This window comes from Cupressus sempervirens, chromosome 10, assembly GCF_028749045.1.
Source record: "Cupressus sempervirens isolate cs-2001-9-10 chromosome 10, ASM2874904v1, whole genome shotgun sequence".
Lineage (NCBI taxonomy): Eukaryota > Viridiplantae > Streptophyta > Pinopsida > Cupressales > Cupressaceae > Cupressus > Cupressus sempervirens.
In genome coordinates, this window is record NC_143127.1 from 146,544,073 (window position 1) to 146,832,430 (window position 288,358).

The 288,358-nt window shown below is 36.9% G+C and overlaps 2 protein-coding genes across 5 annotated transcripts; one reads left to right on the forward strand and one right to left on the reverse strand.

The window, feature by feature from the left end:
- The first annotated feature begins 22,912 nt into the window (after window positions 1–22,912).
- Window positions 22,913–207,374, forward strand: LOC149533001 (ribonucleoside-diphosphate reductase subunit beta). The gene is made up of 21 exons (XM_089807580.1): window positions 22,913–23,617; window positions 37,059–37,304; window positions 37,600–37,827; window positions 38,032–38,113; window positions 65,973–66,054; window positions 66,278–66,576; window positions 95,750–95,959; window positions 96,147–96,280; window positions 96,573–96,647; window positions 96,902–96,973; window positions 125,204–125,269; window positions 125,363–125,480; window positions 126,959–127,055; window positions 127,534–127,693; window positions 127,786–127,834; window positions 127,923–128,005; window positions 174,659–174,885; window positions 205,864–205,950; window positions 206,045–206,120; window positions 206,264–206,320; window positions 206,887–207,374. The coding sequence occupies exons 1-21, from the start codon at window positions 23,159–23,161 to the stop codon at window positions 206,977–206,979; spliced, it is 3,000 nt and encodes a 999-aa protein (XP_089663706.1). The 5' UTR covers window positions 22,913–23,158; the 3' UTR covers window positions 206,980–207,374.
- Window positions 207,375–269,475: 62,101 nt separating this feature from the next.
- LOC149533002 (uncharacterized) lies at window positions 269,476–278,296 on the reverse strand. 4 transcript variants are annotated; one of them, XR_016358042.1, is made up of 4 exons: window positions 278,121–278,296; window positions 270,336–273,376; window positions 269,919–270,206; window positions 269,476–269,802 (listed from the first exon to the last, which is right to left on the reverse strand). XR_016358042.1 is itself a non-coding variant. In XM_089807351.1 (2 exons), exon 2 carries the CDS (start codon window positions 273,355–273,357, stop codon window positions 270,826–270,828), a length of 2,532 nt encoding a protein of 843 aa, XP_089663477.1. In that variant the 5' UTR covers window positions 273,358–273,376; window positions 278,121–278,296; the 3' UTR covers window positions 269,476–270,825. The 4 variants fall into 4 exon arrangements, 1 of the variants encoding a protein (XP_089663477.1); XR_016358041.1 differs by having other exon boundaries at window positions 269,476–269,808; XR_016358040.1 differs by having other exon boundaries at window positions 269,476–270,206.
- Window positions 278,297–288,358: the final 10,062 nt, after the last annotated feature.

The window sequence follows — 288,358 nt, forward strand, 5'->3', positions numbered from 1 at the left end:
TGAATTACTTTGGCAAAATCCTTATTAATTGTTTTTTAAATTTTTGGTTGGTGATCACTTATGATTGGAGCTCTAAACCAGTAGAGAAATTCATTCAATCGAAACATAGGAAGGAATATATAGACCATGAACAAAAAGAAATGGATCTCATTCTTTTTTATTACTCTAAATTAAATTAATCAAATAATATTGAACTTCAGAATATCTTTTTATGATAAAAAATTTGTCTGTTCCCTCCTCTTTGATTCCTAGAGAACAAAGAGGATCTATTGAATCTTAAGGGGATCCCTGTGGCAACATCTTAGCTTGAAGCATTAATATCTTCCCAATCTATTGTCACCTCCACTCCTACACCCCTTTGCACATCACTACTACCTTCCACCTCATGCTCCACTTTCCTTCCTCTCCTTTCTTGTAGCCTATAAAATTATTCACCCCCATACACCACACAACCTCCTAATCCTATGCAAACCCCATCTTGACATCCATTCTATTTTCTTGGCCTGCAAACCCAATGGTCTCTTCCATATGCCAATCACTCCTCAAAATTGTTGTCATTCCTTTCACCATGGTTACATCATGTCTACATTCTCTTTAAGGAGACCAAGTTTGACCCAGTGCATCAACATGCTAGGATTTGAATGTGGGAAGGGGTATTAATACCACTTTGTAACTAATTGTTGCACCTAGGGATCATCCCCATGAAAGCCTTGTTCATTGAAATACATGAATTAGCCTAACAAAATTTATTTAAATATTTCTTAACCACATCTTGATAAGACATCTCATTGTCATGTATTAAATATGCATGTAGATGTGTCATGTTGTACTAAGGTTTTCATCTGTCCATTGGTTATAGATAGCTAGGCTCTTTATGTAGGGTTGGTGAAACATATTTCAATTTAGAAGTTTCAAAGGCTTGTAAGATACCAATCAATGTCTCCCCATTAAATCATTGATGATAGGTATCACTTCCTCAATACAATTAACCTTGTTCTCATAGGATGATGTCAGTGTTTTAAGAATCTTCTACACAATTTCTTCTTTTGTTATGTTTCCACCTATATTCCTTATCCCTTACCAATCTCTGCAATTCTCTGAACATAGGCTCTTACTATCTCATCTTCCCGTTTTCTTGAATTCTTCAAATTTGCTTTCTAGTTCTACAACTTCACTTTCTTTTTGTACTTATCTCCTTCATATGTTTTCTTCAATTTTGCCCAAATTTCATGTGTTGAACCCAATTCTTTTACCTCTATAAATTCTACTTTTGATAATACACTTATCAAGGAGTCTCATGTTGTAGTGTTACACCAAAATTCCTTATTCTCATTATTTGTACGAACAATAGATCACTCTTTAATTTTATAGCAATCTAGTTCTTTGTAATCAACCAAAAATTATTTCCCATATAGATTGAGTGAGTACTCATCTTGTTCTTCTAGCCACCATATTTTTCTCCATAAAATTTAGGACTTTCCTTCCTATATGCCATCTTGGATCTCCTCAAGCTATTAAACTTCCTTCTCAAAGAGGATCTAATGCTCTAATACCAATTGTTAAGAAGTAAAGTCCACACCTCACAACTGGGAGGGGTGAATGTAATTAATTACAAACTTATAAAAGTGATCACCAACTATTGAAAGAGAAATGCACAATAAAAGAAACCAAATACCATAACACAATGATTTTTGATCTCAGGAAAAAACCCTTGATCAGAGGGAAAAACCCTCATGGAGATGTACCCACTAGATATTGTACTAATATATAAATTCCATGTAAAAGAATGTGACCATGTTAGGAGTTAAATACATTGCATTTAGTACAATTGTCCCCATTAATGGATGTATCCTTGTTAAAGGACCTTGAACCTTGTTTGAAGGTTCCAACCCTATTAAGGGATAATGAGAACACAAGGAACATTGTCCAAGAACATTACTCAAAAGATAAGAAGGTTAAACCACCTCCTATTCTGGATAAAAAATCCAATAAATATAAACTAAATGATTTGCAACTCAACTACCAAACTAGATCCTTTGTAGTCCACTAGGAATGATAGATTCCACTCATACCTCTTCTCAAAGCATATGACAATCTTTCAACTCAGCTATGATATTCCATCATCAAAGCCTGCATATATACTTATCATTCCATATTACAAATGAAGTAAATAAATTTCCTTTATATGCATTAAAAATAAGCAATTAGGTCAACTTGTTAGGACTTCTCCAATGCACAATTAAATTCATAGGGCCACATTAAGAAATACACTCCTCCTTAAGAAATTATACAATTATTAAGTAAAGTAATATCCATGCTACAGTGCATAATGAACTCTTGTGAATAATAATCAACATGTTACATTGTCTAGTTGGCTACTAGTAAGATATATCACATATTACATGTCAATGACCATTCAACCATGAACCAAATAATCCACGATTACAAACATACACATATGATGAGTCTTCTACCATCTTCTATGTTTACAAACATTAATTCCAACTTACCATCAAGTTACAACCAAAATATTGCAACTACCTCTTGTATAATTCTCTACTCATTGGTCTGCTACCAATCTTCACTAAATCATCTTTAACTCATCCAAACTATCACATAATTTATTGTGACCATAGACATAATGTCTACACTCACTTTGTAATACAAAATCATGCTTTCATTTTTATAATTTCCAATACTTATTTGTATTGCAATGATTAATAACCCATAACATACATAATTTGAATATGCCAACAACCTCAAAAAATATGTTAGCATCCGTGACAAAACCTATTATCATTAAACATGTGTACTGCCTCAACAACCTAAAAAACCTCCCCAAGTGCCAACAATCTCCTCCATTCCCAACAATTTATGTATATATGCACACATATACATGTACACATGGATATACACATGCATATGCATATACACATAGGAGTGTGTATGCATGTATGTATTGTTATAAATTTATGTACTTCCTTAGATGTCCAATTCCATGCTTTCTTAGCACCCATTTTAGTTTGTATTCATTATTTTATGCATCATAAGACTTTGGTATGCATTTAATTAATAAATATTAAAATACAAGTCCTCTCTTAATTTAAGTTCTATGAGGACCCTTAATTTCAAGTGTGCACCCCGTTCCCCCACTCTCTCCATGCATCCATACTTATGCTTAATCTATCATAATATCACAATAGGAAAAGATAAAGTATTAGTTTCATGATTTATCATATGGATGAAGTTAATTATGTATAAGCATATGTGTGCTGATTTTTTGTCTTCATTTAGTAAAGTAGCTTCTTCTCCTTAGGGGTGTGCATTGGGCCATGTTTCTAGAAAAGGGTGTCAACTATGTGTAAATAAAGAAGGATGATGCTCTTTTTGGTAAAGTCCATTTATTTTGAATTTCTTTGGAAAAATCCTTTTTTTTTTAAATAATTTTTTTTTGGTTAGTAATAACTTTTTACTGGAGCTTTTAACCAATGGGGTCATAATGGGGGGCTCATCCCCAAGGCAACATCTTAGCTTGAGGCATTAACACCTGCTCAATCTATAGTCACTTCCACTATTGCACTCCTTTGTGCATCACTGCTACCTTCCACCTCATACTCCACTTGTCTTCCTCTCCTTACTCCTAGCCCATGACATTCTTCACCCACATACACCACACAACCTCCTAATCCTTTGTGAACTCCATCTTGACATCAACTTTGTTCTCTTGGTCTGCCAACCCAATGGTCTCTACCATATGCCAATCGCTCCTCAAAGCTTTTGCCAATCCTTTCACCATGGTTGCATCATGTCTGCATGCTCTTCAAGGATACCAAGTTTGATTGAGTGCATCAACTACAAGGATTCGAGCATGGGAAGTGGTATTAATACCACATTGCAACTAATCCTTGTACTTGGGGATCATCCCTATGAAAGCCTTGTTAAATGAAATACATGAATTAGCCTAATAAAATTTATTTAAATATTTCTCAACCGCATCTTGATAAGACATTGCATAATCATGTATTATATATGCATGTAGATGTGTCATGTTCCACTAAGGTTTTCATCTTGTCATTGGTTATAGATAGCTAAGCTCTTTATGTAGGGTTAGTGGTTCTTTGCATTATGAAGAACTTTGAGGAAGCATTCCTTTGTAGTTGGAAAAAAATGTAGGCCATGTTCCCGTCCCCGATCTGTAGATGACCATGTGGGCTAGTGGTAGTAAAAGGATGTGAATGATTTTGTATTTACCATTATTTGTAAATGTACTTCATAGTTTTATTATTCATTTTATATGCTAGGAGAGCCAATATATATTTGATGTATGTACTATTGCCCAAATTTAACAATTGAAAATTAAAAAATATAATGTACACATTATGTAGATAATGGAGTTGAATTGTTTAGTTATACTCATTATGTGGAACATGTGAGATAATTAAGTTCTCATGAACTAAGAAAATGTTATGACCAATACCCTACACTAAATCTATGTCTATTATTATAATGGAGATGAATTCACTATACTCATAATGTAGACACATCTACTATACTTAATTATGTGTAATGTGCCCATCTTTTCAATATCTCAGTGGAGCTCTTAGCCTTTACATTCTTTGAAGGCTAAGTGGAGAAATAAGGAGAAATTGATTAAATTAATTTCTTATAAAGTCATTAAATAAATTAAAATAATTCAATTTTGTAGAAGCACAATTAATTATTGTATTGCAAGGGAGAAGCTTCTAAAGAGTGCATTTTCTAGAAATACAAATAATTATTGTATTGGAAAGGGGGAAGCTTCTGCAAAATGCAATTAAATATATTTTATTTCCTTGTATAAGGGTGAAGGAAAAGAACAAATAGAGGTGAGAGCTTCATTATTAATCATCTGATTATTGTGAAAAAATAGGAGAAGAAACTAAGGTTTCTGATTTTAGTCAGCCATTGGAGAACGTCAACTCTTTAGTGTTGCAACCATTTGAGGTGGTAAAATATCCATTAAATTTGGTATTAAGGAGAGCTTCAATTCAAGAGTTCTATTTGTGCTTAAATTGGAGAATACAATTATTGTTGGCTACTACAGTATGCAAGAATGATGTCGCGCTATAGTACTTATGCTTGATTCATCTCCATCCTTGGGCATCACTATTATCAGGTTCCTCTTACAACTATTAGTAGTTAGCATTGTAATATTTAGGCATATGATTTTCTTGTGATAATTCAAAATCAGATTTTGGCATTATTGTAGTCATTATTGTAAGCCCATTTGTCTTGGCAAACTCATAGCAACATTGTACATGAGAATGAATTCAATAAAGGAGATACATGTTGCATACCATTTGTTTGATGAAATGCCCATCTAATAGCATATATGATCAACATAATAGTTGGTTGTATGTCAATTGTTTGTCAAAATGTCAATTGGTTGTAGGTAGGCATTCCATATCTAGTTTCTATGTATACACATCGAAAGTACCAAAAGAATTGCACTTGCATATTAGTTCATTGTAAGAGGCATTGTAATATCATTTGCAAATTTTTTAGCATTAAAAGGTACCATACAAGTGTTTGACAATATTCCTTGAGCTAAAATCAGTTAGTTTGGGAAAGGGATATTACATTGGTATCAGAGCTCAAGCTTGGATTCATAAGCTTGACACATTCTTGGCACTGAGACCAATGACAGTGATTGAAGCTATCAAATCTACCACTTTGCATTTGGAGGGAGTAGCACATGATTGGTGGTACCATGGAATGGTAACACTCCAACATAATTAGGTGATAGAGTACCAGGACTTCATGGATAGGTTGGTTGAAAGATTTGACAAGAAAGATCCAAAGGTTTACTTTCGAGAATTAGCACAACTAAAATAGACAGGAAACTTGGAGTATTTCATTGGTGAATTTTAGCAGTTGGTAGTCATGGTGCCAAACATTTTAGAGCGTAGATTGATAGTTCTTTTCATCAAGGATCTATCCAAACCACTGAGAGGATGGATAAAGACATTTGATCCCATTTCTTTACAAGAAGCTTTGAAAAAGGAAAGAAGTATGGAACATGTAGTCCCAACAACAAATTTTAGTCCAAAGGAGCATCTTCTAGTAAGGATAACAAACCATTTATAAAAAACTAGAGAGGACTGATTTTTAAAATGATTCTAAAGATAAAACTCTAGTACCTTTTGATAGGGAAACATTAAATGATTTGAGGAAGAAAAAATTATGTTTCTATTATAAGGGACCCTATGATGCAAACCATGACTATCCTCTTAGACCAAAGGGAAAAGATAACAAAATTATGTGGGCATACTATGAGGAATCAAAATCAAATAATTCAGACTAGTAGTCTAATACAAAGGAAATAGATGGTGAAAAAAAGGAAGACAAGGTTGAAAACTTGTCTAAAATAGAGTCCATGGATGGGGAAGGAGATAGGCAACTTAGGGAGGCTCATTTCACTAGTATTAAGCAGGAAGGATCATTTTGAATGAGAGGAGTACTTACTGGACAAAGAGTTATAACTTTGGTTGATACTGGTGCCACTCATAATTTTATTGATGCTAGGTTGGTGGAGAAGCGTGGCATACAAACATAGGAGTTTGGGGGAATTAGGGTGAGGGTAGCTAATGGCTATGTCCTTAATTGTGATCATAAAATCACTGGATTCCCATTGGAAATTAATAATTATGCCTTTAAGGTAGATTTCTATGTTGTGCCTATGGGAGATATAGATATAGTCCTTGGAATGAGTTGGTTGCATGATATTGGTGAGTTTACTATTAATTGCAAGGAGATAGAGATGAGCTTTAAAGTGAATGGGAAGACATGGATTCTTAAGGTAATCAAGGACAGTGGTTTCAGAATGGTCTCTTTCCAGAGGATGGCTAGATTGATTTGACATGATCAGTTAGAGTGGGTAGTAAAGTGTATGTTAATGCCATCATAGGAGGGACATCAGAAGACTGAATATCCTCCTGATATTCAAGAGCTTAGAGTTAAACACTCTAAGGTGTTCAATGACATTCCACCAGATAGACCACCAGATAGGGGTACTGAGCACGTCATTGAGTTAGAGGAAGGGGCTAAGCTCATCATGATTACACCTTACACACATCTGAAGAGGTTGAAGGATGAAATTGAAAAAACCATAAAGGAGTTACTTGCTATGGGCCACAATAGACCAAGTAAGTCTGCTTTCACTTCTTCAATGGTGTTGGTGAAAAAGAAGGATGGGACATTGAGAATGTGCATTGATTACAGGGTGCTTCATAGGAAGACAATTAAAAATAGGTACCCCATTCCTAAGATCGATGAGTTGATAGATGAGCTTCATGGAGCTTACTTTTTCTCAAAGATAGATTTGAGATTAGAGTTAGAGAGCAGGACATTGAGAAGACAACCTTTATATGTCATTGTGGCCATTTTGAATTTGTAGTTATGCCATTTGAGCTAACTAACACACCTGCTACTTTTCAGGCAACAATGAATAGGGTTTTCCATCCTTATTTGAGGAAATTTGTACTTGTCTTCTCAATGATATCTTGGTGTATAGTAGATCTTGGGAGAAGCACTTGGTTCACCTTGACACGGTGTTAGATATATTGGGCAGAGAGTCCTTGTATGCAAAGGAGTCGAAATGTGATTTGGGTCACATCATAAGTGCAAAAGGCATATGCATGGATCCTACAAATATTTGTGCCATTGTAGAGTGGCCTTCACCAACAAACCTTACATAGTTAAGGGGCTTTATGGGATTATGTGGTTTGTGTTGTCACAAAAGTTTGCACCCTTGTCCAAAGTTTTTACCTAAGGACAACCTTGTGAAACATGGAAATGACCTCCAAGTGTGGGACTTGCACTTTGAGGTCGAATCTCTGGAGAAGGCTAGTTTCCTTTGCTATCCAGATGCACCTAACTACTCTTGAGAGGAAAAGGGAGGAGATGCAAGAAACAAAATCTACCCAATCTATTCTAAGGAGGTGATGCACCAAAATAGAATGTTCAAACCAATCTCTACCCATATATGCACTATTGAACCATCATATCACCAAAAGATATACACATTCAAACTTGTTTTAATCTAACAATCAACATGCAGATTAGAAAACCAAAATGAATGATGCAAGGAAGAAGAGAATTCACTTATATATCATTCATAGGCCAGAGAGATGCAATCATGCAAAATTGTAGATATCCATAATACACCAATGAGAGGAAAATAGTTCTTGCACAATACATCAATGGCTGAAGGAGATAAGGCAGAATGTCATACAGTTCAGAGGCAAATGGGATGTACAACAACAAGCCAGAGAATTGCCACAGAAATAGAGAGGGTCTGACCCTTAACAAAATTTACAAAATCTGCCTTTATAGATCAGGACTAAGATATTTTCTGCCCTAAACTGAATTCAACAACTATCATTTAAGATTGTGGAGGGCAATCCTTCAAATTCGGAAGAAATCTAATCTTGGAACAACTCCAAGTGCAATAGTGATAGGAAGAAACCAAAATCAATGCATCCAATTGTAAGAAAATCAAATCCAAAAGATCTAATCATCACAATAATTAATGAGGTATGGAGATGCATTAACACCATGGAACAAGGCCCAAAATGTTGATTCAACATTAAAGATAAATTCTTGCAATGTGCCATGACTGTTGTTGGTGCTCAAAATTGCGTTCTCATTTTGAGCGTCCATTTGAAATTTTGAGTCAAATTAAGCCCCATAAATGCATATGTACCTGACTATACATTTGAGGCCTAAGTGGTGTTTTATGTTTCTAACACCCTTATATCAGTATCTCTATGTGTTTCATGAAGTTAAACTGACATATGGAGCCATTTCATGAAGTCTCGTTTTGAGCATTTGTCAAATCTGCATTTTCTGCCTAAGTGTCAAATAGCGACAGGAGGCCCGATTTGTCTTTGAATATCTTTTACCCAGCAATTTTTCATGACCCACCACCTTGGGGATGTTTATTATGCATACCAGAGAACCTATGTTCCAAGTTTCAAGTTGTTTTGAATTCGTTTGACTAGGTTTCAAACCCCTCAAAGTTGGTCATTTATTGTTTTGTACATTTGTGTAATTGCATATAATTTTGGGAAGCCCTGTTTGATGTGCTATAAATTTTACCTAGTTGACCCAAATGTTGAAATTCATATTGCATTGCATTGTAGACATCAACAACTTGTTATGTTTCAAGTTTCAAGTTATGACGAATCCGTTTGATCAGTTTTCAAGCGCGATTCCAAATGGAATTTCTATCTTTTACTGGTGTCAGTATTTGCAAATTGATTAGTAGCCCTATTTGTGATGGTATACCTCCTAATCCATGATTGGTGAGATTGAATGGATTATACCACTGTGTTTTCCTTTGAAAATACTTTAAGTGTGCCAATTTTCAAGTCATGACAAATCCATATGCACACTTTTCCAGGTCAATTCCATTTGCAAAAATCATTATCTTGTCAATGTTTCCAGTCAACAATTTTGAGTAGCCCACTTTGACTGCTTGCCATTTGCATCTTGTTATTCATCGTGAGCCTAAATCACAGATCCATAATGTCCTCATGACAGAGAACCAATGCCCCAGTTTTCATTTCCCCATGTGCTCATTTGCCCAATTTTCAAAGCCAAATCCGAACCCAGTTTGTTGTTTTCTGACTTGTTTACTTGCAGGTGATTCTGAGAAGGCGACTTTGATGGTGAATATCTTTTGACTAGAAATTAGTCATAAGACGAGATCTAACAGGGTGAAAGTATGCAGAACAAAGATTCAGTGTGCCAGATTTTAGAGCTCGGTCAGGTGTTTGGATCAATTTTTAAGGGCAGTCAATGGACCTCTTGGCACAAAAGTGATAGTTTGCAGTTCAGTGGTAAAATGGTTTTCAGTTGATTAATCAATGATTGAACTTGATTCAATCAATAGATCAATGGGTTGATTTGATGGTTCAGTTGTTTGAAAATGAATTTTTTTTTTTAGTCGGGCCACCATGTGACCCGACTCCTATGATCAAGATATGGTTTTATCAACATTGTTGCATTGCAAGGGTGACTTAGTCTTAATGGAGTCCCTATTTTAAAAAGGAGTGCTTGGGGAGCCAAAGGAAGGAAAGCACAATGAGAAAGAATAATGGAGGTCCGAGCTTGTAATAACTACCTAAGGGATGCCTAGGAACTATATTACATATGCAACAACTTTACTCAGAGAGAGAGGTGCATCTGAAGTTATGTTGAAGGTACATGGAAAAAACAAATATCCAAATGCAGATAGTTTAAGTCACCTCAAAATTGTGGGAATGATGAGGTCCTGAGACTTTATCCACCCGTAGTAGGTGTATTGCAAGAGACATGTGAGCCAATGAAGCTTGGAAGGTTATCAATTCCTACAAGAACTCAACTTTCTATTTTGATTATTGTAGTACACCATGATCCTTCTTTGTTGGGAAGTGATGCAAATGATTTTAACCCATGTCAAAGGAGAATGCTATAAGAGTGCACACAGATGGAACTCACAAACCCTACATTGAAGTCAAATGTGTTTCAATCTCGTAAAATTTCTTGGTGACAAAACTACACCTAAACAATGCAATTGAAATAAGCCACAGTCCAGAAGACAAGGAAGAAGTTGCTGGTCTTTTCCTTAAAATGATGGTTTAAAGGAGTAAATATATTTGAGAAAGCATATATCTTTGGCCTATACATGCTTGTCAACATTGGAGTTTAGCAATAATCATCATTCCTGCCAGGGAAGTTGAAATTGGTCCTATTATTCTTCATATTGGATTCGCTGGGTCTCCACACCATTGGAATAATCTTTTCCAATATTCAGAGTTACTTAAAAGCAAAAAGGGAACGGTCAAAGGCAGAGGTAAACACCATCAAAAGAAGACCAGTAGCAGGGGAGCTACCTAAGATGAAGGAGGAGACCCATGTTTCAAAGAAATTTGTCAATGCCAAAGATAGCCACCCCTCTTTCATCTATCCGCAACATAGTAGTTTATTCAAAGAAAAAAATGAAGTTGTTGATTGAAGAAGAGGTGCCCATCAACAAAGTCGACTGGAGTATTAAGAAAGACCCACGCCAAAGAAAGGAATTTTCAAGCAATACAAAGGGGAACCCTATGCTAAGGAAGAAACCAGTTCAAAACTTCTCCACACCAAATCAAAGGAAGACCATGCTTAGTAAACAAAAATGTAGTCAATCACACAATAGCCTACGCAAAGAGAAGGAGCTATAGTCAAAATTCATGCATGTACATATAACAAGAGCAAATCACGTTAAAATAGGGGAGGCATTTTTGTAATAGAGTGATGACTGTAGTTTTAAAAAAAAACCCTGCACAAATTGACAAAAGAGACCCCCACGCGATTTTGAATAGAGAGGGAGCTGCAGATCAAGGCGGTTTGCAAAAGGAGAGAAGTCCCACATTTTAAAGGACACAAGTTGTAGATACAATGAGAAAAACACCAAAAAGCTGAAGCAATAGAGGCTCCACCTCTTCAAAGGTAGACCACGCTATTTAAAAGGGAGGAGGCGTGAAAGAGGAAGCCTCCAGTTGAAGGGAAGGAATCTACAAACCTGGAGGAGGGCGCCACAGGGAAAACCACGCATGAATAGAGCAAAAATATAAAAGATTTATCCCACATGTGCCATGTTGGGGAAGTTTCTATTGTTTAAATACAAATCTACATAGAACACATGGTGTCTTAAAGACACACGACTTTTGGAAGTCGAGCGCTCATGCGCATGGGGTCTGTTAGTGATAGCTGGAGGTAATTTCAAGATAATTTTAAACAAGCAAGATGACATCAGTGAGGAAAATGAGGGACATGTGGTGCAACAACGCTTCCCCACAATAAGAAGTTGCTCAATATTTAAATGAAGCGGGAATGCGCCTAGGTACCACGTGGCAGTGGGCCCAGGTCGCAGTTCATCAATGGCAAGTTCAAGCTCAGTTGCGCGAGATTGTGCCACGTGGCGATATGAGCGGCTGGCGCAATTTTGCAAGATGAAGTTTCTTGCTAGTTAAATATTGTGAAAATGTAGGAAGATGCCACATGTCAGTGGGTCCCGTGCACGATGATGTGGCGCTGAGGAGTAGGTTCAAGCGAGAATTGCCCAGATCGTGACACGTGTCACGATCCAATGAATGGGGCATTCTTGCAAAAACAAGATGCGAGCTGGGTAAAGAATGTAGAAAAGTGGGCAGATGGTGATGTGGCAGGTGTGCAGAGTAGCCAATCATGTAGTGACACGTGGCACTTGGTCAACAAAGGGTTGAACCCAAAATTCAAGGGAGAGGCCAAAAAAGTGAAAAAATGATTAAAAGTGTTTTCAAATGTGCAGGAATTTTAAATTTGAAAAAGGAGTTTAATCTAAAGGTTAGACTTTAGATTAAATTAAAATTTTGAATTTTTAAAATCTTAAAAGTGCAGACTTAAGGTTTTATAGAAGGGGGGGATTGTTTTTCAAACTATGATTTTGGGGGTTTCTGATACTCAAAACATAGACTCCAATATACCGTTGGAATAAAAAAAAGATGAGCTATCCATTTTTGGAGCTTGTTTTTGTACAGGTACTCACTAATTCATGCTATAGGTCATTTTGTGAAATTCGGGGCATTGGCAACAGGACAGGCAAATTTGATCATTAATCATCAGAGTTTGTTAGAGGGTGGATTTGATGACTTTTTGGAGCCTGAACGTGGTAAAAATAAGCTGGGAAAGATTATATTGCATTCTGAAGGCCATATTCAACTGGTTTTTCACCTTTTACAGTGAATTCAACTTGGCATCAAAATCAGTTATAATAATGAATTAGATATCTCAGATATTTCTTTCTTTTGGAAAACAAATGATGGAGATTTGATTCTGGTAGTTAAGGAGAGAAGGTAGAAAGATTATTTTCAACTTCTTGAGGGAGAATTCTGAAGGGACACATGTTGATTGCAGATTCAATCTGGGAATTCCTTCAACCTTTTTTTTTTTTCTCATTATTTCTCATTAGAGGGGTTCTAGTTTCTGTCACTGAGAAACCAGTTGGTTCCAGTTTTTGGAGAAAAAACCACTCACTACTATGATACCAGGTCTTGGTTCTAGTTTTTGATGTGTTCCCATGACCGTGACACTATATTTTTCAGCATAATTCTCCCATGTGAAAAACAATAGGAAGGAATATACAGATAGTTTAGATCTGTTAGGTGTTTTCATGTTTTCATTTCATGCATTTGGTTGTATTGTTTCAAGGAAATTAATACAAAGAGGAAAAGAATTTCATTAGTTTCATTCTGATTCTTGTCTCCAATCTCAGTGAATTGTCAATGTTTTATGATCTTTGAACAAAGAGCTTAGGTCATAGTTGTAGTCCCTTAAGGCTGTATGTTGTTTTGTTGTTGCTTATGACTCAAGGAGTTATGTAAATGCTTTAGGGAATCAACAGGGTTACAAGTTCATTGAGAAGGATATCATGTAAGAATGAGGTTTGGATTGAGCGCTGATGTTTATTTACAAGGTAAATAGATAGATCATTTATCTAAATATATACATAAGTATCAGATATCCATATGTATGCATTTGATTCATGGATTTGCCCAATGGATTAGGCACTGGTCAGCTACAGGATCATGAAAGTCTTACTGCTGCATATTTGAGGGTTTTTTGAATTCAACATTATTAATCAAACGTTCTTTCCCTTTCATGTTGAAGGACTTAAATGTAATGCCCTCACTCAGCTTTTGAGATTCATAGATTTGCATTTAGCTATTGTAAATTTGTGTCTTTTCATAAGCCATTAGGAGATATAAGGGTTTTTATCTGCTTAATAGATTCAGGGATATGTTTTTGCACTGGTATGGTATCATTTGAATCTGAGGTCTACTCGCCTAGGTTTAGCAGAGCCTGAAGTAGAAGAAGGGTCAAGCCTTATAGTTGGCCCTGTGTTTGAAATGATATGTTGAGAATGGGAGTTAGCTACCTATAGACATGTCATATTCTCATGGGGATAATTGAAAACCCGGTAACATTTTCAAACACCAACAACCGCAATAAATAAATTTGCACCACTGTAAAAAAAAACACAAGATGGGATAACACGCAAGTTAACCTGCCATGAAAATACAGAGTTGACCACGTGGAATCAATTTGATTTGCCTAGAAAATGCATAAACCATCGATGTAGATCTTCATTTGAAATGAATGGTTCAGATGCTACAAAAATATCCCCAACTGATGAATAAAATACAACCCTCAATCAAGATCTTCCTTTATAACCATGAACAACTAAGATGAAGCAAGGAATCTCCAAAGAAGCCCCAAGATCTAACGACCACCGTATCTTTGCAAGAGCAAAGGGAAGCAATGCAAAAATACGACCACCATTTGATTAAAAGCAACCAACAAGACAAAGATCAACCAGACCATGAAAAGGACCCACCTACCACATGGAAAGTACTCACTATGTCGCATGAAATAACTACCTTGCAACTTTGCATAGCGACATAGTGACAACCATAGATGATCCTTGATTTGATGGTGAGCAAAATGTACTGAAGGAACTGACCCACCACTTGGTACTAATTCATTTGTCAACACATTTCTTGAATATTTGGTTGAAGAGATAGCAACAATTTCACGATTTCGAAAAGAGCAGCAAAGTCATCCTCTAAAATGGAAAAGTTGGTTAACGCAAAATGTTAACCTTGGAGAAAATGCTCATTAACTCGTAACTCGGCACATGAAGAGAAAATGATCCAACTCAACACATGAAGGAATTAAACTAGCTTGGCACATGGAGAAACCAAGACAACTCGGCACATGAAGAAACTGTGTTAACACAAGATGTTAACCAGACCAAAAACGTGTTAATCCACATCAAAGAATCCAGCCCATTGAAGATCTCTCAGATCGGTTATCAATGATGGGTTGAATGGGGGCCAAAATGGAAAACATTCTTGGTGACTTAGAGGGGGATGCTTGCCTGCAAAGCATAGACTAGTGGCCTTAAGCAATCCATTGGGCATAGAGTCACTACCAAGAATTGATGCGTTATCCCACCTGCGACCAACAAAGAACAAAAAAAACTCCAAGGAGCTCTGGAAAGCTCAGAACAACTTCAAAAAAGGGAGAAAATGTACTCATGCACTTCTTGGAAAATAGGAAAGAACTGAAAACAAAAACTACTCTACTATGTACAAGTATTCACAATACAAAAAATCTAAACAAAGCCATTGACTGGCTTGTTGAAGTAGCTGCCCTTCCTCACAAGCTAATTTTTCCTTCCATGCATATGGGTAGTTGAAAATAGCAACAAGCATAACAAACATACTGTTGCATGGAATACCTTCCTCCCAATGTTAAAAACAATGAATCTTTCCAACACTAGGGTATTACCTTCTTAAGAAAAACATACTTGCTCCTCTTTGTGATCTTCTTCCTCATACTCTGGGATGAGCATGACTAGGGCCAACTTGCTGATTTGTTGCAAAGCTAGATGCCTTATGGGGCATCCTCTTGATGGAACTGGGTCTAAGAAATTAGCCTTGACCACATTGTTGTGCTCTGCAACATTGGTATTGTGCTGGTTTGGAAGTGGCTCTTCCTCTTCTTCTGAAGAAAAAATCTCCACCTCTTGTTCATGTTTCTCGTGAACCACTTCCTTTGGAGCTACTAGCATGGTGTGAGTCTCCACTTGTTGCTATTGCAACTAATGATCTTCTGATGAAGGATTAGACTATTTCATGTCCAAGGATGAACAAAACATCTCCAACTCATCACAAAAAGTCTTCTCATAAGAATCCTCTTACTCTGCTGTAATAATATGCATAGGTTGAGGCAAAACCTCATGCATATCAACATGTTCCTCCTCAAGGATAGAGCTATCCTTGAGACTCTCTTTTCCATCCTCCACATCATGGAGGACTATCTGCTACAAAAAATGATCTTCTTCCTTTTCCAACAACAAATCCTCATCTTCTTGTAAAGGCTCAAAAGCCATGATTTGTTCCTTAAAGAAAGGAACAACCTTCTCTTTCTTTTTTTCTCAACAAAAGAGGGAAGCTCTTCAAATAAGAGGATTGGATTCTCTTCCTTCTTCTCAACAACTATCTCTTTGTCATCCTCAACAAGCTATATTTCCTCCCATGGTATCTTTGTGGGCTTTGTTTCACTCTCCCAAAACTCCATGTTTGGACCATTAGGAGTCCATACAACCGATCCACCCTTAAAGAGTGAAATGGTGACAAGTGTGGAAGGCTCATGACCCAACCAGTTTTCTCACACAGGGAGTGGTGAAGTTACAGTAGCAAGCTCTTGTAATGGAGGGGGATTCTTAAAGCTTGGAATAACATATTTTAGAGAATGAGATGCCTTTGCTTTCTTGGTCTAAAAATGAGCTGACTAGAGCCTCATATCCTCTTCTCTTGTTGCATCAAGTTGCATAGCAAGTCTCTCCTCAAGGTGTCACTGTCTCTCCCTCTCTTCTTCTTCTTGTTGGAGATAGGCTTCATATGCCATCTCCTCCTGCTATCTTTGAATCTCTTGTTGCCTTGCAACCTCATTAAGTTGCCTATCAAGGTCCAACAATTGCTCATGACTTTCATCCACTTTCTTATTCCATGCGTCCATCTGCTTACTCCTTGCGCCCATCCTCTCACTCCTCTCTTGGAATTCCCATTATAGGCAGTCCATTTGTCTATGAGCCTCCAACATCATCTCTTTAAGCTCTTTATACAGGGATGTTGGGACTAGTGGAACAGGGGTAAGAGAAGAGTAATAATTTTGAGCATAAGGACTATAAACAGTTTGGGGTTGAGATTGAAACTAGCAATATGAGGGTTGAGGAATAGTATTGTCATGATATGGGGGGGAATAATAGCTATTTCTATGAAAGGGGTTTCATAAAATCTGCAATTTCATAGAAAAAATTGAAAATCAAAAAAAGATCAAGAATGATCTTTACATACCAACACTAGGTCTATTTGAAACCAATAGATTTGCACTAGAGTCACCATGATGTTAGATAAATGCCTCCAAATGCTGATGACATTAAGAATAAGACCCAAATTCTTAGTGAATAAGATTGCAACTAGCTAACTATCAGACTTATGAAGCTAAATATGTGTCCCACTGGGCGTGCCAAAAACTATTGTCACAAAAGTTTGCACCCTTGTCCAAAATTTTTACCTAAGGACAACCTTGTGAAACATGGAAATGACCTCCAAGTGTGGGACTTGTGCTTTGATACTGAATCTCCGAAGAAGGTCGGTTTCCTTTGCTATTCGGATGCACCTAACTATTCTTGAGAGGAAAAGGGAGAAGGAGATGTAAGAAAAAAAATATACCCAATCTATTCTAAGGAGGTGATGCACCAAAATAGAATGTTCAAACCAATCTCTGCCCATATATGCACTATTGAACCATCGTAACACCAAAAGATATACACATCCAGACTTGTTTTAATCTAACAATTGACATGCAGATCAAAAAACCAAAATGAATGATGTAAGGAAGAAGAGAATTCACTTATATATCATTCATAGGCCAAAGAGATACAATCATGCAAAATTATAGATATCCACAATACACCAATGAGAGACAAATAGTTCTTTCACAATACATCAATGGCTGAAGGAGACAAGGTAGAATGTCATATAGTTCAAAGGCAAAGGGGATTTACAATAGCAAGCCACAACAATGCCACAAAAACAAAGAGGGTCCGACCCTTAACAAAATTTACAAAATCTACCTTTATAGATTAGGCATAACTAAGATTTTTTCTACCCTAAACTGAATTTAACAACTATCATTTAAGATTGTGGAGGACAATCCTGCAAATATAGAAGAAATCTGATCATGGAACAACTCCGGATGCAATAGTGGCAGGAAGAAACCAAAATCAATGCATCTAGCTATAAGAAAATCAAATCCAAAAGATCTAATCATCACAATAGTTAATAGGCATGGAGATGCATTAACACTGTGGAACAAGGCCCAAAATGCCAGTTCAACATTAAAGATCAATCCTTACAACATGCCATGATCATAATAAATAAATTCGCGCCACTATCAAAGAAAACATGGGATGGGATAACACGCAACTTAACCTGCCACAAAAATACAGAGTTGACCACGTTGAATCAATTTGATTTTCCTAGAAAATGCATGAATCGTCGATGTAGATCTTCAGTTGAAATGAACGGTTCAAATGCTACAAAAGTATCCCTATCCGATGAATAAAACACAAGCCTCAATCAAGATCTTCCTTTATAACCACAAATGGTTGAGATGAAGCAAGGAATCTCCAAAGAAGCCCCAAGATCTAACGTCCATCGTATCTTCGCAAGAGCAAAGGGAAGTAATGCGAAAATACGACCACCATTTGATTAAAAGTAGCCAACAAGACAAAGATCCACCACATCGCAAAAAGGACCCACCTACCACATGGCAAGTGGTCGCTACGTCGCATGAAATAACTACCTTGCAACTTTGCATAGTGACATAGCGACAACCATAGATGATCCTTGATCTGACGGTGAGCAAAATGCACTAAAGGAACTGACCCACCACTTGGCACTAATTCATTTGTCGACACATTTCTTGAATATTTAGTTGAAGAGATAGCAACAATTTCATGATTTTGGAAAGGGCAGCAAAGTCATCCTTCGAAATGGCAAATTTAGTTAACGTGAAATGTTAACCCCGAAGAAAATGTGCATTAACTCACAACTCAACACATGAAGAGAAAATGATCCAACTCAGCACATGAAGGAATTGAACTAGCTTGGCACATGAAGAAACCAAGCCAACTTAGCACATGAAGAAACTGTGTTAACACAAGATGTTAACCCGATTGAAAATGTGTTAACCCACATCAAAGAATCCAACCCATTGAAGATCTGTCAGATCGGTTATCAATGATGGGCTGAATGGGGGCCAAAATGGCCAACAGTTTCTAGAGGAGGTTTGTGGATGGATATTCTAGGCATGCAACACCCTTGACAAATTTGATGAGAAAGGGAGCTTTCTTGTGGACTCTTGAGACACAGGAGTATTTTGAGAAATTTAAGGGGTTGATGACTTCATGTCCAGTGTTAGCATTACCAAATTTTAGCAAACCTTTTCAGCTACACTGTTATGCTTCCAAAGAGGGCATTGGAGTGGTGCTAATGTAAGAGAAGCACCCTATTGCTTATGAGAGTAGAAAATTAAGAGGGCTAGAGTGGAGCTTCGACATATATGATAAGGAGATGTTAGCCATTATGCATGCCTTGGCTAAATTCAGACAATATTTGGTAGGTAGCAAATTTTGAATCAAAATTGACCATAATAGCCTAAAACACATTTTGGGGCAGTGAGATCTCAATGATAGGTAGAAGAAGTGGGTGAGCAAATTACAATCCTATGACTTTGATATTACATATTTTAAGGGGACACAAAATGTAGTTGTTGATGCTTTATCATGTTGGCCCCATTTGAGCTTATTGATAAATATATTAGAGGATTGGAGACACTTGATCCTTGCAGAGTATGCAAAGGATGCGTGGATAGCTGGATTCATAGATGGAACTATTCAGGACAACAGATACACCCTTGTGAATGAGCTCATCATTTACAAAGGGTAAATATTTTTGGTTCTAGGCTCAACAGTGAGGAGGATGGTTCTAAAATCTTTTCATGATTCACCTATGGTAGGACATCTTAGTTTCTACAAGACACACCGACAAATTAGAGAGTGCTTCACATGGAAAGGGCTCAAAGTAGAGGTACTTCAATATGTTATGGAGTGTCCCACCTACCAATAGAATAAGTAGGAAAACTCCTATCCAACCAGCTTACTTTAACCACTTCCGGTTCTTGATAGGAAGTGGGAGTTTTTATCTATGAACTTCATCATAGGACTGCCTAAAGCCCAAGGCAGGGACTACATATATGTGGTTGTGGATCACCTTACAAAGTTTGCACACTTCTTTCCGATCATTGCTACATACATTGCTACACATGTGGTAGAGTTGTTCTTCAAGGAGATATTCAGATTACATGGCTTGCCTCGAAGCATTGTGAGTGATAGAGACAATAAGTTAATGAGTCACTTTTGGCAGGAGCTATTTAGGTTGTGTGTGATGGAGCTCACTCCACATACTAGCTACCACCCTCAAACAGATGGTCAGACAAAGATAGTGAATAAATTGGTGGAGGGATATCTCAAAAATTATATAGCAAGGCAACATAAGGCATGGGTAAAGTGGATTTATCTTTGTGAGTATTGCTACAATACCACTTATTACATGTCTATTTAGATGTCACCCTTTATGGCCTTGTATGGGTATGAGACACCCAGTTTTATGGATTTGCTTTTGAGTGGTAGTAGAGTGCCTAGTGTAGGTGATTTGTTACAGGAGAGTCAGGATGTTGCTAAGACTCTCAAGGATAATATAACCAAGGCACAAAATTAGCAAAAGCAGTATGCAGACCAGAAGAGGACTGAGAGGACTTTTGAGGTTGGAGATATGGTGTATCTTATGTTGCAGCCTTATCGTCAATCCACTCTCAAGAAAAGTGGTGTCGAGAAACTTAAGCTATGAGACTACAGTCCATTTAGGATTATCAAGAAAGTGGGAGAGTTGGCTTATGAGTTAGATTTGTTGGCGGAGAGCAAGGTGCACAAATTTTCATGTATCATGCCTCAAGAAGGCGCTAGGACATCATATTGTTCCTTCTATAGTGCTTCCACCCTTGGATGATGAGAGAAAATTGGTATTGGTGCTAGAGGCTATCATTGATTTTAGGGAAAGAAACTTGAGGCAACGTACTATAAGGGAGTATTTGGTGAAATGGAAGGACCTGCCAATAGAGGATGCGACATGGGAGAATGAGGAGAATTTGCAGCATCTAGGCTTGAAGTTGCTTGAGGACAAGCAATTTCAGGGAGGGCGGATTGTAATGTCCCCATCTTTTTAGCATCTCAATGGAGCTCTTAGCCTTTACATTCTCTGAAGGCTAAGTGGAGAAACAAGGAGAAAATGATTAAATTAATTTCTTATGAAGTCATTAAATAAATTAAAATTAAAAGGTGTCTTTATATTTAATCAATTTAATTTTCTAGAAGCACAATTAATTATTATATTGCAAGGGAGAAGCTTCTAGAGAGTGCATTTTCTAGAAATACAACTAATTATTGTATTAGAAAGGGGGAAGCTTCTAGAGAGTGCATTTTCTACAAATACAACTAATTATTGTATTGGAAAGGGGGAAGCTTCTAGAGAATGCAATTAAATAAGCTTTTATTTCCTTCTAGAAGGGTGAAGGAAAAGAATAAATAGAGGTGAGAGCTTCATTGTTAATCATCCGATTATTGTGAATTGCATTTGATATAAACTTGGGAGAAGAAACTAAGGTTTCTGATTTCATTTAGCCATTGGAGAACATCAACTCTTCAGTATTGCAACCATTTGAGGTGGTGGAATATCCACTGAATTTGGTATTCAGGAGAGCTTCAATTCAGGAGTTTTGTTTGTGCTTAAATTGGAGAATACAATTATTGTTGGCTACTACAGTATGCAAGAATGATGCTGTGCTACAATACTTATGCTTGATTCATCTCCATCCTTGGGCATCACTATTATTAGGTTCCTCTTGCAACTATTAGTAGTAAGCATTGTAATTTTTAGGTATATGATTTTGCTGTGATAATTTAGAATTAGATTTTGGCATTACTGTAGTCATTATTGTAAGCCCATTTGTCTTGGCAAACTCATAGCAACATTGTACATGAGAATGAATTCAATAAAGGACATAAATGTTGCATACCATTTGTTTGACGAAATGTCCATCTAATAGTATATATGATCATCATAATAGTTGTATGTCAATTGTTTGTCAAAATGTCAGTTGGCTCTAGGTATACATTCCATGTCTAGTTTCCATGTGTATGCATTGAAAGTACCAAAAGAATTGCATTTGCATATTAGTTCATTGTAAGAGGCATTGTAATATCATTTGCAAATTTCTTAGCATTAAAAGGAAACATACAAGTGTTTGACAATATTCCTTGAGTTAAAATCAATTAGTTTGGGCAAGGGATATTACATTATGGTGGAAGATGCCAAGGGGTAAAGACATAGGTAGTGAGAAGACATTCTACTACTAACATGTGGAGAGAACTATAATTGGGACCCCATCACCCAAGGAGACAAAGGAGATTGAGACATGCCCTATATGAGGAGTACTCACTAGACACTTTTACTCAATATAAAAATCAAAATATAAGTTAGGGAGATCAATCTAGAAAGAGAAGGCCTATATTCCCCATTATCTAATCATATAGAGCTACAATAAACTATGACTACTCCATTAGTGAATGAATTTGACTAAAAAATATATAGTTGATCTTTGATAAAACATTACATAATTTTAAATATCACAATAATATCATTTACTTGATCAAAATTATTTATCAAAATTAAAATTAATATATTCTTTAAGATATTATTTCTAGATTTGAATGAATAATAAAAATAAACTATCACAATTAATTTTTTTTAAAATTTCAAAATAAAAAATTCTTCAATTATCAATACTAATTTCATTTCCCTCTCTCGCACTCTCCTTTATTCTGATGATGGACTGTGTGTGATCGAAACGTAAATATGTACACAATCAAATTTCAGAAACTGTTTGCACTTATGATAGATTGTAGAAATTGATTACTTAAATATTAATCTTAACTAAATCTAAGTGAACATAGAAATTTTTTAATTTTTATTTTATATACTTTCCCACATGAATTTTATGGTAGATTTTTTTTTCTTCCCTCTTTGGTGTCCCAAAAGAAATAAAAATAAAATAAAAACTAGTCCCCTTAAATCTTAAATATCCCTCATAAATCGTTCCTCAATAGGCCTGCCGAGGGCTTTCCATTGAAAACTCACAAGATTGCTAAGCTTAATCAGCTTTTAGCCTTTTACCAATGGCATCCAAAGCTTAGGGAGGAAGGCCTAATTCGTAACACCCACAAGAATTGTTTCTTCAGTGGGCCCTGGTAGCGAGTGAAATTTTGGCTTGGGTGGAACCTGCAGAGTTTTACAGATATATTTTATTTTAACTCAGGCTGTGTATGACATTCCTAGAAAGATTGATTTAGGCGATAGTTGTGAACATGCCAGGTGAAGGAGAAGGGGATGCCTCAATACAGGCGGAAGAGGACAAGGAAGATATTGTGAAATCAGAGACACCGTCATCTCCTGCATTTGGTTCACCATCTCTCTCATCTCCTGGAGAACAACAACATCATCAAGGGGATGCGGATGTGCATGGGCAGGGCGATGGAGATGGAGACGACGATGGGGATTCTGCAATGGTTGCCACTGAAGAAGGCAACCACAATAACATTAACATCAATAAGGTTGATGGATGGGAGGATGCCAGAACATGGCTAATGACATTGCCAAGAAGGAGAAATGTGATGAGGAACGAGATCGAAGAATGGTTCCAAGCCAACAAACACACTCTCTCTAGAGACATTGTCACCATGCCTCGTCAACACCTCTACAATTACCTCATCAACCAACACAAACTTCTTCGGATGGCCGATCAGGCACAGTCGCCTCAGCAACAGGTGCTAATTCTCATCCCTCTTTGGTTTGGATGTTAAGAATGAAAGTTCTTGGGCTGAATTTATGTGTTGCTATGCATGCAGTTTCTTGAAATCCATATCCCCTCGACACGAGGATATATTTTTAAGTTTTAATCATCTGCAGGTATATGCTTATTTTTCCTCCCCTTCGATCATTTTTTCGCCGTCAAAGTACGACTGTTTGATTGCCTATTTATTTGGCTACGCACCATTTTGTTTGGAGCCATACCCATTTAAGGTCATAATGTCAATTTTTAAATTGAATTAACCTTCCTTACTGTAATTACCAATTCTCCTTGCTCTTCATTTTTTTTTCTCCTCAAATATGAAAGTTTATTCGCCTGGTACACGCCTACTTTCTTTGGCCATACAATTTTCCCTGCTTGCTAGCCTATATTGTTCTAATACATTTATGAAAGTTACCTGCGACTAGCTAGCCTAGATTTTTGCTATTGCGTTTGTCAAAGTCACCTGGGACATGAGCCTCTACCTGTCTGTTAGACTACACCGCACTTGTAGTTGGATGCACAGAGAGTTGGATGTAGTATTTTACCTAATTCAATGCTTAATATATCTCCAGAATTTCAACTGTGGTCTTTTTTATTAGTAGAGTTAATTTGATTCACCTGGGACTTGAACCCCAACCTGCTAGAGTACACTACATTCTAGTTGGATGCATACAGAGTTGGATGTAGTATTTTTAACACTTCCAAAAATAATGTTTGTAATCAAACAAATTCTACTTGCTTGGTCTCATGAGATACTTTCTTCGTTTCATGATTGGGGTAGGTGGGGTGGGTGCCTGGCTTATTCCGTAAGTGTTTTAACATTAAGTCTACCAGTTTGGTTCTATACTTTCTTCGTTTCCCTTCATACCCAGGTCATGGTGATATTTTTATTTTGTAGGCTACGTTTTGCCCATGGTTGAACCCATTATTTTACCCAACTTCAATGCTATAACATGTCTCTGGGGAATTGATACTCAGGGGTTTGTGACAAGGTCCTGATTATTTACTTCCTTAAGCTCGTTGCATTTAATTGTCTATACATTCACTTTATTTGAATGGAGCCAAATTTACTGTATTCGCGTAAAGGTAGTTAAAGATAGACTAGTTTGGCTCTATGTTACCTTCATTTGACTCCAAGTCTTGTTTGTTTGGCACCATATACATTTCACTTCATTTCATTTCATTTCATTTCAATCACTTATTTCAGCCCAAGCATGTTAGTCCACTTTGACACACTTTCACAAGCATAAATTGATGCTCATAGGGTTGAAGCATTGAGACATCCTGAAATGTCATCCATCATCTAGCACTGCAACTCCAATGTACGTAAACATAGAGTTTTCGCCACAATTAAACCTGTAAATGGGTGGGGACTTTTGGAGATGTCACCTATCCCAGTTTTACTTTGACCCAGATGTACTTAAATTTTGGAGACACGGACAGACTGGAACATTTTGGCAGGTCACTCTTACCAATGCGACTCTCACGTAGGTGCGCTCAAATATGGAGTTTTTCTCGCAAACAAATCCATCACTTTATTATAAAGGAAGTCTCATAGTTTAGCCCTGTGAACATCACCCAGATCCAACAACTGCCAAGTGGAGTGTTCACGCTCAGGAGAGATGGAATGTAACCTTCATTTAGATTCAAAACTTTGCTGTCAAATTTAAAAAACCATCTCAATTTATTTATAATCCTATATGGCTTTTATCCACCTGATTGCAAGGAATCTCTTTTTGTTCACTCATTAAAGGTAAACTAATACTTACTGTTCTTCCAGAATATTCTCAAGGGAGACCCACGTAGCCATGGAATTGTAGTCTATCATGTGCTTTTTAATATATTTTGACTTGATATGATTCTTTTTATAGGGCTGTCGGACAACATGAGCTAAAATGAGAAACTGTTCAAATCTTTTTTCCTTATTGTCTTATTAAAATAGCACACTGTTGGTGTGCATGGCTAGAAGCAAATGTGCATATGTTGAAATATTGTAAATGGACATTTATGCCAAGGGCTTTCTTGTTTTATTGCAGGGGGATACTTGATAGCTTTCTGGCTAGATATACTCTAAATCACAGGAGCATAAATCATTTGGGGAATTAGTCAGCAAACTAGAGGAGTAGGATTTTTCGAAAACTTAAAGAAGAAATTGGATTAGGGCTTAGGGATTTCAGACATGGCAAATAAATAGAAAAACTGAGCAATTTTTGGCACGGTTTAGGGCTTTTCCCAGGCAAAATACCTAATGGATTAATCACAACTTTTTGCAAGGAGTAACCACGTTTTTTACCGACTAGTTGCCAAAATATCCCCAAAAAAGCACTAACCAAAGTTAACAAAAAAACCCTGATTTTTTGGAGGATTCATTGGCAAAATGTCCGATCAAGGATTAATCACTTAGTTACGCAATTCTCCCCTTGGCCGTTTGAACCAGGTGAATTTTGAACCGGTTCTTGGTGCTGGTCCTGGTTCCCTTCTGGGTTCCACTTGGGTTTGAACCCAGGTAGGTTGGTTCCTCTGGGTCAAACCTACGTCAAATTAGGGCAGACCCAGGTAGGCTGAGTGCGAGCAAGTATAGTTCCATTGGGAACATTTTATTTATTTATTTGATCGGTGTTGCATTGGGAACATTCTATAATTTAGTGCAAAAAACAATTATTACAGAATTTAAATAAAGATTTTTAGCATTACAAACAAAATTTTCTGAAGTTGAAATACTTATTACATCAAATTAAACGGGCCCTCAAGATTTCTTCTAGTGTAATTTTTTATATCCAATTGTTGATAATGGCCCCTGTTCGAATAGTTGGAAGCTTTGTATGGTGATAAATCATATTTGAAACATTAAACAGCATCTTCAATAGGTGAAGGGGGTTGCAAGCTACTTATATAACATTTTTCAAGTAGGATGTAAATTACGAATAAACAAGTTCTTTGTACAATGAAAAAGTACTAAGCTTTACATAACTTGGAAAGCAGGAATGTTATTACTATTAGTGCAATTGATACCAGTAACATTGACAATTTTTGTGAACCAACTAATGCCTTTGATGAAGAAGAAGATAAAGATTTAGATAATCAATTAGATGATTGAAACTTAGCATACAGTTCTAATTGTTGAAAGTCTAAAAAATGATACTTGAACTTAATATTATTTTAATATTTTGGTGTTGCTAATAGATATTATGCTAAGATTACAAGTTTATAGTATTTTTGTTGTTTTTATGATACTATGTGGCATCCTAATCTTAATTCATTTTTCTAGGCTGCATACATATGTATATAAATGTATTTTTTACATGTTTTTGTACTAATGAACCCAAAGTCCATTTCAAGATTTTGACATACCAGTGAACCGGTTCTTCAAACCCAAGCTTGAACCGGTAACTTGGGTAATAATCATGATTCTTTCCAGATTTCTGCTTCTATGCTCTAAATAGCTAGTGTCGCTTCTTTGCATTCCATGATGTGTCCATGTTGCACATCTCTTGATTACATTTTTATTGTTTCCAAATTCTTGCTAATCTAGGGGTTTTTAGGGGATGGCTTGGCATGATCATTTTATCATACCTGAAACTAGGTGCCCTTAAGATTTCCATATGGGTAGGGCTTCAAGCTTCTTAGAGAATTATTTTAAACAATTTAAATGACTTAATAAAAGTTACAATTTCTCTTAAGGACAATGTTTATCTCAGATTCTGGGATGGGAGGACACTGGGACAAGGTTATTGAGATGTCAGTTTGTAAAAATATTTTGGGAATGTAGCGAGCACGTGCACATCCATTATTTGCAGATGTACAAAATCAAAAGGGAATTGATAACTTAACTGATAATCGATACTTTAATGTCAACTGCCAAATCTTACAAAAGTAGAAAATTAAATATAGAATTGCTAACACAACTGATAATTGGTAATAGTCAATTTCAACTGTTAAATGATAAACATGAAAGATAAATCAATATGGTTTGTAGTCTAAAATTACTTGGAGTCGAGTTTAACTTTGCAAACCAAAAGTATAGAATTCAGTGACTCAGATATAGTTGGGAAACACATGGGGTTAATCCTTGTTTTCAATCTGGTGTAGCGCAAAACAATTTTCTATTTCTTGTTTAAGAAAACCTAAGTGGGCCGCTGCCAATGAGATTGACCAATAGTGCCCTTGATGTGTGATAGCAATGCAAGTTGATGTCCTTCCACCACGCGTAAATTTAGGTCCTTGAGGTTACAAGAATCTTCACAAGGCATGCTGTTTTCAGGTGCAAATGTGGGCTTACCATAAAAAAGGGAGGATTTCTTATTTTTAGAACTTTTGTTATATAGTGATGGTAGGGCACATCATAATGTAACTTGGTATTTATAGGGATATTAGGGATGATAGGCCATCCCCAAAACCTTGTTTTTTAATAAGTAAAAGTGGTGCTGCATTATCGATGTTGAACTTATATTTTATCTTCAAAAAATTTCTACAATAGAATCCCCTACGTGGGAAAAGTTTTCTGTGAGTATCAACTATCCTTGGTGGCCAAACCAGCAAAAGTTGGCAACTCCTATCTCCTAGCCTTTATGCTATGATCACCCTTGTATGATTGGACTAAATATACTAATTACTTACATTCTACTGACAAGCCACCACCCATCTGAGTATCGTATTGCACTAGCCTGCAACACCTAAGAATGTTACCTTTTGGATTACCCTATAATTTTCCCTAGAATCAAAAATTCAATAAAAATAGGGAACACAATATAGTTAGAGATAAACATTACCCAAATAATGTGAAAGCAAGCTAGATCCTTACTGAGATTCTGCAATCATGTTAGACAATTTCTAAAGATAGAAGTTATAAGATCAATTATTACTACCAAGGTTAAAGAACCTATATTCGTAATTGTCTCAGTCATATAACGTCTAATTTATTGTTTGGGCTTAACCATAATAGGGCTTGGATTAGGAAACATGATAGGGTGCCTGAAGAGATCCGCTATGCTGGGCCCAATAGCAGATATACCATCCCTCTTGGCCTTATTTGGCTTTCCATGATTCATCCGTCATGAGGTGAGGAATCCTACGGGAGTTGTTCCTCTTCACACCACCCTTATTCACCCTCCTAAGACTGAGACTCCCTTGAATTCTTCCCAACAATTGATCAATGTAGAGGCTGGAGGAGAAACTACAATTAGGGTTCCCAAAGCGATCCTCTACCCTAGGCCTAAGAATGGATATACCTTCTCTCTTCTCCTCATGTGGACTTCTGACATCCATATGAGGTGGTCTACCCAGTGATGAATCCTATATTAGTTTTACATCCTTGTATTCCCTTCCTCATCTTGCCATAATTGGTTGTTGTTATTTGGGAATCCACATTATTACTTATATCTAATATATATGCTGTTATGTGCTGGATATATTATCCTATATTAATACATAAGGAACTGTGCATTATTATTGCTGCATGCTCAGGTTTATGTATTTAAACATATATTCATGCATACCACAAGTAACAAGAATGTTATTGCCTTCAAAGTAATAACAAATTCTGAACTCTAGGCCTAAGAATGGATATACCTTCTCTCTTGGCCTCATGTGGACTTATGACATCCATATGAGGTGGTCTGCCCAGTGATGAATCCTATATTAGTTTTCCATCCTTGTATTCCCTTCCTCATCTTGCCATAATTGGTTGTCGTTATTTGGAAATCCACATTATTACTTATATCTATTGTATATGCTGTTATGTCCTGGATATATTATCCTATATTAATACATAAGGAACTGTGCATTATATTGCTGCATGCTCACGTTTACGTATTTAAACATATATTCATGCATACCACAAGTAACAAGAATGTTACTGCCTTCAAAATAATACAAATTCTGAACTGCTCCTTATCCTTGATATGAGATCAATGATGCTTTTCGATGTCGTGTCTTGATTGATTATTCAATTGTTGTTGAGTGATTGATATTTGTCTGAATGATTGATTGATTGAGTGAATTGCTTTGATTTGATGATTCGAGGTGTTGGTGAGTTATGAATAAGTAATTGTTGATCAGACAATTGAAAAGTGATGATATAATAAATGCTTGTTTGATATTTTGGTGAATGATGATTGAATTATATTGTTGATTAGGTAGAGTGATGCTTGATTGCTGAATTGAATGTTTTCTTGATACCAAGATGAAGTGAAGATTGATGTGGATTTGATGATTGCTTGTTTGATCTTACTGATTGATTGTTTACTTGGTTTTTTGAGGGATTAATGACTGATTGATGAAGGGCTTGTTTGGATGGACTAATGGGTGATGATTGTTAAGTCCTTTAATGCTTGGAATAAAATTGTTGAAAGGGTCACCACCTTTCATAAGAATTGAGTCACCACTTTTCATTATTGCCTTTGAGAAGAATATATTATCCCCCAAATTGATCTCCCTTGGATGTCCTCCTCAAACTAAACCTTCTTCCTTTATATCTTCCAAGTGGGAGAGAGTCACACCTTTTCATCATCTCTGCCCTTTGCAATGGTCACAACCTTTCCCAATCACCACCCTTTGGAAGAGCCACAACCCTTCATCATTTCTGCCCTTTGAAAGGGTCACATCCTTATGTGTCCCTCTTTAAAAAATAAAATAAAATTTTGGCATTTATTAATCCATTTTATTCTTCCACGGGTTAATTGGACAAGCTGAGAGAGAAAAAATAATTTAATTTTTAGAATTGTTCAAATGTTCTCAAATCAAAAGGACATTTAAATAATAAATTATTTTTTGGAAAAACTTAGTGGGGGTGTTATAATTTGCACCATTTTGGAAAAGCTGTTGTAGGATGAATTTTTAGAAAGATTCCAGCATTACAAGTGGAGGAGAACTATTGATAATGAATGTTTTTGGCAATTGTCATAATTAAATTAGTTGGAATTCCAAAGGAGTTTGAATTTGAAATTGTGGCATTTTGGGAAGTTGCTATAGGATGAATTTTAGAAAGTTCCCTTACATTACAAGTGAAGGATAGCAACTTTTTTTCAACTGTAAAGAGCCCAAGCAGGCTCCACTAGCAAGATGGACAAAATGCAGCTATGTAGATGAAATGTAGAGATAGTTCTGTTTTATTTTTGGTTTTCTAGTTTTCCAAACTTTTTTGAGTTTTTGAATGTTTAACAATTGCAAAATGAAATAAGAATTGCACACTAGAATGCTTAGCAGAAATAAACTGAATTATAATATCTGGAACTCCAATGCTTGTTACATCAGGAATTGCAGTTAAATAGCAGCTGGTATAAGCCAAGAAATTTTCCACAATTCCCTCAAACCAGATGCAGGCCTGGATGTGTTTTTGCAGCCTGGAAACTCTGCCAAATACCGCCCAGATGTTTGCCAAATATCAGGCCTATCACAATGCACAAAGTCCCTTCCAAATGTACACTGCCAGCAGGTGTATTACCCATTGGTACCACAGTCACGACGAGGCATCCACGTTCCAATTCCCAGGTCGGTGTTAGTCAGAATGCAGCCCAGAATTATCAGACAGGGCCATATCCTTGCTCAAAATTTCCAACGCATTGAACAGGAAATTCAATTTTGGAATGCAAAGCCAAACGTTCAACCAAAATTCAGAAAGATGCCAAACAGGTCTCCCAATGTCCATGCTGAAAGTTTCACAATGCTGGCATCCAAATGCCCAGAGCGAATTTTAAATTTGCAGATAAAATGCAATTAAGCCTCCGCGAAAACAATGTTTCCCAACAATAGTAGATACAGAAGGAAGACTCAATAATTCAGACTTGAACAATTCTCATAATTTAATCCACAAGACCTTATCTATCGGTTAAATGCATAGCTCAGCTTCAAACCCTCACCAATAATATCAAAAGCAAATAACAATAAAGGATGATTAATACTCATAATGGGAGCCATATTTATAATCTCAATTGTGGAACTTAGCTTCAACTACACACCTTTCACTTAAAAAGCTTCAACTTCAAAATACCATTTTATAACATATAATAAGATAAAGTGCATTAATAATAATGAAACTTTATTAAATAATCAATAAATATGAACTCCACCAATTAAGTGCTCAATCCTGTGCAGTTGATACCCAACCAATTGCGCCACCACTGCATTGCCAAAAATAACAACTATCCAAAATTAGATTTTCTACAGATAGCAATTCTATAATTGAGACCCTCGAATCTCACTGTCAACTCACGAGGGTTGTGATGATGAGCTGACCAATGCTGCCTATAGGAACTTGCTAAATTGGGGACATTACAGTCCTCCCTCCTCAAGATTGCTTGTCCCCAAGCAATCGCAATTTGGAGTGCTGAAGTATATCCTTAGGCTCCCAAGTGACATCCTCATCCGAAAGTCCCTGCCACTTAACCAAAAACTCTCTGATAGTTCTCATCTGCAACTGTCTATCCTTGGTATCCAAAATTGCCTTAGGGATCAACTCAAGCCTCCCATCATCATTTAACTGTGGTAAAATAGGAGATGGAACCACATGTCTGCCTAGCGCCTTCTTGAGGTACGAAACATGAAACACATTATGAACCTTGTAGTCATTCGACAGATCCAACTCATTTGCAACTTCAATACGCCTCACTACACGGAAGGGACCATAATACCAAGGCTTGAGCTTCTCAACTCCACGTTTCCTGATGGAAGGTTGTTTGCACGATTGCAACATCAAATAAACCATATCGCCTGCTTGAAAGGAGCGAGTTGTCTTTCTCTAATCAGCATATTGCTTGTGCTGATTTTGTGCCCTCTGAATATTATCTCTTAGTGTCCTCATAATGTCCAGATTGTCCTATAACATATCACCTGCGCTAGGCACTCTACTATCGCTTCAAAGAAAATCCATGAAGCTCGAAGGATCATATCCATACAGACTCTAAACAGGGACATTAGTATAGTCATGCGGTGTGTGGAGTTATAACAATACTTGCATAGATGAATCCGCTTCACCCAAGCCCTCTGTTGAGAAGAAACATAATTCTGCAAATAGCCCTCTACCCACTTATTCACAATCTTAGTTTGATCGTCAGTTTGAGGGTGGTGAGTGGTACTCAGAGTCAACTCTGTCTCACATAATTTGAAAACTTCTTGTCGGAAGTGACTCATAAATTGGCTATCATGGTTGCTTACTATAGTCCTGGGTAAACCATGCAACCTTTGCGAGATGATCCACAACCACATAGATGCAATCTCTACCTTGGGCTTCTGGCAAGCCCACACTGAAATCCATAGATATACTTTTCCACTTCCACTCAGGAGTGGGAGGTGGCTGCAACAACCCTTTGTTTGTTCTGTTGATAAACAAAGAACTCTTTGACATAATGCTACAAATCTGTCTTCATGCCTTTCCATGTAAATCTCTTTGAATCTGTCGGTATGTCTTAAAGAATCCCGGATGACCAGCTAGAGTTGAATCATGAAAGGCTTGAAGAATAATCTCACAAACACTTGATCCTGGGAGAAGATAAATCTTCCCCTTGTAAATGATCAACTCATTTGCAAGGGTATAGTTGCTATCTTGAATACTGGCATCTACAATACTAACTGCCACGGATCCCTGACATACTCAACTATGATCAAGTGACTCCAGTGCTTAGCAATTTTAGTAACCAAGTACAAGTGGGGTCTTTGAGAAAGGGCATCAACAACAACATTCTACATACCCTTACTATAGGAGATGTTGAAATCGTAGGACTGTAACTTGCTAACCCTCTTCTGCTGCCTCTCATTCAAGTTCCGCTCCACGAAATGCTTTAGGCTATTATGATTTGTCTTAATACAAAATTTGCTGCCAACCAAATATTGCCTAAACTTGGCCAAAGCATGCAGAAGGCCAACATTTCCTTTTTATAGACGCTGAATGATCTCTAAGGACCTTGTAGCTTCCTGCTCTCGAAAGTTATAGGATGACAATCTTGGGATAAAATTTGTCCAATACCCTCACCTAGGGCATCATAGTGCAAATCAAATGACCTTTTGAAGTCTGGCAAAGCTAATATCGGGCATGAGGTCATAAGCACCTTGAACTTATCGAAGCACCCCTGTGCTTGAGGAGTCCATTGAAAAGCATCCTTATGAGTCAAGTCCGTAAGGGGAGCTACATGTCTTGAGAACCCTACCACAAAGTCGTGGTAGAGAGCACAAAGTCCAATGAACCCTCTCAAATGTGTCAGGTTCTCTGGTGTGGGCCAATATAGAACAACACGAATCTTATCATGATCCATGCGAACACCCTCTGCACGGATAATTTGATCCAAATACAACAACTTTGTCATACCAATTGCACAGTTGGACTCCTTGGCGTACAAGGAAGCCATGTCTAGAATATCCAATATTGTACCAAGATGTGCAATATGATCGTCCCAGGTCGAAGAATACCAGCACAAACCTCCATAATTGATTGTGAAACACTATGTTCATAGTCGACTAAAAAGTGACTGGGGCATTCATTAACCCAAATGGCATAATAAGAAACTCAAAATGATCACAGTGGCACCTGAATGCTGTCTTCTCCACATCCTACTTTCTAACTTGGATATGATGGTATCCTGATCTGAAGTCATTCTTGGAGAAGAACTGGGCTGCATGTAACTCATCGATAAGGTCATCAATCCGAGAGATAGTATATCAGTTCTTAATAGTCCTCTTATTAAGCATCCGGTTATCAATACACATCTGTAATGTACCATTCTTCTTCTTTACCAAAATAAATGATGAAGCAAAGGGAGACGTACTTGGTCTGATGTGTCCCATATCTAGCAGCTCTTGTGCAGTCTTCACAATCTCATCCTTGAGCCACTTTGGATACCGGTAAAGTGTAATTATGATGGGCCTTGTGCCCTCCTCTAACTCTATAATGTGCTCAATCCTTCTGTTGGATGGCCTACTGGGCAGTAAATCACTGAACACTTTGCAGTGTGTAGTCTTCAACTGCTGAATGTTAGGGTGGTATGCTGGCTTATCTGTACTATCTAGAGTAGGCATCATCCTATGCTCAACTGCCCAATCAATCACATCCTCATGGCGAACCAAGTGCTGCATACATCTAAGAAAAATCTGCTTAAGATCATCATTCTTGACAGCCTTAAGGACCTGTGGTTTACCATCCTTGATGAATCTCATCTTTGTCCTCTTTGTGCTGACGTAATTGTCCTTAAGGGTATGCAACCATGCCATGCCAAGAACTATGTTTGTGCTGCCCATATCCACCGCATAAAAATCTGCTTTTAAAGCATAAGTATTCAGCTTAATTGGAAGATTTGAAATCATCTTGTTACCCCCAATGGGTGTAACCATTAGCAACTTGAACCCGTAATCCCTCAAAGCCCTCTGTTTGAATCCCCCTCCTAGTGACCAAACGGGAATCAATGAAATTATGTGTGGCACCTATATCAAAGAGTGCAATCACTTGCTGCCCACCCAAGATTCCATGCATCCTGAAAGCTCCTTCCTTTCTTATGCTAGAAAGGTAGGCAACTTTGAGGTGGACGATAGGTTGGAATCGTCCACCTCATCATCACTTGTAGCTCTATGTGCATCATGATCATAATCAGCTAGCTGCCCTGTCAAATCAGAATTATCCTCATCGTCATAGAACCACTCCATCATCTTATTCTTGCCTTTAGGCTTCATAGGGAAATCATGAGTAACATCATAGGGTCCATTGCAATAAAAACACTTCTTCCTCAAATCATTAATAGTGTCTTGATCCAAGGGGGCCGCCATAGGATGCTTAGGATCTGATTTTTCCTCCTTATTAGGGGCTACCCTATCATAGGATAAACCAAAAGGCTTTGAGGCAAACTTGCCTCTAGGTGTAGATGCCTCCAAATTCCTAGCCCTCTTCATAGCTTCATGAAGTGAAGGTGTGTGCAGGGACTTAACCCAACCTCTAAGTGGCTCAACCAGGCCCTCTATAAATGACATGATTCTCCTTCTCTCAGACATATCATAAACCATCACTAAAAACTTCTGAAACTCATTGATGAAGGCCTCCAAACTAGCTGTCTACCTCAGTTGAGCCAACTTTTGGAAATACACCACGAGGTCCTTCCTATCGAAATGCTCTATCAGTCTATCCAGAAACTCCTGATAGGAAGTGATTAAAATTTGGGCTGTGTATGATTGTGAATGCCCTAAAATGGTGAAGAGGAGTGATCAAAATCAAGAATTGCTGTTAAGTTTTGAGCTTTGAATCCCTTTTTTTTTAATAAGCTTCTACAACTACCAGAAGTTATATTGAATTACGAACAACAACTGGTGAGCGAGAATCAAAACCTATTTCCTGTACATTCTATGTGAAATTTGGGAGGAACAGTGATAATTGTATACAGTGAATGAAAGAATAAAAGATTGTAATAATGTCTGTGAGGCCAACACAGCCTATGAGACCCCCCTAAAATAGCACACACCCTAGAATAGGGTGCCATAACCTTAAACAAGTAGTACTTTTTCTTTGAATCTTCTCTTTGACAGAGAATTTTTGATCACTAGGTTTGCTATTCTGTCTAGCATTGTTTCTTCAAGTAGGCACAAAAATCATACGCTTCTCAAATATCCACATAGTTGGAACAGATGTCATTGTATGCTGGACACTCCATGATAAAGTGTTGTTTTGTCTCCACCACTCCCATCTTGCAAAATAGAAGTATGACTGTCCTCTCTTCCCTCTTCCTTAGGTATCACCCATCTTCTTGTTTTACACCTCAAATGGTGAGAACTAGTCCTAAGTTGGGCTATAAGTAATTGTGCTCTCCATTTAATATTTGCTCCCATGTATGCTTTTTCCTCTCGGTCTTCTGTGGAGTTAAGTTCCTTGATATAGTAGGTAGGCTTTTTTACATCCATTTTGTTTTGACCATACGCTACTCTTGAATTTTTCCTTGACCAACATTATTATTTCTTCATTATTATTAGGACATTCGTGCATATTAATATTCCATTTTTTCATCCATTTGTTATTTTGCTTCATTCACATGTTCTTTCTTCTATCCAGTCTTTTCTCCATGTTCAAATTAGGCCAACAATGTTTTACCGTTCTTTGAGTCTTCTTTTAGATAGCTTAATAACCAAACCATTGCTGAAGCCTATAAAGGGAAGATGCCTGTTTTCACCAATAAGATCTTAAGGGACAACAGTTTTAATGCACTCATTTGCTCTGACGATAAAATCTTTGGTAATATTTGACGAACATTATCTTTGTTGTCAATTCTCCCTCAATGAATGAACATAAGCAGGTTAATTAATTACATCTAGGTCAATAGTAAATTAATCTTCATTGATTAAGAGTCATCAGTAACTGAAGACAGTGCATTTGTTTTAACTTTTGGGGTTTCTGCATTCATATTTATTCTCTGACTTCTATGTATAATCACAGAAGCTTCTTTATATGGCAGATGGAAACTGCAGAGTGGCTTGAACCTCCAACTGCTCGCTTTAAACGAAGTGACAAGTGGAGGCCAATATATTCATGGTTAGAATCACTTGATTGTGAGGAAATTGTTAGAACAAAGGCAATTGTAGAGTGGCTTTCTCAAAATCCAGATGTGAGGGAGGAACTGGAATCAAAGCATTCACGATACCATCTGATACATTATGTACAAAAGTGTCATTCCAAAATATTGAAGAAAAGGGAGAAACAGGCAAGTGAAGTAGCTTCAAGGGTTTTACATTTTTCATTCAGAAGTTTTCCTGTATCTAAGACATTTTCTATTCTACTCAGTTCAGTATCTATATATGGTTAAGAATTTGTAGTGGGGGCTGATCCGCTGGATATCTCTTTCTAACATGTCTAGTTATCCAAGAGAAAATCAATTATTTGCAGCTTTATATACTGGCTGCATTTCCAAACTATTGAATAGCATATTTTTCATTGGGGGTATATCATGTTTGAAAAACAGCTTGTTCCTTTTGGCTCATGTATCTTAGCTTCTGCAGCGGAATGTTCAGAACAATCGAATGTGTGGACAGTTGCCAGTCGATAGCTACCTGATCCAAAGTGCGGACATGGCAACTGAGCAGAACTGCTATGAGGCTGATGGCTTACAGCTGGACAACAGAAAATCTGATGCTGCTGTGGACAATGTGGTTCAAAAGAGAGAAGTTGACAATGGGGAAGCTGTTCTAACAAGTCATCCCATGGACTTTGTGGACAACAATCCCCTTGTAACCATCAATATTCAATTGTTTGAGGAATATGGATCATAATTGTGGTTTTCACTTTTGGTTGATGATAGTTTACCTTCTAGTTTTTGTGAAATTTTGAAATAACGTCTGTTCATTTTTTACTTCTTACCATGACATTGCCCTTTTTATGGCATCTTAGTTTTGCTTTCCTCGTTTTGTACTAAATAGTTGATATAACTGTAGGAGTTGAAGAATTCTGGTAGTTGCATGGAGGAAGAACATGAACCTGGGACTATGGTTTTGGCTTTACAAGCACCTGAAATGGGTATAAATAATGCTCTTCATAGCTTTTCTAGCTTGTTACTGATGTAAATTGAACTTCTTGTTTTTAACTTGTTTGTATTTCTAATTAATTTTAGATTTGATTGCACTCTGGGATATGGGAATAATTAATCAGATGCCTTGAGGGTTTTAATGTTCTTTTCTGTCTGAAATAGTTCTGTATTTTATCTTTGGAAGGTGGAGTAAAAATTTCAATTGTTTGTCATCTTGGAGGATATTTCTACATCCTTACAATGGGTGAAAGCTATGAAACACACACACAATCTAGACTTCCATGATAAAAAACTAAACTATCAAAACCAAATTTTCAAGCTTCCAAAATAATGAATCAATTTTGCAGTTAAAAGTAGATCAAAGAAATAACACAAAGCATGAAAAGAAGCAAACCTATCTCAATCGTTATTGGACTTCTGCCTGTTCTAGCAAGTGGATTGCGCTTTTTAGACAACTCAAAAGGAGTGTCTTCAATGCATGGGCTCAGTCACTTATACATAAGGAATAACTGGGAAAAACTTACTGACTTAATATTCAAGGATAGATATAGATAAGAAGATGATGCTCTGCATTTATTGAAATCTGAATGATATGCTAACCAGCCTCTTCCCTCCTCCTGTGCTCTGTGTTTTAAGTGAGAATGAAAGAATGAGCAGAGGAAGACTTATTTCAATCTCTTTCTGGTTTGAAAACGAAGTGCTATTAGCCTTTAAGTTATGACTGTGCATTACTCTTCTTCAATTATATTCACAGATAAGTATTCTTTTACAAGAATCTTCATGAATTACAATCAATGTCTAAAATGATTGTTCTTCTTCTTTTGGTTAACCAAGAGAATTGAGATGTGGAAGGCTACAGTATAATGCAGGCTAAACCTTACTATGATTCTCGGTTAGGTGGATTGCCCCACTTGTGGTCTTTGTTGGTGGTTGAACACAACCAATGTTTGTCTATTGCGTGGTTGGAAAATTTGCTAAAACCAAAAACTTGCCAAGGCCTGAAAAAAATGGGGCAAAACTTGGCCAGTTCTCAGCAAAAACTTGGCAAAAAACTTTGGAACTTGAAAATTGCTTAAATTTAATTAGAAATGCATTATTTATGCAAAATTCAAGGAGAAGATCCATCTGATGAGTCAATAAAAGAGACCACAAAAGAAACTAGCCGAGTCTAGATATTTATAAAAGCCAAGTGGATATGAAATCTCATTCTCATGAGGAATGCTGATGATTGGAAGCAAAATAGTAGATTGCTTCTGTAAAACTAAAAGTCAATAGATCATTACAATTACATCTTCCTTTTCCCAACTCTAGTAAAAACTAAGGGACAGGTACAACTAGAGGGCCTAGTTCTAGAAGTCTGCACTAGGCATGACTGTGCCTCCTCGCTGGGTATTTTTGACTCAAGATGTGGTTCGTCCTTCATCCTGGATGCAGCTCATCTTTAGCTTCTCCTGGCTCAAAATTTGTTCCAACGAAGTCATTTTAAACTACTTAGGAATGATTTTTATTCATCTAGATGCAACAAAAAAAGAAAAAGTTTTGAAACAACATAGAAAGAAAATCAGAAAACCTACCTGGGCATTTGATTTTTCTTCAAAATCACCTCAAATCCACTTCAAGTCGATGGAAATCAGTTTACAAGTGTTTGGAAGGGTATTTTTCCTCCTCTCAGCAAAACACAAGTGAAGAAATGATAAAATGAGATCATTTCTGCCTTTTTTTGCCTTAAGCACTTCGTGGCTGAGATTTTAAAAAAGTCATTTTTTGAGTAAAAGTCGTAATTACTTGCCAGTCAAAAATCCTCGAGTTTTTGCAGCTGGTCGATTACTCTCTAAGTGGTCCATCTATGGTCTATCCTACAACAGTACGAATCAATGTATGGCTTGGATGCAAATTCTACAATGACAATTAGTTATAGACTCTAACAAATTATTGGATAATTCAATTTTATTGATGTTGGAGTTTTTGAAATGTTCCATTGTTCGTCTACACCTCTGGAATAGATCCGTACCAATACAACTTGATGAATGCCGGAATCAAATTGACCTATTACACATGGGAGAAGACCTGAAAGAGGCCGTATGGAATGAGGCTGTACGGTACGCGCCAGTTCCAGAACTGAAACAGTATCCCCTGGCAATATAATAGCAGCCCTCTGCACGCACTTGCAGCCTCCCCTAGGTTTTTCTATCTATTGCCGGTGCCCCGAAACAGATTATTGAGGTAGATTAGTTGTAGGGGCCCACCTTGCTTGCTGGGGCATTTGGGTATTACCCCCATCGGGAGAGATGCCCTACTATCTTAGTTGGGATGAATGAATAGAAATACCAATCGATAGAGCTGGCAGTGCATCGGTACCCCCTTATCCCCTAACCCCCCCCACCTGCGCTTAGCGCACTTTCTATTATTGCTTAGCGAAGCTTAGAAATACAATTAGGAGTAGGCCCCCGAGCTGTTGGGAGGTCAAATTGATGGCCGTATGGTGGGGAGAAAATGCAGTACAGTATTTTCAGATTCTGGCCGTATGGTGTCAATGCAGATTTGTACAGTGTCAATGCAGGTCCGTACGGTGGAGATAAATGGAAGTTGTACGGTAGATGTAGAAGGCCGTATAACAAGCTTGTAGGTCGTACAATATTGTGGGGAGGATGTACAGGGGAGTGAAGGAGACGATGTGGTGGTGAGGTGGGGTACGGAGTGAATGCAAAGTTGACCATATGGTAGGGGAAGGAACAAATGATGTACAGATGGAGGAAAGAAGAATATCTAGTCATGTAACAAACTTATAGATCCAAATTTAGTAGATACACCCAAAGAATGAAGATTGAACACGAATAACTTTCAATATATATTTGCCAAAAGATGGTGTTTCGATTTGCTAGATCCGAGTGAAGTATTACATGCAACACTGGAATAGGGTGAGGGTTGAATCCCACTGAAACCGCATGAGCCAAATAGGGAAGATCTTTGACTTCCGAAATGGTGAATGAATCCAGAACTCCAACAGGAATTCGTAGTACAGAAAATAATCCAAAAATGCATATCTAATGACTACCTACAAGCCGTGCTAAAATACCCGTCGGGGAAACTTTTCGAGGGTGTACAAAGATAGCCAAAGATAACACAAACTACGAAAACAAAACAAAAATGGGTCCAAGATATATTAAATCAATCAGCCCATTAACAATAGTTTGATTAATAATCTATTTTATGACGGGGATATTACAGTCCTCTCGTCCCAAAATTTGCTTGTCCTCAAGCAAACGCAATGCTGGATGGTGTAGAATGTGCTCACCTTCTTAGGTTGCGTCATCTAACGGCAAGTGTTTCCAGTGTACCAAATATTCCTTTACCGTTCGGTTCTATAGGGTCTTTTCACGTACTTCAATAATCTGTGTTGGTTCCAATATGAGCTTTCCTTCTTCATTGAGCGACGGAAGGTCTATAGCTACCGTGATGTTTTGTCTCACAACTTTCTTCAGGTAGGAAACATGAAAAATGTTATGAAGACGACTCCCCTTCGGAAGTTCTAGCTCGTAGGCGACTTCACCGATGTAGTGCACTACACGATAAGGGCCATAAAATCATGGCTTCAGTTTTTCTTTTCCCTTTTCTTTCAATGAGGATTATCGGTATGGCTGGAGCCTGAGGTAGACCAAGTCTTCTACTTCGAAACTCCTCTCTACTGAGTTTCTGTTGACTTACATCTTTTGTTGTTTTTGTGCTCGTTGTAAGTTTTCCTTTAAGTATCTTAGGATGTCCTGTCCCTCCTGAAGCGAGTCCCTCTCCCTTGGTGCACGACTGTCTCCCAAAACTGTGTCGATGAAGGAAAGGGGTTCGTATCCATATAGAGCTTTGAATGGTGTCATCTCGATAGACATGTGGTATGTGGTATTGTAACAATATTCCCCTAGGTGTATCCATTTGACTCATGCCTATTGTTGTTTCAAAACGTAGTTTCAAAGGTAACCTTCGAGTCACTTGTTCATAATCTCAGTTTGTCCCTCTATTTGAGGGTGGTAACTAGTACTTGGTGACAATTTTGTCCTTGCCAATTGAAATAGTTCTATCCTGAAGATATTGATGAATCGCCCATCCCGATCGCTGACAATGTTTTGGGGTAACTTGTGCAGATGAAAGACTTCTCTAAAAAACAGATTGGCAACTTGTGCGGCTTGAAAATCTGAGGGGATGGTGAAGAAATGTGTGTACTTTGTCAGTCTATCAACCACCATGAAGATACAATCCTTTTCGCTCACCATGGGAAGTTCAGTTATGAAATCCATCGAGATACTTTCTCACTTATGTTCTGGAATTGGCAGAGGTTGTAAGAACCCGACAGGTAGGGTATGTTTGGATTTGTTCTGTTGGCAGATTGTACACTCTTTTACATACTGCAATACATCTCCTTTAAGTCCTTTCCATGAAAACCTCTCCCTAAGACGTCTGTAAGTTTTGAGGAGGCTTGGGTGTCCTGCTAAGGGTTAGTCGTGTACCTCCTTCAAGATTTTCTACTTCAATTTGGACTCCGACACCAAAAATATCCGATTCTTATAGTAAATGATGTCATCCACCACTTTGTACCGATCATCTTGAGTGTTGCCATCCATTAGCTCATAGGCAAATGTGTTTTTGGAATATTCTACCAACAAATGTGCTTTCCAGTAAGCTGAAATCTGAGTTAGTAAGCAGATGGCGGGTTTCCTAGACAAAGCATCTACAACCACACTGTTCTTTCTTTTCATATATTCAATGTCAAAATCAAAACCTTGAACCTTGCTTACCCATTTTTGTTGCCTCTCATTCAAGTCCCATTGCTCTAGAAAATATCTGAAACTATTGTGATCTGTATGAACGACAAGCTTGGCACCCACTAGATATTGCCGGAAATTGGTTAGTGCATGTACAATGGCCAACATCTCTTTGTCGTAGATGGAATATAAGCATTTTGTTTGCGTAAGCTTCTTGCTCTCTTAGGCTATGGAGTGTCTATCTTGCATCAGTACCGCACCAATGCTTTCTTCGGATGCGTTGCACTTCAGAATGAACGGTCAAGTGAAATGAGGTAATGCAAGTACGGGACAAGTGCTCATTGTCTCTTTTAGCTTATCAAAAGTGAGTTGTGCCTTTTCATTCCAATGGAAAGAACCTTTCCTTGTTAGGTCCGGTAAGGGTGCGCTAAGCTGAGAGAATCCTTTAATGAACCTTCGGTAATAACTACACAGTCCGAAAAACCCTTGCAATTCCGTGAGTGATTTTGGGGGAGGGCAATCAAGGATAGCTTGAATCTTCTCCTGATGAACTTGAACTCCATATTTATTGACAACATGCCCCAGGTACAATATTTCTGTCATACCAAATTCACAGTTGGATTGCTTGGCGAACAAAGATTGATCCTTCATGATCCTTAGGATTTCATCCAGATGCATCAGGTGTTCTTCCCATGTCTTGCTATAAATAAGAATATCATCAAAAAATACTAGTAAGTACTTACGCAATTGTTTGTTGAAGATGCGATTCATGCATGATTGGAATGTAGCAGGTGCATTTGTTAATCCGAACGACATGACTAGGAACTCATAATGCCTGTAGTGACAATGAAAGGCCGTCTTTTCCACATCTTCTTCTCTCATGCGGATATGATGGTATTCGGAATGGAGATCTATTTTCGAAAAATAGGCTTTGCCATGTAATTCATCCATTAACTCATCTATCCTTGGAATGGGATATCTATTCTTTATTTGTTTTTGTTCAACGCATGGTAGTCCACACACATGCGCATTGTCCTGTCCTTCTTTTTGACCAATACCACTGATGACACAAAGGGGCTAGAATTGGGACGGATCCATCCTTTCTCTAGCAGTTCCTGAATCGTCTTTTCGATCTCATCTTTGAATTTCTTGGGATGGCAGTAGGGTGTGGTTATGACCGGCTTGGCTCTTGCTTCCAACTCGATAGTGTGTTCAAACCCTCGATGAGGAGGTATGCCAGGAGGAATGTCAATAAAAATGTATCATTTTCACTCAAAATATTTTGGAGATCATCATCTTGGGGAGGTGTCCATTGCCCTTTTATAGGTTTTGCCGAGACAAAACAATGTGCAACCCAAGCAATGTCATCATGCTGAAAAATTGCCGCTATCCGATGTGCAGAAACTTGTTTCAGTTCCTCATTTGCCATTCTATGGAGAACAACCTTATTTCCATTGACAACAAAAGTTAAGTCCGTCTATTTGAAGCTTAGAGTGTATTCATCAAGTGTCTCCATCCACTATATGCCCAAAATAACCTCCATGTCATCGAGGTCCACTATGAAGAAATCCTCGGTCACCATGTGATTCGCCCTTGTGATACTTAGCTGAGGAACAAGGTGTGTGCAGGGCAAAAGAGTCCCTTCGGCAACCTTGACCTGAAATCCTGCATGCGTCTCCGTAGGTACACCTCTTCGTTTCATGAGAGATGAGTTTATGAAGTTAAGAGTAGCTCTGCTATCGAGCATCACCATATCCCTTTGTCCTTGAAGGGTTCCCCACACACGAAACATTGTGCACCTCTGATTATCAGCTAAGACAATAGTTCCTCCGCGCCGTACCAATGCTGCAATTCTTTCCATATGGTTCAAACTAACCATGTTGGTGTTGACGTGATGTTGGTTGTCTTCGGAGGGTATTTCTTCTTGTTCGTCCTCATCATCGGGTACAACCTCAATGTAGTGGATCTTTCCTTTTCCGAGGCATCTATGGCCAGGTTCCTAAGGTCCCTAGCAGTTGAAACATAGTTTCTTCTGTTAGAGCTCTTGTCTGGTAGCTTTGGAAACATTGGCAGTTTGAAATGTGAGTAACTTCGAGATGATGAAGCCGATGATGATGCCATACTTTGTGCCTTCTTAATGGCCTCCGACAGGGTGGTAGTATTGAACCCTTTTACCCAACCTTTCAGTGGTTCTGTCAATCCGTCCATGAAGAGCACTATTCGTCTTCTTTCAAAAATGTTCATGACCAAAACAAAGAGTTTATGAAATTACGCAATGTACTGGTTGACTGATCCAGTTTGCCTCAGCTATGCCAAATCTTTGACATTGAGTTCCGGATCTTTACCATCAAATCGATCTATCAATCTCTTAGTGAATTCTGCATAAGTATTTATTTAATCATGCCCTAGTGTGATAGTGTCATGATGCCACCATTCATGCACTACTCCCTCCAAGTGTAACGCCGCAAATTTAATTGTTGCTTCTTCTGGCATGGGATTAAGTTCGAAGTATCGGCCTTCATTACCCACGCTTGCGTAGATATGGATCCGGATCCGTCAAATGGAGACAAATTTACTTTACTCAACTTCCTTCTTAGATCATCATTAAAATATCCTCGCTTTTCGCCTCCCGAATACCCAATTCTCAGATTTGCGTAATCTTTGTAGGATATATCTTCCTCCAAATTCACTTTCTTCCAGTCTTCTCTTAGCGGTTCTTGCATTTCTTCAAAGTTCGGCTGCTTCCCACTGTGTGGTGCTTCCATCCGTGGGGGAAAAGATGGCATGGAAGGTCGAGAGCGTGGGGGATGAGGGTTTGCTTTACCTGACATCGAGTCCGCGTTGTGACCATTTTGTTCACTGTATATTTTATTATCTACCAACTTCTTGAGAGTTTCTTCCATGAGACGCTGAGTATCATTGATTTGTGCCTGATTTCTCCCAAGTTCTCTTAGTAGTGCCACGAGTTCGGCAGTTGTGGGTTTCGGTTTTGCGGTCATTCTATCAATGGAATGGGTTCTTCTTCTCTTCTGGCTAAAAAATTTCATTCATTATCCACAGACTGGTAGGATCGAAGCTTTGATACCACTAAAATGTTCCGTTGTTCGTCTACCCCTCTGGAACAGATCCGTAGGGGTACAACTTGACGAATGTCGGAATCAATTTGTCCTATTACACATGGGAGAAGGCCTGAAAGAGGCCGTACGGAATGAGGCCGCACAATAGCTATTGGGAGGCCAAATTGATGGCCGTACAGTGGGCAAAAAATGTAGTATGGTATCTTTAGATTTTGGCCGTATGGTGGGCAGAAAATGTAGTATGGTATCTTTAGATTCTGGCCGTACAGTGTCAATGCAGGTCCGTACGGTGGAAGGGTGAGGCCGTACGGTAGATAAATGGAAGTTGTATGGTAGATGTAGAAGGCCACACAACAAGCTTGTAGGTCGTACAATATTTTGGGGAGGATGTACAGGGGAGTGAAGGAGACAATGTGGTGGTGAGATGGGGTATGGAGTGAATGCAGAGTTGTCCGTATAGTAGGGGAAGGAACAGACAATGTACAAATAGAGGAAAGAAGTATATCCGGTCATGTAACAAACTTATAGATCCAAATTCAGTAGATACACCCAAAGAATGAAGATTGAACACAAATAACTTTCAATATATGTTTGCCAAAAGATGGTGCTCCGATTTGCCAGATCTGAGTGAAGTATTACATGCAACAACGAAATAGGGTGAGGGTTGAATCCCACCGAAATCGCACAAGCCAAATAGGGAAGATCTTTAATTTCCAAAATGGCGAATGAATCTAGAACTCCAACAGGAATTCGCAGTACAAAAAAAATCCAAAAATGCATACCTAATGACTACTTACAAGCCGTGCTTAAATACCTGTCAAGGAAAACTTTCTGAGGGTGTACAAAGATAGCCGACGACAACACAAACTATGAAAACAAAGCAAAAATGGGTTCGAGATATATTAAATCAATCAGCCCATTAACAATATTTTGATAAATAATCTATTTTATGACGGGGATATTACAGTTTTTAACAATACAAAGTGAATTATTTTCAATAATTCTTGTTGCTTAATCACTTGAGAATCAAGACAATTCTAGTTGTTTAATATCTTGAAATCAGAGTCTGCATGGAATTGGTATGGAATCACTTAGGGTTTAGAATTTATTTTTCTAAATTTTGCTGACTTCTCAACCTCCAAAAAATCCTTAACAATAAACTTTACTCTTGAAAATTAAAAAAACCTTAAATGTAACCTTGGTTTGCATATGAATTAAAAAACCGAAACTTGGACGAGAATTAGAAGTGGTGATGGATAAGAATAATAGGCACTTTGATAGGGTAAGGAGGAACCCATAGGTTTTAATATGCTCTGTGATGATGAAAGAAGCAGGAGGGGTAATCCATGGAGAGATTTGGCACCTCTCACTAGATGCTATTGTTGATAAGATATCTGAATTGGTAGTTCTTTTTTGGGATATAATCGATGGAATAGCAGTAGCATAAAATAGATCTGAGTTAACTGTGTGGGAAAAGCTGATTTTCTGTCTTGATTTTGTTTCATCTTGAACGCCAAACCCCTATATTTAATAATCAATATTATAAAATAATTTCGAAATTTAAACTATTATATGCTATATCAATATACTGCTTATTAAATTATGCATTAATAATTATATAATAAATTCAAAATTAAAACATTTAAAATTCAAAGATTATATATTGAAATTTGTATAGGTTATTACTTTAACAACATTATTAGATATAAATTTATTTAGTTTTGATTTGTAATGTGCATAAAGTTTTACAATGTAATATATTTGAATTTATAATTGATATATTTACTTTTTAATATGTTTTTAATATCATACCCATATGTACTCAATCCCCAGTCCCTAGTCCCACATTTTTTTGCCATACTGATTCGTAGTACCCATGCCCATTTGGCAACTTATCAATAAGACTGTGGAGTCTCTGTAGTATTGTACATTCATATTGTCTCAAATAAATACTTTTCATAAATTGGAAATGTTATGGAATCTCATATCCATCCGCACAAAAATAATATTAGAAACCATTCTTAATCTTCTTTCTATTTAACAATGTTTGTTATGACTCAATTTATACAAGAAGCATCAAAATTATTTCTTGTGGTTCAAGAGTTTGGAAATAGACTACCAAACCAAATCAAATGTTCTATCACAATTTAAATCTATGTCAAACCACTTATAATATGAAAGTATAAACATAGTAACTCTATATTTGGTAAATTTGTGTAATGGCCCATTTATGAGATGAAATTAATAATAATAAAGATAAATTTAAAATAAATAATAAAATCAATAATATATATTATTTATAATATATTGAATATTGTCGAATAAAATATATATTTTACAATAATATATATATATATCCAATATGTAAATCGAAAATTAGTCAATGGAGACATCTAATGTAAAATCATTATTATAAACTATAATTATTTAATATATGATGTATTTTATCATAAATGAATTTGAAATATATATTAAAAAATAATATAATATAATGATCTATCATTATATGATAAAGTGAAATATATGTATATTTAGGAATACATCTACAAAATATATCATAAATATAATAATATAAATATGTATATGTTATAATTAAAATATAATTCTAAATTAGTCAAACTATTCAATTAATATTAGATATATTAAAACAGACCTAATATAAATTTATATTACACAAGCATTTAAATGAATCATCGTGACCCTTCACCCAGGCACATATATTAGGAAAGAAAACTTAACACATTCAAGGAGAGGGAATCCAAACAAAATCAAGAAAAGGCAGACTAATTCCACATTGGAGGATATTGCTGGAGAGAACCACACCCATCACTGTGTACAGAAGGAATGACTCGATAGCCATTAAAATAGCAGATTACAGAACACCCATCACCCTGTACAGAAGGAATGACTCGATAGCCATTAAAATAGCAGATTACAGGACTACGATTTTCAGAGAACATCTATTGCACACGGTATCATTAGAGTAAGGAGAGTTGAACAGACGTAGACATCCATGTTGGAAGTAATACTGGTATAAGGGTTAAAAGCAAGAAGGGACACTTCAACCTTATCTGTTGCATCAACTGCATCACCCCCGTGGGTGTTAAAGCATGAGCATAGTCAACACTGTCTGAACCACCAAGGCAGAAACCATTCTCCCATCCAAGGAGATACATCATCCTGTGGAGACTTTTTGGTAACAATTAGATAAGAATATCAAGAAATTATAAGCAGCAAGATAAATCTGGATAGTTTGATTGCTTCTATTATTGATGCCCAGTTGCAGTACACAGCAATCTATCCTATTATGGAACACATCATACAGAGCCGCGAGAATAAGTGAAGAAAGATTTGAACAGTTTTTAAAGAGACTATGAGTCTCAGTCAACATTGGGATAACTAACCATACAAAGGCAATACTAATATAATATTTATAAGCAATGAGTAGTTTGTAAGAAGGAATTGTTTGTTAGAAATTAAATATATTACAGACTCCCATGAATGATAGGTATTCAGCAGGTATCCAGGGGAATAAGAGTTCATCACCACAGAATTCAAACAATGTATGAATGCAGTATATAGTTACTCAACACAGGTTTAGAGACTGGGCAGTAACACTTCCTCTGCAATCACAGCAGCTTATTCAATACAAATTGTCCCTGAATTTCAAGACACCCTAAGTGGGGATAGTACAAACACAGTCAGCAAACATGGCCTATCAGCATCTAATTCACACTCTCCAGATTTAGGTGAATATTGAATGGGGGGCATACCAAAGAGAAGACACTTCGAATTACATCCCATGTTTAAAATTATATGCAGTGATCACAGTACATACATGTTAGTTTTAGAGATCTTTGATAGATAAAACTATTACAATAAATATGAATAAATACTCTTACTTGAATGACTGCAGAATCAATTTGATTCTCAAATGATGACTGTTCTGTGATTGCTGAGATGACAAAGATCTTCCAATGAAGACTGCTGATGATCCTGTACTGTAGAGTGAATGCAATAATTGTCTTTCAGCAAAGAGTGCAGAGGAAAAGGCTGATAATGACCCTGTGCCTATAGTGCAGATCGCTGGGACTTATAATGCCTTGTATTGATATTGTCCTCAGCGATCTGCCTATTCAAATATATTTATTGGTGAAGGGTCATGACCCCTGTAGAAACCTGGTAAGAAACTTTACATGAACAAAATCCAGAAGCTCATAATTATTACTATTAGTGAGAAGATAGAAGAGAAACTTAGAGGTAATCCCAGGAGGGACATTACAAAACCTGTCTATTGCATTTTTCCATTAACTTAATGTGGAATCCTACAATCATATCATGCTATGCAATGAATTTTGTTTGAGATGTTTTTGTGAAGACACTCAGATATGCTGCCTATGATTACATATCTTGCAAGCATGTACACCACAGGGTTACTGTAAGAGATTGTAGAATCTTCTTCTACACTTTGCATCAGTGTTTTGTGCTCATATGAATGGACTAGCTTGGAAAACAATATTACAACTGCTTATACCCATGTGCCGCCTTTTCCCTTACAATGTGTCACCCTTCTTTCATATCGGAATAAACTCTTTATTATCACCGACAACACTTCAGACCTGGCTTTTTGTATCCCTTTGGGGGATTTCAAGCCATTTTAAATGTTCTTGATTTCCTGACAATATTCTAATGGGCCATAAGATTGATGTAGTTCATATTTTTAGAAAGTGCCCCAACTTCGCCAAAATAATTTTTCCATATAATAACTATCAGAGTCGTTCAAATACTTTAACAATCATCCAAAATCTCTGACACACACAAGTTGGTTCCAAAATGTGTGTCTACTCACTATTTGATGCTTCATCTTTGCACATGAATTTTGGATGCAGAACCGGCCAATTGATTTAGTCACATTGTTAAATAGGTTTTGACTGCAATTATACTTCTGCAATATTACATGGACATCCATCAAAGAACATCTAAAAAAAATTCTCCTCCAAATGATCAGCATGTCTTTTCTATACTAACCACATTTGCATGCTTGTTGGTAGAGTATTCCATCGAAACATTAGATCAGGTATGCCATGGGGTTTTGTCGATGACTCCTCATTTAGCATGCCTGTTAACCGGAGTAACTGTGGCAACATTATAGAAAAAAAATGTAATGTGCTAATATGCTTTGATGGGTGTCTTTATGCTACTCCAAGGCTTCCATATTTGTCCTATTTTGTTTAATATCTGTGAGCATTGGGCTTTGAGATGGCACCACTTGTTTGTGGAGTCCCTTTGTCTACTGTTATTATGTTTCAGTGATTAATATGAAGACCAAACTTATTTGTGGCCACTGACTTCTTGATACAAATTTTTTAGAACTATGTTGTCTTTGATCTCACATTTTTGCATTCATGTTTACAATTTGGCATGGTTTTTAACTTTAATATTTGACAGAGATCTCCTTATAAAATATTCTTTCATGCATGTCCATAGAGTGACACTATTAGGTAAGCCACACACTGTATTTCTTCTTAACTCTAGATTTTGAATTGATGTCTTTGGAGGTCTTCTTGTCACGATAGCTAACTTAAATCTCTTCGACATATATTCATGGATATCCATTACTTATTCCAAAGCTCCCATACTATCACTCTGATGGTTGACATTTTCTTGAAAAGTTTCTAAATATTTTTATCAAATACTTTTTTTTGCATATTCCTGTAATCATTGCATTTTTTGAGACATCTCCTTTACGGCATTGACTTTGGTGATTTTAAAAGTTGTTGACAACAAACTTTACTATCTTCTGGTGAATGTTCATATGCTATACCGAATAAGAATTTACATTCCATGTAATGACATTGCTCTGACTCACGTTATTTCAAATGGCTTGGATCCTTCTCTGTCTTGCGCATGCCATAAAAAATCTGTGGTAGTGGCAGTGATATTGATAGTGCCTTCACTTGTAGTTTACATTCAAGAAGACAGCCAACTCGCCTATGAAGAAGAGGGATGGGAAATGGTTACCATAACTGTTTGCAATGTGTTGCTACCCTTGTCAATGTGTCCTCAAAACTTAGATCTTACTGGGGCCTTTGAAATTTCATCGGAGATTTCAATAACTTAGAAACTTTGTTAATTTGCTGATATGCAATGAGTATGGAGACTTGTTGTGGCTGATCGGTCTTGGAAGAAACTTTCAAAACTTAATCAAAATACTGTTCTTTCATTCATGTAATTGGCATTTTGGATGGGTTCTACATCCAACACATATCATGTTACTGGTACAACTTACAAGACCACATTTCTTTGAAGCATTTTTTCAGGCATTTAGCATCACACCATGCTTTGTATGTGATTCCACATTTTCAAAAGTGTATATCAGTTTATACTATCTATCCTTCCACATTAGGCATGCATCTTTGCCCTGAAAGTTGTGAATCTAATGGATAACAAAAATCTTCAGTTGATATGCCTTGGTGAATGCAAATAGCCTATTCAAACTCTTCCATTTTGTGCAGAAGAAAAAGGTGCTGGCTTCTATTCCTGCAAATTGAATTCTTTATGCATTAGAAGTAAGTAATCTTTATCATATTGATAGGATAATAACCAGTAATGGTTATAAATTTTAGCATTACAATGGCAAGTTGCATCTTCTTAATGCTTTCCACAGGGTATAAATGAATTTATTGAAACCAGGCATTAAAAAATAAAACCATTAAGGGGTTTAAGGTTTTTGTTTGGATTCTCAAAAGTTAAGATCTTAACCAAATTTTTGGAAAGGTTAAGATCTTAACATTTAGAAAGCAAAGATTTTAACTAAACGTTGGGATATTGACCTGAAATAGGAAAAGGTTGGGATCCCAAGTTTAACCTTTTCAGAATTTGGGATTTTGACTTCATAACTTTTGAAAACTAAAACCCAAACCATTAACCTCTTTTTAAAAGTTAAGATCCCAACTTTCAACTTTTTTTTGTTAAAGTTAAGGTTTTGTTTTTTGATTTTCAAAAAACTAGCATTTCCAACTTCACATTTGCATAACTTTTGATTCAAGCATTGGATTTTAGAAAACCAAAATGCAAGATGGAACTAGCAAACAACCAGGGGTTTTAGAAACATAAAATCACCAAAATATCAAATAATGATTGACCATAAGTTTGTTGTTCTTCTGCTCAGTTTTGACTGAAAATGATAAAATTTCAATTTTTTTGGCCGGATTGAATACTAAGGCAACATTATTCTATCAGACAACTCACCTGTATTGCCTTTACGTTCAGTATTGTTTATCCACGTATTTGTCTTTTAAAAACTAAATAATCACGGGCCTCCGTTAACCCTTTTGAGTTGTTGAACATTGAACTTGAACTCTCAAAGTTCAGAATCATTCCAAGCTCCTAGTCAGTCTTGTCATTGTCTTTATCGTGTCACGTTTGTATTGAGTCCTAGCCTTTGAACTTGAATCTCAAACCTCAAAGTTCAAAGTTTACAGTTCCATGTACGCAGCGTTAACCTGGTCCACCATGTGTAAAGTCTCCCTTTTGTTTCAGCCCTGGAAGTGCTCTTCGGTGAAAATTAACCGTTGAACCTTATTTGTCACACTTCAAAGTTCAAAGTTCATAAAGTCATAGCATGTCGTTAATGTTGTATATTTAAGTCTTCCAATACTTCATCTTGTAACCTTTAAGGCAGATGAACTTGAACCTCAAACCTCTGTTTTCATGATTCAAGGTTTGAAGTTCATGAGTAAAGAGATGACCGCCTACAGACACATGGAAGCTAGTCATCATTAATCAACACACAAGGAGTGAAAAGACATGGATTTAATGATTTTTGAAAAAGGTGACAGTGGAGTAAAGTTGTATGTGCGAATTACATTTAAAACTGTCAGCATGTCATCTAATTAGTGTAGTTGCTATTATTTGATAAGCACATCACATGAGTGAGGCTTTATAACAATTTCCCATTCTGTCATGATCATGTGTGCTGCATAATTATTTTTCTACTGCTTGGAACCAATAGAGTGGAGGCAACTTCTTCCCAGAAAATTGGAGTTGAATTTACAGGTGAGTTCAAAGAATCCCTTCCTACATTTTATTCTTTCAAGTTCCCTACCCTGTAGTTAAGGGTTTTCTAATTCTTCGCCTTTCTATCTATTGTGAATTTTAAGTAGTCTTTTGTTGAATGCCCCAAATGTCTTCATCTGGACCTAAGATTCCCAAGGAGAAGAAAACCACTTGTTTAACTAGTTTTCTCCCAGAGTTAGGAGATGACATAGAAATAGTAGTAGATAGGTTCAAGCATGCAGAATTGGGTCTATGGAAGACAAATTTCCAGGAGTGGCCTAATCTAAGTTGCAGGGTTTCTAGAGGTAGCGCCATGTCTAGAGCTAATGTTCGAGTATGGGAATAGGTATGATGTAATAGAGAGATGCATCCAAACCTTTAGTAGGGAGTTATTGGTCAAGATAGGCCGAGAAATAATTATGGGCACCATGAGAATTCCCCCTATGGAGACCTATGAATAATGGACCATTAGTTTATCCTACAACAAATTTTCCATGAAAAAGAAAGATTATAATAGCGTCATTGCAAAAAAATGGTTGTTGAAACTAGAGAAAGGAGGTTTCTGCCTATCGAGATCTTTGACAAGGGAACATCTAATCAAAGATGTAAGAGACATTGTTATTTTCTTGAGGAGAGTGAAGGGTAAACAACATGCCTTTTTGTGGGAAGATTGGATGTACTTTTTCATCCAAGTAATACTCAGAGAAAACAAGTATATAGATTGGGCTGAAGTGATTGCTAATAGGCTTCATGAAGAACTCTCCCAAGCCACAGGAATGACGGTATTTTATATGACCTCCTATCTATTTTATATACTTGCGTGTTGCAGAGAATGGGAATGTTTGCCACATGAGCCTTGCATTGAAGATATGAAAATTTTAAATTTATGAATATCACCCTTTATTGCAATGAAAAAGAAACCCTAAGAACTTTAGAAGGGTTCAAGATGTATTTCTAGCATGTTTGGTGTTCGAGCTGCAGGGGAAAGAGAACCAAAGGTTATCTGAAGAAGTAGTGTAGTTAATCATGTTTTATGACAGTTATTTCATACAATTACCAAGATTCACATACTTAAGGATAGGAGGATTTGAAGGGGAGCCCTCAAAACTTGGCCATTATCATTGTAAATCAGTCCATATGCCTTGAATCTTGGCCCTGAATTGAAACTCATGAACTTGAAGTCCTACCAAGCCAAGTTCAAGTTCGACAACAAAGGTTTTGCAGAGACTCATTTTGAGGTAAACTTAGGATTTATGCATCAACCTCAATTAGAAGATTTTTGGGCAGATTGTTTGGAGGAATTTGACGTGAGAAGAAGACATTGGTCAAGATTTTTTCTAAGGCAGATCATCACACTCAAGCTGCAGATGAACATTGAAGTAGTTGAGGAAGCCAAAAACCAAGAGTTAGTAGATCCTAAATATCTAGAGCAGATTGAAGGTCTTCCAATACCTGAATTAGAATGGAGTAAGAAAGGAGAGGATAATATACAACTCAAAACCTTCAACGCCATAAGGAGAACCAAGAAATGCTAAGGGAAAAGAAAGTAGAGATATTAAATGAAGTTGAAATAATGCCTCACGGCCTCAAGTTCGAAACCTCCACTAGTTTTTACTGATGAAGTTGTTCAATGTGTTGTAGGTGAACCTGAACTAGAAGTTGAACACGTGGTGCAGTAACAAGCTCTAACCCATGTTCAACCCATAGCCTGGGTTACCCATTCTAGGAGCTGGAACAAGAATAAACAAGCAAAGGACTCCCCGATTGTGGTAGACCTAGACTCTGTGGAAGATACTTGCGAACCTGTGAAAGATCCACATATGGAAGGTTCAATTGGAGAGGTGGAAGAAGGAGATAAGCAAACAAGGACAAACTCCAATGTTCCTAATTCACTAGCATTGCTAAACCCTGTTGATTTGTAGATACCCCAGAGCAAAGGCCTTTTTGGTGCACCCAAATGATTTGAGCTTTTTGTCAATAAGCAGTGCAATATTGTCCCCAGTACAATATGCGTTGAAGATATTGTGAGTAAGTCTTTAGGGAAAATGCCCAGCAAAAATCCTAAAGTTGAAGCTATGATGAAGGTTGATAAGGACACTGGGCACTAGGTGGCAAACATATTCAAGCCTATCATTGATATGACAAGGTATGTTTGCAGGATTTCAAAATTGAAAAAGTAGATTTGGGCCTGGCCACAAGACTAGCTAATATGCAAATCTTCGACTCCAACAACAAAAGAATATCCCATAGAATTTGGAAGGATTGGAAAGACAAAGGGAGTTGAGGCAGTCCTTAAAGTTAATGGTGGAATATATCCACACCGTACAACATCCATATTCCTTGTCTTTGACAGAAGTCCCTACGAGTGTAGATGTCGAGTCCCTTGCAAACCAGAAACTATTGGATCAAATGTAGAGGGATAGGGCTGTATGCAAAACATTCAACGATGGAATAGATAACATCACTAATAAAGGGGTAAGTTATATTGTTAACCTTGTTGAGACTTGCCAACATGCCGACGTGGTTACTAATGAGCTAGAAGCAAAACTTACCACTTAGGATAAGGAGAAAATGAAATGGAATAATGAAATTACATGCATGGAAGGAGTTCGAGTCTATGGCATAATGAAGTTCTTGACAGAGACGCTAGTGCTAGGACTTAATGAGAATTTGTTGTATGTTGCTAGAGTCAATGTTGAATGGAGAAATGTTGTCATAGAACAAGGGATGGAAGAATCAACAAAACTCTTTAAGGAGATGGATTGAATCAAAGATATCATGACCAATGAGATCAGGTGTATTGACATCAGGTTAATGGAAAATGAAGAAAGGCTCGACCAGAAAGCAGAGCACATAATTGAGTCTATTAAAGAAAAGATGAATATTATGAAAGAGATTAAACACATCACAATAAAAGACTTTCAAGGATATCTAGAGTGGATTTGATGTTAATTATCTGTAGGGATCCCCTTGAAACACATGAAAAGAAAGTTGAGTAGACAAAGAAATATGGAGACAATGTATAGAGCATATATGAGTGCCAGATCAGTAGATACTAGCAAAATTCGCGGTAGCCAACAAGGAATGGAAGGAAGCACGTGGAACCATGACCATTCAAGGACAACATGCAGAATCCTCTGTTCTAGATCAAGATGTCAACTAGATCACAAGTTACCTCGAAAATCAATAGCCAATGAAGGCTAATTTTGATATAGTTTTTGTTTAGTTATGTTATAAAACTTTTCTTTTGATAAGGAGGTTTCTTAGAGTTATCCTTGATCACAACCTCGAAAATCAATAGCCAATGAAGGCTAGTTTGATATAGTTATGTTATAAGACTTTTCTTTTGATAAGGAATCCAATGTGAGTTAGTTTTAATAAATGAATGAGCCCTGCGGGCTATAGAAGTTTAATTTTAAGACTATGTGAGAGTTGGTATTTTGGTTTCAGAAAAGATATATGTCAAGTTACTTTCAATACTGTTTTATCACTGTTAAAGACTTCATCATAAATCTGGAATTAGTTGGCTTCATATATTAGATTATTGTGGTTCTTGTATCATATGGTTTTTGAATGCATGTATTTAGTTTCAGTTGGAATTGTACATGCTATAGTAATTTGTGCTTTGCTATTAATATTCTTAGTTTGATTTATATTTTAATAAAAAATCTTTGTGGCCGATCAAGCTGTTGCACTTTTATAGCTTATTGTCGGTGAAATAAACTTGTACCTGTGGCATTCCTTTCATGTTAATGATGGAATGTTAATGCCTTTCGGTACTTTTTGGTAAAAAGTATTAATTCAAATTATTCTTTTATAATAAGAGTTGAATGAGTAATCATTTTTGAGGAAGCTACACCCTTAAATGTAGAGAGCCTAGCTTCGGGAAACTAGCTCAACAATTAGTGATAGATTTTCTCATGTAAAGTGGGTGTAGAGTCAAGTTATAACCAATTGTTTAAAGTTTTAAACCAAGGAAAATCTGTTTACTAATAAATTTTTGGCAACTCTATTAGGGACGCCATTGAACAAGCCATTGGGAGAATATTGTACAATGATATGCAATGGTTTTACCTCTCAAAGATTTATTTCTTGTCTTGCAACCTAACTTGGGGTTCCAAGACACCTAGGAAGACATAATATCAATTTTAAATGCATTGGCATGGAAGTGCAAGACAAACCATCAGTAATACTGACAAGTGAACCAAGTGGTGGAAGTTGATGAAATGTCCCCTTTTCTGATTTGATATGGTATTTCACACCTCTAATCAGATTTTCAAAATCAAACAACTAATATCCCAAAGATCCACCAAATTTCTCAAGAAACCCCAAATCGGGTATGCCAGAAATTGTGCCAAAAGCTTCACAGCTTCACCTATTATTAATAAATCTGAAAGTGGAAATTTTTACAGAAAATTCAGCAGCATAACAGCCTACAAAATGACATTTCCAGATCCGTATAGCCTTTACACAACAGTTCTCAAATGTAGGACAAAAACTATGCTCATCGGGCTCCCGAAATTAACACAAAAATGCCCGAAAACACCACAAAACACTAATAATCTATCTCAGAAGTTTAATCACATCCCAATACATATATTCAGCTCTATTTTAATAGCTCAAAGTCTGAAATACAGCAGCAACCAAAACTGATATGAAATGCTCAACTGAAAACACCAAACTCATGCAAAAAACACACCCAAAAACCCACAAATCTACACTGTTCAGCACAAAGGCAAACTCTGTATGAGCATGCACATGGAATGGCTTCAAACTCCCGTCCTTAGCCTTCTTGGAAACCTGCAAACTCCCGTTCTTGGGTCTCCCTGGAAACCTGTAAACTCCCGTTCTTGGGTCTCCTTCTCCACAGGTTTGGCAACCTCTGAAGAATAACAAAGAATGAGCAAAAATCAAGTTCTGGAATGAGCCCAAAATGCCTCCAAACCCCTTAAAAGAGGGCATAACTGTAACTCACGTCCAAGAGAGGTTAATGAAACTTATTTTAATAATAATTTTCATTTATTAGTCCAACGGTTTCCAAAGATTAACCCCCTTTTTCCGAAACTTCACTTTCTTGGGCCTGCCTGCCTTAGCAAAGATTTTCTTTTTTAATTATTTGAAAAGGGGACATGACAGTTGAAGAAGAATTCAATGAGTTGAAGGGGGTTGTCCACTGGACAGGAAGCGACAATAGTTGAGATAATAGCCAAGTTGCCTAGGGAAGACAAACTAAACCTAGTCCAACAACTGAACCCTAAGAACCAAAACCAATAAACTAGTCGAGAGGAGATACACCGGAGGTGATTGGGAAAAGGGCCTAGCAAATGAAGATTTTGAAGCACTCAAGAAGCTGTGATTTACCCAGAAATCCCAACTAGGAGAATGAAGACAATCTAGTAGCACACCTTCCTCACCTCTAGGAAAAGCACCTTCCCTTGTTGTTTCTCAAGCCCTGATCTTACCAGGATCCCTTATCCCCTCTCATATTAATGTTTAGCCTTTGAACATTGTATTACTTATAATGGCCTTCAATACTGCTTGTGTAATTGTAGCGCCCACCGAAGATGTGGCAACCCAATTATTTGTTCAAACATTGACAAATGTTGTCGTAGATTGGTTTCATCACCTCCCAAATGCATCAATCACTGATTGGAATAGTATGAGAATGACATTTGAGGCACATTTCAAAGTCACAAACGACGAACACCCCCTCCTCCTCTAGTTAACTCAATTGAAGAAAGAGATCCACGAGCCTATGCAAGAGTTCGTCACCAAGTTCAACAAATTTTTGTATAAGATCCCAACCACCCAAAGACCTAACATTGAGAACAGGAAAGGGTTCTTCTTGAATGTTATGCCAGTTGATATAAGCTTTCACCTTAGGCATGGAAGAGTAGCAACTTAAGATGCAACTCAACTGCTAGCTATTGAAAGATGATCTCATAACAGCTGGGAATTGGAAAAAGATATGCTCAAGCCTCTGCTTCCAACTCCACGGACACATTAGTTCAAAGACTTGTAAATAATATGATAACAGTTGCCTAAGGCGACAATCCCATATCAAGATATTCCTTGAAAGTATCCCAATCAAGGAGTAGGGACTTTTGGGGGACAGTTCAATTTGCATCCTGCTAGATTGTTGATTGAACCTTAAACTGGGAATACAAAAATTATGTGCATATTTCCTTTGACTGATGAACATGATGACACTAGCTTCCTTGAAATGGTTTGGTATAGGAAAATGGAAGCAAACAAGGAAATGGTAGAAGAATTGCTGATAAATGAAGAATCCTTTGGAGGACCTGGCGACTCCGTGAGTTATTACCTAGAATATCAGTCAGATTCTAAAAGTGGTGGCGGCATTTCGATTACTCTTGAGGAGCTTTCTTGTTTAGTCCTCATGAGAAGTCAACATGGAAAAGCCTTTGTTTGCACATCATCTGCCGCACCTCCTCAGAAGGGTAAAGAACCATTGAACCAAACTAGCACCAATTCAAGGGCCCAGGCTAGTTCAGTACCTGAAGTTCAAATATTTAAAAGATCAAAACCTGAACTTGTCTTTGACATGTAAAAGTTTTGTAAATCATCAAAAATTCAAATGTCCCTTGATGACTACACAAAACTCAATCCCAGTGAGTTGGATAAGCTGGTAGATTATGTTAAAGGTCCATCCTCTAGAGTTGACTTTCACCAAGTAAACAATGTATCATCCCTCAAAGTGCCTTTAGCCTTAGGAATAAGTCAATAGGTAAGTATGAACCATAGATTTTGTTGGAGACCTTGACGTTCACCATCCGAGCTAAAGACAAACTTGAACCATTCTATGTATCATTGTTCATTCATGGTCATAAGTTGAATAACTGTATTATTGATTCTGGGGCTTCAAACAATATAATGCCATCATTTGTACCTAAGGCATTGGGTGTCCCCTTGACAAAGACCTTAGAAAAATGCTGTTCTATGGAGTGTAAACAAGTCCCTTTATTCAAACAAATTAAAGATGCTCAAGTGTCGTTGGCTGCATTTCTCGACAAGAGGTTAAAATTGACTATCCTTGTAGCTGATATACCCACTTGTTATGGTATGTCATTTATTAGAACGAGACTTGTGGGATGGAATCAAAATGGATTGGTCCCAAGCCACGATTCCAATTGGTAATCAAAAGGTCATCTTGCAACCTGAAACTAAGTCTAGATACACGATATGCCTATCCAAAGATCGTAGGTCCCATATCCTATAGCAAGAATCTAACTTTGCTAACTATGTAATTATGCTTGAAGATGATATTGCAGATTCAAAAATTTCATGTAAAGATGGATTGTGGGTCATGGATTTTGATGGTAGTTGTTCAACAACTAGTTCAAGAGTAGTAATAGTATTGATATCTCCTAGCGGGGAGAAATTAGCGTTCACCTTTAAGTTAGATTTCAAGAACACCAACAGTACGACCGAGTACAAAGCATCGTTACTTCGATTATAAGAAGCGAAAAGAAAGGATATCAAGTTGCTAAAGGCTCAAGGGGATGCAAAGCTCATTGTCAAACAAGTCAAAAACCTTTTTGCAATGAAGAACGAGAGGTTTGAAACACTACAGGAATAGAGTGTGGGATGAACTTGAAGGCTTTGAAGCATTCACAATTGAAGTTGTGTCTAGGGAGTTCAATTCAAGGGCAAATGCATTGGTGGGGTCAACTTCTTCACTCATTCCTCATCCTGATTTTGAGAATGACCTCCACATCATTGAACTTGTTCAGAGACCTAGGGTACTGAACAATTCCAAGTCATGGAAATTTTTTAGTGATGATGCCCATATAAATGTGTTCTTGCAAGGTATGGAGAAGTTTGCTTCTAGTTTCTTTGAAGGTTGAAATTCAAAATGTTATGAATTTTGTCTTGACAAGGAGATTTAAAATGCTGAACAAGTCATTTAGCTAAAAGGAAATTGTATCCTTAAGGCCTTGTAGCTCTAGAAATGCTTTTTGATTGAAGGGATTGCTTCATTAGTCAATTGACTGAACAAGAGAAAATTCAGTCTAGTGATTACGAAAATGTGAATATTGGTGATACTTGAAGTTTGTGAACTTGGGTGTTTGTTGTAGTTTAGAGGAGAAGGTGAGATTCCTGAAGCCGTTGAAAAAATTTAAAGATGTTTTCGCTGGTCTTATGAAGACTTAAAAAACTTCAGACAAGGCCAGTTTCAACACTACTTACCACTGAAGCCTAGAGCTACTCCTTTTTGGTAGAAATTAAGGAATAACAACCTGACGGTGGCAGATGATATTTTTCGAGAAGTAGACAAAATGCATAAAACTCACATAATCTATCCCATACACTATTCCACCTAGGTAGCAAACACTGTACTAGTCCGAAAGAAGAATCGAGAGATCCCTATATGTGTAGACTTTCGGAATTTTAATCAGGCCAATCTGAAAGATAACCATGCATTACCCATGATGGATCATATCATGTAGACAATAGCCAGGTCTGAAATGATGTCCTTGTTTGATGGGTTCTCAAGTTATAATCAAATTAGTGTAGCATTTGAGGATCAACATAAAACAACCTTTACTACTCTATGGGGAACGTTTGCATACAATAGAATGCCTTTCGGTTTGATAAATGTAGGGGCTACCTTCCAACATGCAATGAAATCCTCATTTGGCAATCTAATCAATAAGATACTTGTAATCTATCTGGATGACATGACCGTGTTTTAAAAAAGGAGAAAGAATCATTTGCAAGATTTGAGAGCAGTCCTCTAGAGGTGAAGAGACCATGGAATATCACTCAACCCTAAGAAGTTTGTGTTTTCTATGAGCGAAGGAAAATTACTTGGGCACTTGGCGTGATGGATGAATGTAGATCTCATTCCTTGATTGCAAACTCCTTTGCTTGGCCTCAAATAAGGGAACAAAGCTAGATCTATGGAAGGAGATGCCTTCATTGATTAATGGAATGAAGACTTAAAATACATAATGTCCCTTGATGACATTCCTTGCATTTGAATGCTTGATTGCTTGAATGCTTGATGATGGATGCCTTCGCTAATGGATGCTTGCTTGCACTTGAATGGATATGATGCTTCTTGATAATGGATTGTTTGCCTTATAATGAGAGGAGTGGATGCCTTTTTATACACATTTTGCGGCTCAAATTTCGTCGAGGTTGACTGCAATAAAAAACCATGGAAGAAAATCCCGCCATCAGGCTTCAGGCAAAACGTGGGCCCAAAAACCTAGGGACAAGTCGAATAGTTTACTTGTCCCCAAAGACAAGTGGATAGGTTGACTTATCCTATGACTTTTTGGCACAAAATCCTAGGGAATGTTGGGGGAAGCGATAAGGAATAGAGGGAAAAACTACTAGTTGCTAGGAGATCAGAGCAATTCCTAAAATCTGAAAATGAATCCATGGGTCCTAGGTAGAAAATGAATTACAGAATTGGATGGAAGATGGGAAATTGTATATAGAAATTAGAGCTACCCTCGACTTTAAGCAAGATTGAAGGGGGAGGGCTTATATTTGAATGAAGTATGCATTTAACTGCAATATTAGGTCCTAGCATTATAAATGCACTAAAGAAGACACAAACTAGTCAAAAAATGAGCACAAGTTAGGTGCTAAATTTTTAGGATGATACAATATCCGTATCCGTGACCATGCAACTTTATGTGCCAATTAAGAAATCATGTAAGATGATGACTCAGGCGATTATTATTCCCTTCCAAATAATGTTTATCAGAAAACACAGAGTTTTGTCCTCTCGGAAGTCCCTTCCATCTGACCCTTGAGAGTTTTTCTGAATTATGTTTGTAATTTTTCTCCTTGCCTCATCTTTGGAGGATCTCTAGCAACTTCTTGATAGCTTGGCCTCTTTTTGTGACACTGGGCAACTTTTGGTCAACTTGGGTAAATCCTGGGTGGTGGTCTTCAGTTGCTTGAAGACCTCTCACCTTCAATTCTTTTAGGAGTTGAGATTGAGATTTCCTCTTCGTACATGTATTTGGGTATCAAATTTTCTAGCCCTTGCCTTAGTATGAGACTTGCCATGCAACCCCAGGTCAATAAGGGGTATGTTCCCCTTGCCCTATAGGAGAGAGTGCATTCGCTATCACATGCAGGATGTCACGTCCAAGATGGCTCTCTTGGACACCTTGATGAGGCTGAGGGTTCTTTACGATTTGATGGTGTGGGGGTCCTTTTTATTAGATTTGGACTTGGCTTCAGCTGAGAGGGTCCAGGCCCTCCTTAGGCACATTATGAGCTGCCACTAGTGTACTCCCCTTAGTACCATTTTGCTTGAGTTTGGGGCTCATCCTTTTAGGCTTGGGATCATTTTTTGATCTGATCTGGTTCCTTCATTATCTTTGGTGTTATGCAGAGTTGAGTGAGGGATGGTACAAGTATTGCTTTTTGGCTTAGTCCTTCAAGGCAATTGTTGAGACCATAGTTCCAAGAATCACAGCGATTCATGCGATTCACGCGATTCGGCGATTCGATTCAAGCCAAACGATTTTTTGTGAATCGGTGAATCGAATCAGCGATAAAGGGTTTATGAAATAAGTTACTCACTAAATTTCAAGGGTTTTTTAAATTTTCCGATTCATGGCCGATTCGATTCCGATTCATGGCCGATTCATGATTTGATTCGGCCTTGCCAATTTCGATCCGATTCTGATTCTTGTTACTTTGGTTGAGACTAACTCCATGGGTCGGGCCCATGACTGGTATCCGCAAGCTACTACTCTTTAAAGGATTGTGGGGATCGACATTTACCACTTCCCTCTCTTCTAGTATTCTCCGAACGCCGCTGCTCATCTCCTTCATCCTCGGCAAGAGCTGAATAGACATGTTAGGATGGACATTTACAAACAATATAACTTACCACTTGTGTCAACTCCTCCGAGGGTCTATGACCGAAGATGGCCTTTTACTCTAAAGAGTTTATGGATATCCAAGATGGGTTCATTTTGCACCCCTCATACCTTTCTTGGTGTTGGATTGACTCACTCCACATTTCCTTAGGTTCTTTTAGGGTGGGGTCTCATCGGCTCCATATGCAAACTAGCCACCACATTGATGGAGAGGACCAAATCTTCCATCTTTGTGACTTGGGGGAGACTGAGACCAAGGCACTTTTTACTTTCCTTTCCCCATTTATTATGAGATTAGAGGGAGGTTTATTGCCTTTTTAGGGGATGCTGGTCTCTCTCAGCCTTCTTCGGTTACACTGATCAATGGTGTCTAGCTCTCTATCTTCAAGATTCCGTGGGGCTTCGGGACCATACCCTACATGTTTAGTCCACCTCGAGATAAAACCACTACTCGTCTCATCACCTCCTTTTTCTCGGTGACCTCTCCTGCCCAATGTAGCAAGCAGTTACTTGGAGACCCTCCCACTGAGCACATCAGATTGATGAGGCTCTGTAGGAATTATACGTGGTAGCAGCTCACCACCACCAGTTGTACTTTGAGACGACACAAGACCTCTTTTGTTGAGTCACATCCTTTGGGTTTTGCTATCTTCTCCGAGGTGGAGGGCAGCGAGCTTGTGGCTGGCTGCTGCTTCCACCACTTGTTCATTGTTCTGCTTTTCCCGGGACACTGTTTGGTGCTCCTATTGTTGGCTGGTCCCTTTTGTTGTCCCGGGACTGCTTGTCTGACATTAATAAATTTATCTTTATCTTTATCTAAAAAAAGTGATTGCATTTTCTATTGAAACATCTCAATTTTACTGTTTATAAGCTGGTAGTCATGTTTTGGAAATATTTTACGATTAGCTGTATTTTATTGATGCTTTGTCATTTTGTGCAATTTAATTAGTTCAGTAATAAAGCAGTGATACTACATCATCACAGAGCTTTCTGTTTGTTGCTTCAAACCATTATGCTCTCCCAATTGTTTCTGTCATATGTGACCCATAGAGTACAGTTGTACTGAACTTGGGTGGTATTCCTTTCCAGGTAATGTGCCAAAACAACTCTCAGGAGATGCAAATGACTTGTCAATAATGGGAAGGGATGAAGCACAAAGAAGATATGAACTGTATGCAAAGCATTTATTGAGAATTATATAGGGTTATTTTTCTTAGAGTGGTTTTAGTGAAGCTTAGAGGTAATTATATCTTATGCTAGATATCTTACCATTGCGGTAATTTTTCCTTATGCTAGTTATCTTACCGTTGTAATTTTTTCCTATGCTAGATATCTTGCCATTGTTTGTGTCATACAGTATGATGGGTTGACTTATTTTCTTTGTTCTGGTGTAGTCTTTCTGAACTGCATAGTCGCCTAATAATCCTTATTGCAAAACCTAGACGGCAACTATTTACTCATAATGCTTCAAGTGGTGGACTGGTCTCAGAAGCAAATAATGATAATGAAGGAAGGACTAGACGCAAGTTGCGAGATTTTGGGCAATCTCAGTCAGATTTAGCAAACCATTCAATTTCTGGACAAGCAAGGTTTAGATCATCAGTAGATGGTAAATTAGGACGGAAGCGGAAGAAAATTAGGGATAGCTTGGATATTTCTGTTCATGCATGGGCTCAATGTGAAGTACCTGCAGGTAAACGTGCATTATAGTACTGTTCTCTGCTTCTTATTTTTGACATTTACTTTAAACATCCAGGCAGAAGTTTTCTTCTTCTAATAATTCTTTTGTATTTTCAAGTGTGTTTCCAGAACCAATCTGTAATTAGAAAAGTATGTACCAATTATTGTACTAGTTGGGGATTATGCTTAAGGAATGGTTAAAAACTTAAAGGTGCAAGAATTTTATACCCCTATTTGACACCGAATTATTGACTCAATTTTAATTGCTATTAGTAATTCAAACTGCTACTTTAATTTGTCCCACACAAAAGGGGACAGCATTAAGAATAACTCTCTTTAGATTGAAAGGGGATGCTTTCTTGTGAACACGCACAAGATGGTGTGAGTTGAAAATGGAGATTTTGTATACACAACTAGAAAATTCATAACAACAACTAGTGCAATGTATAGCTTGCACAATAAAATAATACGCACAAAACCATAATATTTTAAAAAACCTTTAACCATGCTTGAACAACAATTTCAGTGACATCTAGGTATAAAATTATAATTGGTTCCATTCTTTATCAGTGCTTACAATGCTTATGTGCTGTCTGAAAGCTTTGAATTTTAGTATTTTAACAATTTAGGAAATCTAGGAACTGGACCAAGCTAAAAATCTGCATTGATGTTTTGGACAATTTATAAAAAAAAATCTGTGCATATCAGCAAACCATATCGTTATTTTTATTTTATCAATAAAACATCTTTTCCACTAGCAATAGTTGTGTTTTCCTCTTTCATCTTGCAAACTTGTGTTTTCAAAAGTTTGGTCAAAACTCCTGACACTGTCCAAGTAGCTCTTTGAGCATTGTCCGCTTTAATAATTCCTGTTTGGAACCCTTTATGGTGCACAAGAAGGACCTCTTTGGATCTATGTTGCATTGTGTTTCCAGGATGGTGATGGTGGGATGATAGGGGACACATTTTGGGGATGTTAGTCCAAGTGTCATTTCTCGGGGACGATCAAGGAGCACGATATTATATATTGTAATGTCCCCTTTTTTGGGACATTATAATTCTGTGTTACTGGCTCACTTCACTTGGGTTTCGGGGGCCAAAAGGTTCTTTACGGGTGCAGTTCAAAGTTTGGCCTAGACATTTCCAGTTTCAGACCCATCCGAGCAGTTTTGGCAGGTTGTTTGAATACTTACTATTTTTAGTAAGTAAATTGAGTTCAGTATTCTTGATATCCTAGTGTTGGTTTGGAAGCATCTCGCCGAGAGCTTTACAACGAGCTATTGAACGTGCTTATCCGAGTTCATTTGATCAATTATTTCAATGCCTAATGATTAAATGGTTTATTAACTAAGTGACTATTAAAGTTCATTTAACTTGTCTTTTTATTTTTAAAAAAGGTACTATGTTCACTTAAGTGACTAAAGGACAAAAAATGTTCTTTATCCCACATTGCTTAAAAGAGTGTGCATCACATTGGAAAAAGTGATAAAGGTACAACAAGCTCCACATGGGAAGTTATGAAGATTATAATATTTAAAACAAATATTAATCTGGGAGTTGGAAACAGTTGCTGGTTATTTCTTTGAAGACGCAAACCCTTGAAGAAGCATTTGAAGGTTGGACACAAACCTAGCCTTCTTATAGGTTTTATCTACATTTGCCAATCTGACTGTTTTTACTATTTATAAGATTGGATCATTTGGATAGTTGCATATTATTGTATTGCTGTTGTATAATACAGTAACGCATTCGGTGGTTAATTGTGTTAATTCTTGGTTTATATATGTACTTTTTGATTATTGGAGGAATAAACAAACTTTTTAAAGTTTCCTTGTATACAAATCTGTGGGTTACAAATCGGTTAAAGTCCTAGAGTTTATATCAAATTTTGGTTTTCTGTGCGGTTTAAAATTTGCACTTTAGTATCAAGGTTTTTTTGGGAAAATATCCAGAAAGGGACATTACAGTGGTATCAGAGCTGGTTTTCTTGCCAACCTGTGAAATCATATCAGCAAATAAAGTACAGAAGGGAAAAATACACAAGAAGTTTACGAAATCAATACACTTCATATTCTGGTTGCTTTAATGTGACTGGTCTGAACTCTGAGGACAAAACCCCTCGAGTTTAGTTTGCAGGGAAGATTGGACGTCACCCCGATCTTGGTCTTTGAAGAAATATACCCTACAGGCAGAAATCAGCAAATGAAGAGGGACTACAAGTAAGTTGGTTTCTTCTACAGTGAATTCGTATTGCAGCATTCAGGGTATAAGGACTTGAGCAGTGTTATAGTCAGCAGTGGATATATGATTTAGACATGAAGCCATAGGTGGAGGAGCTTACTAGTCTGCTACACTCTTTACCTTAAGCGGATATTATATGGTCATATTTCCAACACAGGTTGAGAGTATTCCAAGGTAGACCTACGTTAAACTTGGGGAAGTGTGGAAGGGGGGCGTTGCCAGTCGGAAGCATTAGTTGTGATGACCAACGCAGTAGGAGCTGTGATTCACATGGTGAGCTCGACAATGGCATGAAATCTTAGACATGTGGCTGAGTAAACACTCCACGGGTGGAGCTGTCGCCATTGTTAACTCCTGAGTTATAAGTTCGGATGCCTCTGATATTAGTTTGAGCGGGAATAAGGAGATTGTATGGTCGTGTGCGGGAGTAGACCAAGTACAGGCAAGAGATAGGTTGCTGGTGAAGTTCTTACAAGGGCGTGATTTTACGGCAGTCCCCTAGCTGTGAATGACACAATTCTGGGGTCAGGCAGAAGGCTTAGAAGACTCGGTTACCACCTACAGCAGCAATTCGTGGTAACAGGCTCATATAGGAAAGGATACGTGTCTACTTTGCTCACTCCGCAGGGAACTGCGCGAGATGAAATTTGCTTGGCAGGGGCACTCTTATCATACACTGGCCGTGACTTGAACATTTCACTCCACTCTTGGCTGTCGGTTATCTTTATAGGCAAGCTACTGACGGGGTAACACTTAGGAAAGCCGGGGAGACTTGAATTTGGTATCGGGTTTGTTACTGCAGTCAACACCGTCTGACATCTCCAAAACTCAGGTTTGATACTTCCATTCCTCCGTTCATTGTGAAAGTGCCAGATGTAGGAGCAAACATTCTTAGTGACGGGTCGAGTATGGGAAGAAGTGAGGTGGAACTAGTCCACCATTTGGGATATTCTCCAATCTAACTTGATATTAGATGTCACGTCTATACGAGGGAAAGTCTTTTACGGGTGTGATTTTGGACGGACAATAACAATCCGCAACTTGAAGACACGACACCAGGGAAGGAATACATAGAGTAGGAGGTTATTGACAACACCGTTGTGAGACTCCATTTCTACCTAGCTCTATCCTGCTTCCTTTGCCGCGGAAACATAGTAACCAGTAGAACAATCGGGTGAGATTGTATTTTTCCTCTGGCACAGTTTTGGGTCTGTTGCGGGTGTCACAACCATTGTTACAGTCAGCAAGCAAGTTGTCTTTCACATGGGTCGGGTATCATTCCAAGGACACGTTCGAGTCCCAGTTGTTGCAAACAGTCGGGTTGTCCTCTTCACATCAGTTATCTCAACAGTTCCAGTCGGGGGGTGTGACCAGCATTTGGACAAAGGCCAAGATTCTTATCATTGTTTGTTGAGATAAATATCTAACAACTCCATTTCATTTTAGTGACATCTACAAGGGCAGCAAATTAGATTAATTGCAGATTGCGAGATTTAAGAAAGGTTTGTGTATGGGATTCTTGGTAGCTGTGGCTCATTAAGAAACATGAACAGTCATTCTAGAGGCAGCATTTTAATTAGAGGGTCTGTGTTTAATAGCGGGAATATGGGTGCCTACATTGAACATTACAAGCAGTGACGCCAAGTAATTCTCCATTTCTAGAGGCTGTGACTTATTTGGAGGCTTGCAGCAATTGGTAGTATGCAAACTATTTGGTTCAATGCTTTCCCTGTAGCTATTCATATCAATTCACATTGAATCTCTAGTATTTGATTCAAAAAAAAAACAATGGAATAGATTGTTTTGAATGTATCTCTTCAGAAGGATTAGAGATTGTATGTTAACTGTTTGACGAAATATCCCAGTCACAGTTCAGAATTAATTACAGTGGTAATATAACATTCTGAAAGTCTATATTCAGCTTCAAGGTGCAGTTTGCAAAAGTAAGCCTACAGATTGAACATATGAAACAGGATTGGGTTCATCTTAGGCACACGAAAAGCTACATGGCAGGGGAAGTGGGATGAGACTTCCAATTCGATATTAAAATCGAATTAAGGAGACTGCACGATGATTATATCAAACTCCCGTCAAAGCTTCAAAAATAATTTCCTTTCATTGATTATGTGGACCTCCAGCTAGAGCTGCAAAACAAGACAGATTTGGTAAGAAACAAATACTATGAATTGTCTCGAGATCACCTTGCAGAGGATAGTTACAAAAATTTGCATAGGGAAGATACCAATCAACTTGATAATAGTACGGATAATATGCAAAATACTAATAATGGCACAAGTTTACTAACAGGTAATGGGGAGACATAAATATCTTATGGCGCTGTTTACACTAGTCCTTCTGATGAGCATGTTGATGGCCCAGATAGAAGAGTTGACCAACCCGCCAACATTGGCAACTCCCCATTCTATTTAGACATGGAAAAATCCAACATCTTATTTGGCTACATGGAAATTAGCTTGGATAAATTTTACGGTGATAATAAGCTGGAAATTATGTCAAATTTTGAGGAGGAGCAAATAGACCGCAATGTTGGTAGGATGGATGATATAGCACGCGTTGAGTTAGTGGACATATCTGAAAATGTTGTTCTCCTAGGTGATAAAAAATCAAAAAATTCTATGGAGAGCAGCCCACTTGTGTTTGAAAGAGATGGTCAAAAACTATTATCACTCCTTGATTTATTGGATATGTTTTTGGTCAAAGAGGACAAGATTGTCCAAGTGTTGACAAGAATGGACGATTCTTCCAAATTGGTTGAGGATCTCATGCGGAAGGTTGTGATAGAGGAGAAACATGGTAGTGTATGTGGTGTCACAAGTCCTCTCTTACATACTATTTTTGAAACCTTGAAAATGATAAAATATGATTACTTGCAATTATTAATGGATAGAGATCTAGCCATAAAATTTGGAAAGGACAAGGAGAATGAGGTAGATGAGCTATGCCTCCAATTGAGCTGAACGCATTACTCCATCCACAAAGCTGAAAATCAAACGAGTGGGGAAGCCACTCATGAAGAAGATAACTAGGGTTCAAGGGCACAACAAATCACGCAAATCATTGAAGGAATTCATAAAGTGGGTAGATGTGAAGGCAAACAATGTGATTCAATCATGTATTCCCCGTTTTAGACTTTCTATGGTGAGAAAAATTCTATGGATCAACAAGTTAACGAGTCTGAAAATTTCGATTCTTATGACAGCAGCTGTACATTTTCACAGGAACACATGGTTAGTGATACAACAAGTGAGGATAATTCAGAGATTTCAATTAATGGTGAACCATCCTTTTTTGAAGACTTTGACATAAGTGAGAGTACTTATGGTGGAGCAGGAAGCTCAGATTTATCCTTAGCGTGCTCTGAGGGAATTTTCAGCTTACCTAGAGTTTTATCACCTAGCTCTTATGAGATAGCCACAACCTACTTGTTGATTGGTGATTTTTCTTGTTGGTATATTTCCTGTAATGATCCCATCTTTTGGCCTTCACGTTCTTTTAGCAGTTGACCAAGTGTGTGTGCGTTAGCCTTGTTCTACATGGTCCCGAGGGCTAACGAAGGGTTTAATGGGATCCTGGAGTGTTTTGGCCTAGTCATTTCCAATTTGGGCCAAAACGAAGTTGATTTACTCAGTTTCAGGCATACTTACTATTTTTAGTAAGTCGGCAGGACACAGTGCAGGTCAATTTTGGTGATTGGATTCGATACTCCTCGGTGAGAGCTTTCCGATGAGCTATCACTCGCATTATTCGGAGTCCGATTGCTAATACATTTTAATGCCTGAAGTTTTATTAAAGTAACGTCTAATTTAATTGTAAAATATTAAAGTGTTACTTTAATATTTATTTTATGGTGATGTGTACCCAAGGGAGACATAAGGGGTATTTTAATATATGTTTTATATAGTACACATCTTTTATCCCACATTGCCCATATGAGTTGAGCGGACCCTTGGAAATAGAATAAAAGGAAGCATTTGTGGCTTTATTAGACAGGTTGAATATGAGAAGAAATTGGTGTGTGAGTTGCAGCTTTGTTTTTGGCATTTGAGGACGTCTATCCTCTCTTGTAACATTCTAGACGTCATTCCCTTGGGGTTTGGCCTTTGGAATTCTTTCTTATTGGCTTCATTATCAAGCAGTTTAGTTGCATTTCCGGCTACAGGCAGATTTGATATTTTGCTCATATCTTCTTCACTACTTGTCCGACGCTTATGCCGCTTGGAGGGAATGGTATTATGAAGGTAGTGGACTGATTGGAGGACAAAGTATTGTAGCAGCAAGTTCGTAAGCATGGGCTGGAGTATTATGACAATATTGCTGAAGTAATTAGTGAGTTGATAAATCTGCTATGTATTTGATTTTATGAATTCTGAAAATAACATTTTATTAGCAGCAGTTCATTTCCACTTTGCATATCATTGTAGTTGCTTTCTTGTTTATGTTGTATGATACCAATTCCATGCACGAAACACAACAAACAATAAATGTTTGATTTCCGGAATTATAAGGGGTTTAAAACATTAAACTGAGAAATAAGAAGTTGAATGCAAACTGTTTGACATAATTCCTTTCAGCAATTTGGTTTAGTTTTTTGGGACATCCAGGGGTGCCCATTACATTTCCGCTATCAATGATTTGCTTATGTATGTTGGTAATATATTCGTTGATTCTATTTGGCCTTCAAGAGTCAATGAGTTATTTGCAGATGAGTAGGGAGATCACACATTACCCTACATTCCACATGAGGTGTCTACATTTTTTATTCAGTGGGATATTGAAGACAGTGTTAGCACTCATGATGTTGGTGATTCGCCAACTGCTCTTTCCTTTACTCGAGATCATGTGGATTGGGTAATCGGGGATCCAATTGTTAATAATATCTTACATTTGGCGGATTATGCTGTGTTGTTACACAGTCACATGATTATGATCTATGTGTTTCAGCCTTCTGATACATCAGAGTTCCAAAGATTAGGATTACTCCATTTTCACTAGGGTGATATGATGGTGGAGTCAGATTTGTCGGATCTATCATTGTCATCGATACAAATATTACAGGAGTGGTAGAGTGGTGCAGTAGTACATATATTATAGGAGCTGGTCAGGGGTATCTCAAACAGTGCAGGAGTTCTCACTTGGGATCCAGGTGGAGCATCCTTATGTATTGCTTTTTATCGGGGAGCTTGTTGGAGAGTTTGGTTGCTATCATCTTGGGGTGGATATTGGTATATTGTCGAGCTCCCATCTTCACTTGATAGTAGAGACTCGCAGAGTCACTCATGGAGTGAGGCATTCATGCTGATTGAGGGTATTGGCACATAGGGCAGCAGCACATGGCAGTTGGTGTCCCTTTATGGTGAGACTTGGGATCCTGGCATTTAGTTATTTGACATATCGATTCTTGTTGTACTATTTCACCATTCTAGAATTGGGAAGATGCATGTCGGATTACATCGGCTGAGGAGTAAAATCTCGTTCTTAAGGCGAGTATGGGATCCTGACATTTGGTTTTTGCAGGTACGAGCAGATTGCTTGAGGGCAAGCAATCTTTGAGAAGGGAGGCTTTGTAATGTCCCCTTTTTTTGGGACATTATAATTCTGTGTTGCCGGCTCACTTCACCTAGGTTTCGGGGGCGAAAAGGTTCTTTACAGGTGCAGTTCGAAGTTTGGCTTAGACATTTCCAGTTTCAGATCCATCAGAGCAATTTTGGTAGGTTGTTCGGATACTTACTATTTTTAGTAAGTAAACTAAGCTCAGTATTCTTGATATCCCAGTGTTGGTTTGAAAGCGTCTCGCCAAGATTTTTCCAACGAGCTATTGAACGTGCTTATTCGAGTTTGTTTGATCAGTTATTTTAATGCCTGATGATTAAATTGTTTAATGACTACTAAGTGACTATTAAAGTTCATTTAACTTGTCACTTTATTTTTAAAAAAGGTACTATGTTCACTTAAGTGACTAAACGAAAAAAAAGGTTCTTTATCCCACATTGCTTAAAAGAGCGTGCATCACATTGGGAAAAGTGATAAAGGTACAACAAGCTCCACATGGGAAGTTATGAAGATTATAATATTTAAAACAAATATTAATCTGGGAGCTGGAAATAGTTGCTGGTTATTTCTTCAAGGACACAAACCCTTTAAGAAGCATTTGAAGGTTGGACGCAAACCTAGCCTTCTTATAGGTTTTATCCACATTTGCCAATCTGACTATTTTTACTGTTTATAAGATTGGATCATTTGGATAGTTGCATGTTATTGTATTGCTATTGTATAATACAGTAACGCATTTGGTGGTTAATTGTGTTAATTTCTGGTTTATATATGTACTTTTTGATTATTGGAGGAAGTAACAAACTTTTTTGAATTTCCTTGTATGCAAATCTGCAGGTGACAAATCGGTTAAAGTCCTGGAATTTGTATCAAATTTTGGTTTTCTGTCCGGTTTAAAATCTGCACTTTAATATCAAGGTTTTTTTGGGAAAATATCCGGAAAGGGATATTGCATATACGTATAGGGATACTCAAATTTCTGCAAGTTTTATTATCCACGATATCAAAATTTAGACATAATGTATTGAATTCAATATTAAAATTAATTGGCATGAATTTCCTTGTTAATTTCTGCCAAAATCTGTTTTCTTTTATGTAATTAATACAAGTTTTGATCTCTTGCCTTCTAAGACCTGTTACACCAAATAGAGAATGTATGCATCATGTTTTTCATTCTACTCCTTGGACATTCAAGCTGCCTAAGAGAACAATGACTTCTTTTTGGTTCTCTAAAATTTGGTTTTACTATTGTAGGATTTCTGATATTAAATGTAAATCATGTATCTGACAAAGTGTAAATTAACTAATAAGTGATTATTAGGGCACATGTGTAGGCATCTATTTTTGTCTCATCAAGGGAGTAAGGTCACTCTAATGCTAATTTGTGAATCGATTTGTACTTACGATTATTACTTTCTAAGTTTTCTATTCTATTTGAAGTTTTTTATTTAGGGATTTACTCATCAAATTTAGCAAAATAACATGATAATTATTTATGGTTTCCAAAATAGGCCGTGTAATATACTGCTGGTTTGTTGGAAAGTCTACAATGAATACATCACCTTTCATTGTTTTCTATGCTGATTTCTTTTGTCACTGCTGTTGCCTTTGCTGTCCACCAATTCATTCACATGTCAAAACAATAAACACATTCACACCACAAACATGACAATTATTTTAGCATTTGGGATTCTTGGACATGCTCGAGATAGTTGAGGGATTTCTCAGATGCCCATGTCTATCTTGGGGATTTCCAAATGTTGCATTGACATTCCACCCTTTCAATACATGTCTTGGGGAAGTTCCAACATTTCCAAAAAAAATGGGGGTGGCTAGAGGATACCCTTTATCATAACACCATCTTGGAAACTCCATTTTAGACAAGGTGTCTAGTTTTAGAGGCTGACATAGTTTTGTATACTTTTTATGTTTTGAAAATTTGCACAAAAACACTTTGGAGCACACTTGGGACTTTTTGGGTGCTTTTTATGTTAATGTTTTTGACAAAACACACATGGAACTCACTTTTGGACATTTTGGCTTCCTTTTATATTTTGAAGTTTTTGGACAAATAACATGTGGAGTTTTAAATAGTCATTATTTGACTTAAAAGTACTTTTGTCCAAAAGGTACAGAAAGGAGCATCAAATGGCCACTTTTTCACATAGAACTACTTTTTGGCATGGAGCATCACATTAACATTTTTTTTGTGCAAACAACTTTTTTTGCCAATGCCTCTTGTGTTGCCTCCAAAGTGCTTGATACTAGTTTATAATACATTATACATTTTGTGCTCCTTTTTCACCCAAGGTTAAGTTCTTTGTCTCATCTAATGTGATGGCAAATACATGGATTAGAGATTGAAAGTATGACATTGATGAGCTTGACAATAATGGATTTGACAATGAATCGCAAGACAATAAATGTTTTTTTTTGTCTTGAAAAATGATTCAAAATACACAATTTTATATTCGTACAACATAAACCAAAAGCTTGAGAGTTCAAAGAGTAATTCAATCAAGAAATCGTTTTGGTTAATGTTCATGTGCGATATTGTGTGATTTTGAAATGATGAACTATAAAAAATTAAAATCCTTCCTAGCTAAGAGGGAGTGTTCAGTTAGATTGGTTCGATCTAAAATACATTATTGTTACTGGTAAATCATCATTTCTTATATATACTTATCCATGTTAAATAATATTAATGTATATAATATATATATTATATTGTATATAATATAATATATATATTGTTATACATATAATTATTATTTATGTTAATATAATATTATTAAATGATGATTACACATAGAGACATGTCTCTTCATGAAACATGTCTCCTCTCATATTTATATGAGATCCAAATCTGCATTTGGAACACATCAATTACAATAGCCATTGTAGTACATTTGCAAAAAACGATCCATGTTACTCAACAGAACACACAATAATAACATGAATCAAAGACAATAGGCACAAATTGCAGTCAAAGCTTCTAATATTCTCTATCAAAATTGCTTCCAGTCAAAGCTTCGAATCCAATTGTTTCTTTTATTCACTTTTCTCCCAAATTGGTACTACACCATCAAAGTTAAGCTTGGACAAGTTTGGTAGAGCTTTCTTGCATACAATAAAGATGATTTTTACAATGAGCGGGCACTCCTTTATATAAGCAAATGAGCTGATAAAAAGATGGAAGAAAAAGTGGGAGCAACTCAATCAACTTTGACCTGGTCAAACTAACAAGAGAAATTATTGGATTACACGTCACAAGGACATGTAAATCGTATTACATGTAATTACACATTTTGATGTAATACATCCTCTTCATCTACAAACTTGGAAACTAAAGGAAGAAGATGAAAGAGAATTAAAACTGTTGATTTTGAATGAATCAATCCTATAAATTGTCGGCAAAGGCCTTGTACTTGATGATGCAATCCTGGATGATAATAGGATCAGGAGTTCCTGTATTTCGTGCTATTGTATTCACCTTAATAATCATGTTGTTGCTTCTTTTGATAGCCTCTGACTCTCTTTGATAAATTGTCTGTTATCATTTGAAATCTTGATGTGATCAAGCTTTTTCTCGTTCAAGTTGTTATGAATTCTCCTTTGTAGGTCAACACAAATTGGAGTGTCTGACACTTTGAAAACCTTCTTGAAGGTGTTTGGATATAAACTTGAAACAATTTTCTATTAGCACTTTTAACATTTTATTATTATTTTTAAGCAAAGTGCTTGGGGCATTCCCACACGAACTCAAGTTCACAGACAACCATTGGGAAAATGAAGACCAAATGAATAACAACTTTTTTGATTCGAAGCACGCCTTCTTTACAGGATGCCTTCACTCTTTATAGAAATTTTGGCATATCTTGATTTGCTGCAACATGAAAGTTTCAATGAGATTGAATCGATCATTCAAAGATATGGATTTTAACTCCATGAGAATATTGGCAAAATGGATTTCTGAGGAACAATATATTTGGAGTATTGATTAGATACTCATGGAAGATATGCAATGAATTGGATGTGATATGGAAAGTACATGCGGAGGGCTAAAATGGGACTTAGGAAGATTGATGACATGTAAATGCCTATTGGAAAATGACGAGTTCTTATAAAGATGCCGTGAGGAGGCGTATGGGAATGCGTGCAAATGATAACTTTTGACTTTTAAAGTGACCTTTAGTCAAAAATAGGTTCTCTGGATGTCATTACACAAAGTGAATTACATGTAAAATGAAAATGCAATTGGGTTCGGAGGATGGAAATGTATGTAAATGGGAATGAAGGATGAGATTGCATGCAACTGTGGATGGAGGGTGATATTACACATAATCTCATGTGGAGAATGAGATGCAGTGTGTCATGACGTGGAAAGTGGAATTACATGTAATTGCTCTTCAAGCGTAATTGCATATGAAAGGAATGGATGCAATGTGCCTTGACATGTAATGAAAAATATGGAATGCAATGATGCACTTGCACGAAGAGGTGGAAGGTAGAGTGAAGTGAAATGTGCTTAGGTTCTTGGGAAAGAACTTGCAATTTCTTCCAAATGAAGAAAAATGAGAAAGCAATCAAACAAACAACAAAAACACATACCTATGGTCTTAAACTCACACATGTCAACAAGCAAGTTGCTATAAAATGCAAATTCGAATTTGGAGTTTGGAGAAATTCCAAAAGTGTGAAAATGGGAGTTTTCATCATATTTAAAGGCAAAATGCAGTTTTCATGGCATATATATGGACAAGGGTGCAACTTAAAGCTAAAATATGCATGGAAATAGAAAGATAAACATGAATTGATGAGCAAGTTTGAAAAAGTCCACTTAGAGATCAAAGAGCCAAAATAGCAAGAATCATAGACTTGGAAGACCAATTCTCCTCCAAATCCGGATTCTCAAACAATAATTTGACTTCTTCCATGGTTGCATTCAACAAATTTTAACGAGCAATGAAGCATTGAATTTGATGTGAGAATGCCAAAAATGTGGTCTCCAAAGACAATAACATGCATTAAAATTCAAAAACGACCTCTATTGATCCAAATGTATGGGCTGGAAATGCCATTTTTTGAGTTTTTTAAAACAAAAATGTGCCCTTTTCACTCAAAAATCTGGGTTGTTTTTGCAAAAATGTGGCCAAAAAATGCTTGTAAATTGATAGTTTTGGACTTGTGAATGCAAAAGTGTCTTCCCCAAATGAATATACATGGACCCAAATGCAAAAACATGACTTCAAAATGCATAAAAGTGGATAAAAATCCCAATTTTCTACTCATTTTTAGCAAAAGTGTGATTCATAAAAGGAATGAAATGAAGCTTTTTTGACATCTAAAGGCAAAAATGTGTTCTTCAATAGCATATATATGGATTGAAACCTCAAAACGACTTCTATTTGAGCCAAAAAGTGATCAAAACTGCCCCCACAAAAACGTGTCACAAAAATGCAAAAATCTGGGTCATTTATGTTTTGGATATGCAAAATCATGACCCCCAAATGCCTGTATATGCATTAAAACTCAAAAACGCCCCTTTTGTGATGGATTTCAAGCCATTATATGGGAAGATCTAAGCATTTTTGATGAAAAATGTGTTCTTAGAGGAGGAAAACAAGAATTTTTTTGCCCTTGAATCTTCAATTTCGGGTTCTATGAGGGCATATGTATTAAATGCAAATCACACCTTTGGGAAGAGATTGCATATTTTAAAATATGCATAAGAGTCTCCCCATTCAAATCGCACCTTTTGAATGCAAGTGCATGTTTTAAAAACACATGTAATGGAGTCCATAAGCAAAATCACACCTTTTGGATGCATATGCACGTAGTAAAATCTGCTCACAAATGACTTTTAGTGAAAAAACACACCATTTGGGGGTCACTGCTTGTTTTAAAAACACTCAAATATCCATATCTCACCTTTTGGGAGTCATTGCATATTTAAAAACACATGTAATGACATGTTTATGTGTTTTTAAAATTGCCTTTTCATTCAAAAACGCACCTTTTGGATGCAAGTGCATATTTTGATGCAAATGTGCTTGTAGAAATGCTATGCACAACTTAAGTGATGAATTAAACACATGTCGATTTAATTTTTGATGAAATATTACTTAAATGGGTCATAAATAATATTAATACTATATATATAAATATTTAATATGCAAATATCATTCAAAAAGTAATATTTATTAAGAAGTTCGAATTAAAATTCAAAAATTAAATCAAACTATATAGTTAATATAGTCACTTATGTGAAAAATTAAAAAGCAACTCAACTTAAAAATATAACATAAAGTGCTCTATAGTTACTTTAAGTGAAAAAGTAAAAGGATAAAGTAACTTAAAAACGTAACATAAAGTGAATTTATGTTATATTTTTCAAAAAGTGAATGATAACTTCAAAATATAATATGATATTTTTAATTTGTGCAGTTGCATTTCGAAATGGTCATAGCTTTTGATTGCTAACTCCAATCAAGCCCTAAGATAGACCGAATCAAAGGGAAAACCAAAAGCAATAACTTGAGCACCACCAAAGGACCAAAAGCTAACAAACACACTCAAAAATGAGATAAAGGACGTTGAAGGCTTAAAAAATTAAGCATAGGCTCAACAAACAAAAAAACTAAAAAGACTTGACAAAAACCTTCAGTAAAAGGATTTATTATATCAATTGGAATTGATTGGTTGATCAATACTAACCAATTAAATAATGAATTAAATTTAGTGAAATACGAAACTAAGTTGAAAAAGTTTCGTATTGTTAATTACATTTTGTGGTGACAAAATGTAGGACAATAGGCCCCACTGGATCATGATACTATTAATAATTTGAGGAAGAAGTTATGAATTCACTGTAGGGGTCCCTATGATGTTAATCTGATTGTCCTATGAAGCCTTAGGGAAAAAATAGGATGATGGAGTGGTGTTATGATGATAAGGACAATTTTGATCCCACAGGGCAGCAAGCTGATTATGAGTAGGATGAGCACAGGGTTGCTGATGATGAGGTTGAGGTGGATGGTTCTAACCTCAAGGTTGCTTATCATGCTAGTATGAGGAAAGAGGGGCTTTCAGGATGCATGGGCTCATAGCAAGACATCGTGTGATTGCTTTGTTTGACATTGGAGCCACTCATAATTTTATTGATGCCCGTTTAGTTACTAGGAGCAATATGTAGACTGGAGATTTTGAGAGTTTACAGGTACAAGTGGCTGATGGTTACACCTTGAGGTGTAACAAGATGATTTCAGATCTTCTAGTTAAGCTTATATATATGCCTTTAAGGCGTATTTTTATGTGGTAGACATGGGTGGTACTGATATACTCCTTGGCATGGCATGGCTACATACTCTTAAAGACATCTACTTGAGCACCAAAAAGATGGAGATGAGATTCATCAAGGATGGGTAGTGACAAGTCCTTAAAGCTTGTAAGAATGAAGAGCTTAAGCAGATATCTCTTGGATGCATGCAACATCTAGTATGCCATGAGGATTTTATAGATTGGGTAGTTGAGTGCAAGATCATACCTACTCCAAAGAGTTTCGATGAGCGAGATTATCACCTAGATATTCAACAGTTGAAAACTAAAAACTCTTAGGTGTTTACTGATTTACCTCTTGGTAGACCTTTGGACAGAGGGATTAAGCATATCATAGAGTTGGAGGAGGGCACTAAGCTCATCATGATCACACCCTATCAGCATCCAAAGCGGCTTAAGGATGAGATTGAGAAGACCATACATGAGCTGCTTGACATGGGGCACATTAGGCCTAGTAAGTCCCCATTTGCTTCTTCAGTTGTATTGGTGAAGAAGAAGGATGGTACTCTGTAGATGTGTATAGACTACCGGATGTTGAATACAAAGACTATTAAGAATCGACACCCGATACCACAAATTGATGCGCTCATTGATGTTGCATGGGGCAAAGTTTTTCTCAAAGATTAATTTGAGATTGGGATATCACCAGATTCAAGTTAGAGAGTAGGATATATGAAGACTACATTCAAGTGTCACAGCGGACATTTTGAGTTTTTGGTCATGCCTTTTGGCTTGACGAATGCTCCTGCTACTTTTTGGTCTACTTTGAACACAGTGTTTCACAGTCAGCTCTAGAGATTTGTGTTGGTATTATTTGACAACATCTTTATTTATAGCAAGACTTGGGATAACCATGTTGCTCATTTGGATACAATTTTGGATATTCTTGATAAGGTTTCCTTGTATGCCAAGGAGTCCAAGTGTGCTCTTGGTATGACAATTTAGTTATATACTTGGGATATATCATCAGTGCTGGTGGAGTTCGCATGGATCTTGATAAGATTCGTGCTATTGTGGAGTGGCATACACCTGAGAACCTTGACGCAACTAGGAGAGTTCATTGGTCTTTGGGCTTTTTACCATAGATTTGTGGTAGGTCTCTCTCGACATGTGGCTCCCCTTACAAATTTCACTCGTAAGGATGCTTTCCAATAGACTGCTCAGGCACAGGAGTGCTTTGGAAAGTTTAAGTCTATCATGACTTTGTGCCTTGTGTTAGCTTTACCAAGTTTCTTTAGACCCTTTGATTTGCATTGTGATGCTTCTGGAGAGGGTGTTGGCGTTGTTCTATCCTAGAATCGACATTTCATAGCCTTTGAGAGCAAGAAGTTATGGGGACCAGAGAGATCGTTTAGTGTCTATGATAAGGAGATGTTGGCCATCATGTATGCTTTGGCCAAATTTAGGCAGTATTTAGTGGGCATCAAATTTTGCATTAAGGCTGATCATAATAGCTTGAGTCATTTTCTTGGATAGAGGGACTTGAACGAGAGGCAACAAAAGTGGGTCAGCAAGCTATTGTCATATGATTTTGACGTTTCCTACATTTAAGGGACACAAAATGTTATTGCAATTGCTCTTTCAAGTAGACCTCACTTATGTGTAGTTACCAAGATTGCTGATGACTGGAGACACTTGATTATTGTTGAGTATGCTAGGGATCAGTGGGCTTCAGACATTATTGATGGTAGTATTCAGAATAGTAGTTATTCTCTTGCAGATGAGTTGATCATCTACAAGGGAAGGATATATTTGATTCCAGGGTCAGGTGTTCGTGATATTATTCTTTGAGCATTCCATGATTCTCCTATGGTCGGTCATCCGGGGTTCTTCAAGACATATAGACAAGTATAGGCTAGGTTTTCTTGGAAGGGTTTGAAGACATATGTTCTATACAATGTGCGAGAGTGTTTTGTTTGTCAACATGTAATAACCGCAACCGGTTATAACTTCGTCAAACGCCAACTTCTTTTATAATCAGAAATTAGGCATTTGGTCAAACATTTGGCATGCAACTCTTATACTAGACTTCGATTTATATTGTGAACTTGTAGGCTTTGCAAATGGATTTTCAGATATATGCAATGGAATTAAAATATCCCACTGTTAAGTCCTTTCGAATACTATGCCAAGAATTAGGATTACAAGAGTGGAACAATTACAAAACTGTTATTAATGCTTCATCTACAATACTGAAATATCAATAATCTGCAAAACAAACATTGCCAAAACTCACATCACCTACTGAACATTAGGCAATTATCATTTAGATTAAACTGTGAACTTGAATATGATAATCGTAGCCTCCAAATGATGGTAATCAAAAGCAACCAGGCACCCCAACATAGTTAGAAGATGCCAAGCAGTCACAGGAGAAGTCTAATACCTCTAAAGACTCCAGATTCTAGGCATTTGATGCAGATTAAGCAGACTGTAAATACCAAACCCGAATCACACCATATAACAGTGCCCAACTGTCAAACGTAGGCCTGATAAAGTCAGGTTGCAGACCCCAATGTAAACGCTGATCCCAAATACTTAATTCATAGGCCTCTGAAAATGGAGATAGGCTTCTCCAGTATCAATGCAGGTCTGCAATTAGTTTCAGACTTTCAACAACACTCCAAATGCCCAAAATTCGTAACAGAAACCACTATTGCAGATCGCAGGCCCAAATAGATGAATTGATATGCTCTATCCTTGCACGTAGGGGTGTTAGAATGTGATGCCACCCTTTAGGGATGGTAAACAACTCCACACAAACCTTAATCGCTGCCACAAGTAGGTAATAGCAGCCACAAAATGCCCAAAGATTTCCCCCAATTAAGATTGTAGGATGAGAGTTTAAATCCACAGTCATCAAGTCCTTCACACAGTCAGTTTCCTTGCATAAAATGACTCCTTAGTCATAGATATCACAGTAGAGAAGTATGGCAAAATTGCTATACAACAGCAACACTTTGCAAAACAACTGCAAGGATAATTCCCAGATTATACAATCAATCAGCTGGGCTAAATACTGAAGTCCGAGCTATGCTAGTATACCATTCCTATCAAACTTTCACAACTGTTACTTTGTGGAAGCGGGATCCCATATAGAAGAAACGTATCACAATGCAACTCCACTTCCTACATGAGCAAATAATTCAATGAGAGGCTGGGGCTATGTCCAACTTCTCGAACTATCTCGAGGGGCTTTGTCCTCAAGAATAACTAGTCACATTTAAGCAATTGAAGTTGTCTTCAAGATATAGATATATTTCATGTTGTCAATCCCAATGTAGTTCCATGCTTTTATAACCTTGATATGAGGGAAGACACAAACAACTAGGCAATGTGGGATAAAAAGCCAATTTCGTCTTTTAGTCACTTAAGTTACTTTTGTCATAAAGTAACTTTATATTTGCACTTTATAATATTAAAGTGACTTTATTATTATAAGTTACCGTATAACTTTATAATAACATTAAAATATTTAAATAAATCACTTAAGTCACTTAAACTTTAATATCTCTTGAAATACTTGTCTGATTGCCATGTCGTTTGAAATAAGAATCTTTCCTCATAATTCCCCATGTGACCAAATACACTTTCTAAAAATAGAAAGGGTCCATCTCTATTACTCTTGACTTACTATACATAGTAAGTATGGCAAATGAAGTCCAAATGATATTGAATGAAGGCCAAATCCATAAATTCTTGAATGTTGGAGATGAATCAATCCTCAGAAGTCCCTCTAACCATCCTCCTACGAGAGTCCAATATTGGGCTAATCCCTGAAATCTTGATGCTGGCCACAAATGGGGACATTACACAATAGAACAAAGAGGAGCACACTTACCTTGTTGGGTTGCTGCAGCCACTTCCTATTCCTAAGAGGAAGTGGGACAGTATTTCCATGGACTTTATTGTGGGCTTACCTAAAGCCCAAGGCTGTAATGTCCCATTTTTCTGGGACATTATAATTCTTTGTGGTCAGCTCACTTTGCCTAGGCTTCAGGGGCGAAAAAGTTCTGTACGGGGTTCAGTTCGAGATTTGGCTTAGACATCTAGTTCTAAACCCATCGGAGCAGTTTTGGCAGGTTGTCTAGATACTTACTATTTTTAGTAAGTAAACAGAGCTCAGTATTCTTGATATCCCAATGTTGATTTGGAAGCGGCTTGCCAAGAGCTTTCCAACGAGCTATTGCATGTGCTTATCCGAGTTCGTTTGATCAGTTATTTTAATGCTTGATGATTATGTGAGTTTTGACTAAGTGACTATTAAAGTTCATTTAATGTATCACTTTAATTTTAAAAAAGGTATTATGTCACTTAAGTGACTAAAGGACAAAAAGGGTGTTTTATCCCACATTGCCTACAAGAGCGTGCATCACATTGGGAAAAGTGATAAAAGGTACCACAAGCTGCACATGAGAGGATATGAAGATTATATTATTGAAAACAAATATTAATCTGGGAATTGGAAACAATTGCTGGTTATTTCTTTGACGAGGCAAACCCTTGAAGAAACTTTGAAGGTTGGACGCAAACTTAGCCTTCTTTCAGGTTCTATCTATATTGCCAATTTGACTGTTATTTCTGTTTGTAAGATTGGATATTCTGAATTGTTGCACGTTATTGTATTGTTGTATAATACAGTAATGCATTTTGGGTTATTTGTATTAATCTGCTGGTTTATGTATAAGTTGTATAAGTTTCTAGATATTGGAGGAAATAAACACATTTTTCTGGATTTTCTCATTTGTATATCTGCTGGTTATATATACCGGTTTAAGTTCTGAATTTTGTATCAAATACTGGATTACTGTTCGGACTTAAAATTGTAAGTTTTAATCGAGGGTTTTAGTGAATATCCGGAGAGGGATATTTCAGTGGTATCAAAGCCTGAGATCCTGCCATCCTGTGGAAGTTTATTCAGAAGAAGTATCCTTTGAAGTTACAGGTCTATTATACACAAGAAATTTATGAAACCAGGTGCACGGAGTTCTAGTTGCTTAAATGTGACTGGCTAAGTCTTGAGGACGAAAAACCTCAGGTCTGAGATTTTCAAGAAGGTTGGATGACACCCTAATCTTCTTGGTATGGTACAGATTGGGCAAGAAATCGGCAAATTTAATACAGTAAAGCGAGTTGCAGGAAAGGTGAGTCTGTCTGTGTTTCTTGATGTATTCTAGAATGTGTTAATGCTTTTCCCAGCTTATGATCACTAAGGAAATTAATAGTGGCCAAGAGGGAAAATCGCAAGGGGGAGTTCAGAAGTTCATATTCTTAAAACACGATACTTAGGAACTCCATACTTAACAGGCGGCATTGGAAATTAGTATATTGTATACAAACAGAAATACAGTGAAGCAGGTTCTGTTAGCACGTTATGACCATAATGGTTACTGAGTGGAGGCGTTGATATTTATTGGAGAGTGGAGATAGTAGTCGGTTCTCAGTGGTGATTAACGTGGGCTTGAAAATGTCACAAATATTGCACTCAGGCGTTCCATGAATAAACGGTAGGTTGGTCGTGAGGAATTTGTGAAGAATGCGGGTCATGCCAAGACGCCACTACTGCCATTTCAATAGGTAGTTTGAACGCAGGTTTCAGTCACCTTGTGATATATCTGCGGCAAGGCACTGGTCCTCAACAAGTTATTAGCAAAGAGCAGACAGGGTCGGATTTGTGGCGGATTTAACTCCTTTTAAACAGTGGTCGGGTGTGAGACAGAAGCGAGCTAGAAGAGTGCTTCACTAGGCCTCTTCAGTATGAACGTGTTCTTCCATCACTCCGGGTCTGGCATCTTCTAACTTATATACTGTAAAGCAACTGATAATCTGCAGTCGAGCTCAGACTTATGGGTTACCAGGTGACTACTCGCAGGCTGGCTTGATTTATTAAACTAGCACCAGTTAATGCCATACGGCTGAGACAGTAACTCCTGGAAAATAAAAAATCGCATGATATTTTACCCACTGGCAGAGCTCCTTCTTGGTTCGGATTCCACCATTCACGTGTTGGAAGGAATGTTTGTAATAGCGAAGTTGGAGGCCAACGGATTTGAGCCATGGCTTTAATACAAAGACAGGGCCTTTGGGCATAAAGCACGGGCATATCATGCACGTTTGAAGATTTCACAGCTGGAACACGTAACTCACATTTAGAAAGATTGTTTGGTTATTTTCCAAAGCCACGGTTGTGATAGCAGTAGGGTGAATGTTCATATTGGCATTCATAAAATATCAGTATGTGAGCAAAAGACACAGGAGATAAACGTGGTTTGGGTAGTTACAAGCCTCTGCTGCAGTCGGGTATACAACATTATGGGTGAACCATACTGACGCCACCATACTGAGTTTTTCACTTCCAGCAGTCCCCGATGTAATAAGAGGTCTATTTCGTCCCAGCTGCTTTAATCCATTTGTGATTGTTTGTGAACGTGCTTATATAAATTATTTCTGAATTTCTTAATATATTTTTGGGCTACATTCAAACTCGAAGGCTATAGGAAATACTGTTTCTTGATCTGTGGTAACGTTGGAATGCTCTGATATAAAGTTCACAGTACAGCAGTAAGACACTATTTATTTTGTTCATCTATGGACTGCTACCAAACTGTTTTATACATATCTTCATAGTTCCCTGAATCTCTTATATCAGCAATCTGTACAAAGAATTTAAGGTTCTTCAGGAAGTCTGCCAACTGTTTGACGGAATTAATACCCAGATTTACTTAAGCATTGGTCAAAAATAAGGTCAGTTCATTACAGCATGAACCATTGCCAACCAGTTGTCGACAGTACCTGGAAGTCATCTGGACGCCGTTACGCGAAGACAATATCATACAGCAAGCCGCAGTAAGGAAAGAAATTTGTTACATAACCCATGTGGCTGATTCTGGGAGCTGAGAAGAACTGGGCACCTATGCTGTACTTGTTTCCTGTAGTGAACATTAAGTGTTGGATTTTCAAATAAGACCTAGAAGTCAGGAAGCTGTAAGTGTAATGCTGGAGCATGTTAATCGGATTTTGCCATTGTTAACGTTCTTCCAATTTAATCATTGACTGTGATAGATTACTGTATTCTTTTCCTTTGAAATAAATGTTAAGGAAGTTGGATTAATGCACAGTCATGAATGGAAAATTCTGGGTTGATTTAGTGAACTTACCATTGAACTCAGTTTATACCATAAACATGGAACAAATTAAACATTTGGTGTGTTTGAGTTGTTCGACAAAATTCCAATATAGTTTCAGAATCTCGTGTTAAAGCTTCTCATGCTAGTACAGTGATTACAAGACTTACAGATATTTGTGAGCTTTCATGGGGTCACATATTTAAGCTGGAGCCAGATTTGGTCTTTCCTCTGAGGTAAAGATTAGTGTTGATGCTTTCCTTACTGGTGCTATATTTGGGAAAGTGGTGTGAATTCAAAATAGATATTTCATCTGACTGGAGTGAAGTTAGCTATAAGAGAGCATGAATCTAATGACAGTCTAAAGAACATTGAACTGGAAGGATATGTGTACTTTACATTTTGGGTTGTTGATAAGGACAATCTTTTGAAGTTCAGTAAGTATTGATATTGTAGCCAAAACAAAGTAGAGTAACTCGAGTATGACCATTATCAGCTATGGGAAAAGTCAGGAAGGATATTGACAAATGGCAGCACCAGTTAGCCCGAGACTTCCAACTTGATTTTAAAACTGAAGTAAAAAAACTGTACGATGAGTATAACGAATTTCCGTTAAAGCTTCAAAAAGACTTTCCTTTCATTGATTATATGGACTTTCAGCTAGAGCTGCAAAACAAAACGGATTTAATAAGAAACAAATCCTATGATTTGGCTCGAGATCTCCTTGTAGAGGACAGTTACAAAAATTTGCATAAGGAAGACATTAATCAATTTGATAGTAGTATTGAAAAGGAAGAGCAACCTTTGCACGATAATATGCAAAACAATAATAATGGCACCAGTATACCAGCAGATAATTGGGGGACAGAAGTATCCTATGGAGCTGTTTACACTAGTCCTTCTGATGAGCATGTTAATGGCCCATGCAGTAGAGTTGACCAAACCGCCAACGTTAGCAACTCCAACATCTTATTTGGTGACATGGAAATTAGCTTGGATGAATTTTACGGTGATACCCGGCTAGAAATTATATCAGATTTTGAGGAGCAAATGGACAGCGATGTTGGCAGGACAGAGAATCTAGCACACATCGAGTTAGAGAATATATCTGAAAATGTTGTTTCCCCAGGTGATGAAAAGTTAGAAAATTCTATGGAGAACAGCCCACCTGTGTTTGAAGGAGATGGCCAAAAATCATTATCACTCCTTGACTTATTAGATATGCTTTTGGTCAAAGAGGACAAGATTGTCCAAGTGTTGACGAAGTTGGATGATTCTTCCAATTTGATTGAGGATCTCTTACGGAAGATTGTGATAGGAGAGAGGCATGAGAATGTTTGCGGTATCACAAGTCCTCTTTTACATACTATCTTTGAAACGTTGAAAATGATAAAATTTGAGTACTTGCAGCTATTAATGGATAGAGATCTAGCAATAAAATTTGGAAGGGACAAGGAGAGTGAGGTAGATGAGCTATGCCTCCAATTGAGCTTAACTCATTATTCCATCCACCAAGCTGAAAATTAAATAAGCGAGGCAGCCACTTATGAAAAAGATGACAGTGGTTCAAGGGCACAAGAAATCACACAAATCATTGAAGGAATTCATAAAGTGGGTAGATGTGAAGGAAAACAATGTGATTCAATCACGTGTTCCCCATTTGAGACTTCCTATGGTGAAAAAAACTCTATGGATCAGCAAGTTGATGAGTTTGAAAATTCTGATTTTTATGACAGCAGCTGTACATCTTCACATGAGCACATGGCTAGTAATACCACAAGTGAGGACTATTTAGAAATTTCAAGTAATGATGAACTTTCCTTTTATGAAGACCTTGACATGAGCGAGAGTACTTATGATGGAGTAGGAAGTTCAGATTTATCCTTAGCATGTTCGGAGGGATTTTTCAGCTTACCCAGAGTTTTATCACCTAACTCTTATGAGATGATCACGGGCTACTTGTTGATTGGTGATTTTACTTGTTGGTATATTCCAGCTATCAGTGGTTTGCCTGTGTATGATGGTAGTATATTCGCTGATTCTATTTGGCCTTCTGGGGTCAATGAGTTATTTGCAGGTGAGTGGGGAGATCACACATTACCCTACATTCCACATGAGGTATCTACATTTTTATTTCAGCAGGGTATTCAAGATAGTGTTAGCACTCATGATGTTGGTGATTCACCAACCGCTCTTTCATTTACCCAGGATCATGTTGATTGGGTGGTCAGGAATCCTGGTGTTACTAGTATCTTACTTCTGGCGGATTATTTAGTGTTGCTACACAGTCGCATAATTATGATCTGTGTGTTTCAGCCTTCTGGCACATCAAAGCTCCATAGATTTGGATTACTCCATCTCCACCAGGGTGATATAGGGGTGGAGTCAATTTGGCCGGATCTATCATTAACATCGGTATAGATGTTACAGGAATTGGTCAGTGGGTTTTCAGACAGCGCACAAGTTCTCGCTTGGGATCCAGGTGGAGCATCCCTATGTATTACTCTTTATCGGGGAGCTCATTGGAGAGTTTGGTTGCTATCGTTTTGGGGTGGATATTGGTATATTGCTGAGCTCCCATCTTCACTTGACAGTAGAGACTCGCAGGCTCACTCATGGAGTGAGACATTCATTCTGAATGAGGATATTGGTATACAGGGCAGTAGCAGATGGCAGTTGGTGAGCCATGGGATCCTGGCATCTGATTTCTGCAGGTATGAGTGGATTGCTTGGGGGCAAGCAATCTTTGAGAAGGGAGGCTTTGTAATGTCCCCTTTTTCTGGGACATTATAATTCTTTGTGGCCAGCTCACTTTGCCTAGGGTTCAGGGGCGAAAAGGTTCTGTACGGGGTTCAGTTCGAGATTTGGCTTAGACATTTCCAGTTCTAGACCCATCCAAGCAGTTTTGGCAGGTTGTCCAGATATTTACTATTTTTAGTAAGTAAACAGAGCTCAGTATTTTTGATATCCCAGTGTTGATTTGGAAGCGGCTCGCCAAGAGCTTTCCAACGAGCTATTGCATGTGCTTATCCGAGTTCGTTTGATCAGTTATTTTAATGCTTGATGATTATGTGAGTTTTGACTAAGTGACTATTAAAGTTCATTTAATGTGTCACTTTAATTTTAAAAAAGGTACTATGTCACTTAAGTGACTAAAGGACAAAAAGGGTGTTTTATCCCACATTGCCTACAAGAGCGTGCATCACATTGGGAAAAGTGATAAAAGGTACCACAAGCTGCACATGAGAGGATATGAAGATTATATTATTGAAAACAAATATTAATCTGGGAACTGGAAACAGTTGTTGGTTATTTCTTTGAGGACGCAAACCCTTGAAGAAACTTTGAAGGTTGGACGCAAACCTAGCCTTCTTTCAGGTTCTGTCTATATTGCCAATCTGATTGTTATTTCTGTTCGTAAGATTGGATATTCTGAATTGTTGCATGTTATTGTATTGCTATTGTATAATACAGTAACGCATTTTGGGTTATTTGTATTAATCTGCTGGTTTATGTATAAGTTGTATAAGTTTCTGGATATTGGAGGAAATAAACACATTTTTTTGGATTTTCTCATTTGTATATCTGCTGGTTATATATACCAATTTAAGTTTTGAATTTTGTATCAAATACTGGATTATTGTTCGGACTTAAAATTTGTAAGTTTTAATCGAGGGTTTTAGTGAATATCCGGAAAGGAATATTTCAAAGGCATGGACTACATTTATGTGGTAGTGGACAAGCTCACAAAGTATGCTTATTCCTTCCTCATTACCACTACCTATTTAGCTGTCTAGCTAGCTGAGTTGTTTTTCCGAGAGATATTTAGGTTGCATGGTTTACCCCAGATCATAGTGAGCGATCATAATAGCAAGTTTATGAGTCACTTTTGGCAGGAGATTTTCAGATTATGTGGGACAGAGTTGACTCCAAGTACCCGTTATCACCCATAGACGAATGGCCAAACTGAGATCGTGAATAAGTTGGTTGAGGGTTAGCTATGACATTGTCTCTTCTCAACAAAGGGCTTTGGTGAAGTGGATCTATTTATGTAAATACTTTTATAACTCCACTCACCATATGACATTCCAGATGTCTCCCTTCAGAGAATTATATGGATATGATCCTCCTAGTTTAATGGATGTGTAGAGTGCAGGTGATATGTTACAGGATAGCCATGATATTGCAAAATCCCTGAGGGATAACATACAAAGGGCGCATAATCAACAAAAACAATATGCTGATCAGCGAAGGACAACTCACTCTTTCCAGGTGGGCGATATGGTTTATTTGATGTTACGACCATATCAACACTCTTCTATTAATAAGAGTGGAGGGAAGAAACTCAAAACCTGTTATTATGGTCCTTTCTGCATGGTAAGACGTATTGGTGGCGTGGCTTACAAATTGGATTTACCCAAGAATAGCAAGGTCCATAATGTATTTCATGTTTTGTGCCTCAAGAAGGCTTTGGGCATACATGTGGTGCTGTCTCTTGTATTGCCTCCCTTAGATGATGAGGGAAGACTTGAGTTGATTCCAAAGGCGATTTTTGATACCAGAGAGAGTAGTTGCAGAGGACTATCAGAGAGTTTTTGGTTAAGTGGTAGGGCCTACCGGATGAGTATGCTACTTGGGAGCCTGACGATATTCTTCAACACCACATATTGCGATTGCTTGGGGACAAGCAATCTTGGGCAGGGAGGACTGTAATGTCTCCAATTTAGTAGGTTCCCAAAGTCGGGGTTTGTCAACTCATCATTGGGACCCTCGTGAGTTGACAATTGGTTTTGGGGGTCTTCGTTGTGGTTTCACTATTTTTAGACTTACTATTATTAGTAAGTTTCTTTCAGCTAGTTTCTATTCTTGGTAGTGCAATGTTGGCAGTGCAGTCTTGGGTTGAGGATGAGATTACTTTGGGGAGTCATATTTATTGCATTTATAATGAGACTTTATGAATATTAAATGCACTTATAATTATTATTGTTCTTTATATTATAAAGTAATTGCACTTTATATTATAAAGTTATGTCTAAGTGAAAAGTGTAATGGAGAAGATAGGTTGCACAAAGACATTATATATATGGCTCTCATTCGGGCAGAAAGGCATCTATTGAATATGATTATTTGCTTTTGTTACCTGGCTGAGGGTTTGGAGTTTTCTGTGAATTATTTTCTCAGCAAATTGTTCTGAAATTTACAACTTGCAAATTCCTCCTACCGTTCATACTGTATCTAAGGAGAAGATTAATTTGGAGAAATTGTTTGGCATTGTGGAGATAATAATTACCTGCGATTTTCTGTTGAGGAAATCAGAGAATTTATTGAGGGTTGCTGTCTCATACTGTGGCAGTGTTAATCCTTTATTGAGGCTGTGTTTCACATTGCAAGGTTGGTGAGGCAATTGTATATACCCACGCCACCTGTAGAAGGTTCGATTCTAATTACTAGTGGCTGATGATATAAATCTGGGCATCCATAATCAAATCGTGGGTCTGGAAATTCATAAGGGTGGCTTGTGATTCCATTAGCAAGGCTGTGTTTGCAATTCTGGGCAGCGGCTTGCTCTAACATCAGGCAATTGGGGTTCGGCCCTGCAGTTTAGTGACTGGAATTGGCATTTTTTGAGAGAAGAAGCCTCATTGCAGTCAGCATTGGAGAAATTGGTCAAGGAAGCATCATCATTGGAGCTGATATTTAATACTGAAAATCTGGGCGAATATCTGGTTCCTCAAGTTTGAACTTTGTAATTAGAACAAATCATTTCATTATTCATTGTCATCGTTTGCATCAATTTGGCAATCAGATTAGTTAATTTGTTTTTTTTATCTCAATCCACTGCGTTGCAAATTCTTTTGATCAATCCAAAATATTAATTTTTTTTTATATATTCCAAAAACAACGAAGAAAAATCAGTATAGCTAAAAAGAGACATTCATTTAGTTTCCAGCATTTTCAGTGAAGGATTAGACAGGGTCTTTACATGTTAATGATAATAATTAGAATGAATGTTAATGATAATAATTAGAATGCATTGTTGTTAGTAACATTTTACCTTGCACTCACATCATACAACGAGACTAGTGGTCTATTTGCATATCATTAGTAGCAAAGCTTACATCCTACTCTGCTATTTTGCTATTTTAGACAAACTTTTTATTTGGACAATTCATGGGCTAAACTCTGTATTATATTCGCTCTGTATATCTCTAGCTATTAAATGCTTTTAAGTCTAAAAACAAGTAGCTTTTGTCCCTTTTAACATTATTTAATTTTTTTTCAAATCTGATTTTTCCCCATTAAATCCTGTTTTATTTCCAAAAGTTCTTATGCTTCTGGTTTACCGATTTTTTCCCCAAAAGCTTTTTGCTGCTATAATGGAGCACCCTGATTGACCTTCAGGACTTGTTTTAGTTTCAAGTCTCAAAGATCAATATGGTTCTTTCTTTATTTAATCATTGTTAGACAGTTTTACAAAAAGGCAAGAACTTTCCTAAGTTTGTTTTCAGTTAATGCAGACTTATCATAAAATAACTATTTATGGATGATTCCTAAAGCTTTATAATTATTATTCCATAAGGGATTATTTCATGCAGAGCTTCTATTTTATCATGTCCAAGATGTTTATTAATTTTGTTATATAATAATAAATACATATATTACCTTCTGAGCTTTTGTCCAAGCATTATTAAAGTATCATCAAGTACTGTTTGTTAACACTGAAGCAAAAGGATGTTTGCCTCAAACCTTGACTGATTGGGCTGCACTGTGACATGTATATCGGTATCTATTCATGGATGCTTGAATTTGGTATATAGGTGCATTCCAAATGATAGATTTTCTTTTGCAACCATAGTTTTTCCAAATACTTTTTGTTGGAGAATCATCTAACACATGCTGATACTTTGTCAGATGTCAGTTCTGACAAAGGATCCAATAACTTTGTACCTGAAGGGCAGATGATTTCACATAAAGAAGTACATACAGCATTTTCTAAAGGGTATAGACCCAGCGTTATTAAGTGCGTGCAGGGACGAGAGGAAGGTTTAAGTTGGCCTTTGACATCTGTTCCAAACGGATACACGGGAAGGCTCCAGCGAAACTGGAAATCAACATTTGAGGGTACTCTCCTTGCCAAAGACACTATGTCAATTAAGGCATGAGAAACAGTATGGACTTTGTATAATTCTTATAATACCTTAAAGAACTTTAATGTTGCTCATTGCATTGTCTCTATGATTACATCTGCAAGTTTGGAAAAGCTCTTGTGACAATAACCTGACAATTTGCATGTGTTGTTTTGTTTTAGGTTGGGACTCACTTGGAAAACAATTTGAAGGGCCAGCAGTTTTGTTGGAGAAAAAAGCATATTCATCATGGATCCCAACTTGGTGTTCCTACACATCAAGTGTGGCTGTTGCACAACCTCTTGGGAGAATGGATGTAAGCCTGTGGATATACAATTCCATCTTACTGTAAAATCTGTCTAGAGTAGCCTTTGCCTTGTTTAAACAAAAGAAATTTTCCTCCATGTATGTTTGAAGATCAATGAGTAAATGATGGTCCAATTTTTAAATTTTTAATCCTCCTACATTAATCAAATGCTGATTTGCATCACAAGCAGATTTTTTTGTGGATTTCACTTTAGATAGTGCTTTAGAACTTTTTCCTTGAAAAGCATTTATTAGCACTACATCTCATACCTTTGCTGAGGACTTATTTGTTTGTTATGCAGCAAAGTGTTCAGAAGGTTCTAGATGTGAGATTTCATCCTCACGGATTGCCTCAACTTGTTTGCAGCTCTAATGAGGTTTATATATTTTGTATGCTTTCAATGTAAATGAGTCAGGAAGGCATGTTATATTACAAAAATAGCTTTTGGAGCTAATATGATCAAGTTTTTCCTTGTGTTTCTGCATGCATGTACAATTCTGAACCTTTCCAAAGCTTATAATGCATTGTCATAGTGAAGGAGTTCACTTGATAAATTCTAAGGCAGACCCATATAACAGGTACTGTCTCTTTGTGTACGCAAGCTAATGCCCTCTTGAATTATCATATCAGGCTCCCAATGAACTTCTTTTGTACAATCTTTTTGCTGGAAGGGCAACAGAATTGGCTGGGCATAATTGTCAGGTACATAGTCTATTGAGATTGTATTTGTTTTAATTTTCTAAGTTGTTTTCTATATTTTCAATAGTAACTTTTAAGTATAGGCTAATTCAATAATAAGCTAAATCATGAGATTTGCTAGGTTGCGACTGACAAGTTTGATTTGTTGGAATGAATATTTCTGGTGATTTATTGATCTCCTAGGTGTACTAGTTGCATGTAGATAAAAGGAGATTGTAAATAAATTAATAGTGATAAATGGCATGTTTTCACTTTGAACTGTTGTTGTCAATATAAGTCAAATTTAAAGAAATGCTGAATATTCAATATAATTTTACTAATTTTCGAAAGAAGGAATATGTGTTGTTGGGCATGTTGTCTTGCATTTTGTCACCACAAAATGTTGGTAACAGCACAAAATTTTTTCAATTTGGTTTCGTGTATCTCTAAGTTTGAATTTGGTATTCAATTGCTCAATGTTGATCGATCAGTCATCTTCAATTCGTATATCAAATTGTTTTACTGAAGGCTTTTATCAAGTCTTTTTTCATTTTGCTTTCTGTTGAGTCTTTGGTTGATTTTTTAAGCCTTTATCGTCATTTTCTTTGCTTTTGAGTTTGCGTTTGTTAGTTTTTTATCCTTTGGTTTTGGTCATGTCACGCCTTTTGCTTTTCCCTTCGATTTGGTCTAACCTAGAGCTCAATCGAAGTTGTCAAACAAGAGATATGCCCGTTTTAGTGCCTCAAAAGTGGACCTTTTTGGTGCAACAACATGAATTTTATATTTGTAATTTGACTTTCACTTTTTGATAAATATAACTTTTATTCACTTTTTGTTATGTTTTTAAGTTACTTTAACTTTAAATTTTTCACTTCAAGTGACTATAGTGCACTTTATGTTATAATTTGAGGTTGATTTACTTTTTAATTTTTCACTTAAAGTGACTATATAACTATATAGTTCCAATTTAATTTTTGATTTATTAATCAAATGCTTATTTAAATGTTACTTTTTAAATGATGTTTATATATTATATTTTTAAATATGATAGATAAATTGTTTATGACCCATTTAGTAACATTTTATAAATTTTAAGTTGGATTAAATGACTAAGTTATCAGAAGTGCACATTTTATATGCAATTACATGTAAAATCCATCAAAAGTGGACATTTTACATGTCACTTCATATAAAGTTCAATTTGGTGGACCTTTTTGATGTCATTACATCAAAAAGCTATCATAAATGGGCCTTTTTGATGTCATTGTATCAAAAGTTGAGTTTTTATGTCTTTACATCCAAAATGTGATGTAACTTAAAATGTGCATTCCCTTCCAAAAGGTCCGATTTTGATTTGTAATGTCCCCTTTTTAGCATTCATAGCATGATGTTGTTGTTAGCCTATTTCCCCACGGTCCCATAGGCTAACCAGAACATTAAAGGGGCTTAGAGGCCATTTGGCCTAGATAGTTTCAGTTGCAGGTCTTTCTGAGGGGTTTTGAGGCAACTTTGGGCATACTTACTATTTATAGTAAGTCATCTTGGGCATGGGTGGACATCCAGTGGCAGCGGTATGTCAATGGTAATTGTTTAAAATCGGCAAGAAGACTTGTTTATCATTGATAAGATTTGTTTTGCATTGATAAAGCTATTTTATAAAGTTAAATTTAAATATTTAACTTTATTAATGCATAGACTATAGTTTGTGGGAAATATTTAAATTAAAAGAGTCCCTTTTATTTTATAACACATTGGAGACATAAGTTACATAAAAGGAGTTATGTTTTATTCCACATTGAGAAAACGAAGGATGGAGCTCTTGTGAGAACACTATAAAAGAAATGGAAGAGCTTCTTTTAAGCATGGTTGGAAATATCAAAGAAATTGGAGAATTTTCTGGAGGTTATGTCTCAATAGTTTGAAGGACGAAATCCCTTCAAGCTGAAAATCTTGACGCCATTGAAAAATATGGTCTTGAGATTCAACAGGGTAGCAATCTGAAAAAGCAGTCTGAAAAAGCGGAACCGAAAAAGCAGGCGGAAAAAGCAGAATCGAAAAAGCAAGCGAAAAAAGCAGAACTGAAAAAGCAGGCAGAAAAAGCGGAATCGAAAAAGCAAGCGGAAAAAGCGGAACCGAAAAAGCAGTTCAAAAAAGTAAAGCAGAAGGGGCAGCATTGAAGGAAAATTATTACAGCCATCTACAACCAGGTTCCCTTGTTAGTATTGTTTTTTTTAGGGTATTATAAGTTTTAGCTGTAAGTGTGCATTATACCAGCATTGTCATTTTGGTAATCCATGTAAATGCCAAAGTCTTGGCCATATTTCATGAGCATTGTATTAGAAATTTGATTGCAATAAAAAAGATAATAGTTGTTGGTGTCATTTAAGCAATTCAATCTCATTATTTATCAGCTAGATAGTTTGCATACCAACTGTTTGCAAAAATGCCAGTTGGCTGTAGGTGTTCTTTTCTCATGCTTAGATCATAATATATGCACTGAATATTGTCAAAATTAGGAGCACACTCATGTTAGGTCATTGTGTAGTTCATTGTAATCTTCTATCACTAGATTCTCATTGATGCAAATTGGAAAAAAGTCATTTAAAGCAAGCTGAAATACTATATCAGTCATATGTCTCTTGCATGTGAATTGTTTGACAAAATTCTTTGAGCCTTCAATCAGCATTTTTGAGAGCATATTTGAGGAGGGTTATTACAGTGGTATCAGAGCTTGCTTACAAAGTGTTTGACGAAATGTCAAACAACTGAAGTATAAAGATTTTTGGTGTTTGAAGAAGTTATAACCTATTGAGGTTATTACATGATCACTTGCACATTTTGAAATATGCTATGCACCCAAAAAGGTCTGATTTACCTTGTTAAAGGATTTTAAAATATGTCATTGACCTCAAAAGGTCCGATTTAAACTAAAAATATGTTTTAATATGTGTATTGCCCTTCAAAAAGTCTAATTTTGAAGAAATACATGTCTTTGCCTTTCAAGAACCCGATTTTGATCATTAAGGAAGATTTTTATTAAGATATTATCTCTTTAGTTAAATACTTTCTATAATGGTCAACTACTTGTCTGTAGTTCGTCTTTCAGTCTAGATAGGAATGTTTCCTATCCTGTCTTCAGTGTCAACTACTTGTCTGTAAATTGTCTTTCAGTCTAGATAGGAATGTTTCCTATCCTGTCTTCAATTTTGTTTCTAATTTCATCTGCAGTCTACCCTTGTAATTCTTTATAAGGAACACATTTGTTCCTCTATTATTCAATCAATCATCCGGAAATCAGTTAATCTGCCAATTGTTGAATCTTGTAACATGGTATCAGAGCTACTACTTCAAATCTTTTTGAAAATTCTATAATTTCATTTTGAAATTATTTGGTTCAAATTTTTGGAATTATTTCTCCAATTTTTCAAAAACCTGACTAGGGTTTTCCGTTTTTGTGAAGAATTTGTGTGTTCATTTTTTTTTGGGTTTTTTTTTAGAAGAAACATCTGCTGAAAATTGTAGATCTAGAGGTTGTTTTTCAGCAACTCGCATCCTCATCACATCTGAAAATCGCGATTTTTTATGCTTTGGTCATTTTTTTCTGCTCATGTTTTTTCAGACATTTTGATTGTCGTTTTGTTTACAGTCTCCATTTTCGCGTATTCAGCTTGCATCCGCATGATTTGGAGGCTCACATTGCAGTTGCTAGGGCTTGTATCTTACTACCAAAACACATGGAATCCATAGTTTTGGTTCAGATCATTATCTAACATGTTTTTTTCTGAGATTGTTTCGAGAAGTCGTGCGACCAGAAAACCTGTGATTTTAAGGAACAAAATCTGCACGTTTTAGTGTCAAATCTACTTCCCAACTACTGTCTCAGTCAAGACGCCCCTATTCTGAAAAAAAAAAAAAGATAGTTCTTCTGCTTGCAACCATCATTTTTTTACTGTTTTTGACCTCAATGGCCACCACCTGATTTTTTGCCCAAAACCCTAATTTTTGGGTCTGAAATTTTTTTTGTTTGCAGATTCTTGGTGGGCTTTTCGAGAGCTGAAATGGGTTGTCCTTCGATTTTTCTGGGTGCCTCGATTTTTGAGCCAGCGGATCCAAAAAATGACAGCATATTCCTTCTGGGTTTTTCGAGCTCTCTTCTAGGTCACTCTGATTCTTCTGGGTCTTCCATATTTTTTCCTTGAAATCTGTGCGTATTGAATTTCAGTCTTGAAGTTTGTACTTGAATTCTTTGAAATAACATCTTTGAGTAATCTGATGTTGTAGGGCAGTCAATGATTGAATGGTTGCAATTATAACACTTAGGAAGCAGCGCATGTTGACTGTCTTCGAGTACTGTCGCTTGGATGAGCTTTTTCTAGGCACAAAGACTTGTCCGACCTCCGACCAAGCAGAATAGGACAAGTTTGATGATCGCAATTGAGAGGCTGTTATGCTTCTCAAGCTCTGTTATCGATGATCAGCTATCGCAGATTCCTTTTGGCAAGTCTGCTGCAGAAATCTAGAAATATCTGAAGGAGCTGCATGAAACAATAGCACAAGTTGTCGAGCTTCCTGATCAAGGCGAAGTTGCATTTTTTGCCTTCTAAATCTGTTTTTATTTTTATGGGTTTGTTGATTTTCTCCTTAAAAATCATTTCATGTTGTTTGTAATACACAAGGTTGTGTGAGATTCTGGGTTTTACTGTTTTTTCCACAAAAATGAAGTTTTGTAATTGCAATCTATTTTGAGCCATAACACTCTTTTGGCAAAGCTTCTTGGTTTTAGCATTCTGTAGATCCAGGGAGGGTCTTAGTTATCCCAGAATGTTCCGACATCCGTATGTTGACCATTCAGGAAGGGTATTAAGATATTATCTCTTTAGTTAAATACTTTCTATAATGGTCAACTACTTGTCTGTAGTCCATCTTTCAGTCTAGATAGGAATGTTTCCTATCCTGTCTTCAGTGTCAACTACTTGTCTGTAGTCCGTCTTTCAGTCTAGATAGGAATGTTTCCTATCCTGTCTTTAGTTTTGTTTCTAATTTCGACTTCAGTCTACGTTGTTTCTTTTAGAAACAACGTCCTTGTAATTCTTTCTAAGGAACACATTTGTTCCTCTGTTAATCAATCAATCATCTAGAGATCCGTTAATCTGCCAATTCTTGAATCTTGTAACAATTTTCTTGATGGATTTGTATGAAATCTTTTTCATTAGGGTTGTTTTTGCTTAGCCATGGATTTTCCAACATTGAAAATGGATTTATCTTGCTTAAAAACAAATTTTCAAACTTCTTCCAAGGGCACATTTTTGAAAAAATCTTCACATAAATCCATTTTGAATGATTTAAATCACGTTTTTTCAAGGAAAAGAGGAGTTTTGACATCTTCAATCATTTGCAATACATCTTGGCTCACATTCTTGCACTTAGAAGCCAAAAAAAATTCATTTAATGCTTTTTATAAATCACGTTTTTGCTATAAACGCCCATAAAATTGGGGTTTTTTTTCACTTTTTTGCATTTTGATCCATGTATATACATTTGGGCAAGTTTTTGCATTCCCAATTCAAAAATGACTCAAAACATGCATTTTTTGGCCATGTTTTTGCAAAAACGGCCTAGATTTTTGCATATACAAGTCATATTTTTGTTCAAAAAAACTCAAAAAATGTAATATCAGCCCATACATTTGGATCAAGAGGGGTTGTTTTTGAGTTTTAATGCGTGTTCTTGTCTTTGGAGACCACTTTTTTGGCCTTCTTATGTCAAATTCGACCATTGAATGTCCATTACATGCAAGTATGAAAAAAGTCAAAAAGATGTTTGAGAATCTGAATTTGAGGGAGAATTGGTCTTCAAGTCTATAAAACTTGCTATTTTGGCTCTTTAACCTCCAAGTAAGTGGATAATTTCAAACTTGCTCATCAATTCATGCTTATCTTGCTATTTTCATGCATATTATGGCTTGTTATTGCACACTTGTCGGTATATAAGCCATGAAAAATGCATTTTGCCTTTAAAAATGATGAAAACTCTCATTTTCACACTTTTAGAATTTCCCCAAATTCCAAATTCGAATTTGCACTTGAAAGCGATTTGCATATTGACATGTTTGAGTTTAAGACCAAAGGCATGTGGTTTTTTTGTGCTTGTTTTTCATTGTTTGCTTGCTTGTTTTTTCTTTTTTCTTTTTTTGGAAGAAATTGCAAGTTCTTTCCCAAGAGCTTGAGCATGTTTCACTTCACTCCATATTCCATTTTCATCTTTCCATGTCACAACATTTCACATCTCATTTGACAAATGCGATTACATGTTTTCCATCTCATTCACCATTCGCACATGCATGTAATCCCATTTTCCATTTCCATCCCTCCATATGCATTCGCGGCTTTATGAGCAATTACATATTTCCACATCTTTCCATGCTTTCCATCTCATCCATCATTTGCACTTGCATGTAAAGTGCATCTTCCATCCGCTTTCACATCACGTCTCACTATTCCTCCCTTGTCACATGTTGCACTTACATGTAATGATTTTTCATGCAATAACGTCTTGAAAACCCTAAGCCATGTTTGAAAATAAATAATCTTCATTTGCACTCATTTCCATGCGTTCCACTTTCATGTTTCAAATCATTTCCATCCTTCCAAGCACTTTTCTTAAAAGAAAAAAAGTTAAAGGTGTTGATGGAAAGTTGTTCCGAATTTACATCTAGACACCATCGAGAAGGTTTTTGAAATGTCATAGACTCCAATTTGTGCTGATCTACACAAGAGATTTCACAACAACTTGAGCGAGACAAGGTGGATCACATCAAGTTTTCAAATGACAACAGAAAATTCATCAATGTCAAAGGTTATCAAAGTGAATGCAGCGGTACAAAGTATAGGAACTTCTGATCCTGTGATCATCTGGGATTGCATCATCAAAGTACAAGGCCCTTTAGAAAAATCCCTAGGATTGTTTCCTTCTTTTCCGTCTTCTTTCTTCTTTCATATTTGTAGTTGGAGAGGATGCATTGCATGAAAAAATGTAATTAAAAGTAATGCGAGTTACATGTATGTTAAAAGATGTAATGCGAGTTACACGTGCAGTTGCATGTAACCCTATATTTTCTCTTAGTTAGACTAGGTCAAAGTTGGTTGAGTTGCTCCCACTTTTTCCTCTACTTTTTTCTCAATTTATGTGCATATATAAAGGAGTGCCCCCTCATTGTAAAAATCATCTTTTGTTGTATGCAAGAAAGATCTGCCACATTTGTGCAAGCATAACTTTGATTGTGTAGTACAAATTTGGGAGAAAAGTGAATAAAAGAAGCAATTGGATTAGAAGCTTTGACTAGAAGCAATTGTGATAGAGCAAATTAGAAGCTTTGACTGTAATTTGTGCCTATTGTCTTGATTCACGTTATTATTGTGTGTTCAATAAAAGAGCATAGTGATTTAAGAAGTAATCGAAGCCGAAACTTTGACTGGGAGTGGGTGTGGAGACATATAGCTAGAAGCTTTGTCTGTAGTTTATTCTTCTTTCTTAAATTCGCAAAATAGTTAAGTTATTCTTACTTTTAAGAGTTTTTGTGTCCTAATTGTAAATCTTTTCCATATAGAAATATGACTGGACTTAGAGCCAAACTAATACATTTTCAGCTATCCTTTGAGTTAGTGAAGGTTTATCGGTATCATTGTTTCCAACTCTTGATAGAAGTGTAGTTAGAGATTCACCCTGCCCATTACTTGCTCTATGAGTAAGTGGATTTTTTTTGAAAGATGAGAAGAAAGGATATTGGTAACACCTAGTTTATAAAATCTCTCGACTTTTTGCTTGCCTTGAGTCGATCCAAGGAACGGTGAGAAGGGGGAACCTTCCCCTTAAGGTAGGAGAGACGCTCTCTCACATGATGTAGCTTGTCATCCTATTTTGCAACTGAATTTTTACCCAAAACTGTCAGTTGCAAAATATCCACCCAACAAGGCAATACCCAAAACAGTTAAGGGAATCTAATTTCAACAAGAAAATCAAGGCCCTCTCATTTTATCTTTTTGAAAAACACCAATGACGAGTTGAACATCACTGGTATAGGTCTCATAAGTTTTTGCTCTAAAAGTTTCAAGTAACACACTTTTTAAAACACACAAAGATTCAACTGAGTGATAATTCACATCTTTATGTAGTTCTATATTGTAATCCATATAAAAAACTTGAAATAGCAAAGGGTTTAAGACAAAAAAGAGATTCTCTTTGAATTAATTTAAATTGAAGGTGGCTTGAACTTAAACTAACAGCATATCCCACAAAATAAACCCTTTTTAGACAGTAATAGCTTTGCTCAGGACTGCTTTAAGACTCTATAATGGTGCCAACAAGCTTCAGGTTTTCCTTAGCACAATTGAATTTAGCATCCAGGGCTACTGACTTTAAACCATTCTTTAGCTATTTGCAAGGATAAATAGACACACATCAAATTAGCTTTCTTAGCATAACACATTCATAATTTGTTTTATTAATGATTCTGATTCGTTTCAAAACACACACCACTTCGGTTCTCAAATTTCAAAGCTGCTGGGATTCATGTTTGTTTTTCAACACAATCACTTTCTACCCCTGATTTGGGTGTTGAAACTATTAGTATTTTAAAGGATTTTCTTATTAACTGCCAACTATTTAAGAACATATAAGATTACGTCTAACAAAACTTGACTTATTAGCCTTTCCTTTTGCTGTCACCTGGATAATCTTGAAATTGAGGTCATTTTGTATCAGGTTGATCACTGAATGAAACTTAAGTTTTACTTACACTTTTCAAAGGTTTTTGCTTACTACTTTCAGTTTCTCTAACTAGCTCAATATATACCTGATTTCTATTAATCCTCTTTACAGTGGCTGAATTAAAACTTCTGAACTGAATTAGGTGCTTTAGGCTGAATATCCTTCATTTCCATTCAAAAAAATTCAGAAAGATGTGATCAAATATTCATATTTTGTCCAAGAAACAAGATGCCTTGGTTATTTCCATTGTGATATCTATGAACAAATCATAGATATCATTACCATATATGGTATCCTGATCCAGTTAACAAGTGATAGAGGATGACACATTGTAAATCATGTGATCCGATTGCTCACAATGGAGTTCAAAATTCATCATTCCTTTTCGAGGCTGTACTACCTGAGAAAAATGGACAGGCTGAATCAACAAATAAGATATTGGTATCAGTAATATATAAGTCCTATAGAGTTGAAGGAGAGGATTGGGAGGAAAAGCTGCCATGTGTTTTATGGGCCTACCGCACTACTTATAAGGTTACGATGGGACAAACATCGTTTCAATTGATGTATGGTCAAGAGGCCGTCGTGCCAGTTAAGTTCATGATGCCGAGCTTGAGGATAGCAATCGAGACAAATTGGGTGACATGTAGAGTCTTAGGGAAAGGTTGTATGATTTAAACAAGCTCAACGAACAAAGATTAATGGGCAATGGGCCACCGAAGTATCTTAGCTCAAGCGTAAGGCGTGGCATGATAAACACCTGAAGCTAACTAAATTCACACCAAGCCAACTCGTCATGAAGTATAACGGGCGCAACAAGATTAAACCGGGCAAGTTCAAGGTTAAGTGGGTTGGGTGGTACAAAGTATGTGAAGTTGGCGATAATGGAGCAATCAAGTTGTTTGACCTTGGATGGGAACGAGATAGCTGGCTCAAAAATCAAGATTCATCATCAAAGGCATGAAGGATGAAGGAATGATGGCTCATGCATAGGGCAGAGAAATATAACTTAGACTTAGGAATTAATTTTTTTTTTTTTTGAAAAATGGAAAAAATAAAATAAAATTTTGCAAGTAAAATAAGGTTGTACAATCACATACATGACACCATACGACAACACATATGAAACTGTATGAACATTCCATAAACACTGTACGACGAGAAATGAGAACTCAAGCACGATATCGTATGGTATCCACAAGGCAACATGGTATTTATTAGGCGACAGTGCAGGGGAAATAGGAAAACAACACCGTATGGCATGACAATAGTGAAAAACACTTGGGAGGTATATAACACCATACGGTCATGCCATTTGGTACCAAGAAAACACCACAACCTTACTGTATGGTTGGAGAAGCACACATAGGCAGCAGCGTATGACATACTGTAGATATCCTCTGATGGAATTATTGCCATTGATGTGAAAGGTATTTGGGAGATCGTTGGAGATATTGTTATTGGTGTTAAAAGATATGAACAAGAAGAAGTTATTATTGAATTATCCTTGGTTGAAACCAAGATAAGTAAAAGTAAACTAAAACGATGATGGTCAACAAATCTATGGCAAAATGAAAGATTGTGGTTTCCACCAATAAGATATATGAAATATATCTTTTATATAAAATATATAGAATAGCATATTTGAGAAGAGCTTGGGCAGCAGTGATAGTGAAGGCTTACAATGATGATGCATCAACAATTTAACACTTAGACCTATGAAGGCGTACATATAATACACAGCAGATGGGAGGTGGTTCATCATAAAACAGAAATTTATTTAAATGCAGCAATGTTCATTTCCAAGCAATGAATTACTTCACCATCAAAGAGGATGATCATTTGGCAACTTATATTTATGTCATCGTGAGACAGAACTTCACAAAATGATGTATATAGAAGACGAAAACATTCTAAGCAATGGTTACATGATGAAGACTTCAGAAATCAGAGATAAAGATAATGGATATAGATATACACGGCAGCACTATTTCAGTAAATAAAGAAGGGAGAATATTATTAATATCTATTCTGTAAACTGAAGAATTAATATTCAGAAACATAAGTCAGCACGTGAATGATGAAGACAAAATTATGTCAGCTAGGTCATTATTTAGGAGCCCGATAAAACAAAGTATAATGAGAAGCGATGAAAGGATTCTGTGATCAAGTTATCTTCAGACATCTTATATAACTCGCAGGATAATAAAGTGTTTACAGCAAATGATGTAGTGTGATGGAAACAAGATATAATAAGTGATTAAATATTAAATATGGAAAGTGCTTACGGAGATAAACCGTGACTATAAAAGCTTCAGCGATAGTCAAATACATTTATCCCATTGGCATGTGATAATGAAGAATGTCGTACACATCACTTAGTATGGTTATCATGAAACAGTAATATAATTGTCTTCAGTGATCACGTATTGGAATATCCAGTAATCTTGAGTTGAGGCAATGGAAATTAATATTATCAATGGTCACTATCTTGCAAGCCTCTAAGATGTCAAATAGATTGCTGCAAGCATTCAATGAATAGGAATTTTTCATCTGGATAGTCACCTAAGAGTATGGGGGTTCAAAAGCTATTACAAACTTCAAATTGAAACACTCCCGATATGTACAAGAGACAACATAGACTTGTGCTTGTATGCTAAAGTTTTGTGGAAAACATATAATCAAAGATGACAATTTGGGCAAGTGTATCAATAAAGGATAAAACAGAAATACGATACACAATCTTGGCAACATATCTTCAGAAGTTCTGATGGTAACATATATGCTAGGAAATCTATGAGGATTCCACATCACAAATTGCAAAGGATTCACCCGACAGGAGTTTGAAACATATAAAGGTTACAAGATACTTCAAAAATATTGAAGTCAGCACTCAGGACAGTAGTCGGCATATGTGAAATCAAATAAGGAATGATCAAAATACTATTTTCCACATTCAGATTATCAGCGTAGGAATGAAGTAGCCATCAGGATTCAACTAGAAAGTATGAGCATCGAATACAAATCAAAATAACGGCAATGGAATAATGAAGGAAGAGTAATGCAATATCAACATATATGAAATACATATGAACAGTGTAAAGCAGTGATTAATACATTGACAAGGAGAGCAGCTATCAATTAAGTTATTTAATCATAGTCCTTCCTAAGTAAAGCGGTTTACTAAAACAATTGCTAAAGTCACCACATAAGACTAATAAAAAGAAATTAAATTAAATGAAAAGATACGTATTATAAAGACATCACTTGACAATGAGATGCACCCTTTGCTTGAATGTTAAAGGCATATATATAGAGAATCTATCATTTTCAATAAGTGTGTGGTTAGATTGAGTACGAATAAGAAGTGTGTGAAAGAAGAATATTTAACAAGAGAAAGGTGATTGTGGAGCAAATTGATGAAAGGTCCATCTCTTCTTGGTTCTGATTTGGCATCGATTAAAAGGGTTTAGACTTTTCTTTTACAGTGCATTATCAGATGTCACAGGTTCACTCCTCATAGTATCATTCTTGTTGAGTTCGGCGCTCATCCCTTCAGTCTTGTGGCCATATTTGATCTGGTTTGGTTTCTTCATCGTTTGCATGGTTTTGTTGATTTGGTTGATGGGCGAGAACGATATTCCTACTTGGCATATTGTTCTTTTGTTGCTATTGAGTTCTGATATATGTTCTTGAGCTCGTTGCTGGTATGCGCAGGCTTCTTCTCTGTTGAGATCGATTGGGATTGATTTTGACCACCTCCCCCCTTACCAGTTCTCGTTGAGTTCCCCTGATCACCTCCTCCCCTCTCGGCAGGAGTTGAATGAGCATGTCAGACTAGATATTTATAGACAATATATCATCACTACCTGGACTAACCCACCTGGTGGGTTGCGTCCGAGGATGACCTTTTATGCAGAGCACTTTTTGGAGATCTTTGATTGGATTATTGTTTGTCCTAGTTACTTATCTCGGTGGTGTCCTCATGCCCTGCGTATCTCCCTAGGGTTCTTCAGAGTTGGTTCTCACCCTCTTCAGGCTCAGACTAACCATCATATTGACAGTGAAGAGCGTATTTGTAAGTTGTGTACTTTACAGGAGGTTGAGACAGAGATTAACTTTATTTTCCATTGCCCTATCTATTATGAGATCAGAGGAAGATTTTACTGCTTGTTTCGAGATTGCTCTTCTCTTTCAGATTTCTTTAGCTACTGTGATTAGAGATATCTTGCATTATATCTTCAGGAGGCCACCTTGCTCCCAAATAGTACTTTACAGTCACTACTTCCTCATTGGTATTCATCTACTCAGCTCATTACTGCCTTCTTCACACCCTTATACCCTCTAGCTCTACCATATCTTGTGGTCATTCCAGACTTGTTAGACCCCAGATACAATCTTCCGCAAGATCGTAGAAGCAAACTAGAGGTTCTATCCATCCGGAGTCGTCTCCTTCTGTGACTGACTTCTTTTTGCCTAGAAAGGACTCCCAGTCCTTGTTGTTGCCACTCTTTGTTTCTCTCTTCTTGTTTTTGTTGCTCACTTTTCTCGGACACTGTTTGTGCTCTTTTTGTAATCTTCCAGTCCCATAGACCTTTTGGTCATCTTTTGTTGGACATTAATAATATTATCTTATCTTATCTATGTTAAATTTGAAATACATATGTATGCATGATAAGTGTGTGGCAGAATTATAAAAGAAAATTAGAAAGATTGCGGCTACAGGGGTGAATATAAGTTTAATATAGAGATAAATATTAGTTTGAAGGAAAGAAATTGTGCAAGCATAATGTCCATCATCAGTTGAGTGGGCAACATTATCAGGGTGGAACATAAGTGTGTGCACAGTGGGTTGGTGCTCACGAAGATAGTAGAGGGAGTTGGAGCTTCTTGTAGGTTGGAGCTTGCGAAGTGTGGGAGTTGGAGCTTCCAGTGAGTTGGTGCTCATAAACGTAGAGGTTGGAGCCTCTAGTAGGTCGAAGCCTACAATACATTGTAAAAGAACAAAGTTTATGTAAAAGCATTTATTGTTGTGATTTTCTCCCGCATTGGGTTTCCACGTAAATCTTGCGTTATTGTGTTCATTTGCATAATTGTTCATTTCAGCATTAAATGTTAATTGTTTGGATAAAAGTTTTAAATTGGTGAATTTCTTATTATATTGATTCACCCCCACCTCTTAGTATAATCGTGTGCTCTTCATCCTCTAGGTGAGCATATCATTGTGCAAGCACAAGACCGCACCGTACACTATGTTGGAGTAGAGAATTTGACCGCACCACCATATGAGCTTTTTAGGGAGCGAGAATTTGATTGTAAGGGGATCAAGGGAACCAAGGCATTGTGGAGATACACCATTGGTCATAGCTATGGTAAGAGATAGCATACCGAACGACTAGGCCTGAGACTAAGTACCATATGACATTAGGTTATGCCAACAAAACCACTGGAAGGCTCAACTTGGGTTGTACGTCACATAATAGATATAAATAATTGGTAGTGGACACTTCCGGACATGGCAATAGGAGATATTGCCCAAGGCAAAGGTGAAGTACAAGCCGCTTCCCGTAGCAAAGAAGTACAAGCCATGCAAACAAAAAGAGTTGCATCCATACAAACAAGCAAGCAAAAATCCTAACCGCTTCTCTCAAGGGTGGTAAAGACAAATCAAGAAACCGTTATGGACAAACAACCTTGGAAACCAAAACTGCAGACACAAAGTGGTTCAAGTTCAAGCAACACTATGTCGAAGAATACACAAGTACTACCTTTAGGAGTGAAAATTGCAAGACAAATAGACACAGGGAAAAATAAGGCATGACCAAAAGTACACACGCTTGCAACGTCTCATGTAACGCCTTAGAACATACAGTTTGAAGGGTTGAATGACTTAGAGTGCCATAAGTGGTGGCAGGAAACTCTAGACGATGATCTGGTGAAGGGTAGCATAAGGCGAGCGCAGGTAGAATGGGCAATAAAAATGTCAGTTTTATGCATTAAAGATTTTGAGGGTTCCTTAAGGATAATGATAGATACCTATAATAGGCATTCGAAAACAAGTAGCTTCTCCTATCTAGACCATGATGTAGAAATACCCTTCAAGGCAGAAGGTTATATGAGAATATTCGACATACTAGGATATGCGGAAGGAGGCAAAAAGATTGATTTAAAAGCAAAGAAAATGAAGCAGGAGGGAAAGGAGCGACTCGTAACCATGGCGTGTAGAGACCTATCTAATGCGGAAAAACAAGCTCTGATGCAAACTTCTAAAGGAAGAGGGCTAAAGAAATCAGACATTAGAGAGGGACTATGGCATTGCATTATGGACTTGGTGAAGAGCAGACTTACGGTGTCTAGTTGTGCTTTAGACATCTTATTTCTGCAGGTGGCATTAATGAACAGGATTATGACAAGGGTATATGATTGGGCAACACTGCTTTTAGAGCATATATATGAATTTATGACGTTGCAGCATAAAACATTCTATGTGTCGCACTATGCTATTAGATTGTTTCTAGATACCACAATGAGATTGATCCTAGTTGATAAGCTCAAACGACAGGACCTTTAGCTCCAGGAGAACCTCTAATTATGCAATGGCGCCATTTGGACACACTAGGAAGATAGAAGACCATGGCAAGGAAGTGACACAGACAAGAGGTGGACTTAGGATCTGAGCTCAAGAACGTAGACAGCGACAAACATGACACCTTGAGTACTAGTGACACAGATGAGGGGGGGAGAGCATACAGACGGAGGATGAATAGGTCAAGGTAATCATAGGGACACCCCTGTTGCTCCCATGACCTCTTCTCCCTATGAAAACTCATTTCACCACTACTGTGGGTTTGTATAGTCCTGGGATAGATTAGGCAACCTATCAACATGACTCTAACTGTTGTAGTAGCGGAGAGAGCACCCACTATGATTCTTGATCCAACAACCATTCCCGAGGCAGTATTTTAACTTGAGACCGTTCCTGTATCGAAGACAAAATCCCACACCTCGCCAACTAGGGCTTTGCCAGAAGAGATGATGGAGGTACTCGAGCAGGAGCATCCACACAATAACTAGGAGGTGCCACAAGTTCGGTTAGATGTGATTGGGTCAGATGTCGCTATCACAGTAGACGCCGCATTGCTACTCAGCCAGGTACTGATCAGGCAAGTACAACACAGGATTTGAGTGCTTATTTGAGTCAAAGGTTCAATAAAACATTAGTGGCACGAGCATCTAGCATTCTCTCACCTATGTGGGAGGTACCTGAGATTGAGGTCAAGGCACTTGTTGTATCTCCTATAGTTCTTCTAGATGGAGAGAGCCACCCCACCCTTGTAGATGAGTGACCACTTCCAATAGATAGTGCTCAGAGGATGTTGGAGGCAGTAGACATGGCGATGGGCATGGAGGAGTAGCCAGTATCAGGGTCATCCAAGGATATAGGAGAGGACATGGAGGCCTACTTAGTAGATGTAGTGACTCGAGGTGGCCAGGTGGTGATCTCTGCTCAAACACGATTACTTAAGGGGTAGTTCTAGAGTTGGAACATGTTCTCTCATTTATGAGACTAGGTTGTCCGACTGCATTCACCGCATGCTTCGAGGCATGAGGATGGACTAGCACAAAGACTCCCAATATGAGACAGGATTGGATTGTTGGAGAGCCAGTAGTGGAAATCGGAGTCTAGACCCTTACTCGTGAGATAGTGCAGGTGTATTGAGACACCTACTATGCTCTCCAATGGAGTGAGGTAGATCAGGTAGCAATAGAGAGGGCTCAAGAGGAGATGACTACCTAGTTAGCTGTAGTAGAAGGGAACTTGGCTATGCAACAATAGCCTGGGAGTCAAAGTGGACAGTGCTCATCGCTCAACTTGAGGCAGCAAAGTAGGAGAGAGAATCCAAGTAGACAACATTCTTAGCCCAGCTTGAGATAGTGAAGCAAGAGAAGAGTTTGCTAGAGGAGGGTGAAGCAAAAGAGGCGGAACTTGGGAACATTGCGGAGATGATGAAGACAACACTGGAGATTCAGATGCAGGTTGAAGAGGATTTGAAAAAGAGGACTGAGCAGGTGCGGTGAGTTGTGGGCGTAGTTATAGGATTCAACATCGAGACCTATAGGAATTCATCCTCCTTCCTTCTAGCCTATGTTTTGATGTATTGTATATAGTAGCATTGTCTCCATTTTTGTATGTCGTTCTCCAGACGACTTTTTTTGGGGGGGGGGGGGACAATGTTGTCAACAAAAATGTGTTATGCCATCGGGATTAGTATAACATGTGTTAGGGGTGTTAGTAACCAAAGGGCGTTCTATTATGACATGACAGTTGAGTCACACCCCTTTGGGATCTATATGTATAAGTTGGGAGAGAGGATTCATTCAGTATTAGTCATTGCTATCTATCTTGTGTATTGGTGTATGATGCATTGGAAGCACTGAAGCATTAATGAAACATATATCTGGTTCCTAAAGCATTACATATCTTTTTGTGTTATGTCTCATGTCTTGTTACCATAGAATATTATAATTTAGTTTACCCTAATCGGTAAACATCCACAACCTTCTAAAGTTTACAATAATGAAGATTGTTAACCTTAGACATACTTGTTTAGGAGTTGTAGATCCTTACCTATTATTTTGGACATTTGTGAATTTTCTAGCTTTGCTGCGCATGTGGTAACCTTGCCCATTAGTGTCAACATTTGACAAAAGAAGGATAGAAGAGGAAGCAAAGGTTTTAATTAGAGTGATTATATCCACCTTTTGTAGGTCTATCAAAGTCTAAAGATTGTTGCTTCATCGGAATTTGATGTTGTTCACCTTTTCTTTGTGGGTCCCTAGGGGTGTTAGTGTGGAAAATAAAAACCGTTGACTCTCTTCTATGTTACCACAGATGCATTTAGTCATTTGGAACACATACTGCTAAGATTTATCTGGGACTCTACACTTTGCAATTCTTGAGTCAAATATGTTACTTCTGGAGCATTTTCCTTCAGAATTTCTTGGACATACTTTGTCATGGATTTGATCATTGAGACGAGCTCCATTCTCTATTTCTTTCCCACTTTGGACTTATCAAGGATGTTTATCTTAAGTTGTAAGGACTAGTTGCCTTCCCTTGATTCCCTTTTGAGTGGAGATTGTTCTCTACCCTTTTTGGATGATGGATTACTTAATTTCAACCATTGGATCATTGATTAACACAATATTTTTGTTTCAATTGGGGCCTCTTGGCCTATCATTTGCAACCAAGGCAGGGAAAACAATGAGGCTCATGAACTAATCTGCTATGAGATGTTGAACATGAGGGGCTTGGATGTTTGGTTCCTTTACTTTCTAATTTTTTCTAAATATGTTCAGGGATATAGCTTCTTGGTAACAAAGGAGTGATATCTTGAGTTGTTCTTTTGCTCTCAAAATATTGATCTCATATTCCTCTAATTTTTCTCCTATCTGCTATCTTGGTCCTAGTGGAGAGTCTGGCTTGTTCCATAGACCATGGCTTTTCAAGTTTTCAGCTACCTTTCCATCAGTTTCAATGGTGACATTGTAGAAGGCCACATCCAATACGTCATGCTCATAAATCAGTTTGATTCTCTTAGACTGATTTTTTCGAGAGTTCTTGATTTTTGATTTTGCTGTTAGGTCTCAAAATGGAAACTTAAAGAGTTATTATTAGTAGCAACCGTACCTTTCAAGGCCAGAAATGTCTGAAAGAGCCCAATTCTGATACTCATTAAGACTCTTTATACACAAACACACTATTTTTAGGGGGACCTTTATGATTTAAAAAAACATTATACTCAGAGCCTTGAGAAACTAAGTATTAAGTTTTATTAGGAAAAATGGCGAAACCCACCAGATAAATTTTGAGGAAAAATTTATAAACCCGCAAAGGATTCCCATGCAACTTTGTGAATTACAAAATCAATTTTTTGAGGGAAAATTTTTGAAAACCCATCAGAAATTTTTTAAGGGAAAAATTTATGAAAACTCATCGGAATTTTTTTAGGGCAGCAAAACATGAGACTTCAAATGGTAAACAAGCATATGCAATCACACGCAAGTCTAAGTTGCTGGTTTGGATTTGGTTCAGATTTGGATTCAAAATTCATTCATTTTTTTTGAGAGTTGGGTTTGGATTCATTTTGGTTTTGTCTTTACAAGAATATATACTAGTGTAATACGGAGACGCATCCCCCCCCTTTTGCCCCACGTCTCGGAGACTTGGATGCACCAAGGACTTGGGGACTCCGTCCTTCCGTCCCCAGCGGTGCCACTAGATTCCGCCACCTCTACCGAGGATGGGGGATGTCCCAATGTTGACTATTGCTAATTCAACTATTTATGTTCAATGTTCGATGTCCCAATTCCATCCGATGTTCAAGTATTTACTCTTTTACATTTTTATATCTTATGTTGCAATACATGTTTTTATAACTAGCATTTAAAGTACCATATGTATATATATACACACCCCCTCCTATCCCCCACCACCATCTCCCTGTTGTCGCCCCACCTTCCCCAAATTAAGGCTCCTCTATCCCCTCATCCCAGAAACTTGTCCCCTTGTCCCCTAGGGTGGTGTAACTATGATATAGACACAAAACACACACAAATATGCAGCAACAAATAAGTGTATACACTACTATGCTAATTTTAAAGAAACATAGCAAAATGCACCACAATATCAATGTTTTAGTTCGAAAACAATAATGTCAACTTTAGTAATCAGCTATCACTTGTCATACTCGATGATTCAAAGACAACAGCTTTGGATTAGACTTGATAAAGCCAAGAAAGTAGGCTTTGGATCCAGATTTAACCATAGTAAAGATCTCTTTAAATTTTGTTCAATACATAGTTTTCTATACATGTTAGCCTATAGGTACAATAGACATTCCATAATAGATGTATGACACTTTTACACATCCTTCTTTTTCTCAAGCACCATAATTAAAACTAAATATGATTAATAATTTGAGTCCAATCATGTGCTTGAGTCTAATTTGGCATTAAAAACTTTTTGTAAAAGTAAACAAAATCTTGACCAAATTAAATTCTCAGAAATTCTGTCCGAGTTCTTGTGTTGGAATCCAGAGTCCCCCAAAAGTCATTTGAAATCTGCTAGGATTGCTTTGAGAGAATTCCCAACAAAATTTGGTCTTTGGGGTAAATGTTTGATAGAATCTAACAAGGACCAAACTTTTGAGAGAATTGAACTAGAAATTCCTAGGTCCGAGAGAATTTGGTAACCTAGATTCAAGTACATGCAACCCTAAAAAGTTAGAGACTTTTGCTTCAACCAAGAAATCGCAGCATCAAAACCCTTAACCATGCTCACGATTTCCAGCAAAAATCCTCAAAAATGAACCACAAAAGTTTCATAAAATACCTTTAGTGATTTTTATTTCTAAAAAAACGAAAAAACAAATTTTTGGAAAAATTTCCAATTCAAAAGAGGCTCGAATTTTTCTTTAAATAATTTGCCAAATTTTATGGAATCCCATTGACCTGCTCTGATACCATGTTATGGTAAATCGATGTTGTTGTAGTTGTATTAAACAAAGGAGATGAAAGCTCCTTATCTAGATTTACAAAGACGATGTTTCTGAAAGAAACAATTGTGAACTAAATATGGAAATAGAAACGACCTAATAAATTAAAGACGAAGATGACCATTAAAGAAATATTATAATATTCTAAATAATTAGATCATGTACTATGTTCACATTCACAAACTTATTCGATGGATGCCCATTCATTGTTTTATATCATTGGACAATTGATGTCATTTTAATTCTCTTGCTTCCTTTGATCCTTACAGACTATTAAATAGTTGTTCATTCCTCAACAAGAAAATGGATGATAGGAACAATTTGAATGATTGCTTGATGATGACTTTGTTCTTCTCAACTATTCAATACTTCATCTGATGATTAGCTTCCTTAGCAAATATTAATGTCTATCTTGGGATGATATTTTCAGCACTTATTAGTCAATGCCAATCTTTAGGAAGTTGTTGTGAAGCCAGACCAAATCAAAGGTGTGTTGGGTGGATATTTTGCAACTGACTGTTTTGGGTAAAAATCTAGTCGCAAAATGGGATGACCAGCCATAGCATGTGAGACAGAGTCTCTCCTACCTTAAAGGGAAGGCTCCCCCTTCTCATCGTTCCTTGGATCAACTCAAGGTAAGCAAGAAGTCGAGAGATTTTATAAAAAGGGTGTTACCAATATCCTTTCTTCTTATCTTTCAAGAAAGAATCCACTTACTTGTGGAGCGAGTGATGGGCAGGGTAAATCTCTAACTACACTTCTATCAAGAGCTAGAAACAGTGATACTGATAAACCTTCACAAACTCCAAGGCTAGCTGAAAATATATCAGTTTGGCTCTAAGTCCGGTCATACTTCTATATGAAAAAACTTTACAATTAAGGCACAGACTCCTAAAAGTAAAAATAACTTAACTATTTTGCGAATTAAGAGAGAAGTATAAGTTACAGACAAAGCTTCTAGCTATATAATTCCACAACTGCTCCTAGTTAAAGCTTCGGCTCCGATTGCTTCTTAAATCACTATGCTCTTTTATTGAACACACAATAATAACATGAATCAAGACAATAGGCACAAATTATAGTCAAAGCTTATAATTTGCTCTATCACAATTGCTTCTAGTCAAAACTTCGAATCCAATTGCTTCTTTTATTCACTTTTCTCCCAAATTCATACTACACAATCAAAGTTATGCTTGCACAAATGTGGCAAAGCTTTCTTGCATACAACAAAAGATGATTTTTACAATGAGGGGGCACTCTTTTATATAGGCACAAGAGTTGAGAAAAAGGTGGAGGAAAAAGTGGGAGAAACTCAACCAACTATGACCCAGTCTAACTAAAAGAGAAAATATTGGGTTACATGCAACTGCACATGCAACTGCACATGCAACTCGCATTACATCTTTTACATACACATGTAACTCGCATTACATGTAATTACACATTTTTTTCATGTAATATATCCTCTCCAACTACAAATATGAAAGAAGAAGAAAGAAGACGGAAAGAAGGAAATAATCCTAGGGATTGTTTTGAAGGGCCTTGTACTTGACGATGCAATCCTAAATGATCACCGGATCAAAAGTTCTTGTACTTTGTACTGCTGCATTCACTTTGATAATCATGGTATTGTGTCTTTTGATAACCTCTGACTTTGATAAACTATCTGTTGTCATGTGGAAACTTGATGTGATCCAGTTTTTCTCTCTCAAGTTGTCATGAATTCTCTTTTTTAGATTGACACATTCTGGATTCTTTGACACTTTGAAAACCTTCTTGATGATGTCCGAATGTAAACTCGGAATAACTTTCCATCAATATCTTTAGCTTTTTTTTTGAAGTGAAGTGCTTGGCACATGGGAATGCATGCAAATGGAGATTGCTGATTTTCAAATGTAACTTAGGGTTTTCAAGGCGTTATTACATAAAAAATGAGTACATGTAAGTGCAACATGTAATGGGAGATAAAAGGTGAGATTATTTGCAAATGCGGATGGTAGACGAGCTTTTACACGTATGTGCAAATGGAAGAGATGCAAAGCATGTAATGACATGGGAAGTGGAAAAACATGTATTTGTTTATGGAGGCGTGAATGCATATGGAGAGGCGAGAATGAAAATGGAAGCGGAAAATGGGATTACATGCATGTGCGGATGGTGAATGAGATGGAAAACATGTAATCACATTTGTCGAATGAGATGTGAAGTGTTGTGGCATTGAAAGATGGAAATGGAATGTGACAATGCTTTTGCATGAAGTGGAGCAACAACAAGTTCTTGGGAAAGAACTTGTAACTTCTCCAAAGTGGATAAAACCAGCAAGCAAGCACAAAACAAAAAAACACAAAGAAAAACGTACCTTTAGAAAGTGACTCAAACATGTCGACACGCAAAGCACTTTAACGTGCAATTTCGAATTTGGAGTTTGGGGAAAAACCAAAAATATGAAAATGAACCATTTCATCATTTTTAAAGAAAAATGCACTTTCCATGGCATAGATTTCAACAAGTGGCAATCATCAAGCAATAATATGCATGAAAATAGAAGATAAGCATGAATTAACAAGCAAGTTTGAAAATGTCCACTTATTTGGAGGTTAAAGAGCCAAAATAGCAAGTTTTATAGACTTGAAGACCAATTCTCCCTCAAATCCAGATTTTCAAATAACTTTTTGGCTTTTTCCACACTTGCATGTAATGGACATTCAATGGTTGAATTTGACATGAGAAGGCCAAAAATGTGGTCTCCAAAGACAAGAGCACGCATTAAAACTCAAAAACGACCCCTCTTAATCTAGTGTATGGGCTGAAAAGTCATTTTAAAGTTTTTTAAACAAAAACGTGACTTTTATATGCAAAAATCTGGGCTGTTTTTGCAAAGACGTGGCCAAAAAATGCATGTCTTGAGTTATTATTGACTTGGGAATGCAAAAACTTCCCCAAATGTATATACCTAGATCAAAATGCAAAAAAGTGGATAAAAACCCCAATGTTCTGGGCGTTTATAGCAAAAACGTGATTCATAAAAGGTATGAAATGAATTTGTTTTTGGCTTCTAAGTGCAAGAATGTGAGCCAAGATGTATTGCAAATGATTGAAGATGCCAAAACTCCTCTTTTCCTTGCAAAAACGTGATTTAAATCATTCAAAATGGATTTATATGAAGATTTTTCCAAAAATGTGCCCTTGGAAGGAGTTTGAAAATTTGTTTTTAAGCAAGATAAATCCATTTTCAATGTTGGAAAATCCATGGCTAAGCAAAAACGACCCTATTCGAAAAGATTTCATGCAAAACCATCAAGTAAATCTCTCACAATCTCCAACATCGGGTTCTTGGAGGGCAAAGACATGTTCTTCAAAAATGGACCTTTTTGGGTGCTATTGCATGTTTAAAGTATGCACGTAAGCAAAATCAGACCTTTGAGGGATGATGCATGTTTTAAAATGCATCTCACTTTTAAGATGTAAAAGCATAAAAACTTCACTTTTGATGTAGTAGCATCAAAAAGGTCCACTTATGATAACCTTTTGGTCCACTTTTGATGGATTAATACTTCTAAGTTGAAAATTATATGCAATAGCATTTAAAAAGTCCACTTTTGATGGTTTTTATATGTAATGGCATATAAAATGTCCACTTTTGATGACTTTTAAGTGATTAAATAAGCACATGTCAATTTAAATTCATTAAAATATTACTTAAGTGGGACATAAATTATATTTACATATCATATTGATTATATAACATGTGAATACCATTTAAAAAGTAATATTTACTAGAGCATTTGATTTAAATGCTAAAACTTAAACTGAACTATGTAGTTAATATAGTCACTTAAGTGAAAAATCAAAAAGTAACTCAACTTAAAAATATAACATAAAGTGCACTATAGTCACTTTAAGTGAAAATTTAAAAGATAAAGTAACTTAGAACCATAGCATAAAGTGAATTTAAATTATATTTTTCAAAAACTGAATGTCAAATTAGAAATATAACATGATATTTTAAATTCATGTTGTTGCATTAAAAAGGTCCACTTTTTGGGCACTAAGACTAACACATCTTTTGACTGACAACTCCAATTACACTGTAGGTTAGACTGAATTGAAGGGAAAAGTGAAAGGCATGACATGAGCAAAACCAAAGGACTAAAAACCAACAAACGCAAACTCAAAAGCAAAGAAAAGGACAAGGAAGGCCTCAAAAATCAAGCAAAGGCTCGACATAAAGCAAAACGAAAAAGACTTGGTGAAGGCCTTCAATAAAAATATTCATTATATCAATTGGTACCGATTGGTTGATCAATACTGACCAATTAAATAATGAACCAAACTTAGAGAAATGCGAAACTAATTTGAATTTTTTTTGTACTGTTACCTACATTTTGTGGTGACAAAATGCAGGACAACAAGGTGCACAAAACCAAAGGACATATAGAGGTTGTGAAAAGAAAAAAACATCTCCTGCAATCAGTAGATGAAATTTGCAAAGGATAAAGCCCTACCCAATCTGCAACCGAAAATGCAAAGGGTCACACAATAGATATGTTTCCATAACACATTACAAATATTTTTGGATGTTGACAAATTGAATTGATTCATCAATCACATTAAATGCAATGATCTCCTCGACAAAGGCATACTTGGTCTAGCTGATCTATAATGTCCCCTTTTTCTCTGGGACATTAAAAACTGATAGGCCAATAATGCAGGACAACAAGGAGCACAAAACCAAAGGGCATATAGAGGTTGTGAAAAGAAAAGAAATCTCCTGCAATCAGTAGATGAAATTTGTAGAGGATAAAGCCCTACCCGATCTGCAGGAAAATAGTGAGTAGATCAATCGAAAATGCAAAGGGTCGCACAATAGATATGTTTCCATAACACACTACAAATATTTTTGGACGCTAACAAATTGAATTGATTCATCAATCACATTAAATGCAACGATCTCCTCCACAAAGGCATACTTGGTCTAGCTGATCTGTAATGTCCCCTTTTTCTCTGGGACACTAAAAATTGATAGGCCAATCCAATATATGACCTTTGAGGACTTAATATAGAATTATTAAGTCATTTTTAATTAAAGGAGAGTGAATAAGATAAGAGTTGGCATGAGGGACAGGAACAAAAATACATAAGTTGAAGAGTCACAGGTTGGGTCTTTAAAATGCGGAGGAGAAGCTCATTTCTGGATGTTTGGATATTTGTTTGGATTTGATTTGGATATTGAGATCTCTTGGAGAGTCAATTGGAAGCTTCAACTTTCAGCTTGCTTGGAGGATGAAAACCCGCAAGTCGGAAGACGATGGACGAAACTCCATCGTAGTGGAGGCATCATTTTAGGTGTCTTACTTGTACTTATTTGTATCTTTTTTTTTCCAGTACTTCCAATCTGATTGTATCTCTGTTTGTAAGATTGGATTTGGGTGATAATAATACTTATTGTATTGCTGATATATAATTCAATAAAAAACCTAAGATTATTGGAACCTGTTATATTGGATGAATTGTTGGTTATTTGTTAAATATTTGATTAAATCAGTTGCAAGTATTTGTTGTTCATTATTTTGTGATTTTTCATCGATGAAGGTTGCCTTTGTCATGAACACAATTCTATGCATAGGTTGCTTGATCCTTACAATTGGACAAGGGAAATGATATATTGTGTTCCTGATACTATTGTTATTTGTCGAGCATATATCATATTTGGTATAGTATCTAAGCATGATATTATATCTATTTGAGTTTTATTTCTAAATTCATCTCCATAATAGACTTTTTGAATTCAGACAGTCTCCTAGAGGTAACCTTAAACGAAACATTACAATTTCTCCTTATTGGAAGTGATGTGTAGAGCAGAGGATAGTTCCTACGATGTCCAGAGTAATTCTCTATTCTATCCACCCATCTCTGTTGAAGACTCTCTACTTGATTCCTGCTTGATTCGTCCTTTGATGTCTCCCATACTCTTATAAACATGAATCATTCTTCCATGATATTTCCAATGGCTATAGCCTATAAAGATTACTCCTCTAGGATTGTCACCTGGTCTGATACCATGTTAAATTTAGGCGATTGTAACTTTTTTCATTGCTTAGACGAAGATTCATTCATCATAACTATATGTGGGTGGTGCCTCGTACTAAGGGACACCACTTTTCCATAATTATCATATTATTGTATAATAATTATATAATATAATTTTACTAATACAATTATATTATCAATAAGTATAAAAATACAAAATATAATAATTATTAATATAATGATTATATTTTCAATCTAATATAATATATGATATAATTATTGTCAATATAATAAACATTATCAACTATACTTGGCCTAAAGGAGTCCAAGCATAGCTACAATAACATTTACACTTGGGGGCATTAGTGTCTAGTGGGTTTGAGGTGCAGCACCCCTAATGGGGATTCATGGGCAGAATCCCTAGTGGGGTTGAGCAGATTCATTATTTGCAGTGGTAAGTGTGTTCTAGTGTCAAAATTTCAATTATTTAGCAATTATCTTACCGATTTTTTAAGAAAAACTTGCTCCCAACTTATGCCTTGAGTTACTTTGGAGTAGAATGTTTTCTTTTAAACTTGTGAACTGGTGTGCGTTTCTGTAATTTTTTGAACTATGGCTTATATAATGAATAGCTAAGATGAAGCAACAAACTTAAATGAACTTACAAGTCTAAGTTCAGGGTTATAATGTGTCTTAGTCTTGGAATTTCTGGGTCTTGGGCTATCATAGCTCATTAGTGCAGCAATAACAAAAGGACTCTGGAAGCTGCAGTAACCTTGGAATTACTACTCACCGAAAGAATGTTCACCAAAAAAAAATGTATATAATGTATCAATGAGAAACTTTCCATGATCCTCCTGTAAACCAATTCAATCAATCCATAAGGGGTGAATGCTCATGAACACATTTCTACTAGTGGATGCATGATCACATGAAATTTTGGGAATTTCAAAGTGTTAAAAGCTTAAAATTATTGTTACCTAAATTGGTACTTGAATTTTGGAGGTGTTTCAAGCATTTTAAAAATGTTATGCAGTGTGCATTAATTGCTATTCCAAACTGCATGTAAGAAGGATAAGAAATTATTTCTATAATTTGGGTGAGGAGATCTAAAAGATGCTAGGAGATATTTTACTGGATTTAGTGCCTCCTATGGGAGAACATTAACTTGTGGAAGGTGTCTGGTATAGCTATCATAACCTAGAACTAGTGTTAGAAGGGTTTGGGCTGTTGTGGCAGAAGATGCTGGATGAGCATAAACATGTAAATTCATGCTTTTAAGTTTTTGAGCTATGTGGAAGCTAGCATCAGAATAGAGAAGAGATGAACCTTGGCTACCAATTTGCATTAGTTTGGGAGGAGAGGATAAATCTAATGGAAATGTGGCTGGTTAAGATAGAACATCACGAATTCCAGATTTTGAAATTTGAATCACAGTGTTTCACTTAGCAAGGTTTATGCCAGCATTAGTGTTGGTCAATTTATTGAGAAAAAGGTTTTATATGATACAATCAGAAATTTCCTATAGAATTTCTTTGTTGTCTCTGTGGGACATATAAGTTTGTCTGGGAATTGGATAGGTAAGATGCTTGGAGGCGTCTGTTCTCTTGTACAATTTCAACACCTGAATTTCATAATAAAATTACTCTTTTAATCAGCAAATTTACTGAACTGTCAGATGTTCAATTTTTTTAAAATCATACATTTACAGGTATTTCTGAAGTCTCACCATTGTACATAAAATTTGAGCTAATTTATATAATTTGTGAGAAATAGTAGCCTGGGTAAAACAGCAGTATAGGTTTTAAAATTGTATGCGTTTGAAAACTCTTGCCTTTCTAATACATTCTCCTTTGCTTTTCTTTCTCTGTACTCACATTACTTTTCTATCTATAAACAGATACAAGCGGTTGAATATGCTGCAGGAGGTGCAAGCATAGTGTCTTGTGGTTCTAATCTAGTAAAGGTAATTATTGCAAACAAATAATACTTGTTATAATTTTTTTAAACTAATATGGTTCTTTTTATCAATTAAATGATGATCTTACTTTCTTCTTAGGTTTGGGATTCCACTTCTGGAGCATGTCTTTATACAATGGGATCAGTGGCAGATGTTGCAGATTCAGTTGGGCATAGAAAGAAAATAAACGCCCTAACTGTTAATCGCTGGCAATCTTGTATGTGTTTAGTAGTTGATGTTTAAAGAAAGCATATTTACATGTGTACTTTTGCAGCTACTTTTTCGGTTATTGATTCCATTATCTCAAGTTGTTATTTGCTTCAATATTTGACACTTTTATTGTGAGATCATTTTTCCCTCTTTGGGGAGAAGGCCTGAGAATTTTGAACATCATTGTATAATTTTGTATTATATATGTCGATCCAAGAGCTCACTAAGCTTGGAAAGGAATCTTATATGCTTGTCTATTACTCCTGAGAAAATTGGAATCCTAGAGGAAAGACCTAGATTTATAGTGTATATTTCTCATCTAAGCTACCGATCCTGGTTCTAATGCTGATGCGGGTGCCGGGTTCTGATGCGCGGATGCACGATTTTTTTGTGGAGATTTTGGATGTGTTTGGGTGCGCGTTTATATATATATAAACCATTCCATAATAACAGGACCTGCTGAAACTGTTGTTTTGGAAATTGTCTACAATTTTAAGTTCCAACTGCCGATGGCAATCGAGTTTTTGAAATTTCCTATGCCATTTTTTTTTGCATGTGTTAACAGTATGAAATATTCTAAATACGGTGAAATAAAATCAGATACGAACTGGTCGACTAAACGGATAACTGTGTATGAAAGAGGAAGATTGCTCTTAAAAGGTGAGAAGAGATGAACTGCGATAATATGGGAGGAGCTGACAGACGGTAAAAGCTTTTAACTGTTACGACAGAGTACCAGTGCAGCACCCAAAAGCACCGGCACATCCAGAAGCATCAGAACCCGCACCTGGACATTACTTAGACATATTGGTATCTTAGCTTCTCATTATGGAAATCAGATCAGTTAGCAATTCAGTTTTTCCTGTCATGTTTATAGATAAACTTGAATTATTTATTTTTATTCCTGGGAGAACATAGACAACCTTTCTATGTATGTGGGAACCTTTCATGATTCATCCGGTCTGTGTTGTAGGTAGTTTTTCTTGTGTATATTGAAATTTCTATCTGAACATATTGGTACATTGTATATAGAAATATTCAGTTGACAGTTCACTTCTATATCCTTTCATTTTCAGAGGAGAATATGTTATATGCTCTTTGTCTAAGCTTTCCACTATGATGCATAGTGGCGGTACACTTCCGTTGAAATAACAAATGAAGATCTCAGTTGATCCTAGTAATCTAGTTTGAAATCTTGCTGCTTAATCAGAAACTCAAATAACTGGAGGCAGCACTTTCTGCAGTAGTTTAACTTCTAACACTAAAATATTTGCAATCTGAGAAATAGAATGAACTGTCAACCTCGTATAATTAACCAATCCATCTTCTGTGATATTTCTATGTGAATTTTGTTTCTCTTATCAACTATCTGTTTTTAGTGTTTACTTGATAATTATCATTTTATGTGAGTTATAATACTGCTCTGCAAATGATACAGAAAATAAGTAATTAATATTATGTTATCTAAACTTGCATTTTTGGCAGGTCTTGTGGCAACCAGTGGCAGTCAAAATGATGGTAAACTTCTTCTTTGGAATGTTCTTACTGGAGAGCTTGCTACAGATATAAATGTTTATATTAGGTATAGCGAATTTCCTTTGGCAATTCATATTCTTGCTCTTATATTTTATTGCTTGTTTAGTGTATTGTTCATGAGTAACAAGCAATCGGATGCATTACTCTTTCAAATGGCTTGCTACAGACTAATGAGTAATTTTTGACTGTTAGAAGAGCTGTCCAACATTATTTCTGTTTGTGCCTGCAAAGTTGCAGTGAAATGATTATTTAGTTTCGTTAATGTGTTTTTCTGAGCAGACAAAACCATTCTGTCCTTTACTTGTTAAAATGAAAAGGAACAGTCCAATTAAAATCTGCTTGTTTCATATGCTTTTGTTGAGCAACAAGCACCCTGATATATTGATCTTCCTATTTCATGCTAGTGTTATAAATTATAACTAATTTGCAACTCTCTTTTAAGGCATTTGGCCATACTGATTTCTATTTATACTTCATTTGCAAATTTTCATTTTCATTAGTGTACACTGTATATTTTTCGGCAGACAAAAGCATTATGTCCTTCCTTCTATAGATGCTATGGAGTTTTGCAATCAAAATCTGCTTGTTTGTGGCACTGATTCTGCATATGGAGGACCAGCAATGGTGCAAGTATGGGATATTGAGGCTACTCAAGGGTGTGCTTCGTTCCCTGCAAATGATTCTGTAAGGGTTGCTTTGTTGATCTTGGTTTTTAATTGATTTTACCCAATGCTAATTCAAGACAAGTGAGGTTAATATTTTCACTCATCCTCCAGTATATCACATCTCTGAAAATCAACCCAGTAGGTGATACCATAATTACAGGTATGTTATTCTTTTCTTTACTTCGTTTTTGTCTGATTTAAGTATCCTAATATTGTTTTCTCAAACTCTGAAACTTCTTGTGAGATAGGTGCCGGTGATGGAACTGTTGGATTATTTGATATCAGAACATGTGGGGGAATTTCCCGACTTTCTGTAGGTTCGAACTTTGAGGTGAATGCTTATGAACATTGTCTTGATTAGGATGTTCAGTGTCTAAATATGAAGCACAAGGAGCCAAAGGAAACCAAAGTTAAACACAGAATGAGAACAAATACAAGTATTCATTGTCTTTTCACTAACAAAATTGACCACAAGTAAATATTTCCCAAATGCGTACCTAGCTGACTGGGAGAAAATCACTTTCATCCCTTTCTGTTTTTTTATTATAATGAACTGTTAAGATTAATGTTATTGGAACATTTGTCTAGTGATTTAAATTCTTTGCTTCATCATATTCTTACCTTCTATTGCTAACTCATAGGTGTTCCTCCTGTAAAATTTTGCTTCTTCAGTAGATTTTTATAATTTCAGTGGCCATATTATTTGTCGATATTATTTGTGCACCCAAAACCTTCACCTGATATCCTTCAGCATCCTATGTAATGTTCTGCACGGTTCAGTAACATCTACTTGTATTGTTTAGCCAGGAAGCATTTTCAATGTAAGCATTTGTATTTTTGTTGCAAAGTTTCTGTAGTCAACAATTGCCTGCCATGTCTTCTTTAATATGCTCTCAAACGCCTTCTCAGTTATTATTGTGTTTCTGCAGCTACTTCTGCAATTTTGAAACAAATTTTTAAATGGTGATCTTCCCTGCATGTTGAATATTTGTTCAATCCGCAGGCTATATATAAAATATGACCATAATAAATGATTTTATATAATCTAACAATAAGTTGTGATGATTATCTTCTGTTCTGAGGTTAAACAGGTTTGCTAGTGTCTGGAGATTGAGTCTAGAGAGGATTAAATATTTTAGGCTTATTACTAGTGAACTCTGAATGATCAATCTCTGTTCTTCCTTACTACCAGTGCTAGTGAGAAGAAGACGTTTTCATCCTATTGAAATTCTCCAAATCCTTGTCTGCTGTGTTGATATCTCTTGATTACTTGAGATTAATCCTTTTTATAATGTTCAATGTATGTATCATTTTCGATATGCTGGATGTGAATAGAAAGATTATAAAAATAAACACTAGCTAATCTCCAGTGGCCAAAAAGAGCTAGATGTCTGAATGTGTTAGGTGTCTTTTGTCTTCAGTCAAATATATGCACAATAGGTTGACTCGTAGATTAAAATCTCTCCGAGAAGTGGCAAATATCTCTACTTCTCTCAAGAACTTTTGTAAAACGAGAAAACTTAACGTTTTTTGGCACGAAATTCGAGCCGAGAAGACCTTAAATTCAAGCTGATAAGTTGGCCACTTGTCTGCAATAAATCACGAACTTCTTGTAATAACTTAATTACTTCTCTTGGGTGGTATCAATAAAACTGGGATATGTAACGACACCATTCATTGTTATCATTGTTTATTTTGCAATTTCTAGTGTTTGGAGGAGTGTAGAAGGGTTTTGGTGGAGAGAAATAGTTTTTGGCAGCCTTATAGATCGATCACAAGTGGATTTGAAGTGGATTCAAAGCAGATTCAAAGAGATTGTTCAAGCAAATCCAAATTCACAAGTTGTCAAAATTGTTTTTCTTTTTAGTAGGAAGGGGAAGAGGAAGATGTAGATTAGTTTCATATTTACTTGACATTTGTATTTGCTTATCTTTTTACAAAGAAAATTTCCTATTTCTAGTTTACTCCAAAGTTCAGACTTTGAATATGGCTGCCAGCCATTGACATTCCACGAGGATGCAATTTTGTTACATATTGCATTTATATGTATCTAGATCAGCTTGTTTGGTTTGTTTACTCATTTATTGACTCATTAGATGCATATCCTTATTGAATTTTGCAGAAAAATGCATCTAATTAAATTTAATTCATTTTTAACATTCTCGATATTTGCCTGAGAAGTTGTCGATTCATCTCCAATATCTGCTGAGAACTTTATTTTTTGCCTTGTCGATAAGTGGCAGAGAACGAGATTTTGAAGCATGGGTTGACTGATATCAAAATGGGAGAGCATGTGATACCACAAGCTGATCTTTCAATCTAGTGGGCAGTAATACCTCTCTGTTCTGTTTTGTATTTCTCTAGCTGATTTGAGTCAAGATTTGTACGATATCATAAATCATTTATGAATTAGGATCTAGTTCCTGATTAAACTCTTTGAAGGAGATTGATCCTATCATCTGTATATGCAATAATGGATTCTACTGTAAAAGGTTGATTTTATTCGATGACTCTAGTGCGTCTTTGGGAAGGGGATTAAATAAAGAATCAGATGTAGCAGTGTCAATTGGAAGGGAATGAACTTTGGGGATAAGTTGAAAATATTTGATTGTCTCAGATGAAACATTCAATGGTCAAAGTCAAGGATGGCATTGAAGCAGAAAAGAGAGTGTAAGATTATATAGAGTATGGCATGATCCAGAGATGTTGTAATAACCCTAGGATTTCTACTTTAGCCAAAATTCAAACTATTGATATCAAGTAGTAACACAGAAATTTAATAGGACAAAAAATGTAACATGGATGGATGCGCAGTGAAATTGTTCTTTTAAAGAACTATTGAAATTTTGTTTTCTATGTTAAAGTGGAGATGATTCTGATTCAGATCTTACAAATAATTGCATGGTGGAGGAGAAATTATGTGTTTGAGAAACACAACACTTTCTTTTCACAAACCCTTACTCTTTTCACTTGATCTGTGCACTTGTAGAGGTGACTGGTTGGGTTGCAAAGATCTTGTGTGGATGATTATTTTACCCTGTGAAACTCAGATATGCAATTTGCCAGTTGTTAGATATTAGCGTCTGAGGGTTTATTGCCTGCAACACTGGTTTTCCTGTCTTATAGTGTTCTAGGCATTCAAATAGCCGTAGATCAGCAATCCAGTTGACTGGAACTCCAGGAATGGTCTGAGATCAGATTCCATCAGTCTGCTTCCTGGTTGTCCTCATATGGTGCTGAATTTCCTTGCAGCTGCACTCTTTATTGAATTTTAATTTCTGCAGCAGAAAGGAGATTTAAACAATATAGTAGGTGGGGAGATGAGTGCGGATTCTTGATAGTTTGCTTGCTGGAAGTTGTTGAAGCTAGAAAATGGAATTAGTTAAAAATTGTTTGTGAAAGAGGAGTGTGGCTGTTTGGTAACTCAAATCTTGTGGAAATTAGGTCAAAATTATCCAGCACACTATTACTTTTGAGTGGAGTGAGTTTGATTTGCTTGCCTATATATATTTTCCTTTGATTGCTGGTAAATAAATATGTAGTCAGACTTTTCCTCTATTGGATTCCAGTCCATTTGGAGTTGGAGCCTTGTGGAAATTGGGTCAAAATAGGTTATCCGGCACACTATTACTTTTGAGTGGAGTGAGTTTGATTTGCTTGCCTATATATATTTTCCTTTGATTGCTGGTAAATAAATATGTAGTCAGACTCTTCCTCTATTGGATTCCAATCCATTTGGAGTTGGAGCCTAAATGGATCCAAGCAAAAACATTTCGTCTTATTTTCTTCTGATTGGCTAATCCAGCAGCAAGGAGGATGTAAATGAAAGTATGCTAGCATCAATATTGTGCTGATGCAGATAAGATAAGATAAGATAAATTTATTAATGTCCAATAAGAGACCACAAGGGTCCAAGGGACAGGAGAACATACAACGAGACAATATCCAGCAATGATAGCACCAAACGGTGTCTACGAAAAGAACAAACAAGAAAGCAAAAGAATAGAGCCAAAGAGACTAAATGCTCCTCATAGGTGAGTAGGCCAAATCCAAAGGATACGGTCTGGGGCGAGGCTATGTCCTGGACCGCTTGGAGGATCTGTTGGAAGGAAAGTGAAGGTGCTGAGTGCATCCTTTACGAGGCCTCATACACCTAGTGTGACCCAAAGAGACAGGGTTGAGCAACTGCTTCTTAATTTGGGCAGGAGACCCAGGCATGAAGAAAGAGATGATGGGAAAGTCGGGGGTCTGCCTTGACCGAAACAAGGACTCCAAGGTGATGACTAGAAAGAATGTGGAGAGAATAATATGTTAACTTTTTGTCAAATTTATGAAGGTATTAATTCAGGAAGTGAGAGCATGGATGAAGGAGGTCTTCAAAGAAGTAAATGCTTTCCTCCTAGAGTTCGTAGAGAAGTATGAAATTGGTGTTTCCATCCAAAGTAGAATACAAGCCTTGTACACATTTTGTGGAGAATTTTGATTTATTAAAGAAAAAGCCATCCCACAACCGCATGCATTGAAGGATACTTCTAGGTCCATGTTGAAAAAGGGCAAAGTGATAAAGGAAGATGAGGCAATGGACTTCCATGAGTGGTATCCCATGTTTGTTTTGAGGCGGGACACCGTAGAGAAGGTGAAGTATGATTGCCAATGTTTGAAGGAAACAATCATGATAGTTCAAAATGAAATTTTAGAACAATTGAGGACAATGTTTTAGTTTGATGGGAACAAGACAATATAAATGTAGAAATACTGAGAGAAAGGACAAAGGTGGTTTACTTCAGGGGCACCATATTGTCAAAAGGAAATAATTGAGAGGAATTGCATAGCTCAAAGCTTTCATGACTGCTTGTCTTAACAGTGTAGATTGGGAGAAGACCTTTTCCTCTTGCATATGTGAGTTGGATGTTGCTAACTATGAAATCCAAAGGGTTTTAGTTTGATGGGAACAAGACAATATAAATGTAGAAATACTGAGAGAAAGGACAAAGGTGGTTTACTTCAGCGGCACCATATTGTCAAAAGGAAATAATTGAGAGGAATTGCATAGCTCAAAGCTTTCATGATTGCTTGTCTTAACAGTGTAGATTGGGAGAAGACCTTTTCCTCTTGCATATGTGAGTTGGATGTTGCTAACTATGAAATCCAAAGGGCACCAAGTGTCCCCATGCACAAGATAAATGAAGTAATGACTAGATTCACTGAATTTGCAAAAAAGGAAAAGGTCAAACATAAAAACCCCAAGTATGCCTCCGACAAAATTGCCAAAGTCAATGAACAAAATTACTATGTCTTTGTTTTATTTAATTTTCAGTAATTATCAAAAGTATATGGCATATGCTGAATCTAACAATCTAGTTTCAGATTACATATAATGTCATTGAAGTAACGAAAACAAAATCTGACAAATATCAAGAACTGAATTCCTTAGTAATTAACAACAACAGTTAACCTGATTATTGCTTAGCGCAGTCCTTGCAATTGCTGGTTGGAGAGTAGCCTGGAAGAATTATCAGGGTCACAACCTCTTCCCTTATATCTTTAATGCAACCAAGGATACCGTCAGACAAACTGATAAAAATGTGAATGGCTCGAATGCAGGTTGCGGCTAGGAAGGAATGACGCCCAGCTGCAATGTAGAACGCAAGTTACATAGACAGGATGTGATAATAATGCAGACGTCCCACTTCTTATTTCTCCTTGGCCATTCACAAGTCCAGAGCAACCAACTCCCAGTTTGACGTCTAGTTATTTTCCCAGCTGTTGTAATTTGACAAACTAATTTATAAGCTGCCTGGCAACTGACTGCAGCCTCCAAATGATCAACGTGAGCCTCTAAACTGGCAAAGCTGGCCTTGAAATACACCCAGCAGCCCTCCAAAACTGAACACAAGCTTCTCAAGACGAACACAGGTCACTAAGTTGTGATCTGATCACTGGTGTGAAGTAAGCCAAAACGCTGCCACAGGCATTGTTTGCAGCCAGAAGATGCACAACACTTTCCAGAATTCAGTAGCAGGGTTGGATAGTAAAATCACAACCACGAGCCTTCATAAACACTAAATTCCCTTTTGCATAGAACAACTTCTCAGTCACAGCTAACAAGGTGGGGAAGTCAATTCCAATTGCTATACCTCAGCAGCAATTGCACACAATACAAGAGAAATCCTCCACAATATCTCAGCTGTGGAAAGACACCACTTCTCAACAACAAAACCCTTATACTTCAGCAAGGGCATCAGAATTCTGAACTTCGGAAAAAACCACAAAGGCACAAAATCAAATATATAATCAAGCATGCCTTTCCCAATGAATGGGCTCTTATTTATAAGGTTTTCGTTGGCCAAAGTTTCCTTAAAACTCCACTTCAGAAATCGTGGAAGTTTCCCAAAAGAACTCAACACTAGAAACTTTCCAACTTGCTTTTTAGAAATATCTCTTAAAGTCATTATTATAATAATGTAAATATTATTATAATAATGCAACTCAATGAATAATAAACAAATAAGAGCTCATGTAATTCTTGATTAACTGCAGGTGATGACCAACTGCCAAGCCACCTACTGCACTGCCAAAAATAGCAACTACTAAAAATAGTAAATCCATAACTAAGATCCCCAAACTGCCCCGTTAGCTCACAAGGATCGCTATGACGAGCCAACTCTATCAACTGCACAAATTGGTCAAAATCGGGGACATTACATCAAAGGAAATTATATTCTAAAAAAGAGATTCGATATAAGTCCCATGTGGCATTAAATCTTTCCATTTGTTAATAAATAGGTGCGTTGTTCTAATTGGCCCATGGTTTGGTGCCTTTTTGTTGAAGGTTTTTAGCTAACCTATTCTCTTATTGGGTTTTCAAAACAATTTAATTTTTCTATAGGCCCACATGGTGGTGATCTGATGTAATTGAGTGGACATTTAATATTCGTTAATAGTAGTTATTGAAATCCTAATTAGGGCTTTAGTGAAATATTTTGGATTGTTGATTTCGATTTTACCTTGGTCATTTGTTGTTTTAGAGCTCCCTATATAAGGTTTTCTCTCAATTGTAAAGGAGACTATTAGAGAATTGTTGCAAATATATTGCTGAAATTGCTGTATATTTGCTATTGTGTGTGGTAATACTTGTCTTTTGGAGTATTGCATGGCAATCTACATTTCTTACTTAGACTAGAATTTACTTGCAAGTACATAGATCAGAATTTGCTCCAAATAATTTAAATTGGATAAAACTTATTGTGGATGTCTCTTTGTTTCTTGTTTTCTTTTCTTGGACACCGTTTGGTGCTCCTACTTTTGTCAGCTGTCTTGTTGTAAACTCTCAGTCCCATAGACCTTTTGTGGTCTTTTATCTCATCTTTGGTGAACTTTCCTATAGACCAAACCATTAGTTGCTTACTAATTGCAAGTTTACCTTGTGTGGTCAAATGACATAATTATGAACTTAACTTCAGTTATTGCTTGCACATTAATATGCACTCATCATGTTATTGATGTAATGGTGGTAGTATAAACATCCTTAAGTTTACCTCAAAAGATTGCACTAGTTTGGTGAAGTTGACTATAAGACCAAAATTAGTAGAGTTCAAAGGATATTCATGATTCTTGCACCCTAGAGTAGAAGTAGTTTAGATCCTTAAGTTCATTTTCCATTTCATCTTGCAAGTTGGAAGTCTAACTGTTTATTGCACTTCATTGTTATAGCTTAAGTCAAGCTGATGCATCTTAATGAGCTAGTGTAAATCCCTTTGCGATACGAACATATCACATTACTACTACTAGGCGAGTCTCCATAATTAGAAGGAAACTTGGAGTCGCCTTGATTATCATTTCTTGCAATCTTTAGCACACATGGTGTTTTTATTCAAGAAAGGATTCATTATTCAATATTTCATCCAAAACATTGAGTGTTCCATTCTATAGAAGTTGTGAAAACCAACTCCACAAAACCCAAAGAACACCTACATATAAGAAACCTATCATGAGAGAAGAATGGAGACAAAAAATAGAATGGCTCTGAAAATATGAGAGATTTTATTATTCTGAGGGGGGATAAACTAAAATACAATGAGATCAATCCTTACAAAAAGATAACAAAGAAACCCTAAAGAGGTGCATTTAATAATTATAATATTGACTAAATGCCTAAAATGCATAAGTTAATCCTAAGAATGGAATAAAAGGTGATTTTAAAAAAAATTAAGTGAAATAACTTTTACTCAACTTAGGGAGAAGCTACAAACAAAGTGCATGAAAGCAAAATGCAACTACAATGCTAGAGATCAAACTTGGGTCTCGACAACAGAGCCATGCTAGGTGCCCAATCACAACCAAATTTTTGTAATGTAAAGAAAAGGAGAAAACAACAAGGGAAAAATACTTCTCCAAAAAGAAATGGAAAAAGAAGGTGCAAATGCAATGTGTGAAGACACTTTCTCAAAACCATAAGTACAACCAACCCTGCCAATGAGACAGTATTGAGGGTCTAATATCCCTCTACAATGATAGAGCCCTTGCTATAGAGATGTTCGACAAATAATATAGTTGATCCAAGAACGACGAACAATGTTTCTCCCTTTAGAAAGAAATAACATCATTTAGAGATACATGATCTCTTCCCAGGCAAGAAGATATGAACCTGAATAAGAAGCATCCAAGAAAAATGAAGCCCATGATGTCTACTCATAGTGCTTGATAATATTCAAGCCAAAGTGTTTGTGTAATGAAGATGCTAGAACTAGGACCATAGGGATCATAGATGTATGGTGATGATTGGACCAAGATGAATTTGATTCTCCAAAAGAATCCAACACGGTAAATGTTGAATATGGCAAGGTATGAGTTGAAAAAATAGAAGTCAATAGAGATGCAACTTCATCAAAGCTAACATCAAAGAGAAGATGTATGTTTTCAAGTGTGGAATCGAAATCCAAAAGATGGGATTTTACAAATAACATAGCAATATCAAGTAGATATGAATCCCAAAAAGGTGGTGATGGAATAACCAATGGTGGAGATGGAATAGTCACCACAGTATTCTGCTGCATAGAAAATCTGAATGGGTCAAGTGGTAATTGGTTACATTCCATGACCATGGAAAAAATAGTGTGAGAGAAATTTGGACAAATCTCATCCCAATTCTGAGGATTCCTAGAAAATGTGCATGCAATATTTTTGCAAGAAGCCATGTCTCTGATAAAAAATTCAGATCAAATAGACTATATATATGTAAAAGTCTCACTAGGAGCTTTCTAACGATAACTGTTTTCCAAAAAATGTGAGCTGGATGCTCAAGATATGGCCATGGGAAGGCCAAAAATACCTCTGACTCCAAATGACCAAAACTCTGCAAGATGGAAAAAATCAGAAAACATAACTTGCACCAATGGATTAGGCTCTGAATCAGCTTTCTAGTGATATCTTGTTTTCCTAATTTCGAGTACATATGAGCAAGTTATGATAAAAAAAAATGCCCACTTTTTTATCACAAAAGTAGCAAAGTGTGTGATAGTTCAAAGGCCGTCAAATTTAGGCCTATGTATATTGACATGACATCCTACACTTGTTGGCATACATCCTGCACAAATTATCTTAGCGTACTTCAGAAGTACAAAGCTATTCTAAGTTTAATAAAAAATCTAAAAAAGAACTTTACATAAAGTTTTATAAACAGATTTTTTTGGCAGAAAACATAGTTTTTAGTTTGATTTTTCATGAGTTTTTTGAAATTTATTTCTTGAAAATCAAACATTTGTACTTTACGGCTTGGAGGGAATTTTTTTGTCCCAAATACTCTTGTGAGTGAAATAGGTCAAATTTTATATCCAAATTTGTGGAAACAATCTCTGAGATACACAAAATACATTGAATAACAAAGGTATTATTGGGAGGTTGGTGCCTTCATCCCCTCTAGGTGAAGGTATTGTTCAACATAGACTGATGGATTTGTGACATGTGCTTAACTACCTCATTGGATCCTTTTCTCTGACTGTTGTGACGTTCATTGACAGCTCAACTGTTTGGTTTAATGACAATGCTGATTCCAATAAGTGGTATTAGAGCATTGGATTACGGGTTCAAATCCCTCAGGTCATGTTGAAGGGGGATTGTTGGGGGGTTGATGCCTTCATCCCCTTTAGATGAAGGTATCGTTCAACATAGACCGATAGATTTGTGACATGTTCTTAACAATCTCCCATGGATCCTTGTCTTTGGTTGTTGTGACGTTCATTGACAACTCAAGATTTTGGTGTAACAACAACGATGATTCTAACAAGTATTGCCTAGATCAATAAAAGCAAACCCCAAACCCTCAAAGCTCTAAAGAGACTTCAAAACATGAGCATGAAGCATAGGTTTGAAGCTTTGATACTATGTAGAAGTTGTGAAAACCAACTTCACAAAATCCAAATAACACTTGCATGCAAGAAACCTGTCATGAGAAAAGAATGGAGACAAAAAGAAGGCTTTCCATGTGCCCTTTGGTCGTTGCTTCCGTTTTGTGTTGTTCCTGTCGTTTTTGCTTGCGTTTGTGTCTATAGTTCTTTCGCTGAGGCCTGCATCCATGTTGTTTTTATGCTTTCTCATTGAATGAAGGATTTCCACTATGCATTGAATGAAGGATTCCCATGATATCGGTAGTCCTCTTAGGGCAATTAGTGAAAGTTTTGAGTCGTCTACATTGTTTCCAACTGTCGCAAGTTGATCCTTTATTTCAGAAATTCTTAAGAAATAAGTTGTTATTGCCTCTCCTTTGTTTATTTTTATGTTCATGAGTTGCTGCTTTAATGTAAGTATTATGCTTGCATTGTTTATTTCAAATGTATCTTTTATAGTTTTAAATACTTCATAAGCTGTTTTCAGTCTTGCTATTGAACGGAGAATATGATCTCTAATGGCATCGATGATGATTTTCTTGGCTTTTTTGTTTCGTCTGTTCCAAGTTGCCCTTTTAGGTTCTTCAGACATCTTCAGATCTTTTTCTATGAAGGATTTTGACTCAAGTTCTTCAAGTAAGGCTGTAATCCGTATTTTCCATGAAGAGAGTTTTCAAGCCCCTTCCAATCTATCTTCAACTTTGATCCCATTCACCATCTTAGCCTTATTTTACTGTGACTGATATGAAAAATCTTATATCGATTTGTTTCCAATGATTTTCTTCTAATGAGGCTCTCATACAATGTTAAAGGAAATCAGATCTTTATAGAGAAAGATCACTGCACTTTTTATCTCAGACATGAATGATAGTATATCTATATTTATAACAGTCAACCTGTTATGTTTAATGTTCAGATCAGAATATGTGACTAATGGTAATGTCTTGTATCTGGTGATTGCAGTAATCTTTATGCCTTGTAATTGATATGATTATTTCAGTCACTGATAGCATTTGGAATATATACCAAGAGTCAAAGTCCACAGAGGGACATGAATCTCTCGTGGGCTTGACTTAGTATTATATAAGCACTGATCTATGTTGTCGGTAAAATCCATATTGTAGCCGACAAGTAGAGTTGGTATCCAAAAGGGTCACATGACGGTTGAGTCACCCCTTCAGGAAGTATATGTACATCGTTTGTATGGACTATTGGATCATGATTGTATTTGGAATGGCATATTTGCTTATATAAATAAAGTTTGTTCTGTGTTACATCTTAATCTATTAAAGCGAAAAGTATCTGTTTACCTTGTATGGTAAACATTTGGCGATGTTGCTAGTCGAACTTGGTATTCAAGAGGTGTTATGAAGATTAATGTCAAATCTGCTCAATAAAGATAGGAATAAAAGAAAAGACAAGGATGATATACGCATAGCATGGGAAGCATTAGTTTTAACACAATAGGTGGAACAAAAGCAGAAGTTTCAACAACTTACCAATGGGCATCGAGGGGGTGAAGGAGCATGGACCGAGGGAGTGCATTCACCTAGCAAACCAAGGAGTGTCGAGGACTTGCTTGAAGAAACAAGGGATTAAATTTGGTAGAAGAGACAAGGGAGGAGTACCTAAACTTGTATATGCTAAAGGTAGAGAATCCGAATGGAAGGGAAGGAACCAGCATGGCTCGAACTGCTGAAGGAGCACGAGCGTGGGGTGAACTCTTCCTTCCCAATACATCTAACAAACAGATACAAGTAGAGAATCGAACAACTTCGCTTGAAGAAGATCTCTTCACGCCGAGTAACGCAGTTGTTCAAAGTAGCGCGGTTGTGCAGAACAACGCGGGTACTCAGAACAGTGTGGGTGTGCAACAAATACCACAGATTCAGAAGAAATTAACAATAGCAAGACTGAAGGAAAAAATGTTGAAGTTTAATGGCAATGGGACGACCGATCTGGTCACATTGTAAAACATGTGAAACAATCTAGATGGCATACGGTGTAACAAATCAGGATGACTAGGTTTGATAGTTTGTGGCGACCCTATGGAGTGTAGCGATTGATTGGTTTTTGGATGTCGATCCGTAGAAGTTAACTTTATGGCCACGTATTAGGAAAGAATTCATAGCAAAGTTTCAAGTACCGAGGGATGACAATGAGATAGTAGTGGAAATCTACAGTGCTAAGCATAGAAAAAATGAAACAATCCGCGTAAATGCAAGGAGGTTGAAAGAGCTAGTAGGAAAAATGGAAAGCCAACCAGCTGATGGGTTGAAGAAAAGGTGGTTTGTTTAAGGGCTACGGCCAACATTGAAGAAGAAGATGAAAATTGGACCTCCAACATCATACGTGGATGCATATAACTAGGCAATGGACTTGGAGAGTGAGCAAAAAATGAGAAAAAAAAAAAGAAAAACAAATTGTCGGATTCAGACAATTCATCCTTCGAAAGCAGCGACAGTGACGAGAAGTCAAGTAAGAAGGTTTGAGCACTACAACAGGACATGTTACAAATGATGAAGGAATTCAAAAACATGAAAAAGGATCCTGGCCCAACGAGAAAAGGGGAGTTGTGGTGTATGGATTGTAAGGAGGAGGGCCACACAAAGGGCTCCTATCTGAAAAAACAATTTTGCAATATCTGCCAAATTGTGGGACATTCCACCAAGGAATGCCTGTTCAATATGAAAAAAAAGGGACATCAACAAGTACTACTAACGCAAGAAGTATCCACCTCGCGAGTAGGAATGAGTACGAACAATGATGCAACCTCAAGAGGGTACCATAACAACAACTGATGCGGATGAGGTGGTAATAACAATAATGGGGGCTGGAGCTGGATACTATGTGATCCGAGTGGACGACTAATGATACAATGTCGTGCGTGCAACCTCTTGGGACACTTCGCTAAAGACTATACCATGAAGGGAACACCACAACTATTGTGTAGATGGTGTGGTCCTGGAGACCATGAGGGTTTGAAATGCCCTAAGCCTGGGGTGAACTTGTTAAGTATAGAAACATGTGATGATGATAAGACATTAGCCATCACTCATGCACAAGTGAAAATCTATCCAGACCTAAAGGAGGAAAAGAAAAGGTTGTAGCAAGCGCAAGCAGAATTATAAAAAAAATGGAGGCTGCAAAAATGCAACTGAAGGACATTGTAGGCACCTCAAGGAGGAACCTGGCAGAGCAAAATATCATACGACAGGTGATGCAAGTTGAAGTTCCCATGAAGCTAAATGACCTTACAATGCCTCAACTACGAATTGCAATCCTGAACATGACACCACTTCCGAAGGCGATAGAAGAGGCAGGAAAAGATGCACAAGGTGGAAGCGACACAACCATGGCAGACCCAATGCTACTTGCACTCACTATAGGAAGACACCCTGCAGTAGTAGAGATGGGTATTCTTGGAACCATCCTCACAGACACAATCGTAGGAGGATCAGGAGTGAATGTACTATCGGAAGATGTATGGAAGAAGTTAGGGCAACCTATGTTATGACCACCTACATTTCAACTACTCTTCGTCGATCAACGCAGGATCAAGCCTTTAGGGACGCTGATGGCGCAACTTCTAACCATTGGGACACAACCATTTTTTCTGGATTTCGTGGTTATACCATAAAAAAGAAAAGGGTACGGCGCCATCCTCGAACGAGGCTGGCGAGTATAGGCGAAAGTAAAACATGATTGGAAATGGAGTACTCTTTCCATGGAAAGTGAAGGCCAAAGATTTATAATTGACCTATATACACAGATGGTAGGAGAGTAGGCAGCATCATCGGATTTTGAAGGCGAAGGCGAAGGAGACGACAAAGGGAAAAAAACAGATGGAGCCTAAGGAAGAAGGAATATTGAGATTGGAAGGAGGGTCTAATGATGACGACCTGGACTCAGTGAACGACCTACTGCATTAGTAGATGAAGGACTATGAGCTCTTTTCGAGCTGTAACATGTTAGGGGTCAAGGCTGGAAATAAAGGAGAGGAAAATGAATATCCGGAGTATAGAGAAGTGAAGGAAGGAGAAGCATAGATAGATGAAACACCTGCGCATACATTTAGTGAAGACAAGCTGATTAAATACGAAGAATCCACAGTAAAGATGATGAACTTAGGGGACGAAGATAACCTGAAGAATATATTTGTGGGAGATGACTGGAATCTAGTCTTGAAAGTGGCAACATTCAAAATATTTATGGAATATAAGGACGTGTTCGTGTGGACGTATAAGGATTCGAAAGGGGTACCGCCGGGATTATGCATCCATCGCACACCACTGATAGGAGAAGTACTTGTGCAAAAGTAATCATACCGGATGAACAAAAATATGTTGCACAGGTCACTGATGAGATCAACTGAATGCTTGAAGTAGGTATTATTTTTAAGGTGTAAACGAGTGAGTGGGTATCACTGATTGTGATATCTTTGAAGGACACCACTTAGATAAGGATGTGTGGAATTTTGATCCCTGAATGCAATAACGATCAAGAATCCATTCTTGATATCATTCACTGATAATATTTTGGAAGAAGTCACGGGGCACAAAATCTATTCATTTGTGGATGGGTTCTCTAGATACAACCAGATATCCATCACGGAAGAGGATAGGCTTAAAATAACCTTCAGAGTAGAAGATGGAGTATATGTCTATAATAGAATGTCATTCAGATTGTGCAATGCCCCGACAACATTTCAGAGAATTATCTTGCACATCTTCGATAAGATGTTAGTCAGAAACTTTGGTCAATTTTCAGTGCGGAGGATAAGCATTTGACTACACTTAGAGAATGCATGGAAAGATGCAGACGAGCAAGACTAGCACTAAACTCGAAGAAGTGCAGATTAATGGAATTGTAGGGGAAGCTATTGGGACACATCGTATGCAAAGCAGGATTAAAGATGGATCCTGACAAGGTTCGGGTAATCTTAGAAATGCCACCTTCGACGGACGTGACACGGGTAAAATCATTCCTGGAACAAATAGGATATTGCTGAAGGTTCATTCAGAGCTTTGCGAAAATATCCTATCCGCTTGACAAACTAACTTGCAAGGGAGAACCTTACAAATGGCATATAGAACATAATAAAGCATTTGAAGGACTAAACACGCTTAGCCACAACACCTATCTTGGCTTATCCGAATTGGGATAAGGAGTTCCATGTCCATGTCGAAGCATCAAACTATACAATTGGAGCAGTGTTGGCACAAACAGGTGACCACAGATTGGATCATCTGGTGTACTTTACGAGTAGACTACTATCTAAAGCAGAAAAGAATTATGGTACAATAGAGCGGGGGGCTCTTGGAATGGTATATGTTGTACAAAAATTTAGACATTATCTATTGGTGACTCCATTCGTATTTTATGTAGATCATCAAGCACTCTTATGTCTCGTGAACATGCCGATCATCCAAGGATGGATAAGTAGATGGTTATTACTGCTATAGGAGTTTACATTCAAAATTGTGGTACGGCCTGGAAATAGCCATGTAAGCACGGATCATTTATCAAGGATCAAATCAGGAGAGCCATCGGAGGGAGTCAACGGTGATTTTCCTAATGCACAACTATTCCAAATTGTTGTACTGCCATCCTAGTACCCAAGTATCGGGAAATATCTTTTGACGGGGCAATTTCCTAGGGAAATGCTGTCAAACGAGAGGAGGAAATTGGTGTTGAGAAGTCGAACATTTCAATTGATCAATGGGTTGCTGTATAATATGAGACCCAATCAGATTTTACGATGGCGTGTCCTAGAAGAAGAAATACCAAAGGTGTTGAAGGAAGCACATGAAGGACCTACATGAGGACATATGGGGCCGGATACAACTGCACTGAAGATACTTCTAGCAGGGTTATGGTGGTCAGCTATGCACAACGATGCCAGGGAGTGGGTTGTTGCATGCGATACATGTCAGAGGGCTAGAAGACCACTGAAGAGGGATTTCATACCTCTAAACCCTTCACATGCACTAGAATTATTTGAACATTGGGGGTTAGACTTTGTTGGACTCCTCAAGGTAAGTAAAACCCAGAGATGCAGGTACATTGTGGTAGTGACGGAGTACCTTACCAAGTGGGTAGAGGCACAGGCCCTACCATACAACTCCGCAGTAAGCATGGCAAGATTCATCTACGAACAAATCATCACAAGGTGCGGAATCCCATTGTAGTTGACAAGCAACCGTGGGGGACATTTTGCCAATCATGTCATCCGACTACTGACCATAGAGTTCAAGATATACCATTCCCTATCGAGCCTGTACTATCCTAGAGAAAACAAACAAGCAGAAGCTACAAATAAAATCTTAGTCGAAGTAATTTATAAATCTTGCACGGTTGAAGGAGAGGATTGGGAAGGAAAGCTACCATCGGCGTTATGGGCGTACCATACTTCATACAAGGTAACCACGAGACACTCCATTTCAGTTGATGTATGGACAGGAGGTCGTGGTACCGATAGAATTCATGGTATCAAGTTTAAGAATCGTGATTGAAAACAAACTAGGAGATATAGAAAGTTTGAGGGAAAGATTGTATAATTTAAATAAACTTGAAAAATGATGATTGTAGGCACAATGGGCCACTAAAGTTACACAGTACAAGTGTAAGGCATGGCATGACAAGCACTTGAAATTGAACAAATTTCAACCATGCCAATTAGTTTAAAAATATAATGGGCGCAATGAAATCGAACTGGGAAAATTTAAGGTAAAATGGGTTGGGCCATATAAAATTCGTGAAGTTGGCGATAATGGATCAACACTCGACAGGAAGTGCGTGCCTGATGTAGTGAATGGGTCGAAGCTGAAAGTCTATCATGAAAGAAATAACGTGCCTCCGCGAACGAACAACTCAGAGGTAGTATAAAATAATAATTAGTAGTGATGTATATATGTAAATATAAGTAATAAATAATAATAATAAGAGAGAATATACCAAAAGCAAAGTAAGAGCACATTAAAGCGTGCACCATATTAGAAGGCCATACGGCCAAGGAAAAAGGACATAGAACTATATGAGCTTAAAAACATAATACCAATCTTAGATACCGTACCGTACAATCAAGAAAGATTTGTTTGCAGGTTGCCAAAATTGAATGTACGACCATACGGTAACAAGGAAAACATAAAGAGAAGAAACTAGGAAGAACACCACCATACGGAGGGCATAGCAATGAGGGGAAACCGTACGATCGTACAACTTTGATGAAATTGCAGTGAAGCATGTGTTTTGGGTGTCGTATGGCCTTAGAAGTAAATGAAAAGGACGCTGTACGAAAGGAGATGGTGGTGTGGCCCATCGTTCGATCGTGTCAAGCAAGAACAGGACAATGTGCGGTCATTGTACGAACTAAGGGAGATAAATCACCGTACAAACAAAGAAAATGATCATCATATGACAAAAAGGAGAGCAGGAGAGCACGACCAACACAAATAGGAGATCACCATACACCATACAACGAACATAGAGAAGTTGTAGACTACCACCACACACCATACGACCAACACAGAGGAAGTTGTAGATTACCACCATACTATACGACGAACACAAAAAAGGTTATAGATTACCACTGTACTGTACGACCTTGTAGAATGGAAATAAGATGGAAGCATTGTCGTACGGTTCGAGATGGACAATGAGCAATGACCGTATGGTTGGAAAATAACATATTAGAAACGATTTTATACCATATGGCCATAGTATAAAAACAATCACAAACAAGCTTCCGTTGCCATACAATGTTCTACCACTGTTGCATGGAAAGAAGAAAGGAAGGAAGAATTAAAGGACCGTACAAAGTACGCAGGTAGAACCATAATGATTATTAAGCCACTAGGAGACTGTCTAAGGAATTTTATGGAGTCCGAGCAACTGACCTAACTGTTTTTGTTCTTTTCACACAAAAAGACAAAGGAGGTGATAGTTATGCTACCGTTGTGGTTCAACCAGTCACAGAGACACTGCCCATCCCGGAGGTCATAGCCGTAGTGGGGACAGAGTTACATCCATCACTGATAATGATAGATGTACCGGAGGAAGCGATGGGGTTACCTAAAGGGGTTGTCTGAGAGGCTTTTCTAGTCGTACTAGAGGTAGGGGTTGAGATACTTATACCCAATGATGAGATAGACACTCAAGAGGGAGTGATGGAGATACCATTACAGGCAGAAACAAGTGAGGGTTTGAGGACACCTAGTGTTCACTTGGATGTAGTGGGCTTGGATGTGGTGGTTACAGTAGATGCAACGCTGTTAGCAATGCCAATAGCAGAGGAGCCAAGTAGAGGAAGCGAATCTCAGAAGTTGAGCACATATTTCAGCACAAGGTTTAAACATACACCAGCACCATGAGCATCAAGCATTCTTTCACCTGAGAGGGAAGTAACCCCAGAAGATCTTGAAGGCACGCAAACACAGGTGGAGAGTCGCCCAGCGTAGATTGATGAGTTACCACACGTCTCCACGGATAGCACTACCAAGCAGATGGTAGAAGTAGTAGAGGTGGCCATGGGTACCCAGCAGCCTAAAGGGGGGCCAAAGACATTTCTTGCTGATGTAGTGACTCAGGCTCACCAAGTGGTGATCTCTACGCAGACACATGCCTTGGATTAAGTGGTAAAGGAGTTGGAGCACGTCATATCCTTAAAGAGAGTAGGGTGCTCAGTTGCCTTTTCAGTCTGTTTTGAGAAGCCCAGGTGGCCTAGAATAGAGACTTCAGAAATGCGCCAGGATTGGGCCACTATCGAAGAATCGAGTATGGAGAGCCACATAGAGACTCAGACTCAGGAGATAGTTTGGATATACCAATATGCTTATTATGCCCTTCAGAGGAGCCTGGTAGACAAGGTAGCGATGAGGAGGGCTCGAGAGGAGTCAACTACCAGGTTAGCAGCAATGAAGGCAACTTGGGAGTCGGAGAGAGCAACTTGGGAATCTGAGCACAACATTTATGGCTCAGCAAGATGAGGCAAGGCGAGAGAAGAGTTAGCTACAATAGGATTCAATAGCAAAGGAGGCAGAGCTTGGAGAGATTGCCACGATGATGCAATCAACCCTGGAAATTCAGAGGGAGGCCAAAGCAGATTTGGCAACACGGATCAAACAAGTGCGCAAGGTACGAGCAAAATTGAACAAGCTTAAAGCACAGACGTCTACCACACCAAGGACGCTTCCTTCTTAGTTGTGAACTTTGATGTAATTAATGGATTAGTTGTTGAGTCATATTTTTTGAGTTTTTATGTATAAGTTGTCTCTATTTTGTCGTCCGGAGATGACTTTACTTTTTTGGGGGCATAATGTCTGTATAATCCATATTGTAGCTGACGGGTAGAGTTGGTATTCGAAAGGTTGCGTGACGGTTGAGTCAGCCCTTAGGGAAGTATATCTACATCGTTTGTATGGACTATTGGATCATGATTGTATTTAGAATGGCATATTTGCTTATATGAATAAAGTCTTTGTTCTGTGTTACATCTTAATCTATTAATGTGATAAGTATCTGTTTACCTTGTACGGTAAACAATCTATAACTATCAATTAGTCTAAACATTCAGAATAATGCGATTCCATCAGAATTAACTAATCCATATATATGTATGTTTGGTGAATTATATATATATATGTGTGTGTGTGTGTGTGTGTGTGTGTGTGTATGTATGTATGTATGCATGCATGCATGCATGTATGTATGTATATTATTATTTCTCAATTTCATATATAACCTAAGTTATCGATGCTGATTATGATGCTTATGTAGGTGTAGGGTGTTGATGCGTGGATGCATGGAATTTTTTTTGGGGATTTTGGATGCATTTGGTTGTGTCCATATATATATTTTTGAGAAATGCAAGAAATATACAAAAGTAAACCATTCCATAGTATGATGCTTCACCATTGATAGTGCAACTTCAAATTCACTAATCAAATTCAGTCATTCAGAATCATAAGGATTCTCAAAAAAATCCATTCTCATCATCATCAATTAAATACATGCTGAAATTGACATCTAAAAGGCGTTTTGGTTGCGGGTGCTTTCTAGATGGGCCTGGATGCTTCCTGAATTCTTCTAGGAAGCACATCCTGGACCTATGGAATCTTGCTGGATGCGTGACAGTGCATCCACTAAGAACCCAAAGTCCCAGGATGTGCTTTCAAGGGAAATCTGTGCAGCATCCTAACGCATCCAAGCATCCAAACGCATCAGAACTAGCATCCGGCCATTTCAGCAGAGAGTTGGTAACTAAGTATATAAGTATATTAATAATTTGAAACTTGTTTACTATATGGGGTAAATAGTTTAATGCATACAAACAATAGACAAGAACAACAGTACTCCTTTTATTATTCGCATATATGCCGAAGAGATTACATAGTGCTTACAATGATGATTACAATGATCTTAGATGGGGTACATATACTTTCTGAAGAACCTTCCCGAAGGGCCCTGTCGGTTGTTTTATAATTTTACTGACAACATCATTCCCCCCCAAAAAGAAAAGTCGTTTCTGAACGACAATACAACAAAACTCAAAATAACCAAAGTAAATCAATGCATAAATACTAAACAAAGGGATGCGTCCTTGGTGTAGTGGCCGTCCGTGCTCTCAACTCGTTCACCTCCGCCCGTAGCCTGTAAACTTGCTCTTTCCTAACCTTCAGTTTTGCTTCTGCCTCCATCTGGAGCTCTAAAGCTGACTGCATCATCTCCACAATCTCCCAATTCTTTCTTCTTTCCCGCTGCCACTTGTTCCTTTTCCGCTGCCAACTTCTGTAGCTGACTCTATCTGTCTAACAGGGCTGTCCTCTTGGATTCCCAGGCGACCCTCTCTGAGGCTAACCTCATAGCTGACTCCCCCCAAGCTCACTCAGCTGCTACCTAATCTGCCTAACTTCTCTGAAGAGTATAATACGCCTCCCTATATAGCTTCACTATCTCGTGAGTCAAAGCCTCTACTTGGCTCTCCGGCCCAGGATCTCTCATCCTGGTCCAATCCTGTCGCATCTCTGCAGTCTCCACACTTGGCCATCCCCACTTCTCAAAACAGATTGTAAAGGAAGCCGGGCATCCTAATCTCATAAAAGATATGACTCCCTCCAGCTTCTTCACTACTGAGTCCAATGCCTAAGTCTCCGTTAAAGCTAACACCTGGCGAGCTCGTGACACTAGAGCTGCTACATCAGCAAGAAATACCTCTCTTATCCCTGTCTCCCGCGCTACTGGATGTTCCTGCTACACACCCATAACTGTCTCTACTGCTTTCGCCATACGCTCGATAGCGCTATACGATGGTTCCACATCTTGTACTTGGCTCCGCTACCTGTTCCTGCTAAGTGTCTTCCTCCGGAATGTCGTCTCACTTAGGTGTCTGCATATAGGCCATCTGAGGGACTGGAGTAGGGTGGAACCGCGTACTCAAATAAGTACTCAACCTTTGAGTTCTACTCTCCCTATCACACTCAGGTGATGCTAAAAGTGCGACATCCACCGTAACTATTGCATCTGACCCTACTACATCCAAGTGCACACCAAGCATACTCTGGCTCTCTGCTATCTCTGGTACTAGTAAGTCAGGTACCTCCATGGCAGTCTCCTCTCCCCTCTCCGGTACACTCTGTTGTAGGTGCCACAGATTCTGCTGCTGGTTGTGCTACGGTAGGTGCCACGGTTTCTACTAGAATTGCTTCAGCAGGGACTGGCATACTCTCTCAATTGACGAGTGGTGCCACCCGTGCAAATCCCATGGCAAACCCAACTTCTAGTCGGACTGGGGGAGGCCTTACCCCATGTTGCCAGGTTGCTACTACTGTAACCGCCTGTTGGGGTGCTGCAGTCATCACTATTGACTGCCGTGTTTGTCCAAACCGTGGTATATGAGCCATGTGCAGACCCGCTGGGACCAGACAGGAAGTGGCAGATAGTTTAGGGTGCGGAAATAACAAGGGAGTAGCTGTGACAATCTCAACCTCTTCGTCATCGTCTTCCCCTTCCTCCTCTCCCATGTTGTTCTCCTCGGAAGATGTCTCTTTTCGGCCATTGTCCGTATCACCTCCTGTATCTAGCCAGGGTCTCCTCTGTCTTGCAGAGCCCTTTTGCCCAATAGTTGAGTCTAAGTGTTTCCACTACACGATAGGAGGTTCCTCAGGAGCTAATGGTCTAGGTCTCACCTCTAATCTATCCTTTGGAGTCATCCGCGCTATAGCATCAAGGAAGAGACCTATGGCATAATGTGGCATATAAAATGTTTTATGCTAGAGCGTCATAAATTCATGCATACGTTCAGCCAACACAGATGCCCAATCATACACCTTCCCATTCATTATGCTATTCATCATGGAGACTTGCGGAAAGGAGATATCAAATGCCCTACTTGATCCCGTAAGTCTGCTCTTGACTACATCCATCATGCATCGCCATGGTCCCTCCTAGATGTCTGTTTTCTTCAATCCCCTACCTTTTGATGTCTCAGCCAATGCTTCCTATTCTGCTTCAACTATGTCTCTGCATACCAGCCTAATCAAAAACATTTTTACCTTGAAAATTTTCTTGGGCTGTACCTTCTTTCCCTGTGGCCCTGGTATGCCAAACACCTATGTGAAATCTGCTACTTCGAATGAGACTACTAGGTCTCTTCCCAAGTATTGAAATGTGCTCTTTTGAGAGCCCCTACCATAAGTCTCGATCATGGCGCGCAAGAAACCCTTGTATTCCTGGATGCAAAAAATAGGCATCCGAATTGCCCATTCCACTTGTGCCCTTCTGATGCTAGCTTTTACTGGATGGTGGTCAAGAGTTTCCTACCATCACTTTCTACAGTCCATTCCGCTCAATCCTTCAAATGCTATATTTTGAGGTGTGATCTCAGTGGTTGCAAGTTCCTGTGCCTGTTACTAATGCCTTCGTTCTGGTTACCTGCCGACATGTTCATGCCCTTTCCAGTTGTAGATTCTTCCAATCGTCTTTTCCACTTTTTCTTGCATGCAGACTCCATTTATTCTTAGGTCAATTATTTCTCTACACATTCTTTTCCTTCCCTGACGTCCGTACGACCCTTCCTCAAGCTTTACGGATGAAAGCTAAACAATCCCTCACTTGGACAGCTAAATGATATAGCCTTCAAACTTCTGCTCTAATTTTGTTCAGGTTATTTCATCTAATTGGTCGTACGACCTTTCCTTTTGTACCCTTTCTCCAGAAGTATTCAGACGTCCGTACGAGCTTCTACTTGACTACAATCTATGATCTCCTATGTCGTACAGACCATGTGGAACATAAAAACAAGTAAGGAAATGGCGTATAAACAATGTGAAGACATTTAGAAAAGCACATTGATCATACACAAACCATAATGCAAGGAATTCTCATACGAATTGTTAAACCCAGTATGCTATAGCCAGAGAAGGAGCCCAAGTGTCGTGAACAAAGATTGTACGATGCTTACCAAATGCTACTTAACAGGGTTGTACGGTACTTGCCAGGACAACTCACACTGTTGTACGGGGAATAACCAAGATGCTTGCTTGTATATTTCGTACGGACATGAGGCTCAAAAAGGAAGCCGTACAATGGTCTTCTACAATTTTGAATAATCAAATTTCCATTGTTCTCCTTGAGCATACGACCTCTAAGTTTCCTTACTAGTGTACGGAATGCCTTAGATGTTTTCCTAATTCTCCTGAATCAAGCCATACGGTGCCCACAGACCATATAAATTGGCCGTACAATGATTAATTAACTCCTGCGTTTGAATAACATAAAACTCCATATGGTGTTTGAATATAAGGGGGTTGTATGGTGTCTGAAAAAGGGAGGCCATATGGTAAAATAAGAAGAGCGTGCAGTACCTGCCAGATACCTCTTCAACCTCTGATGCCCTCATAGTGGAATAACAAAAAGTCCGTACAGGAAAACAATAAAATCTTTGTTGTGCTTTCAATATGGGGGTTTTAAAAAGGCCGTACAACGATTGAAGCTGCCGTACGGTGCCTTCTAGCTTAAGTTATCGTATGGTGACTCTCTGCTTCATTTTTTTTCACCGAAATTTACTAGTCATCGATATTCGTCGATGACGGAACGGGTCGCGCATGATACATTTTCAACTTGGAACTAGTCATCGTTTTCGAAATTTCCTGCCAGTCCAATGTCCATAACTTTATTGCTCCGTTATCACCTACTTTTCGGATATGGTATGGTTTGACCCATTTGACTTTAGACTTGCCTGGCTTGATTTCGTTTCGTCTGTCATACTTCAACATCAGCTGTCCCGGTTGGAACTTGTTTAGTTTCAGGTGATTATCATGCCATGCTTTGTGCTTGTTCTGCGTCACCTCCGTGGCCCATTGTGCCAATAGCCGCTACTCTTCGAGCTTGTTCAAATTATGCAATCTTTCCCTCAGGCTTTCCATATTGCCTAACTTATTCTCCAGCGCGATCATCAGACTCGATATCATAAATTTTGCTGCTACCACCGCTTCTTGCCCAAACATCAACTGGAATGGTGTGTGTCATGTTGTCAACTTGTATGCCGTGCGGTATACCCAGAGAGCAGAGGGCAGTTTTTCCTCCCAGTTCTTTCTCCCATTTGAACAGTTCCCCTTTGCATATTAACCTGTCCGGTGGGTATAATACTTTGGCAAAGTTTTAGATGAATCTTCTATAATAGCCTATGTGTCCCAAGAATGAGTTTACCTTTGTTACGTTTGTAGATGACTGCATTTCCATTATCACTTTGACTTTGTCTAGATCTGTTTTCGACCCCTCCTTGCAGACTATATGTTCGAGTAATTTTCCCTGCGGGACCATGAATCTGCATTTCTTTGGATATAAGGCTAGTCACGCCCTTTGACATCTTTCCATACATTCGCCCAACGCCGCTAGATGTTTGTCTTCGGTGCTGAATACAGACCAGTCATCTAAGAATGCTTTGAAATTTCTGATAGACATTTTGTTGAATATGTGCAATATGATTCTTTGGAATGTAGCCGGCACATTGCAGAGGCCGAATGGCATTCGGTTGTATGCGTGCACCCTGTCTTCTACCACAAATGTTGTTTTCAATTTGTTCTCTTCTGCTATGCAAATTTGATTATATTCCGAGAATCCATCCATAAATGAATAAATTTCATGTCTAGCTACCTCCTCTAATATACTGTCTGTGAATGGTATCGGGAAGGGGTCCTTGATTGTTACTGCTTTGAGGCATCTGAAATCGACACATATCTTGATTTGGGTGGTATCCTTCTTCAGGGATATGACTATGGGCGACACCCATTCACTTGTTTGAACCGTAAAAATAATACCAGCCTCCAACATTCGGTTAATTTCTTTTGTAACCCATGCTTCGTAATTTCTATTCATCCTATAAGGCCACTTCCGTACAGGCACTGCACCTTCGACCAACGGAATGCGGTGAACACACAGCTCCGGAGGAACTCCCTTCAAATCCTTATATTTGCACGCAAATACATCTTTGTATTCCAAAAATATTTTAAATGCTGCTGCTTTTAGTACTGGGTTCCAGTTATCCCCTACCAGTATGTTTTTTGGTTCGGCCTCATCTCCTAAATTCATGGGTTGTACTATGGCTTCGTTATATTTGATTGGCTTCCCCTCATCGAATACATGGGCGGGTGTTTCATCCAACGGTGCCTCCCCTTCTTTTATTTCCCTTAACTCTTTTTAAAATCCATCTCCGTTGTGCCCTTCCTCTATCGTTAGTATGTTGCAGCTCTAGAATAGCTCATAATCCTCTATCTACCATTGAAATAATCTGTTCACTGAATCCAAATCATCGTTCGTCGATCCACCTTCCAAACGTAGGACTCCCTCCTGATCTGGTTCCATTCGCTGCTTCCCTTTATCCTTGTCTTCAGAATTAGATGATAGAGCTTCTTCACCCACTATTTGCGTGTGTAAATCAATAATGAATTTTCGTCCTTTACTTTCCAGTGATAATGTATTCTTCTTCCAGTCATGCTTAACCTTTGCTTGTATGAGCCATCCTTGGCCTAGAATGGCGTTATATCCTCTCCTCTTCAGCGGGATGACGACGAAGTCAAGTAGGAATGGCTGTGTTCCAATAGTCACTGGTTGTGCCATCAGGTTGTCAAGAGGTTTAATGTTGTGTTGATCCGCCATTAGTAATTGGAACGTAGGTGGCCACAATGTCGGCTGTCCCAACCTCTTGCAGGTATCCTCCCATAACACATTCACACCTGACCCTTCGTCCACAATTGTGTCTGTCAGAACAATTCCCAGAATTCCCATTTTGACGACCGTCGGATGCCATCCGGATGTAAGGGCTAGCAGCATCGAGTCTTCTGTACTTGCTCCACTTTCCTTCTCCCTTGTTCTCCTGGTAATTTAGCAGTTGGAGCGATGTTTGTGAGTGTCGACCGAAGTTGAGGCATTGTGAGCAGTAGATCATTTATTTTGACCGGTACTTAAGTTTGTAATATCTGCCGTATGATGTTTTGTTCTGTGCAGTTCCTTGTTGAGGTGTCGTTAGTGTCCTTCAATTGTGATTTCTCTGCCTGTGTTGCTTTCTCAATTTCTGCCCGCGCTTCCTCCAATCTCTTTTTTTTCTATAGGGGGGGTATAGTTTTGCTTGTTTCCATGTGATTGCCAGAACCTCCTCTTCCTTTGTCCCGATGGTGATCAAATTCACTCCTGATTTCGGGCACTTGGCATCTTCATGATCTCCCGGACCACACCATCTGCATAACAATTTTGGTGCATTTGCCAATGTACAGTTTCGGGCAAAGTGGCCCCACAAATTGCATGCTCGGCATTGAACCATTGGGCTACCATTCGCATCATACTCAATTCGGCTGTGGCTCCCTTTATTATTGTTGGCATTGTTGTTGTTTTGTCCTCTTCTATTATTTCTGTACCCTCTCGACGTGGCACCCTCATTGCTGGTGTTTCCGCTCCCTCCTGACACAGAAGCCTTCTACGTTAGAAGCACTTGTTGAGGTCCTCTTGTTTTCATATTGAAGGGGCATTCTTTTAAGGAATGTCCTATAATTTGGTAGATCTCACAGAACTGGTTCTTCGGAGAGGATTCCTTCATATGACCGTCTATCTTGCAGTTTGTGCACCATAGCTCGTTTCCCTTCGTCTCTTTCTACATATTCTTAAATTCTTTCATCATTCAGAGCATATCCCTTTGAAGAGCTCGGACCTTCTTGCTGCCATTTTCGTCATCACTGCTATCTTCTTCCGAAGATGCGTCATCTAAGTTTGATGAGCTACTTTTCTTCTTCTTTTTTGTTTTCTACTCACTTTCTAAGTTCATCGCCCCATTGTATGCTTCGGTGTATGATGATGGTGGCACAATCTTCATTTTTTTCCTTAGCTTCAAGCGTAGTCCTTCAATGAACCATCTCTTTTGCAACCCATCTGCCAGCTTACTTTCCATTTTGTTTATTAATTTTTTTAATTTTTTGGCATATACTCGGACTGTTGCATTTTTTCCTTGCTTTGTGTTGTATATTTTTGCTACGATCTTGTTGTCATCGCCCAGCAATTGAAATTTGGTGATAAACTCCTTTTTAACTCTCGCCCAATTAGTTAATTTTTAGGGATCCGCATCAACAAACCAATCAATGGCTACACCTCTTAGGGTTGCCAGAAATTGTCGAACCCATTCATCTGTGTCAGTTATGCCATTCGCCATCCAAATTGTTTCGCATGTGTTATAGTGTCGGATTGGATCAACCATTTCATCACCGTCAAACTTTGGTAATTTTTTCTTTGGTCTAGCTATTACTATTCGAGGTTGAGAGATTTGTTGTGTACTTGCATCGTTTTGCACTCTCGTACTATTCTGCACACCCGCGCTGTTTCAGACAGTCATTTTATTTCCAACAATCGTGCTATTTGGTGAAGAAGGGTTTTCGTCAAGCGAAGCTATCCATTCCGGAAGTGTATCTCGGATGAAGTGTTCACTCCATGCTCATGCTCCCTCGCCACTCCGAGCCATGCAAGTTAGTTCCCTTCCATCTGGATTTTCTTCTCTTGGCATATGGTCGAGTCTCTTCCAGCGATTCCTTAGTGCTTTGGTTTTCATCGGCAATCTGCTAAAACCTTCGTCTGCATTTGGCCTGTTGTGCCAAAATTAAATTCCCTTGTGATGTGCATATTTCATCTTTTTCTTTCAGCTTATTCTTATTTTTGTTCAGCTGATTTGGCATTAGTCTTCATTCCTCTGCCTTCGTTCTAGGGCCATCGGGCAACGACGCCAAATGTTTACCATATGGGGTAAATAGTTTAATGCATACAGACAATAGACAAGAACAACAGTACTCCTTTTATTATTTGCATATATGCCGAAGAGATTACATAGTGCTTATAATGATGATTACAATGATCTTAGATGGGGTACATATACTTTCCAAAGAACCTTCCCGAAGGGATCCATCGGCTACATAACAATTACCGAAGGGTCCATTGGCTACATAACAAGAACCTTTCGGAAGGGCCCCATCGTCTATTTTATAATTTTACCAACAACAAAACTTCAATCCGAATGAGACTATAATCTTAACAGTTTTTACATATGTAATTTCATTAATTCTAAATTTTTTATAAATGACCAGGTTATGTTTTTAATATAAGACCAGGTTGTAATTTTATAAAAAATATTTACAGTATTCAGTTATCTATATTTAATATATTGATAATGCTTCTCATCTGTAATCTTCTTAGGCTGTGGGTAGAGTTTCGTTTCAGCTTTCGGAGCTTTCTCCTACTGATTTTTGGTAGAGTTTCGTTTCAGCTACACACTCTAATTGAGTTTGGTCACTTTTTGTTCTTCAGATTTTCTTGGAACTGTAGCTTATGTTCATTCCTTTGACAACCTACACTGAAAATATATTGCTTATAGATTTGCTTCTAAATAGATTGTTATTGAACTGAGGCTTCTTTTGCTGTAAAAGAATTTCATCTTGTTTACTCTAAACATTCACTGAACATTTTTTTATGCATGTACAGTGTAATGTCCCTGTTTTGACATAAGATTTAATAATAAATAATAAGTATTTTGTTAATTAAATAATAAGTGTTTTGTTAAATAATAATGATCAAAGAAAGTATAATGAATCAATACTAAAACATATTCAATAATAATAGTAATAAAATTAAAAATATATAAATATGAATAAATTAATAGCAATTAATAATTATACAAGAATAAATGAACAAATGTAATACATAATAATATTAAATATATATTCCATATATGTATGTATGTATGTAGTTCTAAATATAATTTTGATCAAAGTAATATTTAATGATATTGCCATGAATGATTGAGAGTTAAGGTCTATTGGAGGATTAACAGCAGCGCTTGTCATGGTAGCCTGCAATCATAAGCTTTTACTGAGGTTGAGTTGGTAGATAGACCCTGAGGAATAGACTGGCATTGTTACTTCTTCATGCTTGTGACATTTACCAAATGGGATAATCAGAAGCTGAAACTGATATCTTCCAAATGTGATGCATAAAAAGTGACAGGGGAATGACATTATAGGCTCTGTTCTGCGTATTTATATCTATTATTATTATTATCAGTCTAAATGCTCTCTCAAATGAGGCACAAACCGTAACTGTGTCAAATTGGTCAACTATAGTCTATGCAAATGGAATGTCAAGGCACCAGACTATTTAGTTTGCATTCTCCAATTACTTGATGAATAGCCATATAATTGCCTTTGTCAAAAGATGAGACTTTTACAATTCTATAAGGATATGATTAAAAGACCAAACAGAGATCAGATTTATTCACCACATAAGGCATCAATACTATGCATATCAATTGAAGGATGAATTTGTTAAAGTGAAGACTGATATTTATTAGAGATGATGAATGGTAAGACCATTGATCATTTAGCAAGCATGGTGGATTATTGCGATAAGGTAACATATTAGAAGTCTTGTCGGTTTGTTGCAAAGTGGCGTGACAGTAGATAGTTGAAGATTGTTCGTATGAAAGGATGCAATGATCATTACATAAGATAACTAATTACTGAAGATAACATAGCCAGCAATTAGTAATTGTTAGGATGGGAGGTGGTAATGAAGGGACATGAGACTTGTCCTACACAACATGACTTCTCAGGGAGCAACAAGATATAAAGTTAGTTGAAGCTCATTCAAATGGGGCACGGAATTATTTACTTCTTATTATCATCAAGATTTGGATTACTCATTTGAGCAAACCACCTCATTGGCGGATTTGTTTGCAAACAATTGAGGATAACAGTCAGAAGTAGCACCAATGTCCTTAATTTAATTGCATACATTTGAGGATAATAATCAGAAACAGCACCACCATACTTGCATACTGCCAGAGTCTAAATCAGAAACTTCAATTACATCTTCATTGCTATAGGTGATAGTATGCAGACTTACAGCATATTTATATAGTCATATCAGGAACAGCTATAAGTGATTGAGAGCAAACTTACAGCACAATTGTCATTGTCATTTCAGAAATAGCAAGATTTACATCATAGATTGCAGATCAGAATATAGCAGAGATTATCATTGCATAATTTACACAGTTATATCAGAAATAGCAACGATTCTTCATATGATCATATCAAAAAATATACAAAGTGCAGATCCAAATATCAAAGATATTAGTTGAATACCATAATACTTGAACATTATACAGAAGGGCAGGTTTTGGGCGTGTTTGGGCAGAAGGGCAGGTGCGGGCTCACAGGCTCACGATTTGAGTACAGAAGGAGAAACGATATGCCTGGCCTTCATCCTACCTAGTGAAACGGTAGGAAAGGCTTTGATCGCGCGGGTGGAAAATGAAATAACTGGGATACAGTAGAAGTATAGGGATCCAAAGTGAAAAGCTTGCAGAGTAAAAGGGTTCACAGACAGACAGACAGCACAGGCGCTGATAGACAAATGTGTCAGAGGCAGACAAATTGAAGTGGGCTGAGCAGAATGTGTGAATTTGTAGTGACACCAATGAATTTCTGTTACGGTAGTCCCTCTTTGCATTTCTGAAACAGTGGGACCAGGGCAGGAGACACAATACCAGACAGGGTTCAGATCCTAGGTAGGCCCGTTTCCAAGGGTAAAACGAAGACTGGGGCCCAGCCCACAGCAAGATAGTGGCAGGCCTTAAGCCAGGTGTTTCAAGGTGCACTTTTTGGTTTTGTTTTATATATTTGCTCTTGTTAGCTTTTGTTTCGCCCTTCTTTCTTTTGATCAATGGAAAAACAAATTGAGGATACACAAATGAGAAAACAAACGGTGGATATGCAAACCATGGAAAAACAAACCATCTCATTGGTAAAAAACGGTCAAGAAATTATGGTACACTTTGAAACTAACCATTTAGGGCAAGTCAAAATGGCATCACTTGGCAAGACAGGAAAATATATCTGGGTCAATGTTAAACAGTTCAAGGGCATTTTAAAACGTAGACTTGCTCGTATGAAAGGGTCACAGGACAAGCAAAAACACGAGCAGAGATTGCATAAACAAGTCAAAATGTGCCCTCCTCCACACTTAAGTGGTGACAGTCATCTGTATGGTAGTAATAACTTCGATGAGTCTGTCAGTTACAGCCCTACCTCCACACCTCTCGCTTGGTGCCCAGATCTTTATGTGCAAGAACTTTTGAGGGCCAAGAGGAGGTTGGAGCTCCTAGAGGCTAAGGAGCAAGAAAGTTACCGCAATATACAGGTGCTAATTGCAACAAATAAAACTCTTGCAGATGATAACAACACTTTAAAAGCTCAAATCTCAACGTTGCAAGAAACACTTTTAGCCGGGAAGTTTGAATGGCAGAATATGAAGGATGAATGGAAAAACCTGAATGTGACATTGGAAACAAACAAGGTCACAGCAAATACCGAGTCATCTCATAATAAGGAGAAAACGATTCTTCACACTAGTTTGCCAGGAAAGGCAGATGGTGAAGAGAAGAGAAGGAGTTTTGCAGAAGTCACCAAAACTTGGGACAAAAACAGCAAACACCCTGATATGGCAAGAGAAGAGGCAAAGATTCGTGTGAACACGCAAGACAAAGAGGTCAAGGAAAGGCAGCTTAGGGCATCCAATATAATTATCAAGGGGATAAAAGACTATGGGGAAGGCGAACATACCCTTGACCTAACGAGGGATTTCCTACAAGATGTGCTGTTGTGGCAAGGACAAATCTGCCAAGCTTGGAGGGTTGGCAAACCACACGCTGAGAGAAATAGGCCAATCAAGGTAGTCATGCTCAGCATTAGCGACAAACAAAATCTACTTAACAAAAAACAGCTTTTGTGGGGTTCTCGCTTCGTTTTAGAGGAGGATTTAACTATGAGACAGCAAGTAGAAAGAAGGATGGAAATGGAAAAAATCAGAACAGCTAGAAATGAAGGCAAAAGAGCTTGGATGTTCAAGGGAAAAGCAGTTATTGCTCATTTTGGCCACCGCTACAATGAAGGGCAGCAAGAAGGCAACAAAGGTGCAACAACAAACACCTTAACAGGCAGCGATACAACAAGATCCATAATCACACCTAGCGATAATAACTCAACTTTGAGTCTTTCGCATCAAAATAAATAGCAATCAAGCTTAACCCAGGCGTCCTTAAGTTTAGTTTGTTGGAATTGCAGAGGTTATCCGTGGAGACGTGGGCCTGGGTTAGGGCCTATTGCGGAAGGCAAAGACATTATTTGTCTCATAGAGACACATGAGCATGAGGGATGTAAGACCCCATTGTTTGAAGGCTACTGGAAGATGGCAGTGTGGAATGAGGCAGCGGGAAATGGTAAAGGTTATGGAGGTATAATGGTTCTAGTAAAAGAAAAAGAAGGTCGTGTCATTCAGCTGGAAAAGACTGATTCTAATAAACAATTTATATGGCTCAAAATCGTGGAAAATAACACTCTTCTCAGGATTGCAGCTTGTTACTTTGCTCCACAAGTATCTAAAATTTATAAAAAGTGTGGTTTAGATCACAATGACCCTTATGCTACGTTAAAGAAAGATGTTGCTGTTTTTTCACAACGTGGGGATGTCCTTCTCGTTGGAGATTTCAATGCTAGGACAGCAAATTGGCAAGCAAGTATTTTCAGCTCCGAAGTAAATGATAACCCTATTTGGCTCACAGAAGAGAGAAATCATCCATGGGATAGAATATCCGAAGATGCTAAAGGCTGCAATCATTTTGGGGAAGAATTGATCACTTTGTGTGGCACATTTGATCTAATAATCTGTAATGGTTTGGCTAGATGGGCTAAGTCGGGCAATTTCACTTGCAACACATACAACGGGGCAAGTGTGGTAGACTATGTAATTTGTTCGCAACATTTGTATAACAATATTGAAGAAGTTGAAATTGGAGAGCACATTTGGGATCTCAAATCAGATCATAGACCACTGTATGTAAATTTGTATTGGGCAAAGGATAGACGGATTGGGGCAAAAATCCAAGGCCCTCAACACCCACCTTCTCAGGGCAGAATTTTGTTAACTTCAGAAAATAGTAACACTTTCAGGGCTGCTCTTGAGGAACTTTGTTTGGGACACCCTATGTATAAGCATGGTGTTAATAGTCATGATTTATCAAATCTGATTCACAAGGCTCTTTCAAAATGCAAGAGAGCAAAAAATAGAAAATCTGAAACTAATTGTTTTCCAGCCAATGCATGGTTTGATAAGGAATGCAAGAGGGCTAGGAGAAATCTAAGGGAGTCAAATAAAACTAACCTTGACATTAAGATCTACAAACAGATCCTAAAGAAGAAAAAAATCGATTTTATGTCCACAAGGAGAGATGAGCTAATTTTCTTGGGCAGAAATAACCCCAAACGTTTTTGGAAAGAACTCCAACCAAGGAGGAAGCAAACTGAAAATAATATTACTGCCACCCAATGGTTTGATTATGCTAAGAAACTTTATGAACAAGAGGGTGGAGTGGGACAGCCACCTTTGGTCAATGATACCACAAATATTTTTACTGTGCAAGAGATAGAGACAGGGATTAAGAAGTTGGGTGGAGGCAAAGCAAAAGACCTTGTTGCGCTTCAAGCTGAATATTTGAAGTGGGGTATGAAAACTCTTGCACCGCACATCACTGAAATCTTCAACAAAATCTGCCAGGAAGGGTTTCCGAAAGATTGGACAATCAGCCTTGCAATACCACTTTTTAAGAGTGGTGATGTTAACAATCCCTCCAACTACAGGACTATAATGATCAATCCCCTCTTTGCTAAACTTTTTGGCAGTATGATAGAAACTAGGATCAGCAAATGGGCAGAAGAAAATCATAAACGTGCTAAAGGGCAAGCTGGTTTTAGGCCAAAGCACTCGACAGTGGATCACTGTGTCACTCTGAGACACATTATTGAAAAAGAGTGGGAGAAAAAAGAAGAGGTTTTTTGTTGCTTTGTTGACTTCAAAAAGGCTTTTGATACCGTTCCGAGAGACAAGCTTTGGTTGAGGATGAAAGAATTGGGGATTCCTAGGCATCTCAGAGCTGCTGCTTATAGAATGTACGAAGAGGTGAAAGTCAAAATCAGAACTTCAGATGGCATTTCAGAATGTTTTAGGAGCGATATCGGGGTCAAACAAGGTTGCCCTTTATCCCCTACTTTGTTTGGTTTATATATTGACAAACTGGAAGAGTGGTTAAACACGCAAGAGCGTGAAGGCATTCAGCTAGGGGAATTTGTTATAAAGCTACTCCTATATGCAGACGACCTCATTTTAATTGCCAAATCTGCTTGTGGTTTGCAAGACCATCTATCTTCACTTGAGCGCTTTTGTAGAATGGTGGGGATGCAAGTCAATATCAGCAAAACCAAGGTTATGATTTTCTCTAATAATAAAAAACAGCATCAACATGAATTTTATTACAATGGAAGTGTTCTCGAAGAAGTTGCGGAATATAAATACCTTGGCATCGATTTCAACAAAAAACTAAGCTGGTCTAGCTGCAGGTATAAAAGGACATTAGGTGGATGGAAGGCTTTCTACGCTCTTCAGAATAGGTGCCGTGAAGCGGAGTTGTGGGATTGGAAAACTATTCAAACCTTGTTTGGTCTTCTTGTGCTGCCAGTTGTTCTTTATGGGTGTGAATTATGGGCCAGCAGCACTACTATAGCACAATGGAAACAAATCGAAGGAATCCAAAAGCGCTTGATTACAAGCAAGTTTAAAATTAAAGGCACTGTTCCATATGACATCATGCTAAGTGAAATGGGGGCTGCGCCTATTGAGGCACTTGCTATGGTTCGCCTTTTAAGCTATCTAAAAAGAATCGAAAAAATGGAAGAGGATAGATGGCCGAAAGTTGTCTTTAGTGACACACTATGTAAGCGAAAAAGGACATGGATGCAACAAAACATCAAGTGGATGAGTAAATGGAATATTCATTTCAATATGTGCCCCACAAGTAATAAAGAAATAAAGGTCTTTGTTATGGAGAAATTCTACAAGAGAAATTGGGGAAGCGAGATTGGGAGGAAGAAACTATATTATATAAATGAGTTCAACCCCACTTGTGATCAACTCGAAAAAGTGTACATAGGAGCCAACATTTCTTGGAGAGCTAAAATTCTTATTGCTCAGCTGAGAACCAACTCTCACCAACTTCGTTGTGAGACCGGGCGTTGGAAGAGGCCAAAGGAGGCTTGGGAAGAGAGAATTTGCAGATTTTGCAATTCTGGGAAAGTGGAAACTGAACAGCACTTTATTCTAGAATGTGAGGCCTACAAGGATAGCAGAGATAAGTTTGCGGATACTATATGTGACAGTTCTTGGCATAACCTGTTCAACGAAGAGTACATTGAGCAATTGGGGGGGCTCATCATTAGTCTACACAAGAGGCGAACAGCGCTACTTAAGTCTGCTTGAGTTGTCTTGCTGTCCCATAGGCTATTTTTGGCCTCGTGGACGTTAAAATTTTATCTTATCTTATCTACAGTGATTATGATTATCATAATACAAGTGGAATTGTTTATATATTCTAAGGAAAATCAATTGTAGAGCAGATCATAGGCATCTTTTTTATAGTAAGTATTATCAATAATCATCAATTTAAGTTTGCAAGGGATTTTGTGTTATAAGTAGAGTCTTTGATTAGAAAGTCTCTTGCGGTTGAATATTAAGTCCCTTATTCCTAAGTATTCCTAAGAATTTAGGAAAGGGGACATTAAAAACAGTGTTTGACTATATATGATTGCAAATGTATTTTTTATTTACAATTTTCTGCTTTTGTAGCACATCTCTGGCTCATCAGATTCTATAGTCTTTGCAGTTAGCTAAGCACATAGTGACTATTCATCTGATTAGGGAAGACAGATTTGACTATATGTGGTTCAAATGCAAGAATACTGATTTGCAATTCTCTGCTCTTGTAGCATGTATCTGCCTCATCAGATTCTATAGTCTTTGCAGTTGGTTAAGCATATAATGACTATTCATTTGACTTGGGAAGCTAGATGGTGAATTCATAAGGAAATTCAGTGGGGAAAGCTGGTAGAAACCACAGTAGATGGTTTATTTTTCAGACTGCACAAATTTGGTAGCACTCCTTGTAAACTGCAGTTCGTTTGCTAAATTTTTTAATGTGACTGATGAAGCTGGTGTGGTATGCCCTTCCATATTGCATGGGCTGGAGGGAGACTAGATCTTGTGACCTCACACCTATCATAGGAAGCTCTCACCAATCAAGCCAGACTCCCAGCCAACTTTTAATAACCCCAACCGGTTATAACTTTGTCAAACACCAAATTCTTCTCTAATTCAGTTGTTTGACATTGCGTCAAACACTTTGCAAACGAGCTTTGATACCACTATAATAACCCGTGCAATTCTGATTTTTATTTTCTGATTGCTAACTTGAGAATTTTGTCAAACGCTTTGCACACAAGGGATATATATAAATGCCAAACTTTAATTGATACGCTTGCAAAACTCCAAACAACCAACAATAATTTTTTTTGAATTTTTCTTGAAACATAGAGCATTGACAATAAATGAGAAAATATGCATCTACATCAATAGGATATTAGGGCAACAAATTCTGGTGTGAAACTTTGATATAAATCAGATTACAAATGATTTCTAAATTGTTACACCTGCCTAATATATTCAAATCTATCCTCCATGCAATGCAAAATGAAATGGATAGGAACTTGGAAAATGCTCAAGATAATCTAGATTTTTACTGTAGTGGGTTCATGTAGTAGCAACATCACTATAGCGAATTACTCTAGCAGATCACTGTAGCGACGACACTATAGCAGCAATACTATAGCAGTGTTACTGTAGCAAGTTACTATAGCAGCGATATAGTAGTAAGTTATTGTAGCAATATTCAACTTATTCCTTCAATCTTACTCCACTAATCTGGCCCTAGGCCACAAATTTGACACAATGAAAAGATTGATCTGTCTTCTCCAAGAACTGCAGCCCTTTGAAGGATCTTTCATCAATATGCTCGAATAGAACACTTGTATGATGTCCTCCTAATACCAAATTCACTAGGTATTTCACTAACTCGAATGGAGACACACAATAAAACTTCGCTCTCTAGTGGCAAATGTTAAAACCCTTGGCTCCACACAACTCATGAAATGTAAATGACAATAATCGAATGATAAAAAAAGAGCCTCTCATGCCCACTTTATTCTTTCCTTGTGGGAGCTCATTTACTTTTCTCCCCAATTTGAGATAAAAGATATTCTTATATTTTCACTTTATTATAATATTATAATATGAAATTATGCCCCATCATAAAGTGCCAATCCCCAATAAAACCATCTAACCACCATATTAGCCTATGAGGATCACAATAATAGGCTATTTCCTGAAATTCTGATGTTGGCAAAAATGGGAACATTACAGTCCTTCCTCCCTAAGATTGCTTGCCTTCAAGCAATCTAGCAACACACTGAACTCCAACGTCCACCTGGATCCCAAATGAAGTAGTACGTGACACCCTTGTCAACATTGAACCAACTGCATACTACTAACATCATTAGGACCAACAACGTAACTTGTAGTATAGCACTCAAAACTTGTACTAGTGATGTAGGAGTTAGAATATCACTAGAAAAAAACCTCACAAGAAATATCTTCATTTTGGTCCCCACCCATATAATATATATTGGACTAGAATCTTGATCAATTATCCCTTGAAGAGACGTAGCTACAAGAGAACCATATGCACTCGTGCCAACTGTATCAACAATAGGTTTAGCCACATCAAAATCTGTGGACACAAGAACATTACCAATTGCTGCAACACAAAACTGAATCTTTACAGATGGTGAAAGCTGAGCCCAACTCCACTCAGGTGAGTGATAAACATCAACCTCAAACAACGGATTATTATAAGACAATGTTGCATCCATGTCGAACATAGAACTGTCCATGAAGTGAACATCAACACTTTGTTGATTGATAGTATAACATGACTCTGTCACTACATCACTCACCTCATCAACAATAACAAGTGTACTATCATCAAAGCACACATCTACAACTGCATGCATATTGCTAAACTCCTCGTTGGATGGCTCACCCGACACAGAAGTGGCTGCTGATATGATAGTATCCTCTCATGCTCCTACTTCCACTATCGTTGCATCGCTATCAAATACATAATCCGAGGAACTCATGCCAACAACTGCATTATCTAACTTAACCTGACATGAGTTCTCATCACATTCCACCTCAATTGTACCCAACTCATGCAATGTCTCATAAGAAATGTCTCACAAGCTGCAATTGTATCATCACATTTCGCTCTTCGAAAAAGCGATATCATTCTCTGCTCATATCTCAAATTCAAAATCAATTGGGTCATCCGTGTAAGGAAACTTGCAAGAAAGAATATAACTGTTTCCACATAATTTATAATAGATCTGAAATAAATATGTATTTGAAATCCACATGCAAGAGAATAGACAACATACCCACAAAAATTGTAACACAAGATATACCTTAGGAAACCTTCATTGAGAGAAAAAAAAACCCAACCTCCAAAAGCATCCATCACCATGTATTATTCAACAAAAAACACCATTGCAATACAACCATGGAAGCCTTCAAAGCCATAGCCACTACCAAGCAATCCATGTGAACAAGCATGAATCCACACATCCCATGCCATGCTTCCAACCTTCACAAATGCTCTCTTGGCTAACCTGTCAAGCCTTGTCTCGTTCGACTCTTTACTTTTTTGCCTTTTGTCTTCTCACACAACAACTACCCTTGTGGCTGCTTATATAGTAGCAAGTCCCACAAAACCACCAAGTGGTATTACATAAATCATGTGCTAAAAACCATGTGCTACCTAACCCATTGACCCCACATTTAATATTGAAAATTTAATTCTTTTCCCCAATATTAAATAATTCCATGAAATATTATCGCAATGTTACGATACAACTCATCAAGTATGTCCCATGAGAATCTTTACATGTTGCACGTCCATCTAAGTGCAACATTACATAATAAATTAAAATAAAATAATATAACAATATTATGCAATGTGTGCAACAACCATTATCTCAACAATCTGTTTGTGATTTTGATTCATCTCATTCACTAGCACATCCAATTGTTTCACAATACCCTATATCTCAGAATCTTCATCCCTTGGCGGAGAAGTGCGCCCTTTGTGGGTATAATGAATACCCATATATAGCCTTTTCCTGAGACTTTGCATGTCTCCTAATTTGTTTTCAATCGCTATTCGCAAACTTGGTACCATGAACTCTGTTGATACCAGGACCTCTTGACCATACATCAATTGAAACGGAGTGTGTCCCGTGGTAACTTTGTAAGAGGTACAATATGCCCATAATGCCGATGGTAACTTTTCCTCCCAATCTTCACCTTCAATTGTACAAGACTTGTAAATTACTACAACCAAAATTTAATTTGTAGACTTTGTCAATCCGTTTGCTCTCAGGTAGTACAAACTCGACAGGGAATGGTAGATTTTGAATTCCGTGATGAGTAGCCAGATGACATGGTTGACAAAATGTCCCCTACAGTTGCTTGTCAACTATATCGGGATTCTGTACCTTGTAATGATCTACTCATAGATAAATCTTGTTGTGCTCAGTGCAGAGTTGTTTGGTAGGGCTCATGTCTCTACCCACTTTGTAAGGTACTCAGTTGCTACAACAATGTATCTACATCTGCGGGCTTTTCTTACTTTTAGTTGCCCGACAAAGTCCAACCCTCACTGTTCAAATAGTTCTTATGCATGTGAGGGGTTCAGAGGCATAAAATCCCTCTTCAGTGGCTTCCCGACTCTTTGACATGTATCACATTCAACAACTCACTCCCTGGCATCGTTGTGTATGGTTGGCAACCACAATCCTACAAGAAGTATCTTGCGCACAGTTGTGTTCGATCCCATATGTCCACATGTGGGCCCACCTTTCATGTGCTTCTTTCAATACTTCTGATATTTCTTCCTATAGAGCACATTGTCATAAAATCTAGTCGGATCCTATATTGTATAGCAACCCATTGATCAACTAAAACATTCGACTTCTCAACACTAGTTTTCTCTTCTCATTTGGCCGCATTTCCCTAGAAAATTGCCCCATTGAAAGAAATTCCTCAATACTCACGTACCAAGATGGTAGTTCGGCAATCTGAAATAGTTGTGTTGGGAAAGTTATCGTTGACTCCCTCCAAAGGTTCTCCCAATTTGATCCTAGATAGATGATCCACACTCACGTGGCTTTTCCTGCGCCGTACCACAATTTTAAATGTAAATTTCTACAAGAGAAGTAGTCATCTTCTTATTGGTCCTTGAATGATCGATTTATTCACGAGATATAGCAAGGCCTGATGGTCTATGTAGAACACAAGTGTAGTCACCAATAAGTAGTGTCAAAACATTTGGATGGTGTACACCATCCTGAGAGCCTCCCGCTCTGTTGTGCTATAATTCTTTTTTGCTTTTGACAATAGTCTACTTGCGAAGTACACTGGGCTGTCCAATCCGTGATCACCTGTCTATGCCAGCATTGCTCCACTTGCATAGTTTGACGCATTGACATGTACATAAAACTCCTTGTCCCAATTCAGATAAGCTAGGATAGGTGTTGTGGCTAGTCGTGTTTTCAATCCGTGAAAGGCTTCATCTTGCTTTGTTTCCCATTTGTAGGGTTCTCCCTTACAAGTTAGCTTGTCGAGAGGGTAAGATATTTTGGCAAAGTTCTTAATAAACCTTCGATAATACCTTGTGTCCTAGGAATGATTTTATTTCAGTCACATCTGTCGAAGGTGGCATTTCTATAATCACTCGGACCTTGTCTGGATCTGTCTTTAATCCTACCTTGCACACAATGTGTCTCAACAGTTTTCCTTGAGGTACCATAAATCTGCACTTCTTAGGGTTTAGTGCTAGTCATACCTATCTGCATCTTTCCTAACATACCTTGAGTGCAATCAGATGCATGTCCTCTGCATTGAAAACTAACCACTCGTTTAAGAACACTTTGAAGTTTCCTACTGACATCTTGTCAAAAATGTGCAGGATGATTCTTTTTAACGTTGTGGGAGCGTTGCACAGACCGAACGACATCTTATTGTAGGCATACATTCCATCTTCTGCCACGAAGGTTGTTTTGAGCTTATCTTCCTCCACGATGGATATCTGGTTGTAACCGGAAAATCCATCCATGAATGGATGTATTTCATGGCCGACAACTTCCTCTGAAATACTATCAATAAACGGTATTGGTAATGGATCCTTAATTGTTACTGCATTCAAATAGCGAAAGTCTACACTTCCTTATTTGAGTGATATCCTTTTTTAGTGACATCACAATTGGGGATTCCCACTTACTTGTTTGTATTCGAAAAATAACGCTCCTCAAGCATCCAGTTGATCTCGTTTGTGACCCGTGCAGCATAGTTTTTGTTCATGTGGTATGGTCACTTCTATACGAGTAGTGCTCCTTGTATTAGTGGGATGCTGTGGACACACAATTCTGGCAGTGCCCCCTTCAGGTCCTTGTATGTCCATGCGAAAACATCCTTATACTCCATAAATATCTTAAATGTTGCTGCTTTCAAAAATGGATTCCAATCATCGTCCACAAATGTCTTTTGGATTAGGCTTGTCTCTTATTACTGCATTCAAACAACAAAAGTCTACACTTCCTTATTTGAGTGATATCCTTTTTTAGTGATATCACAATTGGGGATTCCCACTCACTTGTTTGTACTCGAAAAATAACGCCTGCCTCAAGCATCCGGTTGATCTTGTCTGTGATCCGTGCGACATAGTTTTTGTTCATGTGGTACGGTCGCTTCTATACGAGTAGTGCTCCTTGTACTAGTGGGATGCGATGGACACAATTTTGGCAGTACCCCCTTCAGGTCCTTGTATGTCCATGCGAAAACATCCTTATACTCCATAAATATCTTAAATGTTGTTGCTTTCAAAACTAGATTCCAGTCATCGTCAACAAATATGTCTTTTGGATTAGGCTCGTCTCCTAAGTTCACTGTCTTCACCATTGATTCTTCATACTTAATAGGCTTCTCGTTACTGAATGTATGTGCAAGTGTTTCATCTATCTGCGCCTCTCCTTTGACTTCTTTGTATTCCGTTGGAAATTCATTCGTCTCCTCTCCCTTACTTCCTTCTTCTACCCCTAACATGTGACAGCTCGGAAAGAGTTCATAGTCCTCTATTTGCCAATGGAGTAAGCCATTCACTGAGTCCAAGGCGTCATTGTCGGACCCTCCTAGTTTCAAGATTCCTTCTTCATTAGGTTCCATTCGTTTCTTTCCTTCGTCGTCTCCTTCACCTTCGGAGTGTAATGATGCCGCCTCTTCTCCCACTATTTAGGTGTGTAGGTCAATTGCAAACCTATGACCTCCTCTTTCCATGGACAGAGTGTTCCTTTTGTAGTCGTGTTTCATCTTTTCCTGCACTAGCTGGCTCCTCTTGAGGATGGCGTCGTACCCTTTCCTTTTCAATGGAATAATCATGAAGTTGAGTAAGAAAGGTTGTGTCCTGATCGTTACGGGTTGCGTCATTAGAGTTTCAAGGTTTTTGATTCTGTGTTGATCAACGGTGTGTAATTGGAATGTAGGCAGCCATAAGGTAGGTTGTCCCAACTTCTTCCATGTTTCGTCAAGCAATGCATTTATGCCCGACCCTCCATCTACGATGGTGTCCATGAGAATAGTCCTGAGAATACCCATCTTGACTACTGTAGGGTGTCTTCCTGTGTTTAGTGCAAATAACATTGGGTCCATTGTGGTCATTCCACTTCCACCTTGTGTGTTCTTCCCTAGCTCTTCCATCGCCTTTGGGGATAGTGTCATGTTTAAGATTGTAGTCCATAACTGTAGCATTGCAAGGTCATTCAATTTCATGGGAACCTCATCTTGCATTACCTGTCGTATGATATTTTGTTCTGCTTGGTTCCTTCTTGAAGTGTCGACGGTCTCCTTCATTTGCATTTTTCAGCCTCTATCTCTTTTTCTATTGTTGTTTTTGCATGCTTCCTCCTTTTGCTTTTCCTCTTCCAGATCTTGATATGTTGTCTTCTTCGCTTGTGCACGAGTGATTGCTAATGTTTCTTTGTCACATCTTTCTACGGTCAATAGGTTCACCCCAGGTTTAGGGCATTTTGAGTCATCGTGGTCTCCAAGACCACATCATCTACACAATAGCTGGGGTGTTCCCTTCGTAGTATAGTCTCTAGTGAAGTGACCCCAGAGGTTGCATGCATGACATTGTATAATTGGTCGTCCCGTCGGATCGTACTGTATCTAGCTACGATCCTTGTTATTGTTGTTGTCGTCTTGTCCACGTCAGTTGTTATTTTGATATCCTCTTGAGGTTGCCTCGTCATTATTTGTATTTGTTCCTGCTCTCGAGGTGGACACTTCTTGCATTAGTAGCACTTGTTGGTGTCCCTTTGTTCTCATATTGAATGGACATTCCTTTGTGGAATGTCCTGCAATCTAGAAGAATTGGTTCTTAGGGCAAGAGCCCTTTGTGTGGCCCTCCTCCTTGTAACCCGTACGCCATAGTTCCCTTTATCTAGTTTGTCCAGGGTTCTTTTTCATGTTTTAAAACTCTTTCATCATATGTAGCATATCCTTCTATAATGCCCAAACCTTTTTACTCGATTCCTCATCGCTACTTTTAGAGGATGAGTCTTCAGAATCCGAAGATCTGTCTTTCTTCTTTTTGCTAGTTTTATGTTCACTCTCTAGGTCCATCGCGTGATTATATGCATTAATGTATGATACTGGAGGTACTATTTTCATCTTTTTTCGCAGTGTTGGTCGTAACCCTTCAACAAACCATCTTTTCTTCAATCTGTTTGCTTGTTGGCTTTCCATTTTTCCTACCAGCTCCTTCAGTCTCCTCGCATATACATGTACTGTTTCATTTTTCCCCTGTTTTTAACTGTAAATTTCTACTATGATCTCATTGTCATCTTTGAGTAGTTGGAACTGTGTTGTAAATTCCTTTTTGACATCTCCCCATGTAGTTAGCTTCATTTGGTCGATATCTGAAAACCAATCTATTGCTACACCTTGTAGAGTAGCTGGAAACTATCAGATCTAGTCATCTTGGTCGACTACGCCATTTGCAATCCATATCGTTACATAGGTTTTACAATGTCGAACAGGATCGACCATCCCATCACCATTAAATTTTGGTAGTTTTTCCTTTGGCCCTACCATAGTTAACTTCTTCTGTATTTGGTGTACATGTTGCGTACCCGTGCTATTCTGAGCACTTGAGTTGTTTTGAGTATCCGTGTTGTTCTACACAACCATGTGGCTCTAGACAACCGTGTTACTCTGTAGTATGAAGAGGTCTTCTACAAGCGAAATTGTTCGATTCTCAACTTGTATCTGTTCGTCTGGTGTATCGGGCACGAAGAGTTCACCCCACACTCATGCTCCTTAGGCACCTCGAGCCATGCGGGTTCCTTCTCTTCCGTCTAGATTCCCTACCCATGGCGTATATAAGTTTAGGAACTCCTCCCTTGTATCTTCCACTAAATTCAATCTTTGTCACGTCTCCTCAAGCAAGTCCTCGGCACTCCTCGGTCTACTAGGTGAATGCACTCTGTCGGTCTGTGCTCCTTCACCACTTTGTGCCCTTCAGTGAGCTATTGAAACTCCTGCCTTAGGTTCGCCTGTTGTGTGAGAATTAATGCTTCCTGTGTTGTGCGTACATCATCCTTTTATTTTATTTTATTTCGATCTTTATTGAGCAAATTCAGCATTAATCTTCATTATACATTTTTTGTACTAGGTTTGACAGGCAATGACACCAAATGTTTACCATACAAGGTAAATGGATAGCTATCGTGTTAAGAGACTAGAATGTAACATAGAACAAGATACTTTATTCATATAAGCAGATATACAATCACGAGTACAATGATTCTTCATAATTCCATTCGGACGATGTACATATATCTCCCGAAGGGGTGACTAAACTGTCACGCAACCTTTCAGACACAAACTAATCCTGTCAGCTACAGTATAGTTTTACCGACAACATGAAGTAATTTGATGTTTGTTGGAGTTAGAACCTGTTGGGATTCTTATAGTTGCCATGAAACATGGCTGAAATTCCATTCAGAATTGTGCCTTAAAAATACTTTTCAAGGATTGTGGCTGAAAATGCTCTAAATCTGTGAAATGTAAATGTCTTAAATATCTTTGGATTTCTTTCTGGAAATATTGCAGCCGAAGATGCTTTGAGTGTTGTTGCTTACTCTTAAGAAATCATTGTTGAAGATATCCTAAATTTTGTGTATTGCTCTTTGATAAAAACATGGTTCAAGAAGCCCCAAAAATCATGGTTCTCTGTGGGATAATCATGGGTGAGCTGATCAAGGTGAGAAATATTGTAAATTTCAATACTCAAGTAGAAATGAAGATGATTATTTATCTTTTTGGTCTGATTGTTTTGGAAGTATAATATGTCAGAGATCACTTTTTGAAGCAGCTGCCAATAGATAAGAAACTCAAGTCACAAACTCAATTTGACTTTTATCAACTACTTTGGAACCTAGCAGGACAATATGAGAATTATATTATTATTTTTTTATTGTGGTAGTATTTATCAATTGAAGGTAATAACAATAGATAAATAATATGTACTCGATAAGAGAGGAAAAGGCTTTAATTTATACAGCTATGAACAAAATATGTAAGCTACATATAAAAAGAACCACCTTGTGGCCTTCCACATTGGGCTTGTCATGCACAAAATTGGTGTCTTCTTGGTGGTGACCTAAAAGGTTGCTTTTACTGTTTTACCTTAATCCTTGTAATCGCAAATAATGAATAGCAGTGGTGACCAAACATGGCAAGGTAAACGCATTTTCTTTTGGGTTCTATGTTTCATAAGTATTATACATTATAAATCATTTGCTGTTTTGAGATATTCAAGTGACTCTTTTGTCTCAATATTGTCTTTTAAATCATGTCACTGCTTAGTTGTTTTCCATGTTTGTTACATTAAAACATCAGCCATTTTTAATAGACATTCAATTGACGGTGCATAAATTCTGTCATTTCATAATCAGGTGACCTCTGTGTCATTCAGTAGTTGTGGAACCTACTTTCATGCCTCAAGTACAGCGAATGCCACCTTGGTCTGGGATACAAGGATGATACCAATGACTCCTGGTTCAATGCCAACGGAGAGACCATTAATTGTGGCTGATCCCACAACACATTCTATGAGACCTCTGCATTGCCTGAGCCATGGCAAACAGATGCCCACAGCAGAAAATGCTGGTCAACTTCCTGGGTAAGAGATTTTTAAAAGTTTATAGGGCAAATTTATGTCTATACAACTGAGGAGAAATAATTTTTGTTTCCTGGACATGCACTCCAGTGCTGCTATTTAAATATATAGAACTGTCACACAAATCAGTGTTCTGTTGGATTTTGGTTTAAGAGCTAAGCTCTGTGTTCTCAAACTACCTTCTGTGATTATAAAATATCAATTCAACTTCCTTTAAAATCAGCCATAAGAAATGCTATATTTTTCTGGCATATGACTAACTACGAGCAATTTCCTTTTTTCTTTTGATCCATACAGTATATTATGTAGTTTCACAACATTTCATGTGCCATTTCTTGTAGGAATTATGCTAGTATATTTTATCTTACAAGTTGAAATTTTGAAACCACAATCACAACAACAATTATGCCAATATATTCTGTTCTATATGAGTTTTTGCCAACACCATGTTGTGGATCAGATTTCTTTGTCGTCAAGCTTTTCAAAAGTCACTAATGAATGACACATATCATGTTTCTCTCAAGTCAACAGTCTAAACAGTTTTGTAATGACCCCTTCTAGATTTTCCTGAGTTTATTCCCTGCAAACACAATTGCAATAACCAGGGTTGGAGAGCTCTTACCAAGGAAGATATTTTGTCCGTTGTGCTTTGAATGTAAGTCCTGCAATCATCAAATATGGAACAAGTGCATATGTATACAATTTAACTATATTGTTAGTGCACTATAGTTTGTCTTAAGTTTACAAATTGATAATACAAGAGGATATACAGTCTTAACCTAGAGTTTAGGTAACAATATAATGCATTTTTAATGTTATGGAAGAAACATGTTTATAGCACTTAACTCTCATCGCCTTAACCATAATGAGGAGTGAAATAGGAAAGGCATGATGAGGTGCTCATTATCTCTTCCCTAGGCCACAAAGCTGAAACTCTTCTGCCCTTGGCCCCATGCTTCATGGGGTTGGCGTACCTAATGGAACCTTAAAATTGTTCTCCTCCATCTTCTATCTTACTCACCTCACATGGTTAAGGGTCCTTTCCTTAGCTGTTACAATAATTCTTCCATATGAGTTGGTGGAAGGATTACAATAGGGTGCACTTACTTGACCCTAGGCCCAAGGGCAGAAACTCGTCCCTCTTGACCTCATATTTCATGAGGTGGTGCACCTAGTGAGGCCTCACTGTTCCCCCTTATTGCTATTACTTCCCATCTCCTATGTGGTTAATTAATTATATTGGCAATGATGCTTTTGCATCATAAATATATTTTGCAAATGAAGTATACAGAGCCTGATCCCTATATATAATTAATATAGATCTGATTGAAGGTGACAATATGCAGTTATTTAAAATAAATCTGTATGCCCGTTTCAGAATTAAGCAGACACAGATAAACTCACAGTATTGTATCTACATAGGGAATTGAGCTTATCAGATGTGACTGAATATATTTATATAAGTGTATTAATATACGTTGCTGGATATAAGACTGCTGAAGTATGTCTTCCTATTATTGATGCTTTTCTATCTTCCTTATTTGCTGATGCTGGAAGAATGGAATCGGTTCATATAATCAAGGTAGATTAGTTGGAAGATAGCCATTGCTGGCCATACTATAGTTCCCCCCCCACCCGGCCCCTACTATTCTATGAGAGATCGGGTGGGTGGGAATCATAGGGTTACTTATTCCCTCTACTCTTCGATGAACTTTGCTTCCTCTAAGCTTACGGTCAAATAGCTGGTGAAACAGACTGTGTCATGTTGGTACATATGGAAATAACCCAGTTCCTGCAGCAAAGCCCATTCATGTGCTGATAGTGGACCCAAAACAACTTCTGATCTTAGGTAGGCTCTCGGCAATAATAGGTCTTTGGCCCATTCACTGATTATGCCAAGATGATTGATTTAGAACGATGAATGCGAGTAACTCAATGGGAAGATTGACCTGTTATCCCTAGAATAACTTTTATCCGTTGAGTGACAACCCTTCCACTTTGCACTGTCGGATCACTAAGGCCGACTTTCGTCCCTGCCCAACGGGTCGGTCTTGTAGTCAAGCTCCCGTCTACCTTTGCACTCGAGGACCAATTTCCGGCCAGCTCGAGGAAAGCTTTGCATGCCTCCATTACCTTTTGGGAGGCCTACGCCCCATAGAAACTGTCGACCCAAGACTATCCCTTGGGCAGTAGGTTTAGTTGCAAGGTTAGACTTCTAGCTTTTCTAGAGTGGTATCTCACTGATGGCTCTTGCCCCCCTAGAAGAGGGCCTTCTTCGCCTTCCACCTAAGCTGTGCAACAAGAGCCCAAAGTCAATCCTAGGGAACAATAAAGCTTCATAGGGTCTTTCTGTCCAGGTGCAAGTAGTTCGCATCTTGACAGACATGTCTATTTCACCAAGTCTCTCTCCGAGATAGTGCCCAGATCGTTACACCTTTCCTATAGGTCGAGACTTACCCAACAAGGAATTTCGCTACCTTAGGACCATTATAGTTACGACCGCTGTTCACTGGGGCTTCGGTCGTTGGCTTCCCTATCATCAGGTCACCAACTAACTTAACCTTGAGGCAGTGGATAGGCATCAACCCCCATGCAACGTCTTATAACTTTGTGGAGACCTATGTTGTTTACTATACAAGGTAAAATGATACTTATCGCATGTAGTATAGCAAGATATAACACAAAAAAATACTTTATTCATATACGCAATATGCACTTCAATACTTACAATATGATTATGCTCATTACCACGATGATCCAAAGTCCCTTCCAGATAGTGTATATATACTTTCCCGAAGGGGTGACTTAACCATCACGCGCCCTTTCAGATACATTTCTAACCGTCGGCTACAACAGAGAATTTACCGACAACATCGTCCCCCCCAAAAAGACAAGTCATCTTCAAACGACAATTAGAAAAATATTCGAGATAGATTAACAAAACGGAATACATTAACTGACTAACTATAACAAGATAGATTTGTTTCTGTCACATCACATTAACATTCCTCCTGTGCCTGCACCAAATTGGACTCCAAAACACGTTGCATTTGTAGCCTCTTCTAACACAATACTGTCTCCTTAGTCAATCTAACCTTGATAGACACTCGTGTTGCCTTCGCTACTTCCTGTTTACCATATGGGGTAAATAGTTTAATGCACACAGACAATAGACAAGAACATGTAACATAGCAGTACTCCTTTTATTATTCGCATATATGCCAAAGAGATTACATAGTGCTTACAATGATGATTACAACCATGATGCTCCAAATTCCTCGAACGATGTACATATACCATTCCGAAGGGGTGACTCAACCGTTGCGCCCATTTGAATATAATTAATTCTATTTGTTGGCTGCATAACAATTACCGACAATATGCTAATCTACCCGTAGGCTAATTTATAACTTTACTGACGACACTTCCAACTCCTAGCTACACTAAGCCAAGTGTCGCTCTATTGCCTCCAATTGGATGGTCAGCTCCTCCCAAGCTCTCTATGCATCCACCAAGACAACCTCACGTCCAACACCTACTTCGAGTGCCTCAAAGCGTAGCGCCCCTCTTGAAAAGCTTACTCCAGTGCTCTCTCCACCTCTGGCAGACAGACACTCCATGCCTGCAACACTTCTAGGTTTCATTAATTGGTCACACTTCCCACGATTAATAATTGAACTAATTGGGGGTCTAGGGGGCAACACCTCCAGCGGGGTCGAGGAGCAGCAGCCCCGTGGGGTCTTGGGGCAAAGCCCCAGGCGTGCTCCCTGTTGCGATATAGAGTGGGGTTGAGGGGCAATACCCCTACCGCCAAGACCAAATTAGCACCCTCAAACCCACACAGAAGTCCATGGAATACACCATTTTTGTGATTTTCTTCCGATCCCACACTCTTTTTGCCAATCGCTTATATTTTCTTCATTACCTATTTATGTCTCTCTCTGGTACCATACGTATTCCATTGTCAACTGTTTTGATTTGTCGTCGTTTTTTTTTCTTCTAATTTTAAAATCTCCTATCACCCTTCTTCTGTGTCTATGCGGTGGTCTCTCTTTGTTATGTTACAACCTCACTGTCAATACCATATGGTTTCTATATGTGAATTAGTATAAGTTCTTCTGTTTGTTTCATACAGTGGTCCCTCTCGTTATGTTATAACCCTGCTGCCAATACCTTATGGTGCATGACTATACAATGCACTACCTCTGCAAAGTATTCCATATGGTCACCAGAGTATGCACTAACAATGGTCGTACGACAATGTTCTGTCTTTTATAGCTTTCTTCTTGACCGTACGGTGCTCTTCCTAGGTCGTACAGACTACCGTACGATACTTTTTTTGCCTTTGCACCATACGATGTTAGTGTACCACCTATATGATATCTACTTCTCAATCTGGTCATATGGTGGATCACCTGTGATCTCCTGCAACCTTTTGCCTAGCCGTACGACATTTTGTTCCTTTCTTCACCTGTCTTCCTTTCTATTTGTTGTACGGTCCCCCTTTCTGTTTGTTGTACAGTCACTGCTAGTGGATGCCTAGTGTTCACTACAATTTCTCTTGTTTGTGACTTTTGTACAGACTGTACGGTATGTCTATTACAACATTTACTATGTTCTATATCAACACATTGTGCATGTGTTGGCCGTACAGTGCCTTCTCCTTCGTTGTACGATGTTTCAATCGTTCTCGGTACCATACGGTGGTTGTAATCTCCTACATTAATCAATACAACTTCTTTTATGACCTTCAATTACTATTTTATCGTCACTTTTTTTTCAATTTTCTATTCTTTATTATTTACATTTACTTTACATATATACAGTACTACTTTTTATTCCTTCTCAATTGTTCCTCCGCGGGGGCGCGTTATTTCTTTTATGATAAATTTTCAACTTTGACCCATTGACTGCATCGGGCATTTCCTTCTCATCCAATGTCCATAATTTGATTACTCCATTATCGCCAACTTCACGTATCTTATATGGACCTACCCACTTCAATTTGAACTTTCCTGGTCAGATCTCATTCCGCCCATTACACTTCAAAACTAACTATCTTGGTTAAAATTTATTCAATTTTAAATGCTTGTCATGCCATACTTTACGCCTGTTTTGTGTAACTTTTGTGGCCCATTGTGCCTAGAGTTGTCGCTCATCCAATTTATTCAAGTTATACAATCTTTCCCTCAGGCTTTCCATATCTCCCAGTTTGTTCTCGATCGCGATCCTTAAACTTGGTACCATGAATTCTATCGGCTACCACTCATTGCCGTCAATAACTGTATTCTTGATTCTAGAACCTTCACTTCGTACTGCTGAAGTTATTATTAAACCCTTCCTCTTTGTTTCCTTTGCAAATCTTACAATATGTTTTCCTTGCTGTTGGCACCTTTCTACTATATCTGTGGTGCGGTGTAACCTTTTCTTTTCGCGCAGTCCATTCATTGTGTACCATACAGTGGACTCTTTCCTTTTGTTGGGTTCGTACAATATGTTTTTCCTCTTGTACTGGCCATATGGTATGTTCTTTTCTTCAGCTTCAATCGTAACCGCCTTGGCTTCTTTCGCTTCTCTGTATTCTTTCGGACATTCATTTTTCCCTCTTTTATTACCTTCATCGACTCGTAACATATTATAGCTTGGAAAGAGCTCGTAATCCTCCATCTACCAATTGAGTAGGCTGTTCACCGAGTCTAAGTCATCATCGTTAGACCCTCCTTCCAGTCTCAGTACTCCCTCTTCATCAGGTTCCATTCTCTTCTTCCCGTTGTTGTCCCCTCCACCTTCGACTTTAGAATCCGACGACGCTGCCTCCTCACCTATCATCTATGTGTGTAAGTCAATTACAAATCTTCTTCCTCTGCATTCCATGGACAAGGTATTTCATTTCCAATCATGTTTCACCTTAGCCTATACCAGCCAACCCCGTCCAAAGATGGCATAATACCCTTTTCTTTTTAACAGGATGACCACAAATTCCAATAAGAATTGTTGCATCTTGATGGTTACAGGCTGCGCCATCAAGGTCCCTAAGGGCTTGATTCCGTGCTGGTCCGCAGTGAGTAATTGAAATGTAGGTGGCCACAACGTAGGTTGTCCCAACTTTTTCCATATATCCTCTAGTAACACGTTACGCTTGACCCTCCATCCACAATTGTGTCCGTAAGTATGGTTCCCAGGATACCCATCTCTACTACTACTGAATGTCTTCCCGTCGCGAGTGCTAGTAGCATTGGGTCTGCTACAGTCGCTTTGCTACCATCCTTTTTTGTCCCTTGTATTGCTTTCGGGAGTGGTGTCATATTCAGAATCATCATCCGTAATTGAGGCATTGTAAGAAGGTCATTTAATTTTATAGGGATTTCCATTTGCATTACCTGCCTTATCATGTTCTGTTTAGGCAGGTTCCTCTTTGAGGAATTGACAGTATCTTTTACTTGCAACTTTCTCGTTTCCATCTATTTTTCCAACTCCATTCGTGCTTGCTGCAACCTCTTCTTTTCTTCCCCTGCATTAGGGTACTTTGCCTTCTTAGCTTGCTCACGCATAATGGCTAGTGTTTCCTCATTACATGTTTCGATGCTTAACAAATTCACCCACTGCTCCGGGCATTTCGAATCTTCGTGGTCTCCTAAACCACACTATCTGCATAACAACTGTAGTGTCTCCTTCATCATACAATCTCTAGCGAAGTGCCCCTAGAGGTTACACGCACGACATTGTATCATTGGCTATCCACTCGAGTCGTATGTATCCAACTCCGACCTCCATTTTTATTATTGTTATTATTATTACCCCTTCCACATTGGTTATTGTTGCGATATTCTCCTGAGGTTGCGTCGTTATTGTTTGTGCTTGTTCCTACTTCGACGGATCCTTCCTACATTAGTAGCACCTGCTGATGTCCCTTTGTGTTCATATTGAACAGGGATTCCTTTGTGGAATGTCCCGCAATTTGACAAATATCACAAAATTGTTTTTTCGGGCAAGAGCCCTTTGTGTGTCCCTCCTTACAATCCGTACACCACAATTCTCCCTTCATTGAGTCAGCATTCTTTTTCAGATTTTTAAATTCCTTCATCATCCGTAGCATATCCTTTTGCAACGCTCGAACTTTCTTGCTTGATTCTTCGTCGCTACTGCTATTTTCAAATGATGAATCGTTCGAGTCCGATGATTTGTGCTTTTTCTTCTTGCTTGTTTTTTGTTCACTCTCCAGATCCATTGCCCAATTATACGCATCTACGGACAATGCTGGAGGTACAATCTTCATTTTCTTCTTCAGAGCCGACCATAGACCTTCAACAAACCATCGTTTCTTTAATCTATCAGCCGGTGGGCTCTCCATCGTCCCCACCAATTCTTAGCCTTCTTGCATAGACACGAATTGTTCATTCTTTCCCTGCTTCGTACTATATATTTCTGCTACAATTTCGTTATCGTCTCTTAGTAGTTAGAATTTGCTATGAACTCCTTCCTAACGTCTGCCCATGTCGTTGATTATTGAGGATCGACATCTGTAAACCAATCAATTGCTACACCCCGTAGGGTCGCTGGAAACTGTTGGACCCAGTCATCTTGGTTCGTTACACCATTTGTTGTCCATATTGTTTCACATGTCTTGCAATGTCTAATTGGATCTATCATCCCATCGCCATTAAACTTTAACAATTTCTCTTTTGGTCCTGCCATTGTTACTTTCTTCTGATTCTGTGGTACGTATTGTGTACCCGCATTGTTCTGAGCACCCGCACTATTTTGAGTACCTACGTTGTTCTGAGCACCTACATCGTTATGCACAACTGTGTTGCTTCGAACAACCGTCCTACTTCCAACAACCGCGTTACTTAGTGAGAATATATCTCCCTCAAGTGAAGTTGTTCAATTCTCTGATTGTATCCGTTTGGTGGGTGTATCGGGAACGAAGAGTTCACTCCACACTCGTGCTCCTTCAGCACTTTGAGCCGTGCGAGTTACTTCCCTTCCATTCAGATTTTCTATCCTTGGCGTATACAAGTTAAGGAACTTCTCCCTTGTCTCTTCTACCAAATTCATTCATTGTCGAGTCTCTTCTAGCAATTCCTCGGCACTCCTCGGTCTGCTAGGTGAATGCACTCCCTTTGTTTGTGCTGCTTCACCTCTTCAGTGTCTGTCGTTAATCTACTGAAGCTTTTTGTTTGCGCTCCACCTATTGTGCTAAAATTAAAACTTCCTATGTTGTGTGTATTTCATTCTTATCTTATGTCTTATTCCTATCCTTGTTAAGCAGATTTGGCATTAATCTTCATAACACTTCCTTCGTTCCAGGTTCGATTGGCAATGATGCCAAATGTTTACCGTACAGGGTAAAAGGATACTTATCGCATGTAGTATAGCAAGATATAACATAGAACAAATACTTTATTCATATATGCAATATGCACTTCAATGCTTACAATATGATTATGCTCATTACCATGATGATCCAAAGTCCCTTCGGGATGGTGTACATATACTTTCCCGAAGGGGTGACCCAATTGTCACGCGCCCTTTCAGATACACTTCTACCTGTTGGCTATAATATAGAATTTACCGACAACATGTGTTTTAGGTGAATAGCCACTTGAGCCTATCACTACGACCTCCTTTGAGGAGGCATTCTTGTTGAAGTTATAGAGCTATTTTTTCGAGTTTCTTAGAGAGAGTTATCTCACACCCCTAGGTATTCTCTACCTACGTAGCTGTGTTAGTTTCAGGTACAGGTACCTGTTTGTTGAAGGTTGTTCGAGCTTTTCTTGGGAATATAACGTGGGTTGCCCAACATGTCTGTCTTTTAACTTTTTTGATGCCGCACCAGAATTTGGACATTGGCTCGAGGTATTTTCTCTGCCTTGTTTTGACCCCTCTTTTTCAAGGTCGCCTTCTAACCTTAAATTGCAAAACCATAATTAAGACGGCTTACTTAGCCTACTTTGTTCCTCAGGACCAATAAAGGGTAGTACAAGAATATTAACCTGTTGTCCATCAACTATGCCTTTCTGCCTGATCTTAGGCCCTGACTTACCCTCCATGGACGAACCTTGTGGAGGAATCCTAAGGTTTTTGGGGCATTGGATTCTCACCAATATTTCCATTACTCAAGCCGATATTCTCACTTCCTCTTCGTCCAAATTTGCTCATGCAAATACTTCTCTCTGATGTGGAATGCTCCCCTACCAGTGTAGCTTTTATTACATCCCACAACTTTGGCAAATCACTTAGTCCCGATCATCTTCAGTTCCTATAGTTTCTTAGGCTCCATAAAGGTTAGTTGCTCTTGCCTCCCACCAGGAGCATTAACTACAGCCCCACTGCCCTACTATTCTAAAGTGGCCCCTACAACGAAAAAGTATTCGGGTGAAGGTTGGACGACTCTACCGAGGTTACACTAGGGCCAGGGCAACTTATCTAGCAACACCATCATTAGAACCAGTTGATCCTCCAGCATAAAAGGCAAAGGTAGTTGCATATCCTTATCCAAATCAAAGTTCAGCTGTTGATCTTGAACCAATGCCTATAGATAGCAGGGGGCAAGTTCTTATATTGCCCCTTTATATCATCGGTGGGTTGGGGCCCACTCTATCAACCAGGCAAGTTCCGGACAATGTAGGCTAACCACATGGCCATAGAATAGTAGGGGCCACCCCAACTCCCACCCTTTCCTATTGTTTCCCATCCACCCTGCAGGCATAACATGTTGAAGGGGGGAGATGTAGATCATCAATTAGCTCTATTCATTGCTTTTGATGCTACGGTCTTTAGGGCCCCATAGCCCTACGGGGAGGGGACTTGGGCAAATCCATTAGTTGTGGGAACATCTTCCCGATTGGATGAACAAGGTTTACTTACGATTTTGCATTTCCATCTCCACTAACCAATTGATTATGCATTTCCGTCCCCACTAACCAAATGACTCTTCCATAATGTAAAATTGTCAAAGGATAGATGGATAGGGCACAAACTTCGTCTTTGGGAGAGTGCCAAGATATAGCAATGGGTGTTGGCTCAACTAATAAATGAGAAATGGGTGTTGGTTTGCTCGATTGAAGATAAAGACTGACGGATGATAGCTAGGCTATCGCCGTGGGGCGAGAGAGTATACTATGGATATATATAGGGGCAGCGGCTATATCCATATCTCTATCCCTATCTAGCCTATAGAATTTTAAGGGCATCGAGGGTGGGCGTACCATCCTTTCTTTTCTTTGATTAGCCGGCCTATCGATAATATAACAATAGGGGCCATCCTGAACGATTCCACATCCAGCACATTCTTTCTTGATGGATTAATGTCTCCAACTTGGGAGTAGAATTATAAGGGCCTTATGATTGAACCTTTCTTCCATCCTTCCATTAGTTGCAACCCTTAAATATTAAGAGATGTGTCGGACCAAAGATGCCTTGCTTTGTACCTCAAAGAGACTATGCAGTTTGTTGGTTCCCAAAACCGCAGATTGGAATCCTACAAGCCTTACCTGCTCGATGCTAGGATATCCAACCGGTTAAGGCCAACTTGACAGGATCGATCAATGTGATCCAAATCCCTTGTGCTTCTGGCTCTGCAAAACCGAGGCGGGTGTACCTAATCCTGGACAAAACGCTTAGATCCAAGACACTTAAAATAGAGCAATTAGAAAGCGAATGCGATGAAAGCTTTCAAAACGGCAAGAATTATAGAAAGCTTTAAGATTGGAAATTAAAAATTAAAAATAAAAGTAAATAATTGTATGAATGTTTTTTAAATAAAAGTGATTATTATATATGATTGCAACAAATGAATATATTAATTCTTCAATGGAAAGAAATGAAACAATTGCCAGCATATGGATTATGAATCAGGAGTAAAAGACTAGTGCCTAATTAAACAGGCAATCAGAGTCAACATTATAAGTTGAGACGTACAACTTTATAAAGTTTAATATATTTAACTATAAACAATTCTAATAATTCTGACGCAATGGATCAATTATGTAAACGCAATTTAAACTAATCTAAAATGCACTTTAACTCTTGCAGAGACAAATTAGACATAAATACAGAAACAATTAAATATTCCACAATATTTATGTTTATCAAATTTAAAATGCCATAATGACCCAGTCCACTTATCCAAATATAAAAATATTTATAGAAAATAATAGAAAACATTTATAAAGGACATAATTTAATAAAAAATTAAAACTCTAATGCAAATCAATTAAATAAATACTTCTTACAGATTGTGCCGGAAATTTACTCAATAATTCAAATCCACGAGCTTTGTTCAATCGCTCATTCCTTTGCCAATAAAAAATATAATATATCAATGTGCATACAATATGTAAAATTTTTAAAATATGAATATGTATGAAAATTGTCCCTCTTTTGATTTTTACATCTTGTATTTATAAGTGTGAAGAGGTATTAACCGAAAGGTTGTGCCTTTATGAAAAGTCACGTTTTAATCCAATGCCTCTTCACCTTAATTAAACATTTAACATAAGCTTGCAATTTGCAAGATTTACTTCTAAAAGTTATCTTTGTTGCCAGTCGTGCCAATGACTCATACAAATTATGAGTTATATGGAGTGAATCGCTATGTCCATAGATTTTCCTCACGTACACGCTCCTCTTCTTCTGCACAAGCCTCACACTCGAACTCCACACATACACATACCTTTTGCGGATGTTCTAGGCATACCCTCCTACACGCGAAATTCCTGATCTTTATCCCCTTTCGTTCTTCTTCACCCGCTTGAGTGCTCTTGATATAAGATTTCCTATCGCGCACCTGAATGCGTCAGATGTCTTCAGATTTCGATATGGATGGAATAGGGACTACTACATTTCTTCATAAATCTCTGACTTGATTCCTTTGAGAGTATTTAATACGGTAATTGCTCGATTAAAAATCTATCTGTGGGACGCCCTAGCATACGTTTTCTGCCATCTTACTTCTTACTGGCACATTTCATTAGTTTCATAGCCTTACATTAATTCCGAATATCCAAATCCTTTTCTCCTCCTCATAAACCTGCAATAAAGCACAAACTTACATTAGATATGAATAATCTGGAAGTGATTAACATGAGGAAGTATCAAAACTTGCTGCCCAGGGGAAAATGTCAAATGCACAGTAACAGACTCCCACATCACAAAAATGAATGCTAAAAGTTCTGAGCATATTGAGAGACAATATTAGCTATATAATGATGGAATTAAATTGATTGTTCATAGCCATTTCTGTCAACCATCTGATGGATAAAATCTCAAAATTCTCACAACCCCTCCTGATCCAAAAAATATATTTGATGCTTTACCAACCCGCTATTCTAGAAGTGCATATACTAGTTCGAAAGAGGCAAGGAATTCTCAGCTTGTCTCTTCCAATGACCAAATCCAAAGTCAGAAATAACTTGACCAGTTGACCTCCACTGCGGGTTCACTATAAGAACAGGCCTCTCTTCAGAATCCTTAGCAAATGATTTAATCTGTTTGTGTATTTGATATGGGAAACACTATAGCAGCCACTGAATTATTTGTAGGATACAAAACAGCCATGGGATCCATCTCACTTTCAAATTCTCCAAAAGGTTTTGACAGTATTTTGGAACTTCCTTCTGTCACCTGTAAACCTTGAAGAATTGATGTCACAACTCTGGAGCAAGCATTGAATTCCTCTCTTATACCACATGGATAGTCTTGTGTTACATTATATGTTTGTATCATCTTCAGGCGCCTTCATAACTCTCCAGTCCTATCTTCTTTGCTGTGATGTTTAACTTTAGTTCCTCCCTTTTTTAATTGTATTTATATTATGTATAAATCCACTCAACTCTGTTTCTTTACAGCCTCCTAACTGCAAATATTTTCCATCATTCACAAATACTGGTTAGAATGTTATATAATCACATAGAATCCTGGGACTTTCAGTATGCTTGTAATTTCTTTTGCTACAAATGTATATACAGGAATCATAAAAACAAGAATCTGCATGTGCAAAATTCATTGCCAATTGTCACAGTATATGACTGTTGCTGCTCCATTGAAGGGACGCACTAGGTGTCTAAATCCTGTTTAAATTTGTCATTGTATGACATCTGACAACTTCATTATAAACATCCAGCATTACATACATACTTTTCTCCATCTAATCAATATCTTGGAACAATTAACCAATCCTGATATAATACAATCAATATGCAATTCCTCAAACTGAAGGTGATGGCTGGAAAGAATCAATACTGTTAATGATTTCCAGAACACTGAAGGAATACTGAAACAGATGGAAGTACAATCATCTCTGGTATATAATGCAGTGTAACAAGACTCGGACTCGGCTCGGACTCGGCAAGGGTAACTTGACTCGTGACTTGGCTCAGCCGTGACTCGGCTCAGCAGTGACTCGGCAAAGTGAAAAAATCTCGAAATTTTGAGATTTTTTAGGATTTAAAGAACATTCCATGCACCCATTATTGAATAAAGTGTAAAGACACAATAACATCATTAAATAGAAGATAATTTGATCATAATGCACATACTTAAAGTTAAAACTTAAAAGTCAAACATCAATTACATAAGTACAATACTACAAACTTACAAAGGTAAATTGCTAAAAGTAAATACTATATTACTAGCAATTAAAGTCAAACTAAGATAAATCCATGCAAACCATCAAAATGTATATGTATTATCATTTATGCATTATGAAATCCAACACATCAAGATTCAATAGTCGTCATCAAATTCAAATGTTCCAAATGCTGATCATATATTAAGTTAAACTGTTAAACAAAAAGTTAAAACAAGACTATAAGTCTACAGCTATGGCTCCTAGTTGGAGTCCTCATCATCATCCTCATCCTCAGGCTCATCCTCATCATCATCGTCATCCTCATCCTCATCCCCAACCTCAGCCTCAACCTTTGGCTCAGCATAATCTATAAAATGCCTCTTAGTAAGGCGTCTAAGGTAGGTCTTGGATGTCTCAATAGCCATAGCATCAACCTGTGAGGTGCCTCTGGCTCTGCCAATGTCTGTGAGGTGCCACTAGGAACAACTAGAGCTCTCTAGTCCTCTATTGCCATAGCCACAGCCTCAGCCTGGCCCTCTCTATCTGCCTAGTCAAGCCACTGTAGGTCCTCATCATCAAAGACAAGATCAGTAGCCTCAGTGATCCAATTAGACTCTGGATCAACCTCCTCTAGAGTAATCGGAGAGGTGTCACTATCCAAAATCTCTCTGATCTTAATGCGTAGGTTGTAGTGCACAAAGACTAGACTATTCATTTTCTGCACAGACAACCTGTTACGCCTCTTCGAGTGGATGTGCTCAAACATGCTCCAATTGCGCTCACATCCAGAAGCGCTACTTGGCTGGCTCAAAATGCGGATGGTGATTTGCTGAAGGATTTTGGTTGAAGGCTCAAACATTTGCCACCATCTATCTGAATTTTGAAAAAAGGAAAACAAAAAAATATTAGTCTCATTTCAAAATTTGAACTTTAAGTTTAAAGCTAGAAATTTAGAAACTAGATTGTATAAGGCTTAAGCTGCAATCTTTACTTGGCTGCAATTTTGTACGACCTTTGCAAATTTGACTTGAAAAAATGGGCCCTGATGCATTATTATAGGCATCCATCTCAAGCAATATATCTGTGGGATTAGGGGACATCTTCAATATCACTATGTATAGGCCACTAAGAACCTCCTCATCTGCCTTGAAATCATCACGGAAACGGTATGCTGGATTGAGGTAATAGGCTACTGCGTGGATGGGCTTATGAAGCTGATTTTGCCATCTCCTATCAATTATGTCCCAAATAGGGCCATAGTTTTCCTCAACTCCTACATATTTGGCCTTAATAGTCTCCTTGACCCTATCCATACCCTCATAAATGTAGCCCATAGAGGGCTTCTCGCCATCAGCAACTCGTAGGAGGGCTACAAGGGGCTCGGTGATCTACAAAACAATTAAACAAAAAAACAATTAGGTGAATGATGAAACTTTGCAAAGTTGCATAATGAAAATAAAACAAAAATATGTATGAGACAAATTGATTTATAAAATTTTAAGACTTAAGCTTTTAAAATTTAAAATTTAAATTTTAAATTACCTCCACAATCTTCGAATATGGCTCCCAAAAATCATCATCATCATAAATGCATTTTGTTGCATCTATCCCTGCAGGGCTGTTGGCAAAGGAGGAGGAACTCCATTCTGGACCAACAAACATGCACCTCAACTCTAACCTTGAACTCAACAAGGATTTTAGTGTGATAAAGTTAGAGGCAAATCTTGTGATACCAGGACGAGCCAACTCCTTTCCCTTCGTGTATTTCCTCATAGTGTTGAGGACCAAGGCATGATTATAGATGGACTTACAAAATTTTTTGGCCTTGGTAACACATGATTTCACCCATACAAGCTTGCCAATATCTTCTAACATGAGATCGATGCAATGAGCCGCACATGGAGTTTAAAAGATTTTTGGGTGTCTCTCCATCAATAGTTTTCCTGTAGCAATTTTAAATTAGTTAGTAAACAATGAAATTTTTTGATGTATTAAAAAACTTTTAATTTTCAAAATTTAATGAAAAATTAAAACAAATTTTTTAGAAGTAGAACTTAGAAAGTTAGAAGTTAAAATTTTACCTGCAACAACATAATTAGCTACATTATCTGTCACCACTTGGACAACATTGTCTTCCCCCACCTCCCTTATGACCTCCTCAATTGTCTCACATAAGAATTTTGCAGTTTTCACACATGAGGAAGCATCTATGGACCTCAAAAACATGGTGGATCCTGAAAGTGAAAATTAAACAAAATAATTATCATTCAAAAATCAATACTCAATAAAACAAAATTTTTGTTATTCAATAAAAGTATACATTAAATTTTAGACTTCAAGAAGTAGAGCATGATGAATTACCTCCGTTAGAAACAAGAAAATTTAGGAGGGTTTTGGACCTCTTATTTGTCCATCCATCTGTCATGATGGTACACCCCTTTTGGCTCCAAATCTTTTTGTGGTCCTCCAACTCAAGTTTCATCTCCTCAACCATATCTAGCAAGAGGGGGCCACTCAACTCATCTTCAGTGGGGGCTTTGAACCCCGCACCACAGATGGAAACTGCATCAATCATCCCTTGCCAATAAGGAGTCCTATTACATTTATAAAAACATTTTAATTAGCATATTTCAAATTTTCAACATCAAGTTAAAAGTATAAAATTGAATATAAATTTTAAAACTTAAAACGTAAAACAATCAAATGTAAATGAAGTTGAAAACTTGAAGTACGTGGCTGCTATAAATGGAATGTCGCAGAAAAACCAAAACTTGCAAATTGCTCTTACTCCAGCTTCATGTATCTCCCTATTCCAACCCATGCTCTCAAGTGAGGGTTGTGCACCAGGAGTGGTACGAGGTACAAAAAAGTTGTCCAACTTACTAGATTTTCTGACTCTAGGACGAAAGGTAAAGCCAGCACTACTAGAAGGGGCAGCAGCAGTAGCATCACTAGAATTGCAAGGAATAGATGTAGAAGAAGCACGAGCAACAGAAGCACTAGGATAATAGGGGGGACGGGAAGAACCTTCTCCAACACAACCTACTGACTCAGAAACATTTGCAGATGAGCGTGGAAGAGAACTAAAACCAATCTGAGCTAACTCTTCTAATTGTTTTCTTTTTAATTCTTTTTCTTGTTCATATTTTTCCAAGGCTACATAACAAAAATGTTGAGCCTCAACAGTTGCAGCTCCACAAGGCTCAATATCATGACCACGTAAGCCAGCAATATGGTATTTTAATCTATTTATCCCCTCACTATTAATGGTTTTGCAAAATAGGCATTTTGTTTGAGTTCTCTTTCTACTCGGAAATTCTATGGTGAACTTCCAACACTCATCTTTTTTGTTGCCTTTAGAGAGCTTGGGTTTTTTACCTCCAGAAGCCATTATGACTTAATTAAGGAAAAATGTAAAGGTTGCTACAATAAGACATTTTAGACCAAATATTACCATTTCAGCATTGCATTTTATGAAGATCTAAAGTTATAAAAAAACTCATAAACAAACAAAAAAAATTCATGCAAAAAACCCATAAGCATAGACAAAAAAATCATCAAAATCTAAACAATCAAGTCTTACCTCTTTCAAATGCTTTGGGAAGTGATGAGAAGAGCTCCTATAAACTCCTTGATGATCTAAATGCAAGCTCCAATGTCACAAATGCAAGCTTTTCTCCTCCTCCTTTCAGCTGGTTGCAAAATAAGAAAACTCTATTTCTCTTCTACCTCTCTCTCTCTTTCTTCTTTTCACTATAGACTGTTATGGGAGCCCTTTTAGGGTTATATGAGTGAGAAATGTAAAAAAAAAACATTAAAAAAACTTGTAAAAATTTATATTTTAATAGCCGGATTTAGAGCCTGTCGCGGCCGGGTCAAGATGGGCCGGATCACGCGAGTCACTTCTCGTGACTCTTTGCTCACGGGTCACAAGTCATTGTGACTTGGCGAGGTCAGCGGAGCTCGCTGACTCGTGTGACTCGCCGCGAGTCACGTTACCCTGATATAATGTGAGATACCCATTGAAATGACTTTCTCAGGCATCCTTTGGTTCTCTAGACTATTAATTCTGTCTTCACAAATACATTCTCAATCTAATCCTTATTATGAATGCAACGATGTCTAATAGAACAGCCCTCAAGTTCGGTAAACAAGAGGCTAAATGTAATGTTGGTCCACTTCCAACGGACTGGCCATACAACATCAAGTCTCATGGCTTATTCCGCAGTCTCTCTTCAATTAGTGGTATGTTGCTTCTATGTCAGCATATGTACCAAATTCAGTGGCCTTTCCAGAAGAAGCCTAATATCCTGAGTAAGCACAATTCATTACATTGGCTCGTAAATGAGCTCACAGCTTCTTGTTGTATTCTGTCAATCTTATGGTCAAGGTTATTTTATTTTAAAATGCAACCCTGCAGAGTCTTATAGAACGAAAGCTTTTTCATATAGGAGGTCACATATGAATTTTGCCGTAGGCTTATCAATTGATTTTCCACTTGTCACCACCCATCATTTCATAGAAACATAATAATGTGATCTGTATTTCATTCGATAAACTGACATCATATGTTTTAGCCACATTATCTACCATTCTTTTCTGATTATATAGCACACTGGATCTGTAGTGGACATGCCTCCAAAGTTTATAATCCCATGCAACTGCATATTCGTGTATCTTATCAATTCTAAGAGAATCTGCTGTAAACTTTTCAACTCATTCCTCTTCAAATTGAAGACCTTTGAAATTGAGAATGGTGGGATCATGTTTAACAATGAAGATTTACACATCACACACGAAGATCCTCCCTTTGTCATGGTATTTTGAGCTCTAAATTTTGCCAAAATTAAGAGTCCCAACAGTGGCTCTTGTTGGGGACGCATGCTCCTTGTGAGCATAGTAAGATTCCAGCTATCTCTAGAGGAGTAGACCGTGCACTCATGCTTAGCATGATGCACACGAAATTGGATGGCACCTTGGGCCCCCAAAAATAAACATCTCTTCTTTCCTTGATCAATACCTGATTCTGATTGTGTAACACTTTGAACCTGCTAAATATGGTATTATAAAAATCCGATCCATTAACAAGTGTTAGAAAACAATCATTACGTAACCAGTGCATTTCATTCACCACTTGTCTCGGATTAGAATTTATTTTTGTCTCATCAACGAAATTAATAGAAAAGAAATAAATATGATCACTAATTATCTCAACTATATGACCTTTTGCACCACTCATTTGATATGGATAAAAAGAAATTAAATCCTTAGAAGAAATATGATGAAAACTTAAAAACATTTTACTAAACATCTTCTAATAAATATCATCATAGAATTCTCATGGATTCTTACCTCGGTATGCTGCATATATTTCATACCTGTATCAAATATATCATCCTGATGAGAAATACTCACTATCTCTTCTTTGTGAATGCAATCCTTGTCATTTAACTCTTGTTTAGCCTTTGACAAATCTTCAGGTACATTGTAATCCATGCTGAATAGAATACTCTTATGTCTTTGATCTGTCATAGAAAATATTGCTTCTGTTTTATTAAGAATCTGATTAGGTAGGATATTTGAAGAACTTTCAACACCAGTTTGTAACACGTCCTTCTTATTCGATTGCAGCTCATTCTCACATTCTAAATATTGATCGTAAAATGGATTGAAAAATGGCTCTCCTTCTGAATATATTGCTCCACATATGCTATGATTTTCATTGTTTTTAAAATCATCCTTAGACATCTAAAAAAGAACTAAAAACTCTAAAAACACATCTAAAAAAGAAATAAAAACTCTAAAAACTCTAAAAAAGACATATCATCATTGTGTTGATATATTTGATCTAAAAACTCTTCTTCAAACAATGGACTCAAGAAGGCAACCTCGGGAATATCCTCATGAGAACTTTCATCTAGAACTTCTTCATACTGTCCTACTTTACTTTCACAAAATATTATGTCCGGATTCTGCATTATTTCATTGCATAAGAGATCTGAAGTGATTTTGTAATCCTTCCTAGATGCATCTTCTTCTTCACGTATGCTCATATTGTCTTCAAAATCTAAAAATGTAAAAGGACTATATTCTTCATTCTCTTATGCTAGTCCATCATATGTAGGATCTGAAAACTCTTTGAATCTATATCCAAACAGATTTCTTTCTATACAATACCCATCTTCAACAAATATTTCATCCTCTTGAAAATTATATACTCCTTGGGGTTCATTGTTTTCCTCCTTATGAGAGTAACATGGGTTTGTAGAGAGTGTTGGACTTTCTTGTTGATTGAATATTTCATAGGACACATCTATTATCTCATCAATATGCTTTTCTTTGTATATAGGAAGAAAATTTTTACCACCCTTTTCAACATGCTTTTGATATTCTATGTCTAACAAGATTGAAATCTCATCTATATTGAGAGAATCCTCTTCATCATTTCCATTTTGTTCACTTTCTGATTCCTTACTGGTCTCATCATGATCGGATTCTTCTTCAATTTCTTTTACACTTGAATCCAAAAAATTACAATGTTCTTGCTCACCTTTTGCTTCATCTTTAATACCTTGATCCCATATCTGAAGAAGGAGTTTTACATCAGGGTCCTGTGGTGAGATTCTCAATTTGACAATTTTATTCAAAAATTCCATGTAAAGAGGTTTTATGTTTGATGGAATCTCATGGTAAGCGTTCATCACCCTCAAAAACAAATGTGCTGAAGTTTTGCCTTCATATCTTTCTAAATTGAAGAAGGCATCAAGTGGAGACATCTTAGGATCCTCTTCCATGTTGTGGCTTTGATCATCAAATTCTTCATAACACATCTCATCATCATGGCTTATATCATGAAATTCACAAAGGAACCATTGTTCAAATTGTTTCCAAGATGAGATGCATTGTGTTGGTAATGATTCATATGTTTGTCTCGCATTGTTTTTTAATGTTCTGGCAAACAACTTCATCACTTGATCTTCCAAATAAATATCATAATCTTCTATAAATGTGTAGAATGCATCCAAATGTCGAATTGCCGATTCATTCCATTCTCCATGAAATTTTGGTACCAGTTGTGAAAGCTTTGGAGATAACCTACTAAGTTCATAATCAAAATTGCTGAAATCCAATGGCCTAATGCCATCTGGAACAAAAGGCTTTCTCTGAAATGATCGATGCATTTGAAAAACTGTATAGCACTTCCTTTTGAGTCTTCTCTCTCAACAGAGTCACTAATGATTCAGGCACTCCCTTTGTTGGAGTACCAATCAAAACACAATAGAGTCGCCACCTCGAAATAGAGGAAATGAATTATCTTCAAGAGTCTAAGTTCTTCCTTCCAGTAGAGTATACGTCACCAAAGATCAAATTTGCACAAAAAGCTTAAAGAAAAACATACAATGCTTCTACAAGATCAAATCTTCATAAAACACTTTTAACATTTATAAAATAATTACGAGAGACTAAAATTTTCCAGGAAATTAAATGCACTGTAAAAAACTTTCCAATTTAGAATTTTAAATATATCAAAATGTTCTAAAAATTTAAAAAAATCTAACTCTTACTAGCCTGCAATAAGAAACTCATAAGGTTTATTTTGCAACTCTCCCCAGTAGAGTAGCCAATCTGTTGGTTCCTAAAATCACAGATTGGAAATCCAAGAGCCTGCCACTTCTCCGGTAGGATCTCTCAATCAAATTTTGGCCAATGAACAGAAATCTCTTAGATTCCCCTGCACTTTGAGCTCCGCTACACCCAGGTGGATTAACTTTTACCTCAAACGTTGACTGTCCGGTTTCAAGGTTTTCTATAGCGAATTTAAACTTGGAGTTCTTTGACTAGCAAGGTGTTACATCCCAATTTTTGACCTAGCTTGAAATATAGACGTTGAAGTTCACATGAAGTCAGTTGGTAGTTTAATTTGATATAATCTGGCGAAATGGTAAGATAGTTAGTCGTTATGATCTCAAGTGAAGATGACATGCTAGTTATTCGTTAATCGCGAATTCATGGAATTAAGACAAAAGGTTAACTAATATGATTATTTATAATGTATAATTTAATTACAGAGAAATTCCTTGTAGGGAGCTTGTCGAAGGGGGTGGAAGCATTGTCAGAAAAGAATTAAGCAGGGCATCACCATCATTGGACAGATAGGTAGAGGACCAAGCGATTTGTAACAGGACTCATCTCTGGAACTGCATGAGTTGTTAATAATTAATTAAATTAAATTAATTAAGTTTAAATATAAAACGTATTCTTAAAAGATTTTTAAGAATCTTTCGTTGTATTATTTTTAATAATAATTAATACATGTGTATTTGAATATAAAAATATTTTGGCATCTTTATATGTTAATAAATTAATAGAATGATGTTTTAAAAAGTACTTATAAGATTTTAATAAATTTTCAAATTATAATTATATTAATAAAACTTTTTCACCCCTCGTTCCAACGTTTCATATTTTCCAACTGATGAGAATTTCAATTGCATTTCAATCTTGTAACGGCAGGAGATGGATAGCCGATCAATATCTTTATATGCTACCTTGTCGTTTTGGAAGAAACACAATACTCCCGTCTGTTCTTGCTCTCGCCATGGTCTCCGATATTGTCTTCCTGTAACCCGAGTTGGTGATGAATGCAAGTCTCTCTCTCTCTCTGCTGTGAGTTATTTGTTCCAGGCTTCCTCTAATACCCAACGACCTCTCTGCCCAAACAATCATCGCGTGTCATAACATTTTGGTTCACCACGAATTCATACGACCGAGTTAACATGAAGCCGTTCTTGCATACTTTCTGAGCAACGGAATTTAGTTTATGCTGAAGACTTCACCAAGCTGGGCGTACTGTAATCTGCAAACAAGTAAGTGTAAACCAAAAACGATTTTAACTTCTTTGCTCACATTTGTCTTATCATCTTTTCCTGTCATCATTCTGAGTCGGGTTGAAATAAGTGTGAAGGGGTTATGTGTCCAGATTGAGTCTTAACATTACACTTGAGCTTACCATGTTTATAGAATACCAACAAAATATGTGAACCCTGTTTAGCAATAACAGTAAGTGAAGCTTGTGATAGTGTGGATTACGAAAATAATAAGACTTCTGATCTCATTCTATTTGTCTGATAATACCACTGCATTCAACCATGCTTTGCTTATAAATCATACCAATATCAGCCCGTGTCATTTATCAGTAAAAATGTGATATGAATCGTTCTGTCTCAATCCATCAAAACTAATAATAAAGATCAAGTCTGAGAATCAATGAAGATCTGAGAATGCAAAATCATAATCTCGTGATTAAGTATAAGATGTAATGGATTCAGGCACTGAGGAGACACCAATCTAAAGATCTATTGATGGTTAGTGAGTGCAATAAGTTGTTCTTTTCTAGTTTGCAAGTTGGATATAATATGAGTTCATCTGCTATATCTGTGTGTATTGAGAGTTTGTTTTTCAAGGATATAGATATTAAAAATTGGTTGAAGATATAAGCGTAGGAGACAAGTAAGAATGTTGCCGAATTTAGAATGGCCAATCGTGTTTTTTCTTTCTAATGCAACTGTTGAATCAAGAATGTTCAATGTGTCTCTTTTTCATTAATACAATTGCAGACTGAATCGAGATGGTCAGTAAAAGAATTCTTGTTCTTGGAAAACTGTCTTAAACCATAAATGTTTATTTATTCATAAGAGAGTATTAAACATGTATAAAAGATATGGATATTTAGTTCAGAATGTATTACAAACATTCATACCCTGCAAGAATGAATTTATTAAAATTAAACAAGCATCTGGAAATCACGGGCTTGGAGGCTTGATGAGGTTGAGGGGGCGTGAGGAAAGATTCATCAACAATAAGAATCAGTAATATCAGTTATGACATTTTAATACATATCATTAATAATAGCTCATGCATATTCCTGTTATGATGATCTTTTGCTGCCAAGTCGTATGGCGTGTTATATATCATGATGCTCAGTGAATGGTAAGATGTTCCCTGTCAATTCCGGGTAGGGAGGGCCTTTCTCATTAGAGATCATGTGAGGATATATATTGTGGTCCGAGGTTGGGTGGTAAAGCCCCTGGCAATGTTTCACCTCTCTCAAGATATCAAATATGCGTCAAACAGAGATAAGCCATGAAATCAATTGTCTATCGGAAACAGGTATTATCATTTTTGTTTATGAGAAGGTAAGATTAAATTGAGGTATATCATTGTTATCATCTTTTTACTTCATATAAATGAATATTGAATATAAGTAATTATCTAATTTTAAGAAATTGTCACAGATAAGCAATCGGAAGGAAAAGAAATCCGAAGCTCTAATTGATTGTGTGACAACTGGAACCTTAATTGATATGGTGGTATTGGAAGCCCTAACTGAATCCGTGGTATCGGAAACGCTAGTTGAATCCGTGGTTGCGGAAGCCCTAAATTGAATCTGTCGTCGCATAAACCCTAGATAAATCCATTGTCGTGGAAGCCCTAAATTGAATCCATGGTCGCGGAAGCCCTAAGTGGTAAAGCAGTACCAGAAGCCCTATATAAACCGATGGTAATTGATGCCCTAATTGGTAAGATGATAAGTGATGCCTTAATTTAAGTTATATTGGTAGTTAGTGGTATTCATCAAATGATTTTTGAGTTAGCAGTCGATATGAGAAATTGTTATAGTATATTTGTGGACTAACCCGGGTGGTTGCAGAAGCATTCTTAGATGAATTTCAGTCCCTGTTTTTCCGAGGTATGTGATTTCAATTTCTGAAGTAATTTTATTAAAATGAATTTCAAGTATTTAGTTAAGAAATTTTGTTTAACTGACTTTAACGGTAATCTTCTTCACATGATCATGAATGATGTACCTACCTTCTTATGAAGTCGAAGTTAAAACTATATTCTATGCTTATGATAGATGTTAAAATTTGACCCTGGAAAACTGGTTGTTACACAAGGTCCTCGAACTCAATGAAACTAAAAATGGATGTTGAATATTTGATAATTGAATGTTTTGTATAAATTTTGTAAATAATGGAATTGATGCTTGCAGAAGGAATATATTGATTTTCTGACTTCAATAAAAAGATCAGTGCCTTTGTTCATCCGAGCGATAGAGTCAACTTCAGAGAATTTTTACATACAACTTCATAATGTTCAATGCACTTATACTGCCAACAATTTTAATAATCCAGATGCGACAGATCAATTATAATGCAATCTTAAATTAGTCCAGATTGAATTTTAACTCCTCTGGCTGGGAGACAAATTGGACATAGATGCGGAGACAGTTTAATATTTCATGACATCTATGACGATCAAATTTAAAATGCTAATTGACTATGTCCACTTATCTGATATCAAAATTATATACAGAATTCTAAAATATAATTATGAAGGACGATTCGCTTGTAATTTCAAATCTCCACGCCATTAAAGATAAACAAAAGACATTTTATTTTATTAAAAATAAAATAATGGACTTTATATTTCAAAATCATAATTAGCCCTTATTCCTCCTTACAAAAGTATAAATATAAAAATGCTCCTTTTTAAATAGATGTGAATGTTCGGATATTACCCTGACTTGCATTTTCTCTTGACTCATCTTATATCTTTTAATTTTAAAAGACGTGACCTTAAATAAAAAGTCTCACTTTTTTTGATGAGATAATGGCACCTTTTTATTTTTAATAATTCTCTTTAGCCTTACGACCATTAAACTTTAATGATAATCAGATTTATTGGTCTTTTTTGCATATCTCACCCGATAAATCCGAACACGTTAATTTTTTAAAGTTTATGGCACCCGATATTCTCAGGTTTGCGTGAACGAAGAAATGCTGGAGGTAACAGGGCGGAGTTTCTAGATATTTTTTCCAACACCCGCGGCAATGAAACTATGGCCATTGCGTAACATATTTGGTGGAAGGAGGCGTTATCCAATGATGAAATTCCATTTCGAGTTTGAGACGAACGTAGTTCTGTACCACTGTTTCCAAAATTGCATTTTTTATTTACTTTTTTGTGCAGCGCTCAGGCATACTTCTCAATCGCCGACTTGAACACGTAACTTGCTGTGTGTAACATGGACCTTCATTGACTTCGAACCTGCCAATACGTCTTCAAACATATCTGTCGCTTTTGAAGAATCTCCATCATGTGCCTGTAATTTTGTTGTCACTTTTCAATGTCTCTTCCTCTTCAATTCTTGGATGCAGAATGGATTATATATCTTCTTCTTGTTGTTGTATATATTTGGCGGTGAAATATCCACCAAGTGTGGCAACAGGGACCTCTGATTAGCATAGAGATTTTTTTTTTTACGTATTTAATACTGCTCCAGATCACTATCCATAAAATGGTTGACCTCTTTGTTATACAGTTCCACAACTCATCCTTGACATGATACATGACAAGCTCCTAAATGCTATTAGCAAAAAATCTTGATCTTTTAAACAAACTGTATCTTGTTTGCCACTGACAGCACCTTAAGGCAGGATTACATTTGTCACCTGAAACAAACCTGCCATGTTTTGAACTCGCAATCATTCCAGTTGAACGTCTTGCTGTAAACTGTCAGCCATAGATGTAGAGTGAAATAAACAAGATAATGACAATGTAATCCCATTACGCCATCAATAATCCAAAGACTGCATCCTACTCAAATCCAGGAGCTTTGTGTTCAGAACAGGCACAACTTGTTCCTCTCGAACGCCAAGCAGAATGACAGTTTGTAAAATGATCGAAGGTTGGTCTCCCCTAGCATAACATTGACTATTACCGACCACAGGCTCTATTATAAAGTTCAATAGTATCACCATGATTTGGATCCACAGAAAGTGCAGCCTGGTAATCACGTACAGCAGCTTCAGTGTCCCCTATAGACTCATGGAATGCTCCTTGCAAGTGCAGCAATTGCAAATCAGTTTTAAATGCTGTTGCCTTTGAAAGCTCTGAGATTGCTTCATTTTCTCTCCGATCATCCATCAACACTGCGGCCCGGTATCTGTATGGATATGTTCTAAGCGGATCCAATTTTGTTGCCATTACAGCTGTAAGAACTTTCACAATTGACTGGTGTGAATGTCTTGTTGGTAAACTCCAGATTTGCATCTCCATATACAAAGGCTTTTCCACTTGGCTCACACTGAAGGTTGATCATTTCCAACTTTCTAGAGAGATCTATGTAACACTCCTGAAACTAATGTGCATTTACTGATGGAAAACCTGAATTGACTGAGCCCAGCACCAATGATTAAAACAGATACTCTATCACCAAATATTCTTAGCATTATTATGAGATAAAATATAGGATAGAAAGCTTAGAAAAATCGCTTAAATGGAGGTCCAAAACCTTGGAAATTTGAGCTCCATCACAGTTCCACAACCATACGTTATAGATCCGTTTTATTTTCTTTGACTCAACTCATTACTGCTTTCTTCTCCCCCTCGTCTCCAACGCGTGGAACTAAGCAGCCTCCCAGTGACACCACCACCAATCACTCTAGATTTGTGAGGCCTCACAGTGGCTATACTCGTCAGCAGCACCCTCCGAGTACTTCTCAGCAATGCACTAGGGCCCTTGCTCGCCGTAGCCCTTACCCTTCAGTGCTTGGCTTCTTTTCACCGAGGAAGGATCCTTAGTCCTTGCCTCGTTTGTTTGCTTCTCACTTTTTGTAGCTCTTTTATTTCTGGCTTTTTCTGTTTTCTCTCTTTCCCAGACACCGTTTGGTGTCTTGTAGTGGGTGACCTTTTGTCTTGTAAGTTTCTCAGTGCCATAGACCCTCGTGTTCTTTTCTTTGGACATTAATAAATTTATCTTATCTTATCTAAGATCATACCTTTTTACAACTTGAATATGTTAATTAAAATTAAATTGTTCGAGTGTCTATTTGCCAGAGGTGGAAAGAGCGCACTGGAGCAAGCCTTTTGAGAGGGGTGCTACGCTTTGAGGCACTTGGAGTAGGTGTTGGACCTGAGGCTGTCTTGGTGGATGCATAGAGAACTCGGGAGGAGCTGACTATCCAGTTGGAGGCAGTAGAGTGACACTTGGCTCAGTGTACCTAGGAGCTGGAAGTAGAGAACGCAATACGGATGGCTATCAAGGTCAGATTGGCTAAGGAGACAGTATTGTGTTAGCAGAGGCTACAGATGCAACGTGTTTTTGGAGACCAGTTTGGTGCAGGCACGGGAGGAATGTGAATGTGATGTGACAGAAAAATATGTCTTGTTATATTTAGTCACAGTTAATGTGTTCCATTTTGTTAATCTATCTCGAAGATTTTGTAATTGTCGTCCGAAGATGACTTTACTTTTTGGGAGGGATGATGTCGGTAAAAAGTATTGTAGCCGACGGGTAGAATTGTATCCAAAAGGGCACGTGATGGTTGAGTCACCCCTTCGGGATAGTATATGTACATCGTCCGAAGAGACTATTGGATCACAATCATCATAATCATATTGTAAGCATTGGAGTGCATATTGTGTATATGAATAAAGTATCTATTCTATGTTATATCCTACTATACTATATGCGATAAGTATCTATTTACCCTGTATGGTAAACACACAGTGGCTTGAAATCTTCCAGATTCCTATGAAATTGGTCCCCTACAGAGACTCGTAATATCCTTAATTCACCTAAATGTATCAAACTTCTCCATGCTTCAAAATAATACACTTTTAATGCTCCTTTTTGCAAATTTGTCTCTCTTGAGAGACTTCTCAGAATTGAGATACCATTTTTCTTGACCTTTAAGTAAAATTTAACTTTTGATTACATTATATGATATTTTTATAATGTATTTATTCATTCATTTATTTATTTATTATTATTACTTATTAGATCTTATTTTCAGAAAGGGGACATCATAATTAGGGCTCCAAATGGGGGATATGACAACTTTTTATATTACATCAATAAATAGCATCCAAAATGTGAAAAGCATTTTGATTCTTGATGGTCATGTTCATATCTTGTGCATTCTTGTTACCTCAATTGTATGTATCATCTTAATGGCTTTCTGTATGGTTCAATAATGTTCTAATGATATTTCTCCTCGACCTTTTTTTCTGCATATCAGAACTCTTTTTCAAACAAACTCATCCTTTTGTCCTAGTTTTCCATATCAAGTGTAGTATTGCAGACAATATTCTCACCTTCCCTTAATTTCATACATGTACTCTATTTCTCTTAATGGTTGGCAGTTCAAATCTGGAAATGATAAGATGATTGCCCTTCAGAGCTTCTAGGATTCTTATCTGCTATCTTGCCCCACTTGTTATTTAAGTTGAATACTTGTTTAATATCTTCAGTTTTAAAGCATCAGCTTCTGCCCTTTCTAAAGAATCATCTTACTCAAGTCATCAAATTTGAGCTTTATGATTCTGTAAAATACTCTATTGTTCAAAAAACATCTCTAATGTTGTTAGCAAATCTGTTCACGGTAAGGGACCAGGTTCTCTCACTCACATCATCAACTGTTGAACTATGCTAATTGTGTTTCTATTGTATCCTAGTCAGATGATCTGCTGCAAAGTCACTATTGTCCATTATAAATTTGTGGAGTTGTTTTCTTGTGGATAATAAACTGGACCAGGAAGGTATTTTTTGAGGGGTTATACACAAGTTTCCAGGCTTGCCTTTTGGCTTTTTCTTTCAAAAAATTTAGCACAAATTGATTTACCACTGACTAACCTGTTATTGTAAATGCTGTGTCATCTTTCTCCTGGAATGATTTATTTGCATACCTGTGTGTTCATTTATCAAATTTTCCATTTCATGCAGCAAGTATGCCCCCACCAAGGTGTTCAATAATAAATTTCAAACCAGAAATATTGAAAAAATAACAGAAAATATAATGAAAAGAAAGATACCAAGGTTACCATGGGAAAACCCTCTGTCTTGAGGGGAGAAAATCCCAGCAACAAAGATCTCTCTTTTATTATTGGCGGGCAAACAATGAATTGAATCACAATTTTTCTGTGTACCAGATCGAACTGAATCAAAGATAATAATAAACTCAAAGAGAACTGATCAAAATGTTTTATCAGGTCAATCGCTATATCACTGGTCTTGTCACCGCAGATATTAATCTTCCACCAAACAAAGAACACTGATAAATGGATATGAAGACTTTTCCATCATCTTCTTGGAAATGAATACACCATCAGTTACAAAGAAGTTAAGAGTCATTCCGGATGCCAGGAAGAGTATATGAACAGTCACCGCACAAACTTTGCTAACCACAAACTTGTCATCAGATTACATATGATGACCATATAATATGAACAGTTAAGGAATATTAAATGATGCGACTTCAGGAAACCCAACGCTATGCATCAGCATACTTGTCTAGCATAAAAACATCAACATAAATAAAGATTCCTCCTGATGCTACGCATCAGCATACTCAACCTGGGGTAAAACATTAAAGCAAGGGAGTAGCTCTTGACATCATGTCTTTACCCAAAAAAGGTCTTCACAAAGAATCAAATCCCATTCGCATGACTTCTCGTTAAATCAGCACATCTAGTAAAATGAAAACGTTTGGCGCACAAATAATTTAATCATCAAAGTTGGGAAGATTCCATAAAATACGTTGTTATATCTTCGCTTTATAATTATGTTTTGAGTTTTTTATCAACTTGCTGAGTGCTTACAAGTTTCTTACTGGCTCACTAAATAACTGCAAGAAAATTGATCTTTTTGACTGACTTTCAGGCATATCAAGTGAGTCGTAGCTGTTGACCCAAAATTTAAAAATAAAGATCCACAGTTAAATATTATAAGCACTTGTAAAATCCTGTGATAGTTTTACTATTAGATTCCAGTTTGGTAGCCGCATTTAGATATTTTGTTGTTTAATATTTATAGTTGGCAAAATTTCAAATAAGTTCTTGCCTAAATTTCTACATTGATTCAAATTTTCTTCTTGAAGCAATTATTTCTAACCAAGATGAAATGAAGGAATACACAAGGGTTTATAAAATTGAATTAAATTTGTCAGTTATATGAATCAAGCATTGGTGAGCTATGAACTCTCTCTCTAGTAGAATCAATCATGTATTTACCAAAACAAAGCGAAGTCAAGAACATCCTAGGTAGGTGATGGCTATCGTATTTCATGGGAACCAGGAAACAGAGTGAGCTTCTTGCTTGCCTGAGTGCAAGCAGGCTGAGACTATATCCTGTCTCATTTCCCAAGAAGCCGTAACTTCCTTTCCTTGTTTCTATACACATGCAGTTGTATAATATTCAGGCAAGTCAATGTATAATCGTCAGAATTATTCAGGATAGGATATTCCATATTACTATGTTGTGTTTAGCACTATTATGTGTTTTTTACACGGATTGTATTTTTCAGTTGTATTTATAATCTTTAACTATTTGACTTCTTTGGTAGGTATGTTGATGAAGGAGATCAAGGTGTGAATGATGCTCGTTGGCTTCATAACATGCCAGTTTTGGTAACGGCCAGTGGGAATGGAAGGTGAGGAACTATTCCAGTATGTGATGTATTTTCAAATGCTTTTTGTGGATTTATTGGTTTTTTGTGAATCGAATTTAAGCTGTGTTTTTGGCAGTGTTGCTATGTGGAATGTTACTCTTGGAAAACCCTGTATTAGACACTTAATCAGCCACACACGGTGTGCTAACACAGTAAGTTGCCACATTCAATTTTCAGTTTGTGCCACAGAACTTTTAGCTACTACAAATATAAATGCAAAACTATGTCATAGCTTATTTTTATATAATTGTGTAACTGACACATCTGTGGGAGGATTTTGTTTGATGATCTGTAGGTAGCTGTTGCTCCTAATGACGAGTACATTTGCAGTGGAGGTGACGATCAGAAAGTGGTAAGTTATCACTGTTATAAATGTATTTGTTTTTTGCTTTTCATGGAAACCAGTATGAGATATCCATCCTTCCCATAACATGCATTGCCTATGGACTAATTGATCATGGGTTCCTATTTTCAAGAATTAGTTACTGGAGTTCTACTGTGTTTGGGATGGTCGATGTCAGGAATGCAATTGTGACTGGTAACCAAGGCATGAACATATTCTAAACAACCATGAAAGGATCAAGAAACACTCTGAACATAGAATCCTATTATTTACTTTGTCTTCGAAATTTATCATTTGTTTGTTATAGTTTCTCAGTCTTAAATACTACTAACTAAGATCAGCGAATATATGATACATTATATATAGTTGGCCAAGCATTTGATCATCCAGTGAGTTCGATGTTAAAATCGTTATGCAGCCAAGATGTTTGTTGCCGTTGATAGCTCTATAAGAAAATTATCTCATGAAAAGATTGCATAGACATGCCAACTCCTGTCTTATAGCTATTTTCCGTTCATAAATTTTCTCTTTTGAGGCCACTAATTCCTTTTCAATCCTTCTATGCAATTTTCCAGGTACTATATCATGACAGAAAGGGGAGATCTAGGACAAATTGGCGTCTCACCCACCCTCTATCAGAAGTCCAAATGGATTTAGATGATATATAGTTTATTGTGAAATTAGGTGTAAGGCTCCATTGTCATGTATAATTAAGAAGTAAATAATAATAATAATAATAATAAAAGTTTACAGGTAACAAGTGAAACCACAGATTTCTCTTGTAGAGAGTGTCTTCCTGAAGGATGGGTAATACTGTTGAGAAACAAGCACTGGTTGTAGACACCATATTTCTACATTACAATCATCAAGTAAAATCACAGATTTCTTTATACGAACTGTATTTCTGAAGATGAGTAAGCCTTGAGAAAAGAGGAACTGGTCGTATGCCATATTTCCACATTACATTTTGATGTGGATGTACATTATGTACATTATTATTAATTATTTCTACATATCTCCATTCCACTCAATAAAGGCTAAAAAATCCAACGTTTTCAGGGTTGATGGTATGTTTATATCTATACATTTGGGTTTTCTTTTACTAACTATTTTAGGGCTGCAAAATATTAATAATGCAATAACTTTTTAAGGGAATCTCTGCTCTTTTTAAATGAATTAAAACATGAGTAAGCATATATTTAAATTAGAGTTTATCTTTTGACTTAGCTGTTACTGAGTAGGGGAGTAGATTTGTTAAAATTGTATCTTTAGAAAGATGCAAATGTAAAATAATTAATTGTAATATTTAACATTTATATTATTTTAATATATCAAAAATATAAAACCTATTTAGAAAAAAATCATTTATTGTAATGTAATCATAATCTCCTTATTTATTTAATCAAAATTTTTTTTCAAAATTATTAATGATAGCAAAAATTATTAATTAATATACCAAAAATAATAAAGTGCAAAACAATTAAAGTGTATGATCTACAATATTCAAAATCAATAATAAAATATAAAATATATGTATCATTTTGAAAAAATTATGTTAATCTATTTGTATATAGATGATTTTAATGAAATAGTTCCAGTAACAAAATAATAAACAAATATGTATTTTAATAAATAAGGTAATAGTTAATATTTTTCAAAAATAATTATATATTTATTAAATAAAATAATATCTAAAATTGTTAATGTTATAATTTTGTCAGATAAATTATATTATATATATGAAATATATAATATATGACAATGTTATATATGGAATAATTAACTTATATTGAGAGTATATTAATTGCGTTATAACTATAACTAATGTAAGTTAATATATTAAATAGACATGTCTCTTCAAGAGGCATGCATCTTTATATCATATATATATATTCATTGGAATAGTAATTTGGAAAATACAAAAATATTCACAAGTGCTATTACAAGTTACAGATCTTATTTCACTAACATGGTATTAGAGCAATGTTACGACTGGGATGCTAGATCAGATATTTGATTTTAGAACTTGATAAATCAACAATAGAAAATATTTACACTGAGAATTTGTAGAACTTATTTTACAGTTTACCTTACTGGCTCCTCACGATGTAGAACATAGTTTGCATGCTCACGATGTAATTCACAAGCCCAACTGATCTTGTTGCAAATTTTCTAGATGACTTTATAATGAACATTATTGTCAATATTTAATCATGACTGGAGGGTCTCACCTCCATTTCTAGCATATGGATGTTCTTCCACGAATAGTGAAAGACCTAATCAAATGAATAACCAAAATTCTGGAGCAGAAGCAAATTGGTCATTGGAAAAATGTGGGAGGAAAATCCCTATGAGCAGAAAGAATGGACGTAGCCCCAATCGAAGGCATATAATCCAACAATTATTTGTAATGATAATCAGAAAAGGAAAGGAAACCAACAACAAAGTAAATCCAAAAGTTGTGAAAACAAGTTATTACTGCAAGACTTGAACACCCATCTCGGGACACTTGGAAATGATCAAGTTATTTCAAATATTCTTCCCGTTGTTGCCTCACCACAAAAATTCCAATGCATGGTTGATGAATCAATGGAAGCTTTTTCCTCAATCAAATGATATAATTGGGCTCGTGAAAGAGGAATTACGTTGGTGGTATTTGGGGTGTCGTCCTAACCCGATGAGACTAGCTTGAACAAAAACTCTCATGACTACCCGATATCTCCTGTCCCATTGGGTATGTGTTCCAGAACTTGATAGACCACAGTAAGAAGCCATCTAGCATCGTATCTGAAGGAAATCGATAGTTATACATGAGGAACAAGGAAATTGGCCATATGCTAGAAGCAACCAACAAATTGTGAAGGTTGTGAAGAGATACTTGAAACTCTCAACTACATAAGGATACACAAATAAAAGAACACCCAAGGATAATGCTCATTCATATGTATTATGAATTATTATCCCATCCAGAGGTATAGTCATGATTGGTATTGGTTATGACCAGTCTGAAACCCAATGGCATGGTGATTATAGTGATCATATAATCTGTCTATTATGAAAGATTTAACTAAGAGAATTTTCTAAGGCCCGTTCGGATACTGAGACAAAGCAGGGAGAAGTTTCCATGGCTCGCTAGACAAAAAAAAAAAATCCTAAAAGGGAGTGACCCATTCTTCATATGAAGTCGAAGTGCATGGGATGAAAGAAATAGTATGTAGGAAGATAGACTTGGCAGTTTCTAAGGTAATAGATAAGTATGAGCCAAATGTAATGTGAACAAGTGCTAAAAGTAGCTAGAAAGGAAGAAAATCATCATCAACCCATCATATGTTTGGTGATTAGAAACAATGACTTAGTAAGCAATAGTCTACTCATTGTATTAACAATGCAACTCAACAAAGAGCTTATGATTTGAAACACACTTAGGACAAGGAGCGAAAGAGGACAAAGATGGTTCTATAGAAATGTCTTTAACGTCTATATGGTTACCTGCGCACTGTACACATATCTATTAAAGCTATGTCCATGATAAGGCTGTAAATCTAGTAATATCACCAAATGTTCTTGAGATCACCGAAACTAAATGAAGGGATATGAGATTCACCAGATAATATTCGTGAACTTTTGATATCGAGAGCTACCCCATCACATAGGGAATGATGTGGTGTATAAGACGAAAAGATATGGAACTTGGACATCTTGTAATACTGAAAAATTGACTGTGTATATTGGGATGAAAGATTACACCCGTGATACAGAGATAGTTAAACACCAATCTAGAAATCATCATCATAATGAGTCTAAATGCAAGTAAAATCCATGAGCAAGGATCTGGAATCAACTAAGGAGAAAGGAGATCTAATGGTCATATTTATGAATTATTCTCAAGAGATTACAAGTGGAGAGAGTTGTTGGTTTTGTGAGTGAAGAGCTTTATCTCATCTATTGATGGAATGACATTGTGTTCTATTGAATATGTCAAGATCATGATTATATTGCAACATATGTATCATTTTTCATTAGTACCACCACCAAGTCAAGGGTAAGAAACTTAGACAATTAAGTTGGGCTCCAACCAGTACTTTCACGTTCTCCATATTTGGCTCTTGGAATCTGTCAAAGTAATCTATCTTGCGAAAATATGGATAAACAAAGAGGCTAAGTGACATTTTTTAAGAATACCCTTTGGGACAAATTCATCATATTGATGAGATAGATATAATGTTAAAAATAATGAAGATGAACATGCATTTGGACTATGTTCCACTGTAACATTTTCCCAAGCATACTATAATGTCAAATATTTGAAGGATTTAAGATGCAATCAAAACATGAAGAAAAATAATGTCATTTTTTCATGCATTATGATGGCCCTATGTTATTGTAATGATCTAAGGCATAGATTCTGCTCTGAAGTTTTACAAAAATAGGAGCTCTTGTTCACTGTCTCACACAACCATTATGAAATACATTTGGTGTTTGAAGACACATGATGGTCACTTTAAATATAGAGGTGATGGCTAACAGAATTAGAAGTTGATATCCTCAGACCTAATAGTGACTAAGAACTCTATAAAATAGAGTAAGTGGGAATTTTACATTGTGGGGGTGAATAATAATCAATGTTCCACTCCCATTGTTTGACAAAATACTCATGTGGAGGCATTTTCGGATTTGATGCTTATGGTCTTACATTGGAACAACGCGTATCAAGGATGTGCAGATAAGTACTCATTATGTTTTAGTATTACATTTACTAATCTCTATATTCTGTCTCTTATTTTGTATTTCTATAATTACTATAAAGAGCTATTTGCCTTGATTTTTTCCTTTATCTCTAAGGATGTTCTTGCAGGAAAACAAGATTGGTACATTAGGTATTTTACCGAATATTGTGCAGGAATCAATCTTATGACAATAGCTCTAAAAAAGTTTCTGATCTAGAATTCATTAGTCACTTGATGATCATGCTAGATAAAGTAAGGCTTCTTGAAGTGAATATATTTGATTATTGAGATTATGAGTAATCTTCTATATCAAGAGGTAGTTTTGGCAATTCATTAGAGACAATCTTGGACAAAGAGAGGGAGCAGATAGGTCAGAAGACCTTATGCTATCAAGATACCCATTTAACTAGGGAAGCATGACATGACTTGCTACCAAGAGATTAGAAAGATGAAAACAGATTCAGAGGAAGTCTGACACTTCATCAGTGACAACATTGTGCTAAGAGGTCAGAAAAGTTGATACCAAACTAAGAGGGAGAAACCTTATTCTCTGATATATTTTATGGTGAATGTTGTGACAACACCACATGACAGTATTCATGGAGACTTCATGTGAACTTTTGATGTCATACATGTATGAGACTGTCCCATGTGTACATCATGAAGAAGTGACGACTTCTAAATGATTATCACTTGTATTAGGAGAAGTTGTTGTAAAGTGGCGTCCTTACAATAACTTGTAGCATGATTCATTTTTGTGAAATTGATTCATGTAAAGGCTTTATCTTATAAATCAACAACTAGGCGGTTGATATCATTAATTTGATTATCTACAAGTTGCTTGTATAGATATATTTTCGGTACTTGGCGTATATCTTGTCTTGATATTCTGATAGGCCATTACCACATTGAGTACTTGGTGGATATCATTTAGTTGATATTCTAATAAGCCATTACTCAGAGTATTTGGTGAATATCATTTGATTGATATTATGATAGGCCAATGCTCATGTTACCAAATATGATATCAAATAGTAATTGGTGAATATCATGTGTTGATATTATGATAGGCCAATACTTACATAATATCATATTCTAGAAATTTTCTAATCAAAGATTTCCTATATGTATTATTTTTGAAATATTACCTATGGTGTAATATCTATGTGTTTTATCCTTCTTCATTAAGAGGGAGTGTTAATGTTATAATTTTTTCGAATAAATTATATTATATATATGAGATATATAATATATGACAATGTTATATATGGAATAATTAACTTATATTAAGAGTGATATATATATATATATATATATATATATATATATATATAGAGAGAGAGAGAGAGAGAGAGAGAGAGAGAGAGAGAGAGAGAGAGTATATTAATTGCGTTATAACTATAACTAATGTAAGTTAATATATTTAAAAGACATGTCTCTTCAAGAGGCATGCCTCTTTATATCATATATATATTCATTGGAATAGTAACTTGGAAAACACAAAAATATTCACAAGTGCTATTACAAGTTACAGATCCTATTTCACTAACAAAAATATTTAAATAAAAATAAAGTGAAAGTGATATTTGAGGCATCTTAAATGAGTTTTTGTGATAAATAGATTATAAATTTTACAAAGAAAATAGTAAGTTACATTATAATTATGAAAAAGTTCCAAAATTAGATATTTGTAATAATATATAAAATTTTAAAAACAAACTAATTATGACTATTAAATCATTTTATTATAGACTAAATAAATAAATAGTTTTTTTGCTTTAATAATATAGTAAATAATAATAACTTTATATAATAGATCTCCATAGATGTTCTAAATGTATTTTTTTTAAATATATATATTTATAATAAATTGTTATTAAGGCATGTATTTTAGTGAAAATATTTGAGAAAGTTGTGTTAGTCAATGGGCCCTTGGTCTACTAATGAAGTTGAATGGCTCACAAAGAGAGGTTAGGATCGTGCCTTGGGTGATTTTGATGGCGTGGATGCCCCTTAGTCCCTGACTCTAAGCCAAACAGGTTTCAGGCACAAGTGGGCTTGTATCGACTTCCTAAAATGTCAATGTGGTGGCCTTCGCTAGTTGGTAGCTTGCAGGCTTTGTGCCTCGCTGGGTTGCCTCACAAGTCTGAACCCTCCATAAAAAATAAAAAAAAGTGTTTTTAGGTGTGATTTGTAGATGCATTGTGTTACCATATCCTTTCCTCCATGTGCAAAGTTACCACCCAAGTGTCATTTTGTAACTTGAAGTTGAAGCCCGATTTACTTCAAGTTTGAGTTCAACATCACTCTTTCCTTTTCATCTTGGCAAAGTGTCCTCCCTGTCGACCCAGGTCTGCTTATTGAAGTTGAAGTTGAAGCAGAAGTTAATTCAAACTTTGACTTCAACTTCAACTTTGAGATTTTCTGACATGTGTTTGTTTTCTTGCAGAAAGTGCATAGCGAGATTATAAACTCATCTTTATGAGCCAATGGAATGGGTCCCACCTTAAGGTGATATCAAAAAAGAAAAAGGCAATAATTATAGTAATTATGAGAAATCGTGCCAAAGTACGGTTACTTTATGGAAAAAGGTGTGCAAATTTTGTAACATCAAAAAGATCGAGCTGTGTGTGGATTTGATGGGTATTAACTAAAAATTTCATTACAAGTCTTGTCAAAGTAAAGGTGGCACATTTGTAATAGATTTTCCACCCACTCATATCTGTTCTTGGGTTTCTGAGAAATCACTCCCCATAATTACCCCCCTTGTCTTGTACGAGTGCTCATTTAATCATTTTGAGCTCTCGCCATCGACTGGTAGCAAGGAAGGTGGAAATCTAAACTCAACCAAAAATTGTAAGTGCATTATCTCCCACTTTGTCATTTTTGTGCCTGGCTTTCATTTGAAGTGTTTTTGGTTTAGTTCTATAAATCTGTGTCTTTTAAATTGAACCATGACGCTCTTTAGCCCCAAAATGTCTAGGCTTGAAAAATCTTTCCTTTTGAGCTCCCTTCCTAAATTTTGGGATACTTTCATGGTAAATAAAAACCTAGGGTATGTAATTGAGCAAGTGAGGGATGTTCAATTTGGTCTCATACATCAGAAGTTAGCCAGTAGTGGTTTGTTGGAATTCGTTGCCTTCCCACTAGCTATTGAATGCCTAGAACTAGTTGTTCAGTGCGCAAATCACTACGACCCTAACACTAGATGCATAAAGAAATTTTTAGGGGAGGTGTTACTAAGAATAAGTAGGATAAGTGTTAGTGCAACCTTGAGAATCCCTCATAAAGAATCCTATGAACCATGGACCTTTAAGGAATCTGAGCATCTATATCATGGCAGGAAGAAAGATTATGACTCCATTGTGGCTCAAACCTAGTTGTTGAGGCCTGTTGAAGGAGGCTCAAGATTGCCTAAGCCATTGACAATTGAGCATTCCATTAAAGAAATAGCAAACATTGTGTTACTCCTGAACAGGGTCAAAGGCAATGATCATGCCTTTCATTGGGAAAGTTGGATGAATCTTTTCATTCTGAAGATTGTTGAAGGTAAAAAATTTATTGACTAGGCAAATTTAATAGCTGAGAATTTACATAGAGACCTCATAGTGGTAGGTAATTTTAGCCCATTCTTTTTGTATTCCTTCCTAGTCTATATTTTAGCAGCATCCAAAGAATCGGAGGGACTTCCACATATGTCTTGGACAAAAGAGATGACTATCTACCAATACTACAAAGACCTTCATACAACTGAATCTTGCAAGGAATTCAGGAGGGTTAATGATGTCTTTCTTGGGAGGTTAGTTTTTGAGCTCCAAGGTCATGAAAATCACAGGCTATCAAAGGAATCCATGCAGGCTATTAAAATTTATGGTTGTTTTATAATTCAATTCCCTAAATTTACATATCTCAGAATTGGGGGCTTTTTTGGTGAACCACTTAAGTTGCCACGTTACTATCTAGATAGTATTGTTTTATCAGAGATATGTAGGCAACTCATTTCTATGTTTAACTCCTCCAAAAGTATAAAGAAGTCAGTCCCATTCTTGTTTCCTATTGAAATTGGTCACTATAGGTGTTCAAACTACAAACATGCCAGGTTAGCACAACTTGCATTGTCACGTTTATGCCTCAAACCATATACTCCCAGAAAAGAGTTTGATTATGTAGGATTTGCTAGGGATAATTTTAGGCATGCATCTTCATTAACCCATGTTCCTCATCTAGAAGATTATTGGGAAAATTGTTCCAATGAATTTGAAGTTAGAAAGAGATTATGGTCCAGATTGACAATCAATCAGAGCAATATGTTTAAGGTAGATCTCAATACCCACAAGATAAATGAAGATGAAGCTGAAGAGGTGATTGACCCATTCTATGTTGAACAGATTGAATGTATACCTATCCCTAAGCTCGACTGGACTAAGAGGGAAGAAGATGACCTAATGTCCCATACTTTAGAGGTGTTGAAAAGAACTAAGAAATGGTTGAAATCAAAGAATGTTGAATCAACCACTCTCAAAGTCCCAGAAAAATACTCGAGAGCTAAGCACAAAAAAATACAACCCAAACCTAAGGCTATCTCTAACCTTGATGTTGCTGACTCTATTGCAGGTTCTCCTAAAGTTGAAGCTAGAGTCGAAGTTGAAGTAACTCCCAAGCTACTCAACTTCAAGTTCAAGAAGAGGTCCCAAAGTTTAGAAGGGTAACTCATTCTAGCACTAAAAAGGAAACACCGAGCAAAGAAAAGGGGACAGTCATAGTTGACCTAGATCCTACCAAAGCAAAGGCAAGTTTGAAGCGGTCTCTTATTTCCCTCATGGCTGATAATGCCCTGGATCCTCAGAAGTCTCCTGAAAACACTGGTTCTCAATTTGATGCCTTGGCCTTAGCAAAAATTTCTCCTATGTCAAGTAAAGAACCTAGTACCCCCAAGTGGTTGGAAACTTCAGTTGAGAAGAAAAGGAGTTTAATACCAATATCCATGCCTATTTATGACCTGGTCAGCAAATGCCTAGGAAAGTCTTCAAAAACTAGAGGGCCAAAACTAAATCTAGGTTGAACTTTGATAAAAACTCGGGACACTGGACAGTTGAAATAGCCAAGCCACCAAAAGGTAGTTCCCATGAGAACCTCACTCCTCAGGACTATCAAGTATCAAAGATTGACCTTGGATAGGGGAGTCATGCTGTTGATATGAAGATTTTTGAGGTTTCAAATAAGAAGATACCAGATAGAGTTTGGAAGGATGCACAAGACAAGCAGGAAATGAAAGAGGCAATGAAAAGCATGGCACAATATATCAATGCCATCCTGCATCTAGAACCCAAACCTCCAAATGAGATGTTAGTGATGGTGGATGTATCCTCTTCAGCTAATCAACAATTTCTTGACAATCTACAAAGTGCAAAGCTGTTGCAAAAATGTCTAAAGAATGGTTGCAGTTCGTCCTAAAAGAAACTTAACAACATATTAGACTTTTGGACAAGGCTTCGAAGGAGACCGTTGTCATCATTAAAAAGGTGGAGTCCAGTAATGAAGGTTTTGAAAATGAGAGAAATAACTAGGTGAAGGTGGTGCTTTAGATTGAAGAAATTCAAGAATTTTGTTTGCAAAAATTCCAAGTTGAATGCCATGTCGCTGGCCTTGATGAGAAAACCTTACGTGTGATTAAGGATTGCATCGAATGGAGGAATGATGCGCTAGTCCAAGCAATCACCGAAATCAAAGAAATCTTGGATAGCCTTAGGCTGGTGGATGAAATCACTCAAGGTGATCTAAAATGGTTCAGTAAGAATTGCACAAGAAAAGAGAGTGACTCTATTGCCCCTATGGAAGAATTGATAAGTGAAATCCAAAGAGAGTTCCAGGAGGTCCAAGACAAAAAGACACCATGTAGGCAGGATTTCTCCAATATTGCTCATACTGAGGCTATGTTGTTTATCAATTTGAAGCATTTGGAGATGCATGCATAGAAGATGACAGAACTGAAGAGAAAGAAAGAAATCTGGAAACAGAGGATGGCATATATTGGCTTACCCCATCAATTTGTTATCTCTGCATTTTCAACCACATATGAGACATGGAAAGCCACAAGGATTGCGGCCAATGCGGACAATTCGTCCTGATGTGTCACATGATCGATGGACAGTTGTTTTTCTTTGCTGTTTTATTTTCTAATGCTTTTCAGTTAACACAGTTGTGTTAACATATAGACAATTTACCTCTGGCGAGGTAATTTTGGATAACTATCCAACCTTATGCCTATATATATATATATATATATATATATATATATAATAGACGATATTTGATAGGGTTAACCTCTCCATAGACTAAAGCAAAAATATTTTTGTTTTGATACTCTACGCTTTTAAATTTTGAAATAGAACATTTCGAATTTGCAGCAATTGAAGTAAAGTTCTATAATTTTATTTTACTGAAACTTCTTGAAGCAAATACTATTGTTTTCTTTGTGGTGATATGCATTCTTGCGAGTGTGTGTTATATTTGGAAGTTAAGTTATAATTGTTGCATTCTTTTGGAAATATCTTTTTTGAATCTCAAAACTTGTGGGAGGTTAAATCTTTGTTCTTTTATCTTAACATTCAGTCATGTATATGATATTGATCGTTAAGATTAAGTGGTTTTCCAGCATCAGCATTTATCTTGTCTTTGTGAGATGATTTTGAACTTTTAAGTATTTTCAGTAAAATACTTATTGGGAAGATTTTCCCTCAATAGAGGAAGAACGATTATCTTTTCATAAAGGTTAGTTGCACCTTGATTAATATTGAGTAAATCTCTAAAGCAGAGAATTCCTTATCAATAAATAGGAATTCAATTTGTTAGTTTGCATTTTTCTCCCTTGTTCCAATCTGCCAAAGATCTTGGGAAAAACTGTTCACTAACACATTGTATGATTAAATTGTTGTTTTATTTAGATCTAATAATACATGTTTCAAGCATAATTTGGTGTTTAGAAGCGATTAAGAATATTTTTTGAGACACTTTTATTCATATTATAGATTATTCTATAGTGTATAATTTAATGATAACTGACATGGGAATCAAACCATAACTCTATAATCAACATCATTGAAAGTTCCCTATCTGATTTGAACTTGGAAAATATGAATTTTAGTAATAAAAAAAATTAAATATATAGATTTAAGGTAAACATCTGTTGAACTCACAATTTGTATTTTAGTTTTGTATGACTTCTATATATTTCATTTAATATTTTGTGCTTGCACTATTTTGTGACTAGGATAGATACCTTGCCTCTTCTTCATATTAGTTGATTGAAGCATTGTGCCTTTCATATTTGGTTGTATATGATTAGCTAATTATTATGAGTGTTGTTTTTTCTTCATCTTGTGTTGTAGTTGAATTTGTCAAAGGAAGTTGTTAGTGTGCAAATAGTATTATTTTGAGAAGTGCATTGTTCCCTGAGGGAGAGCATTGAAGTATATTAAGGTTATTGGATTAAAGGAGGATGCCATCACTATTTGCCAAGTTCTTTTTTTCTCTTTCAAAACACTTTTTATAATTTTTGTTTTGTGTATAATATTTTCAACTTCTTATTAGTTCCTGCCGTAGGTAGGATACTATAGCATTAAGTGAAATGCTATTTCTCAATTACTTTGTCCAATCAAAATCTTCTATTTTTCAAAAACTTTCAATTTTATATAGTTTTCATATATTTTGATATTTTACTATTTTAAGAAAAATATTTTTTTCCAATCTTATTGGTTGTAGTCTTGCTACAGTCATGGCTTGGTTTTTAATTTTCTATTTAAAATTTATTTATTTTCCTAAACTTTATAGCTACCATATTAAATATGATAAGACAACTCAATAAAATGAAATAAATTTGTTTGATGATATGTAAGAATATCTTCTTCATTATTTGACATATCTTATTTAGAAATTAAATTAAAATATTTCTCTCCTCAATTTTAGGCTTTTTCTCAATTGTATTTATATTATACTAGGTAACTTAAATGTAATGTAATCTATTTACAACCATTCAAGAATTGAAAGTACACTGCTCATTTTATTTTGGATTGATTGTTTATGTCACATATTATAATCAATTTTAATTGAAATCTTAATTTTATATTAAAATATTATTTTGTCATCAATCATAGATTTTAATTTAGTTGAATTAATTAATTTAATTGAAAAATGCTCTTGCCACTATTTTCACTCAAAATTAAGAATCTTTAAAAATACATTAAGGTTTCTAGACCTATACAAACTTCAAATTGTTGAAAACTATAAATATAATAAATAATTATAAACATAAATAGTTATATGATAATTATTGATATTATATTTATATCATATTATTAGATTATTTTAATTTAAATGAATATGTATATTTAACATTCTATATATAGAATAAAATACGAAGGTACTACTAAAGCTTACATTATAGCTCTTATTTTATATGATTTAGTTTAATAAATAATATTTGATAAAGAATATTTTTTTTCATTACAAGAATTAAAAAATTAAGCTAAGTAAAAGTCTTAAACAAGAAATAAAAGAGAACTATTTTTTTGGGTAAAAATACATGATTGAACATTCTATATAGCTAGATTGCATACATTTTTCATACTTTGACCATAACCTTCAACTAAGATGCAATATTGGTAGGAATTAGATGCTATGCGTCCTTGTTGATATTAGAAATTTGAGGTCTACATGAGATGATAAAATCCAAGAAAATGATGTGCTAAGAGGCAAGGAGTCCAATATTAATTTTTTAGAAATGTTAAGATGTTGAGGTCCACAAGGCTTTGTGCAAATACGCAATGAAGTGATGTTGAGGGAAAAACATAATAGTTGATTAATAAAAATGTATGGAAGATAAGATAAGATAAGATAAATTTATTAATGTCCAACAAAAGACCACAACATGGGTCTATGGGATTGGAAGCTTACAACAAGGAAAAAGTAGACAAATAGAGCACCAAACGGTGTCCAAAAAAGAACAAGAACAACAAAAGAAGAAGAAAGTAGGAAACATCATAGAAAAGATTAGGTATCCATCTTCACAGGGAAAAAGTCCAATGGTGACTGATCTGTGCAGCTACCAGAAGCCCTGTGATGAAGCTGAGTGCCATGAGAGGAGTGTTGCTGGCAAAAAGGTCCCCTGCAGGGTGTCACCGATTTGGAATAGCCCGTGTTAGGGAAACTGTATGATCGCTTCACACCCCGAGCTGGAGTTAAGGGCTAGAAGAAGGTCGTAATAAGTTGTGCCTGGGTCTGACTCTTGGGAAATGAAAGTTGTAAAGTATGGTCATGAAGTTGTAAGGACTCACGGAGATAGAGTGCAATGCAACGATGATCGGTGTACCTAAAAAAATTTGAGATGGATCTGCAATCTCTAAACAAACAGTAAAATCTCCCTCTAATCTCATAGTATATGGGGCATCTGAAAAGAAAATGAATCTTAGATTCTACGTCTGCTAAGGTACAAAGTGTACACATCCGATCCTCTCTAGCAATATGTTGATCGACCTAAATCTGGAGTTTGTGCGAGCCCACCCTAAAGGAGCCAAGGGAGATACACAAGGCGTGAGTCCAGTATCTATGTAAGTACTCAAGGCGTACAATAATCCCATCTCGAATAACTAAGAAGTGCTCAGCGTAGAAAGCTATCCTTGGACGTAGTCCCCCTAGAGGATCCACCCAGGTCCGTGTGATATACTTCTTGTAAATGTCAAGTCTAACATGCCCGTTCAACTCCTGCCGAGAATGGAGTAGATGAGCAGGGGCATCCAATGAGAACTGGTAGGGAGGAAGATGATCAATGTTGATCCCCACTGAACTCAGTAGGATAGTAGCCTAAGCATACCAACTGCAGGCTCTAGTGGCAGGATTGACATTACCAATAACAACTAAGGAGCAGTAGGCTAAATAAGGGTATCTGTGTTGGCCTTCCTCCGAGTCAGCAAAGCCACAAAGACGGTGGAGAAACCAGATCAAGTCAAAAATGGCTGCAAGTCTAAATGGGTGAGCACCGAACTCGGCCAAAATAATACTGTGAGGGGTAGAACCATGACATCTGATAGTCCGACAGAGGAGCATAATTTGAGTATGCTCGATCATGGGCCAATCCGAGTCTAAAAGAGAAGGACCCCAAACCACCAAACCGTAGAGCACTGTGGGTCTTACTAAGGAATCTAGGAGGGATAGCTTAGACGATGTATCCTAAAAGTGGTGTCTGAAACACTGTCTCTCGAGCATGGCAAGGGAACCCAACCCTTTACTGATCTAAGGTTGAATAGCTGATCTCAAGATGAAACGAGATCCAGAAAACTTAACCCCAAGGTATGCGTAAGATGATGTAATCTCAACTTCTCGACCCTGGAAGTGAAAATGGAGATGTGAAGTCTTTAGACCGTTGAAGACCATAACCCGAGTCTTCTCAAGGTTCACAACCAGCTGTCTCATATCACAAAAAGATGCAAGTCTATCTAAAAGCCTATGAAGACCCTCAGGAGAGAAAGCAAGAAGAACCACATCATCAGCAAAGAGAAGGATGGAGATCAATACCTAGTGTAGATGAAAACCATCACCTGGAAGCGAGGAGTCACTAAGAAAAGCCTTGAGTTCATCAATGTAGATCCCAAACAAGGTGGGCGAGAGAGGGCTTTCCTGCTTCACCCCAATGGTGCTCCAGATAGGATCAGAGAGGCCCTTTGTGGTCCTGAGTCTACTAATCACAATCTCATATAACCTCATAATAGCCATCAATAAGATCTCAGAAATACCAATATCTCTCAATCTCTAAAAAAGGGCTGCTTTGGGGATGGAATCAAAAGCCTTACGAAAATCCACAAAACAATAGTAGAGTTTCTTCGAGTGATGTCGAGCCTCCTCGATAATAGCTCGTAGTGTAAAGATATGATCTATGGTCTGGTAGTCTATCCTAATCCTGCTTGACCCTTAGCCCTGTGATTCCTCCTATCAAGCTGACTAGATAAAATAGTATTCAAAGTTGTAGCATAAATTTTGGCAAATGTGTGCCCAATCATGATGGTCCTATAGTTTCTAGGATCAAAGGTCAGCCCAAACTTATGGATCGGGTGAATAATGTGTCTCGACCAAGAGTTCGAAAAACCAAAACAAACCACTCTATTAAAGACTGTAGAGAGATAAGGGCCCAAGATCGTGGTACCGAGTTTGAAGAGCTCTACCTGAGAACCCTCCTCATCAGTCGTCCTGCTACATCTCATAAGTCTTATGGCCTTGTAAATGGTAGAGGTGGAGAATAAGTGACAATGGGGGAGCGGGCTGGGAAGGGGGGTGAGCTAACCCAGGATGTCATACAACGTGGAGATATGGGAAGCAAGGAGATGAAGGTCAAGGGTGGCCTGGGGTTGGCTACGCTTGGGGAACATGATGCGCCAAAACAACTTGGTATACTGAATAAGCATGTCTCGGAGGGATCTGCCCTGTGAAGCAATAAATAATCACTTCTTATGGCAAAGAAAGCGTTTGTAAGAGAGTCGTAAATTGGTGAAAGCGATGGAATGAGTATCAAAAGCCAAGCACAAGGAGCGGTGGAAATTTTTACAATCATCATCAAACCACTGATTCATGGGACAAGTATTTCATCGAGCCGATCTGTGAGTGCTGGAAATGGAGCGGTGAGGGATAGAGAGGAGAGCCGACTCCCAAATCACGGTAGCTAGTGAGTGAAACATGGTGGACACCTGACTATGATCCATGAAGCTAGCTGGGAAAAGGAATCTTCTCAAATGGAAAATGAAGAGGCCTTGATCACTATCCTCAAAAAAGAAACGAGTGTGGGGCGAAATCGGGCAGCGTGAGTAGAGATGGGTGATAAAGGGTGGGAAGAAACATGAAGCGAAAGGCTAAGAAGGGCATGATCAGCCAAGGGAAGACAGGAGATAGTAAAATTTTGAATGGAGGGGAGGAAGGAAGCAAGAATGAGGATGTAATCCACCACGCTCGCACCCCCACTATGAGGCCAACACATAAAAAGCTCAGAACTCGGGAAACAAGAGAGGCCATTCAGAATCACAAAGTTGGAGGACTCACAGAGCCGGAGAAGGTGGTGACCATAACAAGTTAGAGGTCCACTATGATCCTTGGATAAATGTTGAAGCCCCATACTAGTAAGATCCCTCTCAGTAGTACAAATCAAATCAGACCCAGGGTCATATTAGGGGGTCTGGAGATCTTTAGTCTGTGCATTAAAATTTCCTCAGATGATGATGTCGCCCATAGCCCCAAACTTGGAGATGCTCTCGAATAGGTCTGAAAAAGGGTTCCCATCCTCAACACTATGAATGGCGTAAGGTGAGGTAGTTGACAGGAAGTAACAAACAACAATGAAGATATCTTTCTGATGGTGACTGGTACCTCCAACTTGGATCCACATAAATCTGGCATAAGTGTCAAAAAGAATTAATGTAGTATTACTGAACAGATCATCTCTAATCAAACAAGTAACTCCACTGGAACCACGCACACCACCCGAAGCTCGGACCTCTTCTCTGCAAACTGAAAGCCACTGATACCTTATGTAACCTGGAAGGGGCCAAGCAAGACTCTCATGAGTCTCGGTAACAACTAACAAATCAGCATCACCAACTGCATCATGAAGTAAGCCTGGCAAAAACCACAGGGAACCATTGCCATTCCAACAGTTGACAAGCAAAGAGCCAATGGAGGGCTTAGACTTTCCAAACTGTTGGTGCTCAGACTGTCATTTGGCTTGGGTATGTCTCTCATCCCAACCCTTGGGAGGTGAGTCACGAATAACTGCCTTTAGATTTCTTATAACTACCCATTTTCTGTTACTCCTTGCTTCTACCACAAGACTCCTAGAGTGCTTTAGTTCAACTACTTGTGATTTTGTGAGGTCCTCATCAAGAAATATCTGTGGGAAGAAGGAAGAGCTTCTTCTTTTCCCTGAGATCTTGTAGTCGATCAGCCAGTGAGAGAAACCTAAGAAAAAGGGTGCCATCGTGTCCAAACCATGCTCTGTCTAATGTAATATCTGAAATACCCAGTTGCTCATTGAGAAATGAGTAGCCTGTGGGGAGACGATCAATGGAGGATGAAGGAAGACCTCTAACCCGAAGGTTGAGTTCCCTAAAGTGCCTAACTTGGTCTTTTGCCAACTTCTCTTGGACAATTTTTTCAACCACTGGCAGAGGCGTAGTGCTGGAGTTTTTGCAAGTAGAGGCCCAAGTTTTAATTTGCTGCATTGTTTCAGTCAAAAGAGATGATTGTTTTTTAACAAGCTCATTCTGCTTATCCTTGAGGTTTCCAATGTCTCTAAAGTCTTCAATAATGGAGCTGATATCTTTTTTAATGCCTACCATTTGTGTGGTAAAAGTTTCAGAAAGGTCTTGGATGCATGAAGAATTAGCTACAACCTGCTGGTTCAAGTCATTTAATGATTGAGATAGGGAGTGAATAGTATCCTGGAGAGTTTGATTCACTGATTTGAACTTTTGGAGTTGCACTAAAAGACCTTGGGAAACTGTTGAGAGAGAAAGAGTTGTGACTTTCAGAGCTACATTATCCTTCTCTAATAATGCCAAGCAGTTAACTATCTGCTGTAATGTTACTGGATTGGGTGGGGGGTCCATGATTCAAAACAATACTAAACAATATATGAATAAACAATACTAAGTCGTATTTGAATAAAACAAAGCAGAAATGATACCGGACATTCTGTCAAAAAAATCATCTATGAACTGTCTTGTGGGTCATAATCTATCTTGTGGTGTAGGTACGGACTGATTACGACTTCTCCATACTTTAGTTGCACGTTCATTGTAGGGGGATGAGTACTTCACGGATAACTTCACGACAGGGCATCTACTATCAAGGGCCACAAATGTTAGGGCATCAGTAGTCAAACATTAGGGCCAGGCAGGGATCATGGCATCAGGTCACTGCACACAATATTAGAGGGCACGGGATGGAACCTGTCTGGTTACAACACAGGATGTTGCCACCGCACAGGGTCATGGGATGTCGCCTCTACATAGGATGATGCCTCTGCATCTTTTAAAATGTGTATCTAATTCTCTATAATGTTGATCTATTGTGTTTCCTAAGTTTAGCTTAGTAAATTGCAAACTCTTCAAAGGGTTGCATGCTTTTGAAAAAAAAAATCTCTCCATTACAAAAATATGATAATTAACTTATTGAGTGAGATTATTTTATGCGTTGTATACAACTTTCTTTTCTAAGATTTCACTCCAATTATGGATGCACAACATGAATAGTATTTTTGAGATCATTTCTAGTCATTTTGCATACTAGTATATATTTGTAATCACACAATAATATAAATAAGTCACTTGTTAGTGTAAATACCATGTTAAGGGATAAGGGGAGGGTATGTTGGCATAAGGACTTCTGTAGTGTATTGAATTTTGGGTTCTATTTGCTTAACTTTCATAGTGGCAATCATGACTTTTTATGACTCATAACATGTCGATCCCATTTTTGAAGGGTATAAATTTATTTTTTGTTGTAATAAGATGCAAACTCTATTCAAGGAGTTACGGGAGAGATAATAACGCCTATGTAGAATAATAAATGTGAGTAAATTGAATGGTCAAGAAAAGAGAGATTATAATATAAATGTTAAAAAAATACTTTATATTTTTATCAGTTTGCAATGAGTAAAGCAATACTTCCTATGATAAGTGGATTATGAGGTATATATCACAACTTATCTAGATAAACACATAATAATGATGCAAACATTTAGAATAAAATTTGAGAATATGAAAATTACTAATAGTGAATGTATGATTAATTTTCTAATTGAAGCGAAAGGTCTTGTTAATAATATGAAAATGCTAGGTGAGTATAATCTAGGTCCATAGTTGAAATCAAATAAGAACTCTCCAATTGAGAATTTAGATAAAGATACAAGTAGAGAGGGAAACTAATGGAGGGAGGATATTTTCCATCTTTTTTTTCCTATCCTCTATACATTAAATAGAGAGAGAGAATATTTTCCACCTATTATAATGTTTGCTAGCTTTTGTATATTAAAGATTGCATGCTATGAAATACCAAGAGTTGTTATAGAAGTTCAATCATTATATGGAAACAAAATTATTTGAGCCTTGTGAGCATCATCTAGAGTTTTGTGTTCCACTATTTGATGTACAAAGTGTGACACTTGTGTTGGTCATTTCACCAAAATATCAATCTATCAATGCCTGATACAAATAATAGTCTTATCGAACCACATGAGGTGATTAAACCAAGTTGTGAACCCTATGAGGGATGCTATCCCACTAGCAATAATCCTCCTCCCTACATCACTCACCACAACCTGTGCAATTCAAAACTATGACTAATCTCTGATACCACGTGTTAGAATGATCAAGGTTGTTGCACCAAAATATCTACACATCAATGATCGATATAAAAAATAGTCTTATAGAACCACATGAGGTGGTTAAGCCACGTCACAAACCCCACGAGGGACGATGGCCCACTACTAACAACTTGGAACAATATGGTGGTAAATGGTATGCATAAGAACTTTTTGTTTTTCCAAGAGGTGTACTAACCCTTTCTAAGTTTGTGGTTGAAGCTAAAAAAGAGTTAGAAAAATTTAGTTACCACAAAAAATTGATCTTATGTTAAATAAATTATGCCACTACTAGGGTATGTGCAACACTCACTGGGCATTGGTTGGTCTTGTGTTTTTTATTAAGAAAAACTGGTTTTGAAGGGTGCCTGAAACCTTGTACAAGTCTAAAGATTTTCAATAAGAACATATGAAAAGTATAGCAGAAAAAAGAGGAATTGGTCACCCCCAAACAAAGGGTAACCATGGTGATAGAAAAGCCTATCACCAACCAAAACCAAACACCTAGCTAGAAGGCTAAAAACCAAACTAAGAGATTAGCCTCCAAAAAACTTGTCACTACAAAGGAGCTCATGATTTTTTGTTTGATTTAGAGCCTCCCTTGCATGATCAAAGGTTCATTTCTAATGGAGGAGCAGAGGGCTTAGCTTTCTTTCTTTTTACCGCAGTTCAACCATCCTCCACCTTTGTTTCCTTAACAATCCAATCCGCAAAAGAAACTGAACAGTGGAACTTAGGGGAATCAAAAGCAACAAAATTCTCCCTACAAGAGTCCGTAGATAGCTGGCCCCCAACAAGACCAGGAGGAGCATCTGACACAAGGGCAAAGGCACGAGAGGGACTAGGGTTCTGACTAGAAGTCTAGACTTCCTCTGCTACCATTAGCACCAAATGATCGTTAGCAGTGGGATCATCCACAAGTGGAGAGTCATCCACAAGATCCAGAGGTGCATCCATAGACTTAACCACTGTATAGTGCTCAGAAGAGGCCCTTGACCACCGGGAAGGTGGTCTCCTTGATTTGGTTGGTCTTGTGTTATTACAATATAGTTTTGAGGTCTTGTGTTTTATAAGTGAAAACAAGTTTTGAGGGGACCTTGAAACCCAATACAAGGCAAGTTTTAATCAAAGGGACCTAAGACTCATAACTAAATATAGATAGTAAGCTCCACAAAGAAGAATAGAGCAAGGACAGTAAGGGGCAAAGGCAAAGAAGGGGGAACCAAACAATTCACATCCCCCACAAAGTATGGGAACAATAATAGTTGTATTACCATAAGAAAAACAATCTATTAAAATGTCCCTCTGTCGGCTTCTAGTTCTCCTGCTCCTGGTTCAGGTTTTGGTTCCGGGGGAAGAACTTTCGCTGATGTTGTCGCCTTTGAGGTTGGGCTTCATGGTGCTTTCCCTCATGTTAACTCATCTAGCCCCTCTCTGGTTTCGCCTGTAAGTGCTTTAAAGCCTATTAGGGTCCCTTTGGATCTAGATTCAATTGAAGACATTTTCCAAACAGTAGATGACCTTTCTTCTTTTGTTGCAATTTTTCGCTTTCGTGGCTATTGGCCCTCCCTTGCTGATCTACGTGGCTGGATCTCCAAGAACTGGTTGCCACTGATTGTTAATAATGTTCACATATTTTCGTGTGCTAAAGGTTTTTTTATAGCTAAGTTTCAAGATTCTAATGACAGGAAGATTATTTTATGTTACAATAATTTCTCTTGGCAGGGCAGATTTCCACTTATGGCCAAACCGTGGCATATGGATTTTGATCCTCTCTCAGAATCCTTTAATAAGTACCCTATCTAGGTTCGGCTCCCTAATCTTCCGATTCATCTTTGGCAGGATTCAGTTTTTGAATCTATTGGGAACACTATTGGGGATTTCTTATATGTGGATGCTGACACTTCGGATATTTTCCACTCGACCTGTGCTCGCTTCCTTGTTGACTTGGATGTTTCTAAAGGTCTTCCTGAGGTGGTCTGTTTGGATTCCCCGAGAGGGTCTTGGTCTCAAATGTTGGATTTTGAGGGAATCCCTTTTCGTTGCAGGAAATGCCACTTGACAGGTCACGTTGCTGCTCGTTGTGTAGCTGGGAAATCCAAACCCAGGCGTTCCTCCTCTTGGTGGACTGGGGCCTCCTCTGAGCATTATACGGTGAAACAATCCTTGGTTGCTCCTGCGGTTTCAAAGGTTGAGGCTAGTGTTCCTTTCGTGCTGGTGGTTGCAGAGGTTGCTTTGGCGTCTCATCCTGTGGATTCAATGGCTGTGGGAAGCGTTCTCTCTAAGCTGGTGGTAAAGGATTTGGTCTCTCCCCCTGCTTCAGTTGACCCTCCTAGGGGTCAGTTGTCGTCTATTTCTCATAGGGTTGCTGAGGCCTCTGTGTCCCTTGGGTTCCACGGGTCTTTGTCCTTTGAGGATTGGGTGACTGAGGCAGCAAAGTTTGAGGACGGTTGGATTGCGGTTAAAGGGAAGAAGGCTAAGCCTTCTACTCCCCCTTTAGATATGACCCTTCGTTCGCATAAGGGTAACCTTATTTTAAAAGGATAATCTTTTGTTCCCTTATGCTGACTAGTTCTTCTGGGTTGGTGTTATGGTCTTATCACTAGTTTTCTGGTATCTGGTTTGGATAGCCTTCCTAGCTGCTTTGCTCCAGTCTGTTTGTCCTTTCAGATTCCAGAGTTTTTGGTTAATTTTATTGGTCATATCTGCTGGTTTCAGGTTCCTGCAAAACCTGGTTTAGTTGTTTGGCTGGTTTCAGGTCCTTTTAAAAGCTGGTTGTGCTTAATGGATTATCTTTCTCTTTGATGTAATGGGTTTCGAGACCCCTTCAAAACCTGCTTTTACATTAATCTAAAACAATCTATTAAAATTATATTGGTATTAATATAGGAAACATAATTGGTAGACTATTGCAAGCCCATGGAAAGAATTTATTTCTAGCTATGGCCTAGTGAATTATTCAGCTTGTTGTGTGAAATGATCCTCTTTGACAACTTTCTACATGGACATGTAATAGTTATATGTAAATATAATTTCTAGAGTCTAATCAACAAGTTGTGTTAGTTGGGCTTGAAATGTTGAAGGATGAGTATGCATAGCTATGTGGCATAATATTTGAAGTTGGTATGATTTTTGAAAATGAATTCACTTTCAAAATTCATTTTCTTGTTGACCGTTGATACAAGTGAATTGCAAATATTGACTTACAAATTCTCACAAGAATGTGTATAAATGGATGTCTAAGGAAAATATTATGTACCTCCATTTGCACCACATTACAAAAAATCCCTTGTTGAAATGATGAATATCATTTGAAGGAATTATTATTGAATAAAATGTTTACCTTGGTTTTTGAAGGAGTTGAACCATTGTGATTTCTAAGGTTGCAAATTAGGCATAGTTGGAAATTTTAGTCACTTGATGATTACTACATAAGTCAAGTTTGTCTTTCTATTATCATCAATTGTGAAATATAATGGTTTCTCTTACATGCACAGTTATTATTGGATTAATCACTTTTCCTCAAATGCTTTCACCATGGGGTCTCTCAAACAATGTTGACTAGAATATTGGGATTCATTTCAATATTTTCATCTAAGGTCTTGATGTCATCCTTAGTTATAGCTTGTGTAAACAAAGTATTCTAAGTATGACACTTATCATTGAATCAATTCTTGATTTTGTGTCTATTGCACCATTTATTTTACTTTGATCATTTGGTCTTGCTTAAAGGAAATATTTTCCTTTTGAAGGTTGTTTCCCCCTTTTCCTTCTATTTGATTTCCTCATAAAAAAATAGTTCTCCCATTTTCTTCAATTCAAATTGATTGGGTGGCTTGTGCCTACCATGATATTTAAGGGTTTGATGCTTCTTTCACATGAATGCATCTAACTAAACCTCCCTCCTAAAATCCATTTGTTGCCCACCACTTCTTAATAGTTCATACTTTTAGAAGATTGATATTGACTCAACTCTTCATGAAAAATCATTTTTGAAGAAGTGGAATTCTAATTGATGTAAGATCATTTGCTTATTGTGTCCATTTTTATCTTAAACACATGAATGTTTAGTTTTACTTGAGAACCCATTCGTTGAGTGCATTCCAATAGTTATGGTAGCACTTGTTGACTTAATGCTCAATATTTTTTACAACACTGCACCTAGTTGTAACGCTAAAGTTGTCATTATTGATGATAACTACCTAAAGTTGAATCAAATATATTTATTAGGTCTATGAAAAAACAAATCATGTGTTGCTACATTGATACACCAATAAAACATGACTTAGTACAGAAGAATTGGTCTCACTTTTCGGGGCCTTTATGGACATTTTGGCAAAAGGTACGTTGATTTGCATCTTACTTGATGATGTGGAATTGAGACCTTAGTTACAAGTAGGGGATGTGGTAAGTAACCTACTATAAATTGGGAGAGATTTAAAATTTCTATGTAGGATTTTGAAAATGGTCAAGTTAGAGTGTTCAACTATTCAGTGTTCTCCCCTAGGAGGCTTTCATACTACAAATGAAATCCTCCTCTAACACAAAAACATAAATTACCCTAACCCTTATATCTTATTTTGTAAGATTTTTCATTGTGGCATTCAACTTGTTTCTTTCTCATTGTAGTATTCATCTCCTCCTTGATGAACTTGGTTTAGTAGTAAGAGTAGAAATTTGATAGTTGTTTAACACAATAGTTTTCCCTTGTCCTTGTTATTGTCAAATTTGTCCTTTTTTTTTTCTAAAGTGATTATTATGTTTAGTATTCAATATGACTGTTTTCCATGAGCCATTTGGAAAAATGAACAATTGTCCCAATTCAAGTCTTTTTGTGAAAGTATCAATCAATTACAAATAAAACTCTAATGATGAACTACAAATTTTTGACCCAAAAAATGCATTTTTTTTGGAGGAATCGCAAAACTTGTTGTTGGTTATTGATGAAAATGTTAATCTATGCAAAATGATCCAACATTGAATCACATAATAACTATTTACTATAACATAACTATCTTATACCAACTATTGAATATGCAACATATAAATGAAAAAAAATGTGTATTGGATTATGTCATTTTTTTTATAATGATCATTACAAATAAAAATAAGGACAAAAGTTCATTAGCTTGTGAAATTTTCCATCATAATTGTTGATTCTACAAACATGAAAAAGAAACACAATTTAATTTTACACACATGTATCTTTTATTCATTCAAATTTTACAATGTCTTGCCTCCAAAAATAGACAATACTTTGTTCAAATTACTTTCTTTAAAAGTAGACAAATTTAACTCTTTCATTACATGCATTTAGCATGCACAAATATATGTCTTAATTTTACTACAAGAATTCTCAATTTACATTCCAAACAAATCACTAAGCATACTGCATGTGACACATCAATGCTAACATACCCCCATCAACGTTAAGAGGCTACACAAAATCATTAATTTTTTTATAAATGGGAGTTCCATTTTAACACATTGTAATCCCCTTGACCCACTTGGTACACTTATTATGGAATCAAGTACCCATTCAATCATCTCTCTCCATCTTGAGAGATTATAAGACTTTTCTTTCCTTGTCTACCATAAAGAAGACTCATACTCCTCCAAATTGCATAAAACATTTCATTGTGCTAATCATAACAAGTAGTCATCCACCACTTGAATCAAACAAGATCATGTTTGGTGAATCCTATTTACATCCACACATTTACAATTTCATATATACTTGAGGAAAAATCCAATCAGATCCATCAATCAATTCCATAACTATTGTTATAAAACGGTTCATATTTTTTCATTCCTCTCTTTATTCCAACATTTTTTAGAGTGATTTTTTCAAATAAGGTTGAAGATCACAACACTTATAATGTTTTTCCTTATAAAAATGACAACACTTTATACATTTTATTCTTTCAGCTAATTTACCTAAACCTATAAAAACTTGCAACATCATTTCTCTATGTATTATCATATCTAAGCCCTCCATTCATTAGCTTCATAGTTTGTTGAATTGACTCTTTAGTTCCTTGTCAGTGCTTTCCAAATTCTTTTTCTTCGTAAATTTTTATGTATGATCTTCAAACTAAGATTCTTTAAAACTATTGTTTATCCTTTACATCACATACGCACCAACAAAAACTATATATTAAAACATGTTTTTATATTCATCCGCACCATTGTCACCTAAAAAATATTTAGCTGCATCGCCAATATCATTAGCTATGCCACTTATATAAAAATTTAGAAAATTAGATAATTTGCATCACATGGGGTATCACGCACTTAAGAGTTTGACCTTATATTCTCATTTTCCTTTCAACATGATGCGAGCAATTGATCTAACTACAAATTTATTCTTTCAACTTTTCAATTATAATAACTATAATTTTTTCTACAAGCCACTTCAACTTCACCTCAAATTCTTCATTTTACCACATTATTTTAATCCAATCCTCTTTCAAACAATCATTTTCACAACTCAACTATATTTTTCTTTCTTCGCTTTTTTATATCTTTCTTGTTGAAAGAAATAATTTAAATTTACTTGATAGTATTAGTATAATTAACTATCATTCCTTTTTTCCCTAATTCGCCTTCTCTTAGCTGAAATTTATCTTATCTACAATAGCAATCTTTGTTGACACAATGTTGTTCCTTCTTCCAACATGCATTGGCCTCTCTAATTTTTTATAATTATTTAAAGGTGAATCTAATTGATTTTCATTTCGTTTACTCAAATCAACCTCTGGCAAATGTTAATTATAAAAAAAATTGTTATAGGTGTATCTCATTTTAGAGCACCATTGGGGTGAAGTAGGGTTGCCCCCTCTCACCCACCTTGTTCGAGATCTACATTGATGAGCTTGAGGCCTTTCTCAGCGACTCTTCGCTTTTGAGTGATGTTTATCATCTACACTAGGTATTGATCTCCATCCTTCTCTTTGCTGATGATGTGATTCTTCTTGCCTCTTCTCCTGAGGGTCTTCAGAGGCTTTTGGATAGACTTGCATCTTTTTGCAACATGAGACAGCTGGTCATGAAACTTGAGAAGAATCATGTTATGGTCTTCAATGGTCTGAAGACCTCACATCTCCATTTTCACTTCCAGGGTCAGGAAGTTGAGATTACATCATCTTACACATACCTTGGGGTTAAGTTTTCTAGATCTCGTTTCAGCTTGAGACCAACCATTCAACCTCGGATCAATAAAGGGTTAGGTTCCCTTGCCATGCTCGAGAGACAGTGCTTCAGACACCACTTTCAAGACACATCATCTAATCTATCCCTCCTAGATTCCTTAGTAAGACCCACAATGCTCTATGGTTTGGTGCAATTTGGGGTTCCCTTTTAGACTTGAATTGGGTCATGATCGAGTATACCTAGATTTTTCTCCTCCGTTAGATTATCAGATGTCATAGATCTACCCCCCACAATATTATTTTGGCTAAGTTTGGAGCTCACCCATTTAGGCTTGCAGCCATTTTTGACCTGACATGGTTTCTCCACCGTCTTCATGGCTTTGCAGACTTGGTTGAAGGCCAACATAGATACCCTTAGCCTACTGCTCCTCAGTTGCTATTTCAGACTTTGATCGAGCCATTAGAGCTCACTGTTGGTATGCTCAGGCTACTACCTTGCTAAGTTCAGTTGAGATCGACATTGACCATCTCCCTCCCTACCGATTCTCATTGGACACTCCTACTCATCTACTCCTCTCTTGGAAAGAGTTGAACGGGCATGTCAGACCTGACATTTATAGGCAGTATATCATACAGACTTGGGTGGATCCTCTAGGGAGACTACGTCTGAGGATGGCTTTCTACACTGAGCACTTCTTAGATATTTGAGATGGGATTATTGTACTCCCTGAGTACTTACATTGATACTGGACACACACCCTACGTATCTCCTTTGGCTCCTTCAAGGTGGGCTCGTACAAACTCCAAATCTAGGTCGATCACCATATTGCTAAAGAGGATCGAGTGTGTAGGCTTTGTACCTTAGCAGAGGTAGAATATGAGATCCTTTTCCTTTTCAAATGCCCCATATACTATGAGATTAGAGGGAGATTTTATTGTCTGTTTAGAGATTGCAAATCCCTATCAATTTTTTGTAGGTACACAGATCAACGTATTGTGCTCTATCTCTGTGAGTCCTTATAGCTTTATGACCATACTTTATAGCTATCATTTCCTAGGAGTCAGACCCACGCAAAAATTATTATGACCTTCTTCTTACACTTAGCTCTGGATTGGGGTGTGAAACAATCATACAATTTCCCTAACATTGGCCATTCTAGATTTGTGAGACCCCGTAGGAGATCTCTTTATAGCAACACTCCTCTCATAGCACTCAGCTTCATCATAGGCCCTTTGGTAGCCGCACAAATTAGTCACTATTGGACTTTTTCCCTGTGAGGACAGATACCTAATCTTTTCTGTGATGTTTCCTACTTTCTTCTTTTGTTGAACTTGTTCTTTTTTGGACACCATTTGGTGCTTCATTTTTCTGCTTTCTTCTTGGTGTAAGTTTCCAATCCCATAGACCCACGTTGTGGTCTTTTGTTGGACATTAATAAAATTATCTTATCTTATCTATCGTATCTCTCATAATGAACATTAAATTAAACTTTTATAATAATAAAAAGTTAATTAGTTTGTCACATTTCTCTATGATATGAACAATAGAAAGAACGCCAAGTAAATTGAAAAGCATTGGAGTCATCAAAGTCATCATAAACAAGGGGCTTTGAAAATTTATCAACTAGAAGTGTTCTAATATGAAAACATACAAGTATGGGCAATCCTTGGTGTACCAACTCATGATGTAGTGGTTCTAGATGTCAATTCTTAGTTGCATTATGTAACACTAGATTATTGCTTACCTAAATAGTCCCATGAATGTAATAATACAACATTGAGAGAGCATCTTGGATTTTAAATAAATCTTAAAAAAAAAATTAAAACCAAGTAGCCTTTAAAGAAAATTTGACAGAAACTTCATATTCAATTTACACAAGATGAAGGTGAATCACGCTTAATACAATTGATTTGAGGGTTGAGTTGAAGCTTATGGACAACTATCTTGGCAAGGATCTAGATTATAGTGTGGGTATGCATGTGGACTATTATCTTGTTATATATATTCTCATTATATTATATCTTCAATATATGTAGTGTCCTTCACCTTTTGGTTTGATTCTATGATTATATCCCATCTAAATTTTGGTCTCTACTAAGGTATATGTGCATAAGTGAATGTTTATGTTCCTTTTCATTTTGATGAGTGACTTATTACACAAATGGTTTACGTTTGTTATGATCTTTGTCTTCCTTACATAACATTGTTGATGAATTTATAAACTTCATTTTCATTCTTACATCTTGTGAAGGACATTAATAATGGTATGGTCATTATTATATGCATACATTTGATTTGTAATAGTAATTCTTATTAGTTCTTGCCCATGGACACTTACACAGATGTCATTTGTCTTTTTTAATAGTCCCATCAACATTAAGAATTTTTTAAAACTCTTCAATATTTCTAAATTATTGAAATACATACATACATATACATACATATATGTAAATGTGTGTGTGTGTGTGTGTGTGTGTGTGTGTGTGTGTGTGTGTACATATGTATGTATATACATATATACATATATACATATATATGTATATACATATATACATATATATGTATATACATATATACATATATATGTATATACATATATACATATATACATATATACATATATACATATATACATATATATGTATATACATATATACATATATATGTATATACATATATACATATATATGTATATACATATATACATATATATGTATATACATATATACATATATATATATATATATATGAATTAATTAATCTGTAATGTTCAATTCGTTGATGATACATTAATCTGATTTGTTCTTGAAGAAGACAGTATGGATTATCTAATGATTAAATTGAATATGTTTTATTGATCCTCATGCAACAAGATATCTATTTCCAAGTATATCCTGCTAGGATGGGATGAGCAACCTCCAACATGGTGCAAAAAATATAACGTTTTTTGGGAATGATCGAATCACGTGGTTGGGCACTTAGGGATTCCCTTTGTTTTCAGCCCTAATATGAATGATACGTGGTTGTGGATGAAGGAGAAAATATTTTCTAAACTACATAAATGGAACTCCTCATATCTCTCTTTGGCTGATAGGATTCAAGTTTGTTTGAAGATTTTATCTTCTTACATAATGTATTTCTCTTCAACATGGTTGTTCAATGTTAGCCAATTTGGCTTCATCCAAAAAATCATTCATGATTTCCTTTGGTCTGATGGTAGAGGAGGTAAGGTTTTCCACGTTGTAAGGTGGGATTGGTATACTAAAATTAAGGAAGTATGTGGACTAGGATTGTAGGATCTAAGAGTGCAAGGTATTGCCTTAGCTGAGAAGTAGATTGCTAAAGCTACCAAAGGTTGCAAGCCTTAGAAATTCCTTATTAGGAGCCATATTAGTAGGGTTCAACCTTGTCGAGCTAGATTCTAGAGTGGATTAATCATATTGGACTTCTTGTCATTAGATGTTAAAGTTTCTATTGGGGGTTCCAATGTGTTTAATTCCTTGTGGAAGAGATGGACTGGTGTTAGACTCTTGCTTGGACCCACTCTGAGATCGGAAGTTGGTAATATGTGGTGTGGACAAGGTTCTATTTGGTGGAACCTAAAAAATGATAATCCTCTAGCTCTTGTGTGGGGTTGTTCTGTTAAAAAATGGGCATAAGCAGGTATTTGTATGTCCAAATATATTCTCAGTATTGGATCCTTAATTCAATGGGTAGAACTGAAAGAAAAGTTCAAGTTGTCAGATTCTCACTAGAGGACGTATTTTTTGGTAAAGCATACACTTCAAATTTCAAGCGTTAATTTCAAATGTTGCTCTCCGACCTCATGTTCCTTTCAACTACATAGGTAGGATTCCTCCCCACTTCATCTAGTTAAATCCAAAATTATATGCTCTTCTCTTACCTCTAATTGTGTCATCCTTAATCATATTAACTCCATATGGAACCTTTCTCTTGATCCTCCTATTTGGAAAAAAAACCTATCATGAGCATATGGTCTAGGCCAGTTGAACCCTTTTTTTTTTCTTTTTTTGGAGGTTTATATTATATAAATTGTCATTCAAAAAGCCAGGGGGTCTACAATACCTGTTTTGTTTGTCAACAATATGGATATGTTCTTCATGTTTTTTTCCACTATCCATTTTCCCAGGGGGTTTGGGGTCTATTTGGACTTATCTTAGATGGAAATTTCTTTGTGCAAAATATTATCTTTGGTAAGATTTTTTTTAGCCGCAAATGGTATAATGTATTTGGTCTATTTTATTCTCTACTATTCCTTGGCTTATTTGGAAACTTAGAAATAATGATGTTTTTCAAGGTAAAGCTAGGATTATTACAGAGTCCATAAGGAGACTCATAATCTTTGATGTTGTTGTTCAAGTCACTGTTGTTTTCAAGTTAAAGGAGAACACCTTTCTTAGAATCTCGTAGGAAGGAAAGAAGTCATGGAAAAAAAGATCTTTCTCATAGCACACTTCAATGAAAGATATTGATGAATTAAATATCTCGTTGGCCTAGCTCATACAAAAACTCAAAGATGAAGGTAGATGGAAGCCTAGAGATTAGGACAAAGACATCCCAACAAATCTTTCCATGCTATCTCCTATGCATTTTACTACCAGTGAGGAAGAAGATTAGTCCTTTCATTTCGTATTTTTATATCATATTGTGTTGATATTTTATGAAGGATGTAACTTGTTATGTTGTCACTTAAGGTGATTGATTTTTTGTAGTTGGGTGGGACTTAGTTTTCACCTTTTGATGTACTCAGTAGATGACAATCTAGTTTAGTGTTGTAGCTATTGTTCGTTCTCCAAACTGAGATACTTTGATGTGTTTTTCTACATAATATACAATAGAAAAAAATCATTTAGCTATTTTTCATCGGTTAAGAGGGGAAAAAGTAGTCCAAAAATATATATATATATATATATATATTCCGAAAAAAATGAAAATTATAACTTTACAGTTTGACTATATCTCTAAAATATTTGTGTTTTCAAGAAGCTTCTAGTAGTCATGAAAATCTTGTAAAATAAGCACTTAGATTTTGACCCATTGCAAGCATACATTATCTTGTGTATCAATGAGGATTACCCAATTGTCTAGCGTCATCTTAACTCAAATGCATTACAATTACTGAAGAGAATAATGCATCTTTGATTTTCAATTGTGATTGCACCTTCTCCTTCCATCATGTCTTCTAATAGTGCACCTTCAGGTTAAATAGTGACATCAAATTTTGGCAAATCATTTGAATTAAATTATAAAATTTTCATAAATTTTGGTGTAAAAATCTCATTTATTATGAAATGTTTTTATACAATTTTATGTAAGCATAAATTGAATCGTAGAATATAATTTTAGAATTCTCTACTTCCTTCTTCAACTAGAATCCTTCTTTTCCTTCATTAACCTCATATTTTAAACTAGAAGCACAATCTCAATCTAGCTCTCATTTTGAGATTCCCTCTTTGAGAATCATATACAATGCATTGGCAGTAGAATCCCAAATTTAGTACATAATAGGTACAATTTGATATTCAAATTGCTCTGAATTTTAAATTTATATGACATATTCCTACTATCTAGGAAGTGACACAATATTTATTTATACTGAAGAGTACAAATTTGTTACATTTCATCATATTAAATAATAGAATCATGTGGCCCACATTGTATGATTATTATTAAAACCCTAGGAAGGAGATGATTCTTGGTGTCATTGGTTCAAAAAATTAATTTGAGCATTGTACTACATGTTAGAAAACATAGTAAGAACATAACTCCACAATTAAGAATTATAAATCCTTTTATTTATCAAAACCCCCTTTCTAGATTGATCTGAAATGCGAAACTTCCTTTTAAAATAGTTGAAATGTTTAATTTTTGTTTGCAAACAACCTGTTCATAAATCTATTAGCACCTTTTGTGACCTACTTTTTGGGTTTGAAGATTCATGTGTAGCAAGATTTTCTCCTTTCTAATTTACCTTTCTGTTATGCTCTTTCCATGTTGAATTTATTGTAAAAAGAATCTTGAACAATGAAGTCAAAACCATATAGTTTTCATTCCTTCTCTTCTAGTTAAGGTTCAAATTAACTTATTTCAACAATAATAGGAACCATAAATTGTGTTATTTCTGCGAGCAATATCAACAAAGGGAAAATAAGTAACCAATGAGATAAGATAAGATAAGGTAAATCTATTAATGTCCAACAAAAGACCACCAAGGGTCTAAGGGACTAAAAGCATAAAAGCAAGGAAGCAGTGGACTACAAGACACCAAATGGTATTTTGGAAAGAGCAAGCAAGAACAAAATAAACAAAACAAAAAGGAGCCAACAAGGAGGCTAGAACTAGGGACCCTTCCTCTACTAAAAGAACTCCAACACCGAACAAAATGAATCTAGGCCTAAAGGACCTCTGGTCTATCGCTATGACTTGCAGGAGTGGTGTTGCTGAGGATTAAGAGTATTAGTAGTACTAAACCTGGTGTAGGGTCTCACAAATCTAGATTGGCCAACCAAGGGGATACTGCTAGCGCCAGAGTTCTGCTTCACCCCCCTCGTCGAATACAAGGGTGAGAAGAAGAAAGTGGTGATGAGGATTTGATATGTGACCCTTTGGGAGGTCAAGCGCTGCAAAGTGGAGTTCAAAAATTGCATTGCCTCCCTGAGATAGAGTGTCAGGCATTTCTAATATATATACATGAAGAAAGCTATGAGGGAACTACACTCTCTAAATAGGAAATAGAACCTCCCTCTAATCTCATACTAGGACAGGAAATGAAAGATGAAATGGGTCTTTTTCTCGGCCTTAGACAAGGATCATAAATGATAGATCAAGTCCTCTCTACTCATATGATGATTAGTCTGGATCCATAACTAGTGGGAGCCAACTCTAAAAGATCCAAGGGAGATATGTAAGGCATGGTACCAATGTTGTGATAAGTAGCTAGGCCACATAATAACCCCATCAGTGATAACAAAGAAGTGCTCAACATAAAAGGCCATCTTAGAATGTAACCCCCTCAGTCAGGTTACTCCAAGTTGGTGTGATGTGTTGTCTATAAATATTTGTCTTGACATGTTCATTCAACTCCTATGGTGATGGGAGGAGCATCCAATGAAAACTAGAAGGGAGGGAGGTGGCCAATATCGATCCCTATTGAGCTCAACAAAGAGGTCACCTGAGCATACCAACATTGACCTCTAAGTGAGGGATTTGAAGCAGCAATGGAAACAAATGAGCAATAGGCCAAATAAGAATATTGGTAATGACCAGTTGTTGAGTCTGCAAAACCACAGAGATGATGAAGAAACCAAACTAGATAAAAAAAATGGCACTAAGTTTGAAAGGATGAGCTTCGAATTCTACCAAAATAATGTCATGGGGGATGAATCTATGGCATATGATAATGTGTTTGAGAAGCAGAGTCTAAACACAGTCAATAGAGGCCCAATCTAAGTCGAGAAGAGATAGTCCCCAAACCATTGAACCATAAAGCACTGTCGATCTAACCAAGGAGTCTGGAAGGGACAACTTGGACATCGTGTACTAGAAGTGGTGTCTAAAGCAATGTCTCTCTAGCATAGTAAGGGAGCACATCCCCTTATTAACTCTAGTTTGGATGGTCGGTCTCATACTAAAGCGATGTCCCAAGAACTTGACACCGAGATATGTGTAAGATAGGCTATCTCAATCTCCTATCCCTAGAAATAAAAGTGCAGATCAGAGCTCTTCAAATAGTTGAAAGCCATAACCCGAGTCTTAGTCAGGTTTATAGTCAGCTATTGTAAGTCATAGAAGGAGCCCACACTGTCCAGGAGCCTTTGAAGACTCTTGAGGGAAGATACTAAAAGGACCACATCATTAGCATATAGGAGAATGGAGATCAAAACCTAGTGGAAGTAGAAACCATCACCTAGGAGTGAAGACTCTTTGAGGAAGGTCTCGAGCTCATCAATATAAATGTCAAATAGTGTGGGGGAAAGAGGGAAACCCTGTTTCACCCCAATAGTGCTCTAGATAGGAGCTAAGAAACCCTCAAGGGTCTTGAATCTACCCACAACATTTTTGTATAACCTCATAATAGTCATCAGTAAGATCTCTGAGATCTTGATGTCTCTAAGCCGCTAAAAAAGGACCCCTATGGGATGATGTCAAAAGCCTTACGAAAGTCTACAAAACAATAGTAAACTTTCGCAGAGCGGTGTTGAGCCTCCTCAATAATAGCCCGTAAAGTCACGATGCAATCCATGGTCTGGTAATCTACTTGGAATCCAACCTAGCCTCTAGCTCTACAATCTCTCCTATTGAGCTCTCTAGTAAGAATAGTGTTTAGTATTATAGTGTAGATCTTGGCAAAGGTGTGTCCAATCATGATAGTCATATATTTTTTGGGATCTAAAGTCAGCCTAGACTTGTGAATTGGATAGATAACATGTCTCAACAAGGAGTATGAGAAGCCAGTGCACACCACTCTATTAAAGAATGTGGGAAGAAAGGAGCACAACATCGAGGCACCAAGCTTGAGGAGCTCCACCTAAAAACCCTCCTCTTTGGCCACCCTATTGCATCTAATGTATCTGATGGCCTCAAGAATGTTGGAGGGGGTAAAAAGATGACGACAATGGGGAGGCAAGGTGAGGTAAAGGGGGGATTGGCCTAAGATGTCATACAGAGTGGAGGCATGGAAGGTGAAGGGGATGAAATCAAGGGAGGAGAGAGGGGTGGTGGAATGAGGGAATAAAGTGTGCTAGGAAAGCTTGGGATCCTGGGAAAGTGTGGCACACAAGGAGCAACATTGGGAATTAATGAATGACCATTTCTTGGAGCAAAGGAAATGGCAGTAAGAAAAATGAAGGCTGGTGAAAGAAGCGAAGCAATTCTCAAAGGTCAAACACAAGTGGCAATGATATGACTTATAGTCATCATCGAACCATTATTTTATAGGGCATGTATTACACCACCTACAGTGACCAAAATGATGATAGGGGATGGAAAGGAGAGTAGACTTCCATATTGCAATTGTTAGCAAATCAAACATAGTAGTAACTTGGTTGATTGCAGAGAAGCTACCATGGGGAAGAAATCGCCTAAGATGGAAGGTGAAGAGGGAAGGGTCACTCTTGGGAAAGAAAAAGTGGGTAGGGGTGTAGGTTGGAGGAGAGCAGGGAAGGAGAAGCATGGACAATGAAGCTAAGGGCAGGGGGAAAAGCTAAGTGAAAGGTTGAGGAAAGTGTGATCAGCCAGGGGAAGGTAGGAGATGGAGAAGAAGTTAACCAACTAGATGTATGAGGCTAAAGCAAGAGAATAGTCCACTACACTTGCACCATTAGAGTGTGGCTAGCAAGTGATGAGCTTGGAAACTGGGAAGCACGAAAGCCCATTTAGGATCACCATGTCAGAGGACTCGCACATCTAGAGGAGGTGGCACCCATAACTAAATAGAAGTCCACAACTGTCTTTAGAGGTGTGCTGGAGCCCAAGACTAGCCGAATCAACCTCCAAAGTGCAAGACCAAACTGAACCAGAGTCATGTAAAGGTGTTTGAAAGTCTTTGGTCTAGGTATTAAAGTATCCTAAAATGATGATGTCACCCCTATTCACAAATATGGAAATGGTCTCTTGTAATTCTGAGAAAGGGTCTTCATCCTCTATGCTATGAATAGTGTACTAAGAAGAGGTGCACGGGAAGTAGCAAGCAACGATGAATATGTCTCTCTGACAATGTCTGGTGTGACTGGTATGCCTGATGTAGATCTAAAGGATTCTAGTATCGACATAGGTAGCCTTGAAAAGATCATCCGTAATCAGAAAATACATGCCTCCAAATCCCTGAACCCCACCAGAGTTGCAAACCTCCTCTCTACATATGGATAACCACTAATAGCCTGTGAACCCTAGAAGGGATGGTTTGGACTCTCATGTGTCTCCATGATGATAAGAATGTCTATTGAGCCAACTATGTCCTTCATGAAATAGGCCAGGTAGGGACCATAGCGAACCATTTCCATTCCAATAGTTAACAAGAATAGAGCTAGAGGAGGACCCACTCTTGTCAAACTGTTGGTAAGTCCATCATTTGGTCTTATCGGTCTGCCTCAATGCCTAACCACTAGCAGCGAATCATGGATAATTGCCTTGAGATTCCGAATCACAACACACTTCCCATTAATCCTACCCTTGGAACCTAGGCCCCCTCGAGTGTTTCATCTTTGCCACCTATGATTTAGTGAGATTTTTTGCTATGCTCTTAATATTGGTGTATATAGGGTTATGAATAGTCAACTTGTGGCTATCTTAATCCTTAATTAAGTCATGTTACCATTATTATATTATTATTTAGGTAGGTAGGTCACCCTAGGTGTTATGTAGGGTTGTGTCTATTCAACCTAATCATAATTAGGTATATATAAGAGGTTGTGAGTCTTATTTCAACATCATATTGTGAAGTGTGTTCTCATTGGAGATATTTGGAGGTTGTCCCCTTTAAGTGGCCTATTACTCTCATTTATTATCAATTATTTATATATTATTTCATATTATTTCTTCTATTGTGCAAGTTATTTCATTACAAGTGGTATCAGAGCATGATCTTGGCACCATAGAGGCAAGATTTTTTCTCAACATTGGGATAATTTTGGGAAGAGCATAACTTTCATATTCTAGCAAATTTTCCCAAGATTTTTAAAGGGTTTTTTAATATGATATTAAAGAAGCTATAGTCCAAAATTTAGAGGTATTGGAGCAAATGTGAGGAAATTGTTGTAGAATTACTATTTTAACACAATTTATTGAGATCTTCATATCTCTCACATCCTGTCGAATTGGAGTATCACTTGTATTGGGTTTTTGAATACATAGTAGAGGAGCCTAAATTTTAAAGCTTGGAGAAAAAAAAATTTTAAAGCAAGATATTGCAAAATTAGGATAATTCTCTCTCAAGATAGCAAATTTGCTAATTTTTTTGGGATTTTTTCCCAAGTGTACCTTGGCCCTAGTAAATTACAGTATAAAAATAAATAAATAAATTAGAGAATTTACATTTCATTTGTGTGATTTATTTCAAAAATATTGGTTTCCATCATGACGAGGCCTTCAACAAGAGGCAAAAAGAATGCCACCACACTGAGGAAATCCTTTGATCAAGACTGGGAAGTGAAAGAGGATAGTAATTCCAATGAGGAACTTAGTAATTTCAAGGAAGAGGTTAAGAGGGATATGTGTGACCTACGAGGAGATATATCAGATATACAAAGCATGTTAAGGGAGCTCTCAAGCAATCAAGGTGAAACCTTCAAGTCGACTAATAATGACACAAATTTTATTAATCCTATGGGATCTAGGAATTTTTTCCAAAGGTGGATATGCGCAAATTTGATGGCAAGGATCCTCTAACATGGATAAATCAAATGGAGATTTTTTTTTGAAGTACATCAAATCCCATATGGACAAAAGGTCACGATGGCTTCCAATCTAGAACCATATCAATTCATTTGGTATCATTGGCTTTGTACTCATAGGAGGAAAAAGGGTCTCATTGTATCATGGTCAATTTTTGTATAAAAACTCCAAGCACAATATAACAATAGTGTGACAAAAAACTTCTTTAGCCAACTTGCTAAGCTTCAACAAACAAGATCAGTTAAGGATTATATTCAAAAATTCCAAAATCTATCCTTAAGAATGGATACAATTACAGAGGAGAACTTGAATGATTTATTCTTGGGTGGTCTCAAGGATCACATTCAACATGAGGTACGCATGTTTTGTCCCAGCTCAATAAATGAGTCTTTTATATTGGCACATAAGGTAGAGGAGAAGCTCTTGATTCCTAGAAAGAAAGAGGCTAATGTGACAAGAGAAAAAGGATATTCAACACCTTCTCTTCTTTAACCTACTAGGTTGACTCCACAAAAAATTGAGGAGAAAAGAGAAAAAGGGTTATGTTTCAATTATGATAGCAAATATAGTCAAGGACATAAATGTAGTGAAAAGAAATTGTTTTATATTGAAGGTCCAAGTGAGGAAGTGTAGATTTTGCAATCACACCAAAAGCACATACTGATAGTGGAGAGGGATCTCATCAGGGATATAGTCGCTATGCCAACACCCCCCCACATGATGGAGCCGGATACAACCATTTATCATGTGGTATTTGCACCCACTACATACCATGTTGATAATCCAAGCCTACACAGATGAAGGGTCAAAGGGCTTGAGGGACTCGAACCAATGACCTGCACTCTGATACCATGTAGATTTTTCCATCACACCAAAAGCATGTACTAATACTGGAGAGGGATCTCATTGGGGATATAATTGCTACGCCAATAGGAAGAAGAGGATGAGCCCATATCAGAGGAGGATAGGGAGTCAGGTGAGGAATCACATGATTCTCAACCAATCATTTCTTGTCATGTACTTTCAAGTTTCAATGCACCACAAACTCTCAAGGTAGTGGGTTTCTTAAAGAAGCAAAAAGAAACAATGTTGATCGACTCAAGTAGTACTCCTAATTTCATCCCAAAAAAATTGGCAACTCTTCTAAATTATTTTATATATCTAGCCCCAAAGTTTCATGTTTTGATTGCAGATGGGGGCATAGTTAATTATTTCGGGAAGTTTCATAGCATCAAATTATCCATGGGAGATTATCAACTTGATACCCCAATGTATGCAATATCCATGGGTGAAATGAATATTGTTTTGGGAGTACAATGGCTTGTTACATTGGGAACAATTGATATGAACTTTCAAGAACTATTCGTGTGATTTCAATCAAAAGGAAAGGTAGAGGAGCTAAGGGGATTAAAGGCAAAATCCCCACAAATGGTAAGATCTCATCAAATGAAAAAGCTTCTTAAGAAAGGTACAGATGGATTTGTGGCCCAACTATGTTCATTAGAAGTCTCTCAATCTAATGATCTTACTCATCTAGATTTACAAGCAATAATTGATCATCATTCAGTGAGTCTTGGAGAGATGCCTAAAGGACTTCCTCCTAAGAGTGATCATGACCATGCCATACAACTAGTTCTAGGGAGAAATCCACCAAACATCAGGCCTTATAGGTACCCACACACACAAAAAAGTGAGAAAAAATTGTTGAGGAAATGCTAGAGGCAAGAATTATTAGGCATAGCCAAAGTGCTTACTCCTCACCTATTGTGATGGTGCATAAGAAGGATGAAACTTGGTGCATGTGTCATGATTATAGAGTTCTCAACAAGTACACCATTAAAGATAAGTTTCCTATTCTATTCATCAATGATCTTCTAGATGAATTAAATGGAGCTTAGAATTTTACCAAGTTAGATCTTAGATCAGGCTATCACCAAATTCAGATTAAAGAGGAAGATATTTGTAAGACAACATTTCAAACTCATGAGGGTCGTTATGAATTTTTGGTAATGCCATTCGGCCTTACCAATGCACCATCTACATTCCAAAGTTTGATGAATTCTATTTTTAAGTTCTTGAGAAAGTTTGTGTTTTTTTTTTTTGATGATATATTAATTTATAGAAAGACTTGGGAAGAACATTTGCAACATGTAGATCAAGGATTACAATTACTCAAAGATCATCAACTCTATGCTAAGCCATCCAAGTGTGCTTTTGGTCTTAAGGAGGTGGAGTATTTGGGACACATAGTTTCACATGAAGGAGTAAAGGTGGACCCAAAAAACTATTAAGAAGTTGAGAGGTTTCTTGGGATTTACAAGACACTATAGAAGATTTATGAAGAATTATGGTCGTATAGTAGCACCCCTTACCACTCTATTTAAGAAGGATTCTTTTCATTAGAATGAATCTACTAATGTATCATTTGAGAAATTGAAGAAGGTTGTGTGTACAACTCTAGTGCTTGTCACTCTAGACTTCACTAAGGAATTCATTATGGAATGTGATGCTTCTGAAAATGGGATAGGAGCAGTTCTCATGCAAGAAGGTTGATCAATTGCTTTTGAGAGTCGTCAATTAAAAGGTAAAAATCAACTCAAACCTATTTATGAGAAGGAAATGCTAGCAATCTTTCATGTAGTTAAAAAATGGAGGCCTTATTTAATGGGTCAACACTTCAAGGTTAAGACAGATCATGATAGCCTAAAATATTTTTTAGAACAAAGACTATCGTCAAGAGAGAAACAAAAATGGGTCACTAAGATGTTGGGATGTGACTTTGAAATTGTGTACAAGAAAGAGAAGGAAAATATTGTGGCTGATGCACTTTCCAAGAAGGATGAAATAGATGAAGCCTTATTGTGTGCCCTTTCAATATTACAAGAAAATTGGGTGGTAGAAGCCAAAGAAGAGTGGAAAAATGATGTTGCAACAAGTAAGCTAATCCAACAAATAAAAAGTGACCCTAGTAGTTCACATAAGTTTTTTTTAAAGGGGGGTATTCTTTGGTATAAAGAGTGTTTGTATCTCTGTAAGAATTCCACTCTTAAACACAAGATTCTCAAAGAACTACATGAATCCCCAATTAGTGGTCATTCTAGGTTTTTGAAGACATAGCATCAGGTCAAGCAAGATTATTTTTGGGAAGGGCTAAAAGGTGATGTTCAAAAATTTTTGGTTGAATGTTTGGTTTGTCAAAGAAATAAGGGAGAAACAATTAAGACACTAGGTCTCTTGCGGCCTTTATCTATTCCTAGCCAATGTGGGGAAGAGGTATCCATGGACTTCATCATAGGGCTTCCCAAATCTAATGGTCATAATGTCACCATGGTAGTACTTGATCACCTCACTAAATATGCACATTTCATTGCATTATCACATCCTTTTACAACAAGTCTAGTCGAAAAAAATTTCTTGGAGAATATCCAAAAGCTACATGGTACACTAGAGGTTATTGTTAGTGATCGTGATCCTATCTTTACTAGTCACTTTTGGAAACATTTATTCTCATGTTTGGGTACTCAATTGGCTCATAGTTCTTCATACCATCCTCAAATCAGATGGTCAAACTAAGGTTGTTAATAAATGTTCGGAAGGATATCTATGTTGTTTCACTTTAGAAAAATAGTCGCAATGGGTAGATTGGCTACCTCTTGCAGAATGGTGGTACAATACTTCTTTTCATAGCTCATAAAAAATGTCTCCATTTTTTGCACTTTATGGATATCAGCTTCCTTCCATCACATCATCATTAAAGGTGTCACCAAGAGTTCAAGCAGTAGAGGACCACTTGCTTCATCAATAGAGGACCACTTTCAGGACTCAAGGAGAATTTAGCTATGGCACAAAATCGAATAAAACAACAAGCAGAACAACATCATAGTGAAAGAAATTTTGAAATTGAGGACTAGGTCTTCTTGAGATTGCAACCTTATAAACAAATCTCAATGAAGCAACAAAAAAAGAATAATATGTTATCTCCAAGATATTATGGACCATACCAAATCATGCAAAAGATTGGTAGTGTTGCCTACAAGCTTGAGTTGCCACCAACAAAAAAGATTCATCCATTCTTTCATGTTTCTTGTTTAAAGAAGGTAATTGGGTAAAATATTCCTACTCAAATAGTATACCAGAACTTGATGAAGAAGGAAGAATACTTTTGGAACCATAGTGCATTCTTCAAACACGTATGAAGAAGCTAAGGAACAGAATCCTGACTCGATATCTCATCCAATGGAAGAACTTACTGATTGAAGAAGCCACATGGGAGGATGAGGAGTTCATTCAAAAGAATCTACACTTGGTTAGCATTGAGGACAATGCTTCTTTCAAGAGAGGGAGCATGCTACGCCCTTAATATTGGTGTATATAGGGTTATGAGTGGTCAACTTGTGGCTATCTTAATCCTTAATTAAGTTGTATTATCATTATTATATTATTATTTAGGTAGGTAGGTCAGCCTAGGTGTTATGTAGGGTTGTGTCTATTCAACCTAATCATGATTAGGTATATATATATATATATATATATAGGAAGTTGTGAGTCTTATTTTAACATCATATTGTAAGTGTGTTCTCATTGGATATATTTGGAGGTTGCCCCCTCAAAGTGGCCTATTACTCTTAGCTATTATCAAGTACTTATTTAATATTTCATATTATTTCTTCTATTGTGCAAGTTATTTCATTACATTTTTGTCCAAAAAAGTTTTGATAGGAAGAGAGAATAACATCTTCTTTGCTCTAAGAGCTCATAGTCTATCTAAGAGGGAGTGAAATCGGAGAAAGAGGATTTTTTCTGGGCCTAGCCAACACTTGTCTAGTGAAACATTTGAGATGCCAAGATGGTCTGCAAGGAAAGATTTTCCAGCAGCAAAAGGGTCAGAAGTGGGAGGGAGACCACAGACCCGTAGTTCCCAAGCTTATCTCCTCGGCTCCTTGTCTATCTTACCTTGGACCACCTTCTCAACACCTGAGACAAGTGCTCTAGCAGTAGTGTTACAAAGGCAGCCCAAGTTTTTACCTTGTGTTCAGTTTCAGATATGAGTGATCAATGTTTATCAACAATTTCAGTCTCCCTCTCCTTAATAGCTATGAGGTCTACAATTGTAGTGTTGAAAGTGGTTGAGAGATTATCAATAGCAGTTATATTAGAGGCTGATATTTGCTTGAGTTCTAGGATTGATGCTGAGAGAGACTAGATCGTGTCTTTAAGTTGAGGATCAGATTTAGCCCAAAATTCTAGTGTAAGAACCCGTTATATTAATATGTGAGAGAGGTTAGATATAGTGAACATTGTATCTTTCAATTATGCATTGTCTTTCTTTATTATTTCAAGAAAATCAACAATTTGTTGCCATGGGATTAGATCAGGTGGAGGAGTCATTTTGTCAAACAGTTGAGTGATACATGTGCCGTGGTTCTTCTCTAATTCACCTATTGTGTTCTCAGATAGAGTGTGATGCACAATGATTAGAGAGAAGAGGCAGCAAAGGATTAACCTACAGTTCTAGGGTATTGTGGGTATTCTGCTTTAAGAGGCATTTTGTCAAGCACTTGGTCTGCATCTTGCAATGCAATTGGTGACGCTTCTCACAATCACTAGTCATAAATTCTGTCAAGTGGTTCACTTGCAACAGGAATAAAGAACAACAAATTGAAGCTTCTCTCTTTCTTTCCCCTCAATCTCTGTCAAACCTGACAACATGCACCTGACGCTTAGAGACTAGCCCGCTACCAAAACAAACAAACAACAGAAAAACCTTATTAATCCATTGATTTGGATTCTCCTATTTTGAATGTGAAGATACACTCATTTCTATTCATCACATCAAGATCTCTTTGCATTTGTTGAAGAAAGTGTTGCAAACTCTAGTTCACATTTTTAACTTTTGCAGACAACATTGATTTGTTGCACACAATTTTTCTTTTGCATGTTTGTAAACATGGAAAAAATTGGAAGCTCGGACTGGTACTTGGATTGTCTGACAATATGCCTTGATGAAATGTGGTCATTGTAGGATATGCACAAACTAATTTGTTAAAAAGATTCAAAAAGAATTAGAGGGAATGCAATTGACTAGTGCAAAGCCAAACTATTATTTTACCATGGGTGTGATTACATTAGATCCCAACATTCATATGTAATCATAAATTCAATCTTCAATTGTAAGGCATAGTGTTTGGAATCACATTTTCTTGAAATCTAACCATTGCTACAGAAAAGCATCAACACATATTTAGGTAGTAGAGATTTTTTTAAATGGTAGATGTCATGGTGTATTGTTCAATGCATAACACACATGCGGTGTGTAGAATACAATTTTGGAGGCATGCTAGCAGTCAACTCAGAAATCAAGAATAAAATTAATTCAAAATGGAGATTATTAAAGTTTTTTTGTTAAATTAATTTAAATATTATAGTCTTGTGCCTACTATCTATTTGAACAATATTCGTATTAAATATTAGAGTCTTGTGACTACTATATATTACATTCTAAATATTTTAACAACTAATATTAGTTTAGTTCTTAGGTTGAATTTTCTCACAAAGGTTTCTTCAGTTATTTTATCATTGCTAATACTCCCTCAAGGCTTTCTACAATACACTTAACACAAATTACAGAATACATTTTCAAATGTAGATGTAGGGTAATTTGAATTTCAATTAAACATAAGTTATATTCATGTAAAGCTAATCTTATAGATAGACAAGAGGAATTGACAAAATAATCATATATAAAAGTAGATATTCTTGGTGCAGTAAGTTAAATTGTAATATTATTATCACAAATTCAAATATTAGTCAAGTACTTGAGAGTGATATTGCTATGTAATGGCCAAGTCTATTTTTGAAATTAACATCCCCTAGTCAAAATTATTATTTTGTCATTATTAGTGCTTACCATTCTCATGTAAAAAAAATTAAAAACAAGAAAGAACTATTATTTTAAAAATTTACTTCCTTTCTCATATTAATCTATGTAGCACGCTAACTCATTATTATTGAAAAGTAGACATATATATGCAATCATAATTGATGATTTTCCGTGTCTTATCAATTTGCTATGCATAATTTCAAGAGTCATGTTATTTCTAATAGATCCAGTCAAGTTATATGTTTCTTTGATGTCAATTGAAAAGGTCTACTTGACTTTATTCTTAAACCAATTATTTTTTCCACCTCTACAATAAGTTCAAATATTTAAGCGAAACTTGTGCACATTGAGTCTCTTATTTAAATTAGTGACTATTTATTTTTGAATGGATAATTACTTTCATAGATAACTTAACATTCTCTTATAGGCTCTTACCTAAAATTTTGAGTTTCTTATTAGTCCACATTATGAATTCATTTCTTGAATTAGATAAAGTGGGTCTCTTGAAATGTGGGTTCCTATTTTTCTACATTAAACCTCATTAATACTTGAAATTTTTTATAATTAGCTTGTGGTTTTGGAAAATTAAGTTTGAAAAAAAAAAGTCAATGTTGACAATTTAGTACTTTTAGTTTAGGAATGAAGCTTAGTGTGTGATGTTTAAATCGTCCACTTAAAGACTTGCCCTGAATTACTCGCCTTCTCATCCTGACTTCTTTGTTTTCTTGAAATTGCCTTTTCTTTTTGGTATTAGTTGGTATGTAACGGAATGAATAGTAGGGTTTTCTTGCTCCTTTCTATATAGTTTGCTTACACTTCCCTTTAACTTACAAGATTTTTAAAAAAATCTATCAAGTTAGTTTGGACCAAAACTTCATTGTATTAATTTTTTATTCTCAAACTGTCTCCATTCAGCACAAAGCATCCATGATAGGAAACACTAAATACAAAATGCAAAGAGATTAGAAAGTAAATTGAAACGTACCTACCCTCCTTTTAAGTCATACTTACGATAAATTGTCTAATAGATTTCATCATGCAGTAATTACACCACAAATTGGGATTATACTTCATTATTTTAAAACAAAACTATGGATCCCATATGCAATATGTTTTCAGGTGGTTCATATCCCAACCGTGTACTACGAAATAGAGAATAGGTTTTTTTTTGTATAAATAGAAATGAACAATGGTTGCTGTCACTATTTTCGTTTGGTATGTGTGGCTATTAACCTCTGGTATATGGGTATGCAGTAACATATGTAATATCATCTAATGATATATGGTTTAAATTAATAAAAAATAGAGATATTGTACAACCGTTAGCATATTAGAAAATAGATTTAAAAAACTTATAGGTTGATTTTATTGAATAATTGATGCAATTTTATACAATAGATTGACCTACCAACATTCCTAAATGAATGTTAATTAGATTGACAACAAACTACTTAATGATCGACAACACACACATGAAAATGGACAAGTAGATGACTTTTGACAGCTAATTGGATATGAGAGATACATCTACAACTAGTTCTTGTTTCAAACTAAAACTCTATGACACATATAAATGAATTGAACTAATGTTGCTAGCAACTCAAACATGGGTTGCCACATATGCAATAATCACTTATGATTTATTTACTACTAATGGGATATTAACTCCAACAGCCCCACTTAATGTGAAAACAAAAAAATATTCTTTAGAAATTGTTCTTTGAAAATAGTTCATAGACCAGTAAGACTTCCTCAAGTTTCTCTCAAATGCTTGTATAGTCATGTCATCATAACACTCATAAAGGTATGATGTCAAGCTTCCAGATTTTTAGATCTCCCTAAACTAGTAGACACCAAACCACACGTGTGTCTCATAATGTCAATGAGGTATAATTTCTCCAATCTGTTAGCACCTTAGACTATTGAACATCCATCTAGCCTCTACTACATCCTTTTTTATCTTCAAAGTATTGACTACTTCAAAATAAAACAAGTTATGTATTTTCAATGATGTCATCATCACTAACAACATTAGGTGATTCAGCATGAACAACTATATGTATCGATTCTTTAATTTTACCTTTGAGAATATCATTTGCACAAAGTTTACAATTGATTATAGTATGCCTTACCTTTTTACCATAGAAGTCTTCAATTTCTTTCGCATATTGTTCTTTAAGTATAATGCGTGAATGAGTTGAGTATTTTCTCTTGAATCCCCTATAACTATTCTTTTTTCTTCAACCAAGAGTACTAAAATGGCATCTTCTAAAGTCTGTGAAGACATTTGACTAAGAGTGAAAATAACATTGCTATATTTAGAAGGCAACCAATTTAGCAAGATAGTTTTAGCATCATCTTTATCAATTACAACACCAACTTTTGCTAGTTGTTCAATTAGAGATCTCAAATTACATAGGAATTTTATCTGACATTTTAAATCTAAATAGCTACAACTTAAATAAAACTTTGCATTTGTTTCTTTTGCTCCAAACAACTTAGTCCATCCCAAATTTCTTTAGATGATTTCTCTAAATCAACGTGATGTAGTTCTAAATTTGAAAGAACAAGACCAATAATAGACTTAGCTTCTCATATCTTCTTTCTCAATCAATCTTCCTTTTAGCATCTGTAGGTACTATTTCAGTGTCAATAATTATGCCCTACAAACTTTTATTTGTCAATTGCATTTGCATTTTCACTTTCCATGTATGAAAATTTTGACCGTTATATTTTTCTAGAGTTGTATCCATTTTTAGAATTTCTAAAATAAAATAATGTAGATACCTTTCAATGTTGCACAACAACAAAATCTGCAGTAGCACCAAGTTTACATTCTCACCGTAGCAACTTGTTTTGGGACAGAGATGGCTTTGATACCATATTAAAAATAGATATGTTGTACAACTATTAGCATATTAAAAAAACAATAAAGAATAATCTCTCAGCTTGATTTTATTGAATAATAAATGTATTTTTATACACTAGATTGACCCACCAACATTCTTAAATGACCACTATTAGATTGACAACACACACATGAAAATGGATAGGTAGATGACTTTTGACAGCTAACTGGATATGAGAAACATGTCTACAACTAGTTACTATTTCAAACTAAAACTCTATGACTCATACAATTGAATTAATAAACTTATGTTGCCACCAACTCAAACATGGGTTGCCACATGCAACAATCACTTATGATTTATTTATTATTGTTGGAACATTAACTCCAACATAAATTACATGTTAGAGTAAAGTGTTAATTTAATTTAATTTATTAAATTCACTTTATTCCCTTCTTAAGATTTCACTTTATGCACCTTTTGCATTCTCATTTAATAATTAATTAGTAATTATTAAATAGCATTTACCTTTTAGGTTACCCTTTTCGAGTTTCAATCTCCTTTTATAAGGATAGATCATTTGTACTTATCTTGCGACTTTTTCATTTCTAAGAATACATTTTGCATATTTTCAGAGCAAAACCCTTGCCTCCTCTCGTCTTTTTCTTCTGTGATGGGTTTTTTTACATGCAGGTATTCTTCGAGCTTTGTGGATTTGTATTGATCAAATCCTTCATGGTATCAAAGTCAGATCTATTGTAGTTTGTTCAGTATTTGGAGAAAAAGGAGAATGAGAGTTTAAAATAACAGATCTAGAGTTTTTCAGGTATTTCTTGTTAAAATAGGGGGCTCTCTGATTTTTGGAGCACTTTGAGGCCAAACAGATCTCACAGATGGATCCTGAAGGCGTCAAAACCCCCACTTCCATATAAAGTTCGTCCATTTTGGACAACGTTGATCTGGGAGGCAAAAAACATTTGCCCAACAAGGTTGTACGACCTCTGCATGTGTCTCGATTATTGCTACAGGGAGTATTGATCTTCAATGTCACTTATATCATTTTGATGACTTTGAGAGCTCTGATTCTACAAGTGTTTCTCTTATTGCTCATGCAAACATAGTGAGCAAGCTTTGGCATGAGTGTTTTGGCCATGTCAACTACAAATATCTACAGTAGATGAGTACATAGGAGCTAGTGATTGGGTTACCTCATATCTCTTGTACTAATGATGTGTGTCAAGGTTGTGCACTTGGCAAAAATCACAGAGATCCTTTTCTGACAAGTAAATCCACATGTGTTAAGGCATCATTGGAGTTGATACACAGTGATCTTATATCATTTCCCACTCCATCTTTTTCAGGTGCTCGATATGTGCTCACCTTCATAGATGACTTCTCTCGACTCACATGGGTGTACTTTTTGAAGTACAAGAGGTCGTATGGCCCTACTTATTGACTGTGTGATTTTGAGTCAAACTTATTGACCCATGTTTCATGAGTAAACTCTGTAGTTAAGCATGCTCATGCTGGAGTAGTACTGGGATAGGTGTCCTCCCGGGAAGTCTCGGTGCTTCACCCCTATGAGCATCACCTAGATCCAATGAGTGCTAAGTGTTCCATTTATTCTCATGAGAGATGGATTCTTGTTGAATCACTACTCATGAAACATGGGTCAATGAGTTTGACTCAAAATCACACAATTAAATCCTTGTTTACAAAATCACAGCGTCGAATCCATCATAGTCTTTGTTAACAATCTATTTATGGTCAAAACCTCACTTTTTAGCATATACATAAAATAAAATTCAAACCTCCATACAGACATGGTAGACAACTTCTTTCACAACTAGCTCATATTTGTACTCAAAACCACCATCATGTGTCTAGTGACTTTTAGGACAAATTGGAAGTTCCTAAATGTTTTGTTTTGTCATAGAAAAAAGAAGAATGTAGAGATTTGGATTTACCTCTGTGAATTGTTCAAATGGACTCTATAGCATTTTTTCGATGCATTTACAAGAAAGGTAGACGTTGTAGAATTTTACTTACAAAACCCCCATTATGGTTTACAAGCAAGGTAGGTGTTGGCAAAGGTTGTAGAATTTTACTTACAAAACCCCCATTATGGCATAGGTAAAAAGGATGGAACTAGGTCTTTTACCCCATGTAGAATGTATTTGCATGGAGTTTAAATGCATTTGTAATGACCAAGTCATTCCCTGATTAGTCAATTTCTTTGAGCCATGACTCAAGCCTTTACACTAGTAATTGATCAATCTTAAGAAGCTTATTGGGTTTAAGAGAAAGGAGATTATGCTCATCTTCTCTTATAAGATTTACTTCAAGAGCTCATTGGGGTTAAGGGAAACGAGATTATACCTACATGCTCGACACTTTCAACAATGTCCATTTTGACGACAATACTTCTGCAACTTTTAGTATAGTTGAGTGAACACAACCAATGGGTTGTCTAGTTGATGAAAAAGTTATATATATATATATATATATATATATATATATATAAGTGGTGTCCCGTAGTGATCGGGCATCGCACTCATATATTAAGGAAGAAAGAAGAATAACTCTTCCTCCAAATATGAATTGAATGAAATAATATATTCACTTTAAAATATTTAAAATAGTATTACAGATGCTTGGTACTAAGTGTTCCATTTATTCTCACAAGAGATGGATTCGTATGATTCACTACTCATGAAACATGGCTCAATGAGTGTTCCATTTATTCTCACAAGAAATCGATTTGTGTGAATCACTACTCATGAAACATGAGTAAATGAGTTTGACTTAATAACTACATAGTTAGATCCTGATAGAAATATCACAGCTTGATCTTTTGAGTGTGTTTGCTCAAATCAATAGATTCCAATCTGGTATAGATAAATCACGAACTCATAAAGGAAATGATAAGATAATTTAATTAATGTTTCTCATCCATGATAGTATTACTATGGTATAAAGTAGAATAATTGGTGCTATAAATCAAAGTCTTGGATAGAGACTTATTTGACAATGCTTTAGAAAGCACAATTTCACCACAAAACATTTGTAGTTAACTTTGGTATTGACCTTAATTGTAAATAGTGCGCAGAAATTAAGTTGGAATACACACCAATTATTTCATTCATCACCTAATATATGGCATTGATCTTTGCAAGTTAATTTTGGTACTAATCTTAATTGTAAAATTTTAGTAGTACTCAAAAATTAAGTTGAAATACAAACACCAATTATTTCATTCATGACTTGATATATGAGATTGGCCTTTGCAAGTTGAAATTTAGTTATACATCTTGTGAAGTAACTCTCACGTCCAATTAAGGCTCGAATTCCCAAATGATCTATTAGTGCCAATATTTATTTCCAAACTATTGAATACATTTGCCAATATAACTCAACATGTTTATGTAGAATTTCACAGTTAAATCTACAAATCGAATTAGATCTTGTTGAAAGATAAAAGAAAAATATACAGAATCAAAATAGAGGAAAACAAAGATCTAGAATAAATAATATATTAATCATTGTGATGTGAATTACAAAACTTGCATCATTTATACAAGTTTATCATTATTGAGAGGAAATTAGATGACAATTATGTTATATTAATGCACTGAAGGCAGCCCTTACTTTATACGGATATTAATGGACCAAACAACAAGTGAAAACGATGATATATGAATCACTCATTAGAATTGAAGTAAACAAGTGGTTAGAGTTGTTAATGTACCCCTCTTGATTACATCTAAGAGAGGAAGGAGAAAATCCAATGGAAATAAAATGCCCCCTCAAAATAGATGCTAATAAAGCAAGAGAACTATTATACTATAGTTGTTAATAAAGCAAAAGAACTATTATACCACAGTTGCTAATAAAGCAAGATAACTATTGCAATGTAGTTTCTTTTGCCCCAAGAGTATCTTAAAGAGAGTAAAATGGAAGAGAAAATAGATCCCTCCACAATGTGTACTCAATGCTAATGCTTGAAATTGGATGTAGAAGGTGGTCCATGTTCTTCAAACAACATTTTTCTCTTCAAAAATAAGCATTTAACCAAAGATGTATGAATGAAGTTTCCCAAGAAATCTCAAGAAATCTCAAGATGTATGATTTCTCTAAAAATCATTACATGGTCTTTGTATTGATCTTGAAACATGTCATAATCATATCAGTCATTGTTAAATATGACAAACTAGAACCTCTTAGAAATTGATGTAGAACATAATCAAAAGACTCATTTATCACCCAAGAAGGCAAACAGATCTCCTCAGAATATTGTTCAAATTTATCCAAATTGTTATCAATCTATTAAGAATGAACATGTAGAGAAGAAAGAAGAGGATCAGAAGATTCCCTCACAACAATTGAAGAAGAATCACCTTCAACAATATGCAATCAATAATGCCATCTAGATCTGAAATGAGGGATTAAAAATGATATGCCTGGTAGAAATTGGTCCCAATGAGTTGAATCTGAAAGACAAATGATCCTACTACAAATAATTTTTTGGAAGTTTTCAATGTAGCCACTCTAATCTCTGAAGAAAGAATAGGTTATTGACAAACTGGGCATCTAAAAAGGATGTGTCCTCACAAGATGGGGCAACAAAAATCTTAGTGTCACCCGTAAAAGCCTAGTTATTCAAGGAATCGTCACTTTCAAATGAAGAATTAATGTCTTTGTATAATTGTTGAATGATAGTCTAAGCAATGAAGGGGCATTCAATGTGTTCAATATGATGTAAAATATCCTCAAAAAAAGTAGGACATATTAGTCCATAAACAATATGTTCATAGTCGATTGGCTCAAAAACATGTCTACGGAGATAGGGTAGTAGATCATGCATTTTAATAGTCAATTGGTTCAAGAACATGTCCATGGAAATAGGGTACCCGATCATGCTCTCCAATGACTTTCTATCCCTCTTTTCCAAGACCAAGTAATTTTTTGAGGTTAGCTTGACAACAGGAGAATGAAAATGAATACTATACAGCATTGATCTGCTCAAATGAAACTTCATCTCAGTTCTTGATTACCAAAAAAAAATACATTAGAAACAACCTCCAAATTAATGAAAAAACTGCATTCCGTCTGAAAGCTCTCATAAATAAAATTAATATTTTCCTTCCAACTCTTGTGGACTCTAATATCATGTAGAATTTTACATTTAAAAATTGGATTAATTGCTAAAAGATTAAAAAATTACAGATAAAAAATAAATAATCTATTAATCATTGTGATATAAATTACACAGCTTGCATCATTTATGAAGTACCAATGATAAACAACTACTGAAAAGAATCTACATTCAACCTTTAGAGTCGTGGGAAGATATAACAGTAGGTCCTTCGAAACAAAAATAAAGTTGAAGTTTATTTCATCCAAAAAACAATTAAAGATGTATCTATTCGATCTGTTCAGATTGGTATTCTTCAGATATGAAAGTATCAGTATTCAAAGGTCAACTTGTAGTCTATAGCAAGTTGTTGGGTAACAAACCGGAGATATTTGTCTCCTTGTAACTTATTTTATAAGCTACCTCTTCAGCATATATATATATGCTTATAAGTTCTTTGTTTAGACTGTTCAGTAGCTCTTTAAGTGCTTCTATACCCAATAAAAACATTACATGTTTTATTTAAAGGCGGTGACAATAGAGAGTGGGGGGTACACGGAGAAAGAGTATTGAGCATGAAAATGTATTGAGCATATTGCATGGATATATTTGCTTGAATGATAATGTACACATTGAATACAAAGTATAGTAACAGATTAAAAGAAAAGAGAGTGTCTTATGAAGGTAGAATGTGATGTATATAAAGAGGTTGTAACAAACATTTTAAATTAGGATAAAAAGACGTTGTAACAAACATTTTAAAGGAGAATGAAATTCAATCACTCTTGGATCACAAATGGAAATGAATCTGATTATAATGTAATTATCGAGCAGAGATGAAAGCTTGTTCTGATTGCTCCTGTCTTTTGATTGTCTTTTGAGTAATACTTTTATTTGCTTGTAGTCAATCTCTTATTTGTATTCGTATATTTAGTATAAGAGCTATTTGTTGTGCTATTTATTTGGTTCCTAAGGATGATCTTACAAGAAAAGAAAAATGGTGAATTAAGTATATATTGTCAAAGAATTTTTGCACTACCCGATCTTTTGATATTAGGCTCCTAAGTGATCTTGGATATAACACCTTATGTCGCATGTGAATCATGTCAAATAATAAGAGTCTTGAAGCAAGTTATATTGGATGATTAGGACTATCATGTGAACAAGGTATCCTCCTGTGACTGAGGGAGCAACTACAAGACTTGCTTCAATTTATTGAAGAGGACCTTGATCATATTGGTTCAGAGAGAACAGATCATGACCAGATGGATTCTCTACTGACCAGGTAATTGTAGCACTAAGAAGACTACAATTCATATAATGAAGTACCATGCATGTAGGATAGATGGCCTTTATGCTAATATATTGGTCATGGTATTCCACGATAGATGGATACTTGTTGGATCAAGGAGCTACGCTAAAGAATAAAGATATGACTTGCTGCCATGAGGTCAGAAAGTTGATATCAAATTCAGTAGGAGTTGGACAGTTCATTAGAAGCAACCTTGAAAGAGGAGGCCAAAAGCTTGATATTTTCTTAGTAAGTTCTCTAAGACCCCCTCCGTGATAACACTCTACGAAAATCAAACAATGGCTCCTACCCATGCTCCTGCTCCCGCTTCCGCTTCTACCCACGCTATTCTTGTCAGGTTTGAAACTATGTTTTCTCCTGCCCATTTAGCTAATAATGGGGCTGAAGGTTGATCTCTAGCTAAGGCAATGGATATTTTTCTGTCCCTCTGCTGCGGCTAGGGTCACCGCAGCTTTTGCTCCTGTGGCTCCTGCTATTAAGGATCACCATTCCCCTGCTGCTCAGCCTCGGGTTGCTGTGAGAAGATCTGCTATCTCTTATGCTGATGCGGCTGCCTATGAGGCAAGTATTGGGGGTCATGCTATGAAGTTGGGGCTCCGTTCAGCTGTGCCTATCTCTATAAGTAACCCAATTCTGATTCATCTAGATTCTGAGATGATGAGATTTTTACATCTGGAAGACTACTCTACCATAATTGTTTTTTTTGTTTTAGGGGATTTTGGCCCTCTGTCAGATCTGCATGCTTGGATATCCAAATATTGGGAACTTATCATTTCAGATTTAGTTCAGATTTATCTTGTGGCAAGGGGCTTTTTGTTTGTTAAATTTGCTAATGTTGAAGATAGAAATTCCATCTTGTGTCATGGTTTCTCTTGGGAGGAGAGGTTACCCTTGATGCCTAAACCTTAGTATAAGGATTTTGACCCATCGACTAAATCTTTTAATAAGATTCCTCTTTGGGTAAGGTTGTCGAATCTTCCCCTTCACTTATGGCTGGATTCAGTCCTGGAGGCTGTGGGGACTTCTTGCTGGTTGATGTCGCTTCTTCCAATGTGTTTCGCATTCTTGTGGAGATTGATGTCTCAAAGGGGCTCTCTGAAATGATTAAGTTGGCCTTTCCAAAAGGCTCTTGGATTCAGCTTCTTGATTACAAAGGTATTCCCTTCAAATGCAGGAAATGCCATAAGACCAGCCATCTCGCTACACAATGCTCCCCTAAAAAGATTAGATCGAAGAAATCACCTTCTTGGTGGTTGGGGGTGATCACTACACGGTTCAGAAAGTTTCCACAGTTGGGAATGGCTTGGAAGGCTTTTCTCTATAAGCTCTTTCTTTGGTGGAGGAATCTGTTGCTATCTCTAATGATTCAAATGTTGTCCCTATGGTGGTGACCAAGAATGTTGCACTTGTCCCTTCTTCGGTTGTTGGAAATGTTGATTTGAATGGTGTCCCTCTTGCAGCTCTATCTTAGGATAGTGTTGTTGTCCCTTCTTCTACTATTGTCCAAATCTCCCATTTGACTTTTGTAAGTCGTCCTGATGGATGCAACCTTGCTGATTTTTTTGTTGTGATGGATCATGATTGTGACCTTGAGTGGTCTACACCGTTGAGGTGTTTGGATTTATGTTTCTTTATCAGTTGCGTTGATTATGCTTTTGACTGATCGTTGAGATTATGATGTGATTTTTGGTTCACTGAGGTTTGTGCCAGTGGTTACCAGGAGCGATGTGGTATCATGAGGTTGTTCCGTGATTACCTTGAGATTGGTGCAGAGGTTGCACTGTGTACCATTACCATGCTACACTGGACTAGGTTCCTTTAGCAGTGGTTAGTCATGTTTATGACTGTGGTTGCTTATGTGTTTTACACGCTTTTTTTTAATGCAGAGTAATCAATCTTTATTAAATGCATTAATGATTAGAAATGGATTGTCCATGTTGATTTATTTGGTTATGTGCTGCGGACATTTACCTTGTTATATTTCTGATCTGAGAGATATTTGTTACTAATGTTATGTTTACATTTGAGATGACCTGAGGGTCAAATGTTACTCTTTGATTCCAATATCATAGATATTAGACTACTATGTTGTTCAGTTAATCATATTGCATGATGATGCCATTTTGAGATGACAGTGTGTTTTACGATGTTATCTGGTTATCTGGTATTTGGACATACCTCTGATTTCGCTATATGATGGATTTAATGCTATGGTTATTTACTTCATTCCTGCGTTGCTATGCTTTATGCGAACGTGAGTGATGTAAATAGATTATTTTAATATAATTAAATAAATGGTTAAATTAGGTGATTTAATGCATTTATTGCTTCGGCTATATTATTATATGCAATTGCACTTGATCGTGTTGTTTAGTGTGCAGGATTATATCCCTGGCAGTGGCACATGGAGTTAGTGATTCAGCTGTTCATATTTTACCAATGTCGTCCTTGTATGGTCGACGTATCCTTAATTAAATGTTTAAATTAAACCTTTCGATGATTATTTAATCCGAACTCATTTGCATTATGTGATTAGACCAGTAAGCGTGTCTGTGCATTTAGAGTTTCGCTTTGTCGCGAAAGTTGTTAAGGAGATTTATGTGTTTTTGGGTTTTCGGGCTTTTAAATTGATTTATTTTAATTTCTGGCAACTTTGCCATAAATGAATTCCTATTTATAGGAATAGCCTGTTTTTGTTTGGGTCGATTCGGGATTTAACTAGGTTGGCTGGTTATTTGCCCCCTAATCGATTATTCACTCGAAAAGTGAATAAATATCCAAAAAGGAATTTAATTCCTCACTTCTCACTTTCAAATTGGAAAGTTGGAGAGTAAAACCCGAAATCCTCTTCATGAGGATTTACTATTTTGTTCGTTGTGGGAGCTACGAGCGTGGGATCGTCGCGAGGTTGGGCTCGTTGGATCCAGCTCGGGGAAACCTTGGATTGCCGCGATTTTCAGCTACTTCTGCGAGATATTTATTTTATGGTTTAGATTCCCGTTTTGCCCTTTTGGCTGTGAGGTAGGGTTTTCCCATTTTATTGTTTCTGCTCCGTTTCAGCTTCTGTTTTTGATAGCCGTTTGTTTGGAGGCTGAGAACTAGTGTTCCCCTCCGTTTCTGTATGTTAGTTCTACCCGGTTGGGCGGGTATGAACATTTCCCTGTTTTTTGGGATGAGGGTTTGGGATTTTACGCCATTATGCTGGCCGTTTTTGCATACGGTGTCCGATTTCAGTTATTTTTGGATTTTTGGAATTTTTGAACCCAAAGGCCAAATGGGTTTTAATTTCGAAGTTTTTCCAAAATTTGTGATTTTTACCTCGTTTTGCGTGCCGCCCTGTTTTCTCGAGTTTTCTTGGCACAATGTGGGTCGTTGACTTGGATGATCCGTTTGGATATCAGTCAAACCACTTTTGCACTTTTATGTTGCATTGGGATGCGTGTTGCATCCGTACTCCCGACGTGTTCGATTGAGTGATTTTATACTTGCTATGGTTTCTTTTGGAACCTTTGCTTTTGTTTCGTGAACGCTAGGATTCGTGTAGAATCCATACTCTCGGATTGAAGCCGGTTGAGTGAGTTCACGATGTTTGGTCTTGTTACATCATTGGGATTCGTGTAAAATCCATACTCTTGGATTGAGGCCGGTTGAGTGATTTCATGATGTATGATTTTATTAGCTTTGGGATTCGTGTAGAATCCGTCCTTCCCGTGTTGCTTTCAGTTGGGTGTTTTCTTGCATTGTGTTCTCATTCCTGTCCTTGTGTTATGATCTTCGTGATGGTGGTGCGCCACACAGAGTACGTACGCGTACATTTGTTGGGTGACTTGCGAAGCCCGATCTTCCGTGGATTTGCCGGAAGTTATGATCATTGGAGTTGGGATGGGAGTATGCATGCCCACGGGCACTTGTCGTAGGATGAGCATGGGTAGGGTAGGGTAGCATATGGAGGGGGCTTCTACCTCGCAGCCTGGTGATCATTGTGCCCAGAGGGTTGGCGAAGGAAGCTTTAATTAAGTGAAAATTAAATAAAATGTGTGACTGGTAATAAAACTTAAGATAATAAAAAAGTTTGGGGTGCAAGAGCCTTTCCGTTGAGGGATGTTGAATCTGCGCAAGTCCTAGCTTGGGCTTTTTGATGCCAAGCGACTCTCCATGATGTTAGTCGCTACATAGTAGCCTATTGAGTGTCTGACCAGGACCTGTACTCCTTGCATTGTCTTAGGTTCTTGGTTGCAGCCATCATACTGTCTGGCGTGAGTGTTAGCCATGGATGTTGTGCTTTATGTGTGTTTGTGGTTGGATCACTATCTCCATCAGCACGACGGGTGTGGACCTATGGGTGCCACGTGGTTGGGAAGCGTAGCTACCTTCACCACTGCTAGGGATCGGTGCACAGAGACGATCTGTTGTCCTAGTGCGACCGTTGTTGGATGTCTTCACTTGGTACTTCGGGTTCCGGAGTATGCTTTCTTGTGATTTATGCTTTCATTGGAATGCTTGTATATCATGTTTAGATGATGTTATTTTATTTGGCGCATTCCCTTATTATGATGTTTAGCATATGATTAGATGATGTGATTTGCTTTAGTAGTATATCTGTTGCTTACTGTTGTTTAGCATGTGATAGGTGATGTTATCTACTATAGGATTATCTTATGCGTTATCACTAGCATGTTAGATTTCCTTATGCTTTTAGTGTTGCATGTTTTAGTAGTGACGTCCCTATTACGACAGTACCGACGATCTGGTCGGTGGCTTGGGATGCTACGCGCGGGGGATGGCTAGGATCCACGATGGTCTTATGATGCTATTGACGGTTGGGAGGAACCGCGTACTTAGTTTGGTTGTTTTGTTCCTGAGATGTATTTCTGTACATCGCGATGTTGCTTTTGTTCTCTGCGATGTTAATTTCAGTGTGTTCTTTGCTGCTGTAGTTAAATGGATAGATGTTCTCCTTTCTGTGTTGTTCTTGTGCTCGAGTGTTCATTCCTCGAGCCTTCGTGGATCCGGTACTCCCCGATGTGGAGGTTCTTTTGTCAGTTTTTCCCCGTTTTTGTGTTCTGGAAGTGTTTTTACTTTCTATGGGTGACATTTGTTCAGCATTGTGCGACACTGATAAAGTATCGCACGCCCATAGAAAGAATGTTGTACGATACTATAAAGTGTCGCACGCATTACTAGAGAAATGTCGTACGACACTGGAAGAGTGTCGCACGGCTTTATTAGAAATGTCGCGCAATACTTTTCCAGTATCGCACGCCTTCTTGAGAAGTGTCGCACGCAATAAGGGAGAAGTGTCGCCCTCCCTTAGTAAAAAGTGTCGCACGATTTTTGTGAAAAACTTGTGCGTGCCATCAGCGAGCACTTTCCTTTGTGATCCGATCTTTTTGAGAGTGGTTTTGGATACCCTTTTGGGCGTTCTTCGAGCCTATGTTGTTGCATTTTGAATTGAGGAAGTTTCTTTTGAATTCAGTTTTTGGGTTTCTGTTGTAGTCCTTCGAGGTTTAAAAAATGTCGTTTAAATTCCTTATACTTAAGATATATTTTAATATATGCGACAAATCGTTTGAGATAGGTTTCAGACCTCTCAGATTTAAGTTATGGATTCTAAGAAATTTCAGGGCTTCAGAAATCCAGACTTAGCCAATTTTTAGGGCTTCAGGATTTCAGGCTTAGCCAAATTTCGGGATCCTGCATTTTACCCCAGCTTGGTGTTTTGTTGATGAGTGGTCATTTCTTGTGCCCTCATCTTGTTGTGGTGGTTGTTGGCTTTTGTTTGGGTGTGTCAATTGGGTAGTGGCGTTCGGAGATTCGTTGGTTGTCGGGATTGTGTTGAAGTCTTCTGTTGCAATCTTTGTGATCCCTGTATGATGTTGTCTTGTACATTCATACTTGTAAAAAAAAAAATATCTTGGCTTGATTTGAATCCTTGTTTCCAAGGATCTCCGAGCTGGGCATTACACTTCGGTTGCTGGAAATGTTGATTTGAATGGTGTCCCTCTTGCAGCTCTATCTTAGGATAGTGTTGTTGTCCCTTCTTCTACTATTGTCCAAATCTCGGGTGGTGGTGTTGTTTCAATTGTTTTATCTCCTGTAGCGAGGGTGTTGGGGGTTGGTTGTGAGGCTGAATGCCTTGATTGGTAGAAGGTCGCTAGGAAGATGATAGATGGACAACAATAAAAGGAAAGAGAGTCAAGTCCTCCAAACTTTCGTTTGATATGCCTTTACGTTCTCAAAAGACGGGACCGAAATGTAAATCTTGATGCTCAATATTGTAAAAGGTTTCAAGTCCTTTCAAAACCTGTTGCTCGCCTGCTCTTTTAGAGGCTGACCCTTTTTGTTTGGCTCTCCTGGCCTTTTAGGCCCATTGTATCTTTGTTGGTTGTCATGGTTAAGGACTTAATGTCTATATCTTTTGTAACCATTGAGTTTCAGGCACCCATCTAAAACCTGTTTTGAGACAATTCATGGTGATTTTTCTTGTGCATGTGTTATAAGTTATGAACATCCTTGTTAGCCGACGATCTCTAAATGATAAGATACTCATACATTGTACGCTATTACCTTCATTACAGCGATCACTAACCAAAGATACAATAATCATATTACATGTTGTATTGATACAAAATGTAATCATATCAATAATAATTCTATTATATAATTATTATTATTATATTATATTATAATATATAGTTAATTTATATTATAATATATATAATATTAAAATATAAACGAGTGGTGTCCTTGGTGACCACCGTATATTAAGGAAGAATAAGTCTTCCTCCAAATATGAACTGAATAAAATAATCTATTCACTTTAAAATATTTAACTTTTTAGAGGGAGAGGTGCAAATATACCCTAAAGCTTGAAGATTTTTTTTCGGGTAGTATTTGAGAGTGCACAGGATAAGAAAAAACTCATGGTCTCTCCCTGTTATTGGGTTAACAAGTATCTACTATTGTTGAAACCTTAGTACCCAGCTTTCAATGCGGTGATGAAAAAATCCTTGTTTGGTCATGGCTTCCAAATCTGCCATTACAGTTATTGTGTCTATCTTGTCTTGAAGCTATTGGTAATACTTTAGCTAAATCCTTGGAGATAGACAAGGATTCTTAAGATTTCTTACATACAACTTTTGCCCATATTCTAGTGGAGATGGATTTATCAAAAGCCTTGAAAGCCTCTCCAGCCGATTTATCTCTAAAATTGTTAAATGAAATTTTGGATGCAACCAGTGGACTACGAAAGAATTCCCTTCAAATTTAGAAAGTGTTTCTAGATAAAACATGTGGCTGCAAATTGCAACAAGAAGCTGATTCATAAACAAGCTATACTTTTGAAAAAAAATGTACCCCTCAAATGTATAATGTGGAGTGGTGAGGATTCAGGAAGATTGTGAAATTCCCCCATCTGAGCCCATATCATCAGCCAAACATTGGACAAGAAAAACAGATTGAGAGTCCAAACAGCTAGAGCGGGATGCACCAGCAAGAAGAGGTGGCTAAATTGCTGATAAAACTGCAAATCATCAACAAAAGGTTGGAGCAGAATAGAACAATAACACCAAATGGATAAGTGGGTTGAACAAGCGACAAGAGGCAGCCATAGTTCCAATTAAACTGCATACCGTCAACCAAAGATAGGAGCAGAATAAGAACAACAAATGGAGGAGTCCACTCAGCTAGAGGTGGGTGCACCAGCAACAAGAGATGGAGTAGGATCCACAATATTGGTATAGATAAACCTTTTAACTCCAAAATATTACAATTAACACCTAGTATAACTGTATAACATTAGATGCATGCCTTGCAACACTATAACTACATTTAAGTCCAGGAATATTTGAACTTAATACCTCATATAATATAATTTCTACAGCAAGTCAAATTGTGATATTGCTATTAGGATTTAACTCTGTGATTTTTTGAGTCAAACTCATTGACCCATATTTCATGAATAGTGATTTAACATGAATCCGTCTCTCATGAGAATAAGTGGAACACTCAGCACTCATTGGATCTAGGTGATGCTCACAGGGGTGAAGCACCGGGACTTCCCGGGAGGTCACCCATCCCAGTACTACTCCAGCCTGAGCGCGCGCTTAACAACAGAGTTTCCTCCATGATTAAACCCAAAGCTTGCAACCCCATAGTGATTCATGTTGAATAACTACTCATGAAATATGGGTCAATGAGTTTTTGACTCAAAAATCACAGAGTTAAATCCTGATAGCAATATCACAACCTAATATAATATTATTAAATGCATGCCCTACAAGACAAGAACAACATCTCATGTGCCTAAATCATCATATCTTGACATATTATTTGTAAAAAACAGCAAATGATTAATCTTAGTGGTTTTGAGATGAATAAACAATTCGCCATAAGATATGCAACACTTTTGCATATGGCAATTATGTGCCTTTAATCCAGTTGCCTCTGGCAAAACAAAAAAGGCCAAAAAGTTCCAAACTTCAAACTTTGCATAGAAAACGCCCTAAAGTGTGTGATGACCACATTGACCTTCAAGTACTGAGTTTGAAGTTTAGAGTTGCCATGTTGTAGAGTTGCCATGTTGCCATTTCTAGAAGACCAAATCACACTGTTGGAAATTCCCTGCAGCTGAAACTTTCGACTCAAGAATGTCAGCTACTAGGCTAAGCATTGAAATCCCAGGTATCTTCAATTTTAATTTTGTATGTTTTTTATTCTCCAATTTTATAGAAATACATTGTTACCTTGACATGGTTTTTTATCTTCCATGCATTGTTCGTAACCCAGTAGACAAAGTCGCCAGTAACAAATATCCCCGTGCAACATATTTTACAGAGGAGGAACTAAAGAAGAGTTCGTTGTACATACAGATCAGCACAAATCTTGTTAATCATTTCAACTTTATTTCCAGATTTCCCTTGCTAGTTTCTGTCTACATAAATACTATGTCCCATTCTTTCAGACAAACCTTCAAATTCGGCTTGACCCTGAGATGCGTGCACATGATCAAATCGCCCTGGGTACTGTACACTCTGAATGTTACATATGTACAATTTGAACAACAGTTATTTTCTTGATGATCAGAAAATAGGCAGGTATGCAACTCTTAACAAAAGCAGACACCTTTAAACTGACAAAAATACATGTTTCTGAGAGTATACCATTTTATGTTGATATGCAGGCATCACAAGGTAACTGTGCTGATGCAGGGATTTTTGTAACAGCATCTTTCAAAGCTAATTCCTTCTGCACCCTCATTTTTCGCTCAGCCTCACATTTTGCTATCCACTCCTCCAGCTCCAGGATCTCTTTCCTTGCTCTCTTCTCTTCTTCCCCAGGGAGAGAACAAAATAATCTTCATTCCAAGAATTCTGCACATAATCCTATTGATCATTCCCAGCTTTTTATCCAAACATATCATTGACCATTCTGGTCATGCAGTTTTTTCATGGTCTCTTTCTAGTTTTTGTATGCATTGATATCACATTTGTTTCAGAATATAACATGAAACTCATCAAAGAGAAATTATCACTCTGAATTGCTACAATTTCCTTTCTCTTGGACATAACTTTGACTCAGTTCACCCTGAGGCATCTGTGCATTTTATGCATCAGATGGATTTTCACATGATATGAGGACCCTAAAGTTTTTTCACCATTTTTCAGAATCATGTGCACCATCCCTTCCATAGCTGTCAACAATAGCATGTCCCCTTCCATGATAATTGTCTTTGTTACGCAATTCTCCTGATGTTCGACTCTGTCTGAAAGGCACATGTTCTCTGTTAAATTCATATGCATTGTGGATATTTCCATCTTGTCCAACTGCACAATCTGTTAAAGATTTTGTTTCCCGCCTCTGATAGTTTTGTCTGCCATTAAAATAAGAACCTTTGTATAGTTCCCTACCATCTATTCGACCATTACAGCCCATGCCTGAATGAATTGGCCGGGAGTATTTGTTGTCCCCTGAACCTGGCCTCAACATCACTTCCCTTTCATAGCTTGGACCTCCAGAATTTGGCTGCACATAACCACCAACTCCATTAAACCCAGGTTGTGCACAATAAACATCCACTGATTCTGGCAAGATTAATTCTTCTCTTCCCTCACTACCTCCAGATCCTGGTCGTTCATAGTTTCCACCTCCAGAAGCTGTTGGAGAGATGACTCCCCTGTCATTACTGTATTCATTGCAGCCAAAGCCATTGCCAGAGATGGACAAAGCTTCCACTTCATGCACGCCTCCAACTGAATTAGAGTGACCTAATGTCTGCTTTTCAAACCTGCTTCCACCTGATGCAGATTGGGATAATACTTCCAGTTCATATCTGCTGCCACCTGACCCAGGTCGGGGAAACACTCCCCTTTCACAGCTGGTCCCACTTGAATCAGACCGGGGTAATGCTCCTCTTCCATACCTGCTTCCACCTGATTCAGGCCGAATCAATACTTCTTGGTTGAACCTGCTACCACCTGACCGGGATTGCGGTAACACTTCCCTTTCACTCCTACTACCACCTGACCCAGGTCGCAGTAACAATTCCCTTTCGCTCCTGCTTCCACCAGAAATAGGTTGAGGTGATGCTTCCTTGTTGAACCTGCTACCTTCTAGCCCAGATTGCGGCAATCCTTCCCTCTCATACCTGCTCCCACCTGACCAGGGGTGGAGCAATCCTTCCCTTACAGAACTGCTCCCACCTGATCCAGGTCGGAGCAATCCTTCGCGATGAAACCTGCTACCATCTGACCCAGGCTGATGTAATGCTTCACTTTCGTACCTGCTCCCACTTGACCCAGGTCGCGGCAACACTTCCCTTTGATACCTGCTTCCCCCTGACCCAGGCCAAGCCAATGCTTCCCTTTCATACCTGTTCCCACCTGACCCAGGACGGGGAAATGCTTCCTGATTATACCTGTTCCCACCCGACCGAGGTCGAGGAAATGCTTCCCTTTCATATCTGCTCCCACCTGAACCAGGCCGAGGAAATGCTTCCCTTTCATAATACCTGCTCCCACCTGAACCAGGCCGAGGCAATGCTTCCCTTTCATAATACCTGCTCCCACCTGAACTAGGCTGAGGAAATGCTTCCCTTTCATAATACCTGCTTTCACCCAAACCAGGCTGGGGAAATGTTTCCCTTTCATAATACCTGCTTTCACCTGAACCAGGCCTAGGAAATTCTTCCCTCTCATACCTGCCTCCTTTGGATGGAGGAGAATACATTGCTTTGTTACGCATGATCTCTGTTTCTGCTTGCTCCTCTCTCTGAATAACACCACAGTTTGGCTGTGCCAACTCTGGAGGGCAACTGGAACCATGGTTAGGACTCTCCTTGCTTAAACCTTCCCTTCGATAAATGCCTCTAACTGATGTCTTAACACCATCAGCACTGCTCGGCCTGTTCTCAAAACTATTTGCGCTCTCATCATTTCCAAGGAGAGAAGGATTTCTGGACAGATAGGCATCAGGTTTTTCAGTCACTGTCTCAGGCTTCTCCAGAGTAATCTGTTCATTCCCTCTCAAAAGTGAGGGCCTAAAGAACTGTGGTCTCTGAGGTTCAAAACGATTCAAATCAGGTTGAGTAACATCATTCAAACAGCTTCTGGATTGTGCTTGCAAAGAGAGATATTGTAATTTTTCCAGCTGTTCTTTTGAATCCAGCTGATTGTCTTTTGATTGTTGCTGTTGCACATTTGTGTTTGCTGTAGTAAGTGAAGCTTGTAAAGAAGGAAACTCCTCCCCAGAAAGAACTGCAGTCTTTTCCACAGGAACAGATTCCAGCTTCCCAGATGCAGATGGTACAGAAGTGGAATGCAATCCTCGAAGACTACGAGGAACATAAACATCAGACTTATCAACAGCAGAAGCAGCCTTAGGATTATCCTTAACAAGGCCTACATTTGCTGATTCTGTCTGTGAAATATTGGACCACCCACTTATAGTTATATCAGTTGCTGTTGGCTTTATGGATTCACCAGTTTCCTTCTTTAAATTTGCAGTGCTGCCAGATCCAATCTTTATGGGCTGCTTCACAGGACGGGTAAGAACAAGCATCCCATGGCTGGCTCCTTTAGGTCGTCCTCCAGATCCTGGTGCATTCACCGCAGTCTTCACAGCTGGCTCTTTTTTTCCAAACAAATCATTCAAATTGACAGAAGCAAACTTGTTGACACGAGCCATTCAATGCCAGATAAACTATCTGCAGTTGTAATCCAGATGAAACAAATGAATATTCCACGGTTCTTTAATAAAAGTCTTAACACAAATCAAGAACTTCAAAATTCAATTGACACAAATTGCACATTTATTATTATTATTTGATAATTTAGAAAAGCAATTTAAACAAAATTGCAGATAATCTTTCATGACCAATCTAGCAAATGGAGTTGGAAAGATAATTGAAAAAAATATACCAACTTGAGAACATATTAGCAAAACGAAAATAACATTAGCAGAAAACCTCTTATTGCACACACTAGATAATTTGACTTAACATATTAGGAAAATCAGCAGTGCACTGACAGAAATCTCATTTAATTAAACATTGTCCCTTCAAAATCTATATGCTCCACTCATAACAAAAAATCTAGAAACGAAAAAATTGACGCTTGTGAATATTTAAAATATATTGAGTTCAAAATCTATACAATCCAATCTCACAACCTCAATTATCAGCATACCTCAAAGGAAAAGAAAACTTACTCATCCAATGAAAATATTATATTTAAAACATTTTAGAATTCACAGTGTATATTTTCTGCTCCAACAACTAAAAAATCTATGTTGGTAGAACAAAAACTTTTGGATTCAACTGCATATGCTTATTTGATTTACGTTTTGGATAATACCCACTGATCCATCATAATAAATTGTAGCTTCCAATGTGAGGTGGACAAAGACAATGTCTGTGTAGCCAAGGATTTTGAGTTAAAAATCTATAAACAAATAAGTTGTAGAACAAGAACTTATGGATTATACTGTGTATGTTTATTTGATTTAAGTTTTGGATATTCCATTGTGAATTTGACCAAAAGTAGAGACTGTTAACAGTACTAAAAGCACAGGCAATAACCAAAGAAAAACAAGAGCTTTAAATAGCAGAGAGACTAAGCAAAAGAACAAATTCACCAAATGAATGTTTGAACTTTAATTGTCTAACCCTGAAGATAAATATTTGGGAAACCAATGTTTAACAGTGAGTTCTGGAATAATTAGAGAATGTTGAAAGAACAAACATACAAAGAGCACAACAAGAACTCAATATGAAATATGTAAGTACACATATTGTAATAGCAACATAAGTACAGACGAAGTCAGGTGTCTAGCCAGAACTCTAACGGATTCAGTTTCAAATATTTAAGTTCCATCGCATTAACAGTGTTTCCAAGTCAAAAACTTGTAAAGCCCTTAACAAAGACCGAGGCAAAAAAAGATAATACAAGGTTACATCTCTCTTAATCAATAGAAATCCAAAAATTGAAAATCACTACTACTTAAATAAATTAGGATACAGACGAATTTCCTACAGCACTTAAAGCCTCGAGATTTCACAGTGAGAGTTGCAAAAATACACTAGTATGACAGATTCTAAAACTGGAGAATGATACAAGCACATTCATAAAATTAAAAGGCACATGACATGATTAAATTTAGAAAACTTAACACTGCAAATTGTCGTCCAAAATAGAATATTGAGGCTTCCAAAGCAGGTTTCCAGGTTAAAATCACAGGAAGCAGGATAAAATGTTGAAACATCAAATCCACCGGATAAATCATAACCCAATGAATTGAGACCTGATGGAAATTCTAGAGCGCAATTAAGAAAAGAACCTACACCCAATACCCTTGGTCATGGTAATCTAAACCAAAAGCAGCCTCACATAAGGTATTTTTGCCATTCAAAACAATGAATGAATAATAAATCATATTGTGATTAAGATGCAGTATATTTTGACAACAAACTTTACCAGCCTTTATATTGTGTTAAAAACTAGTAAAAGGTACATGCAAGATAAAATATATGACTGGATGTAAATCTAGCATAACGGCAAGATTATTGGCCGAAAAATTACAGAGCCTCCAAAACGGTCAAGAGCTTTATATGATGAAACAACACTTGCTACAAACAGCATACAAGCAAAGTATTTTAAAAAGCTCAAAAACAAAAGATATATGTAATTATAATTAATTTGATTTAAATACACAAATTCTCCCAATCTTATTGGCAAAGGCCCAATTTTCTATGAAATGTCTCAAAAATTGAACACAGTTGTTACAGTTGCCCATCCTCACAAGATCAACTCAAAATCCTCCATTCTAGCTTATGAATTATGAAGAAAACTACCCTGATTAAATAAACAAAGACAAAAAAAGTTTTAACGCAAATAAAGCACTTCATAAAAGGAAAAAGGTAAGAATAAAATGCAAATTAAAATATTTATACAGCCATAAAAATTTAGTTACCATCACAAAAGAGAGATTGAGTAAAAGAAAGATGCTTAAAATTTTGTAATGATTCAAATAACTTCTCAAAATACCCAGTAACTCCAATTTTCACTGGAAATGCTTATTCTGCCTAAACTGCTAGAGAAGCCTTGTTCCAAAGTCAAACAAGCACATACTAACAGAAGAAATACCCAAAATAAACAATCCTTCAATGATTATATTAACTCTCAAATGCAAAGGAAATCTCAATTTCAACATGGATAGCCACAAATATGTAGTGCAATCCAGAACAGCTTTTGATTCTGGAAAAGTAAACATTTGTTAAATGCAAAAATAGCTTGCACTTCCTTAGGTTGTGTATACTTAATATATAATGTTATCCATAACAGCTTCTGGTCCGGAAAAAGCAAGCTCTTGTTATATGCAACAATGGCTTGCACGCAATTAAGTTCTGTATGCTTCACATGTGCACATCTTAATGCAATTCTCCTCTTTTACCAAATCAATTAGTGCTAAAGTTTAAATAAAAATATCTACTACAATTTCATTATGTATAAAATCCCAATTATAAATCCAATTTTAATTTGCTTTATCACCCACTGGAACTTTACATGATGCTTGTCTTATTTTAAGAAAAGAAAATATACTCTCATCATTAAGAACTAGTTTTCATCACCAACAAAACAGAGCAAAATTTAAAAATATTTTTTTTAAACACTGTTACTTAACAGCCGACACAATCTAAGAAACATACTTAAAGGCCACTGCCTCAAAAAATAAAAATGCACAGGATTTCTCCATAAAAGACACTGAAACCCCCAATTATAAACCAAAAAGTTATAGGCAATATCAAACCCTTAAAGATAAAAAAATTCTAGAAACCTCAACTGAGCGCTGGTTCATTTAAGCGAAAATGTAGTTGTAAAGTTTTAATCTGGCCATCAAAACCTTCAAAAAATTCGAGAGAACGGGAATTTCTCCAACATCCCAAATTTTCACAGGGAAAACAACAGAGATGCCGCAGTCTTCAAATTTTGTGGAAACGACCATCACCCATAAATAACCATTTAAAGAAAAACTAATTTAGAAGACAAAAAAGTTTAAAAAGGAAACAAGCCCAAAACAATATCATGTCAAATCATCGAAAATGTAGAGAAATTCTCCTTCAAAACATAATGGCTCTTATGGTAAGAAAACCAAAAACATGCAGCCATATCTCAAAGATAAGGAGCAAAAAAGTCTACGAAGCTAAGTTTGTGAAAAAAATCAAGTCTCTGCGCACAAAAGAAGAGAAAAATGATCTTACACAGACAAAATAGACGACTGCTTAAAATGGAAAAGCAATACGTATATGCGGTAATTTTGACGGAAATCCACCAAGATTAACAAGCCCTCGTAATTTTGAGGCAACAATTTCTAAAACTTTTAAGTGTATAAGGATTCAGTTGACTGTTCCATTATATGGAGAAACCCTGAATCTATTATAGACATAAAAAAAAACGGTAAAACAAACACAAAAGAAATGTCTCCAATGAATGATCTTGCACTAAAACACTCGCCGAAGACACTGAAAATTACAGAAAGATCCCTATAAAGTTTTGGCAAGATAGCAAGAATATCATGCTGTTTCTTTAAAAACCCGAAGTTCTTAACAAATTTATCGAGTATAACAGAACTGATTTGTCCTATATATTCACAGGCAAATGTGACAAAGCAAAAACTGACTGCCTCGAATGAATGAAAAAGTGCAAAGGAAGTTTCTGTTAAAATTTCCGAGGAGTTAGGACTCCGCAAAGGCGAGTCGTTGCCTAGGCATGAGACCAGAAAATTTCCGAGAGTGCTTAGCACAGTCAACTTGAAAATTTAAAAAGAAAGATAACGAGAAAAATCCTTTAAAATCCTTAAGTGGTGTTGGTGTTATTGAATCTGAGTTTTCGTTAAGTTTTTCATGAGTCTGATCGCGGCAAAGCCCGGGTTTCAACCAGTTGACCAAATCAAAATACTAAAAGCATGGCCAGATTCACCCGGGCTTTAATATGGGCCGTGCACTGTCTGATAGTGTGAATTCTGTAGCACTAATGATGCTAATTAGCCTAATTGCGATTTAATATAAAAATATAGGACTGTAAGGTCTTAGGATTTCGAACAAACACTTTCATATGAAAACGGCGACTTATATAAAGATTCATTAACATCTCAAGATATTCAAACACTTTAAATAGGAAGAAACAAACTACTTAAACGAACCAAAGCGACATCATCTGAATGAATATGCATAAGAATTCTCCCTCAAGACTTCAAACACCTAAATTTCCGCAAACCAAACGACAAAGCTACAGCAACATATCAGATTTCGCAAATAAAATTCTCTAAAATGCTCAATTGTGTAAAGATAAGATAGTCTTTAAACAAAGATTAAAAAAATCAGTCCGGTAAATCAAAACCTAAATTAAAACCAAAAGACGATCGAAATTCAAGCCGGGAGAGAAAACCCGTACCGACTAAACTGAACCTCGACGATCCGATCCGCTGATTGCCACACAAAACTTCGGAGATTTAGATAGCTCGCGGGAATCCAAACCTCTACCAAACAGGCCTGGAAATAATAACAAGCGAAAATATTGATGTGGTTCAGCGTAAGAAGAATGATTTACAACAACAGAATTTTTTATGTATGAATACAAGCTCGATATTTGAGTTTTATTTCTTTACTCTTAATGTTATGAAGCTTTGGCCAACGCGTTGCCGTCCAGCTGGCATGCAACGGACGGCTGGGATTCAATTCAGTTTCCTTTTAACAGAAGATCGGATTTGATTGGAATTTATGAATTACAGTTTGATATTTTGTCGGTGTGCCATTTTTAATTGAAACACTGCTATAACGTTAGTGGCGGGCCATATTGGTTTGTGGTGGGCCCCTCGATGATAATATTACCGTTTGAGTGTAATGAGAGATTGTGTTTGAGTTCTTCATTGGATTGTGATGGAGTATGAATGAATGAATGAAAGATTCTTAATGACGTCCATGAGGCCATAAGCTTAAGGGACCCGCATATAACTCCTAGTCAGTCTGATGTGATTTCTCCAGTGTTTCTCTTTTGTTGTGAATTTGCATTAGTAACAAGAGATGTTTCCACTTGTGGAGTTATAGCCATAGGCTTGTAATAGTAGGTGTTATTTGGTTTTTAATATTACTCACTAGCAACAACGAAAAAAAAAAAAACATTGTCTATTGTATAATTATAATTTATAGGTGTTTAAAGAGAACAACAATATAAATAAGGTGTTGATTCTTACAAACAGGATCAAGAATAGACTACAAACAATATACTAGTAGAAAAGCTACTAGTTTGTCTCAAGAGTGGGTAGACAACTTGTCAACAATATAGGGAGGAGAATGAGAGTTTGAAGAACCTTTTTCCTATGTCATTGAACAATTGTCCAAGCACTAGTATCACTAAGATCCCCCACCACAAAGGGACGAGAATAAGAGTTTGAAGAATGATTTTGCGTACCTCATTGAACAATTCTTCAGGCACTACTATCATTAAGATCCCCACCACAAAGGGGACCAAGTGGTGAGACCTTTTTGAGAGACTGTCAAAACAATGGGCAGAGTATCAAAAAGGTTGTACATCGCCTGCTAAAGGTTGGAGTAGAGTAGGGGTAGTAGATTAATGAAGGTCTACATAGCCAAAGTAGGGTTGCATTAGCAACAAGAGGTAGAGTAAGGTCCACCAAGTCTAAGGAAGTTGAATCAACATTAGGCGACCATTATCAAAAATGTTGCTTCTAGATTCGATTGTGGGAGTATTTTTTTCATCAACATTTTGGGTCATACTCTTTGATCATCATCAAGATGAAGAAATAGTACAAGGAGAAAAATGATCATCAAGATTGTAAAAATCCACTCACTATTAATAGGAGATCGTCCCAAAGGGAGTCTTGATCAGCCTACGAAGTCATCAGAAGAAGAATTAGAAGCCAAGATAGTTAGATGATTATCATTAGCATCCTTCCACCAAGTAGTGGTGTCTTTACAACACAAGAGAGAACAATATGTTGCTAAGTGACCAATTGAGAAGCAAAATGACAACATCAAAAGAGGGGCCCACATAATCCAATAATTGAGCCCATGGTCTATCTCTAACCATGCAAACCACTTCCCCTATAAGAGTTATGGAGATGTCAATGTCGAACAAAATGTGTTCAAAGGAAGAAAGACCCATGTGTGAAAATCTACTCACTATTAGTAGGAGATCATCCTAAGGGAAGTCTTGATCAGCTTGTCAAGTAATCAGAAGACAAATCAAAAGCCAGGATAGTTAAATGATCATCATTGGCATCCTTCCACAAAGTGAAAGTGTCTTCACAACACAAGAGAAAAATTTGTTGCCAACTGACCAATCTAGAAGCATTAACAACATCAAAAGGGGAAGCCCTCATAATCCAATAATTGAACCCATGGTCTATCCCCAACCATGAGAACCACTTCCCCTAGAAGATCTATGGAGATGTCAATGTCAACCAAATGTGTGCAAAGGTAGAAGATCCATGTGTGAAATCTACTCACTGTTAGTAGTAGATCATCCTAAGGGGAGTCTTGATCATCTTGTGAAGTCATTAGAAGAAGAATTAGAAGCTAAGATAGTTAAATGATCACCATAAGAATCCTTCCACCAAGTGGTAGTATCTTCACAACATGAGAGAGAATAATTTGTGGCCAACTGACCGATTGAGAAGCATTGACAATATCGAAAAGGGAGGCCCTCATAATCCAATAATTGAGCCCATGGGCTATCTCCAACCATGAGAACCACCTCCCCTAGAAGAGATATGGAGATTTCAATGTCGACCAAAATGTGTGCAAAGGTAGAAAGACACATGTGTGAAAATCTACTCACCATTAGTAGGAGGTCATCCTAAGGGGGGTCATGATTGGCTTGTGAAGTCATCAGAAGAAGAATCAAAAGCCAAGACAGTCAAATGATTACATTAACATCCTCCCACCAAGTGGTAGTATCTTTACAACATGAGAGCAAACAATTTTTTGTCAAGTGACCAATTGAGAAGCATTGCCAACATTGAAAGGGGAGGCCCTCATAATCCAATAATTGAGCTCATGGTCTATCTCCAACCATGGAAACCACTTCCCCCATCAAGAGTTATGGAGATGTCAATGTCGACCACAATGTGTGCAAAGGTTAAAAGACCCATGGAAATCATGGTAACATCCACCATGAAGAAACAACAAATACTTTTACCAATGGCCTCAATATAGGAATTCTCCCAAAATTAAAAGGGGGGAATTGGGAATACAAACCCATATTGAACAAACAATGATTGGTTCAATAAGAGGTTTGAAAAAAGTCGTCCAAGGTTTGTCTAAGGCAAAATGACAAATATTATTTTGTTGTAATAATATTAATGTATTTTTAAAATCAAAGTAGATCATGTTGACAAATATTGACATCTTTTGTATATACTTATCACATTTTCTTAATATATGTCTAATAAAATATAAATATCATTTTTAAAGAAGGTTCCAATCTACCATTAATTCATTTTGTTTGCATTTTAACACTCAATGTGTAGTCACAATTAAAATGTAATTGAATGTTTGAAATTGGACAGTAAAGTCGCATACAAGCTTGTGGCAAGAACTAACAAACATTTAAAATAGGAAGATTTAAATAATGATAGGGACATTGCTTGGTAACTAACATAACAAAAATATATAAACAAGTCGATGAATTGTATATGTATTATGCATGAAACAATTGCTTATTTCAACAAGAATTGTTGTAACTAATTCACATTATGCATGTGACAATTTGTTATATTTGCAAAATTTTGAAAAGGACATTACTAACACCATGGATATATCGGAGTTATATTGTGTCATTTTAGGATCTCAATTTTTCCTTGATAAAACTGAATTCTCAATGGTTTAAAGTGGATCGAGTGTAATGTCCCCAATTTTTAATAAAATATTTTGATTAGGGTAATTAATTGAATGGTCCAAAAAATTAAATAATATCACAAATATTTATTTAGTTAATAAAGCGACCCAATTTTTATTAATTATCCATAGGTGTTTTCTGTGTCGATATTCTTTAGTAAACCCTCGGGAGTTTTCTCCAAAGGGGTATTTATGTGTGGCATGTAGGAAGTTGTTAGTATGCAATATAGATTATTTTTATTGTACTGTGAATTCCCATTGGAGTTCAGTATTGTTTGTCATTTTGAAATTGCAAGACCTCCCCTACTTGGATATCACGATTTCAGTGGGATTCCCTCACCCTATTCTGCCCTTTGTATTACTTTGCTCAAATCTCGCCAATCAGAGCACCATTTTTGTTTGTAGATATTATTGTTTCTAGAATTAATATAGATCATCTATGTTCAGCATACATCATGTGCATCACGACAAAATCCACTATATATTTGATATTTTATGTGGTTTTAAAATAATTGCATAGATACATTAGATGGGTTTGATAGCTTGTACTCTTGTCTATCATCTTGTTTACAGACCATCCCCTTGCTTATTGTATGTCATACTTTACAATTTGTCCTTCTATTTTATAGTCCCTCCTCTTTCTTATAGTATATCCTCCTGCTTACTGTACGTCCTCCTATTTTACAATCTATCATCCTGCTTTACAGTTCATCCTCCTTCTTTATTGTACGTCCTCTTTCTTTACACTCCATCTTCTTTCTTTATAGTCCATCCTCCTTATAATCCATCATCTTACTTATCATCCATCCTCCTTCTTATTGTACATCCTCCTACTTTACAGTCCATCCTCTTGCTTTACCTTATGTTCTCTCTACCCTCACTTTCATCTATACAGTCTATCATCTCATTGTTGTATGTATGTTTACCCTTAGTCGTACGTACATTCCCACTCGTACAAGCATTGACCTCCATCATACACTCATCTACTCCTACCTATACAGACACTACCCCTCCAATTTGTACACTCCACCTCTAGAGCCACATGCATTACTGGTTCGCAATCATAAGAGGGAAATTTATCAATATACCTATTTGGAACTTCATAGTGCTATTAGATTTGGTGATAATGTTGGCCTATTGCGAGAATTAAGAGTTTAGACTTGGATCACACTATAGCACCTAGTGATGCCATGTAGATTGGAAGGCACATATGTTGGTCGAATACTCCAATAATACTTTTACATGCTAACTATTCAATGGTCAAGTATAGGATGAAAGATACAAAGTGGTTGGAAACATCATTTACCACAAAGACATAATCTATTTGGTACCCAAGTCCAAGATAGAGGAAATGATTCTGGAAGAAGATACTTACACAAATATCATCTAACCAAAACCTGATGGTCAAGCTAATGAAAATATGGGTTTTTCCAATGACCCTTTGAATAAGTAGGCTCTATTGGTAGTTGTTCAACTTCCTGGTGATGCAGATTTGAACGAGGATTATTTGCAAAATTAATCTTTATAGTTGGTTGAATACGGAATTTACCCTTTACCTAGGCCCAAGACATACATGATTGCCACCTCTTCATGTGAGGGATATCCTCATAGAAAGTATAAGTTGTACCTTAGCTATGAGCATGATGGTATGAAGGCTTTGGATCTAAGCATTCTAGGTGTGTCCCAATGGGATCCTAATGACTCTCGCATGGCCATGTTTATATCACAATGGTATAACAAAAGTTGGACATGGACATTTATTTTTCTTGCCTACATCTAAGTGCATGTACGTAATCATGATGTGACATGAAAACTTTAGTAGATACAACTATTTGCACTTGGTTTGGGATCATGGAGCTACAATGGACAAATTGTTTGATGATGGATTGGTTGAGGGCAAGCAATCTTTGGGTAGAAAGGATTTGTAATGCCCCCAATTTTTAATAAAATGTTTTAATTAGGTTAATTAATTAAATGGTCCTAAAAATTAAATAATATCACAAGGACTTATTTAATTAATCAAGGGACCCAATTTTTATTAATTATCTCTATGTTTTTGTCATGTTGACATTCGGTTATAAACCCTTGGGAGTTTTCTCCATAGGGATATTTATGTGCAGTATCTAGGTAGTTGTTAGTATGTGATTTGGATTATTTTTATTGTACTGTGAATTCCTATTGGACTTCAATATTATTTTCCATTTTGGAATGCAAGACCTTCCCTACTTAGCTATCACAATTTTAGTGGGATTCCCTCACCTTATTCCGTAGTTTGTATTACTTTGTTTGAATATGGAGAATCGGAGTACCATTCTTGTTTGCAAATATTATAATTTCTAAAATCAATACAATCCATATATGTACAGTGTACATCTTGTGCATTATGAAAAAATTTGCTATAGATTTGATACTTTTTGTGGCTTATAAATAATTGTCACATTGGACGGGTCTGACAACTTGTACTCCTACCTATCCTCTTACTTAAAGTTCATCCTCCTACTTACTATATGTCCTCCTACTTTACATTCCTTACTCCTACTTATAGTCCATCCTCCTTATTGTATGTCCTCCTACTTTATAATCTATCACACTACTTTATTGTATGTCCTCCTTTACATTCCATCGTTTTGCTTTATAGTCCATCCTCCTTCTTACAATCCATCCTCCTACTTATCGTACATCCTCCTTCTTTATAATCCATCCTCCTACTTTACAATTCATCCTCCTGCTTACAATCCATTCTCTTTCTTACCATACATCTTCTTGCTTCACAATCGATCCTCTTACTTATAGTCCATCCTCTTTCTTTATTGTATATTCTCTCTATCCTCACTTCCATCTGCATTGTCTAAAATCCCATCGTCATATGTCTTTCTACCCTCAATCATATAGACACTCTCCACCTATAGGGGCATCACCCTCTATTGCATGACCATATGCTTCTACTCATATCGACACTACCCCTCCATTCCACCTCCATAGCCTCGTATAATACTAGTTTTCAATCATATGAGGGAAATGTTTTTGTGTGCCTACTTGGGAAGATCACATAAATAATAGAAACAAATTAAACATGGTAAAATTATGAGATACCTTAGTATTCCATTCAAAATTAGGGTTTCTCTCTTAGGTATGTAGAGTTGGTATCTTAGTAGTGTCCAAAATAATATATTCAATTAGGGAAATATATTCCTCTCTTTGGCTGGAAAAATCCAAATAAGCAACAAAATATTTCTTGCAACATGTGTTTATTAGTCTTCAAGTTGATGTCATCTAAAAGGGGATATGAGAATCTTGTCAAAATTATTTGACAATTTATTTGGGCCAACTGAGATGACAATAGCAAACTTATTTCCACATCATGGACTAATTGTATTTAGCCTAAAAATAAAGTCAATTTGGGATGTATTGATCCAAGAACTTGAGAGTTTTCTTTGGCTAGAAAATGGATTAATTTATTTGTCCACACAGATGAACTATAGAAGATCCTCATACAAAGTTGAATTAACCTTGCCTCTATTAAAAGAAAATGTTAGCGTGTGGGTTGGTTGAATAAAATCATATAGGCCCCCTACTTTTCAATCAAGGCTTCACCTCTTTGTATTCTATTTGGAAGGCTTGGCAACATATTTTTCGTCTTTTAAAATTGATAGAAAATATGTTGCACTATTGATTAAGTGTTTCAACCTCATATACTTGATGGATTAAAAATATTCTAAATCAAGATCAACTCATTGCTTCAAGTTTCCCAAAATAAGCATACATTCTATTTTAAAAAGGAGTTTGAAAAGTGGGAGGGTTTGGGGTTTTTCCACAATGAGCTACTTACCATGAAAAAATGTTGAAGCTTGTTTCATCTCGAGCAATAAATACAAAGTGGTTATGATTTCTGTGCATTTTTTGGTAACACTGGAAGTATCAATGAAGTTATGTATTCCTATCCATTACAATGTTTTCAAAGATTGGTAATGGATGCTAACCTTTTCAATTCTCCATTTTCCATTAAAAAATGTTTACTTATAACTACTTATTGATTTTCATTATCTATATTGAATTTTAAATGGAATTGCATATTCAAAGAAATATTTTGGTCTAACCTATCTATTCAAATATGGAAATCAAGAATCACTGCTCAATAAAAAAATGCTTGGAAGATTTTGCATTGCAAGTCATCCACTGCGAATAGAATGAAATGCATGATGGTGCAATTAATTAATTATCCATTGTGTCATTAACATGAGAGTGTGGGGTATATTTTTGGGGAATGTTATTGTTTAATGGGAAAATGGTAGCACTCATTAAGATGTGTATATAAAATGAGACCTCCTCCCCAAACATTTAGATATAAGGGAAAGAAGGGCTTCCAAACAAAACCCTCAATATAACTCAAGTTTGATTAACAAGACCCGAATAGAATGAAGGGATGCCAATGCAAAACTAAAATTATACTAAAGAAGTATGCAAGAATATTTCATGCAATATAAATTAATCTTATATTTTTAATGTGAAAGTACATTGATTATTTGAGTAGAAAGATAGATTAATTAACTTGCTTAGGGTTAATAGATTTAGTTACAAGAAACACAAGTACAACCCTAATTATGCAAGAAATCAATTCCAAAATATAAAAAGATAAGAAAGAATGAAACTTACCTTGAGAATGTATAGAAGAAGACACTTTGAGAGCTTGAAAAGAGTATTCTAGAAATGGTAGTGACAAAACATAGACCATATCTAGAACGAGGAAGCCAAGAGGAACAAAATCCAAAAAGTAATACATCTTGCCTTGAGTCGACATATATGTTGCAATGGTGGGTGTGGGTCATTTAGGAGGTAAGAATAACCTTTGAGAGATGAATACTTGCAACTAAAACTTCCATAGATCTCAAAAAATTGTGGAAATGGTACTCATATTCATATCTAAAACTCTAGTCCTAAACCCGCATATAAGAGAAAAACAATTTTGTTTGTTGGGGGAGGGTTTTCTTTCATCAAGTCTTAGATGATAAATATAAACGTAAATGTAAAGCATGTATGGAAGAAAGATAAACTATAAATAATTCACCTCACTTGATGAAACTCGTATAAGGAAGGATTTTGCAATGCTAGATTTTGTTGATGTCAAATCTTCAATGCAAATGTAGGAAATCTCCACAAATGCAAAGGATCTTGTCAATAGCAACTCATGGATCCATGGATGTATATGTGCTTGAGGGAAGAAGTAGAAGAAATGAATGAGTGCAATGGATTCAATGTAGATCTCCTCCCTTAATGGCCAACAATGGATGCTAGATCTTGAAGTGTAAATGCTCTCAATGAATATGTGAATGCCTTGAATGCTTGAAGATGCCAATATAATTTATTATAGAAGTACCATCAATGCATATAGTGTGTCTTGTGCATGTATGTGATGTTATCCGTAAAAATGAAATGCCCAAGGTCCTTGAAATACTAGGTTTTGAGATCAATAACAAAGTGAACCGACTAAGCCATTGAAGAAACAAATTCAAGAACTCGAGAGGACATTAGATCCAAAAAAAAATCATGAGTATAAGTTGACCTATACCAAGGGAGATCTCAGGGTTTGTGTTTGCAAGATCTTGTGGGTTGTGCTAAAAGAATCAAAAAATAAATGCAATTAGAGTGGGAAATGGAGTCATTCAAGCACAAATAAATTGATGGGCCATAAATTCACTAAACAGCGGGAACTAATGTCTTAAATGATGGGTGCACCCATTTTAAGATGATACAATTGTGTTGTTAAAAACAATAGAATGTTGTTTTGAGTGACTTATCGATCATATACCATATTTTGAATTGAAAAGAAGCTCTTATTGGGGTTGGTTTACATGGTAATGTTATTTCTAATGATGTTAAACAAGCTATTTTGATGTAAATTTAGAGAAATAATTGTAATGACGTCTTTAATAACCATAACAAACACTGGGGAATTGTGTTTTTGAAGCTTTACTCTAACATATTATATCATCATGTCTCTACATTTTCTCAATTAAAAGAAAAAGTTGAATCAAATTTAACAATGGATCTTCAAATTCAACAAATTAAACTTCAAATCAAGCAATTTACAATTAAAAAGAAAGGTGGCACAATACAAATTTTTTTGCAACATTAGTTATTACTATATAAGGAGCCTCACATCTAGTTTCTTCTCAATGTTTCTCATTATAAATCCATTGTATATGTTGATTTGGGTTCTAGTAGTTGTTTATAAACTTGTGTATATGTATGGGCTACTTTTAGTCATCATGTTTTATATACTATAGCTAGGTAGTTATACTCATAATTCAAATGTTAGATGTATACCATATAATGAGTTTTTTTGTCTTTGTAAGTTTTGTTTGTTATTATCAAATAATTTTTTCTTACAATTTTACTACTGCATTCTTTTAATTAAAAAGAAAGAAAAAAAATTGCATTTCTTCTATATCGAGATTATTAAAGAATTTGTAATAAATATATTTTTTAGTACATGATTAAAATATATAAGAATTAACATCTAGCATGGCCAAAATTTAGTCTATAAGATTGCAAAATAGATATCAAGATTTTAGTATCCTAGATTTTGTATGTATTGCGGCAACATAACAACTAAAGGTGAGAATCTAATGAATGAAAAGGATATAAATAAAATATTAATAAAAAATCTTTTAAAAAACTTTGTGTATGAACTAAAAATATATCCTAATGGTACAAATTCTATAAAATATTAAATACAAGGTCACAAATATGAATTTTAAACAAACTCAAGATTGA

Bases quoted from the DNA above. Each gene is read 5' to 3' on its own strand.
- LOC149533001 (XM_089807580.1), top strand. From the start codon at position 23,159: ATGCCAGGTGAAGGAGAAGGGGATGCCTCAATACAGGCGGAAGAGGAC. The intron at 37,828-38,031 runs GTAACCATCAAT...ATATAACTGTAG, and splicing joins TTGTGGACAACAATCCCCTT to GAGTTGAAGAATTCTGGTAG. The intron at 128,006-174,658 runs GTGAATGCTTAT...TTTCATAATCAG, and splicing joins CTGTAGGTTCGAACTTTGAG to GTGACCTCTGTGTCATTCAG.
- LOC149533002 (XM_089807351.1), bottom strand. From the start codon at position 273,357: ATGGCTCGTGTCAACAAGTTTGCTTCTGTCAATTTGAATGATTTGTTT.